The sequence below is a fragment of the Podarcis filfolensis genome, assembly GCF_964270895.1.
Source record: "Podarcis filfolensis genome assembly, chromosome: Z".
NCBI classification, from domain to species: domain Eukaryota; kingdom Metazoa; phylum Chordata; class Lepidosauria; order Squamata; family Lacertidae; genus Podarcis; species Podarcis filfolensis.
In genome coordinates this window covers 4,305,968-4,594,325 of record NC_139617.1, presented here as the reverse complement: position 1 = coordinate 4,594,325, position 288,358 = coordinate 4,305,968, and the positions used below count along the sequence as shown (strand labels likewise).

At 44.7% G+C, this 288,358-nt stretch overlaps 4 protein-coding genes across 11 annotated transcripts; 2 read left to right on the top strand and 2 right to left on the bottom strand.

The window, feature by feature from the left end:
- Positions 1 to 92,503: 92,503 nt before the first annotated feature.
- Positions 92,504 to 146,481, bottom strand: LOC310754093 (transmembrane 9 superfamily member 2-like). Its single transcript, XM_083595609.1, has 17 exons — positions 146,129 to 146,481; positions 137,740 to 137,807; positions 136,962 to 137,055; positions 136,505 to 136,632; positions 136,147 to 136,276; positions 132,116 to 132,243; positions 124,638 to 124,749; positions 123,245 to 123,324; positions 121,892 to 122,000; positions 118,158 to 118,290; positions 115,559 to 115,678; positions 114,597 to 114,654; positions 112,258 to 112,417; positions 111,607 to 111,758; positions 110,497 to 110,608; positions 108,682 to 108,853; positions 92,504 to 93,152 (listed from the first exon to the last, which is right to left on the bottom strand). Exons 1-17 carry the CDS (start codon positions 146,276 to 146,278, stop codon positions 93,085 to 93,087), a joined length of 1,974 nt encoding a protein of 657 aa, XP_083451735.1. The 5' UTR covers positions 146,279 to 146,481; the 3' UTR covers positions 92,504 to 93,084.
- A 15,198-nt stretch (positions 146,482 to 161,679) lies between these two features.
- RBMX (RNA binding motif protein X-linked) lies at positions 161,680 to 171,618 on the top strand. 7 transcript variants are annotated; one of them, XM_083595626.1, is made up of 10 exons: positions 161,680 to 161,818; positions 163,822 to 163,948; positions 164,134 to 164,240; positions 164,960 to 165,128; positions 167,556 to 167,675; positions 168,314 to 168,428; positions 169,046 to 169,171; positions 169,265 to 169,360; positions 170,437 to 170,522; positions 171,016 to 171,618. In XM_083595626.1, exons 2-10 carry the CDS (start codon positions 163,840 to 163,842, stop codon positions 171,324 to 171,326), a joined length of 1,239 nt encoding a protein of 412 aa, XP_083451752.1. In that variant the 5' UTR covers positions 161,680 to 161,818; positions 163,822 to 163,839; the 3' UTR covers positions 171,327 to 171,618. The 7 variants fall into 7 exon arrangements, with proteins under 7 accessions (XP_083451752.1, XP_083451750.1, XP_083451751.1 ...); XM_083595624.1 differs by having other exon boundaries at positions 170,422 to 170,522; XM_083595625.1 differs by having other exon boundaries at positions 169,259 to 169,360.
- A 6,215-nt stretch (positions 171,619 to 177,833) lies between these two features.
- Positions 177,834 to 253,629, top strand: ARHGEF6 (Rac/Cdc42 guanine nucleotide exchange factor 6). Of its 2 annotated transcripts, XM_083595596.1 has the most exons (22): positions 177,834 to 178,081; positions 189,428 to 189,511; positions 204,322 to 204,406; positions 213,312 to 213,439; positions 214,692 to 214,893; positions 217,143 to 217,213; positions 220,290 to 220,384; positions 221,761 to 221,856; positions 222,609 to 222,731; positions 223,314 to 223,452; positions 225,318 to 225,377; positions 227,243 to 227,389; positions 228,276 to 228,362; positions 229,606 to 229,684; positions 230,464 to 230,603; positions 232,031 to 232,156; positions 234,439 to 234,459; positions 237,196 to 237,286; positions 239,665 to 239,754; positions 243,344 to 243,443; positions 244,810 to 244,864; positions 247,465 to 253,629. In XM_083595596.1, exons 1-22 carry the CDS (start codon positions 177,917 to 177,919, stop codon positions 247,603 to 247,605), a joined length of 2,325 nt encoding a protein of 774 aa, XP_083451722.1. In that variant the 5' UTR covers positions 177,834 to 177,916; the 3' UTR covers positions 247,606 to 253,629. The 2 variants fall into 2 exon arrangements, with proteins under 2 accessions (XP_083451722.1, XP_083451723.1); XM_083595597.1 differs by lacking the exons at positions 177,834 to 178,081; positions 189,428 to 189,511 and adding an exon at positions 195,544 to 195,941.
- Positions 253,630 to 254,282: 653 nt separating this feature from the next.
- CD40LG (CD40 ligand) lies at positions 254,283 to 287,887 on the bottom strand. Its single transcript, XM_083595669.1, has 5 exons — positions 287,485 to 287,887; positions 263,055 to 263,204; positions 259,628 to 259,661; positions 257,972 to 258,028; positions 254,283 to 257,123 (listed from the first exon to the last, which is right to left on the bottom strand). The coding sequence occupies exons 1-5, from the start codon at positions 287,632 to 287,634 to the stop codon at positions 256,750 to 256,752; spliced, it is 765 nt and encodes a 254-aa protein (XP_083451795.1). The 5' UTR covers positions 287,635 to 287,887; the 3' UTR covers positions 254,283 to 256,749.
- Between the last annotated feature and the right edge of the window lie 471 nt (positions 287,888 to 288,358).

The window sequence follows — 288,358 nt, the reverse complement described above, 5'->3', positions numbered from 1 at the left end:
ATGATTCTATGATTCTACGTGTATGGGTATATATAGGTCCCTCAATCCGTTTGGACTGCGCCCCATTGGCCAGATTGAACCCAACATCATGGGACCTACCAATCGGGTGTTGTGACTGTCCAATCTTACCCACCCACAACACAGGAGGTTGGTCTCCAGGTCTCACCACAACACGTTCCGTCTTTTAGGGAGGACATGATTTATTTATTAAATATGCTGTTGCTAGAGATTTTGTGGCATTTAAAAATGGGTTGTATTCAGACCTTTTTAATTGTAGGATACTAGGATTATTGTTTTGTATTACATTGTATGCCACCTTGATACCTTTTCAATTAAGGGCAGTAAAAGAAAATTAAATCAATCACATTATTTGGAAAGGGGGGGAGCGGAGAGTGGATGAGGAAAAATCTCATCAAAGCCGCCACAATTCTTAAAGTATAGGGTAGTAATGGTCAGAATGTGGGACTAATACCTGGGAAACCGGGGTTCAAATCCCCATTCACTGTCTCTCATCCTAACCTACCTCAGAGGGTTGTTGTGAGGATAAAATGGGGAAGGGAGGGGAGAGCCATGCAGGATAGAAATGTTACAATAAATAGCAGAAATCTCTATCTATGGCCCATATTAATAGAAGAAATGTAAAAACTATTACAGTTCAAGGTAGATTGCTGTAATTCCATCTTGCTCTTGCATCTCACCTTTACCCTCCACACTTTGTTCTTTCTCCCAAAGTCAACACTTAGATTGTAAGATATTACAAACACACACACACACACATGACACCACTGTTGGAGCAGCATAAATAATTAAATTGTCATCATCTCTATTCCTAGACGCATGTTAAATAAGCATAAACAAAGTCAGCTCCTATTGCCTTTGTTAAGAGTAAGGATGGGGGAATCTGGGTTTCTCTCAGTTTCTCATTTTTCCCATCTTCACATTTCCAAAATTACTTTGTGATTTATTTATTTTTAAAGAAGGTCCTCATGAAAAATCAGTTTAGTGTGAATTTCTCCTAATATAAAAATTTTTGCAAAGCATTTTTCCACAATATGAAGTATCCCTCTGTGTTACATACATTTTAATGCACACTTTATTATAGTTTGTGCATTTTTGTACATGTTACTTGGCCGGAAAACTGCACTGAAAAATCCACAAAAAATTGCAAATTTTGAAAGATGGCTTTATTTAATTTTGTGTAGTCCTTCGGAAAGTGCAAAATAGATAGGTTTGCCTTTAAATGTGCACCAAATTGCGTTAACATCCCATCCATTTTAAGACTGAATAATGCTGGATAGTTCATTCATTCATTCATCTCTCTATTTTTTTTATCATTATAATTATTTATGTCCCATCTTATAAAATTCCAGGTCACCTTACAAGTAACATTAAACTTCAATTTTGTTTTTGTTTTGTTTTTAAAGAAAAGCACAATAAATAATATCAACATGTTTTTAAAAAGTCATCAGGATACTCCTCAATAATGAAAGGAGGGAATGGTTCAGCTGGATCATTAACCAAATAATTAATTAATTAGGTTATTAGATGCAAATTTGGGAGAGGGAGGTCATAGAATCAGAATTGTAGTGTTGGTGGGACCCTGGTGATCATCTAGTCCACCCCCTGCAATGCAAGAATAAGCAACTGCCCCAAACCTTGGCATTATGAGCACCAAACTCTAACCAACTGAGCTGCTTGCAAGTTATATGGTTCTGCCATTCAATAATTTGCTATTGTGCTTCAAATGACCAAATGGGATATAAGGGATAACACCATTTAGACAGATCATTGGGAGAATCAACTCTGATATCGCCATCTAAAGTGGTCAAGATGGCAGATCTGCAATTGACAAAGCTGGCCATAGAAAGTGAGAGTGGGTGTGTATAACCCTCCTTTGCAATTTGGATCTCATTTCAAACCCTGTGTTCTTAGATTAAAGGACTGTTGCCCTGCCCTGGTTCTTCATTTACTCAGCGCTTGCTGCAAAAGACCGACTGTAGCAAATTCCATTGGTGGTAATGCAGCTGCAAAGAACTACATCTTTCTGTTGGAGACAGGGGCACTGTTGTCATGCAACAGCAACAAAGTGTTACTGTTTGCAGTTGATGGATGCTACTGGCTTGGAGAGTGCCTTCGAGCTGACTGCTTCCAGACTTTGTCTTTGAAACAGAAAGTTATACAGAAACTTGCGGGGGGGAAGAGAGGAGAGAGAGAGAGAGAGAGAGAGAGAGAGAGAGAGATCCTGGGTGCACATTGGGGTCACTGCTGCTTTGCAGATAGATTGATAGGGTGTTTTCCTTCCTTTTGGATAACTGCTTGTGACCAATGGATTCCTGTGCACTTGAACTTTGGGTGGAGTGTGTAATCAGCAGTGCGAATGGAGCACTCAGTCATGATGCCCACAAAGGCTGAGGCCTCCAAGTCGTGAATTAGGGGAAGGCGGATCTGTCAATTGCAGTCTCTCATTTTCCCGGTCTTAAATTCACTTTTCCACATTTCCACATCCGTTTGCAGTTGTTGTTTTTTAAGGGGGGAAATCCTCAGGAAAATTCACCATTCAATTAAACCCACACTTAAAGGCATGTCTCTCTAGTTTGAAGATCCCAAAACAATATGCAAGCTGAAACACAGCCTTTGGGGGGGGCGTGTCACACTTCTCTGAATGTTGCAGTCTTGTTCTTCAGCCAAGCAAAAACTGCATACAGCAGGTAAAACAAATCCATATATCAGTGAAAACAGCATACACAATTGTATTATGTTAGGGAGCATTGCTTGCAGAATTGTGTCTTTTTGGCAAAATTGCATACAAAAATGTGTCTGTTAGGAGAGATTCAGACTCAAACCCTGAGAAATTTTCAGAAGGTTTTCTAATTAAAAAAATTCCCAAACTGAGGTGTCAGCGTGGAGAACTGAACCAAAGACTGGAGGAGAAGACGAGAAAATAAGAGAAACCAAAACTGACAGATTTGCCAAGTCCTGCCTGGAAACAAACTGCAATGATCACACAAGCTGGGCTGACTAACTTTTCATTTAACTTACATCCAGAGAGTGCACTTGTATGTCAAGCTGTAGTAAATTATAGCAGATGACAAGGATGAGAAAAGGTGGCTAATGTCAGGAGTGTGTGCAGGAGCCAGGCCTTGTGACCAGTAGGACTTTACAGGACTAGGGCCTTCCTAAGTTTGTTCTGAAGAGGCAAGGCGGGCTGCACAGGTGAGGTCGATTGGTAACTCACTGCACCTGGTGGCAAGAGCCAGGAAGGCATATAAGGTCAGCATTTCCCTTCGACTCTTTGCCACCTGGCCTTTGGTTTGGACTCAGTCTGACCCCTATGTTTCCCTTCCCTTATGGTTTTGACTTTTTAAATGAGGCTGCATTTTAAATTGCATTTTAACCTGTATTTTAAATTGTTGTTTTGTTTTATTTTTGTTTTTTCTTAATATGTTTTTACCAAAATTTTATTGGTGTTAGCCGCCCTGAGCCTTGCTCTGGCCAGGGAGGGTGGGGTATAAATAAAAAATATTATTATTATTATTATTATTATTATTATTATTATTATTATTATTTTATGATATCATTGGATGTTAATTAATAATAAAATTTTAATAAAAGAGAGAAAAGATGGCTGGTGGACGTAAACTTTTTATGATGGATATTGCCTTTCAAAACTGGAGCCCCTGTTACGATGTATTCTAAAATCAGTTTGCAGGGATGGGGTATCACCTGCTTCCTGAGCCAATTACTTGTGTTATGAAAGAGCAAAGGCCATATTCCCCAACATCCATCTTAATGCTTCCTCAAGATGACACAGAGCCCACCTTTGCTTTCATTGTTATGAAACCTGTGCTGCTCTTTATAATGACTTTTGCAAAGGACACTGTTCCCCATTTTGTGGGGTGCTTATTTGAGAATGGTTATCATGGTGGCTCACCCCCATACACGGGAATTGTAGAATTGGCTGTGCATAGTTAAATTATGGTATACACTCATTCAGCTTTATGCAAAAAAGGGGGGGGACTGAAGCAAAGAAGGAAGGGTGGAGAAGCATTAGGACTTGCAGGGACACATCAAAACATTAAATGTACAGTGACACCTGATTATTGTGCAAAAGATTAAAAACACGAACATGCTACTATGGGTTAAAAAGCTTGGATGCTAGAAACCAGAACTTTTTGATGACAGTTTTGATGTAAAGCCAGAATCAGCAAGCAAGCAGGAAACCCCTTCTCTTTGGTGTGCAGCTCATTTTCAAGGCACATGAAAGTTTGAGAGAAAGCAATCATTTGACCCTTGGCAAGATAGTTTGATGCCAAATCCTTAAAAAGAGGGGGGAGGTCAGACCGAAGAGGATATAAAAACAGAAACTTTTTTGTGAAGGAAGTAGACCCAGTCTGACTGCAAATATCTATTTTCTGTGTGGGGGCATAGCAAACTTGTACAACTCTCGCATTTACTGGCATAGAGAATTTTGTTCTGAACATTAAGTGGGCTTGGGTTTGATAATACTTTTTTGGTTGTATTTAGCCATCCATCTAAAGAGTAACACACCAAGATCACAATCATTTTGAATTGGCCCGTAAGCTCAGTTTAAGTACAAAAAATTGCATGTAATGCAAAATAAAAGCATTAGCTGCTAAAACCTGACAGCACACAAACTTTTTATATATTTTTTATTTGCTAAGCAGCTAAAATGGGGGGAGAGTAGCTTGCTAAGTTTCTGAACAGTCAAAATCCTTAGCATTTTATTAACATGCGCTTTGTGTACTTTGATTTGAGACCATTAAGTAAACAGAAGAATCTTTGAAGGATGATTGTAGAAAAAGAATGAGGCTCAGGATTTAACAGGAGAGTCTTCATTGAAGATTACAAAAAAAAAATGCTTTGGAAATTTTGCATTTCAATATCAATATGGCACCCGGCACAAAATACAAGGGGAGAGAGAGAGAGAGAGAGAGAAGTATAATGCTGAATGGAGAGATAAAGTTACTATTCTGTTCTGACATTGGGTGGTAATCTTATTACTGAATTAATGAAGCAAAATGTGATGAAGTAACCGGACGTCTCCCCACAGTAGGATAATAATTTCATTAGGACCAAATGAAATGTCACTGAGTATGGAATGACTGCATTTGAGTTTTCCAGAACTCTTATTTAAGATGGATGTTGTGCAAAACAACAAGGTGTGGAGACAGAAATTTGAAACGGAAGCCCATACATCTGAAGTTTGTAGCAGTATGGCTGTATGAAGACAGCAATATCCTTTACAACTCAGGTTCATTGCAGAGCTGTTTCAATTCTTCTGCAGTTTGGCTTCCAGCAAAAACTATGTTATCATGTTGCTGTCTACTGTAGCAGAATTTTGTGCAGTTAATTACATTACAATTACCAGCAGCCCCCCATTTATATGCATTCAATAGGTGTGTGACTGTGCATCCGTGCATCATGCTGAATCTGGAAGTAACTCAAAAATGTCACAGGGTGAGGGTGGAACAGGGTGTTTGCAGGCTTTTTCAATGGTGTTTCAAATATACGCAATGTCACTTAATCTGGATGCAATCCCCTTATTCCATACCATTCATTATAATGTGAAGGGTATTCATTTCAGTGCAAAGGAAACTCAATGCAACTGCGGTAGGTGAAGGAACCATCAATTACGATTTGTTTGCAGACTTTAAACTACAGTGAATACTGGTCATATTGACTTCCAGTCCAGAAATGGCACGAATGCGCTCATTTCTGTAAGAATTCTCTGTCACCTTTATAGTAATAGTCTTTAAAAGGAGATGTTGAGAAGCTATACATCACAATCCTAGGCATTTTTACTTAAAATAAATCCTGTATTTTAGATGGATGAATCTAACAATTCGGTTTCTCTCAGTTCCTAACAACCTTAATATATTTCCAAGCCAGTTTGCAAACCTTTTGTAAAAAAAAGGCCTCTCAGGGTTTTAGTGTGCATTTCTCCTGATAGATACATTTCTATACATTTTGCATACTGTTTTCTTACATTTTTACACTGTGTTTTATTGTACTACAATTTTATGGAATTCAAATTGTAATACAATATATAATAAATAAAAGAAGCGTTAACATTAAAAATCACACAGCATCTAGCACAGCTTATAGCAACATGCAACAGAACCTGCAAAGACCCTCAGCAAGTTTCAAGTGGTCTATGCTGGGGAGAGTTTGGGAACCACTGAGCTACACTGATGGGCAGCAACTGCCCAGAGTTTCAGCAGCAGACTGTCCCAGCCCTGCCAGGAGATGCCAAGGATGGAACCTGGGGCCTTCTGCATGCCAAACAGGTGCTCCCCTATTAAGCTACACCCCCTGCCTCACACACTAGTTCAAGATCACCAAGCAAGCTTCATGGCTGAGTGGAGATTTGAAAATAAGGCAGCAATCCTATGTGCAAGAAGCCAGCATAAAGTTGCACCAGGTCCAATCCTGATTCAAGTGGGGCTGCTGCTGCTACTACTCCGCCTAAGCCTGGAAGATGAAAAACAGGCCTTTAAAAAACTGTGTGTTTACATCCAGGTCATGTGACTGAGCTGAAACTGGCTTGAGATCCAGCCTAAGTCTCCCTTCTCTGGCTCCACCCCACGTCTCTTTTTGGGGATTAAAACCACCCTTGGCTCAGTCAGCTTCAGCTCAGAAGGCTGAGCCCTGGCTGAGCTGGGATGAGCAAATGAAGCCACTGAACACAGGCATGCCTCCAGCTGAGCTGTTGTTGGGGGCTTAACCCCAGCCGAGTCAGGAATCAGCCCGCTGAGACAGAGATCCACTGCATCATAAGCTGCTCATCCTGGAAGATCTTGGCAAAGCATTGCCCACTAATACATACAGGTTTTCTAACCATGGTTAGGGAGCATCCGGTCCAAGGGCTGAATGTGTTCCACCAGGCCTCTTTATCCAGATCAGAGCACATCCCCTCAAGAGCAAACACTCCTTCTCACCAGTCCTGCTTTGGGCTAGAATGGGTATTTAGGCTCTGATCATATGTCTTGTGGCCTAGATGGATAGCAGAGAGAGATGTGTGTGAAGAAATAAGCCTAAAGTAAAGGGGCAGATGGGGCTCATCCACCTGAAAAGGGAGCCCATCTAGGAGAAGGAAAACTCTGATCCTAAACCTCCACTGCCTTGTGGGATATATTCAGGAGAAGAAAAGGCCAAGGAGCAAACCCTACACAAATCCAGTGCGGAGTCCCTAAGATGGTTGGATTGCGCCTTATATGCCTTCTTCTGGCAACTTCTGTTGCCAAGCTGGTGCCAAACGTATTGCTCTGCTTTCCTTTGGACCATATCAGAAAGACCAAGAGAGGGGGGTCCTGTCGTCTGGGCAGCCCAGGACCTCCATACACACTGCTCAGGCTTGCGCACCAGGGAGGTCACTTCAGTGCTGCTAATACAGCAGTTTGACTTCAGATGGATGCCAACAGCAACAAAGTTTTTTTAAAAAAAATCATTTGTTGCTCCACCTACTTTTGCTTTTGGCTCCACCCACCACTGCCATGTGGCTCCTGGGAGGTGACCTAGAAAGAAATGCTGCTCGTGGCCTGAAAAGGATTTCCCCACGCTTGCTTTAATCCAAGGTTAATGACCTGTGACCATCCAGACATTGCTGGACCACAATTCCCATCATCCCTGCCTTTTGACCATACTAGTTGATGGGAGTTAGGAATTGAAATGCATTTGGAGAGCCACAAGCTCTGACCGCTACCCTGCAGTAACTCCCACACCTTGCAATTTGTTTTGGTATCTGTGCTGACATTGCATTTGTCTTGTCTTCCTTCTGCGCGCACACACACACACACACACACACACACCCTGCACCCGGCGTTAATCTGAGAGTAAACAGAAATAGCATTTGCTGTGCCATGACAGGTACACAGCAAGGCTTTATTTTGCACAGCTGCCTATGGAAATGTAAGTCTGTAGAATTCACCTTGTTCTAACAGCTAGCTTTCTCATAAACAATGCCATCCCTCTGATTAGGTGGGAATCCTTACAGTGTTTCTTTAGAGGAAGGTGTCAGTGAGCTGAAGTGCGTTGGAGCGAGTGAAGTACATGCAGGATGGTGTTTGGCACAGGCAATCATACTGGCAGGAGGTAGGCTGGTGTGCCTTTGTTCCCTATCGGATTGGCACAGTGTATAGCCTCTCAGTTCATTTAGCACCATAATACAGTTGTACCTTGGTACTCGAACGCCTTGGCTCCCGAACAAAGTGGCTCCCGAACGCCGCAAACCCAAAAGTAAGTGTTCCAGTTTGCGATCATTTTTCAGAAGCCAAACTTCCGGTGCAGCTTCCGATTGAATGCAGGAAGCTTCTGCAGCTCCTGCAGCCAATCAGAAGCAGTGCCTTGGTTTTCAAATGGTTTCAGGAGTCGAACTGACTCCTGGAATGGATTAAGTTCGAGAACCAAGGTACCACTGTACTATTCTGACTCAAGAGAAATAAGTTCCCAGTTGCAAGGAATTTATAATCTGCACTTCAACTGTGCTTGCTTCCATGCTTGACTTTTTTATCTGGACTTGCCATCCTCTGTTTACTCAGTATGAGGGGTGTCAGAGAATTCCAATGAAAACAAAAGCGAGAGCCAAATTTGCCAACATTTGCTTATTCGCCCCATGTTCAGAACAGAAATCAATCCAGACTATATGATTGGCATTTGTTGCCATTGTAGCTTTCAGTCCACAAATGATATGCAGTTGCTGACAGTTGCATTGTGTTTCCTTTGCACTGAAATGAATGGGGTGGAATAACACAAGGACAGCACAATATCTCCCTATATACATAAAACTGTAAGGCTGTCATCACACAGCCTCCACTGGAGGATTTGTAGGGCCACATCACAACCCTGGATTTGCATGAAGTTAAACTGGGGGAAGGGGGGCGAGAGCAAAAGAGAAAACAGGTTTTATAATGCCAATTTGAAACTAGTTTGAATAAAGGTAATTGAGAGAGAGGAAGTGGTGGTTTTAAACAATGGCAGAGGTGTGAATAGAGAGTGACACTGAGTGGGGAAAGTGGCAATTTGCAAAAAAAAAAAAAAAAAGGTTTGAGTAGAGCGAGAAGGGAGCTGGGAAAGGCTCTGTTGTGTTAGCTTCAAATATTTCATAGCACTTTCCCACAATCATGTATTTCACTCCTGAGGTCTCAGATTCAATGTAGTAGTTTAGAAGAGATATTTTATTAACAAGCAAACACCCATCCACTGAACTCCACCCTCCCTAACTGAACAAGCTGACAGGCTTGCTCTCCTATTCATCTTTAAAAATACAGTAATGCATATCAGCATGGGGTGTAAGCAGGCTGCACAATAGGAGTGGGGATAAGGCATGGAAACAGGGTAATCTGTGCGCAAGGGAGAGTCGAGAACAGTAAGAACAAAGGTGGAGGGGAAAGGGGAGGAAAAAATGGGAGTGCAAAGGGGCTTGTGAAAAAGGATGGAGCAGGAGGTAAGAGGATACTGCCCTCGTAACTGGTAAGAAAGTGAGAACGGTGCTTACTACTTGCAATGTGTGGGAGAAGGAAGATTCAGGAAGTTACTAGGGGGTGAAGGTGGGGCCAAGATAGGGGTGTGGCCTGGGGAGAAGGGTGTGGCTGAGAAAGGAATGTGGCCCGAAGGATGTAACTGAGAAAGGGCATGGCCTGGGGATGGGAGTGGCTGAGAAGGGGGTATAGACTGGGGAGAGGGGTGTAGCTGAGAAAGGGGCGTGGCCCTGGAAGAGGGGTGTGGCCTGGGGAGAAGGGTGACCATAGTCTAACCACCCCATAAGCTTCTTGCCAGCAAATCAGGATCCATGCTCAATAAACAGGTTCTCTGGAGGAGCCCCCAAAGAGGCTGCCATAACAGTCCAGGCAGGGCTGCAGAAGTATGTACATGACACACAGCTATAGGAGATGATGGCCTTCATTAGTCTTAAAGAGCTCCAGCCATGGTTACAATATACAATTTGATGATTGGATAAGGTTATGGAAAGAGGGAATGAAATTCACCGCATGTACCACGATAAAAGAGAATGTGATGAAAATGTTATATAGATGGTATATAACTCCAGTGAAATTAGGTAAGATGTTTAAAGTTAGTAATAAATGTTGGAAATGTCAAGAGAAAGAAGGAACATTTTATCACATGTGGTGGGAATGCAAGAAAGTGAAAAGCTTCTGGGAAATGATTTATAACGAGATGAAAAAAATGATGAGATACACGTTTGTAAAGAAACCAGAAGCATTGTTATTAGGCATATTAGGTAATGATGTTGAAAAGAAAGATGTGAAACTATTTAGATATGCAGTTACAGCTGCCAGAATCTTGATGGCCCAAAAATGGAAACAGGAAGAAATGCCAACGAGGGAGGAATGGAGAATGAAACTGATGGAATACGCAGAGATGGATAAATTAACATGTAAAATTAGAGACCAACGCGATCAGAGGTTCACCGAGGACTGGAACAAATTTACAGAGTATATCAAAACTGTGTGTGATCAGGAAATAACGCTTGTTGGATTTCAGGAAGCTTTGTGAAGAGAATAGTAAGGAATGTTGTTTAAAAGGAAAGATAAAATAAGGACTGTTAAAGTGCAACACAATTTAAGGAATGTGAAATGTTGTGAAAAATATGGAAATTGTCAGATAGGTTGATGGAAGTCTATAAGATGTATAAGTTAAATTGGATGTTAAATTGTAATTGGATTGGTTATTATAAATTTGAATAAAAATTAATTATTAAAAAAAAAAAAAAAAGAGCTCCAGCCATGGTGAAACAAACTCATCCAATCTGTCCTGGAAAACTATTTCTGTGTGTGCATATGTTGGAGGTGACATATGAGGTGTCCAGTTTGGGAAGATGGGACAAATCTTCAAATCAGCTCATGTACAGTTATCTATCCACACACACACAAACACCAGCAAAACCACCCCTCACTCGAGCTAATGAGGTTTTATCAACCAAAAAGTTGCGGAAAGCAGGAGCCACAAGGCCTGATGACGTTTATGTTATCATGGGATAATTGGCAGTGTCAGGAAGCCAGGTGCCTCCACAGCAAAGAAAAATGCAAGTTTAGCATCCTCAGAAAGCAGATAATGTCCACTGCTTGTATGGTGCTTATAGTACCTCCTCCTTCTGCGTGAGTGGTGTCATTTTGGCTTCCTGAGTTGTTGCACCTGCACACCTGATAATTGGACATAGAGGGACTGGTTGATGGTAGGAATTTATATCCCCAAAGATGATGTACTAATCTACTGTACAGAAGTAAAACATACATTTGATTCTCCATCCACTTTTGCATGCCCAGCGCTAGCATACACTCCACAGAAGTTTGCCTAGGAAGGAATGTGGTCCTCAGACTGAAAAGTTTTCCCCAACCCTGCTCTAAACTGAATGTGGCTAAAACATCCTGCCTAATTTTTGCATTTGATTATGATGATGTGTAACACTTTGCCCAAGGAAGAGTCCTGGAGAACTCAAAAACCACATCATTATTTTGTGACATTCAGTTTGGTCCTAATAAAAAGCATGGCTCAACCGTGAATTTTGGATCTTTTTGTATGGACCACCCATGGCTACCTCCTGAAGCCGAAATGGGGCTCATAAAACAACTTTTGAAAGGCAAAGCCGGAAGGCAGCACAAGCCCACTGCCTGCACCTAATTCTTATCTTGATGCCTTCCCCCCACCCATCCATCAACCATCTTTCAGAGAAGTAATCAAGAACTTGCTTGTTCACCAGTCTCCAATGAAGATCCCCTCCACTCCTCCATCTTCTCTGCCTCAGGGTGATGGCTGATTTGCATAATTCAAGATGGCAGTCCTAAAAGGGTCTCACGCTAATCGAATAAGTCATCCCAACAACTTCAGTAATTAGCCAGAACTGCACAGACCTACCTGTCCCTGTCTGCTCCACCTCCATTGCTTCCGATTTCATCCCAGCTGAATCCCACAGGAAGAAAAGTCTCTCCTTCTCAAGCAGACCAGGGCAGGAGGGGAACAAGGAATGTGGGGTACACCACTAAACACAAGACTAGGATGGTTCTACCAACATCACCCTCTACAGATCATCATACACCCCCTCATGAGCCACACACCTTCCCCAACCCTGCTTTGCACCCAGGTCTGGCCCACCCATGAAGCAAGGCAAAGTGACTGCCTCTGGCAGCAGGATCCATAGGGGCAGCAGGTTTGACCTCCAAGGAAAGCATCTGCTGCTGCTGCCGCCATGGTGGCAGCTGCACACTCCTTGCAGGTGGGATCTGCTGCCTACTTGCCCCTCTTTCCTCCTGGGCTGGGACAAACTTCCTCTACATGTGACCAGAGGTGGGCATGACCTTACCTGTGCAGGTAACAAAATAGCACAGACCTGGCCACCACATCTCTCTCTGACTCCATTCCTTGAAGAAGCAACATCTCCTTAGCCTGAGATGCTCTCTTGGCTTCCAGCCAAGAGAGGACAAAGGAACTATCTCCTTATGGGATAGATTCCATGTGTGTATATTTTGTTACTTAAGTCTGCCTTCTGGGATCCATCTGTGAACAGAATGTGTGAGTAAACTATTTTATACTGTTTATACAAGATTGTGTCGTGTCTATTCTTTTTAGGAGGGAATAAAGGGAAATTACCAGGAAACTTATTTTAGAGGCTTAAGCAATCCTGGCAACAACTTTAAAAGGGAATGTTACTCTGCTAATTATAGAACTTGCTAACACAAGTTGGGAAGGATATTATTAAACAATATATCCTCTCCTGCATCCCTGAACATTCTCACACTGGCATGATTCAGAGAGAGCCCCTTCCCCCTGCAACAGCCTTGGTTCCCAGTTCAGCTGTTGGATGAGGTTGATTTCATAGAATTGTAGGACGGGAAGAGACCACGAGGGTCATGCAGTCCAAACCCTGCAATGCAAGAATCTTTTGACCAAGGTGGGGCTCAAACCTATGATCCTGAGATTAAAAATCTCATGGCTTACCAACTGGACCTTCCCTCTTGTTCCTGGTGTAGATTTTCACTCCCTGCAACCTTCTTCATGGGTGGGGCGGGAAGCACCATTTTGCGATTTGCCTCAGGTGCCAAAATGTCTTTAGCCAGCCCTGCTTGCAGCCTCCTTGAGTGGTTTTGCCTGGCAGAAATGCATCCTTGAATTCTTATGATGCCTCTTGCTTATCTGGCTGAAGGATAGAGACTAACCAACCGTACAATGGTAATATTCAAATTTGCTGCACTGTCCACTTTTGCCTCTGCCCCCTCTCACCCTTGCCATGTGTCACCCAAAAGTTTGCGCTCTGTCTGAAATGCGGACCTCTGTCTGAAAAAGCTTCCCATGTTCTATGCAACCAAACAATAGTCCTTGCATCCTTCTTTCTGTCCAGGTCCTTCAGCAGATTTGGGGAACCTGTTGCTCTCCAGATGCTGAACAGACTCTCCTGGTAGGTGGTGGGTTCTCTTTCATGGGAGGTTTTTAAGCAAAGGCTGGATGGCCATCTGCCAGGGATGCTCTCGTTGAGATTCCTGCATTGCAGGGGGTCAGACTAGATGACCCTTGGGTACCTTCCAAATCTACAGTTCTATGGTTCTATGGACAGCCAGCATCACCAATTGTCAGGGACAATGGGAGGGCCACAGGTTTTCCACGCCTGGTGTGGAACAACCAAGCATGCAAAACCATTCCTAGGAAGAAACTCAGTTCCCTGATCAAACTTGACATGTGGCAGCACCCACTAACTCCAGCAAGGATTCACTGCAAACACTCACTTTTCTCATATCTTTGGAGGGGAAGGGAGATAGGGGGAAGCTGGTGTGCATATACCCATAAAAGGCTGCAATTTAGCTCATAAACTGCAGAGGCAGGCAGAGCAATGAAGAGAATATGAGGTGGAAGCCGGAGCAGAATCTACAATGAAAAGCATTAATAAAAGACGCATTTTGAGCTTGTGCTCTGTTAGAAGCTTACACAGTCTATTAGCAAAACAGCATATTGTATTCCAGGATGCCATATGGTATCTCACTAACTCAGCACATAAATCCCTAATACAATTAGAAGCTCCGATGTCCATGTTGCTTTAGTGCTTCTGAGGTTCCCCGCTTCCATATCTGAAAGAATTTAAGGATTACTTTAAAATACAGGGATGTTTGTAAATACTATAGAGCAGCAAGAAGGAAATGAGTATAGGAGCATTCGCACAACTAAATAGCTCCTCTTCTTGGTAGAAATGGGCAAATCTGTCAATTTTTGTTCCCTCAGTTACTTGTTTTTCCAACCTTAGATTCAGTTCTCTACCTTTCCGCAACAAATTGTGATTTTAAAAAAATCCTTTTGAATGTTCTTCAGAATTTTTTTGTGAGTTTCCCTTAATAAAACTCATTACTGTATGCAATCTAATTCACTGGTACACACATTTTTGCAAGCAATCTTCCTGGATATAATAAATGTTTGTATGTTTGTTTGTTTGTTTGTTTGTTTGTTTGTTTGTTTGTTTGTTTTACTAATATAGACACTGACATGCACACATTCACATAATATATGCATTTCAGGAAGAGTGAAGGGCTTAGCTCCATGGTGGAACATCTGCTATGCATTCAGAAGGTCCCTGGTTCAATCTCTGGAATCTCTAGGTAGGGTTGCAAGAGACCCCTGGTCCTAGAGAACCACTGCCAGTCAGTGTATGCAGTATTGAGCTAGATAGGCCAGTGGTATAAGGTAGCTTCCTATTTAAACTACTACTTCCCCCCCAGAACCATAAGGACTGGAATCCTACATTATTTTTACTGGGAAGGAAAATAGCTCTGTGGCATCTCCAGGTAGGGCTGGGAATGTCTCCTGTCTGAAGCTCAGGAGAGATGCTGCCAGTTAGTGTAGACCATACTGAGCTAGGCGGATGAAGGGTATGACTCATAAAATCATAGACTTGTAGAGTTGGAAGGGACACAGCTAGTGAACCCCTGGCAGGTGGACATCTAACCTCTGGGAGAGAGATCACTGAGACTAAAATCTGAAGAAAAAGATAGAGAGAATCCTACTAAATCGATTCATGTTGATCATCTGGGCTGTTCCCTAAAGTGTTGCGGCACCAGTTCCCTGCACGATGAGAACTCCGATCTTCTTTCCCCAAGGAAATAATTCTGCAGCTTGATGAAGCTCACTGTCAGATATTTCTTTCTCTCTCCCATCCTGTCTTCTAAGGCCTGAATGTCCTCATTTCTTAAACTTATCAACGCCATCTCCAACTCCTCGAAAGATTCCATCAATGGTGTCTCTGAAAAATTTTACATATCACTTGGGGAGACAGGTGAACAAATATCAGTGTACTGGAAGAAGCAAAGATCACCAGTGTTGAAGCAATGATTCTTCAACATCAGCTTCGTTGGACTGGTCATGTTGTGCAGATGCCTAATTGCCGTCTCCCAAAGCAACTACTCGATTTTGAACTTAAAAATGGAAAGTGCAATGCTGGTGGTCAACAAAAGAGGTTTAAAGACTCTCTCAAGGCAAATCTTTTTAAAAAAAAAGTAGTATAAACACCGACAACTGGGAAACATTGGCCTGCAAGCGCTCCAATTGAACAGCCATTACCAAAAGCTTCATGGACAAACACAAGAAGAAGCACAAACTCAGAACGAAAGGGAGAAATTATCTAAGAGCTTGGCAAATCCTCACCATGATCCACTCCTGCCCAGAAACCCATGTCCCCATTGCAGAAGAACGTGTGGATCCAGAATTGGCCTCCACAGTCACTTACAGAAACACCGTTAAGACCATATTCATGGAAGACAATCTTACTCAGCTATGAAGAAGTGCTCGTTTTTTAAACTCCATGTTGCTTGGCATCTTAAGGCAGCCTTCTCCAACCTGGTTTCCTCCAGATGTTTTGGAGCACAATGTCGTGCTGGCAGTGGGGCTGGTGAGAGTTGTGCTCCAAAGTGTCCCTGGGAAGACTGGTGTTGGGTCTGTGTCTGCTATTGTCATCAGTAGCAATTTGTAAATTCACAATATTGTTAGCTGCTTGGGGCTAGGGCTTCACCTTTGCTTGGAAATGTAGTGCCAAGCATTACCTAATAGTCCAAATGAATCATGGTATAATAATAATATTAAAATAATTTATTACTTATATCCCGCTCATCTCGCCGAGCCTCCCCAGCCACTCTGGGCAGTTTGCAACAAAATATTAAAAACACGATAAAACATCAAACATTAAAAACTTCCCTAAACAGGGCTGCCTTCAGATGTTTTCTAAAAGTCAGGTAGTTGTTTATTTCCTTGACATCTGATGGGAGGGTGTTCCATGGGGTGGGCACCACTACTAAGAAGGCCCACTGCCTGGTTCTATGTAACCTCACTTCTCACAGTGAGGGAACCGCCAGAAGGCCCTCGGTGCTGGATCTCAGTGTCCGGGCTGAACGATGGGGGTGGAGACGCTCCTTCAGGTATACAGGACCGAGGCCGTTTAGGGCTTTAAAGGTCAACACCAGCACTTTGAATTGTGCTCGGAAACGTACTTGGAGCCAATGTAGGTCTTTCAAGACCGGTGTTATATGGTCTCAGCAGCCGCTCCCAGTCACCAGTCTAGCTGCCACATTCTGGATTAATTGCAGTTTCCGAGTCACCTTCAAAGGTAGCCCCACACAGAGTGCATTGCAGTAGTCCAAGCGGGAGATAACCAGAGCATGCACTACTCTGGTGAAACAGTCTGCGGGCAGGTAGGGTCTCAGCTTGCATACCAGATCGAACTGGTAGACAGCTGCCCTGGACACAGAATTGACCTGCACCTCCATGGACAACTGTGAGTCCAAAATGACTCCCAGGCTGCGCACCTGGTCCTTCAGGGGCACAGTTACCCCATTCAGGACCAGGGAGTCCCCCACACCTGCCCGCCCCCTCTCCCCCTAGTATAGACTTAAACGACATAGCTGCATACCTGAACTGACCCCGGTAAGACCAAAGAGGGGTGGTGGCAGAGGGAGAAAAAGAGGGAACAAAAGAAAAAGCCTTGTTCTATAAGCACCTGTAGTTTGAAGACCAAGAAATGGGAAGAAAATGAGAATAGCTTTGGCCTCAAAGACACATCCTTCTATTTCTTAAGCATCCAGATCAGACCCACAAGGGCAGATAAATTCTGCTTTTTGTTAATCTGTTCAAATCAATGAGAGATCAGTCCAACTGGAAGTGTGGAAAAGGGAAGACATTGTAAGAGGAACTACTCCACCCGATCATGTGAAATCTCCCCCTCCCCTTCCTTCCGCCTCATGCCAGAGTTTCCCTACTCCTCGCAGCCCAAATCTACAGGGGGGCTAATCCTCCAAATGCAGCACAGCCACTTCAGATTGGCAGCATTGGGTTCTATTAATGAGACTCGTTGTAGCAGCTGATCGCAGCTTGGCATTAATATGCAAAGTAGAGCGCCAGCCAATTCCGGACAAATCATTTGTTTCCTTAATTGCCCTCCAAGGGCAAAAGTGGGAAAGGGACAATTGAGGAGGGAGAAGGAATGATAAATGTGTTCCATGAAACCACTTCTTTCCCACTCCTTGGACCAGGAATGGGGTGGCGTGACCGGTGGGGGCTGATTTGTTTTCCCCTTGTATGCAATTTCTGCCTCTCCTGGCAGATTTGTGAGAAGGCGCTGAGAGAATCTAGCTCTCCTCCTATAACTACCACCGCTCGTCAATTTCAGAAATGTCCTCCAGAAAGTTTTGTCAGTTTCCATTCGTCAGAGGCCCGCCTGTGCTGGCGCTGCGCTTTCCTTTAAAAGCTCAGGTTGCTTGTCTTTTCCCCTTTGTTTCCAGTCTGCTGAACCAGAGAGGATGGGTGGATCTGAGGGGAGGCAAGGGATGGAGAGAAACAGAGAAAGGAGTAGGTGTTGGGGAGAGGGGTGGTGATATAAGAAGATCCTGGTGCGTCAGGCCAATGGTCCATCTAGTCCAATACCCTGTTCCCACAACAGCCACCCAGATGACTGTGGGAAACCTGACAACAAGGGCATACCTGGGGGTTGGACAGGCTGGCCCCTGCTAAGGGCAAGAGGGTGCACAGATCATGGCTGGCTAAGAGGGGTGAGGTGCCAGCCCACCCATGCATACCCTGGGCCGCTCCTCTGCTACTCTGGGTCGTGAGGCAAGGCACCCAAGCTCCTCCAGGCACCTCAGCAGACAAATCTCTTCACTGGGTACAGGGCACCGATGCAGCTAAGCGCACAAAGGAGCCTAGGTGAAGGGAGGACTTTGATAGTATGGTGTCCTGAGCTGGTTGAAAATTTGGTCGTTTCCCACCACCAACCCTCGCCCTCACGCCATGCTAGGCTTTGGGAAAGAAGCCGTGAGGGTTCCTAGAGTTCTCCCACTTCCTTCCCAAAGCTGGGAAAGTGCTAACCAGGTTTTGGCAAGGAGGCAGGAGGACTCTGAGGCCTCTTGCCTCCTTCTCATAGTAAGCTCACCAAGTGCTTTCTAGGTGCCCCCTCCACACATTGCCTAGTGCAGAGGAACCGGTTGTGCTGCCCTAAAACTGCCTCTGCTAGGTATGCCTCTGTCTGCAAGCAGAATCAGAGCACAAGAGTCCTCTCCTCTCCATTGGAGCCGTCCAGGCTGGTGGCCACCACTGCTTCCTGCAGGAGTGAGTTCCATAGTTTAACTATGCGCTGCGTGAAGGAGGACTTCATTTTATTACCCTGGAATCTTCTGACGTTCAGCTTCATTAGATGTCCACATATTATGAGGGAGGAAGGAAAACTTCGATCTCTCCACACCTTTTATCATTTTGTAAACTTGTGTCACCTCCTACTTGTGCTTTCTTTACTTGCATATGAACACTGAAGGTCCACTTAATTAAAGAGAGAGGTGGAAATGTTAATACTGAGGGCCACATTCCCTTCTGGGCAACCTACCCTGGGCCACATGGCGGTGGTGGGTGGGGCCAAAGGCAAAAGTAGGCAGAGCAACAAATGCAAATTTCACTTTTGTATGTCACTGGTTTCTACACATACTCACACACACCCTACTCTGCCATTCAGAATAAGCTACACTTTTGTGTGTGTTTTAAATCTTCCAAGAGTAACTGCAGCATTCTGCAATAGGTCATGGAGGATAAGGCTATTTATTAAGCTACAAATGGCTACCTGGCTCCTCCAGGATTGGAAGCTGTATTTTTTAACACACAGTGCCTAGTTAAAGTATAGAATTTGCTCCACGAAGCTGCCACCGGTTTGCATAACTTTATAAGAAGATTAGATAAACTTATGAAGGGTAATCGGTGGCTACTAGCTAGGATGGCTGCATTCTCATAGGTTTGGAGAGTTGAAAGGGACGTTGAGGGTCATCTAGTCCAACCCCCTGCAATGTAGTGATCTCAACTAAATTCTACAAGGTCTAGAGGGCCGCAGGTTCCCCACCCCTGCATTAAGGGAATTGGGCATCCTTGTCCAACCTACTGCTAATCACCCAAAGATCTGCCAGATCCTAACCTGTTTTCTACCTGCCTCTGTTCCTCACTGACTGGCAGTCATTCTCAGAGTTTTAGACCAGGGGGTTCCCAGTGCTGCCAGAGAAGCTGTGGGTTGAACCAGAACCTTTTGCATGCAAAGCAGATACTCTCTTACTGAGCTTCAGGTGTTCCACACCTGACTGGAACATAGGAATCTGCCTTGGACTGAGTCAGAGCATTTTGGTCCACCTAGCTCAGTATTGCCAGCTCTAACTGGCAGTAGCTCTATGTGGTTTCAGGCAGAGAGTCACCCGAGGTCTTACCTGGAGATGGCAGAGATCGGCCCTAAGACCTTCTGCATGCAAAGCAGATGCTCTAACCCTGAACTATGACTTAAACTATTTATGTATGCATTTAAAATGTATTTATTGAACGTCTACAGCTAAAATTACAGCCTTTCTTGACTGATGGTCTAACCCCCTGATCCTTTTTATGTCCTGTTTGATGAATTCTAACCCACCCATCTACCAATTCTACAATATCATTTTTTTAAATGGACGGTCCAGAATAGAAACGTTAATGACATTAGCTACCAAATCCTAAAACCATTTAGTTCACCAGCAAGCTCTTTTAAGAGCGTTAAACTGTAGTCCTTATACATTCTTACTCAGCTGTAAGCCCCGCGTTAGCGCACGGATGCCGGGCTTACCCTTAGACCCAGTGGAAAGTTGCAGCGTCACGATCCGATCATAGGGCTGCAGACTAAAGAAGACTTCCAGAGATTCCTTACCCACGCGTCCCATGAGTTTCTCACATTTGTTGACTCCCAGCTAAATGTATGGGCACTCTCCACTGTGCTAGAGTTGTAACTGCCATGGTAAGGTCCTCTGATTTGTTCACACGTGCAGCTAGAGGCTGCAGGAGGGAGGGACACGGATGTGTGGTTCAGCTCTCCGCAATTTTGACTCGTTGCAGTGGGTGAGGTTTTTAGGGGCCATAAAGGAAGGGGCGGGATAATTGTACAAAAGCATATTTTGCACGTTCACACCCGCAATTGCATCCCATCGACATCTGCAGGTCTCTTTCCAGATTTGCCAAGACCCGTAATTGCGTATGTACATATTCTTTTCTCGCCATGCAAACGACCAGAAGGGTTGAAAGGTTGCTTCTCCTTCGTCTTCATACATTTGAAGACATAACTTCTCCTGAAGAATCACGGGAACTGTAGTTTGCTAAGGGTGCTGGGAAATGTAGTTCCGTGAGGGGTAAACTACAGTTCCCAAGATGCTTTGGAGAAGCTACGTGCTTTCAATATATAGTGTGTACTCTGCGGAACCTCTTTTCATATGTAATCAAATTGTGCCTTGGATAGTAAAAATAAAACGAACTCTCCCCTTAAAATTGACACCCGCTCACCCACGGCCCAACTGTATTCGACAAAAGGGGTATATTTTAACTGTGTTGTTTTTACAGTCCTATCCCAACACGCGGGGAACTGGGTGGAAAGACCGGCTGGTCATTTGAGTGGTTTTGTAGGAAGTAGAATATCCCGTGTAAAAGTGTTTAGCCTGAAGAGTTGCGATCAAACCTCTGTGAGATGCGCTCACTTTGAACCATTGCCCTGATCTTGGGAGCTGGGAACCAAAAGATCTCTTGCGCGCTCAAACTGGAGTTTCCACATGGGATAAATGCCAGATCCAAATGCATTTTTAAAACGGCTTGCTGGAGAAATTGCACCTTCCAGATATGGAAGAGATAGAGAAAAATCAGAAATTTACAATTGCCGGTTTCCTGACTTGGATTCCGATAATAAATGAAAATTTAGCTTTCTTTAGATTCTTCTAAAATTATTAATTAGTCCAAAATAATCTCCCATCTTGTTGATGCTATTAGTATTAGTCGCGACTGCTATTTAATAATAACCTGGGTTAACAACCGCCTTTACTCCCGAGTAAGCCTGGTTGGCAGGAGGCGCCAACCTCTGTCCCAAAAGATAGAATTGGAGTAACCGCTTCCATAAGGTTCGCAGCCTTAAAACACTGCCTTGTTTGCTCAGAAGTAAGCCAACTGAGGCTTACTTCCTCGGTTAAGTGTGCTTGGAGTCGCCGTATTTAGGACAAGATGGAAACCAACTCCCGTGGGAATCGGTTGGTGTGGGAGGGTCCTCCCACGAAAATGTTTTGAGGGTTGAGTCTGGACAATGGATTAAAAAGGGCGCTCGGTATGGACAGAGGCCGAGCAAAGGTTTTTTTGTTTGTTTTTTAAACATTCCCAAAATCGATCCCTCCCCTCGCCTCCCAATATTATACTGTGTTCCGTGGGTCTTACTCATAGGTAAACGTACAAAGGAGTGCAGCCTATTGAGTCATGACAATTTTTTTATTATTAATATTATTATTTATGGCATGTACTGTGTTTACGCATGTGTATGATGCTACCTAATCTAGTTGCTATAACTGGTGGTTAATGTAACAGTGCGACACTACGCACACACTTACCTGGGATTGGACTCATTTAATTCAAGGCTACTTACTTCTGCATAGACGTGCATACCCCTCTGGGAAGTGCAGAAGATTGCACCGCAAAGCAGCATCGGTATGCCTCAACATAGTGGGGGGCGAATTTATTTTAACCTCTTTCTTTACTTGGGATGTGTGAAGACGGCTATTCTCTGTGGAGAGGGAACTGAGATTAATTTTTTTAAGAAACAAACACTTAAAAAAAATATCGAGACTTTCTCACTTAATGAATCTTGTTTAGACGCTTTCGTGATCTTCCCCCATCGAGCAGAAGCAGGACCTGGAGAGAGAAATTTGCAAAATCCAAAAGGGATCCCACTGAATGGCGACCTAGAGGGGAGCATTCAGCCACAAGGAACTTTACCCAAAGTAACAAGCCATGCTCAAGGCTGCCCCCTCAGCTGCCATTAGGAATGTTAATTTAGGATAATATTTCATTATTCTCCGTTCAAGTTCCTCCGAAGGGAAATTGCGTTGATTAAAAAAGATAGGATGTGCCTTGAAATAGAATAATTTCACCAACCCACAGTCTGTACTTTGCGTCCTGAGGTTCACTGGAAATAGCCGAAGAAGAAGAATCACTGACTCGGCATGTTAGGACAGTGACGAAACTTTAAACTTGGCCATCATTGTATAAACAACCACTACCACTATTATTACTGTTATTAATTACGTACAAAGCGCCCCATTTTTCCTTAGTGTTAAGCAAGCAGAGTAAAGTAGTCCCTGCCTGTAGGCTCACAATCCAATAGGCACGACATAAAAGGAAAAAGCGACGCGGAGGGAAGAGGAAATCAAGGCTTGGCGCATCTGTTGCTTCGCTGGATCGTGAAGCGGGCCAAGCTGGTTTCTCCCTTGCCATAATGATCATTTTGCTGTGTGTCGTTTTAAACATATTTCTGTATGCAAAGCACCCGGAAGAAAATGCTAACTTTTCTCTTGTGGGATGTGATACATTTGTATAATCCGAAGCAGGTAAACCCCCAGGGTTGGGATATTGCAGACGATGACCGGGCAAATAAGTTTTTTTGAGAGACTGTTGCTTTTGTTTTTTTATTGATTGGCTCATTAATATTGGCTGCCGTTCTAGGTCCACTCACATGATGAGTCCTTGTGAACTTCACGGAACTTCTTCCCCAGGAAACGTCCTTAGCAATGCGGACTGAGCTCTGCGCTTTTGAGAAAGTGAAACAGAACCTGGCTGAACAAGCGAGACTTTTCTTTCTTTCTTTCTCTTTCTTTCTTTCTTTCTTTCTTTCTTTCTTTCTTTCTTTCTTTCTTTCTTTCACTAGATTTATGGACATGTATTTAGAGACATTCGGGATTTCGACCGGCCGCCTTCCTTGATTTCTAGGCAAGGTGAAGCGCTTGGAGCTCCCGGGTCAGAAAAAAGCACGGCTTGCACCAATCTTTCCCACTTAACCGAGGCTTATTCAAAACTTCTTTGTTCCGGCCATTTCAATGACACCTGCCGCCGCGCCCCCCCCAAAAAAAACCCTGTCCTCATTTTGCCCTCCGAAGCTAGGCTGCGGTTTTGTAGCTGGCTTCCGTGAGCACGTGAGGTTCTGCTTAAACCTAGGATTGGGGCCCTAGTGTCTATGGACTCAGTTGGGTGGGATGGGGTGGAAAGAAGCACCGTCGAATTAAACGGGGACTTTAAAAGTCACTCGGGATGTATATTACAGCCCCAGTAGCATGGGCGTAGCCAGGATTTCTGTTGAGGGGGGGCAGCCAAAGTTGTTGAGCTTTTCTTAGGAAATCACCCCGTAAATAGGACATTGAGGGGGAGGCTTCTGCTGGGGGGGGGGAGAGAACCTGAGATAATTGAGTACTTTCAATGCTTTTCAATAATATTTGTGGATCTTGTGGGGGAGGGTAACTACTCCCCTACGTCCCCCCTCCCGGCTACGCCCATGCCCCGTAGAGTTTTTAAAAACATTTTTAAAGTACATGGCTTTCAGTGGGTCTACTCGGAGTGTGACCTGGTTCGACAGACACACAGGCAGCAGGCTAAAGAAAAACTCCCATACCACCAATGTACTTCTAAACTGGGGGGGGGCGGTTATAAATGAGCGTCGGGATTAGCCTCTCCCCCATCCACATCCACATCTGGCAGGGCTGCTGCGCCCTCTAACATTTTCATTACAGACAGAAATTCAGAAGGCAATGCTCCGCAAAGAACATCATGACCCCTCCACGCCGGGAAAAGGTGTTCGCTGTCTAGGTCACTACGAGTCCTGGCGATTGGGAAATAGAACTTCCAACTTCAGTAGAAGTCTACCTCCCGGTGCTAGTCATCTATCCGGCTAGGAAACATGATGCTAGACTGGATGGAACTTGGAGTCAGCAGGGACTCCTCTTATGCTCCTTCCTAGCTGTGATGGCTATCAATGGACCCTCCACATTCCGCAGCAGTCTACACCCGCGTCTCAGATGCTATCGGAGCAGAGAACGCCGAGGACTTTTACCCTTTCAAGCCCTGCGTTGGTGTGAAAGATGGGGAAAATATATCTAAGTTCATTCATAGATAGATAGATAGATAGATAGGGTGTGTGCGTGTGCGTGTGTGTGTGTGCGTGTGTGCGTGTGTGTGTGCGTGCGTGCGTGTGTGTTTTCACAGTGTCATAGGACAGCTAGAGGTGTGCTGCAGGAAACAATAGCCGCTTCCCTTACTTACGCCGCCTTTCCAAGCCCCACTGATTTCAATGGCACTTCAATGGGAAGGGTGTTCCTGACAGTGGCCATTTAAGCAGACTAATCTGACTGGGGGAGCTGCAATCCTATAAACATGCTTGCAGCTTTGGAACACAGGACGCCTCTTTATGCCGAGTCAGACTATTGGCCCATTTGGATCAGAACTGTCGACACTAACTGGCAGCAGCGGCTGCTCTCCTACCAGGATATGCGGGAATTGAACCAGGGACCTTCTGCGTGCAAAGTAGATGCTCTGTCACTGAGCTAGAGAACCCCATGCAGAGCTGCTGCCAGTCATCCGTTTGTAGACAGGACTATGCTAAATCGACCAATGGTACAAGGCAGCTTGCTATGAGACTCCCAGCTTCTACCTGGAGATGCAAAGGATCGAACCCCGGTACCTTCTGCGTGCCAAACAATTGCTCTGCCGCGACTCTTCCCCTTGTTCTGCAAAGGGACAAAAAGCTCTTTTGTTTTGCTAACCGCGGCTGCCCAGTCCCTCGCGTGCTTCCCGGAGATTTCTGTTGCTTAGTGTCAGGTGAGTCATGCAGACCCGGAGCAACCATCTTGCTTGCACGCGAGCGAAGTCTGTTCCTTTCCGCTGCGAAAGAGAGACAGGAGATTCTGAGCTCCAGCAACAAGAAGACCCACAAAGGAACGAGGGAGGAAACTCCGAATTAAGTCACTCTCCGGGTCAAACCGTGGATGGAAAAGTTAAGCAAAGTTGAGGGGCGGGGAACTAAGCAAAATGTATTTCGGGTCCTCGGTTTTAACTCTGCCTTTAAAACCTGTAACAGATCGAGCATCACCGCACCGCACCCCGCTCAGTATCTCAGATCAGCTTTTGCCAGCCTGGTGCCCTCCAGATGTTTTGCAGTGCAATCCAAAACATCTGGAAGGCTACAAGTTAGTGGAGGCTGTTCCAGCTGATGAGAATGGAAATTATTTCAATCATTACATTCTACCAAGGCAAAGCATATACATTTGTTCTCTCCAATGCACTGTATCCTCTCAACAGCACTGGGGGGGGGGGGTTGGAGTTAAAAAGTAGTGACCTTCTCAAGCTGAGTTTCACTAGTGAACTCACATGGGTACTCCTTGAACACACACATTTTCTGCAGTGCCCATTAGTGGTATAGTTGTGAACTATGGAAACCCCCAGACTCTCACCTCCCAAATTCACACTAAGACATATATGAAATCAAATGGATATCAAAATATATGCTTCTACCTGAGTGCTATAAGGTATGCTTAGAAAGCTGGGTGCCTGTCCTGGCTTATTTACTGCCATAAACAATATGAGTCAAATGCCCTCTGGATGGGAAATGAGCATCATTTTCCTGGTGTATAAGAAGTGGGGTAGGAAGGATCCCCAAAACCACCCGTCAATCAGCTTGTTAGGCATTTCATAGCTATACATATGGTATCAAAAATTATCAGGCTGGTTGCAAAATAATAACCTTATTCGTCAACAGCAAGCAGCATTCAAGGGAGAACACAATATCAATGTTCTTTAGTACCGTATATAAGGAAATATACCAAAAACATTAAGAATAATCTTTTGTAGCTTTTATTGATCTTTCTGCTGCATTTGACTCTATTAATAAAAAGAGACTGTGGAAGAATTTCAAATTGCTAACATCAACTGCAGACTTCTGCTGTTAATCCAAGAACTATACAACAATACAGAAATAGGTTTATACGGCGGTATGACTGATGCTTTTAAAATTTCACACGGAGTGAAGCAAGGTTGCATTCTGGCTCCCACTCTTTTAACTTTTACATTAATAATTTGGTACCATATTTAGCCAATGCAAACTCTCCTCTCCAGTAATTAGGAACGGAAAGATTCCCGCCCCCCCCTTGGTATGCATTGTTGAGAAAAGAGCAATTTAGAGGTAGTTATCTGGCCAAACTCTCACCAGCTTCCTTAATAAATGCCCTTTTGGAGCTGTGTTCCCAAGTGACGCCCACTGCAGTCTTGGATGGCCTCAACAACAAGGTCCAATACACAGAAAGGATTTGTATTTGTGGTCAGCATCAGGTTGAAGACATCACTCATTATCTATTAGCCTGCCCCTTGCACAATAATCCAAGAGAACATTTTCTGACACAAGCAAGCAAGGCACACCCTGGCAGAAAGTCTATATATATGGATGGATCTTCTGTATTATTTTATTAATACTGTTGCCTAATGCAAATGGATCTTCTGTATTATTTTATTAATACTATTGCCTAATGCAAAATTGGGGATGCAGGTGGCGCTGTGGTCTAAACCACAGAGCATAGGGCTTGCTGATCAGAAGGTCGGCGGTTTGAATCCCCGCGACGGGGTGAGCTCCCGTTGCTCAGTCCCAGTTCCTGCCCACCTAGCAGTTTGAAAGCACGTCAAGTGCAAGTAGATAAATAAGTACCACTCTGGCAGGAAGGTAAACGGTGTTTCCATGCGCTGTTCTGGTTCACCAGAAGCGGCTTATTCATGCTGGCCACATGACCCAGAAGCTGTCTGCAGACAAACATCAGCTCCCTCAGCCTATAGAGCGAGATGAGCGCGCAACCCCAGAGTCGTCCGTGACTGGACCTAATGATTAGGGGTACCTTTACCTTTACCTCAATGCAAGATTATTGTGGCCTTGGGCTAGAACAATAAAATTATGAGCTTGAACATATTGAACAGTTGTGAACTTTTGACCACTGGTTTCATTATGGTTTCAACACCAAGCAAGTTTTTCTTCTTACTTCCATCCCCCACTTTGCTTAACATCCAGCCTGATAAAGAGTTCTGGTGGACCCAAAACCTTGCTCACAATGTTGGGACATTGTGTGCGACCATAATAAATAGATTTTTGGTTATTTGTGTTTGTTTTTTAAAAATACTAGGAATTTAACCTCAAGCCATGCTAATGCTGGTGCAATCCACCTTTTCCTCCACTGAGCTTATTCAGGTCACTTCCAGTCTATTATTATAATTAATATGAGATTCAGCCACACATTTGCAAGATCACACTTGGACAATTACAGCTGATTGGGAGGTCTCATGCCACAAACCCTCTCCCCCCAAAAGATCACATTCGCAAGCAGGACACAAGTGGTAACCAGAATTGGAGGCAGAACACAGCTGTTGTGATTAGTAGCAATGAATTTCTGCAAACCTGTTTTAAAGACATCTAAGTTAATGGCCTAGTGGAAATGAGTTCCATAGTTTAACCAAGCTCTACATCTATGCTGATCTTCCAACACTGGTAAGTCATGGCTTCTAGTACTATGGAAGAGGAAGAGGGTTATTTCCTCTACTATCTACTATCTCCACAACATGCATAATCCTGTACCCCTCTGCCATGCCCCCTTTAGTTTCGTCCCCACCCTCCTACCTGCAGAATTCTACAAGGGCTGCACCAAGAATCAGCAGGAGGAAGCAGACAGGCAGTGGACTGGGTGTAAGCAATAAGGCAGACAAGTGAGGACTGGCTGAGGACATATGGAGGTTAGTGGGACTGTGCCCCATTGACCTTACCCTCAACAGACCAGCTTCCACTGGTTATCAGCCTCATCCGGGTGCTTCCAACCACCTCAGGACTGGAGTGTCCTCATAATCTTTCCAGTGCAAAAAAGTGACTCTGCACCATTTTTATTTCTGTAGTAAGAAAAGGACTGTAGCAATGAGGTGTTACCCACATTCCAGAGAGAGACAGAGACTCACTATCTCTTTTAGCACACATTTCTGCTTGCTTTCCTTGCTCCGTAAGTTCTTTTGATTCAGCAAGAAAAAGAAGCTGATGGAGTCAGGAGAACTTTGAAAGTGGTTTCAAGGGTCTTTTGCAACAAGGGAGTGGATCAGAGGTGGAAATGAAGTTCCCTGTGCTAGGTCAAGAAACCTTTTCAGGAGTAACATAAGAGAAAAAGGAGGAAGTCTCAGGCAGCTGAAAGAATATCCATAATCTCTGTGGCACCTCACATTAGATTTTTCCATTCATTCATTCATTTATTCACTCACTCGCTCGCTCATCACAGCAATCCTCCTACTTCCAATGGCTGGGCTCTGTGTGCTGTTCCTTAGGTAGCCAAAATGGCATCATCCACCTACAAGCATTGGGGAAACCCTGAAGATTTCAGAAGTACCAAATTTTTTAGGAAGCACTTGAAGGGGATTTGGAGGTGGGAACCGTTCATTGAGGACTAAGCATGATCATGCAATAGAAGGGTAGAATAGGAACACCAGGGAGAGGACAAGGCCGGCCCACCCTGAGGCAGGATGCCTTGGGTAGCAGAAGCTGAAGAGGTGGTACCTGCAGGGCACCAGTTTCCAGTGAGACCTCCTTGCAAGATTTCATAAGATTTCATGGAGCACACAAGATCTCATAAGATTTTGGTGAGATCTCACTGGAAACTGCCACAGCTGTTGCTGCTTTGTGGGTGCCACCGCACAACGCAGGTAAGGCAGGCTTTGGTGGCAGCATAGTGGCACAAATGCATGTTCCTGTTTTGCCTTAGGTGGTGAAGTGGGACGCATGTGCACCCTTCCCCAGGTGAGGAGGAATGAAATGGAACAGCTGAACAACTTTCAGCTGCATTTTATGGCAAATCTCATTTGTAAGACTCAGGGCCCCTCCAGATTTCATCTTCACTGTGCATTCATGACTATTTGTGCTCATAATGAAATCAGGGTGTTTCTATACTGTTTGTTCCTGTAAAGGTTACAGGGCAAACATACTGCTTTGTTTCCAATCGGTGCAGGTCCTGTAGCTTCTTGCTGCAATTCTGCAAATTTGTATACCACAAATGTTCCAGGGGTTTGTTTTTTCTCCCACTCTTTCTGCACCACAGCACAAGTGTGTGTCTCCGGGCAGCAATCAAGTGGTAACGTTGGGGAAGCATCACAGAACAGCTAATAAAGCAGAATTATGTGTGGATGGTCCAGTATTAAATCCACCACTAATGTGCTATTATTGCAGTCAAAGACATGTTGCAGAATACAACTGCTGAAAAACAAACACCAGATGATTCCTGTGGTGATTATGCATCTCATCAAGTGACTGTTATCGGCACATTCCAATGTATATTCTTGTCACTTTCATTGCCACAAAATAAATATGTTTCTTTTCTTTCTTTCTTTTTGGAAGAGCTCCAAGTCCACTTTGATTACACAGTGTACATTGACTGGCATATGGATGAATCATGCGTAACATTATAGAATTTTGCACGGCATAGAGAAAGTGGAGACAAAGGTTTTGCTCCCTCTCTCATAACATCAGAACTCAAGGACATCCAAGAGAGCTGAATATGTTGGGAGATTCAGCAGAGACAAAAGAAAGCCTTTTGCACAGAGCATAGTTAAACTATGGAACTCACTCCCACAGGAGGCAGGGATGGCCACAAACTTGGATGGCTTTAAAAGAGGATTAGTCAAATCTTCTATCAATGGCTACTAGTCGCAGTGGCTAGTGCAACCATAGATGGAGGCAGTAATGCTTCTGAATGCCATTTGCTGGAAACCACAGGAGAGGAGAGTGCTCTTGTCCTCAGATCCTGTTTGCAGATTTCCCCACAGCTGCTGGTTGGCCACTGTGAGAGCAGGTTGCTGGACTAGATGGGCCATTGGCCTGATCCAGCAGGCTCCCCTTATGAATAGCAGTGCCTGCAACGGAAGGATGGGGAGGACACTCAGAGTGTGCTTCTGATCATTTACGTGAAGGTTGTGGTGCCAGGTGCCATGATAACATCAGGTAATTGACAGATAGGCAGACCCACACACCTGTCAAAGTGGCCCCCAGAATAGTGGAGTCCAGGGTCTGGCCTGCTAGCTGGATGAAGTCCACCGTCCCAAATTAAGCAGAGGGCAGGGGGGCAGCATTAATTGGGTGACCCCAAAGTTGCTAGAGGAGGATGCCTACACGTTGTTCTGGGAGCTGATCAGTGGTGTAGTGCTGAGTTCTGGAGTGCAGGAGCTCATCATTACAACCCCTTAGACATAAACCCCTTTTGAGACTAGAGAGCGACATCCCAGTAGAGAGGAGTCTCTTCTGGTAGTCACGAAGTTGTGGAATTCCAGAGGTGTACCTGGCACCATCCCTATGCAGGTTATAGCATATGCCAAAGACACATCTGGTCTTTGACACCTGAGATAGGTATACAGGAGGACCCACCCTCTTCTTGTGACTGCAGCTTGTTTTAAACTGGTTTTAACAAAGTATTTTAGATGGGTGCAACCTACCCTGGTTACCTTATGGAGAAGGGCTAATAATAAATTGAAGTTGTTGTTGTTGTTCTTTTATTGCATAATTTTTTAAGCTATTTGGTTGTGTAAATAAAACCCTTCATAGTGATTTGCAAAAAGAATAACATAATGACATCTGAAAAAACACATTCAAATATAATTAAAATCAACAATAAACTAAAAACAACAACAACCACAGATTAAAACAAATGCAACATTCTACATGGTTGGATAGGCTTGCCAGAAAAAAAATATTTTTAGAAGGCACTGAAAAGAGTACAGTGAAGGCACTCACCTAATGTCAATCGACAGGGAGTTCCAAAGTGTGGGTGCTGTCACAGGCAGAGGAAGAGGAGTGCAGGGGGAGTGCACCACCCCTGGCAGCACACTCCCGGTGGGGTGTCATCGTGGCTGCCCCACCCCCACCCACACTGGGCACTGCGCCCCTGCAGGCAGCTTGACCTGCCCCCAGGACGCGCACCACACCCCTGCGGGCAGTGCACCACACCCCTGGGACGTGCACCAGCCCCGCCCCTGCCTGCTCTCCACACACACACACCCAGCGCCTGAGCATGAAGCTCCGCCACTAGGTGTTGTCCCACTAAAAGATTGGTTTCTTCCAAATTTAAAATGTTTTCATTTTTGTTCCTTTGTTTATGCAGATATCATTGCTTCAGTGCCCAGTCAGCTTTATTTCTTTATTTTCCTATCCATCCCAAATCACTTTGCTTAACACCCAGCTTGACGAAGCAGTTCTAGTGGACTCAAAATCTTGTTAATGATTTTGTGATATTTTGGTTGATCACAGTAAAGGAAAAGAAAAGTGTCAGTTTAACCCTTAGCCACGCAGGCTGATGTATCCCACTTTTCCTCTGCTCAGCTTATTTTTAATGAGTTTCTATCAAAGCTTATTCATTTGACATACAGAAGTTTGATGAATAGCACATGAAGATACACAACATCCTCATCCCTCCTGTGGAACAAGCAGCAGAGTTTGATCCCTGCCCACCTTTCCTCCATTTCACCAGTGTGAAAATGGGAGCCACACTGTGTGGCTCCCATTTTGAACTAGGGGTGGGGAGCCTGTACCCCAGGAATCAAAAGTTTAGAAAACATCTCCTGAGCATACAATAAGAAAGCATCAGTGAAGAGCAGCACCCATCCAATCAGTCAAAATCACGAGCTGCATTGTCTAGGAAAAGGAAGTGGCTATATACACACCATACTCTTAGAGCACATGTTAAGCACGCACATGCACACACAGACTGTCGTTTACCCATCACAGAGGTACAATTCCCAGCATCCTTAACAAACTACAGTTCCCGAGATTCTTTGGCGGAAATCATGTGCTTCTCATGGTTCTTGGAGGGGGGGAATAAGATGTTTGAATGTCTGGTGTGTAAGCAGCTTGTGATGAGGCGGATTTGCAAAGCACATTAGTGAAGAAAAAGGCAGTTTAACTGCATATGATGGCAACCATTTAGATCAGAAAAAAATTGGGGAATGAGGAGAGAGAGAAAGCATTCTGTTAGAATAGTTGCAGACCATCTTTGACTATTTCTTTTTTAAACAACAACAACAACAAAGTTTGTTTGAACTCCAACGAAGAAAAATGTGCTTTGACATCTAGAACCATAGGACTCTCTCCACAGTCTGGCTCACAAAGGCAGACTGTCCAATCTGAGTGTTTAATTTGGAAGCCCACAGCCAAGCTATCTTATGGGCTCAGAGGAAAGACTCCAATTGGCATGCTTGCGGTTCACATGACAGTCAGTGTATCTCATCTGGCCCTGCATGCTTTATTTATTTTTTATTTGGAAACAGCATCTGAGGGAAGGGCAGGGGAAGGGGAGAAGGGTGACCAGGATCAAGTCCACAGAAAGGAGGAGGAGTAATTTCACCTCTGTGATGAAATCCTGGCAACACCCCTCCCCAAAAAAGCTGAAATTTTTGTTGGAATAGAAACTCTCATTGACGTCAACATCACACAAATAATTGGTCAATTTATCAAGCATGTCACTTGGCAAACTGGTCAAAAAACAGGCATTCAAGCTAGGCTGATCTAAGAGATTCTGGTGCTCAAGGTAGAAAAACCAAATGGCACCATTCTCCTGCAACTAAGATGGACATAAGTATATCCCAGCTGAACCAGGCCAAAGGCTATCTAGTCTAGCATCTTACATTCCACACTGGCCAGCCTAATGTCTTCAGGAAGCCCACAAGCATGCCATGAATGCAGTAGCCTCCTCTTGCTGTTCTTCCTCAGAGATTGGTTTTCAGAAGCATCCAGGGGCAGAGGCAGCTGGTGCCCCTTGGAAAGGCAGGGACACCAACAATTGGTGGCACCGAAGCCAATGATAGGCAGATAAATCTGTATTTGTTGCCATCCTCTTAGAACTAAAAGGCAACTCTGAGAACCACCCCATGAACCTGAATGCAGTGGAAGCTGAATCTCCACTAACAGAAGGTAAATCTCGACCTGCTGGTAGATTCTTGGTGATTGGCGACAGATCCGGAAGAGTTTTTGAAGGTGAATGTTGGGAGAGTCAGAATAAAACAAAGCCCTGCATAGATTAACAGTGGACCTTCCTCCCAAAGGAGGCAGCGATGGCCACCAACTTGGATGGCTTTAAAAGAGGATTAGAGAAATCCACGGTGAAGGAGCAGGCTATTGAGGGCAACTAGCCACAATGACTATGTTCTGCTTCCGTGGTCAGAGGCAATGATACATCTGAATACCAGCTGAAGGAAACCACAGGCGAAAGCTTGTGGAGAACTAAAAGAATGGAATCATCCGCTGAAAGGTCTCTGTGCGCAGTTCTTATACTGAAAACAAATTCTTGGGCTGAGGATGCATCCAAAAACACGCTGAGCACTAAGTATGTCTGTCCCCATTGCCTGGAGTCACTATGTTGCCCTTGGCTCCTGTTGGTGGCTCTCAGAATTTCTACTGAAAAGAAAGTCAATTCCACAAGCCTGAAGTAATGCTAACACTAAAGATCAATGTGGAGCATGATCCCATGTGTGTTATCCTGCCAAGATTCATTGAAATAAACAGGAGCGACCCAAGATTAATTTCACTGGGGCATTCATTTTAGTAGAGGTTTCAATGCAATGCCTTTGCTATCTTGGAGGAAGCCTCTTGGGTCGGCACTAGTGTCGTCCACCCACCTGCCGAAGTTGACCCATGATGGGTAGGGCTGACACAGATCTAGCCCACTGGCAGTGAGGGTGGGGGGAAGTTTGCTACCCCTGTTCTGCACTGAGTAGGGTCTGCACTGTACATTTACAGCAGTGCCATTCCTCTTTTAAAAAAAACAAAACCCATTGCTCCCCACAGATAATCCTGGGAACTGTAGTATATTTAAGGTGCTGAACATTCTTAGGAGACCTCCTATTCCCCTCACAGAGCTACAGTTACCAGAGTCACCTAGAAAGAAAGAAGGATTGATTGTTAACATAATCTGGGAATTGTAGCTCTGCGGAGGGAACAGAAGTCTCCTAATCAAATATTACGTTAAATAGATTATTCATAATCCTGTTTGGAGGAATGTAATCTGAATCCTGAAATACTGTTCATCGGGGAAGAGGTTAATTTGTATTTATATTTTAATAAATATTACTTTCGCAATACAGTTTGGTGTTGGAAAAATAAAAATCAGTAAAATTTGAAAGGGGTGAAGGGATAACAGGATTAGAAACATAAGAAACTCCTTGCTGGAATAAGCTGGTGGTCTATCTAAGCCTGTTTCCCACACTGGCCAATCGGATGCTTCCAGGAAAGGTAGTATGATGTAGTGGTTAGAGTGCTAGGACTGGAACTGGGAGGCCTGGTTTAAAATCCCCATTTGGCCATATAGCTCACTGGGGGCCCTCAGGCCAATCACTCACCCTCAGCCCAACAGCCTACCTCACAGGGGTGTTGTGAGGATAAAATCAAGAGAAGTATTTGTGCCGCCTTGAACTCCTTGGAGGAAAGGCAGGAAATATATATGTCATAAATAAATAATGAAGGGTGCAAGGTTGCCAGGCCTTTCGTGCTGGGTGTGTTTTAGGACAGTGGAGGAATTCAAATTGGTTTGCATTTTTAAAAAAATAGTAACTAGCTTTCCAAATAGAAATGCGAACCAAAACACAGATATCTATCAAGATTTGTACTTCTCTGAATTTTGCAGTGCTGTTTTCCAACAAAACAAAAGGTACAGAAACGAATTTGCTACAGGAAAATGTGGATTAGAATGCCTATTTTGGTGAGTTTAATGGTATTAAGAGCAGTATAATAGAGAAAATTGCTTGCACAGATGTGCATGTTACTCGAAACAGCACCTGAATGTGTTTATTAGAATAAATTTGTACTAAAACATTTCACAAAGATTTTATTTTATTTCGAAAACATTTGCAAATTGCTTCAGAAATGTGGAGATCTGAGAGAAACTGAAACTGACAGTTTTGCCCTTTCCTTATGGCAAGCTACACCTCCCGAAATCTCCCCTGTACAACCATAGGAAGGGCTATAGCAGCCGCCTTAAACTGAAATCAGACCTCTGGTCTATCTAGCTCAACACGGTCTACAACAAGAGGGCACTACCCCCCCCCCCACACACACACACAGGTGCTGCTACTGAGCAAAAGGGTATCAAAGATCCAGGCGCACAGGGTTCCTCCCAACTTGTGGGTGCCTGGCACGCGTGCATGATGTCACACAGCAAGAGGAGGCCTGACAGGGCCCACTGCGCCCTCCAAAAGGCCCAAAGGGGCCTGCCGCAGCTGTGAGGGGCTCTGTCAGGTCTTCCTGCAGCAGCAACAGGCTCCATAGGGCCTTTCAGGGGACACAAAGGGTCCCTTCGGCCCTGCTCCCACCATGTGGGCTGCAGAATATTGAGGGGGCCTGACCCCCTTATAGAATGTTGGTGGGGCTTGTCCCCCACAGCCCCACAGAGATGGTGTCCCTTAATAAGAGAGCAAGGATGGAACCCATGCTGTAGAAGACCTTAATATACTGTGAATGAAAGCTAGGGATCACATTATAGCAGGCAAAGCTCTATGCAGTAATGTCTACATTGGGAGAACTGTGCAGTAAGATGCTGGTTAATTTTCATAAGTGCTTAACATTTGCAAAGTGATCTGGAAACTTGGAGAACCGAACTTAAAAATGGAAAAGTGAGAAACAGAGAGAAACTGAAATGGACATATTCACTCGTTCCTCCTCAGAGGTCCCCTGTAAGGGGGTGAACAAAAATATAGGGAGGGCAAAACTGTTGCCTTCATACAAGCAATGCTAGAAGCAAAATTTAGGCAGAATCAATTGCAAGCTTCAAAAAATTGTGCAGAGTTACTGACTGGAAAGCTTGGCAGAATATTTGAATTCAAGGATAGCAACAACCGCAGCAATCTCAGTTGCCTTAACCCATTATTATTTTTAATATACTGTTACTTTATCTATACTTCATTTCAAGTGCATTGATTCACCAAAGAGAGAAAAACAAGAATGCAAATATCACTATTAAACAGAAGTGCAAACTTTTTCTTTACTGGTAAGGCAAGCATTGAATAATCGCCCTCTTGTCACTTTTCAGAATATTATTGCCGTAATCTCTAAAGTCTGCCTTTTTATTTTTAATGGTCCAAGCTTATTTACTAATCTTCAAAGGACCTTTATTTTACCTAGCGTAGCAATGCAATCCATTAGAGGTCGCAACCCCGCAGGAAATATGGGTTGCCACGGTAACACAAAATGGCCGCTCCAAAGCGGAAAGTCTGTCATTCTCTCCTACTGAGTAATGAAAACAACAACAACAGGAGATCCTATATTTTGTAAACAATTTTGTGCTTGCTATTTGAAGCCCCCATATTGATCTGGTTTTGTAGAAAAGAATATTACATCAAGGTGGAGTTTGGGGGGGGGGGTTGGAGGGAGGGCATTTCTTAGATCATAAAAGCAGGATTAAAAAACATTGCCAGACATTTCACAAGTCTCTTGATATCACCAAACAGTAAACATTTCAAGACTCCCAGAATGTTACATTTCCAAAGCCAGCATCCAAAGAACCGTGTGATTAGTTCTGCACATTCAACAGAGTTTTTGAAGTCTTGGACAGGAGTTCCATGTGGGGTCATGGTAGACCCTCACAGCTAAATCCAGCCTATGGTCACTTCTGAAAAAACTTGCTTATTGCACATTCATCTTGAATTGTTTGCACCAGGGGCCCCAACCTGCACTATTCATTTAAAGCCATATCATACCACTTTAAACACTCATGGCTCTTATTTAGATCAATTCTGATCTTGGCTGGTTAAGACTCGATACATCAAATTTAAAGAGCGGCTGGCTGAAACTGTAAATCAACTCACTTCCTTTTGTTGAAAGCAGGCAGTTAGCAGCTCACTCATGAAGAAAACTACATGTATCTTTAGATGGGGCTGATTCAGCTACTCTGAGGGCTGTTTCAAATCTTAAACTATAAAATTAACTCTCGCAAGGCGTTGTGATGGCCTCCAACTTGGCTGGCTTTAAAAGAGGACTAAACAAATTCCTGGAGGAAGATAAGGCTACCAGTAGCTACTAGTCACGATGACTGTGTTCTACCTTCACCGTTGGAGGCTGTGAATACCAGCTCAGGGGAACACAGGTTGGGAGAACATTGCAGTTGGGCTCAGGTTCTGCTTGTTGACAGGGTATTACCACATTCTCACCACAACTCAGACATCTTAGGAAATGGGGACAGGGGAGTCATGATACTCTCCTCGCCAATATCCAGAGATGTGATTTGCTCTCTTCTCTAGCCAAGATAAATGGCAACTCCAAGCAAAACTGGAAGTGCCACCCCCTTGCCACTGCCAGGCAAAATGCAGTCCCTCCAACAGCCGGGAGGGGTGGTGCCACTCCCTGCCCGCTACTCACTGCCAGGCACAATGCACCGAGCCTCTGCACACATGCCAGTACCTCCTCCTCCACAGTACCCTCCTTTCTGGCTGTCTGGAGGCTGCCACCCTGAGGCCACTGGCTCACCATGGGCGGGCAGTCCCTGACTGTAGCTGAAACTGCCATATGGGACACTTTTTAAGGAGGGTGCACACCAAATGGTTTTTGTAAGTCCTTCCTAAGTAAGACAGTTCCAGGATGGTGGTGAAAGGAAAGTATGAGCATAACTGCCTTAAGTCCAACCATTGGCACACTCCAAGATTTCAGACAGGAGTATCTCCCAGTTTTGTCTGGAGATATTGGGGACTGAAGGTCCAGCCTTCTGCACTGCACAGCATGTGCTTTCCCATGACACTACAGCTTGGCAAACCCTGTACATTCAGTCACAAGTATGTATTCTAAATACCAGTTGCAGGAAACGTCATGAGTGATCTTGTGCTCAGGGTTTCTCAGAAGCATCCAGTTGGCCACTGTGAGAACAGGATGCTGAACCAGATGGGTCATTGGCCTGATCCTGCAGTGCTCTTCTTACATTCTTAAGTGCATACAAACCATGAAAAAGTTCCAAAATGTACACTCCAATTTCTTTCCAAGAAACAAACAAGAAAGAGGGATTTATAGCAAGGGATGGGTCCCAGAAAATAGGAATTGTCTCTGATAAAGAAGTACAGATTACTGTATTTTTTGCTCTATAAGACGCACCAGATCATAAGACGCACCTAGTTTTTGGAGGAGGAAAACAAGAAAAAAAAATCTGAATCTCAGAAGCCAGAACAACAAGAGGGATTGCTGCGCAGCGAAAGCAGGGGTCCCTCTTGCTGTTCTGGCTTCTGGGATACCTGCACAGCCTGCATTCACTCCATAATATGCACACACATTTCCCCTTACTTTTAGGAGGGAAAAAGTGAGTCTTATAGAGCAAAAAATACGGTAAGTTGCTGAATGTGTAAGAACTGCAGTCATTTCTCTGTAAAGTGCCCAGAGTGTGCCCAGATTCCATGATTATGGAAGCTAAGCAGGTGTGCTTCTGGTCCATCCCTGAATTGCAGACCATCTCAGGACCTGCATGTCCACTCCCTTAGTGCCCGTTAGGGAAGTAAGATAGAATGTGCATGTAAAAAAAGAAATAAAGGCACATAAGAAGCACAATATGCCCCATTGCATTTCCAAAATCACATTTAAAAAAGAAACAGCTGTGCTACCGTCCATTCATGAACAAGCCGTTGCCTCAGAAACCAGGGCAGGGCAGGTTGTTGGAGGAGAAAATCAGTGCAGTATAAAAGATAAAGAAGGAGACGGGCTGTAGCTCAGTGGCAGAGCATCTGTTTTGCATGCAGAATGTCCCCAGTCCCTGGTATCTCCAGATATGGCTGCCTGACTGAAACCCTAGAAGGCCACTGCCAGTCAGTGTAGACATTACTGAGCTAGATGGAACAATGGTCTTGCTTAGTATAAGTCAGCTTCCTGCGTCCCTAAGGCAGGGAGCAACCCAGTCAATTATCCTTGGTGGGGCTATAGAGGTATCCCCCCACACACAACCATACTACAGTGCCTCTATTTTCAGCTATGATGTGTTGCAGGGTGTGGCCGTGTTGTAACAATCAGAGAGGCTTGGACACTGCTCCTTGGGGATAAGGATGGAGGGGCCAGAAGGTTGTCCGAATGTTTTAGCTGCAAAATGTTGGTGGTTCTGCATTTGTCAATGGATGAACTGAGTTTGCACACCATAAAATAGTTCTAAATCTTATTTTTGACACTTTTGTGTGAGGTTGCTCTCTGGTGATGTATGGGTTTTGATTCTTGGGGAAAAAAAGCTGGCAGGGGAAGGGTGTGTGGAAATGTGGTTTTAATTTATTGGCAGAGGTGCCACCTTTTAAGAAGGGTGTTTTTAAATGTAAGGTGAGTGTTTCGTCATACTGAGCTTTGAAGAAAAGAAAGAAAGAAAGAAAGAAAGAAAGAAAGAAAGAAAGAAAGAAAGAAAGAAAGAGAGAGGAATCTGATTTAAATTGTAGATCCTGGCATGAAGATACATCAAGCTCATGTATCAAATCAATTCTTCAAGTTGAAAAAGAAGGGCAATTTTTGTGTCAAAATGTGGTGAGTGCAACAATATTTGGGGATATTGGAGTGTTGGTTCTTCTTCTGCAAAGTAAAGGAACTCTTATGATTTGACTGATGGGTGCTGTGAGTCAGTAAAAGGTGAGAGATTTGTCCGATCTGAAGACAAACCAGAATATGAGGATACTGCAAATTAGGTCTAGTTTACATGCTGCCCTTTCGTCTAGATTTTGTGAATCACTCTGAGGTGTTTTGCAATCAAGCAGTATATAAATTTTACAAAATAAATAGAAAAAATTTAATGCTATAAAGGAAAAAGCTGCAGGAAACTCCATATTGCCTGTCTTATTTTAATGCAAGTGAATGCAAGCCTAGAGCAACCCATTTCCTGTCCTTTTTTGGGTGGGGGAAGGATTCCCATTTGTCTCCATTGTAAATCATCTCCTTTCAGTGTTCTTTTTAGGGTAGGGAAAAGGAATCACTCTGCAGTTTGATAGCTAAATCAAGACCATAAAATGACAACTAGTGTAAAAGACAACTGAAACCAACTGAATGTGGTTTCTAAGCAGCCTCCAGAATGTTCATTAAAGAAAATAATAACCTTTGTGGAACGTAAATATAAAGATCTGTTTTGGCTATCTGAGAAACCAGAAAATATTCTCTCTCCTGTATGTCTAGGTGGTGTATTTTTCCCACCCTAACTCTGCTGCAATTTCCCTCTGCTGTTTGCAGCTTGATAAAAATTCATAGGGTAAGGTAAACATCTTTTGCTATGGCTAGCAGGGTCACAGAATCACCTGTAAAGAATTAGGTCACAAGAAGGATCAGGAAATGCGACTCGCTGGACTTAATTAGAGGCTGCAACTGAAAACCCTTAAAAACAAAAACAAAAAAAGCTTCTGTTCTGATTCAAAACTGCAAACTCCATGTTCTGTCATTTTTTGGGTGTTAAAAAACAAATGCGTTGGTTCATTTTTATCTTTCCCCCCAACAAATTGTTACTTAGAAAACCAGCAATTTGTGTCAGGATCTATATCATATATTTCACAGTATCAGTGCAAAGATATCACAGGTCCAATCCTGCCCTAGATGACGGATGTGTTGAAGCTAACTTCTAACTTCATTAATGTGGGGCCAAACCATTCTGTGCATTATTTCAAATTGCACATGATGGATGAATGAGTTTTCTTTCCTTTTCCTGACTCATCACCGACCCGCTCACGCCCTGCCATATATGCACATTAAACACCGAACAAATGAAAACGACATGCAGAGTTAACAGTGTTTCCGCAGATTGTTACCCCCTTTAAGGGAGAATAAAATGACATTATTTATTTATTATTATCATTGTGCAAATATTTTTAAACATCTCTGCAGAGGCCCCCAATGGTTATTCATTAGAGGCCATAATCATTTTTAGCAACTCCCTGGGAGTACTAATATCCATATGAAATTAGGAAGTGTTCAGCATCCTGAAGATACAGGAAGCAGTTGATCCTCCATTTATGTCAAACTGCATTAAACCTCTCCCCCTAAAATAGTTTATGCATATTCCCCCACAATAGCTGTTTAGGTTTTTCTCTTTTAAAATGAAGACTTTCACTTCTAGCAGCATTGCCGGTAGTTGATGGAATATCTGCATTTTATTACTACAGTTTATTTACAAACCCAAGGCCTGCCAAAGTGCTGATCTGCATATTAAAACAAAATATACAGTAAGGTACAATAAAATGCCATGAATCAATCATTAAAAAAGAAAACACCACAGGACATCAAAATCACAACACAGAAGGAGAAAGCCTTTCCAAACAAGTGGCTTAAAGCATGCTCTCACCTGCCCTACTGCCCCCCACAAATGTAGGGGACAGAAACCCAAACAAAGAGAAATACTTTTTTAAAAAAAAAGGCTTACCCCTACTAGAAGAACCAAGGGTGCTCTGAGTATGATTTACTGTTACACATATCTGCGTTTCTGTACATCTTAGCCCCCAATTTTAAGTCTCCTCAAACAGTATATGCACATAAGCTTTAGAAGAAGAAAAGGGGAGATTTAGTTAAGTGATCATGCATCTAATCAGACTTTTTAACAGCAAGGCACTCACGGTGGAGACCAACGTGGTGCTTTTTACGTGGGCAAGGCATCAACTGCAAGCATAGCAGCCCGTTCCAAATTTCTGGCCTTTAACTCAGAGCCATATTGCATTTCAGAAACAGCAGTGGGATCACTTCCAGGTTTCTCCTCTGCTGTCTGCACTCGCATTTGAGAAGGACACAATGTGTAACCAGATATATTTACAGCCAGAATTGGGGGGGGGGGGTTATATATAAAGAGAGTGAAAGAATTCTTTAAACCCTGATCATAAACACATTGGTCAGAGGAGAATTTCCCAGTGTTTTGTGATCTCAACCACTGAGGGAGTCCGACTTTGAAGCAGAATGTTTCAGGGTAAGGTGCCAGCAAGTGGGGACTTTGCCCTAAATTACGGAAAACGTAAAAGTGCAAAAGTGGTGTGGATGAGAAAAGAGCACTGCTGGATCTCACCACGAAAGGTCCATTTCACTCAGCGTCGTGCTTCCCACAGAGGTCAATCCTGTAGGAAGTTCTCCCCCAAGCGAAGCAAATGGCAGTCTTCTTGCATCTTTCCCTATCAGTGGGGCTGCAGAAGGAGAACTTCCCACTGGATAGTCTCAAAATCCATTTGTGAAGGATGTTTAGAAAGAGAGGGGGAAAGAAAGAAAATGCACCAGCTGTACATAATATTTTCAAAATAGTCTCAGGAAAGCAAAACATGTCCCTGTTTTTCCCCACCACAGAGAATCTGGGAAATGTGAATCCTTGCTTTGCTACACCTGGGGCTAAGAGGCGCATAAGGGCTCTTCTAACTGTGGCTGAACATAGCAGCCAAACAGCAACATCAGGTGTCACAACCAGCACGAAAAACGATCAAGGAGCCTTACACGATGCAGAGGCTTTATAGTCTCTCGTTAAGCCCGAGTGCAAAAGGATCTTGACTTGAAATTAAAATCTTATTTAGAGTTCTTCTTGAGTTATTTTATTTTGTTTCCATTATTTTGCTATCCTTTGGGGCTAAGCAAAATCAAGCTGGTATCTGTCCCAAACTCTTAAACCTGGACAGTATACCAGTTCTTATTCAAGGAACAAGCCCAGAAAGGTTAACCAGTCAATGCAAGCCCCATAAGAGCTGTGCAAGAACAATTTTTTGTATATTTTATTGTGGCTCGTGAGAAGGGGAACTACTGGCATATCATGCCCCAAAGCAGAATTGCTATCCTATATGATAATGGCATGGGTCAGAGTGTGGAATTTTGCCCAATAACTGTTGTGATCTAGCTGCTACGAATTTCAGGGGTGTTTGTACTGAGCAGTGAATACTGCCCAAAATGAATAAATAAATATGTAACACGGAGGCAGGAAGGTGGAAACTCATCCTTAAAATGCATCAAGAATATACAGTAGGTTCTGATTTTTATTAACCAGCAGTATACGTAACTGATAAAGAAAAAGGGAGCTTTCATGATTTAGACAAATTGGGTTGGATTTAAATTGCAGGTTGCACCCAACACAACATCCATTAATTTCAAGCAGTTTTTCAAGAGGGATACAGTTCAGGATGCAAAATGTAGGAAGCAGAATCAGCACAAACCTATAGACTATCCCAAAAAGAAAAGAATTTTTAAAAAATATCCTTGGCCTTTCTCTTATGAAATAAAGACAATTCAATATATTTCCACCTGACCCCCAACCCCAACCCCCGCACGCACACACTGAGGGGAAGAAATGTTTCCTTTTTTCACCTTTTTTAGGGAAGCTAGGCCAAATTTCACCCCAAATGTTTTTGATATGAAATGCCTTTGTATATTCTATGACTGGGGAGTTTTGCATTTGGGCAGCAAATGTTTGATGGCCTTTCCAGCACGTTATTTAATCTGAATTTTCATGCAATTGATTTCTATGGCCTTTGTTGTCAATCCTTTTGTATCAAAAGGACCCGGAAGTACTTAACATGAAAGTATAAGTCGTGTTTTCCTGGGACTGGCAGATATTTTAGCTAATATTTAGAACAACAATTTATAATTGTTACTACAGAGGAAATTCATGTTGGTTCAGCTGATCAACAGTCAATACGATTACAAACCTAAAAGTAATTTGAATAAACCTCAAATTGACAATTTAGGACCTAAGAGGCAATCTGCTTATGAAAGAAAAACACAGAATAATCTGTCTTTTTACCAGCTACACTGTGGTCTGAAAGAAATCAGGAAATATCCCTGTGCTTATTATAAGTGTACTATATCCATTTCATAAACTTGATATAGTTGACTCAGTGAAAGAACAAAGCTAATCATTTTACAAATGTAGCAGCATGTTCATTTTTTTTAAAAAAACACCTAAATAAAACTTATTTATTGGCTTTATATTTTGATAACAAATCAAAATGCATTCTATGTAATCATCCCTCACCAATAATAACCACATCTTAAACGCTACATTGCTGATGAATTATATGCATTTGGAATAATCAGAATTTTAGGTTTCAGAAACCAGTTTCTCCAATTTAAACAAAGAAATTAGCTATATTAATTTCAATTGTTAATGTAAAGTTGTTTAGCCTTTCTTCGTATATTAAAATAGATAAGGATGTAATGGTGAGGGGGGGGGGAATACAAGAAATAAGCATTGGCTTAGGATGCAATATTAAATGGTAACATTTAAATGAGAACCGCTTTATGTATCTCAGGTCATCAAACACATTTCAGAACTTAAAATGCAGGGTTCTTGTTCTCCCCCCAACATACAACCACATTCACATACCTATGTAAAAGATACTGGGAGTAATGAAATTGTTATCATTTTAGCTTCATCTGGCATAATGAAAAGTAAAAATACAGGGGCACATTCTAAAAGATTCCTATTTCGACTGAATAGAACAAGCAAGAACAAAGTATTGCCTCTATGAAGGAAGACAGATCCCAGTACCAAACCTTGGAGATTTCCTATTAATTCACACAAAGACAATGTTATAACAAAAAACCTTAAGTGTAGCTACTCAGAATGGAGGCAGGGTACAAAATGGTTGCTGTGTTCGACTGTTAACTAGGAATAACACACTTTCAACTTTGGATTCTTACAACTGTTCAGTTCTAATTAGCACAATTTAAAAAGTAAAAAAGAGAAAGAAAGAAAGAGATTTCCCTCATAGTCAGTATGATTTCCTTTCGAATGTTCCACAGTAAATCATTCCCGTTTGAGACATCATCACATTGATAATGACATCTGCCACTGCACTGAGGAAGCAGATAACACATATTTGAAACAGAAAGAACAAGAACATATTAAGACAGAGAGAAAATGGGTCCCAACTCTAAGCAATTAATTGCAAGCTAATGAAACTTTATTTTAAAGTGCCTTTAAAACAACAGCCCATTCTCATGTTCATTTCCCCCTCTGAAGCAAAACACACTCAGACTTTGCTGTTTATAAACTTGTAACAACTTAATAAGATAACTTAATAAAACACTTACTTAAGCACACAGCTGCTTTGAATAAAAGAGTTGTTCCCCATATAGAAAACAACAAACCTTTAGAGACTTGTCTCAACTTTTACTGTGATTTCACACACCCACACACCCAAACAATAGCTAGAGAAAATGAGAAGTCAAGTCAAATATTAAACTTTAATTTAATGGCTCAAAGCAACACAACTTTTGCTCTTTTTTTCCTTCAATATTCTGGTGCCCCCTTTTGGCCCAAACTGTTCAAGACATTTTCTATTTAAAAAATTAATAATATACAGTAGTGTTTAACTTGTGAAGTCTTAATTTAGACTATTATTGACTCATCCGTCCATTGTTCTCCAGTCCTATTAGAAGCGACTTATCGACCATACATTAAAACAAAATTCTCCATTTGAAGTTCAAAGGCAGTTCTCCCTTCTCTGATTAGGGGGAGGAGGAGGAGGAGGAGGAAGCCTCAATATAGCTTTAAGAGCAACATTCCTTTTTTCCTTGATAGAGTTTACAGCAAACCACATAAAGGACACAAAATCGCCAGTCTTTACCTTGGCTACAGTGCATTCAGGAAGATAAACTGATTCCTTGTTGCCAGGTGTTTGGGTTCTACATATACAAAGCGGGAGGAGGAAAAAAAGACTTTTGAAAAGGTGTAAGAAATTCCTAGTGGTTAGATCCGGAGCTTCCCATGAACTCTGACATATTTGCCAAATGAGCCTTAAAAGAACTATTCCTTTTTTAAAAAAAATAAATAAATATTAAAAAGTCAAGTTTAGAGAGTTAAGCAAAAACAAAACAAAGCCCTAAAAAAAGGTGGGGTGTTGTTGTTGTTGTTTAAAAAAAGAGAATCTCCCATAAACTTGAGGCTGGTTTCTTAAGAGGCAGTAATTATGTTGAAGAAGAGTAACAAGGTCTTTCCACGTTCAACACTGCTGTTCAGAGAGACAGACTCATTTCCTGCCGGGATATTGAGTTCCACTATCTGAAGGCCCAATCAAGTGTGAAGTACAGTATAGTTTTAGGCCAGACTGAAAGGGAAAGGGTTGGCTACTAGCTTAGAGCATGACAACTTTCATGGATTAGTTCAGACCCTATTCTGTTCCTTGAAAGGGTATCACAGCATGAAGAAAGTTCTCAATGCACTACACTTTAATAGCGGAGTAGCTGACCAAAAGCTTCCTTTCGGTATCTATAGAAACAGCCCGGCCAAAATTTGAGGCAAAGTGAAGAATCTTGAGCTCGGGTGCTCTGTTTACTCTTCATTCATAAAGAGATTCCATCTTTGATTTTGGAGAGGAAGAAATTGGGGAGTGAGGATATTGGAGTTACTCCACACACACACCTCTCTCTCACACACACACATATCCAAAAAAATCCTTATTTTGTTGATTGTTGCCTGCTTCCACAGCTGACTTAACACATGCAAAGTCTGACCAAATTTATTTATTTATTTTTAAAAGAGAGAGCTCGCTGTGTACTTGGTGTTTTACCCAAAGTCCTGGCACAAGACCGCAAGTATGGGTGGAGGGGGTGGAGGAAGAATGAGGGGGATGGAATTAATCCCGGGAGAGAAAGAAAATAATAGAAAAGAAAGAAGAGGGATTTCCTGAGTTTGTCCTTTTTTCTCCTCCAAAACCAGCATCAAAAGAGAACAACGCTCTGTCCTGAAAGATTGCAAAACATTCAGTATAGGCTGTATTCGCCATCTGACTCTGTAAGCACAGTTATTATAGAGTTCATGGGCTGTACCCAACTACATTTTACTCAGAGTAGAAGCCACTGATATTAATGGGCGGTGTTCATTCATTTCAGTGGGTCTACTCTGAGTAGGAACAGCATTACTTACAACCCCAGGGCTATAACATCCAGTCTAGTTATTATACGCCCCCTAACTTGTATAACGTCTTGTCCGGTGAAGAGTTCTGTAGAACTGGAAAGCTGGCCACATTTCTGTGGCTGGTCCTAATGAAGGCATTGCTCAGCTATGGACTTTACAGGTGTAAGTCTTCCTACTGCCCCCCACTGCCTCCACTTTACAAAAACCCTTTCAAAGTTTCTGTGCTGAAAGGCAAATGGCTGTTTTTGTTTGTATGTTTGTTTGTTTTTCTTTTACATTATCTTCCCCTCTCTAAGCATCTAATAGTTAGCCATTAGTTACTAAGGGCACTTCCAGATTGTCGCTATTTTGGGACAGGATTCTGCAACAAAATGCTCTTCCCTCCCACTTAAAAAAACAGAGCTTTTGCAAAAAGCAAAAGGATGGGGCAATGCACTGGAAAAGGTAGGATAAGATTTATTTGATGCAACATTATTTAACCTCCCCACAAACAAATTGGAATGGATGTTCAATAAATAGCTGGTGTTGTCTAACCTCCCCATGAGCTTTGTGCAAACAGGACGAACCCTCAAAAAACAGGTCATCTGGAAAAAAACCTAAAACTCTCCAACATTTTTCTAAGGGAATCTTTGGGTAGACCTTTGTTTCCATACAGGGGCCATTTATCGTGTCCTGATGCAGAAGGGAAGCATTTATGGATGCTTAATCTGCAAACAGGTTGTTAGCAAACAGCGCTGCTGTTGTTTTTCAGCTTATCAGTATCCCACCCCCACATGTACATGCACCAGGAAGGGTAAATCCTGAAAAACTGAGGAGGGAAAATAGAGACTGTCATTTTAAAGCTGGTGATATCATGTAGATTTTACATATATATATATATATATATATGCATAAGCAACACCAATCCCACAATAAACCCCCACCTAAAACGATTTGAAGACATCACATCTTTGTCCCCCTTGGCATCCTATGTTCAAAGAAGTATCATATCATTTTAAACAGTCATGGATTTCCCCAAATATTCCAGCTGAGAGTTTATTCCCCAAAGAAAGCTACAGTTCCCTGGGAAGAGTGATTGGTTGTTAACCAGGGGTGCCCCACCCTGTACAATCCATCACAAGACACACACCATCTGAATGGCAGTGCCCATCAACTCGTGGGGGGGTGCTCAAATATTTTATTAGGGGGACCAAAGGGACCTCAGCCTCTAGGCGCTGGCTCCTGTGTTTTTAACCCACTCTGAGAATTGCAGCTCTGGGAGGGGAATAGCAGCCCTCAGCCCCCTTAACAAGCTTCAGTTCCCATGATTCATTGGGAGAAGCCATGAGTATTTAAAGTGGTGTGATAGTGCTTTAAATGTATAGCATAGCCTTTGTCTTTGGGGACACCTCCTATACAGGCCCCACTGGAGGACAAAGAGGAAAATATTGTTCAATTATTCTCAGGCATCAGCTCAATAACATCATAGGATACAGTTCTATGCAAGTACTCAGTTATGGCTGTGATGAGTATGATCGACAGGGCTGGCCCAAGACATTTTGGTACCTGAGCCAAATCTCAAAATGGTGTCTCCCTGCCTGCCAGGGAAGAAGGGGTGAATTAAGATCTACCTCAGGAACAAGGGGGAAATAAAGATCTACATCAGAATCTGCTGCCCCTGTGGAACCTGCCGCCTGAGACAGTCACCTCACCTTGCCTCATGAGTGTGCTGGCCCTTGTGATCAAGAATTCCTATTCCTTACAGCAGGTCCACTCCCCCCAAAAAAACCACCAACCCAACAACAACAACACAGCTCCACCTCCTTTCAGTGCAGCTTGTCTGCACCTTCCCCTTTATAAGATTGCCAATTTATTTTGCTTGATTGCATATTGTTTCAGGGACTTGTGAATCATGTTCCCACCCTGTATCCAAAATGACATACAGAGCAGTTGGATTTGAACAACTTTGTGCTATTAAAATGTTCAGAACTCGAAAGCACCAACTCAATTTGCAGCAGCAATTAAATAAAAGAAACACAAGGCTTTGAAGCTCTGTAAAAAGCCTTGTTCAACTAAGGGCACTTCCAAGCTCACAATAATTTCAGATGGGATTTGTATAGGGTTTTGATTTTGAGGTCTTTGCACAACAAACCCACTTGGCCTCCTCCAAATTGGACTTTTTCTGCAAGGAAAGTGAAGGGGAAATGTCCCGGAAAGTGTGAGATAGCAATTGCTTGGCACAACATCCTCTAACCTCCCCCAAAACAAATAATATTGTCAAGAATAATAGACTCAATAAATAATAGCTGGCAGCATCACAACTGTCTACCAGCTTAGCACAAGCAAATCAGGATGAATTCTCTACAAGAACAATCCACATCTGGAAGCAGACCTTGTCCCAAGCGTTTGGCAGCAGGAAGCATTATCTTGATACAGGATGCTCTCAGAACATGTTGGGAACCAAATCTATCAAGCAACTATCCTTTCTTGTTGATCTTGGTCTGCCATGTTCCGTCTAGGGTGACAGAAGACCCCAAACTGTCTGTGGCTGCCTGCAGACTTGGGCCACTTTCAGACAGCCTTTTCATCAAGCATTCCTTCTGATTTGCTTGTGAGAAGGTTTCATGATGATGCTTTCAAGCAAGTATTGCCCCACACTTTCCACTGCATTTCCCCCTTCACGTTCCTTACGTCAAAGAGTCTTATCTATAGGAGAAGAAGCAGGTTTGTTGCACAAGACCTCCAGGTCAACAATAATTGCACAACCTGAGTTTGCCATTTAGATTTCATTTTGTTGTTTCTGCATGCCTATTTTATTTGTCAAGCTAGACAGGGGCCAGAATCTCCCACTCTTGCATAGGGGCATATTTAGTGTGGTGGTTCCCCCTCTCCCCCCACTAAAACCAAGCCTTGCACTTTTTAATTTTTCCCCTTCTGCAAACAATCTCTATTCAAAGGGAATATTACACCTGCCTCCTTGCAGCCAGGAGGGTTTTTCTTCTCCTTGCCTTCCCTCCACTGCAACTGCGGGTATCTGGGCTTGGACACAGAGGCCTTTTTCTCCTCTTCATCTGCAGAGATCAGTAGATGCCTCCCACAGCGAGCAGCTCAAGGTCTAGATTGCCCCACAATGCTCTCCTCTGGCCTTTGTAGAAAGCACTAATCCTGAGTCGACTCAGACCCAGAAATTCTTCACACAGAGAATTGGGAGGGGGTGTATTTCCTCCCCCCTCCCCCTCCCAAACTTAATCCAGCTTGCAGGCATTGATGCCCTTTAATCACAACCCCAGCTAAGATATCTGGGATCAACAATCATAAACTCCTCCAAGAAGGGACTCAGCTCAGTCCAGACCCCCAAAAGCCCAGTCCTTGGACAGTAAAGCAGGCGCTGACCAGGCCACACGGAAGGACTCCCGGCCCTTACCCTGGTGGTGAACCTACTTGATTCACACTTTTCGAAACAATACTGATCCAATGCACAGCTTGCTTTTGAAATCTGCACTTCCTTGGGGTTTGCAGTGCAGTTCTACAGCTGCAGGATGAGGGCGGAAATCAGAGAATAAAAGAATCACAGAGTTGGAAGGACCACAAGGATCCTCTACTCCAATCCCCTGCAATGTGGGAATCTTTTGCCCAGTGGGGGCAAGAACCCACAACTCTGAGATCAAGAGCCTCCTGCTCCACCAACTGAGCTACATGTCCTAAAGTAAGGTGTGTGTAAAGATGCACCTATTACTGAAAGAAGCACACACAGAGAGAGACACACACACATGCATTATACTAGTGGGTGGTGGGGAGATTGCTTTGCACACAAGTCAAGGCCTCAGCTGCTCTCTCTTCTCTTCTTTTCTTCTTTTCTTTCTTCATGTGAAATAGTATTACTCTGAGAAAAAGAATGCTAAAAACAAACAAAAACTGCAAGGTACCTCAGAGTGGCACAAACCACCAGGTGTTCCAGGAAGAATGATGTAAATTTGTAACATATTTAGAGACTTATTGTGTACATATAAAATCACTAGCAGGACTGAGATAAAACTCACTATATGAAGGAAATTAACATTCTAATAGGGACGAAAGTGAAAAGTTAGGTTAAATGTAGGATGGAGATGTTATAAATGTGCAAAATAAGTTTAAAACAGAAAGAAGCCAGAAGAGGGACAGAGGGAAGTCAAAGCTCGGCAGACCAAATGATATAATGATGGTTATGTAATGGTAATATATAATGGTTGTATACTTTTGGAAAATCAATAAAAATTATATGGCAAAAAAAAAAGAGTGGCACAAACCACATATCGTGTTCAATGGCAAAAGAAAAGTTAACTCCAGAGTTCCAGGTCTTGTGGGAAGTCCATGTAAGCTGTTGTAAGTGGTGTTTATTCATGCACAAAACAGAAATTCTGCAAAACAGCACATCATGTGTCTGGTGTAGCCGTGACTTTCAGTATTAGGAGGTGGGGTGTATTTTCCCCAATATAGCCTCGGGTTAAGAACTTAATTCGTTCCAGAGGTCCGTTCTTAACCTGAAACTGTTCTTAACCTGAAGCACCACTTTAGCTAATGGGGCCTCCTGCTGCCGCAGCCCCGCCACTGCGCAATTTATGTTCTCATCCTGGGGCAAAGTTCTTAACCCGAGGTACTATTTCTGGGTTAGCGGAGTCTGTAACCTGAAGCGTCTGTAACCTGAAGTGTCTGTAACCCAAGGTACCACTGTGTTCCAAAGGTTCTCATCCCAAAGCATAAGGTCCAAGCCCCATAATGTTTTCCATTTCTGTATGATGGGGAAGCATGCAGTGGCCAATATAGAGATTACTAGATCATTTACTATAGTTCTCATGGACCACCCAGTGCTGGCTGTAACTTACTGGTGAAGCACATGCTTTGCATACAGAAGGCTCCAGGCTCAATCCCAGCATCTCTAGGTAGGACTGGGCATGTCCCCTGCCAGAAACCCTGGACAGCTGCTACCAGTCAGTGTAGACAATGCTGAAGTAGATGGGCCAAAGGTCTGTCTCCATATAAGGCAGCTTCCTATGTAGTCAGCTAGATCAGATCAAACATTTATCTAATCCAGCAAAGTGACTTCTCCAGACAGCAGAACAACTCTTCTTTTCTTATCTCTGCAGTTGCAATCTCCTGGGTGACACGGATGCTGTTGAATGTGCATGTGTACATCCGTTTCCCTCCCTCCCACCCTCCCATCTGCACGACCCCGGGCACTGGCAACAGATGCTACACCACTGCTTGCAGGGACCAAGTGCCAGTTGTGGTCAGGACTGGAGGCAAAACTGAGCCGAGCAACCAGTATAGATTTTACCTTTGCACAGTATGCTTGTTTCCACGCACACTCACGCAACCTTCTCTACCCTCCATCTTGTTAAAGATATAAGCTCAATATGCATAAAATGTAACACTTGTATGCAATGAAGTTTGAATTTTTTTTGCAAAGGTCTGAAAAACGGGGGTTCACTCCGGCAAAGGCACCAGAAAAGTTTGGATGCTTCAGTTTCAGTATTCAGGCTAACTGATTACTTGTTACTGGAAAACCACGCAGAGTTATTTCTCACAGCAGGAAGGTGAAACCTGAGAACTAAGTGTTTGGCCAGCGATGGAGCCAGTAACAGTAGTAGCTAAGTTCTGTGATATTGAACAAGCAAGTTGCTAAGGATCTTTCTCTGGGACCAGAGAAAGGAAAGTTCACTGAAGTGTATTAAGGACCTAAAGGAAGATGGGACTGCCCTGCTAGTTTGTTAAAGAGCAATGTGTTACTTTGTATCATGTAATGTTTATTTGTAACTATTTTAAGGCTGTTTCCAGCAAAGTTTTGAAACTTGTTTTGTGGTGCAGAGCATTCATTTCTACTCTGCACAAGGTCCAGATTAGGGATTCCATTACAGCAACTCTTAACACATCCAGACAAGCAAGAGGCATATCAAAGTTCAAGAAAACACGGGTGCCAACTTGAATAAGAAATAGTGTGGGGGCCCAGGTAAGCCCCACCCCACATAACTGTTCACATGACACAGTGCGCACGCACCATTTGAATGGCAATGCCCATAAACTTTGTGAGCGCCCAGCCCCCTCAAATATTTTATTGTGGGGGCCAAAGCCCCCACAGTCCCTGGGAGTTGGCTCATATGCAAGGAAACATTCCCCAGCCAGACAAAAAACAATAAAAGAGAGTAAGAAAGGGGGCTGGTGAGTGCTGTGACCTGGTGAGCTGAGGAGGGGGCCAGGCCTGGGGGAGCCAAGGGCTAGTCAGAGAAGCTTGGAGGGGCCCATGTGGATCCTGTGCCTGAGATTCCCCAACCCTGATTTAGGATCAAGGCTTTAAGGAACTGCTGGGTATGGCCTGAAACACAGCACAGAGTAACTAGCACCCAGCACTACATTTCCTCAGTGCTGCCTGCAGGGCTTCCTTGCACATAAAGTCATACCTCGTGTTGCATTTGCTTCATGATATGTTTTTTCAGGTTGTGTCCCACGGCGACCCGGAAGTACCGGAAAGGGTTACTTCCGGGTTTCGCCGCTAGCTCATGCGCAGATGCTTAAAATGATGTCATGCACATGCACAAACATGGCAAATCGCAACCCACGCATGCGCAGACACGGGTTGCGTTCAGCTCATGTTGCGAATGGGACTCTGGAACAGATCCCATTTGCAACCAGAGGTACCACTGTACTAGTCTAAGATACACAGAAACCAACAGAATGCAAAAACTGGCTCAAAGGCCAGCAGATGCCTCTGAATACCACTTGCTGGGAATCACAAGAGGGGAGAGAGGGCTGCTGTACTGCAGTCCTGCCAGCAGGCTTCCCATTAGAGGCATAGCTGAGCAGTAGAGCAGTTGCTTTGCATGCAGAAGGTCCCAGTTTCAATCCTTGGCATGTCCAGGTAGGGCTGGGAGAGACGCCTGCCTGAAACCCTGGAAAACCACTGCCAGTTGGTGCAGACAATGCTGAGCTAAGTGGACCAGTGGATTTGACTCAGTATAGAGCAGGTTCCTAACTCCAAGAGCACCTGGTTGGCCACCGTGAAAGCAGGATGCTAGACTAGATGGGCAGGGCTCTTTCTGCATTAATGTTGTCTTGAAACAAACTTTCTGTTGCAGGGTTGTTGTTGTTGTTGTTTTCCACTTCAAGGGCCATGGGTTTCTTAATGAAATCCTTTTTATGCTTTGCATCTGAAATGTCAGATTGAGGCTTTTCAACATTTTGTTCCTCTGGCTTCAGCCATAAAGATACCATCAGTCAAAATGTCACAGTTTTGAAAGAGATCTTTTTAAACAACAACAACAACAACCCATTCAAAGCCAGAGTGGTCATCCTATTTTCTTTCATTCTGAAGACAAGGAAAGGCGTGTTGCTGTTTTGTTTTGCTTAAATCACTATATCTTTAGATCTTTCCCTACATTTTAGGGAAGGCCAGACACAAAATGCTGAATGCTTTTGGGTTGTGGGGGAAGGAAAAAGACTTATCATTTATAGTACAGAGGGAATTCTTCAAGACCAAGATGAGATGAGATTGTTTTCAAAGCTGCCCAACTCAGTGTTGGTGATAGAGCTTGAAATTAGTTTCACAGGATTTTTAGTCTCACACAGAGTTGGTGCGGCAGGTACCGGTGCCATTAGGCGCCTCATCACACACACAATCACATAATTCGTTCTCACCATGTGCTGCATCAATGCTTCTTTCTGGCTGAACCTCCCTTCCACTGCAGCTCCAGGGTTTCTGAGAACCCAGAGCTCACTCTCCTGTGGGCACAGCATGGGTTGATACAAGAGGCTGGGACAATGCCAGTGAGAGCTTTTACTGCCTTGGTGCCACCTGCTTTCCTTCTCAACTCCATCGATCCAAAACCCAGAGCACCATGGTGGCATAGAGACTCCAAAACACAAAAAGGGGTGGGAAAAGCCCCACAGGTTGATAATGGACAGGCCACAGGGGTTCCTCTTTGTTCTCTACCTAGGATGCACATGGTGAAAAGATTCTGTTCACTATTGGAGACAAATATAGGAGCATTCCCATTCTTAGAGGTACCAAGAGATGGTGTCTTCCTAATGACAGTGGAGGAAGGAGATCCTGTTTTCCACCTGTCTCCAAAGCACATTAGTTTCCTCCCTGCTATAGTTTCACAAGGAGATGTGGCAATTAAGGATATATGCTAATCTGAAAGTTCTTCCTTGGTGTGTTGTGCGACAAGCACACAGAGTGCATGAGATTGAGTGTTTGTGTGGGGGAGGCTCGGTTAATTTCATTGTACATAGGTTGTACATTGACAATAAATGTTGTTGTTGTTGCCTTGGAACTGGGGTGTTCATACCCAGTTTGCCAGCAAACTGTTTAAGGCTGCCTCAGGTATGCAGACTGTCAATATTTTGAAGATGGATTCAAGTGCATATTGAGAATTTAGGTTTGTGGAGTTGAAGTGGATTGAAGTGCTCTTGTCGCCCTAGCACAACAAATCCACCTTTTCTTTTCTTTTTTTTAAAAAAAGGCTTTTGTGATTTGGAAAATTCGCAGGGAAATGCACTGAAAAATGTGGGAGAAAGGAATGGATGCAAATCAGGATGAATGCAATAGGATGCTTACTGTCAAATAACCACCCCATAAACTAATGAGAACAATTGCTCAACAGAAAGTGGGTGCATAAGCTTTGTGCTTGCAAATCGATATGAATGCTGAACAAAGGTTGTCTGGGGGAGCCCTATGCAAGCCTACGCATCTACGGTGATACCCAGTGTAGAATTTGGATCCATGACAACAGGTGTAGGGCAGATAGAGACACCGCAGGCAGCAAATCCCCCACCCGAAAAGCAGGGTTGAAATCACTACTCATCAGCTGATGGGCAGAGAGCTCAGCTCTGCTGCACCAGCTCCATGTACACCTACAACACAAAGAGCTGTGCCATCCAGAGCCAGGTGCAAATGTTGGCTCAGGGGTTGGAGCCAAATATCAGTTGAGCTCCAAAATTCACCCCTGGTAAAAACCAGCATAAGTGAGAACAAATATACAAACTGCGAATTAGAAATTTGAACACTAAACAAAAACCCTCCCGCAGAACTGCCCAAAAATCTGGTCAAAGGCACCCAATTGAGAAAATTATTATTTTGAAGGAGATCCTCACAAGGGTAGCCATGGCAGAGAATTTTTCTTCTTCTATTTTTTTAACCTTGTGTTTTTTATTACTCTTGTTAAATTGCTGGGATCCAGAAACCCTTTCTGATCTACTGCATATCAGCTGGTAGATCCTGATCTACCTTGAAGCCAGCCCTGCATTACAATCAACCTGTCAAGATGTTGCAGGCTAAAAAACGGGGGGCTCAATTACTGTAAATGCATCCATTATACCATCACAGTGACCATCTCTGCAGACCAGTCTCATCAACTGCCATTCCAGAGCCTTAGCTCTGTTGACCATCAGTCCTCCATAGCCAATGAACAACCGGGTGGGAGGATGTAAAGAGTGGCATAGTCCTTTTTTCAAAATATTTTGCAAATAAATAGTGAGCAGTAGGTACTCCTTTAGAACACACATTCCACTTCTCTCTCTCTCTCTCTCTCTCTCTCTCTCTCTCACACACACACACACACACACACACACACACACACAGAGGAAGGAACGCTTCTTATTTCTAAGGTTGTATTCAGCATGCATGCACTCTTGCAAAACTAACTGAAGGATATTGATTTGGAAGTGTAATTTTTGCATGTATGCAAATGCTAATTAATTGATTGATTTGCCCAATTCACACATGAGGATTTATTTATTTGGGTGACAACTTTAGTTGAAGTGCTTCCCCCTCCTCTTTTTTTTTACTTTCTCTATTCCACGTGTTGATTGAAAACAGGGCAAAGAAAAGAAACAAACCTGATTGCTTTGCATCTGATTCAAAAGAGACAATTAAAAAAAAAAAGACATTCACACAGAAGTGCTTGAAACACCCCCTTGTAACAAAGTGAGCCCCCATTTGTTTGAATGCAGGACAAATTCACAACAGTTTCCTCCAGCCAAAGCCATGAAGATATTTATATATAATTTATCTTTCCAAGTTGTCATCCTGGCGAAAGACCTCATGCTGTGCAGCAAGATTCTCTTGCTACTTAAGAGAGAATTACGTGATTAAATTGAGACCTGAAAAGTATTGAACAAGTGCGGGGGAAGAAAAGGTTCCCTCTTAAGGCCTTAATGAAGTGGGCTCCGGGCTCCTCCAACATCAACTTAGCCTTGTGTACTTTGTTTTCATTCTGGTTAATCATCGGCCAAAGCTGCAGTGCGGACCACCAGTTCCCAATAAACCATAAAAGGCAGATCAGAAGGCATTGTTCTTTTCTGCAGAGCTTAGCAGACAGCCGCTGAATTAAACCTGTTCAAAGTCAGAACACTCAAGGAGAGGAAAGAGGGGCCATAGACGGCTGTGGGGATGGGGGCGGGGGAGGTGGGATCTGAAAAGTACATTAATGTCTTAAGACATAATTGATGGTGCCCTGTACAAAAGCACCAAGCTGAAGCCTCATGCCGTCGTCAAAAATTAAAATATTGGACGGCAACCGCAATTTGGGAAATCAAGGCAACGGCAGCTAGCCAGCAAACTGTTGCAAGAACGTTGCTCAGGGAGGCTGCAATGTGGTTGTTTTGTTTTTGTTTTTTCTGTAGGGCAAAGAGACGCATCACTCTTTATAAAGAAACAAAGGTGTGTATCGCTTACTCCCCCAAAAAAGATTGAGGGAAGCACATGCTAATCTTGCCAAACACAAGTTTTAAAACCCGTGTTTGCCAAGATAACAGGAGTACAGGAGAAGAGGTAACTGAATGAGAGAATCAGCAGGTGGATGAAGGGACTCTAAGTTGCTCCCCTCCTCCCGCAACTGGGCTGGTTTTGGATTCCAGTCCACCCTGGGGGGAGTGTTAAAACAACTGGGAAATGGGCATGTGCAGAAAGAATCTGTGTGACAGAAGAATTAAGATGTGCTTCCTACATGTCATGTCTCCCCTCCAAGCACCCTCACTGCCCCCTGAAAATGTCCTTGCTTTGGAAAGAGATAACTGCTCTTTCAGAATGTGAGATCTATTGCTGCTCATGACACTCATTCTTTTCTCTGCCCACTACAATCAATCCCAAATAGTTTGTGCATGTTCTTTGTAGTGCCACAAACCCTGCAAAAATTTAAGGGGTAGTAACACCAATGGGATAAAAGTGCATGACTGGACAGTCACAGTATGGAGATGAATGGGGGGAGAGGGTCAAGCCCTCTCTCTTACCATTACAGTCTCAATTCAGGGGTGTAGGAAGGGGGGCAGCGGGGGCGGCCTGCCCTGGGTGTCATCCCAGAGGGGGTGACAAAATCCCCACTGGGCAGATCACCGCCACACCGATTGCCCCTGTGGGTGGATCACCCTGCCCCGGGTGCACGGTATGTGTGCCACTCCAGGTGCCCGACGGCTAGCTCTGCTGCTATCTCAATCCAGTCCAGATCTCCAGTGTCTTGTTTCATTTGGCCCAACCCCAGGCTAGAAACAGGAAAGAAATTTAGTTCAGCCCACATTTTAATGCAACCTGACCTAATTTGCACTCCCCAAAACAATGTGCAAACCAAAGTCCAGCTGCTCCTTGAAATTTGTGCTTCCCCAAATTTTGTGAGGCAGTTCTCCAACCAAAAATTGTAGCAATAGCAAAGCCACACAACAGTAGCTTCCTGTCCATGGAGTCGCTGCTGCTTACTCAAATGGGAGAGGTGGTGGCCCATTCGGGACTGTGCTGGCATACTGGCAAAGCCAGTCTGGCACTCCCACTGGTGTCCATGCAGCCCCAACCTTACCACTGCCTCGTTCTTCCCAGTACGTGCCAGCAGCTCCACAGCCAGGAAGCTGTTGTGACTCCGATCCAGCAAATGAGCCATTCCTGCTTTGCACTGGGGCTCCCTAAGGGAGCTGTAGCTTCAGCAGTGAGCAGCTCAGTCTGACTCTGGGTGAGTGGAAGGCTCCAACCCTTCTGGCTCTCAGCCAGGCCTTGATCCATGCAGGTGCTCCTCCTGGGCAGGCTCTGAGCTGACATTCATGGAACTCTTGTCTGGTTTACCAGTGGCCCTCAGGGTATTGAGGGGAGCCTGAGGTTTGACCACTCCAGTCTGGGAGTGTCAGGAGCAAGCCAACATTAAATAATGCCGTGCAAGTTGCAGCTAACTCTTTATTAGCAAAAGCACATTCCCCACATGAGTGTCAGACCTAAGGAGCTCAGCAACCCATCTCCAAGAAGTCTTGCCCCCATGAAGCAGTTGCTGAGGCTGAAGGTCCCCACCTCCCCACAGCTGTTTAAGTCCCTTCCTCGCCAGGGCTTTTCCCAACCAATCGGAAACTGTGTCTATTTGTTGTCAATCTCTCCTCTGCCCTTTTCACTTCTGGTTCTGGGACACAAGTGGGGAGGAGATCTTGTTGCAGCAGGAGGGGGAGACACCTGTGGCTCTTCTTCAGCCAGACTCATCTCTGCCTCTTGGTCTTCCTCCTCTCGTGCTTCCAATTCTGAATTTGATTATGGACTCCTCTCTGCCACTGACTCTCCCAGCTCACTAAGCCCTGTTACCTGTTCAGCTTCCGACACCTCCTCCTCCCAGTCTTCTCCCTCTGACTACTCATCATCGTCCCACCACCAATTCCCCGGCTCTGAGACATCTTCCCCTGGGAGTTCCCCACCATTCATCTGCGTCCAACCAGTCTATGACATGGACTGGGAAAGGGCACGTCCCTTTCCACTACCTGAGGCAAAAGGGGAAGGCACCACCCTGCACTCCTGCAAAAGCCTAGCTTGCTAGGGTCATGCAGCTGCCCCTTGGATTCCTCTGCCTGAGGCAGCTGCCTCAGTCTGCCTTATGGACAGGCTGGCCCTGGGCCTTGGTTCAGTGGTAAAGCACCTGCTTTGCATGTAAAGGTCCCAGATTTAATCCCCAGTATCTCCAATAAGACTGGGGAAAACATCGGAAGGCTGCTGCCAGTCAGTGTAGATAATACTGAGCTAGAAGGACCAATAAGCAGCTTCCTGTGTTCCTGTGTTTTGAATCCAAGGGCTCCTCACAGTTGCTGCCGATGTGGAGGAGAGCCCAGGTTCCAAGTCTGGGCAGGGCTGAACCTGGAAAAAAGAATGTGACCCTCAATTAATCAGGGATGCCTTTTCAGTCTATCAAAAAGCTTTGAATCTAACCGATGCATTGACTAACTGAATCCTGGGAGTAAGCCCATTGAAATCAATAGGAGTTACTTCTGGGCAGACACAGCCAGGGTTGTGCGGTAAGGCTGAGATCCTTCTAAGCCAGCGGTTCTAAGCCAGTGGTTCTCAACCTATGGGTCCCCAGATGTTGTTGGACTACAACTCCCATCATCCCTGAACTCTGGCCTTGCTAGCTAGGGGTGATGGGAGTTGTAGTTCAGCAACATCTGGGGACCTACATGTTGAGAAAGGCTGATCTAAGCTATAAGATGGTAGGCCCACTGACATTTCCGGGCATTCTCCGTGTATGGCTAACCCTGAATATCATCCTATGCGTCCATGGTCCTAATTGCTATCAAACCCTTTGTGAAAAGAAGCAAACTTGTTTCTCCTTTCTCCTTGAAGTCCCAAATCGGTGCCCTTCCCCATTCCATCTGCCATTCTCACTGGATGTGCTGCCACCTACAGGGCAAGGGTGGATCAACAGCCCAAGCTGACTCTCATCTCCAGAGCTGGCAGGTGTCTCTTCCAGGTCCTAAAACAAAACCTGTCCAACATTGGCAAGCAACCGGAGCCATAACATAATCGCATGCCAAGAGCAATTGGACCTGCATCAATGGAGACTTTGCATCAATGCAGCAATCCCCAATAGGTGGAGCTGTGAAAGGCCAAAATGCTTCATGAGCAGGCTCACTGCTCTCTGTACAGATTGCCCTTTATAAAGCTGGGGGTTTAAACAGTGGGATGAAACAGGAGTGGGCAACCTTGGGCCTGGGAACCACATAGGGCCATACATTCTCTTCAGCCACACCAGCCCTGCTTCATACCATCCTTGAGTGTTTTTGCCTGGCTGAACTGTGTCCTTGAACTCTGATCATGCCTCTGAGATCAGAGGGGGTGGGTGGGTGGAAGTTTAGAAACTAGCATCAACAGGCTGCATCAACAAAAGTCTAATGTCCAGATCAAGGGAAGTAATAGTCCCACTCAGTTCTGTCTTAGTCAGGCCACACCTTGAATACTATGTCCAATTCTGGGCACCACAATTTAGGAAGGATGTTGGCAAGCTGGAAGGTGTGTAGAGGAGGGCAACCAAGATGATCAAGAATCTGGAAACCAAGCCTTATGAGGAATGGTTGAAGGAGCTGGGTATGTTTAGCCTGGAAGAGAGGCGACTGAGAGGAGATATGAGAGCCATTTTCAAATATATCAAGGGCCGTTACATGGAAGAGGGAGCAAGCTTCTTTTCTGGAGGGTAGGACTCAAGGCAATGGCTTCATGTTGCAAGAAAGGAGTTTCCTTCTAAATATCAGGGAGAACTTTCTGACAGTAAGAGTTGTTCGACAGTGGAATGGTCTCCCTCAAAAGGTGGGGGACTCTCCTTCATTGGAACCTCACTGGAGGTTGGGTGGCCATCTGTCATGGATACTTGAGTTGAGATTCCTGCATTGCAGGAGGTTAGACTGGATGACCCTCGGAGTCCCTTCCAGCTCAACAATTCTATGATTGGCAGCAGCTGTCCAGGATCTCAGTGGGGTCTTTCGCAGCCCTACCTGGATAGCCAGGGACTGAACCTGAGACCTTTTAGACGCAAGGCAGATGCTTTACCCCTGAGCTGTGGCTCTTTCCCAAGGTCCTCCTTAGCAGAGAAGCTGCTCACAATACTTCCAGCATGGAATGCGCCAAACTCTCCTTAGGAATGTTTTTATGGCTGAAGCTTGAATGCTGCAAAGTCTTAATTTTCTCACTTTCAGAGAGAGAGTTCCCTCTGCCAATCCCCTCATATTATTACAATTAAGAAGACATCTTTTCAAAGGCACCAACACCTCATGTTGAGCAGCCAATACACTGCTCATATCCACGCTACACAAAGCACATGGCTTCTCACAAAGAATCCTAGGAACTGTAGTTTGTGCAGGGTGCTGGGAATTATAGCTCAGCAACAGCTCTCTGGATTCCTGGGGCAGGGAGATCTACATGCTTTCCATGTATGTTAACTGTGCTTTAAATGTATGCTGTGGATTTGACCACTGTTTAAGAATTTTTGCCAGACAGCAAAGTTCAGATTTGTTCGCCCCGTGCCAAAACTATGAGAGCACCGTATGAGATATTCACTCTCCCAGGTCTTTTTGGTGCTGCATATATTAAACAAAACCAGCCACTTCCAAACAAAAGGAAGCTAAAGATCGCAGCAGATCACTCCTGCCTACCTTCTGCCATCATATCAGGAGGAACATCGATGGCTGAGTTGAGGGGAACTACAAAAATTCATCAAACCAGCTAAGCTGTGTGGCCATTTAAAAAAAACACACCCATCTAGCTTCCTTTTAACAAGTTCTTTTCTCTTTAATTGAAGACCATTCCCATCATTTATTCCTCTCTTTCTCGCTCGCTCTCTCACCTGCACTGCATCTCCATGGGATGGAGGGGGGGAGGTCGGGATGCGGGGGGGGGTTTAAAAAACAAAACAACACCTCTCCTTGATTGCTTTTAACTCTAACATTTGGAGTGGAACTCTTTCACCAAACTCTGCTGGCTGTGCGACTCAAAACGAAGTTTCTCTCTTTTCACTCCCCTCTACCCTTCTCCTCCCCACCCCCATTCTTTTTTCTTTTTTTCTCCCCCCCCCTTTTTTTTTGTTCTCACAAGAAAATCAATTCCCTTGAAGAGCTCCTTAATCCCACTTTTGCAATCAACAATTGCCACTTGTATATCGCTCTAATAGATTAAGAAGTGGGATGATGCGGTTGTCTGGTCTAATTCAACCCTATTCAGGTAACCGCCAGCCCAAGGCACTTTGTACTGGCCGGCTCAGAACACTACAGGAAGACTTTTGCTATCATAATTTCCTGTGGCGCTCGGCGCTGCCCCTACTGAGTGTCCTGAATTACTTTGAATTAGGCCCGACAACCACAGAGACCAGAAATACAACGAGCGACAATAACCAAGTCTTTGAGCTTGACTCGCGCGGCTTAGAGGGGTTCTTTTTTTCCCCTTCCTCTTCTTCTCCTCCTTCTCCTCCTTCTTCATTCGCCCTTCTTCTTTTTGCATTAGGGGCAGAAAGGAGGGTTTTTAAGACGCACATCTATTTAGAGCGACAGCAACCTGCCATAAATCAAGGGGGGGAGTAGGGGAACCACAATAGAGAAAACAGTTTAAGTGCGTGAGAGAGAAAGTTGAAGTGGAAGGAGAAAAATTAATCAAAACAGTTCAGGGGGGGGAATTCCCCCCCCTAAAAAAAACTTCATAGTTAAGGGCCTGTGAAAAATTTCAGGCCTGTAGCTTCACCATGGCAACAAGGGAGCAAGCACATACAAGTACGGGGCAGGGTGGGGGCCTGTTGATTGCAGCTGAGGAAAAATGCCAAAATCATAAAAGATTTGGGGGTGGTTTTGTTTTTGTTTTTTGTTTTTCAGATGAAAGAAACATGTGGATGGGCATAATTTTGTATTCATATGTGAAAGGTTCACCAGTTTTGAGGGCACACAGACTCTTTCCAAAGACAGACTCCTCCTGCGTTTATTAATTTATAAGAATCCGTTATTGGTTAGAAGTTGCTCTGAAACGGCAAAGCAAAATCAAAATATTCTGACTTGGGAGCATCTTCTTAAACAAGCAACTTGGTGTCTTCAGGCACACAGAGAAATAGGTCTGAGTCATAAAACAACCACTACAAAGAAGCTACGGAGTCAAAAACCCACACAAAATATTGGCAGGGCTTGTGTCATTTACCTCCCTTTAGAAATCCGCTGATGTGTTTGTTTGTTTGTTTTAAACTGCATATACTCTCTCATGCACTATAAAGTTTTCTAAGTTGATGCAAACTCACCCCCTTCTTCTTCTTCTTCTTCTCCTCCTCCTCCCCTCAATCTCTTTTCTTTTATAATTGCCATGGCCCCTTCATAATTACCAACATGGCAAAAATGAATGAAATCTAAATAACTATCGAAGGTTACTCTTCTTAAGAGTTTCAATCGCTGTTCCTATTCTTTTACCTTTTCTGTGTTCCAAAAATAAAGGGAACAAAGGGGGAGCCCCTGCCGATTCAAAACCAGCAGAACAGAGAAACAAGAGGGGCGCAACTGCTCCCTCATGCATGACTGGGATTAGGATAAAAGCAGCAAAGACTTCTGAGAAAAAGAGAACAACAAAAGAGACAGGAGTACTGACAAAACTACGACTTTCTCCCCCCACCCCCTTGCTTTCCATGGAGAAAAAGTGAGGGGCAGAGAAAGGAAAGGCTTGCAAATTATCATCATCATCGTGATCGTCGTTATCCTTATCTTGATTCGGATGCTGATGATGAAGAATAACTGGTGCAATAATTATATTTTTTGTAATAATTAGTGGAGCCTAGGGAGATGCTTTATACTGAGTCAGGCTGCTGGGCTGCCTAGCTCAGTACTGTCTGCTCTGATTGGCAGCAGGGTTTCAGGCAGGAGATATTCCCAGCTCTACCTGGGAATTGACCCTGATACCTTCTGCATGCAAGGCAGTTACCCCACCACAGAGCTAAGTCCCTTTCCCTTGTCCCTGACTTATTCTTATAGCATATTGTTTTCCCCTCCAATATCCTGTCATGAATTGAACTTTGTTCTTTCCTTTTTTTTTAATGAATATTCTAGGTTTTGTGATTCTAACGAAAGGGAATGTAAGAAGCTTCCCTAGGTTGAGTCAGATTCTTGATCCATAGAATGGTAGTGTTGGAAGCAGCTACAAGGGTCATCTAAGTAAGCCAACCCCCCTGCTATGGAGAAACTTTTGCCCAAAATGGGGCTCATACCCACAGCCCTAGATTAAGAGTCTCATGCTCTCCTGACTGAGCTATCCCAGGGAGAGATCTTGTAGCTCAGTATTGTCTACACTGTGAGAGGCTCTCCAAGGTTTCAGGCAGGGGACAATTCACAACCCTACCTGAAGATGCGAAGGATCAGACTTGTGACCTTCTGCACACCCAGCAAATGCTCTGCCACTAAAATACAGAACTGTGGATTAGGAAGTCACAACTCACCTCTGCCATGAATTTACTCAACACCATTAAGCAAGGTCTCAGCCCTCCCCATCTGCAATATGGAGGGTGTTAATATTGGGTTGTCATAAAAGTTACAACTACATCAGTTTTCCTTAACCTCAGGTCCCTAGATTAGGGATGGTGCCATCAAGTCCAGCATCCTGTTTCGGACCAGTGGCCAACCAGATGGCAAAAGAGAAGCCTCAAAGCAGTATTGTTTAGATTGGCTGACAGAGTCTCTCCATGACTTCAGGCAGAAAGTCTCTCCCATCCCTGTCTGGAGATGCTAGGGATTGAACCTGGGACCTTCTGCATGCAAAGCAGATGCTCTGCCACTGAGCTACAGCATTTTCCCAACGATGACAGGGATGCACAGTGGTTAGAGTTTCAGGCTAGGACCTTGGAGACCAGAGATCAAACACTCTCTCAGCCATGAAACTCACTGAGTGGCTTTGGGCCATTCTCCTTCTCAAACCTGGCCTAGCTCATAGTGTTGTTGTGAGGGAGAGGGGGGACCGCGTATGCCACCTCAAGCACTTTAGAGAAAAAATGGGAGAGAAATGTAACAGCAACAGTCATCATCTGGGGTTGTTCCTTCCAGGTAAGTGTCCTTTAAGGTTACAGCAGGAATTTATTGAAAGCCCTACCATTTATTGCATTTCTGCACCCATCTGCAAAAATGTGTCGTGGGCTAGTTGTGTACTTGGCATTGTCCCTCTGGTTGCCAAATCCTTTGCAGAATCTCATAACGGATCGGCAGCCAGAAAGTCAATATTTCAGCAGCTTCAGGAGATCACTGAAGTCCAGAGAGATTAGGCCAAGAGGAAGCACATTGATTTTCCTTTCGAGGGGAAATTGACCGGCAAAGAAAAGCTTCGTCCGTGCCCATTTAAATCGGGACGGTCTTGGTTTCCTACCAACCTGCAACTCCCAAAGGCTGTTCCTGATGAAAACAACAAAGAGTCCTTATGGCACCTTAAAGACTCACAGATTCATTGTTGCATAAAGCTTTTGTGGGCTGCAGCCCACTTTGTCAGATACATGAAGCTGTTGCTCTCAATTGGCAAAATACAAACATACCCAAAGGGGAGGGGTGGTGGTGTAAAGAGCGGAGTCAAATGGTCATGAATTGCAAGAGACATAATCAGGGACAGTCCTAGCCACAGTTCAGTTGTGTGCTGGAGAGATGCAGTCACTATAATACAACCGCTTCCATGTAGACATGGCATAGCATCTGATTTCAGAAACTGCCTAAAGTCTTGAGCTCGGACTGGGAAGATCCAGACACAAATCTCCACTTTGTTCTTTAAGATCAGGGGTGGGGACCTTGTGGGCTCCCAAAATAGCTTTTGGACGCCAGCTCCCATTAGCCCCTGCCAGCACAGTCAATGGCCAGGGGACACAGGAGTTGTGGGTCCTAGAACATCTAGGGAGCCACATCTCCCACACCTTGACTTCAGTCTCACCAGGTGGCCTTGGGCCAACTGGCCTGTTTCTACTCCTCAGCCTAATCCACTGCACAGGGCCACCGTGAGGACAAAATTGCTGCACTGAGCAGATCCATGAATAGCACACACAGAGGTTGCTGAACTATAACTCCCATCATCCAAGAATATTGATAAGGTGGCTGGGGGTGATGGGAGTTGTAGTTCAGCAACCTCTGGAGGCCCAAGGTTGGAGAACACTGCAATAGGTTGCTCTAGGTATCATAAAATATGAAAATTCCTCACTCCTGTGAGACAGTTGTACACTCATAGAAATAAATTGTTCATTGGACTAAAAGGACAAAGATAAGATAATTTGGTAGCATTTATTTATTTATTTATTTAATATACTAAAGGTAAAGGTAAAGCGACCCCTGACCGTTAGGTCTAGTCGTGACCAACTCTGGGGTTGTGGCGCTCATCTCGCTTTATTGGCCGAGGGAGCTGGTGTTTGTTGGCAAACAGCTTCCAGGTCACGTGGCCAGCATGACTAAGCCGCTTCTGGTGAACCAGAGCAGTGCACAGAAACGCCATTTACCTTCCCGCCGGAGTGGTACCTATTTATCTACTTGCACTTTGATGTGCTTTTGAACTGCTAGGTTGGCAAGAGCTGGGACTGAGCAATGGGAGCTCACCCCATTGTGGGGATTCGAACCGCTGACCTTCTGATCGGCAAGCCCAAGGTTCCAGTGGTTTAGACCACAGCGCCACCCGGGTCCCATTCAATATAGTAAGTACAGGCAATGCACATGTTACACTTCACTTATGCAATTGCAGCTTTGCATGGATGGGGCGGGGGGGTAAATAAATAAATGGAAGTGGGAGAAACCCACTGTTCCCTGCTCTCCAGTTATTTATTTTCCTATCCCACCTGCACACCCAGCGGGTTTCCTTCCTTGCTAGGCTCTGGAAATATCATAGGAGGGTCCTGCAAAGCTGCCAAAGAATCTTGTGCCTACATATATTCCTGAAGAATATACGCAAAAATGTGTTACATCATGGGACATTGCTTTGCAAAAAATCTGCATTACATTGGGCAAAAAGATGTAAGACAAAATTGCATTAAGAATGTGCATCTTTGGCAGAACTCAGACAAAATGCTGGTGAATTTTCATGAGGGTGTGTGTTTGTTTGTTTGTTTGTTTGTTTGTTTGTTTGTTTGTTTAAAAAATACAGACTAATGTGAGGAACTGAACTTCAAATTGGAAAAAGCGAGGGAAATGGGAGTCACTGCAGTTGACAGATTCACCCACCCCACTTCCAGGGGTAAGTATAAGCCTCAGCAAACAGAACCAGTCAGCTGACTGGTGTCTGTAAGCAATGAATATGTATGGCCTGAAACATGGGAATGCACAGCTGTCCCTCACAGAACCTCTCAGCTTTACCAAAGAAAAAGACCACGGATCCTATGTGAGCCTCGCATCATTTTCCTGCGTGTTTGAAACTGAGTGTGCATTTTAAGTGGCAAGTTCACCTATATTTAAAGAGAGCACTCTTGTTAATTCAGCACCCATGTCAAAGAGCGGATGTTATAGGCTCAATACAGGTCCAACGCCTTTCTTTTTTTTAAGATCCTCGCTTGCACATCCCTCAGTCTCCCGTGTGTTGCTCAGGAAAGCATCACCTGACCAAGAAGTGATACAGTTGAATGTTTCCAAGACTCTCTCAAGGTTTCTCGCATTACGTCATGTGGAAAACACAGTCTGGAGGGGGGGAGTATCATGGTATCTTGAACCCCCCGAAGGCAGCTTACTGCATGTTTAATGGTTGGTAAACTGACAGTTTTTTACACACTGTGATTCTGATGTGATTTGAAATTCACAAAATTGTTGATTACAAATCAAGGCCAGCGAAAGGTCAACGGATGCCCCAGATGGCTCCAGAGTGTACCAGCGCCTGCCTCTCTGCTCCAGTGCTTTGAAATAGGCACAGAGGAAAAAGTCAATTGTCCATTTGAATCAAATCCCCACCTGGATTTGCGATGTGGCGTGCGGAGGTCTTGCAGAGTCGGGAGTGCTAAGAAATGGAGTCTTGTCGAGGTCCAAATGTGCCTTCGTGCAAACAAATTTGTGGGGGGCGGGGGGGACACCCACGCAGCAGTGTGCACGGGGAGCGCTGTGCTGGCAGCGAAGGCCCACGGGTGTGGCAGGGATCCAAGATGGCCAATTTTCTTCTCGCCAAAGGCACAGAGAGCGCATCGCATTTCATCCGGCACACAACTGAACCATGCAAACAGAGGGAGTGACTGACAAGAGAAGGTCGCCAAAAAGTCATACGTGCCATGAGATTCTTGCACCAGGTGGAGGGTACAGCGTGGGCAAGTGGTACAGCGGCCACAAACCCAGCTGTGCTCCACATGCCTGCAGAAGACACTTGTCAGAGGCTGTAAGGGGTGGCCAGGGGCACTGGCTTTGCTTTCCTTTTATAACAACTGGACAAACTCAGGGAGAAGTAAGTGCATCGCTGGTAGGAATGTGGGGAGAAATTGGTTCATCCGGCAATTTTATGCAGACCTGCCTCATTTGCATTTCCCAGAACAATGTGCAAACTGAAGTACACCTGTTCTTCCAAATTCCCAATTCTCCGAATTTGGCAGTGCAGATATCCAGCCAAAAGATTTGTCTAAAAAATGCATATGTTAGAGGAAAGTTCACATAATAATGCATATTTTATTGAAAATAACACACTGGACGAATATTGCTTACATGGGGGGGGATTCCATACAAATGTGTATACTAGAAGAAATGTGTACATTTTCATGAGGCTATATTATTATTATTATTATTATTATTATTATTAATCATCATCATCATCATCATCATCAAACTGATGCAAGAAGGTGACAAACCACACTCAAGACTGGGGAAATTCAGAAAAGGAAATTGATGTATTTCTTCAGCCTTGTTCACTGTTTCATAGCTTTGTTTCATTGCAACCTTCACTTACCCTCTAGATGGCTTGGTCTACAACTCCTATCATCCCCAGGCTGCATAGCTAACGGGGAAAGACGATGGGAGCATTGAGATGGGATCTCTGCTGCTGTGTACCAGAGAGTAGCGCCCAGATGAAGCAAGCCATACTGGGCCTTCTTATTATTATTATTATTATTATTATTATTATTATTATTATTATTTCCCCAGATGTCATGGGATCCACAGCTCCTATCAAACCAGGTCATTGGCTGTTCTGGCTGGAGCTGACGGGAGCTGGCAACCAGTAATGGTATCTGGAGGTTGGGGGCGGCTGGCATACATGACATGAAGCTGCCTTGAAGGCCTATCTGTTCCAGGTGGCATCCTGACTCCCAGCCTTTTTCCATCCATGGTTGGCACCTCTACTTATGGACAGCTCCATCCAGCAGTGACACTGCTAAGATGCCAAATATCTTGACCTGTCATCCCTATTGTGGAAGCCTAGTTATGGGTGGTGGAGGTGAGCACTGCTTACATGGTGGTGACTGAAAGGGGTCCTCACCTCATGTTCAGAAACCCTCTTTATTATCACAATTGGCTCCCTGTTCATTCCCGAGCCCAATTCAAGGTGCTCACACTAGTGTCCGAAGCCCTAAGAAATGTCTGAATGACTGCCTACTTTCCTCCAGGCCTTCATGGGTGTTAAGATCAGCAGAGAGAAACCTCTTGCTAGCTCCAGCACCCTTAGAAGCTCAGAAGAGGACAACCTCTGCGGCAGCGTCTAAGCTGCAGAATTCCCTCCCCACAGAGGTCTCTGAAAACTTCACTATACATACATCTTTCAGCAAATGCTAAGGACACACCTTGGCTCTTGACACTTGAGGTGTATGGGGTTTGTTTTTTTAGCTCCCAACTTATTTTTATGATTCTGAGTTGTTTTGACTGCTTCTAATTTTGAATTTAAAATTGTTGTAACCCACATGCTGGTGACGGTTTGGTATTAAATTTAATAGTAGTTAGTCATAGTAATAATAGTATTTCATTATTGTTATTTCATGTTGTCTTTTAAAGGCAAGACCCTTTCAGGGATGATATTGGAAGCCGCCCAGAGTGGCTGGGGCAACCTAGTCAGATGGGCGGGGTATTTTTATTATTATTATTATTATTATTATTATTATTATTATTATTGAATTGCTTCCCATGAAGCATCTCAAAAGGATTTCACAGTGCAATAAAAACTTATGGGATACAATCACTTATTCATTCCCCTCCCCAATATTAGTACTTTGGCTTTTCTTCAAGGGGTTCAGGGCCAGTTGCCTCATGACAGACCTGCAAGGTAGGCTAGGCACAAAGTCAACTGGGGAGCTGTAAGTTCAGAAGGGATTTGAACCCAGCTCCTCCTTCTTTCCCAAGTGCATGTCTCCATCCACCATGGCGGCTCTCCCCCAGTCTGGCACACTGCACCTGTTTCCCAGTCAGCTGATAAAATGAGATAATGGGTGAAAGATTAACATAATTAGCTGGAAAGATAAAGGTTTTCTCTTTAATAGTGTTTCATTGCCATTTATCTGTCTGAACAATATTCCAAATTAAAATACGAAAAAGAAGCCTACTAAGCGAGCGAGCAATGAAGCTTTCTTCCTGGGAGAAGCTGTCAGAGTTTATGGGTATTCATTAAAATCCTGCCTTAATTGCTCCCTCATCAGCTATGAATTTTAAGAAGCTTAGCTACTAAGTGTTTAAATTCCGTTTATTGACAGAAAATAGAATATTCGCTAATGACTACTGGGTGATGAGTCAGTATTATCGTGCATAGTGCTTGCTTTACATACCCGTACAAAGGATCCTGGTTTCAAGATTTCACCCTTCCTGATGAAAGCCATCGCTGTGGGTAGTCAGTCTGGAGAGCAAAGCACCAATTTGAGCTGACTGGAGGAGGCCTCCTGTCTGCTTGCAGAAACTGAAGCGCCCTCAAAATGAAACAGGATGGAGTGAAAAAAATGCTGAGTGAGTCCTAGAGAAGGGGCCTCTTCACCTGTTACACAAGCAGGTGTGTGCCTGAGACTTTTTGAGAGTACACCTAAGTGTGACGGTTACAAATTGTGTGCTTGTTATGACGGATGGCTGCTCGGTTAAAGGAATCTGAGCCGACCACTGGGTTAATTAAGAACATAAGAAGAGCCTGCTGGATCAGGTCAATGGCCCATCTAGTCCGGCATCCTGTTCTTACAGTGGTCAACCAGATGCCTGTGGGAAACCAGGGAGCAGGATCTGAGCACAGGAGCAACTCTTCCCTAAGGAGGGAACATTTTATCATATGTGGTGGAAGTGTAAGGTAAGTAAATTTTTTTGGGAAATGATATACAATGAATTGAAGAAAATGTTCCATTTAACATTTGTTAAAAAACCTGAGGCATTTTTGTTGGGGATTGTAGGGAAAGACCTGCCAAAAAAGTTGAAAAACATCTTCCTGTACACGACAACAGCTGCGAGAATTCTGGTAGCACAAGGATGGAAGACTGAAGAAATCCCAACTAAAGAATCGTGGCAAGAAAAATTGATAGACTATGCAGAACTGGCAAAACTGACATATAAGCTGCGGGACAAGGATAACTGTGACTTTAAGGATGAATGGGAACCTTTCACAAAGTATCTGAAGACGCAACAAAGCGAACTGGACTCCTTGGCAGGTTTTGAATAAACATTCACAATTTTTTTTTTACTGATAATAATCAGCTAAACAGTTTGAGGATATATACAACTTTGTAACATGCAGAAAATAGCAATATTAGAGAAACCAAAGACTGGAACTGAGGGAAGTCGGGAGGTGGGGGTGGGTTCTGTGTGGGAGGGGGGAGGGAGGAAAAATGGGGGGGATAAGGATATGTTTTTGGATAATATGTCTTGTTATAACTTTGAATTAAAAAAATTTTTTTTAAAAAAGGAGCAACTGTTCCCTCCTGTGGTTTCTAGCAAATGGCATTCAGAATCATTGCTCCAACTATGGTGGCAGAGCATAGCCATCACGACTGGTAGTCATTGGGAGCCTTCTCTTCCATGAATCTGTCTAATCCTCTTTTCAAGCCATCCACATTGGTGGCCATCACTGCCTCTTGTGGATGGGAGTTCCATAGATCATCTATGCACTGCATAAAGAAGGACTTTTTTTTAAGATGATCTTTATTTAAAAGCCGGAAGAAGGAAGGAGGGAGGTCAGCTCTTGAGAGCAAGAATAAATGTAAAATGTAATATAATATGTGTGTGTATAGTATGGAATTATAAGAAGGACTTTCTTTTAGCTTCACTGGATTTCCACGAGTTCCAGTGTTATGAGAGTGGGGGGGATCTCAACTGAGCCATGCATAATTTTATAAACTTCTATCGTGTTGATTCAGTTTGCATCTGAGTAAAACAATTGTTCTGAAACAAGCTGAATATATTTCTTTGACCTTAGTTGCTTAGGAAGTTGCCTCACACTATTGCCAGACTCATGCAGAGCTGGCCTGACCATCATAGGTGCCAACTCCAGTGGGAGCCTGGGCGCCCGAGCACCCAAAAAATTCCACCTTAAAGGGGCTGGGCACCCACAAATTTTGGTGCCAGGGCCATGTACGCTGCATGGCACCCATGGCCCCAGGCACCCACAGTCATGGGGCCAAGTTGGCACTCCTGCCAACCATTATTCAAAGGGAGGCAGCTGCCAGGCTGCATGGGGAAGCAGTAGCTCCCTCGGTCACCATTCACTCATTCACAGGCTAGGTCCCCATGTTTCTCAACACTTGTGTTAAAGCCAGAGTTCATGAAGATGACGCAGTGTTTGAGAGATGGGGAGGGAGTTGTACTGGTTTAAGCCTGGCTGCAATCCTTTGTTATATGGGTTGTTAATGTTGTTGTGCAAGCGTGGTTTATGTATGAGTAGCTGGTTGATTGTTCAAAACGTCTTTATAAATGACTTGGATGAAGGAATTGAGGGGATGCTCATCCAATTTGCAGGTGACACCAAACTGGGAGGAGTAGCTAATGTTGCAGAAGACAGAATCAGGATTCAAAACAATCTTAACAGATTGGAGAACTGGGCGCGAGCTAACAAAATGAACTTCAGTAGGGACAAAAGTCTGGTTCTGCACTTAGGTAGGAAGAACTAACTGAAGAAATTTAAGATGAGGACACCTGGCTGCCAGTAGTACATGTGAAAAGGATTTAGTGGTCTTAATGGACCACAAGCTTCACATGAGTCAACAGTGTGATGCAGCAGCAAAAAAAAAAGGGGGGGAGCTAATGCTATCCTAGGCTGCATCCACAGAAGCAGATCAAGGGAAGTGGACTCTCCTTCCTTAGAAGTTTTTCAGCAGAAGACATCTGTCCTCGATGATTTAGCTGAGATCCCTGCATTGCAGGGGGTTGGACTAGATGACCCTTGGAGTCCCTTCCAACCCTAAAATTCTATGATTCCATGACTGGAGCAGCCTTTTAGTTGATTAAATCTTTATAAGCCAAATCTAATTAATCCGTTAAACCTGAGTTTGGAGAGAACACAGAGGCCACGTTTTTGTTGTTGTTGTTACAAAACGTCCTATAATAAATAAATAATGACCTTATCCGAAGAAGAAGAAGAAGAAGAAGAAGAAGAAGAAGAAGAAGAAGAAGAAGAAGAAGTGATACTCTTGCCTTAACTGTTCTAATGCAAAATATATTTAAGTTTGAAAGGGGAGGGGATTTCTAAAAGAAAAGGGGGGAACCTTGCTACATTTGTTCACTGTTGTGGGACAAACTTTCTCAGGTTACTTGATGTATTTATGGTCCTCTGACTTCTGAAAATATGACCAGCAACAGGTCATAATTCTCTGGTGTGTGACCCTCCATTTTTCATCAGTGACCCAAACATATGAGCTATTGTGAAGAACTGTGTTGCGGGGGTGGGTTCCCTACCAAGTTCTCCTTTGAGACATATTTATTGAAACATTTTTATGACCTCTCAACGATGGTGTGTAATTTAAAGCTGTGGTTAGGAACTTGACTTTTAAGCAACAGGCATTGATCACTCTGACAGGGTTCCATTGTGAAGGAATCACATTTTCTCAAATGAGTCATCCTCTGACAATATCTTACAAAATCCCCCCCAAAAAAATCTCTCAGAAAAGGGGAGGAAGGGAGCAACCACCAATTTGCAAAGGAAAGGGGGGGAGGGAGCAAGGAGGGTTTTCAATTTAAAGGCTTAGTTTGAAGGTGAATCCAAAGCTTTAACTTTTGCCTTGGGAGCCGTTAGCAAAAAAAGGTAACCACTTCAGATGGGAAAAATGTGTGAATTTAATTAATGTTTTCTAAACAAGAGAAACAGTTTTAAAAGAGGGGGTTCTTTAAGCCATATGAGACCAATGTGTTGACTTATCAATGCAAATTTAATTAGCCCAATGCCAAATGCCCGTCTTCATCTAATTATCACATTTATACAAAGCTATTTTCACATCACTCTGAGCCTCGAAATGTTTTGTCATACAATCCAGCCCATTATTCGGGTGCAAAAGTCCACTTATAATAAGCCCAACATGCTCCTTTACCGGAGCAACTTTCAGGCACCGAAACTTTTTTAATTGAATGCAGGAGAAGTGATTAAATGAAATCTTTTCAGAAGGCCGTTCTGCCGTCATCAGAGCCTCCCAGCGCAAGCGATGTTAACCAAGGCTGAGCTCAAGTTACAAACGATCAAGGGTCCTGGAATTCTTTTTAAAAGCACACACATACACACGCACACCATTTGGAGTTGTCAAAGGCTCAGGATACAAAGTATTTTCGAGAACAGGAGCACCTTCACACATACATACATGTAGAAGTGCGACATAGTAGAAATTTATAAAGTGATGCATCATCCAGAAAGTGGATAACGAAAAGTTTTCCTCCCCCTCTTATTACACTAGAATTCTTGCAGAGAATTCCAAGAGATGAGAGTGTTGTTGCACTTGGGTTCTGCTTTTGCATTACCTGTAGGCATCTGGTTGACCACTTTGAGAGCAAGATGCTAGATTAGACGATCCCTTAGCCTGATACAGCAGAAGGATGCTCATTGCATCTCCTCTGATGCCAAAATTCATTGAGGTCATCACCTGAGAGATTTTAAGCAAGTGCTGTGAGTGCCAATCACAAAGTGGCTGCAGAAAGAGCAGGAAAAAAAGAAAGTACCACGAAACAGTGAAAGCATACTCCTCTCTCATCAATAGAACAACGACAACTGCATCGGCCAATGCTGCAGTTGCTCTTTGCCTCTCTCTTCTGTTCAGAACAGAATGGGTGGTGAGTGTTAGGTCCTGTCATCCAGTGAAATGTGGGCATGTTTAAAAGGAGAGGTCTAGTGAGTGCAAAAACAAACTTGAGAGGGAAGAGCAAGTTCCTCATGTGCCTGGAAATTTTTGATGGGATATTTACTGAGACCTTTTGTGGGCACCGTAAGTAGGTATTGGCACCCCTGGCCTGCTGCTGGGGTGGGGCATGGGGAACTGACTGGAGAGGCTGACCCAGAAGCAAACTTTGAAGTACAGGGGAAATCTCCAGGTGACAGTACAGCAAAGCCACTTCCGGCCTGCCCAGGAGGTGGGGTTGCGGGCTTCACGCCCACCCCACATGAGCGGGGGCTGGTCGCAGCCCCCGCGAGAGCAGGGGAATCCTGGTCGGGTCTGCCCCCCCCAGCCAGCCAATCAGCTGGCTGGCTGGGGGGGCATGGCCTGCCCTATTTAGGGCCGGCACGGAGGGGGCTCACCCTCTTTTCGCCGGCTCGCCCCCACGTTTTCCCACCCTCCCTCCCTTTAACTAGGCTTAGGTAGGTCTTTGACTTTGCTATGGACTTCGGTCTGTCGCCGCAAGGGGCATGGTAGGAATTTTTCCCAATTGGCGATTTCTGGCCTTTTGGTTTTTCGCCTACCTCGTAGCAACTCGTCACAACTTCTCGACATTGGCGGTAGGCATTGGTAAGAAGGGGTTAAGAGGATGGGGGGGGAGGAACGCCATCACCTCCCCCCAGCGACCGAAGGGTGGTCCGTTAAAGGACTCCGGGGGGCGTGGCCCTGTCCGAAGCCTATGGAGGTGAGGGCCAAAGGCACGCCCCAGAGCGGTGACCCGGGGGAGCTCCTAGTCGACGTGCCTTGGCAGGAGACTCCCCCGATATAAGGTTAACCCTTCCCCGTGTCTACAGCAAATGGGCTGGAGCCGGATAGTCGTTAGGACCAGTGCCTAAGCCAATGCCTTTCATTCCTGAAATTCAATAAAGTTGTGGCCTAATTCGCCCAATTAACCTTAAATTATGGTGTCTCGTGTCTTTATTTATCCTGGTGGGGGGCGGGAATTCGCCACGCAACCCTCTTCACTGAGGAGGGATTTGAACCCAAGACTCTCCACACAACATTAACCACTGAATCACATGGAAATATCAAGCAAAATGCTAAAGGAGGAAGTAAGAGGGTGGATCAGGCATGTACATAAGCCACAAATCTGCTATCTCGTATTAAAAGCTCCAATTTGTCTTGCTTGTTTCCCATTCTGTGCATTCGTGCAGAGACAACTGAAAGAAACCACGAGTCATTCCCTCCAGCAATGGCTTTCTTGTAGTTTCTTGCCCTTTAGTAGGTTTCCAGAGCACCACCTCAGTTTCCTGTGCATCAATGAAGCTATTATCCCCATTTGCAGCTGTTCCCCTGTTGTCTGTAATATTGTCTCCCTTCCCCTCAGGATTTAGTTTAAAGCTTTCCTGATCAGGTTTGCAAAGACTTTTAGCAAACACATTCTTGCCCACCCCCATGAGGTGCAACCCTTCTCACCAGGAGTTCTTCCTCAGAAAGTGGAGACCATGGTCCAGGAAGCCATACCCTTCCACACGACACCACCTGTGCTGCCAGTGGTTTGCTGCCAGTATTTTCCTCTCTCTTCCTGGGTCACAACCTTCAACAGGGTGATGGGGGCGGGGAACCCACCAGTGCCCCAAGGCACAAGCTTCCTACCCACTCTCCATTTTTTGGACTCAGAGGGTTGCAGCTGCTGAGTTTTACTCTGAGTAGACCCACTGAAACTGATGAGCATGACTAACTTTGATCTATTAATTTCAATGGATCTACTCTGAATAGAACTTAATTGGTAGGAACTCAGAATTTGGAATACCTGGGTAAAGTGGAGTTTGTTTTTATTTTATGTTACTAAGTATGGTGTGTGCACACTACAAAAATAAAGGGCTCTTGCCAGGCGTCTCATGTTTACCCTTATTTAAAGTGGAACATCACTTTTCTGGGTGATTTTTATTTTTGTTGCTTTGTTTATTTATATCACCGTTCCTCCAAGGAGCAGGAGCTGGAAAAAACCCTTCTCCTCATTTTATCCATACAGCAACAATCCTGCGAGGCTGGTTAAGCTGAGAGGCAGTGGCTGGACCCCCCAGGTCACATCCAGTGAGTTTCATGGCCATGTGGGGATTTGAAATCTGCTCTCCCAGGTCTTAGTCCAACACTGTATCATGGTAATACTGTTCATTTCCAAACCTTTTGATTTGCAACATGGAGCCTCCAACTTTCCCTTGGTTTGATATTGTGATCAAGCAAGCCTAACCCTAAGCAAGAAATGTGGAACAGACTGCGACAAAAATGAGGAGGCTATAATATTTTTAAAAAAACAAACAAGCAAAACCTGGATTCCCTTTCAGCAAATGGTTGGACAAGGCTTCAAGTTTAAACACGAGGCTTTTCCAAGCAGTTTTGGCTTTAATTACAGAGGAGCGCCCTCTGCTGGGAGAAACAGCCCATCATTTGAGCGCTCTCACTGTCACAAAAGTCAAGCCTTTCTGCGGGACTCAGCACTCTCATCCTATGTATTTCATATATAATTAGCTAAAGCAAACACTTCTAAGGCAGCGCTTTATTGGTTTGTAAGCTGCAAAGATGGGCCTGCATGAGGAAGGAAACGAAAGTTAGCAGAGGGAGGATGAGGAGACGGCATTCGCCTCCTAGCTCCTGTTCCACATCTGCCATTCGGTGTGAAGCTGTGTGGCTGTGGGGACTGTGGAAGGAGCACGACTTGTGTGCACACGCTGTACCTTGAAATCACATTTAAAGCACATTGTTTCCTTCAGAGGATTCTGGGCACTGTAGTTTGTGAAGGGTTGTTGAATGGAAACTTGGTGTGGGTCAACTACAGTTAACTACAGCAATCATTTTTGAACCCTGCAACAACGACTACATCTGCTTCTGCTAACAGAAATTAAAGAATGTACAGACTGGAGTCCTTTCTCTCCCCCCGCCCCACCTGCCACCAATTCATTTTTACATGTAAAAAAAGGGAGGTATTCATTTCTCCTTAGCCCAGAGAGTTGTAAGGCAATCTGGCCATTTCCCCTAGTTTGCAAATGATTCCAAAAAGCAAACAGGGCTGCAGCTTGGCCTACCATGCATCTGTCCCACACAGGCTGAGCTGGAGGCACCAGAGTAGAACACTGATCTCCCTGGCATTTTCTTCCTCCATCTGTTAAGTTCCAGCTGATGGAGCCACTCCATGAACCAGTCACCTGAAGGATACAGCCCCACCCCTCACCACCTGATCCCATCCCTGTAACTTCGCTTCTCGCAGGGAGGGAACCACCAGAAGGCCCTCGGAGCTAGACCTCAGTGTCCAGGCAGAACGATGGGGGTGGAGATGCTCCTTCAGGTATTTCTGGGCCCAGAAAAAAGAGGTAGGACATGTCCCCCACCTCATGTAGTGCATTCAGCGTTGGAGAGCATGAGGCCATGCAAAGAAGAGCTGACCAGGAAGAATGAACAGTCTCTCATGTGTTCTGGATTGTTTTAGGGGATATCTTCTGAAATGCCATAGGAGGCCCTGGCCAGCACACCACTGCCCAGGAGCACTGCCTTGGTGGCCTCTGTTTTAAATACTGTTATTAGATTAGCACCCACCATGTCTGTTAAATGGTGGGTGTCAGAATGGAGCCAAAATGAGCCCTACTGTTGTGCTCTGCTGAAGGATTTGCAGGTAGGGTTTTTGATTTAAAGAATAACGGGCTCTAGTGCATTGCAGTATCGTGTCTGGGAAGACCCAGGTTCAAATTTCCACACAGTTGTGAAACTCACATACTTAAGGCGGTCAGTGCTCTCAGCTTTACCTTCCTCACTGGGCTGTTGGGAAGATAAAATGTGGGTGGCAGGAACAGGGAATCAGAAGTCCTGAGCTTCTTGGATGAACAGTAGGGCAGGAATACAAATAAATAAATAAATCTGGCAGGACAGCAGAAGAAGCAAGAAGAATGTGGCAGGTCAGAGGAACCACAGGAGAAGGAACATAGGTCAGTGGCAAAGCACATGGTTTGCATGCAGACAGTCCTGGGTTCAATCCCCAGCACTGACAGTTGAAAGCATTCTGGGTAGCAGGCCATGGGAAAGATAATCTGCCATGCTCCTGGAGGGCTGCTGTGACTCAGGGAGGACAATGCTGAGCTAGATAGGCAAACAGGCTGCCCTGGTGTAACACAACTTCTTGCATTGCAGACTGGAAGTGGCATGATCCAACCATTGCCAAAAACCCTGTTTGTGCTGCCTTTTCACAGCCATCTTAGCTATCCGATGGGACAGTTTTTAACATTTGTGGACTGTTAAAATAGTAAGCAATTGGCAAACATATTCGTTGCCCCATCAGCTCCTTTGCACAAAGGCACAGTCTTGTTCTTTGCCTAACCTTTAGCTCTCCCAAAGTGCAACTTCCTGTGTAAGCAAAAGCAAACACGTGTGTGTGTGTGTGTGCGCACACACACACACACACACACAGAGACGAACCACTTCCACCTTCTTTAACAATATGCCACTTTGAGTGACATACACACTGGTGGAGCTTGCACAGGGCCCTTCATGGCTGAAGGTCAGCTTGCTGCCGGGAGCTCAGGATCATTGTGATTAGGTGGTGATTCTGGGTAATCTTCTTACAGGACCACTCCACCCTATCAAGCTTGCCTGGATTTCTAAGCCACTAATTTCCACAAGGCATCTTACTTCCATATGTGAACCTTCTTAATATCTTCATTTGCCATTTGATACTCCCCAGGAACAGGCTTGGCCAGGCCAAACGTTGAGAGGCCTCTTTCTACCAGCTCAAAGGAATCTTGGGGCAGATGTTTCAGTGCCCCACCAGCAACACCAGACCCTCCTGACCAGAAAATGTAATTGAAAGAAAACCAGGACCAAATATGCTTGCAACCCATCCTCCCTCTGTGGTTCCTGCATTAGTGCCTGTGTAGTTGGCTCCTCTTCCACTGAACTCCCTGCTCTGATGGCAAGATTGCTTAATACCAGGTTGGTTCAGAGCAGTGGCGTAGCGTGGGTTGTCAGCACCCGGGGCAAGGCAAGTAATTTGTGCCCCCTAACCCGTGGATTTGCACCCCCTAATCCTAACCCCCAGATGTTGCGGCCGGTGCAGCCTGCACCCCCCACGCTACGCCACTGGTTCAGAGCAAGACTTCACTCATTCACAATTGGATCAGGAATTAGGGTGCCAACCTGGCATTCATTGCCAAGATCCCTGTAAGGCAAATCTCGCTCAGCTTTCTCTGCCTGAGTAGTCAGTACAAGGCTAACCAGATTGGGGTCAGAGAGGTGTTGCTGTAGCTCACAGGACATCCATCTCCAACATCAGGAAATGATTCTGCCCTGGAACTGGACTTGAGGGCCTGAATCTGGCAATCGGCCATAGAGACAGACTGGGGGTGCTGCTAGTATAATGCTCACCTGACTGAGGTGGAGTAGGAGGAACCCAGGATGGTTGTTTGGGGCAACTTCAAGATTCCCACTGAGGTTGCCTGTTGGTCATCTCAGGACCTTCTGGCTTCCATGACGAGCATGGAACTGTCTCAGGTTGTCGTCAGCCCAACACACAGACAGGTTGTTGCCCCAAGAGGCACACAACTGGATCCCAAACAATGTGGACTAGGCTACCTCTGGAAATGCCTATCCTTGTCTTTGTGGGATGTATCGAGCCTCATATAACCAACATGCCTAATTGTGATTAATGCATGGAAGGGTTAAGACCATAGAGTAAGCTGTCCTGCCAGGCTTAGCTAGGTCACACACCTTGGCAGGAAGGTTACCAGCCTCTTTGTTCTCATTCTTTTTCACCATGTGAACCCTCCCAGGAAGGAGGGAGGGCTTCCCCCAAAGGATCCTGGGAGCTGAAGTCTGTTAATGGTGCTGAGAGTTGTTAAGAGACCCCAGTTCCATTCACAGAGCAGAGTTTCCAGGGAAGAGGGATTGATGGTTAGACCACTCTGGGAATTGTAGCTTCATGAGAGGGGAATGGAGGTCGCCTAACAACCCTCAGTGCTGTTAGCAAACTACATTTCCAGGGGTTCTTTGGGGGAAGCCATGATGGCTGAAAATGATAGGCTACAGCTTCAAATGTATGATTTGGATGCAGTACTTAATAGTTGGCTCTCCCCATCATTGACTCTGGTTCCACCTGTGCTTGTCCTCCCTGCCTTCTGCCCTCAGCCCCAGCCACCACTGAGAAACTCACACCAAAATAACTCAGAAGCTTTAGATGGCCGACCCTGTTCTGTGGAGCAGCATCCCCTGTTGAGACACAGCAAGCACCCACTATTTGTCATTTCCAGAGTGAAACGAAAACATTCTTGTTTCAACAAGCTTCTCCAGCCTTATGGATTGTTGTTCTTCTTCTTGTTGTTGTTGCTGCTGCTGCTTTGAAATCTATCTTGGTTGCCTTTGCAGTTGGCCACAGCATCTGGAGACAATCAGTCAGATACCATATCCACAGCAGTGACCAGAGGAGAAATGACTGCTGGGAGGGGCACAGGAAGAAGAAACGCCACAGTGTACCTGCATCAGCACAACCGGGCACCTGCATCTGCCCCAACTGCAGCAACACATGTTTCTCCCATATTGGTCTCAACAGCCACAGCAGCAGCAGCAGGAACAACAACAACGTATATTGGATTTGTTTTATGGATATAAACTTAGAGGTATTTTGTTGTTCATTGCTGCATATTTTTTCCTTAATGATGCAGTATAGACATTTTAGCAAACAAAACAACTAAACGGAACCACTTCATGCTGCAGCATTTTGTGCAGGTTTCACAAGATACTGATTGGCTCCTACCTCCCAGTGTTCTGGCCAGTGAGTTCAAAGGCCCTGGACTTACTAACAGGTACATTGAATTATTATTTCTCCTAATGTTAGTACTTTCATACACATTTGTTGCATCACCAACTTCAGAGAAGTGCTGATTTAAAAATAAATTGCTGCGTTTCGGTTTGCATATTGCATTGGGGAGGGCAAATTAGGTAGATTCGTATTCAAATGCAAACCAAACTGAACTCCCCCCTCTTGATAAATATCTGTTATTGGTGGCTTTCTGTGTGCTGTTTTTCTTGGGGGAGGGGCTGTAGCTCAGTGGTAGAGCATCTGCTTTGCATACAGAAGGTCCCAGTTTCAATCTCCAGCATCTCAAAGAAGGATTGGGAAAAGATTCCTTGTCCCCATAGGAAACAACCTGAAACCCTAGGGAGCCTCTGCCAGTCAGTGTGGGCAATACTGAACTAATGGTCTGACCCAGTGTAATTCATCTTCCTATGTTTCTGCAGACATGTTGCACCAGAAGTAGCACACATGACCTACGTTCTGAAGGTCCCAGGTACAATCTCCTGAATCCTCAGGTTCGGGGGGGGATATCCCCTGTCTGAACTCCCTGGGTGTTGCTGCCAGTCTGTGTGCACAACGCTGAGCTAGATGAACCAATGGCCTGGCTCAGTATCAGGCAGCTTCAGCTCAGTTTGCGGAGCCTCTTAATCTCAGGGGTTCAAGCCCCATGTTGGGTAAAAGTTCCCTGCATTGCAAGGGGTTGGACTAGAGGATCTTTGTGGCCCCTTCCAACTCTGCAATTCTAGGATTCTCTATTTTTAACTGCCTACTGTGATTTGTGAGCTGCCTTAGAAGAAGACGTACTAAAGGCCAAGAGATTCATTTGCTAAGGCTGTGTGGACACTTTGCCTTTAATGCACATTCAAAGCACATTCTTCCCCTCAGAGAATTCTGGGCACTGCAGCTGACCCCTTACAGAGCAAACAGTTCCTGGCAACAAACTACAGTGCCCAGAATTCTTTGAGGGGAAAGCTTTGAATGTGCGTTAAAGGCAAAGCATGTACACATCCTATAAGAGTAAGGTCAAAAGCAGGCTCCCACGACATGAACAAGACTTCACCCTTCATCAATTCCAGGGTGTGAAAAAAGCTAGATGCATTAAACCCCATCTTCATTAAAAGCCAAGCAGGAGTGATTGAGCAGGGAATATGGGCTCAGCGGCTCGCTCCTCGCGTGACGACTTTGCTCTGTCTCCGCCAGCGACCAAATGGTACCTTCTTGGCAAGCAGCCACTTAAATCCAGGAGACCATCTGCCTGCTGCTGAATCACACTGATCCACCCCCCTCCCCACCTCAACCCCACACGCTGCCCTTCCCAGGGTAAACACATGCAGGCAAGATGGTATGGGAATGGTGTTTTTAACAGAAGCAATTAGTTTAATCCTGGATTAAACTGTTTAAATGCCAGCTTGTTTGGAGCAAATAAATAAATAATGCCCCCTTGCACGCTGGTGCACGCACATGCCCCTCTCTCTAACCCTCCAGCTTTCCTCTGAGCACACTCCACAGAGCAGGCCCATCCAATAAATACTATGACTTCTATGGCTTCTGAGCTTAATAGCAGCAGGTACCATGATTTGGGGGGAGGGGTTGCCTTCTGTGGAAACAGGGGGCAATTGCAGAAAAACCAGAACTCATACACAGATAGCAGCACCATGTTTCGTTTCGTTTTAAAAATTACTGCATTGCATTTGCTTTTCAGCAAACAATTCGGTTAAAAGACGCGCTGTCTGTTTTCTCCTCCTATTTTCTCCACAAGTAGAAAATCTTCTCCCATATATTTAAAGCAAATTAATCCCACCACCCCTTGCTAAAGAACCCTGGGAACTGTAATTTGTTAATAGACAGTGTGAGGTAATGGTTAGAGTGCTGGGCGAGGGTCTGGGAGACCAGGGTTCGGATTCCCACTCAGCTGTGAAGCTCCCTGGGTGATGCTGGGTCACTTGCTCTCAGCCTAAGCTACACCACAGGGCTGTTGTAGTGATAAAATGCAGTGCTGGGGAAGAAGTCTGTAGGCCACCTTGAGCTCTCTGGAGGAAAAGCAAATGTGGGAACTGTAGCTCATTGAGGGGTAAACTATAGTTCCCAGGATTCTTTGGAGAGTGCTTTAAATGCATGATGTGTATACAAACATAAAAACTGAATGCCCTGCATTTCCTTCCAATTTGCCAGTCATATTCAAATATCCACGTTCAGCATTTAAGCCTGCATATGTTTACTTGGGAGTAAGTCTCCCTGCGTTTCATGAGGGGGGGGTGCCCCTAGCAAGTGTGTTTAGGACTGCAGCTATAACTACTGAGCCGTACAGCCACAGGTTATATTTTAGGTAGAAACCCATCCTTGGCTTCCACATGTCCTCTCCAACTAACCTGATCTTGAACTTAAAGGCTCCTCCCTCTCCCCTACCCCCAATACCTTTCGTACATTTTTTTAAAAAGAGCAGAGTGGGGGGGTGCTAATAAGATTCACCTCAGTGGAAATTCTGCAAAGGGTAATCCATTAATATCCTGGAAGCACTTTAAGAGATTTTATAGGAAAGAGGAACTGAGTTAGTGTACATTAACAATACTAGCTGATTATTACTTTGATCCCTGCTCCACAAATTATGTTTATTCCCTTGGAGTGTGTGTGTTTAAAGAAATGTTTTATTTCTGCCTCTCCCTCCCTGCAATATTACTTCTAAAGCTTTTATGGGGGGGGGAGAGTATATGAGAGAGAAAGCTGGATGGGATGCTTATTCACAAATAAAAGAAATTGCCTGTAATTTGTGGTGTTCCTTTTGCTATTACTGGAAAATTTGCATTTGAATAGGGGCTCTTTTTCCTCTGCAATCCAGCTTCACCTTGATCCTGCACTATAATCGCCCTCCCTCGTTTATGAAATCACAGCAGGCCGCCGTAGAAATTATGTCACACATTCAGCTTTATAGATTCTGCTGCAGGTGAAAAAGGGATGCTAAATTGTGCAGGGCGGAGTTGGGGGGGGGCTTCCCTTTGTCATTCCTATATGAGAATTAACGATTTTTAACAAGCCCCGTTTTAAATATATATTTTTCAGCTTCTTTGTAAAAGCATTGTAAAAGTGGAGATCATCTTCCACTCCTAGGGATTACGCTGTTACACGTCCTAAATATCAGAACAATACTCATTTCTGTAAAATAGGGTTGGGGGGGGAATGCAGTAAGCTCAGCCGTTCTCTATGCTCTGAATGCGGTCCCATGTGCGCCATGCATTCAAAGCAGGAACATGCTGCTTTAAACAGTCATAGCCCCCTCCCCTGACCCAAAAGAACCCCAAAGCTGTAATTTGCTGAGAGCTGCAAGGAGACCCCCCTATTCCCATCACTCGGCTACAATCCCCAGAGTCTCCTGGGATTGTTGAACCACTTTAGGCAGCGGGATCTGCAACAAAATATTGCAGTGCGGAGTGTTCCTGTCTGCCACCATTCCATTTTCTGCTAGACCTCGTTTCATTCCCACTCCTACCAGCACCAGATTTAGGGCTGTGCAGGCGGTTCGCCCACACAGCCAAGGGGGCTAAATAATAATAATAATAACAATCCTATATTTATACAGGTACTTACTGAGAAGATCCATAATAGAGCAACTGTACACAGTTTTGAAATAAGAAATATATTGCAGGCACCAAATTTTGTCCTTGCTCTGGATGTCATATTACCAAAGTCTTCCCCAGTTTTCCCCTCCTCCCCTAACCATCTGTCAGGGGAAGCTGCCTTATACTGAGTCACGTCACTGGTCCATCTGGATCTGTACTGTCTACACTGACCAGCAGCAACCGTCTGGGGTTTCAGGCAGTGGTGTCTCGCAGTCCTGCCTGGAGATGCGGGGGATTGAACCTGAGACCGATGCTCTACCACTGACCCATAGGGCTTCCTTCCCTATGGTCAGTGAGCACACACTGTCATTTCTGGGCTGTTTTGGGGGCTCCCTTGTTAGAGCTTCTTCCCCCCCATCCCAGAAAAAACCCTGTACTTCTGCAAACCCCCAAGATCCTCCATGTCTGTTGATTCCTCCCTCTTCCTGACAGATTATGCCATTTTATTTATACTGACTTCATACACATGGGCACTCAAGCCTGAGACATCAGAAACAGAGGGAATTGCATATATAACAGAGGGAGTCACTGTGGTGTAGTGGTTAGAGTGTTGGACTTAGGACCTGACACACCAGGTTTCAAACCTCCACTTGGCCAGGAAGTTCACAGGGTGGCCTTGGGACAGTCCTTGTCTCTGGGCTCTGACCAGTCTTGTAGAGTTGTTGCATGAATAAATGAAGGAAGGAAAGAACCATGGGTGTAGCCAGGACTTTTGTTAGGGGGGAGGCCTTTCGTTGTGGGGGGGGGGCAGAATCTCAGTTAGCTATGTATTTCTATTGATTTTTATTGATTGGGGGGGCAACTGTCCAACCCTGCCCCCCCCAGCTACACCCATGGAAAGAACAGTGTATGTCACCTTGAGTTCCCTGCAGAAAAAGTGGGATATAAGTGTTAAGAGTAATAGAGTAGAACTGTCTATTGTAGCAACTTAAAAGAACTTTCAGAAGGCTGATGATTTGCATTCTGAATGTCTTTTGATCCAAGTTCTGAAGTTACCCACTGCCATGAGATAACTCATTAACAGGGAGAGCAAAGGAAAGCACAAAGTATATGGGGCAGTGGATAAAAAAAGGCCAGCGCTACAGAACCCTAGAAGCAGAAGTCAGAAGCGGGTACTAATTGGTAAGGGACAGTTTTGTTCTCCAAATGGAATTCACATTTCTGAAGCTTAGCCATTGCTGATCCAAACAGATGAACACTTTAATGATGCCGCACACTGGAAGTTAACATGTTCATAGCAATACAGTCATTTACGAATGGATGCGATCCCCTGGGACTGGTTTTTGGGGAAGCATGCCATCTAATCTAACGGGGTGGCATGGAGTAAGGGAATGCTGAACATTAATTCTGCTGCACTTTCCACAAATAACAACACAGAACAAATGAGCCCAGGACTGCAGTCATCAGGTGGTAACTGCAACATCCAATGAGGATATGACTGTCAACAATTAAATTATATCCAGGTTAAACCCATTTAAATTAATGGACGTAAGTTAGTTATGTCCAGTAATTTCAATAGGTCTGCTCTCAGTAGGACGAACATTTGGGCAACACCCATGGGACCATGATTTCCAAATGTTTACCTCCAGGACACTCTTTTCTCAATAACTTAAGAGAGTTGTGGGGCATCCATCTTTCTTGACAAAGTGGGCACATTTGGAATTTTAAGAAAGTGCCATGGGCACCAGCCACAAAATGGCAACCCAAGAAATACAGGAGCAACGCGGGCTGCCCCCACCTGCTCCATCAACTTCTCAGCAATGGGAAAGCCATTACTCACAGGGAGTAATTACTATGCACCTTCCTTGAACAGAAGGAACAAGGATGTCCAGCCACAGCATTCAAGGTAGGTATGATTAAGCGGGGGGGGGGGGGCTGTTTAATACAGAAATGCCAAGCCAGTGCAAACATAAACTGAGGGCTTTTACTGCAACCTTTCATGGGTGCCAGATACTGGCAGGTAGGCTGGTGTCAATGGGTGCTGTGCTGCCGACTCCCTGCTTTATACCCAGTCAGACCACTGGTCCATATGGTTCTGTATTGCCTGTTCTGGGGAACCTGTGGGCCTCTAGATGTTGTTGGACCCCCAAACCCCAGCAGCCCCAGCCAGTATGACCAAAGGGCAGTGTTGGCGGAAGCAGGAGCCAAGCGATGCCTGGAGGACCACTGGCTCTCCAGCTCTGGTTTAAGGAATGCCTTCTCTTTTACGCAAGTTCCTCTGGTGACTGCTTTCATTGTGTCCCAAAGGAGGGGGTTGTTGTATTGTCTATATCATTTTCTTTGAAGTAGTTTTGGAGTTTTTGTGAGACTTTCTCTAATTATTTTATTTGTGGTTAGGATGGGACTGAAGGACCATGATGGGGTGGTTCATGTTTCTTCTCCTATTTTAAGGTAGCTTCTACTGGGGCGTGGTCTGTGATTTTAATGCTATCTATGTTCATTGATTCAATGCGGGTGGCGCTGTGGTCTAAACCACAGAGCCTAGGGCTTGCCGATCAGAAGGTCGGCGGTTCAGATACCCGCGACAGGGTGAGCTCCCGTTGCTCGGTGCCAACCTAGCAGTTCAAAAGCATGTCAAGTGCAAGTAGATAAATAGGTACCGCTCCAGCGGGAAGGTAAACACCGTTTCTGTGAGCTGCTCTGGTTCACCAGAAGCAGCTTAATCATGCTGGGCACATGACCCAGAAGCTGTCTGCGGACAAATGGCAGCTCCCTCAGCTCAAGGCTCAGTGGTTTAGGCGACAGCACCACCCGCATCCTCTTTCCCGTGGGTATCGGGCAGTAAATAAATTCAATTTTTTTATTAAAAAAAATCCACCTTGATACCTACTTGGGACCTTCTGTCCGCAACAGATTATGTCTACCACTGAACTGCAGGCCCTCAATCATCTTTCTGTTGACAGATTAGTGTGAGTTGCAGAGGATGCTGGGGGCATGTCACTGAACACACATTTGCAGTTATATGAAACAGTGGGGGTTTCTGGTTCCAAAACTGTCACTGATCCAGGTACTGAGCAGACTCAAACCTACTTAGCTTCAGCAAGCTGGTGCCTTTAAGTCATGTACTCAGGCTGGGTAGGCCTCTTGGCTGACCCACATAAAGTGGGACCATGGCTAAACCATGCAGTATATGGCAAGGTATCTTTGCAAGGAAACATATTCTTCATGGCAGGTCTTCTCACTAATAGGGTATCCTAAAAGGCTTTCCAAACCACTAAAACTCAGGCAAGGACTGTGTGGCTCAGTGGTAGAGCATCTGCTTTGCATGCAATAGGTCCCAGGTTCAAACCCTGGCTACTTTGGATAGAAGTGGGAATAGCCATGGTCTGAAATCCATGGTAGAGCTGCTACCAGCTAGTAGAGACAACACTGAGCTACACCAATGGTCTGACTCTATATAAGGCAGCTTCCTGTGTCTACAGGAAATACCCGTCACAGAGCAACTTCCAGAGGAACAACCATTTTAGCATGCTGAAACAAAAAGAGTCACTTGATGCCTTAAAGACCAACATTAATCGTAGCTGATTCCATAGCAAATCTGTTCATCTTCAAAGGACTGCAAGACTCCACCATCAGCGAACAAGGGACTACAACAAGTGTTTCTATATTCAAATAATACCTTCAGTGAAGTTGGCCGTTCACACATTTGGCTTGAAAGGAAAAGTTGAGCCAGAGAGAGATATATACCTATGTGTAAATTGTTCTAAAAGTTGCATGGTTGCATCAGGACTAGCATGAAATCCACCATCCGTGACAAGGTGTTGCTGCCACCACCAGGAGCCCTGAAATTAGGGCTGTTACACGTTCAGAAAAGAAATCACAGCACAATGAGACACACTGGATTATACCCAAATGCAGCCTGAAATTTAACGCAATGTATATTGAGTAATTGCTGCAAAAATGTAGAATTAAATATACTGCGTTTTAGGAGTCGATTACATATGCTTTGAATGTAGTAATAGTGCATTCAAACATTTATACACGTTGCATACAATTATACATTTCTCACCAATCCAGACTAAAATTCTAGACATTTCCTTCTTCAAAATAAGTGAACACTGTGTTGTTGAGGGTGGGCCTTGTGGACATGCATATATGATGGTGCATTCTACGTTGTAAGTGGAAGGGATGGTATGATAGTGATTGGAAGGTGTAAACACATGTATTGATGAAATTATGACAAACTTGATAGAACATAGGAAGAAGTACCGATTGCAGAGAAACTTTTAAATGCAAGACTCCAGCCTTCTCCCTACCACCTGTAACACACAGCTCAGTTACTGTGCATTGTTATGGGGAGGAAAAACCCCGATCCTTAATCTTCGTGGAACCAAATTGCTAAAGAGTTCGATCACCAGCTTTCTTCTTTTTCCTCTTCTTCTTCTTTAGCCCTTTCCAAAGGTAAATTTTCCCTATTTTCCTCCTCTGCAATTGGCACCAAAGGCAGGGCAAGCTGTGTGTTTTACCCATTTGTGCAGGTGCCCTCGAGTGATAACGACACAAATGTTTTCTGAAAAGCAACATTACTAGTAAACTACCAGTTTGGTTCCAGTACTGTCATTTTCTCACAATTTTACGGTTAAGGTGTGCTTCTTCTCCCCTTCACCCCCCCCCCACTCTCCCAAACCTTCTGGTAGAAGTTGCAATTTCAATGGGAGCCTTGATTCCGTACACGGTTATTTGCCCATTATTCTGTGCCTGAAAAGGAGAATTCCCTGGAGATGTTTTTTTAAAAAAAGGAATATATACGATCTCCAGGCCATATAGTCTAAGGCATTTCGACAACGGCTCCATGGCCTTTCAATATATTAAGATGCCTGTCAACAAACAGCACAGGAGGGGGAAGCAAAGCAAAACACAAAAATATGGCCAACGTGCACAACTGATTAATCTGGCTCTTTATGGAACAACCCAGGGGCACCCTCTGCTTCGCTGTTGCAATAAATCTGTGTTTTCAATGCAGCGAGTCAGACGTCCAAGTGTTTTTCCTCCAGTTGAAAACAGACAATAAATCACATTGGCTACTACAGATGCTTATGTCAACTATAAATCCCTGGCTCCATCACTGCAGAAGGGCGGACCTTCCTAGCAAGTCAAAACAAAAGGAGGGGAACAGAGGAGAGGGTTATAGACCTTTGCATGTAAAAGGTTCTGGGGTTTGATTGCTGGTATCTCTAGGTAGGTGTGGAACCAGGGGTGGAGAGCCTATGGCCTGTCAGATGTTATTATTTATTATTTGGTTATTAAATTTATATACCGCTCTTCATCAAGAGACCATGGGGTGGTTTACAACATGGAACACATAATAAAAAGGACACCACCACCCACTTTAAAAGGCCATAGGTTGATTAACAGCCAAAGGCCTGCTTGAAGAAGAATGCTTTTGTCTGGCACCTAAAGATATGTTAGAAAGGCATCTGGCAAGCCTCCCTGTGGAAAGTATTCCACAATGGGGAGCCAACACAGAAAAGGCCCATTCTCATGCTGCCACCCTCCAGAACTCTCATGGAGGAGAAACACAAAGAAGGGCCTCAGGTGATGATCTCAGGGTCTGGGTCAATTTCCATGTGAAGAGGTGGTCCTTGAGATATTGGGGTCCTGAGCCATTTAAGGGTTTATAGGTGAGCACCAGCACTTTGAATTGGGCCTGGAAACTAACTGGTAACCAATGCAGTTGGGCCAGGATTGACATTACTGTATATGCTCAACCCGCCATGACCACTGGCCATGCTTTTTGGGGCTGATGGGAGCCATAGTTCAGCAACATCTGGAGGGCCAAAGGTTTCCCACGCCTCATGTAGGTAAACACTGCATTAGATGGATGAAGGATCTAACTAGAATAAGGCTGCTCCCTATGTTCCTTTTATTACAATATATAAACAAATGGTTTTGGGACTTCAGCAAACTAACTAACTCAAGGTAACTGATGAAGCAGCCACACACCAGTCTGTTGGAACTGTGCAGCTTTATTCAAAACGAAGACAGTGTGGTGTTTCTCCTCCTGCCAAGAGATCTGCACTTGACACTAAATGCTTGTACATTTGTATAAGGTGACCAGCTAACCTGCAAAGGAGATGCAGACTATTATGTACAGTTGTACTTAAATGTTAAGTTTTTAAAAGTCACATTTTTTTTTACATAGGATTCTACCGGACGGTCCTATACTGTGAACAGAATAATCAAATAACTGTGTAAAAAGAGAAGTAGCAAAGTCACAAGAAACCCCAGCTTGGGAGAAGCAAAGAGTGCAACACACACGTTGTTAAACTGGATTCGTTCTTTCAGCTGCAAACAGTAATAATAATAATAGTAATAATAAACAACTTGGGATGCAGCATTTGTAAAAAGTGATAGAAGTCAAGTTCTCTGGAATTGTCCAACATTCCTTGGGTCCCGTTCTGCTTTTTGGTGCCAAGATACCAACTCTGCATGTCTATTTTTAAGGTGTCACGTTTATCCCAGTACATGGTTAATATATATATATCCATTGACTTGCTGGATATGTTCAAGAGAAACGTGGAAGATCTTCAGTCTACTTTCACAACGCTGTAAATCTTACTAACGAACCAGAAGCACGCAAAAAATCCAATCGTTCCTAAAAAAGAAGAAGAGAAGTTGAGATGTTTACATGCTCCTGGAATGCAAAAGGCGCCCTTCCTGAACAGGGTGAAATGTTGGGTAGTTCTTGTTACACCACCTAGCACTTGCTTAGGTTACTTTCTCTTTTGTCAGAGATTGGTAGGCTAGAGGGAGTGTTGGTTTGAGTTTGCAAGGCACATCTTACCTTCTTAAGCAAAACCACATGCTCAGGATCACTTAACATGCACATCAATTACGCGAAAATTGTTAAAGAGATCCTGCGTGTGAAAAGTTTCCTTGAAAACTTAAGTCACATGCAGGGATTATCTATTTAAAATAAAAATAGACCGCGTAAGGCTGTAGTTGACTATCCGCGCTCAAGAAGAAACAAAACTCCTGTTAACCTAGCAGCCAAATCCAAGCTGAATATCCACTGTATTGTTCACCCAACATTTTCTCAGTGGCAATGCCATTTGCCTAACCCTGCGACTCACTACCCAGAGTCACTTCTGGGAAGCTGTGAAGAATGTACAGTACACCACTATGAGAACGGAGACAGAAGGACTCAAGTCAATCATTCTGGACTCATAGTGTTCTGTGAGCATTAAGAATAGCCCTGCTGGATCAGGCCAGTGGTCCATGTAATCCAGCATCCTGTTCTCACACTGATGAACCAGGTGCTTCTGGGAAGCCCCCAAGCAGAGCCTGAGTGCAAAAGCAACTCTCTCCTCCTGCATTTTCCAGCAACTGCAATAAAGCAGCTCCCAGAGTCCTGGGAGGCACATGGAATTGCCCGCCTCTTTGTGCACCGACTCTATGTTACAAACGTGACATGAAGGCTTGCAACATGAATCCTGCTGTGTGGAAATTCCTTGCAGATGGCCGCAGTGCCTGGAGACAGTCAAGTTGTGCATCCATAGCAGTGACCAGAGGAGGAATGCAGAGAAAAGAAATGCCATGGTGCATCTGCAGCAACACAGCCAGGCCCCTTCATCTGCCCCACCTGCAACAACACATGTCTCTCTCCTGTGTCAGTCTCTACAGCCACAGCAGGAGCTGTAACTCTCCAACAGTTTGACTTTACCCCTGAAGGTGCACTCTTCCATTGTCTCCCAAGACAAATGGATGCCAATAACAGTATGCGCACTGAGGTCTACCATGGTTGAGCATAAAGCCAGAATTCCAATACTCCAAATAACTACAAAGCAATGCTCATGTCATGTGTTCCCTCCAGGTATACACCAAACATGAAGAGGGAGTGGAGACGTGCCCTACTGGACACACTTGAGCTTGATTAGTTATGCCTGCCAAGAGGTGCTTATGTGTGTGCAACAGTCTTCATGCATGCATCTTCCATGTGATCAAGGGCTCATGCACAGCTAGGTGCACACAGGTGTCCCTCTGCAGGTATTCAGCTTAGCACAAATCCATTGGAAAGAGGAGCACAACGACGGAGGTGAGAGGACACCAGACTGGGTCCCAACTCCCTTGCCACCCTGTACAGAGGTGGATGGCTCTTTGCACCATATGTGGACATGGCAAGAACACAACGACCTATCCCACATTCTTTTCAGGGAAAGGACATAGCTCAAGTGGTGGATGGAGCATCTGTTTTGCACACAGAAGTATCTGGGTTCAACCCCCAGCATCTCCTGACAGGGCTGGGAGAGACCAGTAACTACGATCCTAGAGAGTCACTGCCTGGGTAGACAATACTGAGCTAGGCATGCCAACATTCTGATTCCACTTAAAATTTACTAATTAAATTTTGCATCTGTGGCCACTCTTCTGAGCTGCCTTGTTTTTAGGGATGTGGGAGGGGGGTGTTACTGGTTAAGAGGGGGAAAGAAATATTAAGAAATAAACTCTGGTTGCTGCCTGTTTCCAAGACATTCACATTTCCCAACGAACTATCTCTATCGCAAATGCATCCCATACACCCTTCTAGATAGCAAGCCATGAGAGAAGCACAATGGCTTTGCGAGCACCTCCTTATGAACTGAATCCTTATGCATGCATGCAGATTAGGCAGGTCAGTAGCTGCTGCTAACCAAAAGAAGGCACCCTTACAAAGGAAAAATAAAAGGGTTCACCCCGACCCTCTCCCCCTGCAAGCACTGCTGCCCTCTTCCCCACCACCACGACACACCTGGCTTGCTATTCTAGTCCCCTCATATTGCCACTTCTCTCTTTTTCCCCAGTTAAGGCCTTTTTTCCCACAGCCTGCTATTATGTTCTGCAGATTACCCTCTTCCGCAGGGTTTGCAGCTATCATCCTTTCAAACAGTGGGGGGACGGCAGATTTACTGCGCTTGATAGGAGATCATACGCCAGCCACAAAAGGATATTTAATTCCTTTATGGGCTTGACATCTCAAAGTCTTTCCAGTCTGCAGTCAATTCTCACTCCTCCCCACTGTGTGAGGCACTCCTATCTGGCGCTAGTGTGACCTCTGTGGCCTCCCGGATCTCACATTTAAAATTTTTGTTTTCTAGGGATCCTCAGATGGATAGATGCAGAGTTAGACAGACAGAGGGCACATAAACACACACACACTCCCCATGCACACATAAGCATCTAGGAGTTAAAAAAAAGGGGGGATTCCCAGTTCCTAGATGTTCCGACAGACTTTACACATATTGAACTGGTGGTGAAAGATCTGCACTGGCTACCTATTAGCTACAGAGCCAAATTCAAGGTTTCATTGTTGATATTTAAAGTCCTAAACAACTGGGGGAGGGCAGCATAAGAGCATAAGCAGAGCCCTGCTGGATGAGGCCAGTTACCCATCAAGTCCAGCATCCTGTTCTCACAGTGACCAACCAGCTGCCAATGGGATGGATATCTAGCACAGCTTTCTTCTAAAATGATAAAATACACCTATCTTTTTATTTTAGGAAGTAATGGGTGCATTATAACCTTCTGAGCTAAGAACACTCACTGAATCTGGGAGGGGTAGATTTGGGGTGGGAGGTAACCTCTCCTCTCGCCCCTGGTAGTTCCTTGAAGAAATTTAGATGGAACCCCAGAACTACACTTCCTCACATATGAGACAGTTCAAGCCTCCCTTAGGACCAAGGCTCTCCAAACTCCCTTGGGATCCTACCATCTCAAGCAGAATAAAACACAGCCAAGAGTCTATTGGTGTTCCAATATAAACTCAAGCAGGCATAGGGTGGAGAGAGTGGATAAGATAAAAGTTTTACTCCTTATAGAATATTAGGAACTCACGCAGCACTCAGAAAAGCTGAGTGCTGCAAGACTCAGAGCAGGCAAAAGGAAGTGTTTTCCCCCCAAAACAATACAAGTTAAACTATGAAACTTGCTTCCACAAGAGATCATGATGGCCACCAAAACAGGATTTGACAAATGCATGGAGGATAAAACTATCAACAGCCACTAGTCACGACGGCTATCTGCTCCCTACACTTGGAATATCCGCTGCTGGGAACTGCGGGTGGAGCAAGTGCTCTGGCACTCAGGTTCTGCTTGTGCGCCCCCACAGGCATTTATCTGGGTTGCCACTGTGAGATCAGGATGCTGGACTAGATGGGCCATTGGCTTGATCCAGTAGAATGTGTCTTATGTCATAAACATATTGCATTCCCAACAAAAAAGCTGAATATTTAGACAAGTTCGAGCAACCAGAGAGCCTGTGGATCTTAATACGTGAATAATAAAATGGGCATTCCCATATTAATTATTTGGACTCAAAGTCAAAGTGTGGCTTCCAAAGGCTCCATCAAGGTAAAGAGCAAAGGTCAGAATTCCACCACTGCAGAATTACTGCAAACCAAGATCTCCTTTAGCAAAACCACAACGCCAGCGATCTAGCGATACGGTAGTGACTGGAAGGAAACTCAATAAAGCTGTTCAGCTATCCAAGTTCAGCCGTCCTTGCCAACACCAAAACCTGTGATCAATTAGTGCAAGCAAAAGAAATAATTGGAAACACAGGTCAAGAACAAAGCTGCATTCCCCACTCCCCGTGTTTTTGCAAACAGAGACCCTTCAACGCACCTCTCTCACTACAGAGGTAGCTGTCCAAATCCAACCTCCCTCTAACATCCAACTTAAAAGTGCCTGGCTGACAAGGCTGTTTTGCATTATCAGTAGCTTTCACCAAGCGAAACAGGATGTTTTCCTAAATAAAAGCATTTTATGGAATATAAAATACCATTCTGATAGCTCATAGTAAACTGTCAGAAGGGTTCCTATCTTAAAGGTTACAGAACGATGTGAAGAACAAGGAGGCTACTCTGTGCAGCTTGTCAGACAACACAAGGGGGGCGGAGAGGAGATCCATTAAGTTGCTCATGTCCTCCCCCCAAAAAAAATTAAGCCTGGAAAAAAAGGCCTTATCAGGAGAAGAACACCTTTTAAGAGCAGAACACCACATATCTCTTATATGGCATTTTATGGAACACTAGATAGTAGGATTTATCAGAGGTGAATATACTAGAATAAATGAACCACTTGCTCTCACCAGTAAGGGAGTTCTTGTTCTTTATCTGAAGAAAATATGGAATTCCTGAAGATGGAATTTAAGTTTCATGAAGCAACTAAGTCCCCCTCCAGTGGTTGATATCTATTATTATAATTGTGCATTGCCTTTCAGCCAAAAACAAATACAAAATTCATAATAATAAAAACAAACTAGGAAATCCCCCAGGGCTATCTGGGAAACCATTAGATCCGTCAAACTCTGAGAGCCGACCATCCTCATAGGTCCCTCACCACTGGGGGGGGTGTGTGTGCTGAGAGCCTAAATCTCATCAGCAAGTGGTGTGACCATGACAAGGGACTGATGTCAATATTCTCTACTTTCAGATCACCCTCTTCTTGCCCAGCCAGGAAATCAAGGTCCAGAGTGTGACCTGCCACATGAATTGGATCAATGACATGTTAGAGCAGCCCCATGCTTGTTGTGGCAACCATGATGTCCTGAGCCACCTGCTTTGGCCTGGACGCTGAGGTCCCTCCACACGGCTTCAGTCTCAGTGATACAGGCCAGATCGGCCTCCTCATTCCCAATCAGATCAACAGCAGCAGACCTGAGGGCTGGCTGATAAGACAACCACAATTCCCCAGATTTGAGGGAGCCACTAACTGCCTGTGCCCCTCACCAGGCTTGCCCCACACATGGTATCTCCCCCTTGCCTAGAACCACTGCAGTTGGGATTTCCCCTGCTCTCTTCAGCTCCTCTCTTTCCAGGAACACCTTACCTCCCTTAATTTAGAAAAGGAATAAAAAAACCCAAATTATTTTTTTAAAAAAAGATAAAAAGCAGTTACAACAAATTTAAACATTTTAAAACATTAGGGCAAGGCCATCCCCAAAGAAAATAATGTTATGGGGATGGCGCTTGCCTCTCCCTGATGCCGCTCCCTACGAAGGGGGCAGTGTCAGCCCCTACTCCCCTGGTAGATTCAGCCCAGGTGGGTTCTCAGTCAGCCAGCCAGCAGGGGGTGGAACAGGGCAGTCTTCCCTCTGCTGGCCAGAGGTGCAAAAATGCCTGCTTCCTCGAGAGGAGGGGGAATTCCAGTGGCTGTGGAGGTGAGTCAGCTCTCTCCTCCATTGTTGATCTCTGGCTGCTGCTACCCCTGAGAGTGAAGTGTCTTGGGACTGAAAGGGCAGAAGGCTGGGAGGCTAACCATGGGTGGAGAAAGAGCCAAGGGCAGTTGGTGCCAGCTATTTCTGGTTTTGTCCTCATCCTCCTCCCTGCTAAATTCCACAAGGAGAAACCTGAGGCTAAGGAAGACAAAACTGACAGCCACCCAGACTACCCACACTGCTTGTTGGTGGAGGCTGGTAAAAAGGCAGAAGTTGGTGGGGCAGCGTCCCACTTGCCCTAATGGTCCAGCCTGCACTTCCGCCCTCTGCAAATCTACAGAGGACACTTTTCTCAATGGAACATTAGCTAAACTGGAGGATTCACTGCACCACACTGAACAAGGGGTTCGTGAAATACTCTGGTGATGTAGACGGCAATGCCTTCTAGTTACAGGCCTGAGCGGAGGGAACCAGCTATTTCCAAACCATGTATTTACAGGGACCACTTCTCTAATTAAAACACAACATTGAAAGACAAGCACACATCTGGTAGCAGATTCTCTTCCTCATAATCTTGTCTGGATTACACCCCTCCCTCCCCCTTTATTGCATTACAGGCATCACTCTAATAAATGTCTGTAGCAGCCTGTTTGTCCAAAGTGTCCTTTCTTCTAGAAAGGGCACAGCATTCATGTATCTCTTGCCGCAAAATTTTGCAAGCCAGAGCCTCCGTCACTAGCTCTGGAAGCTCTGAGTGCACGAAGAATGCAAAGGGCATGACATTGCACACAAAAAGGAGAGGCTCACCGGGCAGGATACATCCCAGTGAGGTTCGGCTGGAAATCTCATGTGTATGCATATGAATTGTGAATGTCTGCACAGTGTTTATAGCCAAGCTACGAGGTCAGTCAATTCCCTTTTCCGTTACATCTCGGTGTTGTGTGAGCACGCATGAGATTATGGGTTGTATCCAGTACAGCAGTAAGTTAAAGTCATTCAGTGGTATACCTGTTTCATCGGAGAAATGCTTTGCACTAATGAAACGCTGCTGCGCAAGAGAACAGACAAGCTGGTTGCTGGTAACTCTGTTGCCACAACGAGTTTACGCTAGCAAAAGAGTTGCATTTTATTCCTCTGTTGCACAGCTTTGCAACTCACCCATATGCTAGTGCAAGAGCCTTGGTGGTAGTACGCAGATAGCACTGGATACAGCCACACACACACACACACACACACACACACACACGTGTATATATGTTAGGAGGGCTTTTTAATGAAACATCCCAACCCTATTCCCACCAGTCTGGTCATAGAATCATTATGTTTGGCACTCAGAGACGGTCCAGCGCAGTGAGGACTGTTTCTTCCTTGGGTGTGCAGACATGTACTTCCAAACTTGTGGCACATCACTCTTGCCAAATAAGCAGCCCAGAGTTCATTAACAACAAAGGAGGAGCTCTGCTAGATCAGACCAAAGGCATACCTACTTCAAAAACCTATTTCCGACAGTGAAGAACCAGGTGCCTCCCGGGAACCAAGAAAGCACAATGACCCTTCACCCAGAGGTGCATACAGCTACCATGACTAATAAACCTTGACAGACCTCTCCTCCTCCACGGAATGATAGGCATGTAGGCCTGTATGGTGGTGTGGTTCGAGAGTAGGAAGAAGACCTGGGAGACAAGGGTTCATAACACCACTCAGCCCCAAAGTTCACGACCTCTTAGCCTAGCCCACCACACAGAGTTGTTTCAAAGATGAAATGGGGGGGAACCATGTACCCCACCTTGAGCTTCCTGGAGGAAAGGTGGGACATAGGTGTTAATAATAAAACAAGTAATTCCTTTTTAGAGCTATTCAAGATGGTGGTCATTGCCATAGTCTTGTGGCAGAAAATCCCACAAGTTAACTATGTGTGTTTTACTGCCGGTCGCTCTGCATTCCCCAATTTTATATACAGATGGAGGAACAGCCTTGCTCACTGAAGTGCTGCCCTGCCGTAAAAGTGTTAGATGGGATGTTTCAAACCACCACCACCCACAAGCCAAAGCATCCTCTCTAGTCAACATGCAGGCTCATTTTATTATGCTCAGACTAACATCCCAACCTCTTCTCTTTGATCTTTTGTTCTCCCCCTCCTCTAAACACCATATGTCAGTAATGAAACAGATCAGGAGCTACTTCCAGTCTGCATGTGCTCTATAGAAGTACTCTGTGCTGACATGGAGAAAAGCTGCATTTTTATATTGAGTGTGTTTCTTGGTTCCCCACCACCAATGACCATAACTCAGTGGTGAAGTATCTGCAAAGGATCCTAGGTTTCATCCCCGGCATCTCCAGCTACAACTGGGAAAGACTTCCTGTCTGAATTCCTGGAGAGTCACTGCCTGTCAGTGTATACAATACTAAGCTAGAGGAACCAATGGTTCATAAGGCAGCTTCCTATGTTCCTAGGTAATGTCGCAATACTTGAAATGAGTCTGTCTATACTGTATTGCACCTGACTCTTCGCAAACGTGCATTTAATGGAGAGAGAGAGAGAGAAGAACTCAAAGCTCTGGCCAATTGCAAGAAAGCAAAAAACAGAATATATATCCTGCACTCTGGCAACAGAGTGTGTGTGTGTATATGCACATTGGTTTTCTGCAGCCAAGAACTGTCTACATCATACCGCTTTCAATCGCCACACAGTGGGGGCTGCTTTCGGAATCTGGAATTCTAAACACAATTTACCCAGGAGATCAAAACTCAATTTTGAAAATGGCATGAACTCACATGTGAAAATGATGATCACAAAACAGAGGGTGTAGAGTAGCCACCTGCTTCCAACTAAATGCAGCATTTTCTTCTGTGTCCAAGCACGTAAGAAGGACAGTAATCATAAAGCTATCCCTGCACAAAATATACCCATTCACTTACCATATTATTACCCGGAGAATCATACTGAAAATTGCTAGCTACAAATTTAGAAGAACAGAAATAATAATTGCAAGAAGCAGCATGGTATTAGGCCAGCACAACGAGGTCCTGTGTTACCCTCATGGGCTATTGGGGGAGCCCCGAAGACACCCAAGCTAGGGGCCCAGAAGGGGTGGGAGAGGGGTGAAGAGTCAGACACACAAATCCAGGCACTGCCATCTCACTCATAAAACCACTTGTCTTCGGTGGAAGGGTAGAGCACCACCAAGCCACATTCTCCTTCAGTGCTCTGGTTCCTGTTGCCTGGGCATGGGAACCCAGTTAGGATCACTGACTGGCAGCAAGGAAAAGACCTATTGCACAAGATGACACAGGGCTCTGCTCTTTAGAAGGTCCCAGGTCAAATCCTGGCAGCCACAGAGCTGTGGAAGCCCCTCCCCTGAGACTTCAAAGAGATGCTAAGACCAGACCAACGACACAATGCTGGATGAAAGACACCTTAGCAAAGAAAGTTTCATATAATGTAGGGGTGGGGGACCTTTTTCAGCCAGAAGGCACATACCCTAAAGGAGAATCTGCCTTGCCCCACCCTCTAGCCCAAGGAACCTTCAGGAGGGTGTTGCTACTGGAGGAACAGCTGTGAGGGGTGAGAGACTCAGTGTTGGCCAGCAGGTAAAGGCTTTCCCCACCTGCCTTGCTCTGCCCTCCAGCCCTTGGAGCCTTCATAAGGGAGCTGTTTCCAGAGGAAGAACTGAGGGGTTAGAGACTGTTTGCCATCAGGGGGTGGTTGGTTTCACCTGTGCAGCTGCACCTCCAGCCTGACGAACCTTTGGAAGGGGAGTCTCCGGAGTATGTGTGCATGAACTTAGCAGTGCTTAGTTTATTTTTTGGGTGCTATTTTGTTAAGGTTGTTTTATAGACTACAAATGCTGTATTGATTTGTTCATCATATAATATGAACTTTGCTTTAATTTTGATGTTTAGCCCATTTTTTAAGTTGCTGCTTTGTTAACAGTGTTTTATGGATTGTAATTGTTCCACCGATTATTTGTTGATTATTGTATACAACTTATGCTGTACGTGGGATGTTCTATAATGTTATTGCTATTGATTGTTTTTAAACTGCTTTGGGACGCATCGGAATGAAAAGCAGAATATAAATATAATACATCAGCTTTCTGGGAGCCACATAGCAATGCTGGGTTGGACCTGATGCAAAAGTGGGCAGAACAATGGACATAACTTACTGAAGTTCAGTAAGTTATTTTCCACCCATGCAAGCCACAGGTCTACACACACACACACACACACACACACACACTTCACCCCCCCTCTTACAGGCAAGCAAGAGACATCATTATCATTCAAGGACACATGCCAACCAGGCAAAAGCACTCAAGGGGGGGCATGTTTTGGGGAGAGATCAGAAGGCAAAACAGAGAGGTCTGGATATCATGGTTGCTTTGTATTTTCCATGGTACTCGTTTGGTCAGACTGCAACTCTTCGGTGGGTACAAACCTCAAACCCAAAGTCTGAAGGTTAAGGAACACACCCATCTCCCTTCTCACAAGCTGATTACCTCCTCTTTTTCATGGTTTGCCAACGGTGCAAACCAGGAATTGCCTTCAAGCCATGATTCAAAAATGTGGTTTGAAAGTGGGCTTGCAAGCCACAGTTTGGAGACAATATCAGCACTCAGAGGGCTAGAACAAGCAAGCAAAGTGATATGTTCCTAAGCCTCCAAACTGTGATTGGCACATGACATCTAAACCAGACCTTAACGCGAGAACACACAGGTGTAAACTTTGCCACGGCACATTTAAGCCTCACTGCCCTTCATATCAAGGAGATCAGGGCCGACATATCTGACTATTTTAATCCCTTTCAGCAGCAGCTGTGACAATTTCAATTATCATTTCCTATATGAAAAGGATATTTCTGATTCTAGCAATTTATATCACACAAGCGAAACTGAAATTGGCAGCTAACCCAAGCTAAACCCAGACAGGCATTAGCATACTGCTTTAGTTCAGAATTAAAACTTTTTTTGTTTTAATGCTAGAATTTATTTGGGGTAAATTATAGGGGGGCCATCTGGAACTTGCCTGCAGAGCTGTGGACTTAAAGAAGGGTTTAGCTGGGAACACCAATTCCCATATTTACTTACTAATAATTTTAAATTGGTGAGATTAAATCCTACTCGCTTTCTACTTCCATCCGACTGAAGACAGCTAAAGAAGAAATCCTTCTGCAAGGCCACAAGCAAGGATGAGAAAACCCTTTAATGAAAGCTTCCAGGAGAGCAGCCATGTTTGCTTTTTTATGCAAGGGAGAGTAGGAACACAGGGAGCTGCCTTATAATAATAATAATAATATAATAATTTATTATTTATACCCCGCCCATCTGGCTGGGCCTCCCCAGCCACTCTGGGCGGCTTCCATAGAAACCAAAAATACACTAAAATATCACACGTTAAAAACTTCCCTGAACAGGGCTGCCTTAAGATGTCTTCTGAATGTCAGGTAGTTGTTTATCGCTTTGACATCTGCTGGAAGGGTGTTCCACAGGGTGGGCGCCACTACCGAGAAGGCCCTCTGCCTGGTTCCCTGTAGCTTTGCTTCTCGCAATGAGGGAACCGCCAGAAGGCCCTCGGCGCTGGACCTCAGCGTCCGGGCAGAACGATGGGGGTGGAGACGCTCCTTCAGGTATACTGGACCAAGGCCGTTTAGGGCTTTAAAGGTCAGCACCAACACTTTGAATTGTGCTCAGAAACGTACTGGGAGCCAATGTAGGTCTTTCAAGACCGGTGTTATATGGTCTCGGCAGCTGCTCCCAGTCACCAGTCTAGCTGCCACATTCTGGATTAGTTGTAGTTTCCGAGTCACCTTCAAAGGTAGCCCCACGTAGAGTGCATTGCAGTAGTCCAAGCGGGAGATAACCAGAGCATGCACCACTCTGGCGAGACAGTCCGCAGGCAGACAGGGTCTCAGCCTACGTACCAGATGGAGCTGGTAAACAGCTGCCCTGGACACAGATTTGACCTGTGCCTCCATGGACAGCTGTGAGTCCAAAATGACTCCCAGGCTGCGCACCTGGTCCTTCAGGGGCACAGTTACCCCATTCAGGACAGGGAATCCTTCACACCTGCCCGCCTCCTGTCCCCCAAAAACAGTGCTTCTGTCTTGTCAGGATTCAACCTCAATCTGTTAGCCGCCATCCATCCTCCAACCGCCTCCAGACACTCACACAGGACCTTCACCGCCTTCACTCGTTCTGATTTAAAAGAGAGGTAGAGCTGGGTATCATCCGCATACTGATGAACACCCAGCCCAAACCTCCTGATGATCTCTCCCAGCGGCTGCATGTAAATGTGGAAAAGCATGGGGGAGAGGACAGAACCCTGAGGCACCCCACAAGTGAGAGCCCAGGGGTCTGAACACTCATCCCCCACCACCACTTTCTGAACACGGCCCAGGAGGAAGGAGCGGAACCACTGTATGACAGTGCCCCCAGCTCCCAGCCCCTCAAGACGGTCCAGAAGGATGTTATGGTCAATTGTATCAAACGCCGCTGAGAGATCCAGCAGAACTAGGAAACAGCTCTCACCTTTGTCCCTAGCCCGCCGGAGATCATCAACCAGTGCGACCAAGGCAGTTTCAGTCCCATGATGAGGCCTGAATCCCGACTGGAAGGGATCCAAATGGTCCGCTTCTTCCAGGCGTGCCTGGGGTTGTTCAGCAACCACTCGCTCAATCACCTTGCCCAAGAATGGAAGATTTGAGACTGGGCGATAGTTGGCCATCGTGGTCACATCTAAAGATGGTTTTTTAAGAAGCGGTTTAATAACCGCCTCTTTCAGCGGGTCTGGGAAGCCTCCCTCACGGAGGGAAGCATTCACCACCCCACGAAGCCCATCGCCCAGTCCTTCCTGGCTAGCTTTTATAAGCCAGGATGGGCAAGGATCCAGGAGACAGGTGGTTGGTTTCACTCGTCCAAGCAGCCTGTCCACATCCTCGGAGGTAACAGATTGGAATTGATCCCACGCAACTTGACTAGACAAAGCTCTAGCACTCTCCCGCCCCGGCCCTGCTCCCACGGTGGAGTCTACTTCTTCCCGAATCTGAGCAATTTTATCTGCAAAAAACTTTGCAAAATCATTGCAGGAGATCATGTGGCCCGTACTGGGCCCCGATGTTGCAGGTGGTTCCGCTAAATTGTGAACCACCTAAAAAGTCTTCTGCTGCTGTTTTCTGCAGATGCAATAGAGGCGGTGAAGAAATTCTACTTCGCCGTCGCTATCGCCACTTGGTAGGCTCGACGTTGAGCTCTAACCTGTGTCCGGTCAGATTCGGAATGAGTTATCCATCACCGGCGCTCTAGCCATCTCAACGATTGTTTCATTGCCCTCAGATCCGTGGAAAACCACGGGGCTGTCCAGGCTCCATGCAATCGGAGAGGGCGCTTCGGAGCCAAACAGTCAATAGCCCTGGTTAACTCCACATTCCAGCGGGCCACCAGGGAATCAGCTGAAAGGCCATCAACATAGGATAAAGCATCCCCTACCACTCTCTGGAAACCATTTGGATCCATTAAGTGGCGGGCGCGGACCATCCGAATTGGTCCCACCTCCCTGCAGAGGGGATGGGTCGCAGAGAAATCCAGTTGCACCAGGAAGTGATCTGACCATGGCACTTCTTTCGTTTCGCTTTTACTTAGTGTCAGATCACCAACATCCATAGAGGTAAACACCAGGTCCAAGGCATGTCCGCGGCTATGGGTTGGGCCAGACTTATTCAGGGACAGCCCCATGGAGGCCATGCTTTCCACGAAGTCCCGAGCGGCCCCTTGTAAGGTCGTGTCGGCATGGATGTTAAAATCCCCTAGGACGACCAAACTAGGTGTCTCCAGGAGAACATCCGCCACGACCTGAAGCAGCTCGGGCAGGGAATCCTTGGTGCAGCGGGGAGGTCGGTACACCAAAAGGAATCCTGTACTGCCCCTATTGCCCAACTTCCAGAACATGCACTCGGAAAACTGGGTCTTCCCAATAGGACGCCTGGTGCAAACTAATGACTTCCTAAAAATCACTGCAACCCCCCCTCCCCGCCCACATGACCTGGGTTGCTGTGCGTAAGAGAAACCTGGTGGAGAAGCAGCGGCAAGGACAGGCCCATCTGCTTCATCCAACCAAGTCTCTGTTACACACGCCAGGTCAAGTCCTCCATCCATGATCAAGTCATGGATGGCAGCGGTCTTATGTATCATTGACCTGGCATTGCACAGCAGCACCTTCAGGTATTGTGGGTATCCCTTGCTGATTCTAGTATCCATCTGATCAGGACCAGACCCAGAGGCAGGAATAGTCCTCAGACAATGGCTAAACCTGCCTCCTTTGTAATGACATGGTCTAGTCTTAGCATAACTCCTCCTCCTACCCGTGATCACTGAGATCGGTTGTCCCAGTGCATCTCCCCCTGTGGAACATGCCCCAGCCATTTTGTGGGCTGGGACCCACTCCCCGGCAGCCCTGACCCCTCCCCTTAAGAACAAAATAACACCTTAAACAAACAAACAAACAAACAAAACCAATAAAACAATACAAACAAAAAACTGTAAAAATTATAAAAACATCAAAATCAAAAAAATTCCCCAAGCCCAACCAAACATCCATCCCACCCCCACCCCCCACATACAAAAAATTCAAAAGAAATTTTTAAAAACATTTATACAGATTCAGACTACAGTATTGGGTCCATTTAGTTCAGTAATACCTACACTGATTGGCAGCAACCCTCCAGGGTTTTTCCAGACAAAAGGCTTTTCCCACCAGCCCCACCTGGAGTTGCCAGGGATTGAACCTGGGAACCTTCTGCATGGAAGGCAAATGCTCTGCCATAGAGCTAAAGCCCCACTCTACCTCTGCCATCAGCCAAAAGCCTTTACGGAGTCTTGTGGCACCTTAAAGACTCAAAATATCATAATAAAAACTTGATAATTTTATTTGTCTTTAAGGTGCCAAAAAGACTCTTTGTGTCATGAATAGCAAGAGAAACATGACTCTAGCAGAATTTGGAGAATTATTATTTTTTCACTTTTATCATGTTATGCTCCCTGAATACTCTATCCATGTGTAAGCTCGATCCACCCTTCAAATGCACATTGTCCTGGTTCACACGTACAGTAAGAAATCAGCAAATGTGCGCATTTGATTACCGGCAGGTGAATGTTAGAAAACTCCTTTCAGTGCTGAATGAGCCCTTTATATGACGGAAGAGCATTCACAGCCTCACAGTAATACTCTGAAAGAAAGCATCCGGAATAAAATGGCCCAGGAATGCATGAATTAATGATGGCCACATTCAAACCCAACATTTAAAGCAGTATCACACCACTTTAAACAACCATGGATTCCCCCATAGAATCCTGGGAACTGCAGCTAAGGACGCCGAGAGTTGTTACGAGACACCCCACCCCATTCCCCTCACAGAGTTCCCTAGGAAGGATTGGTTGCTGAACCATTCTGGTACCTGTAGCTCTGCGAGGGGAATAGGAGTCTCCTGAAAACTCTCAGCACCTTTAACAGACTGATTTCCATAACTCTTTGGTGGAAGCCCTGTGCTTTAAATATATGTTGGGAAGGTGGTTGATGCCTTTGTGCTCTGAGTGGGTCCCATGTGTCACATTCTAATCCTACCCATACTCCTATGTTTTAGACTACAACTGCGAACATCGCTGACCATTGGCCTTTTGTAGACCAGATAGGGAAGGCTGTTTAAGCCCATATTCTGCCATACTGGGACTTTAAGATACCAGGGGTGGGGGAGAAAGGAAGAGCTTGCAGCTGAGTAGTAGAGTATGAACCCTGCAAGCAGAAGGCCTCACCTTCAGTCCATAGCACCTCCTGTTCAAAAGATCACAGGCAGGACAACTCACCTAAGGCAGAGGGCAGAGAATCCTGACTTGCATGGAACCAAAGTCTAGCTTGGTACAAGGTGCCTTCGCATATGCTCCTATACATAAGACATATCTCCCAACTCTGGGACGCTCAAAGACTTGAGAAATTGACTCACCAGTGAAAAGGAAGAAAATCAAGACCATGATCATTGTATATCCGAAGTATAAAATGGTGCTGGCAGTTCCTGTGATCTGAAGTTTTGAGAAGAAATAATGGACGGCGTAGATGAAGAGATAGACGGCAGTGAAGCTGCTGGTTAAGAATGACCTCCACCACCAATGATAATCCTAGAGGCAAATCAAAAGAGGTTGAGAGGCAAGGAAAGCATGAAAGACCCCCCAAAAATGCTTCCCATGTTTATTTAGTGGACCAGCCTTAAGCTGTCCTTGCACATGTCCACACTTACTAGTCTGAACTATGCTTTATTAGATTTGTTTCCCAGAATTCTATTTCACAAATTCCTGCAGGATAAATCTGGCCTACCAAGCCGCTTCCATGGCCTGCCAGCCCCTGCAAAATCAGGTGCTTCTTCGGTTTGCCCTTCTCTTCCTCCTCCTGACACTGTTCTGTTGCTGCATCTTACCAGCCAAGAGAACTCACATCAACACTGCCATGAGAGCAAAATGCTGCAAAGGAGAGGTGAGATGAATAGTCTGTGCCTACGCGTCTTTCTCTGTGGGAATGTGTCTGCATGTAAGTTTGGGTGAGTGGGTGAAAAAGAGAGATGTGTGCCTGCACATTTTAGAGACAGAGAAAAAGCTGATCACCCCCCAGCCTAGTGCCATTTGACCAAAGAGCTGTTCTTCTTCAGCCCAGGTGCACAACAAACGATTCAGAACCCAGTTTGTGGCTCACCCATGTTATCTAGAAAACTGAAACTAATTCGTACACTTAAGAGCTTATTTGCATGGCAGGCCTCAGGTATCTTTACTCAATGCAGCTTGTTCCACAAGGCATCTGTTTGCAGCTTGCCTAAGCCCCCAAAATCTGTCTAGCACAAGTATGAGAATGGAGTGTTATAGACTGTCCGCATAACGAAGCAACATCTCTGTGACTCCGCCACTAATATCAGCACCAAGATAAAACACCACCACTTTTATATTACACAATCTGCATACATTTGCATGACTTTTTTTCTGCTGCTCCTACAGGTCATGGGGAGGAGTTTAGTGCAATCCACCAAAGCTTTGACCAGTCCACCCCTTTGGCTTTCAAAATCATCACGAAGCCTATACACTTTCAGGACTAATGTCACCATTACACTCTCTTCCCTTTAGTTAGGGGCAAGATCCCAAAGGGATCTGCAACCAGACTTGCAATTCTTTCTTTGACTAGCTAAACTACGGCTTTCATGGAGCCCTAGATAAAAAGTAATTTTCAGGATGGAGCTACTTAGCAAGGGAACGGGACACAAAGATGGCAAATGTAACAAGGGGACAACAACCTACGCTTTTTGGTTTTTTTAATTCCAGCTGGTATGCAGATGCAATCGCATCTTGATGATACATTACAAAGACTGATTTGGCACTGAAAGCTGCAGCAGTCTGTTACGTTGGCAACAGCAAATAGAAAGGGAGGGGATCCTCAGTTTCACTCCCCACCCCTTGGCATCTTGGCCTACTGCCACCATGCAGAAGTGTTATCCTCTGCCGCTACTCCTAAACAGTTGCCCTCACAGCCAAGCTGCTTATTCCACAGAAAGGAATCCAGGCTACCTAAGCACAGCATCAGTTACTTTCCCTTCCTACCAGCAGGTCTACTACGCACAGCTGGCAGCCACAACATGCATTAATCTTTCCAACACAATGGGGAACCGATGCACCAGCAAGCTGCAGGTACTGGCTCAGCCTCCCTGATGCTGCCAGCTGGTGGCTGATTCCCGTCCAGCAACATAATAAGCTTCGCAACGGAAGTGGCAGGTCAGTTTTACCTCGGCACATAGATGAAAATAGCACAGCAAGACCGTTGCTTCTGAGCATGTAATCAGGAGGATGATAAAGACTAAGAACAAGAAGCCAAACATGTAGTACATCTGGTGAGACCTGGAATGAGAGAAGTCACCGGGTCAACCTTCGCCCAAGATCTCTGCACCCACCCTCCTTTCTCAAGGTCCAGCATCATGAAGGCCTAACAAGGACTGCAGGTGGCATTGGCACAGCAGGAAGAGTTCCAGCCCGCCCCCCGCCCCAGTTGGTTAAAGACTACAGTTCATGATACGTTTAATGCCTAGCAATTAGGCTGTGGTTTTTGAGAATCCAAAGCCTCAAATTCTCAGCCAAACAAGTTTCCCTCTGTCAGGTTCCCACCTCTCACCTACCTGAACTCAGAAGCCTCTCTCTATCACATACCAACTTATGCACCTGTGCTTCTGAATAAGTTGCTGTTCTGTACATATATTACCAATTGGAAGGCAATGGGTCCAGAACAGTGACTCAAACAAACACACAACAGCTTCAGGGTGTGATTCAATTTTAGAACCACTTTCTAAGTATGCAAGATCCTCTCTGGCTCCTTTCGTGGCTCAACTGAAATTCTATATAAAACATTCTATGGGACTTTATAAATAAACTTCCAGAATTGGATAACATCAACTACTGAATGATATATTTGTTAGTTTGGATGTTGCTTCATTGTAAAATATATTCTTTTTCCCCCCTGCGCTTTTTGTTCCTTTTCCAAGTTTTTTTGAGGTCCCTCCCCTTTGGGGGGCATTTGGGAGCTGTATTTCAGCAACATCTGTATTTCATTGCACTCTCTTCCCTTCAGTTAGGGGCAAGATCTTTAAGGGATCTGCACCCAGACTAGCGCCTGCTGTTTTGAAGAACAAATGAATGACCAAACCCCAGCAGGAGGCAATGGGAAGGAGACAAACCCAGAGCAGTAAACCATGCAGAGAGCCAGCAGGCAACCTCTTCTGTAGATGGGTGCTTTGGGCCCACACAGCAGCCTTTCTTCATTTAATTATTTCTCACAAAGAAACAGCAGTGTGCCTGGCATGTAGCTTGGTAATTTCGAATTCAGAAAAGGGGGAGATACTCACCAAATGCTGTTTAAAATGAAGAAGAGCTGGATAAAGATACACCCAAAGGGGAGGATGCCTCCCATGATGATGCCCGGAAGAGGCTTGGTGAAAAAGGACTGCTCTGGGATTTGACGAGGAATCTGGTTTGTACGCACCGGGTGCTCAATGGGCTAGGGAAAGTTAAAAAAAAAACCACCACAATTAACATGGCAGACACATCTAAGGAAACAGCAAAGCCACATTTAAAAGGTGCAACGATTTCAATATGGAAAAATATCATTATTCCCCCAACAGGGAATAATTATGGCTAATGCATCCATGTACTTGGAGGGCCATTTCTGATCTGAGTGAAAGACCACTGTGTAAGAAAAGCAGTCCCAAATACAGAGATGTTCCTCTCTTTGCAGAAGACCCCCTCAAAAACTTTCCATGGGCTGCTGTAGTCTTCTTTAATCTTCTTTAATTCGTGCTGCAACACAACACAGTGGTGCTATACCGCAAGAAGTCTTCTGGCAGTGATTGTGCAAAGGTTGCCAAACAACATGAATATATTTTCTCCTTCTGCTCACCAGCAGGTCAGGAAAGGAAAGGAAAGGAATTCTCAAGTGGTATAATAAGGAGCTTTAAATATGTATATATATAATAAACTCTACTGAATTTCTAACCCACCTTCTCCTTGAATCCAAAGTATGCACCGACAAAGGTTAATGGGACAGATATTCCAAACCACATGGCCAAGATAGCAACCAGAGTGCCAAAGGGAATAGCAGCTGAGGATCCTTTCACCCAAAGAATAAGGTTCATTATGAAGAAGTCAGCAAAGACAATTCTGAGGGAACAGAAGATGACCAGATTCAGTGTTGGCATGGCGTTCCTAATTTAAGAACCTAACAAGAACCCAGATGGATCAGGACAAAGGCCCATCCAGTCCAGTAGCCTGTTTTTACTAACCAGGTGCCCCAACAGGAAGCCCGCAACCAGAACCTGAGAGAGCAACAGCAACTCTCCCTTCCTGTGGTTTCCAGCAACTGGTATTCACAAGCATTACTGCCTCAGACTGTGGAGGCAGAACCCTGAGGTTCCCCAGCCCTTTCGTAACCAACAGGTGCTTGTAAGGGCCCTTCAAGAGAAGGAATTCATTTCTTTATCCTACCACAAGCAGCATCTATGCCTGCACCAATATACTGCGTCCTACAGAAGCCATAGTTTCACTGTAGCACATCAGCAGCAGCTGAAACCACCACCGTGCAATGAACAGAAGGGAGCATCAGTTGAACATCAGCTGGCTTCAGGCCAGGATGTTGCCACACTCTGCAGCCTGGGACTCATTGCAAAAGCATTCTTAGAGCCAAAGGTACAATGCTCCATGCACTGCCATATTGGACCAAAAGCAAAGAGGAAGCCAATTCTAATTAATTCATAGAAAAATTGTATCTTTCTTTTTCAGCCAGGAATATTTAGGGGCAAATGTCATTTAATCTCCTGCAAGATGGATATCCTTGCAAACCTATCACTGTTGTGTATAAAGGCAGGTTGTTGTTGTTGTTGTTGTTGTTGTTGTTGTTGTTGTTGTTGTTGTTGTTGTTGTTGTTAAGCTCTGCCTAAGCAAAGCAAAGCAAATCTCTCTTTCACTCCTCCAAAGGGAGAAGGGGATTGGGGGCGGGGAATCCTGCTAGTCTACAAATTCTCAAAATCAATCCAGTGTACGTAACTGCCTCGGGCTGTTTATGGCATTATGCAAATTTTCTGAACTAGCACAGCATAATCAAGACATCTGTTCTTATTTTGTGCTCTCCCTACCACCCCAGGCAATTATTCAACTTCTATGAAATGGAATTTGCACACTGGAATTTAAACTATCAGCATGGTATTTTGCCATTTTGGACTTTGCCAAGATAGTCATCTAGATGACAGCCAGGATGTACATTTCTGGTTGGGACTTCTGGTATCAGGCTATTTCACACCCTGTTGCCAAACAGTCTAATTTCTAGTCCACTGTCTATTGATATTTTTTTAATTTTGAAATGAAAGAGTTAACACAACCATGCTTCCTAAGACCGCCAAGTCCCACATGTCACCTTGCAAGCAGAAACACTGGCAACACTGCCCTAACCATAGTTTGCTCAATGCAGAAGTGACTCAGAGCAATATGTTTAGCAATGGCTGGGCTGAAGGAGTTGCTGGAAGGAAGCGTAAAAAGGTGCCACCCAACAGCCTCAGGGACTCCCACTCCAGATTTAGATTTAGATTTCTCCTCCCAAAGATGTCCCACAAGGCAGCAGAGGTTTTGAATCAGATACTCTTGAATTATTAGCACCACTAATAATCAACCAGAAGCCAATGCATGACACCATAGCTTGAAGAGTTTGCAAACCACAGTTAAGTTTTGCTTCAATACTAAGCAAACCACAGTTAAGGCACTCAAGACTTTCCAAAGATAGTTAAAAAAAGGAGAGGGAGTTTAAAAACAAAGTGAAACAGGAATATCAATGCACTTATAAACATGGGGATCTGGTTCATAGCTACATGCACTCAAGAACATGGAAATGAAGAGGAGCTGCATGCGTACAACTGGATTAGATTACAACTGGAGTAACTGAATATACACACTTCTTCAGATACACTGAAACAGAAGTCACCAGACCCTTATATATAGTGGGAGGGTGGGGTGGGGTTTTTCTCAGGAGGGTAGTAGAAAACGGATGATTGACTCAATGGGTATGGTAAACCTGCTGACGTCTGGTGACTTCTGTTTCAGTGTATCTGAAGAAGTGTGCATGCACACGAAAGCTTATAGCAAGAACAAACTTAGTTGGTCTCTAAGGTGCTACTGGACAATTTTTTTATTTTTTTATATATTTCGACTGCGTCAGACCAACACCTACCTGAATCTAGAACTGGAGTAACTGTCAGTCATGTGAGTAAGAAGCATAGGCCTTTGTGCATATTAACCAATTTGCAATGCAGAAAATGAGTTTTATAAAAAGAAAGGTGTGAGGAATACTAACCCTGGACACAACAGAGCTGTCAGCAACACATTTGTCTTCCATTTTTCACCTCTAAATGCTGAGAAGAGGAGAAAAAAGTAATCACTACATTTAACACATTTGAAGTAGCTGGAAGAAATTTATTTATTTTTAAGTCTCAATAATTTTAACACTAGATTGCTCACCATAGTACTATGAACTGCTCTGAATCTTCCCTGCTTATAGAATCTGAACCCCAAGGAGTGCTGATAACGATCCTCTGCCATAATTCAACCCGGTTCAATATCCTGTTCATAATTGACAGCCAGGATCCAGGAAAGCTTTTCAGGTTCTCTCCCCACCCTATGTACTTGTGTTACATTTCAAGCAAACCTCCCCATGTTTCACAACCAATTTGCAAAGGGTCATGAGAAAGAGAGAGGGCACTGCAGTTCAGAAAAGGAGTGGGGAGGTAAACACTGCTAAGAACACCATTTTCTTATTTTGTTACCTCATGGTCTTTCCTGTCCCTGCTAAACCAGTGAAAAATCACTGGCAGTTCCCATTCTACAAAGGCAGAAGAAAGGCTAAGATATTTGACCTAGGACAGCCAATCAAGGGCTGGGCAGGAACCACCCTTGGCTTTCCACTTCCAAGTATGATCAGTGGAGGTGAATGGGGGCACTGCCCCCCCTCGCCCCCAGCCAGCCCACACTTGCCTGCCTTCCACATATAACCAACCCAGGGGGTGGTGCTGTCTGTCGGCTTCCTTAGCCTCAGTGCTGCCCTTGTAGAATTCAGATGGGAGGAGCATGATTGCAAAACTTGATTCAGCAGGCTCTGCCAGTCATTGGCTCTAACTCTGCCTATCACTGTCCACCTACTGTCCCCCCCCCCCCCACCTTCTGCCCTACCAGTCTCAATTGGGTACCACCGGCCGCTGAGCACAATCTCTGTGGTTTCAACAGCCTGGCAACATTCCATTACACAAGGCTTGCACTTACTTTTGTACATCCGAGCAGATACGTAGCCTGCTGGGGTCCCCAGCAAGACCCACAGCACGACAGCACAGGTCATCAAGGCCCCCCTGTTGGCTGGCGAAAGGAATCCAAGGCAGGCAAGGACTGAAAGTGTCAACACAGAGAACAAAAGTGTGTTACAGAAGAGGTTCCCTGGTGTAAATTGGTGCAATGTTCCAAAAGTGCAAATGTGCCCCCATGGTTGAAACTTTCAAAACACAGAGTGAAGACATTTCCTATTTGTCCAGGCATTTAGATCTTGAAGTATATGATTTTCCAAGATATTTACCAACTGCTGGTTTTACTGTATTTCAACTGCAATATTGTGGCTTTTAGTGATGGGAATTTTTTCAATCTGGTTGCTTTACTGACCTGCTGTTAGCTGCCCTGTGCTCTATAAGGGAATAAGGGCAGGATATAAATTAAAAATCATAAATGCACCTACCCAAAATCGGAACGTAAGGAGTTGCCTTATGTTAGTTCAGACCATTGGGTCCATCTAGCTCAATACAGGTTAGCCCACTGCGTTAGCCCACTAACGCAAGACTCAACATTCCTGGATACCATGCATATACATGAAATCGCATTTAGTGGGGAAAACCATCTAAGAAGCCAAACTCTGCCAAACTCCACCACAATCGCTCCCTCCAGACTTCCTTTCTCAAACTCCAACTCTCCACAGGCCTCAAAGGTCGATGCAAAGGCTCATGGTGTCACAGCTGTAAAGGCCCCTGAGATTGCTAACCATTTCCCCACTCTTCTCATGCCATATTTGCAGTTTTCCTGCTCTTTTTGGGCTGTCTCTGCCCATTTCCAGCCATTTGTCAAAGAGAAGAACAACTACCAGACTTTTAGAAGACATCTGAAGGCAGCCCTGTTTAGGGAAGATTTTAATGTTTAACAGACCACTGCATTTTAATATTTTGTTGGAAGCCGCCCAGAGTGGCTGGGGAAACCCAGCCAGATGGGCAGGGTATAAATAAATTATTATTATTATTATTATTATTATTATTATTATTATTATTATTATTTGCAGTTTAAAACAAGTTATTTAATTATTTCCTGTGCCACACTTGTACACAGTTGTGGGGAGATAGCAGCTCTCCAGGATTTCAGGCCGGGGGCGGGGGGAGTCTTGCAGCCCTACCTAGAGACATGAGGGGGCCTTCTGCATGCAGAGAAGGTGCTCTACCATCGAAATAAGGCCCTCCCCTCACCCACCAAGCTTTTGAAAGGGGTGAGGAACCTGTGGGTCTCCAGCTACCACTGGACTGCAACCTGTGTCAGCCCTGACCAATGGCCACAGCAGCTGGGGCTAATGGGAGTTAGGAGCCCAGCAAACTTTTGGAAGGCCAGAGGTTCCCCATCCCAGTTTTAGAACAGCTTTATGTCCTGTGGGGAATCCTTTCCCCATGAGAATCACCTGACAAGGAAGACCCACCGCAGGACCCCAGTACGCTGCAGAGGCTTCTGGGACATGTTCGCAGGCAAATGCATGGGAGCACTAGGCAGCCTCACTGAACTGCTGGGATGGCTCAGTTGGCGGAGCACAGGGCTGCAAATCTCCAGGTTGCGGGTTCGAGCCCTACTCTGGACAAAAAAGATTCCTGCATTGCAGGGACTAGATGACCCTTGGGGTCCCTTCCAACTCTACCATTCTGCAGTTCAAACTGAGGGTGCAGATGATCAGTATTGATAGCATGGCTTCTTCTGAAAGGGAAAGCCTGCTTTTCAGTACTGATCCTCCCAACCAAGGAACCCTTGGCAAGCTCCCAATGAAAAGAACCATGGAATTGTAGAATTGGAAAGGACCCTGGCAGCTATCTAAGTCCAACCCCCCGCAATGAAGGAATCTCAGCTAAAGCTCAGAGTTTCCTGAAACAACAAACAACGAAACACTCTGCCTTAGAAAACTGTACCATTCCTGTCTTTCTTTCTTTTGTGCGTGTGAGGGAAGGGTTGGAGCTAAGCAGTACACAGCGTTTGCTTTGCACAAAGAAAGCCCCAGGTTCAATCCCGCTGCATCTTCAAGTAGGACTGGGGATGCCTCCACCTTAAGCCACTGACAGCCAGTGCAGACAATGAAGCTAGATGAAACAATGGTCTGACTTGGAATAAGGCATCCTCCTAGGTGACTAGTCCTCAAGATCTCAGTTGGTTTTGTGACTACTCAGTGCATAACTGTAGGGTGATGAGCTTACACAATTATTAAAAAAAAAATCTTTTCTCCTGATGGCTACAGCTGCTGCCTCAAAGTATCTGTCTTCCCAATGGCCAGCTGTCCCCAGGTTTACACGGGGTGGAATTGCATATGCAAAACAGGCAGCACAAGAACACACAGGAAGGTGCCTTATTCAGAGTCGGACCACTGGTCCATCTAGCTCAGTTCAGTGAACACTGACTGGCAGCAGCTCTCAAAAGAGCCGCTGACAATCCTTGTAGACAATGCTGAGCTAAGTGGACCCAAGGTCTGACTCGGCATAAGACGGGTAAACATTAATAATATTGGTAATAACATAAACACACAGAAAGCCAGTATTGCATAAATAACGATGATGATTTCAGCCAACCTCCTGCTACTTACATAAGGTAATAAATGTCATTATGAAAATCTGCGTCCCTTGCCCCAGGAAGACAGAGAGCAGCATGCCCTTCCTGGGAGGCCTAAAGACATCTCCATGGACCAGCTTCCACCCAAACTCCTCCTGGGCGTCCTCCTGTAATAACATCTCTTTATTAGGCATACATCATGCAACAGTGAATTAGTACAAGCCAGACGTGAAATTCACTTTCCTAGCCTGATTATCTTCCAGGTTTTGTTTCTGAAGGGGACTAATTGCATCAGCGTTGTTACTCACTGGTTTTACAACTCCCTAATGGACTGCTGGTTGGGGGTGGGGGACTTGCGTGCGCAGAGGATGTAGATATATTAAGAAACGCTTATCTTGAGGAGGAGAAACAAACATTAACATGCTTAGCTAGAGTGCTGCAATGTTAATTGATATTAAACAAAAGATCATGTTCAATTTAAGTGGTATCGCGAGCACTCAACGCATTTATCCATCTTTGTCTTCTGTTGCCTAACAAGCCAGTTTCAAATCTGACATGAAAGGAAAGGAAATACCATGCCACAAAACCAAGGCCTAGGTTCTATCAGGTGTCAACTCCTGTGGTTTCCACACACTATAGGCTGGCACTATAGGGAGCAACAAGGCAGCGGAATAAAACATGAAATCAAAAGCGCTGTTCCAAATCAAAGATGCTGTTCTGCACCCCCAACACTGCTGAAGCATTCAATTCCCTCTTTTTCATCTGGGGTTAGTTACTGCACCAAATGTGACCAAATGTTAGCTTAAGTTCTCTAAACAGATCTTCGTGGCAGAATACTCCTCCCCAAAACAAGTCACCCTCTTTTCAGTCCATATTGTTAACACCCTTAACTTTTCTTCTTGTTCCCAATGGCAGAGAACAACACCTTCATGGCAAAGGTTTAGTGGCAAACTCCCTTTTCCAAGCTCAAAAATTCCTTTCAAATCAAACATTGTGCAATGTATCTCAAAGCACTCGGCAATGGGCATCTCCATTTCTGTCCAGTTAACAAAAGCCAGTCTAGAAAAAGGAGGTGCCAACACTCACTTAAGAAATACTTGAGCACATATTTTGCTGAGCCTCCATGATGAGATAAGCTCAGGGGAAATTATTTTTAATATTTTTAAAGGGTTGTTCTGATACAGTTTTAAAAAATGTGTTTCTAAGATGCCCAATGAAGGCAATTCATCTTTCCAAAATGCACTGGGAGAAATAAAACACATTGGCAGTTTGCAAACATGTTTTTATTTCTCTGTGTTTCCACCTGTAGCAATGCATACATGTGATACACCACATATGTTCATGGGTGTATGCTATCTTTTTTTAATGGTGTATGCTATCTAAGGGCAAGGGAACCATGCTTGTTTCCCTTCAAAACGACAGTTCCAATCAAAAACAAGTACATCAGAATTTCAATCAAATAAAATTCATTTTCTTAATCAACTGAGACGCATTCAGTCAGATGAGAACCCCACGTCAAAATACCAGGAGTCCTCTACGCGCCAAAACAGAGGGCATTACCTATCTGGTGGAATTAAAGAAAATGAGGTGAACATTTTGGACTCATCCACACAACCTGCTTACTGAGCATCAGTCCATATTTGCTGATCAGCAACTGGTTTGACTGGAGGCCTTTCTGGGAAGTGTGTGTTAGTCAACAGGCCACACAACTATTCTGAGAGTAACTCCTCTTTCTCTAACAAATTTGCAGTTTGAAATAGAAGCTCAGTAACTTTTATTCACTTCCCTATCATTACCAATGCAAGCTACACTCCTTATTGAAACGTGGCCTGGGAATTGTTTCTAGCCCTCTGCAATCTTGTTCCTGCACTAAACAAAGACACTTTAGGTAGGGAAAACTTTAAGAAGGATGTTGACAAGCTGGAAGGTGTGCAGAGAAAGGAAACCAAGATGATCAAGGCTCTGGAAACTAAGCCTTATGAGGAGCGCTTGAAGGAGTTGGTTATGTTTAGCCTGGAAAAGAGAAGACTGAGAGGAGATACGACCGCCATCTTCAAATATCTCAAAGGCTGTCACATGGAAGAGGGAGCATGCTTGTTTTTTCCTGCTTTGGAGGGTAGGACTCAAACCAATGGCTTCAAGTTACAAGAAAGGAGATTCTGACTAAACATCAGGAAGAACTTTCTGACGGTAAGAGCTGTTTGACAGTGGAACGGTCCCCCACTGGAGGCTGTGGACTCTCCTTCCTTGGAGGTTTTTAAGCGGAGGTTGGGTGGTCATCTGTCATGGATGCTTTAGCTGAGATTCCTGCATTGCAGGGGGTTGGACTAGATGACCCTTGGGGTCCCTTCCAACTCTTAAGATTCTATGATTCTAGGTACTCAGGCACCCAGCAATTCTTCAACCCTCCAAAGTGGGCACTTTCCATAGAAGGGTGTGGCGGGATACATTCTATTCTACGTAACCTTGGTTGGAATCTTGGGAGCCAAATACCTAGGAAGCTGAAAGGAAAAGCTTCTATGGGGCTGGTTAAGAATATAAGTTTAAGGTTCCCCAACATATGAGATTTAGGTGTCTAAATCACTGCTCATGCAGCATATCTGGGAAATTTAAGCCATGATTAAACTCCCCCTGCAAAGAGACAATGCAGCAAAAAATATTTTCCCTAGAAACCTGAGACATAGAAAGTTCTTGCCGCACCAACACTGCTGCCTTTAAAGCTTGATAGTGTCTTGCCAGAGAAGAAATTACCTAAGCAAAGCATGAGAGCTGAGCCCCTGATTTGTTTCATATGAAGCAAGGCACTCCTCACCTTGGGAAAGCAGGATTTTTGTAAGGCTGTTCATTACTTCCAAATGACAGCTGATGGAAAGTCTGTATTTTGCAGACTTTTGTTTTAATTAGCTAAGTAAATACGGCCTATTTGCTTAAAGTTTTAAGAGCTCTTCACTGAGGCGGCCACAGGAGCCAGTTCCCAAGCAGACCACCTGTAGCTTTCTAGTGAGCCGCTGGGAAAATGGAAAGACAAAGGAAAGCAAGAAATGCCTGGCCTTTAGGAATATGGCTCCCAAGGAAGGCAACAAATAGTTGCTGCAGAAGGAGCAAGAGTTCCTCTGTCACCTCCCTCTCAGCTCTGCATCATCTGTTCTCCTTCTCCCACAAGACTAGAACTTGGGGTCTTCCAGTTAAGCTGAATGTTGGAAGATTCAGGGCAGGCAAAAGGATGTACTTCTTTCACGGTGCAACTAGGGAATTTGCTCTCCCTAGGGGTAGCCATGGCCACCACCTTGTATGTCTCTAAAAGATTAGAGAAATCAGTGTAGGTCAAGGCAATGAATGGATGGTAGCCACCTCCACTGTGGAAGGCAGGATGCCTCTGAATACCAACTGCTGGGGATCAAAATTGGTGAGAATTGATGTTGCACTCATGTCCTGCTTGTGGGTGTCCCAGAGGAATCTTTCTGATCACTGTGAGAAGAACAGGGTGGTGGACTAGGTGGGCCTTCGGCCTGGCCCAGCAGAGATCTTTTTGTGTTCTTGTGTTAAGGTAGGGAGCAAAGTGCCCATCTTTTCTTTCCAGTGTTGCAACAGTTACAGAGGCACATCTTGCCCTCAACCGTGAAAGAGGACTGCTATGCTAGCCTCCAGACTTCACAAACCTACTCAGAATCCCCCTTGCTCCAAGGGGCCTTGCAGCACTGGCACATTAGTACACCTCTGCCCCACCCCTCCATTTCAGAACTTAAAAAGGCACCCCATTTTACTTACCGAGGAGTCAATCTGGTTGTATCTTGCAATATCTTTATGCAAAGTCCTCAGAAGGATCATGGCAACCATTCCAGACAAGAAGAGCACAATTACAAGGGAATTCATTATGCTGCAAGTGAAAAGCAAACCCAGAGATAGTAAACCGATCCCATGTGGCATCAGACACAATTCTTAAGTCTATGGTGTGGCACTGAACACTCAAGTCCAGAGCAGGTGATCAGTGGCAAAACTAGTAGCATTGCAAAAGTGATTAGAAACTTTAAATAGGATTGATTAGTCAAAACTGAACAAGGGACGGTGCTATGATGAACTGCTTGATGAAAAGTATTTTAGGTTGGGTTTTAGGTGTTGCCCTGAAATCTCCGGGCAGGACTGGGAAAGACTCACGACTGAAACCCTGCAGACCTGCTTTATGACAGGCTCTTATAATATTTGACCTATGCCTTATAACACTACACTAAGCATTTCATGATTAAAATATATGTATCAGAAGAACACGTGCATATGAACTTCATGCCCCTTTGAACTCCGACACAAACCATGATTTGCACTAAACCGAGTTTACATTCTAACCCATGAAGTGGATTTCCAAGTACAGACAAGCCACAGTTTGGTCATTTCACCTCCAGCTGCACATTGCAGATAGTATCTCAAACATCAGACACCAAAGGCAGAGCAACTTCCCAAACCATAGTTTGTTGCTTTGGATGTGAACAGCAAGCTACAGTTTTTCTTCAGCTGTGGTTTTCAAACATAGTATCAGATCCTAGTTTGTGGCCATTTACAAAGTATGGTATGTCAGGTGATATTTGTTCAGATGTAACAAACCACAGTCTGATTTTTCAAACCGTAGTTTAATGGTTGATACACGCTTACTTTGCACTGTGTGCCTCAAGACTGAGAAGAGGTTTCCTCTTTATCATCATAATTTTTTTAAAGGCGAAGGGGGAACTCAATCCATATTCACTGTGAGCTTTTTTCCTTAACAGTAAATACTAACTTCAGAGATAAAACTCCAAAGCAAATCACATGACAGCATTAAAAGAATGTGATCAACTGTAACATCTCAGAAATTCTCTGAAACGAGAAGATAAAAGTAAAATGTGCCGATTGCTTTTCTTCAGGATACAGAAGGCACATTCTTTGCATGAAACACAATACTTCGAGCAGCTCCCAAGAGGGCCAGTCCTGAGGAAAGTAAGTCCACAAATGAAAACATGAGACGTTGGCTGGCTTGAATGCTAGCTGCCTTCTTTCTAACCACAAGTTCCAATTCCCCCAAAATAAAGCAAGATTCAGATCTTCCAAGTTTTGCTGCAAGCTATTTCTTTCAGAACTTTCAACATCTCTTACCTAAACCACTGGATGTTGGTATGGGGCATGGATTCCAAGATGTAGTCCCATCTCGAAGCCCACTTAATATTGTTGTTCTCCTGCATGGAAAAAGTATGAGATGAACAATGGAGCACTTCTCAGAAAACAAGTCTTCATACATTTAATTATCACTGGCTAAACTAACCCATTGGGTAAGCTAACCTGGGAGTAGGTGCAACTGTGTCTGTTAGCACCAGAAAACAAACCACTAGCTGTAACCAGAAGCTAAAAGGAGGTCTCAATCCATGTGCTCAAGAACTGCCCTTTTCTATAGTGAGGAACGTGCAATGGTGCTGCATAGAAAAATCTCTGATTGATAGAAGGGGGGGCAGTACCTGCATATACTGAGTTCAGTGTGGACACTACAGCTACTGGAGCAAGGTGATTTACCTGTAAAAGCAGATACTCCCACAGGGCACAACACATCTTGTGCTTTTTAATGAAGTTAACGTTACATACCCAAGTTAAATTAAGTCTTCTTAAAAAGCCAAATATTGACAGGCAGTTCATTCATGTTGTCAAATTAAGAGGACCGAGTGGCTCAATGGAATGGTAACAGGATACAGAAGCTTGCACTTCAAGGTCATGGGTTCAAGTCACATTCCATTTGGAAGGAAAAATGAGAATTGTTAGCCCATGACGGCCATTTGGCTGCCTGGGCAAAAGCTAGCTAATGGTCTCCGCTGACTTCCTTGCAATACAGGTGTCTTGCATCACAAAAACCTAACTTTAATTGCCACCCTTTGGGGTTAGTCTCAACACAGCTATTGGGATTGGAGCGGATATGGAAATCAAGCTACTAAGCCCTCTCTGCAGTTGACCATGCTATGTCATATTCAATCAGGACTCTCCTCTAAGCAGGCTGTCAATCAGTCGTTCAGTGCCAACACCAACTTTTCATTAAGAGATTAAAGCAGAGTCATTCCTTCCACCCCAATTTGGATCAGCAACTAAATGCGTGCTCAATATAGGCTAAGCAACTAGAAGAGAAGGAATTGTTCCTTTGTGACGAAAAGGCTCCCAATCTCCCTTAGAAAAAAATCCAAGGTTATTCTTGGATAGCACATTGTATATATTAATCATAATCATGAAAAACAAGATCTATTTGGAGAAATATCAATCAACTATTTATGTCATTTGTAACTGAGTGCAGTGTATATTTACGTGTTCAACTGTGGGATGTTTGTACGATTACTTATACTTCAAAAATAAAAAATGAACTACGTTAAACAACTTATAGGGGTTTCAGGCTAAATAGACTAAACTCCAAATTTAAAGTAAGTACCCAGGTTGCTCCCCCACTGCCCATAAAAACTGATAATCTGAACCATTTTAAGAAATTATAGCTGCAAAACATCTCTCTTGTACTTACTTCAAATTTCACAGAGTAACTGTAAATCAGATTCAGCTTGCTGTTAAACTCTGCAGAGATTTCCATGGGGGGGCCTTCACAAGACAAATTGTTTATATCCGTTTGTTTATAACTACAAAGATAAAATATAGTTTTATCACACATGATGATGCAAGAACCTTCGTTGCAATTTTTACAGATTCACTGGCATAGTGTTAAATGTTTTCGTTTTTCTGAATCAATTTGCCTGAAGTGCCAAGTGTTCTTCAGAGTCCAGAGACATTTTGTGAATTAAACACACATTGCAAAAACTACCCCATGAACAAAAACAATGAATATGGCTTCTGAGCACAAAAACCAAGTCTGAATGTAAACTCCAGTGTTGTTTGGGGGCTTATTCCTTCAAACCACAAGCTAGCTTTATGCACCAGCCCCAAAACCCAGGGTCATAACACATGCTACTTCCCCCCCTCCAAAAAAAAAGTTTATTAATATTAGTATTAGATACACTCCATGTAAGTGTCCAAGAACCAGGCATACCAGCATACATGCCGGGTATATTATGATCATTTCACAACTGTCCCCCACACTATGTTGACTAATTCAAGATGGGTAGCCATACGCAAGGGACGCGGGTGGCGCTGTGGGTAAAACCTCAGTGCCTAGGGCTTGCCGATCGCATGGTCGGCGGTTCGAATCCCCGCAGCGGGTGAGCTCCCGTCTTTCGGTCCCAGCTCCTGCCCACCTAGCAGTTCGAAAGCACCCTTAAGTGCAAGAAGATAAATAGGTACCGCTTTATAGCAGGAAGGTAAACGGCGTTTCCGTGTGCTGCGCTGGTGCTGGCTCGCCAGAGCAGCTTCGTCACGCTGGCCACGTGACCAGGAAGTGTCTCCGGACAGCGCTGGCCCCCGGCCTCTTAAGTGAGATGGGCGCACAACCCTAGAGTCGGACACGACTGGCCCGTATGGGCAGGGGTACCTTTACCTTTAGCCATACGCAACCTGAAGAAAGTGAGATCCAAGAGGATCCGCAGAATCAAGAGCAGCATTATAAGGTTAAGGGCCACTTTGCAAGTTACCAACTATCAATTTTTCCTTAAGAATATGGACATTGCTATGTTATAAAGTACCAGCATCCCCTCCCACCCAGCACAACCCAAGAATACATAAGACAGCTATTGCACAACTGAGGAACCATGAGCACCCCAGATGTTGTGGGACTACAATTCCCAACATCCCATACCATGCTGACTATAAGTATAGGAACATAATGGCCCATCCAGTCCAGTATCTTGTTCTCAGAGTGGCTAGCCAGATGCCCATGGGAAGCCCAAAACAAAAACTCAAGCACAAGAGCATTTCCCCCTCCTGCATTTTCCAGCAACTGATATTCTGGCTGTGGAGGCAAAGGATGGATGCAACTGAAGGGCCACAAGTTCCGCATCCCTGATGTATCAGCTGCTTTGTTGTGATAATTACAGTGGAAAAGGCACTTAAGCCATTTGTCGTGTATGACAATTGAAAGCAGCCTGCAGAATTTACTTCTGCAAGAAGACTGGGAACAGACCCCAAAGCATAGGAATACAACTTGCAATTTATTTATTTATGTAGAAGAATCTGCAGCGAACAAAGCAATGGGAAGACATTTAAGTTACCCTGCAACTATGAATTCAAAGGGCAGCTTTTAAAATTATTATTTCAAGTCCAGGTGAGTTTTGTAACAACTTTCATGTTGTGTGAACCTAACAATTTGCAATGTGAGAAAAAAGAGGTCTGGCCACCCTGAATAACCTGCAACTGACTCATTGTGCCCCAGTTACAACACCTGCCCGTGAATTGGGGGGTCCTAAACATGAAGGTATGCTCACTGAAGAGGTAAATCGGATTGAAATCTTAGGATTCCCTGACAAATAAGAGAAGTATTAATATCCGCATATTAATTCCATGCAAACGACTCAGCCTAAGGTTGTTAGATTTACCATGAACAGAGCTCATGTACTTCTAAAGAGCAATACAGCTGGGAAAGAGTTCCTAAGATGCAACTTTCACCATCCCTGCAGAAAAAATAACACCTGTGGAGATGCTTCTGACATCAGAGAATCTGGACCACGTGGCTCCTAATGCGCATTACCCATCCCTATCTGGTATCTAGTTCACACCCCTTCCCCATCATTCTGGGAAGGAGCTTCAAGACACAGGAAGCAGACCAACTAGAGGGGCAGGGAGAACAGAGCAGAGTTTAACCTAAGGAGGCTACTCTTGAAGCTGAGCCCTAGAAACAACACTCTCACAACAGTCCTCCAGGAGTTGTGGGTCAGCACCGACAGCCTGGGAACAGCTACTATAAGAGCTCTTTTGGACCCATTATACACCTACAGATTTCAACCCTCTCAGTTAATGTTTTGCTGCCAGTTATTTCCTTGAAATAGCTGTAAAACAAGGCTGGCCAATTTTAGTTTCATTTTTAGCCAAGCAGCACATGAAAGCAGAGGGTATGACCACTCCACAATCTTGCACGCACATTCTCATACACACGTACAGCCCACCCTCCTCAGCTGACACATGCAGATTGGCTGGGGGGGAGAGGTATTGCCCCCACCACCATTTTTGATCTGATGATTGGGGTATCTGCATTCCCACCAGGGCACAGAGCTTTGCCCAACCAGCATTGCATCTAATTTATTTTTGATGCTGCTTCCAAAACTGGGGAGCCAGAACATGGTATAAGGCAGCTTTTCGTGCTCCTGGTTCAGCTTGCTCAGGATTGTCCACAATGACTGGCAAATGGTATTCCAGAATTTCGGACAGGGAGCATCCCCAGCTCAGCCTGGAGACACCAGGGACTGAACATGACACCTTCTGCTTGCGAAGCGCTGTCACTGAGCCATGGCCCTTTCCCAGCTTGCTGGGGTGTTGGATCAAACAATTGAATACTTCCCCACTGCAGTTTAATGCTAAGTTTCCAGAATGCAGAGCTTAAAAAAAAAAAAGCAATCTTCATTGTGATTTGAGAAGCCTTACAAGATGCAACTCCATCCACATTTTGCCAGCAGCGGCGTCCCGCTACTTGCAGAGCAGGTTCAATGCCACTGACAGCAACACAAAAGAAACGCAGGCCCGGTCAAGCTCAATTCCAAAGGAAAGGGCTAACTTTTTCACTCTAACCCATCTCCTTCCCTTGAAGCAAAGTAGATCAGTACTCTTACAAGGAACTATAGGACCACCTAATGGAGGGAGAAAAGATTGCAGGCATTGCAGGTGAAGCAACCCGTATTTTCAAGCACCTTGAACCATTCTCTTACAATATATCTTCAGACTACATGTGGCAGCAAACATCAGTTTTGTGATGATAGATAGATAAATAGATAGATAGATAGATAGATGATAAATATTGTAGATACACACAGAGAGAATGTGTTTCAACCTCTTTTTGAGCACAAAATCTCACGGTGCCTTCCATAAAGACAAACACTAGAGAATGAGAGATGGGTAGAAACAAGGCGGTGAAAGAAAACTTAACTATGCCCCCTTGTGGAACGCATTACCCCAAAACAGTTATCGCAAGCCATTCAGGAGGGCAGTGGTTCCCAAACCCGTTTTTTCCCCACCTGAAAATTGCTGAGACTCTTGGTGGATCACTTCATGATTTTTCTGCCTTGTTGTAGCAATCATAATGAGCTGTGCTAAAGGCTGTGTGGTTTTTAATTGCATTTTCGCAGCTTCTCTTCCTTCTTATATAATGTATTTGGATGCATTCCATAGATTTCAGATTGCAATACAATAAGAGAAATAAAATAAGTAATCGAAAATACCATTAAAAATCAATACGAGTATTTGGTGCAACATGCTGGTTGACTGACCAAACCCAAAGAGCGCTCGCTATTGGTTCCTCATCATCCTGGAAAAAAGGGAGAAGTGGAATGGCACAGGATTCTGTGTCTTTATAAACGACTTGAACAAAGGAATTGAGGGGATGCTCATAAAACTTGCAGATGACACCCAACTGGGAGAAGTAGCTAATGCCACAGATGAATCCCAGATTGGAGATTGGAGAAATGGGCCAAAACTAATAAAAATGAATTTCAATAGTGATAAATGAGGTTCTACACTCAGGCAGTAGGAACCAGCAACACAAATATAAGATGGGGACACCTGGATTGCCAGTAGTACAAGTAAAATGGATCTAGGGGTTTTAGTAGACCACAAGTTTCACATGAGCCAACTGTGTGATAAAGCAGCAAGACCACCCCATCATTCAGCCCGGACACTGAGATCCAGCACTGAGGGCCTTCTGGCGGTTCCCTCATTGCGAGAAGTGAGGTTACAGGGAACCAGACAGAGGGCCTTCTTGGTAGTGGCACCCACCCTGTGGAATGCCCTCCCTTCAGATGTGAAGGAAATAAGCAGCTATCCTGTCTTTAAAAGACATCTGAAGGCAGCCCTGTTCAGGGAAGTTTTTAATATTTAATGCTGTACTGTTTTTAACACTTGATTGGGAGCCACCCAGAGTGCTGGGGAAACTCAGCCAGATGGGTGGGGTATAAATAATAAATTATTATTATTATTAAAAAAGCAAAAGCTTCTAGAACACAATGTATGATGAGCTTAAAAAAATGTTTACCTTTATGAAAAATACAGAAGCTTTTCTACTAGGGATAACAGACACAGGCATTAGCAAGAGAAGATCAGAAAATATTCCTCTATGCCACAGGAGCGGCAAGGATCCTAATTGCTAAAAACTGGAAAAAAGAAACTGGGCCGGCAAAAAAGGAATAAACTGTTAGAGTATATTGAACTGGCTAGATTAACAGAGACCACACTAGAGATCACACTAGACAAGAGATTCAAAAAGCAAGGGGAAAATGCAGAGAACACTTCACAAAACAGTGCCCTAAAATACATACCGTATTTTTCGCACCATAGGGCGCACCTGACCATAGGGCGCACCTAGTTTTTAGAGGAGGAAAATACGGAAAAAAATATTCTGAATCAAATGTTGCACTAAACTATTTAAAGCAGCAAAGCGGGCGGCTCCTGTCCGCTTTGCTGCTTTAAATCGAGCCTCAGAGGAGGGTAGGAAGGGGAACCATGGCTTATCTAAGTCCAGTTAATAATGCTGAGCCTGACTTATGGCCATCGAGATTAGCCTGGCCGTCTCAGTGGAAATCTGGGGAGGCTGGGGTGGACTTTCAGTGGTCAAAGTGTGGTTGTGTCTTCCTGCCCGGCATCTATTTCCTGCCGTCTTTCCCCCCTGCACCCCCTGCTTCGAGGGAAGGAAGCAGAGCCATGGATCCTCTGCTCGCAACTGCAGTGGATTCCCTCCACTTTGAAGCAGGAAAGTGGGAGAGGAGCTGCTTACACGAGTGTAAGCTGCTCCCCTCCCACTTTGCTGCTTCAAAGGGAGCCCAGGAGGAGGGAATCCGCTGCAGCCGCAAGCAGTGGAGGATCCATGGTCCCTTTCCTTCCCTCCTCCGTGATTGCTTTGAAGCAGGAAAGTAGGAGAGGAGCTGCTTACACAAGTGTAAGCTGCTCCCCTCCCACTTTGCTGCTTCAAAGGGAGCCCGGGAGGAGGGAATCCGCTGCATTCGCTAGCAGAGGATCCATGGTCCCCTTCTTTCCCTCCTCCGTAGTTGCTTTGAAGCAGGAAAGTGGGAGAGGAGCTGCTTACACGAGTGTAAGCTGCTCCTCCCCCACATTGCCGCTTCAAAGGGAGCCCAGGAGGAGGGAATCTGCTGCAGCTTCCCCCACCTCCTGCAGAAGCTGCGCGCTCTTTAAAGGGGCTGCGCGGCTTCTCCTGGCTTTTCTGGGAGGTGGGGGGATTCCCCCACCTCGTAGAAAAGCCCGCAGGAGCCGCGCAGCCTTTAAAGAGGGCACCGCTTTTGGGGGCTTTTCCCCAGGAGGGAGAAGGGACTGATGCAGCCAGTCAGTCCCTTCTCCCTCCTGGGGAAAAGCCCGCAAGAGCGCACGGAGCTTGTGTGCGGCTCTTGGGGGCTTTTCCCGCCTGCCTCCCCCCTGCATTCGCTCCGTAGGACGCACACACATTTCCCCTTGCTTTTTAGGAGGGAAAAAGTGCGTCCTATGGTGCGAAAAATACGTTACCTAGATTTGTTTTGATTAATGTCTGCAGGAGACTTTGTGGATATTTATTCATAAAGGACACAGTTTATAAGAAGTAAATAAGGAGGCCAGATACAGGATAAAATAAGTCTTCTATTTGGTTGTTTGTATTGTTGTATGTTATGTTCACTGTATGTTATGTTAACTTTTAATGTGTATTGGGGGGGGTGAGAGGTTGTGTTACGTTGTAAATAAAATTCCAGTTTAAAAAAAAAAAGCAGCAAGAAAAGCTAATGCTCTTCTAGGCTGCATCAACACAAGTATAGCATCCAGATCAATATACTGCTCTATTCTGCATTGGTTAGACCACACCTGGAGTGCTGTATCCTGTTCTGGGCACTTCAGTTTATGGATATTGACAAGCTGGGCAAACAAGATGATTGAGGGTCTGGAAACCAAGCCTTATGTATGAGAAACAGTTGAGGGAATTTGGTATGTTTAGCCTGGATAAGAGAATACTAAGAAGAGATATGATTACCATCTTCCAACATCTAAAGGACTGTCACACGGAAAACAGAGCAAGCTCAGAGGGTGGGACCCAATCCAAAAGCTTCAAGCTATAAGTAAGAAGATTGCAACTAAACATCCTGGAAGAATTTTCTGACAGCAACAGCTGCTGGACAGCAGCACGGTCGCAGCACGGTCTCCCTTGGGAGAATGTGGACTTTCCTTCTTTGGAAGTTTTTAAGCAGAGGTCGGATGGCCAGCTGTCAAGGATGCTTTAGCGGAGATTGCAGGAGGTTGGCGTAGATGAACCTCGGGATCCCTTCCAACTCTACAATTCCACAATTCTCTAATGAATGTGCTGTCTCCCACCTTCAACCACAAATCCACAGGCATAGCACAGACCACCTGAACGACATTGAGGGTCCAACAGTGGTCCACAGATCACAGTTTTAAGAACCACCACTGTACGGTAAATTCAAATCGTACATCCATTGAGCAGATTTGAACAGGATGAAGAGTGTTTTGAGTCTGCACTTCCTTAAGGACAGATTTTAACAGATTCAGTATCCAGCATAAACGGGAAAGCGAACATATATATGGGTAAAGAACAATGCAGGAACACAAAAAGTGGAATGCTCCCAGGGACCTTGCGCCACCTCCTTGAAGCCTGAGTAGACTCTCTGAATGTAAAGGGTTGAAGGAAAAATAAATAAATGGAAAGCAGGGAACTGTGGGCTTCGCCTATTCTCCATTTCTTTATTATTCCCCACCTGTGAAAGGTCGCGACTGCATAAGAAAGCAGGTGCACGTTGCAGGCTTCTTGTACTGCTTAGCACCCCAACACCAAATAGAGCAGGTAACCAAAACAGAACTCAATATGAATAGTATCTGCCTGTGAATTGACACGCTGTAAATTGTCAAGTGCCCAGCAGTTACCTTTTGGGTTCCAGGCGAGCCGTAACCAGACGAGCTCCGAGCCAATTCTCATTCTGCGCACTGTGGTACGTGATCGTAATATCAACGTGGTTGAAAAGATAGTAGGTATTCTTCTTGTTGAACTCAGACTGGGGGTGTAGGGGAGAGAAATAGAGCCATTAAATGCCTAAAATGATTTATTATTATTTTCAGTATTATTTATTCAATTTTTAAAATACAGCTTAATTTTTTTAATAAAAAAGAAGAATCCCAAGAATTTTAGGAATTCACCCCTCATGGAGCTACAATTCCCAGCACCCAAAACAAACTATAGTTTCCAGGATGCTTCAGAAACAGTCTTGCGCTTTACATGTGTGGTGTATCTTGTGTCTGTATCTTGTGTGGATAGAGCCAGCCTTTGAAGTCACACTGAAGGTTCAAGGAAATCAGAAACAAGTTCAGGAAACACAGATGCTTTTCTTGGGAGTGGAATAGGAAAAGCACTGCCCATTTCATTCCCTGTACACACTTCTCCTCCATTCAACTGTTCAGGCTCTACTTTTTCATGCACCTCCAGCCTTACCCAATAATGCACACTGTTAATTTCCAATGCAATATGTAAAGCAGCCCTTTGTTTCTGGCATATAAAGGGTGAGCTTTGGAATAGTGGCTGCAGTTCCTCTAAGAGAACAAAGGTCTTTTCCAGGCTAATGCAATAAAGCTAATGACTCTGGGAAGTCTGCTGTAGAATCTTTGGGAAGAGAAATGACAATTTCAGAAAGCTGCTTCAAGTACAGTGGTACCTCTGGTTATGTACTTAATTTGTACTTAATTTGTTCCTGAAACTGTTCTTAACCTCAAGCACCACTTTAGATAATGGGGCCTCCCGCTGCTGCCGCGCGATTTCTGTTCTCACCCTGAAGCAAAGTTCTTAACCCGAGGTACTATTTCTGGGTTAGCGGAGTCTGTAACTTGAAGCTTATGTAACCTGAAGCGTATGTAACCCGAGGTACCACTGTACATTATTATTATTATTATTAATTATTATTATTATTATTTTAAAAACCTACTTTGGAGAATGAGTCTCTCAATCTCTGAAAACCTACCGACAAATATATTTAATTACACTCTCACTACTTGACGCTGGTTATCTGCTGTTTACTTTTCATGGACACAGCTCCAAAGCAAAGGAAATAAAAATGCACTCAACTATCCTTGCAAATTAAACTTTTAGTATACATCCGCATCCATGCGTTCCCCTGTGACCATCATTGATTGCTTTCTTGGTCCTATGCCTTGATAATAATAATAATAATAATAATAATAATAATAATAATAATAATATGCAATAATATCTTTATAGCCAATGAAATTTGCCACTGTACAAAGAGACATTAAGAAGCCCTTTCTTCCTGTAGATATTCCAATGCCCAGCAATACCTACTGAGAATTCTCCTGCAAGACCTGAACCATCATCGCCTAATTCTCACATTACTTCTGGGCATGTAATGCATACTCTGGGATGGGCAGAACAACACACAGGAGCAAACAACACAGCATCTGAGCTAGCCATGGAATCAAAACTGCTTTTCTATTTTCCGGCCAAACTGTTCCCAAGTGAAAGTGCTGGGAAAGTGAAATGTAGCTCTGCTCAGATATTTTAGGTCAACCAGAGACACTCTGGCTGTTTTAGACAGATGTTTTAGATATCAGTCATGTTGGCTGCAGCTGATGCCAATATCCAGAGGGCACCAGACTAGCAAAGGGTGGTTTTGGTTCCATGACGGAGCAAGCTTTGAACACCTAACAGATCATCTCATTCCATATAGACCCCAACCAAACCCTGTGTTGCAGGAGAAGGAATCCTGCAGCTACCATCTTATCAGGAGGTCTGTTCTGTACCATATTGTTAATTGACCTATTATGTGGTGACGCCTACCCTTTGGGCCTTTTTCCCATTGCATATGAGACAGGTACTGTCTCTGTTGTCTTTGAGGTGCTTGTTGAGGACTTACCTCTTTCACCAAGCCTTCTTAGTGGAGTTTTGTTATCTCAGTTGGCATCTCTGTCAGATTTGAAACTGATTTTACATTATTATTTAACTGTATTATATGCAAAAAAAATTATTTTATATATGTAACTGTTTTACATGATTTTACAGTACTGTGGTACCTCGGTTTAAGAACAGCCCTGTTTACGAACAATTCGGTTTACGAACTCCGCAAAACCAGAAATAGTGTCCCGGTTTGCGAACTTTACCTCCGTCTAATAAACGGAAGCCAAATAGAAGAAGGGCACCAGGGGTGGGAGGCCTCATTAGGGAAAGCATGCCTCGGTTTAAGAACAGTTTCGGTTTAAGAACCAATTTCCGGAATGGATTAAGTTCGTAAACCGAGGTACCACTGTACTGTAAATTGCTTTGAGGTCCTTCATAGGAAGCAATTCTTAAATGCGATGGTAATGATTGTGATAGGAAGATGGGAAACTGCCTTATAGAGAGTCAGACCATTGGGTCCATCTAACTCAGCACTGCCTACACTGGCTGGCAGCAGGTCACCAGGGTTTCAGGCAGCAGTCTCTACCAACCTTACCTGGAGATATCGGGGATCGAACCTGTGACCGTCTGCATGTGAAACAGATGAGTTATTGTCATTCCCAGCTGAGTTACAGATGCTGGTATTCTCTTGTCTACTTTCTTTTATCTTGTAATCTGTAGCCTACATTTATTTTTAATTCTCTTTAATTATAGGCTCTCATTGATTATTTAATTTTGGCTATGTTTAGAGGGCCAAAATTTCAATCAAAATCAAGAGCCAGCAAGTGATAATCAACTGAGCCCTTCAATACACAGCTGGCAACCAGTCCAAATAAACATGCTCAGACTCATACTTCATGACACACATTTTGTATTTCCTTCCCCCATCATATATCTTCTTAATTGTTCAGCAGGAGTTTTTGCACGTACCAACAAGGCATGGTTCAGGCATAACATTTGCACAACCAGCTAAACCACCATTTTGTGCAGGGGTGGGGGAACTTTTTCAGTCCGAGGGCCACATTCTATCATGGGCAATATTCCAAGGGCCACATGCCAGTGGTGGGGAGGCAAACCAGATTAGTGTGGCATGCACGAGGAGGAAAGAGCCGCTGTGAAGCTTGGGCGCATACACTCCCCCTCCTACTCCACCCATGACAAGGAAGGTGATTTTTGCAGTGTGTAGTTTCGGTTTCCTAAATCTTGGCTTATCATGTAACGTAACCAAGTAACTGCAGTTTATTCCCAACTATGGTCAATGTCAAAGACAAGCCACCCATCTTGCTAAACCATGATTTAGTGTGACACAAAAACACAGCCAACGCCAAGCCACAAGAATTCAAGAGCAGCTCTGCTAGATAAGACGAAAGGCCCATCTGGTCCAACATCCTGTTCTCACCAGATGTCTATGGGAAATTTGCAAGCAGGACGTGAGCACAACAGCATCCTCTCCATGTGTACTCCCCAGCAGCTGGCACTCTGAGCATACTCTGGAGGTGCTATGCAGTCATTGTGAGTAGAAGCCACTGACAGTCTTATAATCCATTAATTTAGCTAATCCCTTTTAAAAGCCATCCAAATTGGTGACCATTATTACATTTCATGGTAGAGACTGCCTTTTGCTAAGCATGGTTTAGACTTCATGCCATGGTTTGTGCTCAAAAAGTGCAAGCATGCTAAAGAGTCACACTGTTTCGCTTTCCCCCGAGAATTCCCAGATGCTATCCCACACAATAGCCCTGAGGGCAAAGCAACATCCCAATCACTGTTTTCCTGTTCAGTTTTAATGCCAAGCCACTTTGTTCAAGCTCTGCTCTGCAAGCCAGCTTCATCCAATGGTTTCAAGTGGTTATTTGGTGGCCACTTCTAGACCATGGTTTGAAGGACACTGTGAGTTCAGACACTGCTCCAAGGTTTGGTGCTGCACCTGAACCTTCACGGGATTCTAAAAAATGCCAGAGGTCTATATCTAATACCTTATCAGAAAGCATTAAGGAAATGCACCCTGACCACTTACATTTATAGTGCAGGAATCTTTAGCTCTGCCATCTGAAGCCACGAAGCACCCAACTGGAAATCCTGGATTACAGAATTTATGTAATTCTCCAAAATCGTAACACCAAGTCACTGGCATGTTATCGATAATCCTACACAAGAAAAATTGCAAGCAGATAATTCTGTTAAGAGTCAGAAACGCCCTCGAGTTTATTGGCACATTTGCTTTTAAAATGCATTTTAGAATTGCATGTGAATTACTTCGCTCTCTTTTATGAAATCAGTATTGGATAAAATTTGGGGTATCTTTCAAATCTCGATAGACAATTTCCATTCCTTCCTTCCACAGACTGTTGATTTTGCAGAATGTATAGACTCACCAGTGATGCTGGTAATTCAACCGCATTCCTTTCTTCAAGAATTCCAACTTGTTTTTGTCATTTGTATTCTCCGGGTCATAAGACTTCATACAGGCCACTTGGCACTGTTGGTTTTTCTTAAATGTAAACTGATATAAGCAGAGAAGTGTTTTAACATTTTTACTCCATGCAGATGGAAATGACACATTTTCTTTCATTCAAAATTACACTTTTGTAATCATCATTAGACCAACCCTTAACTTAAAAGCTGCCATTTAACATCTAAACACCTTTATGAATTCTGTGCAATTTTATTTTATCTTCAGTGCTCCCAAACCATTTTTCCAGGTTTTTTCCAGGCCTTCCCATCTCTACTACAGACCAAAATAAACAAACCTTCAGCATTTAGCCACACACACACACACACACACACCACACACACAGAGTCATCCAAATCATACTGAAAGGTTGCATGAACCTTGTAGGGTGATGATGCTATCCGCTCTCCAAACAAGACTTGTCCAAGATTTTCTGAAGGCCTTTTTTCTTCTGCATCTTGACAAAAGTCAAAACTATGAACAAACAAAGAAGAAGGTTGTTTCCACTTTGCATTGCAAGAGTTGCACTTATAACTAGGTTCTAATCTAAATCAAGCATGTGGTGTTCTGTTCTTTGACTACACCTCTCATCATCCCAGACCACTGGCTATGCTGGCTGGGAAAGATGGAAATTGGAGGCTGCACGTTCCACGTCCTTGCTCTAAGCGTTTTTTAACTGATGGATTATGTTGTAGATACAACACAAAACATGGTTTTCATTCATTAAAGTTCTAATGCCAAACCATGATGTATATTCTTAATGTACAGGCACATCATGATTTCTGTACTAACTCTCTCCACCAGCATTCACTGAGAACCCCTTCCCAAGCAGTAGGCTCTGACAGGGAGTAACATCCCAAACCACAGTTGGTTGGTTTGGATGCAAAGTTAAACCACAGTTTGCCAAAACCATAGTTTCAAATCACGGTTTCAGGTCACTCATAAACCACCGTTTGTCAGATGGTGTTGGCTAGACCCCTAAATCATCTCAAAGCCAATTCTGCCTCTATCATTTACCCATGCAAACTATTCCAAAGAAGTTTTACCATTCAGTTGGCAATCATCTGAACACTCTGCAAATTAGATGACACTTTGCTTAAACAAACATTTTAATGGGGAAATGCAAACACTGGCTTAATGGTATCTGGGTATACTTACGCATCATATTCATACGGTAGAACTGATTCAACCGAGTCCAGTCTGTTCACAAACAGCTCTATTTTTGACTAGAAGAACAGAAAAGCTGATTTAGACACTTTGAGTTGAATGTAATAATCCAAGACAGAATTTTTAAAAAGTTATTAAAGAACATTAAAGCATTCTCCACACTTAACAGTTCTAAAGAAGTTATCCCAACACTGTAATCCTAAGCATGTTTACTCAGAAGTAAATCCCACTGAGTTCAATGACTCCTACTCACTAATAAGTGTACTCAGGATTTCTGCACAATGCTGTTATTCTAAGCAGGTTTAAGAGGAAGCAAATCCTATTGAAATCAGTGGATCTTGTGCCCAATAAATACAGTTAGATCAGACAGTAAATTTAATTATTTCTATGTGCAATCACAATGAGTCAAGTCTAATACCTGAGTGCTTAGGAAACTGCCAAGCCAATCAGGCCCTTGGGACTCTCCCCAAGCCATGCTATGCACTCCTTAAGTGCTCGTGCCTGGCTGGAATATGTGCCTTTATTTCCATGGATGGACAAAAGAGAGGCAGTGCAGGCAAATGAGGAGGCACCAGGCAGGCTCACTGTTGGAAACACTATCCTATGTACATACTTTACCAGCCAACGGAGCCACACCACAACCCCAGGCTCGGGATGGACAATCTAAGGATGGACAATTCTAGGCTAGGGGTGGACAATCTCTGACCTTCCAGATGCTGTCAGACTATGTCTCCCACTACCGGCCATGCTGGCTGGGTCAGATGGGAGCTGGGAGCCCAAAAAAGCATGTGGAGAGCCATAGGTTCCCCATCCCTGTTCTTCTACACAAGCAGCATCTTGTTGTATTTATTTGTGCGCTCCCACAGTTAACTCTAGCAGGTCATTCGTTAGCATTCCCATTTCAGACAGACTAATGAGCTTGAGCGATCATGTCAGAGGGACTACGCCTCTGAATACCAGCCGCTGGGAATCTCAGGGGAGCAGAGTGCTCAAATAGGTTTTTTTTTGGGGGGGGGTCATGTGGCTCCTTTTCCCCTGGTACCAGCACAACCAGTTACTCTCGCTGAATTGCTGTAGTAAAACAAATACAGCCTTGCTTCCTGTATCAGTAGCATACAGAAGAAATTCAGGTAGCTTATTAAAGGAAAGTAATCAAAGGAGGAACCAGGATTTTTATTCATATATTCATAAGCTGCCCTTCAGCCAAGTTTCTGAGGTGGATAAGAACAAAACAAGATAAAACACATAAAGATAGTAGGTAACAATGCTTTAAAAATATGTATTAAAATATTCAGTTTCTTAAAGAACCGATTGCTACAAATAATTATTTAAATTGTTAAATTAGTCTATGTAAGGGGGAGAGAGAAGGTAAAGAAGCCCCAACTCTGCTGAGACACCTGAAACTTTTGGTTCCTCCTCTCCCTAAACAGTTTCTCCTTTTCACCTGATCCTTACAAAAGCTCTGTAACTAAAAACTAACACCTGAGTGTGCTTCCCCCCCCCATCCCCCATCCCTTTTCTTACTGAACTGCGTCCTTTACAATGAATGCCTGAATGCTGGCACTGCCTTGTTATCAATCTTTGTAAGCTGCTTTGGAAGACTTCTCCAGCTGAAGAGCAAGGGGAAACACTTCAAACAAACAAACAAACAAATAAACAAATAAATAAATAAAGCAATGATTAAGGAACGCCACAAGGCTTCACAGCAGAGACAAGATGCAAACCAGGGAGTACCAGATTCAGTCTCTCAGCAACTACACTACCTCTCTCATTTAACAGCCTGGCCACTGCCATCCATGTCCAGGTAACCTCCAGATTGGAATACTGCAATGTGCTCTATGTGGAGCTGCCCTTGAGGTCAACCTGGAAACTGCAGCCAGTGCAAAATGCAGCAGCTCCTCCACTCTCTGCAGCAGAGTATCACCATCACGTTATGCTGCTGCTGAAAAAATTGCACTGGCAGATAATCAACTCCACGGGAAGGCTCAAAGTGCTGGCTTTGAAGTACACAGTCTCATACAGCTTGGGACAAGGATACCTAAAAGACCATCTCATCCCTTAGATGCCCAAGCCATCACTGCACTCTGCAAAAGAGGGCATCCTGCAGATAGCATCCTTTCAGGAGGGCTATTCTGTGCAATGTCAGCCAGGCCTCTAGTGTGGTGGCACCTCCCCTTTTGGAACTCGCTCCCATTACATCTCAGACAGGCACTTTCTCAATTGCTTTTTCGGCACCTTCTTGCCTCTTCAAACAAGCCTTCCAAGTGGAGGCTGTTATCCCAGTCAGTGCCTATACTGAATCTGAAATAGTTTTTATATAATGCAACTGCTTTATATATTGCTGCAAAAGTTGGGTGCCACCAGCCCTCACTCTCAGCTGAGTGGTAGCAAGATTCCAGGAGGTTCCAAGAACTCACACAGGATCTGTGTTCCTTTGAGAATCAAGACACAGCACAGGCTGTCTTGGCTTTAAGAAATATGACTTATTCACATATTTACGCCTAAGTTTAGTTGGAGGGAGTCCAGACCTTACAGTTTCTTCTTTTACTTCTTTGGCAATCACTCCTTAGCCAAGTAAGATTGTCTTCCATGAACACAATCTTAACAGTGAGCCCATAACTGACTGTGCAGGCCAATTCTGGATCCACACGTCTTTCCACAGTGGTGACATGGGTTTCCAGGCAGGAGTTGATCACGGTGAGGATTTGCCAAACATGCCTTCCTCTAAGCACGTTTCTCCCTTTCATCCTGAGTTCGAGCGTCTTCAAAGTCCATGACATCTTTGATAAAGGCTGTTCTCCAGCTGGAGCACTTGTAGGCCAGTGTTTCCCAATTTTCAGTATTTATATTACATTTTTTTAGATTTGCCTTGAGAGAGTCTTTAAACCTCTTCTGTTGACCACCAGCATTGTGCTTTCCATTTTTAAGTTTGGAATAGAGTACCGTAGTTGCTTTGGAAGACGATAATCAGACATCCACACAACATGACCAATCCAACGAAGTTGATGTTGAAAAATCATTGCTTCGACACTGGTGATCTTTGCCTCTTCCAGTACACTGATATTAGTTCGCCTGTCTTCCCAAGTGATATGTAAAAATTTTCAGAGACACCGTTGATGGAATCTTTTTGAGGAGTTGGAGATGGCATTTATAAGTGGTCCATTTTTCACAAGCATGCAGTAGTACAATAGCTTTGTAAACAAGCATTTTGGTTTCCCTGCAAATGTTCCGATCATCAAACACTCTGCACTTCAATCAGGAGAAAGCTGTGCTTGGCTTATCCCCAGCTAGCTGTGTAAAGCTGCCTGGGCTTGTGATCCTAAAATGCTTGGCTTTTTAATTAACCAAACCTTGCTTCCTTTATGAACTTATGCATCTTTACTGCATCTAGAGCAGGGGTCAGCAAACTTTTTCAGCAGGGGGCCGGTCCACTGACCTTGTGGGGGGCAAGACTATATTTTGGGGGCGGGGGAAATGAACGAATTTCTATGCTTCATTGTTTTGTGCAGTTGTTAGTGTCGTAGTTAATGGTTAGCCTTCCCCCCCCCCTTTAAAAAAGCTCAACAACTTTTGCCTCTCTCAGTTTTTTTTATACTGGGACTTTCTTCCTCTCTCATAACACCGAAAGTCGGAAGATTCAGGATAGATAAAATGCTTCCTCACGCAGCACAGTTAAACTATGGAACTCGTTCCCACGGGAGGCAGCAATGGCCACCAACTTGGAAGGCAATAAAAGAGGATTGGACAAATTCAGGATAAGTCTATCAGTTGCTCCACCCCCACACTTGTAGATAATAATTACCATATTTTTCACCCTATAGGATGCACTTTCCCCCCTCCAAAAATGAAGGGGAAATGTGTGTGCGTCCTATGGGCCGAATACAGGCTTTCGCTGAAGCCTGGAGAGCGAGAGGAGTCGGTGCGCACCGACCCCTCTCACTCTCCAGGCTTCAAGAAGCTCTGTGCCACCCTCTGTGCCGCGCCGGGCTCCCGAGGGTTGCGCGGAGCTGCCTGCGCTCCAGGGCTTGGCGCAGCTCCGCACAACCCTCCGAAGAAGGGGAGGGCCCACTGGGGAGAAGCGCGCCAGCCTCCACAAGCTTGGGGGACAGCGGGGAGGCGCAGCGCCGCCATCCCGCTGTTCCCCGACCTGGTTTGGATTCCCCGACCTGGTTTTAGGGGGGAAATAAAGGGGGGGAAACTAGGTGTGTCCTATGGGTCGGTGCGCCCTATGGGACGAAAAATACGGTAATTATTCCAGATACCAGTTGCTAGAAACCACAAGGGGGGGAGGCTGCTCTTGTGCTCGGGTCCTGCTTGAAAGCTTCCCACAGGCATCTGGATACAGGACTAGATAGGACATTAGCAGGCTGTTCTTATCTTATGCAATCCCAACCGTTAGGTACACCGACTGGGAGAGGTTAGGTCCTACCCGCTTCCCACGTTAGGAAAGCCTGGATGAGATATACAGTGGTATCTCGGGTTAAGAACTTAATTCATTCTGGAGGTCTGTTCTTAACCTGAAACTATTCTTAACCTGAAGCACCACTTTAGCTAATGGGGCCTCCTGCTGCCACCGCACCGCCAGAGCACGATTTCTGTTCTCATCCTGAAGCAAAGTTCTTAACCCAAGGTAAAATTTCTGGGTTAGCGGAGTCTGAAACCTGAAGCGTATGTAACCCGAGGTACCACTGTATAGCCAACTGAATGTCAAAAGCGGGTAGGGCAGTATATCTAGGTGGAGTGGCAATTAAATTTGAATACATACTTTTTTTCTCAGGACAAGGCAGAGGAATAGGGCTGTACAGAGGGGAGGGGAGATGCCCTGTTTGGTTGGAATAGGGCTTCCCTAAGCCTGAACTACTGTGGGTGTGACATCTATTCAAGGTCAGTGGGTGGATGAGGGGAAGACAGGAAATGAGTCATTGTGGCGCAATAAATTTGAACGTTGAAGTAGGAAAACAGGGTTTACACAGGGGTAAAGCCTTAAGCAGATACCACCGTCTTAATTATTTGCCTCAGCACTATTACACCTTGTAACTCTCACTTACAGATCTGAAGGTTGCAACAGCAACCTGACACACAACCAATACAGGTGAACGTTAGCAGGAAAACAAATTCCCTGTTGTGAAAATAAAAGAAATGAGGGAATTTCCCTTGCTCTATTACTAATTGCTAGGCCAGAGACGATGAACCTTTTCAACCAAAGAGCCTCCCAGGAGTCAAAGACAAGTGGAAACAGAACTAAGAGGGGGCAGCATAATGCATGCAAATTTTACCTTCCATCCAGGCAAGCAAGCACGGCTACTGGGGAGTGTGGCCTGGAGGGTCTCAAGGGCCAGGTGCACAGGCCTGGAGGGCCACATTTGGTATCTAGGTCTGATGTTCCCACTAACTCCATGCTAGGCCACTGAAGGTGCAAAAGGAGTCACAGAAGCAAGTTCTAAGGGTCTTAGGACAGTCTAAATCATTTAGCCTGACCCATTTCATGGAGTTGTTTCAAGGACACATTATATGCATATATCTTATATTTATATACTTAGAAAAAATCATGTCAAACTTCTTCTCAGAATATAAAGGAAAAACTACATACAAGTCGCAGCCAATGATTTCATTTACCGTAGATTCCGGCGTATTAGGCGACTGGGCGTATAAGACGACCGCCCAAACTGGCAGCTGCCGATTTGGGGGGTCATCTTATATGCTTTGGCAGCTTTGCTGGGCGCGGAGCAGAGCCCGCCGCCCACTGCTGCTGCCCAGTGAAGCTGCTGCCGCCGCCGCAGCAGTGGGTGGCAGGCTCCGTGCCAGGAGGAAGCCACCCAGCGAAGCCAGCTTAGCATCGCTGGGCAGCTTTGCCGGGCAGCTTCATCTCGGCGCAGATCCCGCCGCCCATTGCAGCCATACCCGGCGTATAAGACGACCCCCGACTTTCTAACCTCTTTTCCGGGGTTAAAAGGTCATCTTATACGTCGGAATCTACAGTAAATTCCATATTCTGAAGAATATTTTGGAACACAAATCTATGTCAGCTCTGCCACTACATTGTACAGAAAATATTGGGACAGTGTACAACGTTAAAACATAGAACACAATCTTTTTTAAAAAAGCAGATAACCATTTGAGGAACCTGGCTAATCAAAAAATAAAAACTGAGGAGCTGCAAAGGCATGCTGGCTCTATACGTACTGGTACATACATACATACATACATATCTGGTTTCAAACGATTTTACTTTGGGGGGGGGAATGGTTAAATAAAGCATCAGGGTGGATTTGATTTAAATCAAATCGATTTAAATCACAATTTAAATCACTAGTCAGTAAGACTTGGTTTAAATAATTTTTTTTACAGAAAGACTCATTCTTGCTGGTATAATCTTAATATTTACAACCAGATGAAGGTTTCATTTTTAAAATAATAAATTTTCAGAGTAGTTTTTAAGTTATATCAAAAATTTGATTTGGTTATACTATTAGAAATACATAGACAGATAGTTATGAAATTATTGTGAGGCTTAAAATGTTAACTGTTTATATTTGGACAACTTTTCTGCTGTACTTTATTGGAAGGAAAAAAATAATAATTTTCTTAATAATAATTTAAACAATTTATTTAACTAAAACAATAACATTACAGCATATGTATCCATGTTTGTTAACTGATGTGGTTAAACAATTTTTTTATTTAAAAAAAAACTCGGACTGAGATTTAGCACACATGAAAAACTTAAAACAAATCCTTATTTCCTGATGAATAGCCTTTGGACTATAACGTAACTTAAATGGAAAACTATCTTTAGAAATATTTTTCCTCCAAAAGCATTTTATTTTAAAAATCCGATTTAAATTAAAAAAAAAACAGTTTGAATTTAAAAAAAATCCAATTAAAATTTTAAAAATCTGATTTTAAAAAAAATCATTGACTTTTATCCACCCTGTAAAGCATTGTGCACACCTATGTACGCTGAATACATTTTTATTTATTAAATTTGTATACTGCCCTTCAAAGATCACAGCCTGGCTCACAACACAAATATACAAAATGAGAACACAAAATACATAAGAAAACAAGCACAACAAACCAATAACCCCCCTCCCACAAGCACATCTAATAGCCCATAGAATGTTAATCAGCCAAAGGCCTGGTTATAAAGAAGTGTTTTCACCAGGTGCCTAAAAATACGTAATTAAGGTGCCAGGCGAGCCTCCCTGAGGAGAGCATTCCTCAAACAGGGAGCCACTGCAGAAAAGGCCCATTATTGTATTGCCACCCTCCTGACCTCTCATGGAGGATGCACATGAGAAGGGCCTCAGAATGATCAAAGGGTCCCAGTTGGTTAATATGCCATGGGAAGAGGTGAATTGGGCCCAGAAACTAATTGGCAGCCAGTGCAGTTGGACCAGGATTCATGTAATATGCTCAAAGTGTTTTGCCCCAGTAAGTAACCTGGCCAATGAATCCTGCACCAGCTGAAGTTTCTGAACAGTCTTCAGAGGCAGAAATAATAATAATAATAATAATAATAATGCATTGCAGTAATCCAGCCTAGAGGTTTGCAGAGGACAGACAAGGGAAGTTAAGCTGTCCTTGCACAGACGGGGGCACAGCTGCTGGTTTTTAACTGGACAAGTGGGGCAAGCGCCCAGAGCACAAGCGGTCGCCTTGACCGACCCAAGCACCTTGCCCATGGCTGACCAACTGAAACTCATACAACACAGCAGGACTGGATGGTGCTCTGGGCACCCCTTGAGATTCATCTGCTCTAACAGCAGAGTCAAAGTTCCCGGGGGATGCAAAGCTATTTCACCCTTCAAAATGCTTTGCAAACTCCACAGGAGAGAACTGCTACTACCATCCTTCCTGCCACCTCCTTCAGACCAGACTGGGTTAAAAAAAAGGTCCTGCACTACCCGGGAAAGCTCTGCCAGTCAAGTTCCCACTGTGTGCGTGTGTATTTAAATGCTCGTTCTATCGGTATTTAATGATTTTAAAAAAAAACACAACCATCGTTTCCTCCTAGGTTTTCATCTGTTTCTGCTTTTATTGGTAAGATGCCTTGAGCCCCTTGTCAGGGAAAAAGAATATATTATAGAGGAACATATATATGTGTGTGTGTGTGTATATATATATATATATATATATATATATATATATACACACATACACATGAATTAACTACTACTACTACTACTAGGTATGAATTATTTACAGCGCATGATAAGCTTGGAAGTGGGGGGGCGTCTTCCCACCCAGGAGAAAAGCTTAAGAGGGGGTGTTTAGAAGGGGGTACACCTGGGGGAAAGGGGAGGGGCTCGGTGTGTGCCCCCTCCCCCACCCCGAGGAAGGGGCCCCTCCTCTCGACCCCCCTCCCTCTCCTACACACCTTGCATCCGGCTTTGTCGCCTCCCTCGTCGCAGAAGCTGACAGGAGCCAAGCCCGGCAGGTAGAAGGCGCCGCACAGGGACGCCCAGCCCCCCAGGAGCAGAACAACCAGAGGCAGCAGCGGCGGCGGCGGCGGCGCTCTGCTCCTCATCGTGGCGGCTCCGGCTGTTTCCCGCGACCACCGGCCGGCGACCACCGCTCTTTTGCTAGGCACTGAGGGGAAAGGGAAGCCCAGCCGGGGTGGAGAGAGCGCACGCGCAGGAGGAGGGGGAAGTAAGCGCTGGGGCGGGGCGGGCCTTCCTCGGCGGTCTCGTCACAATCACCTTGCGCTCGAGGAGGAGGAGGAGGAGCGGAGGGAGGGTGTGGCCACGTGACCAGAACACAACGCCGCCGACGCCATCTTGGGTGAGGGCATCTTGCCCCGCCCCCTTCCTTGTCCAAAACCTTTGCGACGAGAGAAGGGTGGAAAGCGGGGGAAGCTTTCTTCCTCCCACCCCCACACCGCTTACGTTTGCTTTCTTTTTTTGCACAGACTGGTATAATTTTATACAAGATATAAATATAGATATGTGTGTGTGTGTGTGTGTGTGTGTGTGTGTGTGTATTGCAAAATTATTTAAAATTACGTATAATTATTTACACAAATATTAACATGCTAATACTTAGGTGTCAAAATATAGTATATAATATATAATAATACATGTAGGGGAACCATGCATTCTTTCCTGAATTTATTGGAGCAAGTATAAATAAATGTGATAGATATATAGAAATAGGCACATTTAAATTGTACGTATTTATTTACATAGATGTGTATGTGCATATATGTATCTATGGCCCATTTAACATTGGCTGTCCCATAAGTGAGAGGAAGAGAAGGCATGTGAAGACAGCATCCAGCATCTGCTCCTGACTGATTTGTTTTGTGTGTATGGTTTATAATGCACCTGCTGCCTTTTATAAATACTCTTTGAGGGCTTCATTGATAAAGCAGGATACAGTGGTACCTCAGGTTAAGTACTTAATTCGTTCCGGAGGTCCGTTCTTAACCTGAAACTGTTCTTAACCTGAAGCACCACTTTAGCTAATGGGGCCTCCTGCTGCCGCCACACAATTTCTATTCTCATCCTGAAGCAAAGTTCTTAACCCAAGGTACTATTTTTGGGTTAGCAGAGTCTGTAACCTGAAGCATCTGTAACCTGAAGCGTATGTAATCCGATGTACCACTGTATAACTCTTAGTTAAGAAAGAAAAAGAAAAAGAAAAAAAAACAGAAAAATAAAATCCATTAAAAAACACAGCGAATCTTCCCATAACTTATCTTTCATTTGCTTGTTTCCTTGACCTCCTCACACCTCCCTTTTTTGTATTCTAGTTCGGTTAACTATTTCAGCAAATCCTTTCCATCTTTTCCAATTTTTGTCCTGTAATTTATCTTAATATAATGTAGCTTTACTTTCCCTCCTTTCACCAATTAACAGTCTGTTTTTTCCTAATCCTTTATAACATTTCTGCTAAAACCACATAACTTCATTCCAACATCCTTCTAACATTCATTAATTTTACAATGTTTCTGTAGATAGTCTTTAAATTTCTTCTAATCTTTCTCCACCGACTCTTCTCCCTGGTCTTGAATTCTGCCAGTCATTTCCGCCAGTTCCATGTAGTCCATCACCTTCATCTGCCATTCTTCCTGGGTGGGTAGATCTTGTGTCTTCCAATACTTCGCGATAAGTATTCTTGCTGCTGTTGTTTTCATTTCATTATAGATCATCTCCCAGAAAGTCTTAATCCTTGGGCATGTCCACCAAAGGTGAAAGAATGTACCTTCAGTCTCTTTGCATTTCCAACATTTATTATCGGGCAAATGATAAATTTTTGCAAGCTTGACTGGTGTCATGTACCACCTGTAGATCATTTTCATTATATTCTCTCTTAAGGCATTGCATGCCGTGAACTTCATACCTGTGGTCCATAACTGTTCCCAGTCAGCCATCATAATATTATGTCCAACATCTTGTGCCCATTTAATCATAGCAGATTTCACCGTTTCATCCTGAGTATTCCATTTCAACAGCAAGTTATACATTCTTGACAAGTTCTTAATTTTAGGATCTAGCAGTCCTGTTTCCAATTTTGATTTTTCCACCTGGAAGCCACCTTTTTTGTCCAAATTATATGCCTCCATTATCTGGTAGTAATGAAGCCAATCTCGCACTCTATTTTTTAATTTTTCAAAACTCTGCAGTTTTAATCTGTCTCCCTCTTGTTCCAAAATTTTCCAATATTTCGGCCATTTGTCCTCCATATTGAGCTTTTTCTGAGCCTTCGCTTCCATTGGTGACAACCACCTTGGGGTTTTATTTTCAAGCAAGTCCTTATATCTTATCCAGACATTGAACAGTGCTTTTCTGACAATATGGTTTTTAAACGCTTTATGTGCTTTGACCTTATCATACCACAAATATGCATGCCACCCAAATACATTGTTAAAACCTTCTAAATCCAGCACATCAGTGTTTTCAAGAAGCAGCCATTCTCTCAGCCAGCAAAAAGCGGCTGATTCATAATAAAGTTTTAAGTCTGGCAGGGCAAATCCACCTCTTTAGCATCAGTTAATACCTTAAATTTTATTCGAGGCTTCTTGCCCTGCCAGACAAATCTAGAAATATCTCTCTGCCACTTCTTGAAACACTCCATTTTATCCAAAATTTGCAATGTTTGAAACAAAAACAACATCCTTGGCAATACATTCATTTTTATCACAGCAATTCGGCCTAGCAATGATAGCTTCAGATTTGACCATATTTCTAAGTCCTTTTTCACTTCCATCCAACATTTATCATAATTATCCTTAAATAAATTCACGTTCTTGGCAGTCATATTAACCCCCAGGTATTTCACTTTCTTAACCAGTGTTAATCCTGTCTCCTTCTGAAACCTCTCTCTCTCAGTCACTGTTAGATTTTTCTCTAGAACCTTAGTTTTCATCTTATTCAACTTAAATCCCGCTACTTGTCCAAATTCTTGGATCAGTTCCAGTACTCTTTTAGTACTAGATTCTGACTCCTGTAATGTCAATACCAAATCGTCAGCAAATGCTTTCAGTTTGTACTGTTTAGCTCCGACTTGTATACCTTTAACCAATTGGTCCCTTCTAATCATGTTTAAGAGAACCTCCAGGACCGATATAAAAAGCAATGCAGAGATTGGGCAACCTTGTCGTGTTCCTTTCTCTATCTTAAATTCTTCCGTCACTACATTATTCACAGTTAATTTAGCCTTTTGTTCTGAGTAAATTGGACCTATACTGTTCCCAAAACCTTGACCAACCCCCATCCCCTGTAAATTCTTCTTCATGAAACTCCAAGAAATATTGTCAAAGGCTTTCTCCGCGTCCACAAATATCAAAACTGCTTTGGTGTTAATATTCACTTGCAGTTTTTCTAAAATGTTAATTATGTTCCTCTTATCGTCAAACAAGTGTCTACCCGGGAGAAAGCCCGCTTGATCTTTATGAATTTCTTCTACTACTACCTTTTTTAGCCAAAATATCTGCAAAAAATTTATAATCCACATAAAGCAAAGATATGGGGCGGTAGTTCTTAAGCTGTGTCTTCTCAGACTCTATTTTCAGTATAAGTGTAATATAAGCTTCCTTCCACGACTCTGGTGCCTTTTCCCCTTCCAATATTTCATGTTAATAAAATAATTTCTAGGTGGGCAGTCAGTCCTCTTACCAAAAGGAGATACTAGTAATGATGGAGGCTATGCTCTGCCACTGCTGTCAGAGGCAGTGATACTTCTGAATATCTTGCTGAAAACCCCAAAGCAAAAGAGTGCTCTTGTGCTCAGGTCCCATCTTGCCTGGTTTCCCATAAAGGGCACCTAGTTGGCCACTGTGCACCTAGTTGGACATTTTCTTACACACACACTTGTGAGTGCTGAAGAAAAGCAAACACATTCTAGTTTATGCATGTGCTACTCGAAGCCCCACAAGGGCACTGTTTGTCTTGCAATCTAGCCAGCATTTGTTTGTAGTCTTTGCTTCGTTTAAGTGAATGCTACCCCAAAAAGTGGACCCATTTATTGTTTGTTGTTCTCTCCCAGTTTGTTGAGGCAAGATGTCTGCCATCTCTCTCTCATCTCCACTCATCCTGCAAATAGTTCCTGCATGAATAAATCCTTTGAATTCCAGAGTAAGCAATCTTTTCAATCCAATTCACCCAACCTGCAAGATCTGCTAACACTGATGCCCAGCAGCAGGCATTCAGAGACATACTGCTTCCAACAATGGAGGCAGAGCACAGCCTTCATGGCTGGTAGAAATTGTAAGATGCTAAAATGAATGTGTTGTCCGGGTGTATGTGGCAGCAAAGTTGGCATCTGGGTTTATTGCAGGCTCTGGTACCAGTGTCCGTGTTAAGTCTTGTTGTTGTATTATTGTGGGTGAGGAGTTGTTTAAGATTGGGTGGCTGTCTGTAGGCAATGAAAGGTCTTCCTCCCAGAGCTTGAGAAAGAGAACTGTCATTGTCTAGGAGAGGTTGTAGATCTCTGATGCGTTGAACTGTTTCATTGCCTACAGACCTTTCCTGGCTGTCAGGGAACTGCCATCGGAGCCAGAGGCGGAGGGAAGGCTCCAGAGGGATGCCGGAGAGGGTCCCAGTAGGGAGAGAGGCAGCCCATCTGCTGGGGAAGGAAATCAGCATAGCACCAGTGGAGAAGGGGGGCAGATGGGGGAATCAGCGAGGGGGCTCCAGGACTCCTCGCCAGAGACCAGCGGGGAGAGCACGGGTCCTCCGCTGCCCACACCCTCCCTGCGCAGAAGACTTCCGCGCAGGGAGAGTAGGAGGAGACTAGGCGTCAAAGAACTTCTTTGCTGGAAGAAGTTCAAGAAACGCCCACTGACGGATTCTGCCAGCGATTGAGACAGCCACGGGTGAGAGGCTGTCCAGACGGAAAGGGTTCACCCAGGTAACCTAGCCAGGAGTGGCGACAACTTACGCACGAGCAACCCCTAGAACCATTACAGCAATCCGTCAGTTACCGACGTTGCTTGTGCGCAGCCCCAGAGAGGCAGCACGATGAGCCAAACCAGGACAGCCGGAGAGACGGAGCAAGCAGCTGGAGTGCAAAGTCTGGTAGAGAGGAACCGAGACTTGGAACAGCATGTAGCTCCCCTGACGGCGCGGCTGGACAAAAGACGGGCTCAGGATGCGCAGGTCAGACCCACCCCCATCGCAAGGAAAGTACCGGGGCTGGTACACAAGTTTGGGGGGAAACCCCAGGACTACAATGCGTTCCGAACGGAAATAGAGTACGCTTTGGAACTGCAGCATAATGACTTTGCTGATGACGGGGAGAGGGTAGCTTACATTGTGGGGCATCTGGAGGATGGGGCGCGCGAATGGATCAGGCCCCTAATGGCGACGCAAAATGATGCCTTGAAGGACCTTAAGAAATTCTTCCAGGCAATGAATGCGATGTATTCCAGCGAAGTGGAGCAAAGTGTGACTCGGCAGGAACTGATGGGGTGCAAGCAGGGGAGCCAGTCAGTTAGAGACTACTGGTCACGCTTTGCGATGTTGATCCACCGGTTCGGATGGAATCTGGACTCTGAACCGATACAAATGTTGTTTGAGGAGGGGTTGTCCCCAACGGTGAAGGATGAGTTGTCCCGCGCGCCCCACCCACAGTCGATAGATGAGCTGACCAAGGCTGTGCTTGCGATTGGAGTACGGCAGGAAGCGCAGGCTCAGGAGAAACGCAAAGTGAGAGGGGAACGTTGCCATGACTACCGCATTCCTGAAATACCGAGACAGCTTTCCCAGGCGGCTGAGCCAATGGAAATTGATGGCGCGCAAGAGAGAGAGGTTTCAAACTCCAGTGAAGGTCGCAAGAGGGAGGGGAAGGATTGGAAAACCACCAAGAAGTGTTTCCTCTGCCAGCGGCCAGGACATTTTGCCAGGGTCTGCCCTCAAAGAAAGGCCCGGCAAGGGATGGTGGGGGCTGCTGGCTGTGAGGAGAAGGGGAAGGAAGGGACAGGCACAGGGAAACGACAACGCCTGGCTGCCAACCAGCAGGGGCAGCAGCCAGGCCAGCAACCAATAGAAGTGCCCCAGCCTGACCCTCCCAAGGCAGCTATAGCCATAGAAGTGGTGCTAGAACTCCCGAATGGGCACCCAGTCAAAGTTGAGGGGCTGCTGGATTCGGGCAGCTCCTGCAATTTCTTAAGCAGGGACTTCGCTCTGGAGCACCAACTCCACCTGCTGCCCCTGGATTTTCTCTTGCAAGTGACCACCATCGATGGCAGGGAACTTCGGGGGGGGGGAGTGACACACCAGACCCCGCCAATGCGAATGAGGGTTTCCAGGCACACGGAGACCATCGCTTTTCACGTGGCCACACTGGCAGGACCTCCAGTAATACTGGGAATGAGCTGGCTGGCACTGCATGATCCAGTAGTGTCATGGCATCAGCGGTCAGTCACCTTTGGGTCAGCTTACTGCTTGGAACACTGTCAGGGGGGGGGAGAACCCAAGAATGACAGTGGCCAGGGTGGCTGGGCTGGCCGTGGAACTAAAAGGGGAGGTGCCACCACAATATGCTGACCTGAAGGAAGTCTTCAGCGAGAAGGAGGCGGATAGACTACCCCCCCCATAGGCCCTTTGACTGCCAAATCAACTTACTCCCAGGGGCTCAGCTGCCGGTGGGTAAGCTGTATGCCATGTCCGACCGGGAGATGCAGGAGTTGCGGCAATTTATTGACAAGAACCTGAAGAGGGGGTTCATAAGGGAATCAAAGGCGGTGGGGGGCAGTCCGGTGTTCTTTGTGGACAAAAAGGAGACTAATCAGCCCAGATTAGTCGTGGATTACCGGGTGTTAAATCTGGTGTCAGAACCCGTGACCTTCCCAATGCCCAGGATTGACAACATTTTAACGCAGGTAAGGCAGGGGAAAATTTTTACCAAGCTGGACCTCAGGGGAGCGTACAATTTGATTAGGATAAGGGAGGGGGACGAATGGAAAACTACCATGTTCATCCCCCTAGGGGCTTTTGAGTACTTAGTCATGCCATTTGGATTACAATCGGGCTCCGCCTGCTTTCAAGCTTTCATGCACCACGTGTTGGGGCCCCTGCTGTACAAGAATTGCGTAGCCTTTTTAGATGACGTCTTAATCTATTTGGACAATGAGAAGCAATACGTCAGAGACGTCCGGGAAGTACTACAGAGACTGCAGAAGCACCAGTTGTGGGTCAAGGTGGAAAAATGCCAATTTCACGCCAGAGAAGTCGAGTTTCTGGGGTACAAGTTGTCAGACAAGGGCCTAGCTATGGACCCAAGCAAGGTGAAGGCAGTGCTGGAATGGAAGGCCCCAAAAACCCGGAAGGATGTGCAGAGGTTCTTAGGGTTCAGCAACTTCTACAGGAAGTTCATAAAGAACTTCGCTCACTTAACCGCGCCCATCACAGATTGTCTCAGTAGCAAAAAGAAGTTCGCGTGGACAGAAAGTGCCCAGCATTCCTTTGAAAGACTGAAGAAGGCATTTGCTTCGGAGGAGCAGCTCCTGCACGTTGATCTGGAGAAGCCCATGAAACTGGAGACGGACGCGTCCGACCGAGCCATAGGGGCGGTCCTTTTGCAGCCAGGGGCCAAGCAGAGCTGGAGACCCTGTGCCTTTTTCTCAAGGAAGCTGAACAAGTCGGAGCAAAACTATACCGTGTATGACCGCGAACTGCTTGCGATCTATGCAGCTTTTCGGCAATGGAGACATCTGTTGATAGGGGCGCGGCACAAGATCCAGGTCTGTACTGACCACAATAACTTAGAATACTGGAGGACCGCACGAGTACTCAACCAGAGACAGATTTGATGGGCTCAGGAGTTCTCCAAGTTTTCCTTCGAGATACAATATGTGCCGGGAGAGGAAAACGTAAGAGCAGATGCTCTCTCCAGGAAGCCGGAGTACATGGAAGGAGAGGGACTGCCGGAGGTCCAACACGTGTTTCCCGAGGACCGATGGGTGTGTGGGGGAGCGTTGGTTGGGAAACGAGAACTGACCGGGCTTACTAGAGATGACGCGTTCGCTCAAGCAAAAATCAGGGAACTCCGGGATGGAAGGGAAGACCAGGGAGGGTTTGAGGAAAAAGAAGGGCTACTGTACTATAAGGGGGCATTGTATGTACCGGGGGAGACCTTGAGGGGGAAGGTACTCAAACAACTCCACGACAACCCAACAGCTGGGCACTTTGGACAACACAAGACCATGCTGCTCGTCACCAGGCAGTTCTGGTGGCCAAAGGTGAGGGAAGACGTACGGGAATATGTACGGGGGTGCGACCGATGCCAGAGGGCAAAGGGGGAGAGGGCTGCCCCCACAGGGTTACTGGAACCCTTACCCACACCGGGAAGACCCTGGGAGGTGGTGTCCATTGATTTTATGACCGATTTGCCCAAGTCAAGGGGGAAAACAGCAGTCATGGTAGTAGTCGATCTACTGACAAAGATGTGCCATTTCGTAGCTTGCTCACATGCGGTGACGGCAGAGGAGACAGCCAGGTTGTTTGTGGATCACATCTTCAGGCTGCATGGGACTCCCTTGAGGGTCATCTCGGATCACGGGAAACAATTTACTTCCCGGTTCTGGAGGAAGCTCATGAGCTTGCTACAGGTTGAGGTGGGCTTCTCGACGGCAAGGCATCCGGAAACCAATGGACAAGCAGAAAGAGCGAACAGTATACTCCAGCAGTACCTACGCTGCTACGTCAGCGAGAGACAGAACGATTGGGTAGAGAAAATAGCGTTGGCTGAATTTGTGTACAATAACGCTGAACGTGTGTCCACGGGAATGAGCCCGTTCATGGCCAATTATGGGTGTCATCCCAGGGCCTTCCCGGGGAGGGGGGAGGAGGGATGGAGTGTACCCGCGGCAGAGCAGTTTGCAGAAGAAATGGAGGCCGTGCACCAGCAACTCAAGATGAACTTGGAACGGGCCAAGGAAGTTTACAAGAGGCAGGCGGACAAGCACCGTCGGGAGGGGGAGGCCATACGGGTGGGAGACCAGGTGTGGTTGTCAAACCTAGGGTTACCCCTAAAGGGAGGGTGCAAAAAGCTGCAGCCGAGACGGCTGGGGCCTTTTGAGGTAACACAGCAGGTGAACCCCGTGGCATTCAAGCTCAAGTTGCCTGACAGCATGAAGATACATCCGGTGTTCCACAGGTCCCTACTTTCACCGTACAGGGAGGGACGGGAATTTCCGGGGTGGGAGGGAGGAGTCACCACCCACCCGCAGGTAGAGGAGAGGGAACGCCGCAACCAAGCCACGGAAATACTCGACTCAATGTGGCGAGGTCACCAGGTGGAGTACTTGGTAGCTTGGGAGGGAGAACCCAGGTCAGAAAACACGTGGGTCCCCGCTGAGTCGATCAATGACGGGTATCTGGTGGAAGAATTCCACAGCCTGTTCCCAGATAAACCAAAACCACTAGCTAGATTCTGGGAGGAAGAATTTGGAACCACAGACGACGAAGAGGACTTTGTGGGTTTTCCTGCCTCCGAAGAGGAGGGAGGGGAGGAATCAGACTGGGGGGCCCACCCCGCGGGAAGAGATTGGAGCGGGTGGGAAGTGGGGTTTGAATCCTGAGAGGATGGTGACAGCTCCTTCAGGGGATTCCCCGCATCGTCGGCCGACGAAAGGGACGAGGTTGAATCGGAAAATCGGGCCGGGGGTGGAGGGGGTCCTGGGGTGGAGGTGGATGTCAGGGAACTGCCATTGGAGCCAGAGGCGGAGGGAAGGCTCCAGAGGGATGCCGGAGAGGGTCCCAGTAGGGAGAGAGGCAGCCCATCTGCTGGGGAAGGAAATCAGTGTAGCACCAGTGGAGAAGGGGGGCAGATGGGGGAATCGGCGAGGGGGCTCCAGGACTCCTCGCCGGAGACCAGCGGGGAGAGCACGGGTCCTCCGCTGCCCACACCCTCCCTGCGCAGAAGATTTCCGCGCAGGGAGAGTAGGAGGAGACTAGGCGTCAAAGAACTTCTTTGCTGGAAGAAGTTCAAGAAACGCCCACTGACGGATTCTGCCAGCGATTGAGACAGCCACGGGTGAGAGGCTGTCCAGACAGAAAGGGTTCACCCAGGTAACCTAGCCAGGAGTGGCGACAACTTACGCACGAACAACCCCTAGAACCATTACAATTGCCTAACAATGTAACAGTTTTTGAGCTATCGAAACCAGGTAATGGGTTTTTAATATAATAAGTCCATTGTTCTTGCAGCAGGCGGCCACTCAGCTGCTTAATCAAGCGGGCAAAAGCTACCTTGCAGAATGGTAAGAGAAAGGCAGCTTATGAGGGAAAAGAGTCTTGTCCACTAGAGGCAGCTATTTGCTTACACGCTATTGGCTGACTGTCAAATTTCAACACTCCTCATTGGTCCTCATGTGGTAACATGCAAATACAGAGTTCATTCACAAGCCTTTGTTTGTATTGGTACAGGTTTCAAGTATAAGAAGGAAACCGCATCATTATTAACGAAATATATGTTATGCTTGGTGCGACGATCTTTGTAAAGTGCTTTTTGAGCTCATTGTCTCATGCCCTAAGTGTGTATGGAGGGTTCTCTGGGTATGGTAAGACCCGAAACAGAACTGGGCTCTCGCTTGTGTGCCCCCCCCCAGTAATTCCGTAACAGCTCCCCTTTCAGAGATAGATTTGCTGAAGGTTCTGAAAGAACCGCAAATCCTTTCTCCGCACCACTAAAGTTCTCTAATCACATATTCTCCCTCACCCAGGTGTTGTATCTGCACATATTCAAGGAAGGTGGCTGCAGTCGGGGAACGGGAGTAAGCTCTAAAGGGTAAGGCACTACAACCAGGGTGTTGGGCAGTGCAGCACAAGAGAGCGCAACATGGATTTAGACCAGGCAAAGGCAAACTCAGCCCTCCAGATGTTTTGCGACTACAACTCCCATCATCCCTAGCTAGCAGGACCAGTGGTCAGGGATGATGGGAATTGTAGTCTCAAAACATCTGGAGGGCCGAGTTTGCCTATGCCTGATTTAGACAGTGTGCAGCACAACAAAACAGCAATATACATAGTACAACCACAACTACAGTAAATAAGATCCATTTAAGAAGTTGCCTGAGCCAGCCTAGTTTTGGTAACCAATCCCATAAATTATAGTCCAACAACCCTTCATGTTTTATGTCCGTTAGTTTACCCGCTCATTCATGTATGGCATTGAAATATTCCATAATGTTGAGGGATTGGTCCATCACATAGGTACAGCATTCTGAACCAATTAAAGCACATGTCCCGCCCCAATCCTCAAGCAAAAAATGAAGAGCAAGCCTGTTCTGTAAGCTGAGCTGTTTTACCTCTAAGAGTTCCGTCACCAGAGATTCTGTGATTTGGTCGCTTTCCTGAATAAATTTCTTTTTTTCTTTCTTTAATATAATCTTTATTAGTTTTACATACTTCATACTTTAAATACATATATTACATTGTACATTTATAGTTTGCTCCTGCGAGCTGACTTCCCTCCTTCCTTCTTCTGGCTTCTTTATGTCACTTCTAATTTTTCGCATTGTATTTATCCATTCTAAATGTTGTTATTCTGATTACGCAATTGTCTGTGAATTGTCTATGAGTATATAAACCCTTTTATACATACAATTTTTATTTTCATATTGTTGTTGTCTATCCATATACTATTTGTAAATACATTTGGTTATATTGATTACATTGTACTTTTTGTGTTCCAATAAAAATATTTTTGTTACACAATATGAGGTTTATTTCTATTCTGCTGGTTTTTCTATTTCATACAAATCTTTCCTATGTACACCATAAATTTCTTCCATTCTTTTTGAAATGTTTATCGCCCTGTTGTTGAATTTTCCCAGTTAATTTAGCTGTTTCTGTGTACTCTGTAACCTTCTGTTGCCAATTTTCCACTGTTGGCAATTGCTGTTGTTTCCAAACCTGTGCTAGCAATAATCTCGCTGCTGTTGTTGCGTATAATAACAATTTCTGATCACTCTTTGCAGTATCTTTTCCAACCATACCTAACAAGAATGCTTCCGTTTTTTTCTGAAATGTGTATCTGAAGATCTTCTTTAATTTGTTCTATATGTTATCCCAGTACGTTTTCACCTTGTCGCATAACCACCACATGTGAAAAAAACCTGCTTTCTTTCACCCCACATTTCCAACCATTTTTACTTCCTTTTTTATACATCCTTGTTAGTTTGGTTGGAGTAAGGTACCACCTATACATCATTTTTAACATATTTTCTTTTAATGATGTACATGCTGTGAATTTTAACCCTGTATTCCATAATTTTGACCATTTTTCATATTCAGTATTATGTCCTATATCCATTGCCCATTTGGTCATAACATCCTTAATTTATTTGTCTTTTGTGTGCCATTCTAGTAGAAACTCATAAGTTTTATAGAATGTTTTTATATTATTTTGTAGTACTGCAGTTTCTAATACAGTGGTACCTCGGGTTACATACGCTTCAGGTTACAGACGCTTCAGTAAATTGTCTTTTATTTTATTTATAAGATTTTGGCTTTGTTTTTTTCCTTAATTGCCAAGCCAGCAGTTTCCCAGTTTTGTCTGCTGATTCAAAATTTTGTTGTTTTAATACTTTTAATCCTTTATGTTTCATGTTTCCTTTAGGTTGGTGGGGGTTTTTTAACGTTGTTTCATATATCCCCACTAGGGGTCGTATGTTACCTTGTTAACCAATAAACTCAATAAACTTGTTCTCTTAGCTGCTATTCCTCCTTCCACCAGCGGACGTCTCTGACCTCCTTTCCTTAACTTCCTCTTAAGTACCTTTTTAAAATGTTCCTTCCTCCTTATCTAGATTGTTTCCCTATATTGAAGCTCCCCACTTAGAAAATGCTACACATAATTAAATACCCAAGAACATACATAATAATCCCTAATTTTCAGGTTACAATCTGACTGCATCTAACCCCATATATCCCCCGGTAGTTTGTCTCCTCCAAGTTCCGGAGAGATCCTCTTCTTTTTTAAAAAAATTAAAAGACATTGAGCACCTCCCCCTCTAAGTTCTTCTCTCTTTCCTCAATCTTCAGCCTCTTATTCAGTTTCCATTTACAACCTCCGACTGAGGCAGTGGCGGTGGGGCGATGCACATCGCACATTTACTGGTTCAGTACCTTCAGTATGGTCTTTACAATATTTTCAACAATGGTATAGAGAGAGGGTAAACCATTGCCCAAAGTGATATTCCGAAAACTCCTCAGCAGGGATACAATGGTACCTCAGGTTACGTACTTAATTCGTTCCAGAGGTCCGTACTTAACCTGAAACTGTTCTTAACCTGAAGCACCACTTTAGCTAATGGGGCCTCCCGCTGCCGCATGATTTCTGTTCTTATCCTGAAGCAAAGTTCTTAACCTGAAGCACTATTTCTGGGTTAGCGGAGTCTGTAACCTGAAGCGTATGTAACCTGAGGTACCACTGTGCAAAGTTCCAAACCTCTCTCGGGTACGCTGAGTTTCCTGGGCATTGCCTTAAGTCCCACAGTCAAATTTATTTTATCCATCTTTCGTCTATGCCTCCTTTTCTCCCCTTAGGGTACTGAGACTCTTTCCCCCTTATTGCCCACTTCTGGAAGCAAAGGCTTGGAGAAGCATGGCGTTGGGGTAATCTGGCTGCCAGTTGGACCATGGCCTCCTTCAATGCACTGGTGAGGTCTGGGTAAGTCCTAGACTGAGTGATGTTAGAGACAGTCACTTGACCTGTGATCAAGATCTCAAGGTTTATGTCATAGGTGCTTTTCCCAACAGGGGTTCCTTCCCCTGTGAAGAGGTGGCAGAGGGGTCCTTTTGTGGGTCCCATCAAGTACAGGTATTGATGGGTAAGGTTCAGGGCTGTCAGGTTCCAGGAAGTGATGTCCCCTGTGGAGTATTGGTCCAAGGTCACAGCCACTGCTACCAAGAGCAGGCCTTGCCTCTGGTGACTTGGTGTGTGCGCGGAGATCCAGCAGTTGGGGTAGGGAGCTTCTCTGGCCACCTTGCTCCACATCTGAATATTTCCTCCTGGTCCCAGGAGCAAAGAAGATCTTGCTCCGGGTACAAAGGGGTTGGGCCAAAATGCCTCGGTGCAGTGCCTAGGGGATGCAGAGGGTCATTGGTTTTCAGAAGTCTCATGTCCTTGGCAACCCCCTGCACCTCTGAGGCCCGGTGTGGTCCACTCGGGGTTTTGTGCAGCCCCTGCGGAGTGAAGCCAGCCTTCCAGGTATTCTGGCCCTTCCCAGTCGTTGGTTACTCCAGTGTCTCAGAGGCAACAAAATTGCCATAGGAAAAGTCCTTGTAGGTGGGTTTTCTGGGGCTGAGAGTCCATTCAAAGGCATTGGAACCCCAAAATTAAGTTCTCTGTGGGGTGGTTGGAATCTGTGTAGATATAAACAGCTCCCCCATTGTCCACCTCTGTCCAGTTTGGGTGCTTGGTAACTTCCCCTTGGCTGTAAAGGAAGTAGCTACCGTTCGTACATCGCAGGCGATTTTGTTGATTATCCAGGGTAAAAATAGCAGTACCCAGGCGGATGTAATGTCTGTCTCGTATAAAAAGTTCCCAGTATTGAGTTCCTTGGAGCTGGGGTGTCAGTGAGTGTCTGAGCAAGGCTCGTAACTCAGGCTGACAGAAGTCAAATTCTCCCATTCGATCCATGTTTGACTTGCCCCTGCAGTCTACAGTGTCATAGTCAAGGAAATTGTAGTCCGTTTGTAGACCTGGGCATAAGTCCAAGGGGTGTGCACATGTGAAGTCCTGTTTCTGCATGATTATCGGTGCTGATGTGAAGTTCCGCTCTGCATACTTTTATTAATTAAACTGATTTTATGTTGCATTTTGTGTGTATTCACGATGTCATTTGTAGACCCAGTAGGTGGCGCTGTGGTGCTTGAAGGTATTTTGACAGTTTGTGAACGGCAGAATATTGACAGATCAAGTATACGGCAATGGAAAGTCAGACAGAATAGAAAATCTTTTGGCTACATTCTTCCAGTTACATTTTTCTATTCTAGTTACATCTCCTAGTGTAAGAAAACACCTTTTAGAAAGATACAAAAGGGCAATACATTTGATAGAGTCCACAGTTGGATTCCTCAGCTACGTTCTTTAGTGGTATTACAGCGATACAGAAGTAAAAGATACAAGTAAAAAGATGCATTCTTTGTTAGCATAGAAATACGCAACACTGAGAGGTTCATTTATTAACTCCCCTCTCTGATCAGGGCTTCTCTTATGACAACATACTGTATTCTTGTGCTTGTGCTGATTGAGCCTTCCTTCCTTCCTTTTCCTTCCTTCCTTCCTTCCTTCCTTCCTTCCTTCCTTCCTTCCTTCCTTCCTTCCTTCCTTCCTTCCTTTTTCTTTCTTTCTTTTGCACACCCCCCAACAGTTCTACAGAGCAAGCTGCAACACACCCACCCACCAACTGTTCGCCAGAGCAAACGGCCCTCCTCCTATCTGAAAAGGCCACGCCTCTCTTGCCTGGTGTGTCCCTGCTTGCCCCGCCCCCTTCTTTTCACTCCTACATCCGGGCTTTCTGGCCTCGAGACGAACGTGCTGACGTCAGATATATAAAGGCTCTCGGCTCCTTTGTTCCTTCTCAGTGCGTCGTTGCTGATCTACTGGCGGTTTGGAGGTAAGCTCGCGCGGGGGGGGCGAGAGAGAAGCGCACGCGCGCACGCCTTTCGAATCGCCCGCGCTTTACTATCCACCCCCTACACACACCGATTGCTTACACCGGCGGCAGTGAGGGTGGGGGGAGTTTCGCCTTCTGCGATCTCCCGTTTATTCCTTTTTAATTCCGCACACGCGCACGCCCTCTCAACGCGCGTTCCTCTCATTCATACGGAGGCGCCATTTTAAACCGTGAGGGAGGGGCGGGCGGGGGCCGATTGCCGCCTTGGGCCAGCCCTGAGGGAAAAGTGAGCCGGAGGGGGAGGGGAAGGGGGGCTGGGCTGGGCTGGGCTGGCAGGGAGGGAGGGAGGGAGGGAGGGTCGCCAAAGCCGCCATTTTGCGATCGCCTTCAGCCCCTCCTTTGTGGCCCCCTCCCCTTTCTCCGAAGTGCGCATCGCGCGCGAGGGCGCCGGGTGGGCGCTGGAAACCGCGACTGCGCAGGCGCGACTCGTTCTTTTCTTGCGTCTTAATGGAATGCGCTTTCACCCCCTCCCCTATTCTTGGCGGTCTCAGCGTCGCGCATGCGCGGCCGCAGGGTTAACCTGAATGTGGCCTTTTGTCATTTTGGGTATATTCAGTTGCTTGCTTTTCTTTAATTTCCGAGTTTCCCTCCCCCCTCTCTATTGTAGCCAAGAAAGGCTCTGAGAGGCTCACTATTATAAAAGCATAAATCTCTGATGGCAGCCGCTGTCCTTGGGCTTAAGAGTCTAAAAATAAATTTTCAAAGGTGTAGGATGGAGGAGGGGAGAGCAAAAGCCTCAAGTGCAAGTTTGGGGGAAGGGCTGTAGCTCATTGGTGGAGCAGGAGGTCTCGGGTCCTGTCCCCAGCATCTCTAGGCCGGACTGGCAAAGACCCCTGAAACCCTGGAGAGCAGACAATACTGAGCTGGATATACCAATCAGCTTACTGTGTTGGACCTTGTTGAAGAGAGTTTTTTTAAATCCTGAAAGTTCCTCACTGAGCCTTTAGCCAATAATGTTGTGATGGTAGAGTATAGAAACATTGCAAAGCATACATAGTGGTGGTCTAATATATTCAGAAGTTACTTGTTTATATTATTGTTTAATGAACAGTTCGATAGAATTCTGAATGTATTCCTTGTCTCAATAAAAGGGCTAAGGAGTTTCCCCGCCTTCCTTTTAATGGGAAAAAAAATTCAGGTGGAGGGACTATTTAAATATCCCTGTGGGATATTTCTGTGTAATATACCAAAAAATAATGCAAATGGATACAAAAAGATGTAAGGAAGTATAAAATAACATAAAAAGAAAAAAGTAACAACTATTAGTACAACAGGAAAAAGAAATGGTAAATACAGTGGGAAGTGATGGGGGAAGTCTTATGTATATGAGTAAGAATGTATGGTGAAAGGAATTGTATAAGTTTGAATAGATTTTTATTAGTATATTTGGACATACCATACAAAAGAATGTTTTGTTATTAATCAATTTCAATAAAGTTTTCAAAAAGCAAAATAAATAAATAAATATCCCTGTGGGAGACAGCTCCCTTTGTAGTAACCACTGTGGTGCATTTTCAACCTTTTTCAGTTTTAAAAAACCATAGGGGAGCTGTTGTATTTTCTTCCCCTGTGAATGTTTCCTTATCTTAAATTAGGTTTGCTTTTCTTTTTTAAAAATTGTAACAGTTTCTTGCATTAGAGCTTTTGCTTGCAGGTAGTAATTAAAGGGCCATTGTTCTGGATTTTGGGGCACTGTGTTTGTAGTGTCAATATTTGTTCTCAATTAGATGCGTTTAAGCAAGGCCTTGGTCACCACAGAAAGGATGCTGCCATTTCTGTTTAGCAACTAAGGGCATGGACAAGCTGATAAGAACCATCAAGCCCTAATCAGATTTTTCAATATCTGCATATTGCTGTCTGAGGAATTATCCTGTTGTTTTGTCAAATATTTCCAAAGGACACAAGCTTCTCCCTTGTTTCAAGTTGAATGTGTGTTGTTCCAGATCCCAAACTGTGTCAAAATGGTTGAAGCAGATCGTCCTGGCAAGCTGTTCATTGGTGGGCTGAACACAGAGACTAATGAGAAGGCTCTTGAATCTGTCTTTGGCAAATATGGCCATATAGTAGAGGGTAAGCACACAGCCTTTTTAGGGCATAATATTAAGTTAAAGGTCTGCTTTGATGAACTTAACAGCTTTGATCAGTTGAAGTGATAGAGCTTATACGTCCTCTAAGAAGTTCTGAGCAGGCTTGTGTACAATTTGGGATACATCATTCTATGATGAAGGTGGAATAACACTTTTGTCTTTCTTCAGTTCTCCTTATGAAAGACCGTGAAACCAACAAATCAAGAGGGTTTGCTTTTGTTACCTTCGAGAGTCCAGCAGATGCCAAGGATGCTGCCAGAGATATGAATGGAAAGGTAGTAACTAATGTGTTAATTGCAGAGTGTCAAGCTGAGTGTGATTGAATTGATTGGTTGACAGAGTTGCTTTTATTCAGTTAATGAGACAAGTTCAGTGATGTGTTATAATGGAGTGAATGCTTGGGTAGTAGCATTTAGGGATGCTAAGGGAATTTGTTTAAGGATGTTAAGGGTTAGCTTTAAGACAAATAAAGCCTGATGGCATATTTTCCTCAAGAATGCTAGTACGGGCATTCTATGGGCTACTCTTAAATTAAGAACGAAACTGGATATCTCAAGAACTGCCGAAATAATACAGCATTGTTTTTTTATTGTGATGGCTCAATCAGTTATTTCTAGAAAATACCTGTAGAGACTGTTACTTTTTAATAACATGCACATCATGGCAAAACCTTTGCTTCTGAAAATTGGTTTGAATACACTTGGAAACTAAAGATCTAGAAGAATTGTAAGTAAACAAATAAGATTGACATACTGAAAGCATGTAGCCGTAGAATATGGGTGTTCAATTTTTAAGTTGACCTTGGTTGGTTAAATACTTGAGTGGTCTACAAAATGTGGTTAAAACAATATATTCATTTTTTAAATTAGGTTTTTTATCTGCATAATACCAAACCAAATGTATTTGCGAGAAACCAGAGCAGGGATAAGAACTGAGGCACTCTGTCCTACAAAAAGCATTTGCAATTAATGCTGAGTTAGATTCCTTTGTTCAGTCTTTAGACGGAAGATCAATTAAAGTTGAACAAGCTACCAAGCCATCCTTTGAAACCGGTAGACGTGGGCCCCCTCCCCCTCCAAGGAGCAGAGGTCCTCCAAGAGGTTTTAGAGGCGGAAGAGGTGGAAGTGGAACACGGGGTCCTCCTTCAAGAGGGAGTTATTTGGGTATGTGTGTTTTCCCATGTGTAATTGTGCAGCATACAAGCCACTGCATAGAGAATGCTGGTTTACAGCTTCCTCTCAAAATCAAGACACAATTAGGACTGTGCAATACCTGGTTTTCAACATTCTTATACAGTGGTACCTCGGGTTAAGTACTTAATTCGTTCCGGAGGTCCGTTCTTAACCTGAAACTGTTCTTAACCTGAACAGGTAAGCTAATGGAGCCTCCTGCTGTTGCGGCGCCTCCAGAGCACGATTTTTGTTCTTATCCTGAAGCAAAGTTCTTAACCTGAAGCACTATTTCTGGGTTAGCGGAGTGTGTAACCTGAAGCATCTGTAACACGAGGTACCACTGTATATCAGCAGCTAAATATTGTGATATGCTGATACATTCCAAACATCATGATATATCTCAGCTGCTGCTTTTCTCCACCTTAGGAGAGGAATAAACAGCCTAGATACATATTCAATGCCCTGCAGTTAAGTAAGGCCCCATATTGCCTTAAACTGCTTGGCTGAGGGGCAAGAAGCCCCTCAAAATGTCTGAAACAGATACCGCTTCAGACAATTTACCAATATATCACCTAGCTCTAGACACAATACAAATGATGAATTTCTGGTGGTTATTTTACCCTTTTTGGAAGTTTGGAAAAAGATTGCCGTGCTGCTATTTCACAGGATGAATGCTGTTCTTGTGTTTGATGTACTCAGGTATAGAGATGAAGCGAGCGAACTTGTAGGCTTGCTTAAAACATTGAGGTGTATTTTGGAAATTGGTCCAGGAGTTAATCTCATGTTAAGCAAATTGGTGATATGCCTTAAGTGAAATTTTGCAAGCTTAGACAAAAGTTATTTTATCGATGTTTTGATGTTGTTCTTCAATCAGTGTTTGATGTTTTTTTTGATGTTGAAACAGTTTGTACTGCTCCACACAGTTGGTTTATTTAATGTTTTAAACAAAGGTGAGTTTCTTAGTATTTGCGTATACCGTATTTTTCGCCCTATAGGACGCACTTTTTCCCCTCCAAAAATGAAGGGGAAATCTGGGTGCGTCCTATGGGGCGAATGCAGGCATTCGCTGAAGCTTGGAGAGCAAGAGGGGTCAGTGCGCACCGACCCCTCTCACTCTCCAGGCTTCAGGAAGACATCCGCAGCCTAGGCAGCCCTGTGGGAGTTCCCGCAGGGATGTCTAGGCTGCGGATAGCAGCCTGCTTCCCGGAGCGTCGGGCGCCCTGAAAGCAGAGCGCCCGGCGCTTTGGGAATACATCCGCAGCCTAGGCAGCCCTGTGGGAGTTCCCGCAGGGATGTCTAGGCTGCGGATAGCAGCCTGCTTCCCGGAGCGTCGGGCACTCTGCTTTCAGGGCGCCCGGCGCTTCGGGAACACATCCGCAGCGTGGGGAGCACTGCAGCAGTTCCCCGCAGGGCTCCCCACGCTGCGGATAGCAGCCTGCCGCCCGGCGGGTGGGGCACCCTGAAGCAGAGCGCCCCTCGCGCCGGGCATACATCCGCAGCGTGGGGAGCCCTGCAGGAGTTCCCCGCAGGCCTCCCCACGCTGCGGATAGCAGCCTGCCGCCCGGCGCGCGGTGCACCCTGAAGCAGAGCGCCCCTCGCGCCGGGCATACATCCGCAGCGTGGGGAGCCCTGCAGGAGTTCCCCGCAGGGCTCCCCACGCTGCGGATAGCAGCCTGCCGCCCGGCGGGCGGGGTGCCCTGAATCAGAGCGCCCCTGGCGCTGGGCAGACATTGGCCAGCCCCACAAGCTCGGGGGACAGCAGGGAGGCACAGCGCCGCCATCCCGCTGTTCCTCGACCTGGTTCAGTTTCTCCAACCTGCTTTGGGGGGGGGGGGGAATAAAGGAAAAAAAAATTTCCTTTATTTCCCTCCCAAAAAACTAGGTGCGTCCTATGGGACGAAAAATACGGTAAGCTATTGGCAGCGATTTTTGCTGTTTATAGCTGTCCTGCATTATTTGCTGTTTTGAGATTAAACAGTAAATAGCAATTTGAATATTTTGTAATCCATGGTCTTGCTTTGTTGAACTCCAAATTTTAGAATTGAAGGTTTGATTTGATTGATATTTGTCTTCTACTTTTCCCACAACAAATGTTGAGCTCAAAGGGGGTCACAAAATTCATAGTAACATTAAAAAACAAGTATTGCAATCCCTGTAATAACAAACACAGCAGCAAATAAATAAACAACAAGTTCATTAAAATAGAACAATAAAATCATAGTAGTTCAAATTATTGGAAATAGCTGCTGAGAATCAGTTCTGTTCCAAATGAAATTCTCTCTCTGGGAAGGGACAGTGCAGGAATATTCTGTGTGTATCATGGGTACTGCTACAGTAGTACATTGTGCTCCCAGTGAGGCAGATCTGTCTGAGGAATCCTGTTTCTGTTATCTAGCTGACACATTGCTGCTCTTTTAGGTTCTTCTAGAGGCCCTCTACCGATGAAAAGGGGTCCACCCCCACGTAGCGGTGGCCCACCACCTAAAAGACCTGCTCCTTCTGGACCTGTTCGTAGCAGTAGTGGAATGGGAGGCAGAGGTAATTTTTTTATCACTTTGATGCCAAACAGCATGTAAATGTAATAAAGTATTTTTTTATTGTCCATTGCATGGATCCACAAATTTGTGGTGGTTGGAGAAAGGCTTTTACAACTGTGCTGAGTTTTACTGGCACTCAGAAATAGCAAGGTAGTTGTGCTGCTTCCAGGACCCTCCAGCAGTGCTATGTTGGGAGCAAGTCCCCGCAAGTGTCTCTGTGTTAGGGCAGATACCCCTTGCTGGATTAAGAGGTGTGAATTGACACTCCTTAGTTATGCTGGATGACAGCAGTGTTCAGCATATCTCCACATGTGGGTCGTATGCAACACATTTAAAAAGGATTCTTGAATTGTAGAATATGGGCTAAATACTCACTAGTCAGCCCTTGTCGATGTATGCTTAGTTTGACTAGGCCTCTGTTTACAAGAACTGAAAGCAACTTTACTTTCAGTATAATGTAGGACTTTGCTATCTCTTCATCTTGCTGATAGAGGTTGTGTTGAACTTAAACCACCACAGAAAAGTTTGATCCAGTATGGTGTGGTCTTATCTCATGGTGGGAACAACTTTCTTTACTAATACCTTGTTTTCAGAAGGCTTTATTTCAAAAATATTTCATTTTCTGCTTGATTACTTAAGCACCCCTTTCACGCGGTAGAGACAGTTATGGAGGACCGCCACGCAGAGAACCACTGCCATCACGAAGAGATGTCTATTTGTCTCCAAGAGATGATGGTTACAGTACTAAAGACAGGTAAAAATAAACCCCGTTGGATATTTTTCAGATCAAGGAACTTAATTATTGAACTTAATGCATTTTGATTGCAGAAGCAGTGATTTAATGGAAAGGGTGTAAGGGGAGCACATCTCTGGGACATTTTTTGGACTGGGCGTGTCCCATCTGTCAGGACAACCAGACAATTGATTTGTTCTGGCAAATCAATGAGATAATGAGGCTTTCGGTGTTTACTGTTTATGAACAATTTGTTATCTGCATAAAGGAAGAAAGAGGAGAATCAAAGTGGCCGGCTATTTTAACTGAATTTGTACTTAATGCTAGCCATTTAAATTGTAGCAAGTAATTGTAGAATTGGTTGTATTTCTTATTTAAAGCTAAATGCTAATCAGAGATGTTAACTCAGGTTTCTGCAACCTAAGTTTAAGATGCTAGTGGCTACACCACCTTTTGAAGTTCAGTATTCTATGACTTGTCAGCCAAGTCTAATTAGATGTTACGCTACGTCACCTCCACTTTGTGGTAGGGTGTCCGCTGCTGCATTAGGACTTTGCTTGAGCGTATGGCTGTGAGCTGTTATGAGGAGCTCCTGCACTTCACTACCGGAAAAAATACTTTAGTTTTCATTTCCATAGCTATTCAAGTCGGGACTATCCAAGCTCCAGAGACACAAGAGATTATGCCCCACCGCCAAGAGATTATGCCTACCGTGATTATGGTCACTCCAGTTCACGTGATGAGTACCCCTCAAGAGGCTACAGGTAGCTAATGTTCGATTTTGTGTGTTGTTGAACAAATCTCTCATATTCCATTAACAAGCTAGTCAAGCTCATTGTTCAATTGGCAAGTTCCAGAGACACAAAGGAATATACTCCACCTCCAAGAGATTATGCCTACCGTGACTATGGTCATTCCCGTTCACGTGATGAGTATCCCTCAAGAGGTTACAGGTACTTAACGTTCACTTTTGTGTATTCTCAAACAAATCTTTTAATATTTCATTCAACAAGTTAGTCAAGCTTATGTTTCAGTTTGCAGTGTGCCTCTTTCTACTTGATTCAAACAATAAGCACAATAATATAACAAGTGTCTTGTGGCACCTTGAGCAGCTTCATTATGCCAGAAGGTTTGGTGGACTACAGTCCTTTTCATCAGACACTTTTGAAGTCTTACCATACCTACTTGCAACTAAGGATAGTACTTCATGTGTCAGTTGAAGTGGAATGTGGTCCATGGAAGCTTATGCCATAATAAATCTGTTTATATTTAAGGTGCTACAAGAACATATATATCCCTCTTACGTTACAGAAGAGAAACCAAATCTCCATACCTCACATGAACAACTGTTGGCTTTCTTTACGCAGTTCTAAAGCCACTAGTGAGCCATGTGAAGGTGAATAATGTAGGTCTATGGGAAGCTATATGTCATTATTTTCTAGAGCACCATCTATGTTTATCAGGGATGGGGCAGATTTCAGGCTTTTGGAATATACTTTATTTGAAACTAAAACCTAGGAATCTATTAACAGGAACCTAGTGTAAATGATGTACTTGGAATTAAAGAATTTTGAGCCCAGGAGTTCAACTGAACAACGCTGGGCCACAAGCTTTCTACATTTTGCTGCTATAATTGGGAATCACAAATCTTTTCTGATCTACTAATAGATCCAGATCTATCTTCTGACTACCACCCCTGATATTCATGATGATCTGCAAAGAACAGCTTTGGCTAGTTCTTACCCCAAGCGACTTATGTAGACACAAAGGAAATAGTGGGGAGGGTAACTGAGGCAAGGATAGATAGGTCTTTGATTATTTTAGTTATGTGTACTTAGACTGAATCAGGCAGGGTATTGGGACTAAAGGGTGGGTCATCTCAAAACCACTTGGATGGGAGACTACTTGGGAACCAAATCTAAGATTCTTTTGAGGAAGAACAGGGTATAAGTGAAAGGACTACCTTACTCTGTGCAAAACTCACCTAGCGATGGCCTGTACTAAACCCCAGCAGTTATTCCTCTTACAGTGATCGTGATGGCTATGGAGGGCGTGACCGGGACTACTCTGATCACCCAAGTGGGGGCTCATACAGAGATTCCTATGAGAGTTATGGTAAGTGCTTATTTTGAAGGTCTTAAGGGATTCAGTAGGCCTCACTCTTGACTTAATAGACTGCATCTACTTAAGTGGGGAATTGACATTCTGGGCTTGTCCACTGCAGTGAAAATACACCGGTACTTCATTTTTAACAAAATGATTGAATTACAGTTCCCATAAACTAACGAAGCAAAAGTTCAACTGTTCTGAATTGCATCTATCACTGGAAAAAAAATGGTGGAATTTCTGCTGTAAAAATACAAGCTGTTCTGGAATAATCCCAAAAAGAGCTGCCTTGAGAAATATCATCGTCTTCAAACAGCCTTTATTTCGTTCAATATCCAATACTCCCCTGCCAAATGTCCCAACATGTGAGATTATATTAAAACTTTCAGTTAATACAAAAGAGTAACAGACACCATTGATACAAATTCTTTTAAACTCAGATGTAAAGTTGTGGTGATATGATTTATAGTGTTGTCCTATTACCTGACCATTGAACCTGCAGGTAACTCACGTAGTGCTCCACCTGCACGAGGGCCCCCTCCATCTTATGGTGGAAGCAGTCGCTATGACGATTATGGGAGCACCCGAGATGGGTATGGTGGAAGTCGAGAAAGTTACTCAAGCAGCAGAAGTGATGTCTACTCAAGTGGCCGGGATCGTGTGGGAAGACAAGACCGAGGCCTCCCCCCTTCTATGGAAAGGGGTTATGCTCCTCCACGTGATTCTTACAGCAGCTCCAGCCGCGGAGCACCCAGAGGTGGCGGCCGTGGAGGGAGCCGCTCTGATAGAGGCGGAGGCCGAAGCAGATACTGAAACCTTTTAAAGTGCTGGACCAAATCAGTTTTTTCCTCCAACAAATGAAATGTGGAAATTCTTTCCTTACTCCAGAGGACTACTGAAACATATGTTTTTATCTTTTTTATTGTTGCTTGTTAAGTTCCCCTCCATTACTTAATGTTTTTTTGTGAGGAGAAAGTAAACTTGTTTTAATTTCATTTCAAAATTGTTAATATTTGTCTCAGAAAGCAGATGTTAATGTATGACATTTTTAGCCTGTGTACTAGTGTTGTAACTTTTTAAAGTAAAGGTTAACCCTGAAATGCAACGCTCTCACCTCATCCATGAAACCGGCAACCCTAAGGCTTCCCATACAACGTGCAGCCATCTAAACTGGCCATGGATCGTTCTACACATGCAAACGTGTGCCTTCTTTCTAGCAAACCCATTTTAGCTTTTGGAGGGTGGTGGGATGTGTGCCAAACTAAAATGTTAAAACATCCTCTCCATGCTGAAATGCACACAATGCTCCAAAATAGAAAATTTCTTCAGTCTTGTGTAAAAATTCAGGATACCATTCAGTCATTAAATCAAAACGACATACGGATAATGCTGAATGTACGTTGTTCCTTTCTACATATTTCATTTGGGAATTTGCAAGAACATCACCCCCCAAAATAACATATTAACCTGTAGTAAGCAAGCTACAGATCTGTAAGTAAGAGGTTTGGCCAGTTCCATCAAAGAAGCTGCAAAACGGTACTTGCTCTTACTGTTTCAAATTTTTGCAATCCTGTAGTGTCTCATTTTTAAAGGAACATCTTTGACTCCAAAGGCAAAATGGAGAAAATAAGATAAGCAAAGAAGTCTTTCTCTCCAACTTCTGAAAGGCTTATGGCTTCATATAAACAAGTTTCAACTTTCAGCATTCCACAACAGATTTAAAGCATCAAATGCGTGTGAAACAGCAAAGATGGTAAGCAAAGCAAACTAGTTTTTCAGTCTAGTCAAACTGAAACCAGAACTACTGTCCTTAAATACGGTAGGACATGCTGTACATCATGGCAATGGAAGCTTTTAAATTTTAAAGCAGCACCCAATGGAAAAACTGCTGGATAGCCTTAGGCGAAGCCTTACAAATTCAACATAACCTTATCTTAGATGAAACTGTATGGCACAAAGCTTTTGAAAGCAACACTAAGAAAGCAACTCACTGTAGACAAACATTTCTTTAAAGGGTTGGGAGGGGTTATTTTTTGCCCACTATGTTTCGATGAAGAACTTAAAAAACAACAACTGCTTGTACTATACTATACTATACTAGGAAATTAAAATGCTAACAAATCAGAAATTGGCTTAAATAGCCAAAATCTATACCAGCTTGGGGAATTTCAGACAAGCCGTTAATACGAGCCTGATGTTTAGTTGGATGCCTGACTTCTTTGTACTAAGTCGGGTGGGCAGTTTTGATACAAATAGCAGAACCTGTGGCAAGTTGTCATGACCCAGGTGCAGCCAGGAAGTCCAAAAGATGCTCTTGAAATGTAGTAAGACTTGAAGACCTCCAACTAAAGTTCTGCTATAATCCTCAAAACATGTGCCAGTCAAGTTATGGATTTACCATGAAAAGCACCATTGGAAAGGAAATGAGAATCCATAAGCCATTCCAGTTCATTCCAATCCAGTGAACCTTCCACCTCTCAAACTTAAAGCATTAGCGCTTGAAGCAGGTTAATTGGCAAACGCAGGGGTTCTTGCTGTGTTTCTGGGGGTGGTTAGGGGCTTGGGCACTTTGTGCTAGAATAATTTTTCATGCCTGTTTTAATTGTTGCAGGATGACTGCTGTTTTTAAGATGTGACCTGGTGCATGGCAGTGCTGGTGGACAACATGGATTTCTACTCCGATAGTACAACAGGTAAGCTGTGGATTAATGCAATGTTAGGAACACTGCATACTTTTTGCAAATTGAAGATGGGCAGATAAGAGTGTATAACTTAAGTTGCTGATACCTTCAGTGAAGTTTGTGGTGAGTTCTTTGCTGCTCAGTTTGGGTAAATAAATAACCACCCTGTTTTGGAATCTAGCCTTTGCAATTTTTGAAGGAAGAAGAGAGAATAAACTAGATTTCTTTTAAAGGGAAGCTGCGAATGGCATTTCGGGAAAAGAATATGCAGATGCCACTGATACGAGTGCAAGCTTTGGAGAGGCTCTGCTAGGAATGGTGACTTCAATACCAGTGTAAATGAGTTAATCATGCTGTCAGGGTTCAGTTCACTTGTTGCCCTGATACCTGGAATGCCCATAATGGTGACATAGAAAGCTGTAGACTTTAATCTCTGATGAAAACTGATTAAAAGGTTTGACCAGGATTTCAGACATGCTGTTCAGTAGTCTTGGGAGTATTACTATTTTTCACCTTCCACATACGTCCCAAGCTGATGGATGAAATAAAATAAAAACAGCAGAAAAATAGCAAGACGTCCGTGGCAAAGACATAGTCATCCATCTAGGGAAGCTTGCCGGAATTGAAAAAAACAACACTTCAGTTCTCTCTCTCTCCCCTACCCCACCCAAAAGGAAAGGTAGTGGGCAGATGCCATAGCTCAGGTACAGGCAAACTCTGCCCTCTAGGTGTTTTGGGACTACAACTCTCCTCATCCCTGACCACTGGTCCTGTTAGGGATGAGGGGAGTTGTAGTCCCAAAACATCCGGAGGGCCAAGTTTGCCTATGCCTGCCATAGCTAAACAGTTGCAAAAAACAAACATTAGCAGTGAGCAGAATGAGGCTTTCAGCAGTCACATTGCACCTAATCAGGATCCTTGAGTATCTAATGTGTTTGGGTTTGGCTGTGCTGTATTAGAAGAAGCCTCTTCTATCCCTTAAGGATCATGTGCCCGCTTCTGACTGTAAAATAAGACTTGATAAAAGTGTTGGGTTGTAGACCATAGTAGTTTATACAGTCTGTATTTTGAGTTTGTTATCTGCATCAAAGCATACCTATTCATGACTGTCCCTGAGCAAATCATAATTTTCTGATAACTTCCTTTTGAGACACAGCTAATGTTACTCTTTTCATCTTAGGTACAAGGTTAATTGTGGCTGACATTTGAGGAATGGATGCCCATGGAGAATGCAGCTGCTGAGCAGCTTAAATATGTCTACAGTGTTTAATGAAGACGTTTCAGAGGGAAGTCAGATCTTAAATGCCAGTGTCAGTCATTGCTGTGAGCATTGGATGTTCATAGAAGAGAAGAGGAAGAGGCCTAAATGTCAGAAGCAGCTGGATACAGATTGTTTGTGTCCTCTTACAAATACTGTGTAGCGAAAGTTGTTGGCATGTAATGTGCTACTCTGGCAGCACAATACTATATGATCACATCTTCTGCGGGAGTTTGGTTCCAGGGGTTCCATATATACGCAAAAACACTTACTCTCTAGCCTGTGGAACTCCCACACACATGAGCATCCCAGGGTTTCCAGAGCTGGCATGCAAAGAGGGCTTCAACACCCCCATCCCAAGCAAGGCAGAGAGCCTTGAACTCAATGCAAAAAAGAGCTCTCTGCCTTGCTTGCTTTTCACTTTGCAGGATTTCAACCAGGAGTCTTCAACCATGTATGTTATGTTTTGTTTATTGAAAATTTTAAAAACAAAGTTTGTAAAAATGGCTCAAATCCTGCAAGTTAAATACTTGTAACATTGTATTTGAGTCTTTGGTATGAGGCAAGCTGAAGTGTTATCTATGATAGATGTAGGATAATTTTTACAGCTTGGCAAATTTAATGTTTAGAGCTAGAAGGCAAATGAAATAAACATGCCTCGGGCATTCTCTAGAGCATTTTCAGGAAGCACAAAATTGCATGTGTTTTGAAAAGGGTTCTGAAAAAGGTGTGAAGATTGGTAATGAAGAAAACTTGGGGTGTCTTTCTTGTGGTTCCAAGTGAGCTACTGTTACAGATGTAAGAAGTTGCCTTGTTCAAACAGACATGTCCACCAGAAAAAGGTCCCAACCCCAAAATGGAGATTCTGAGTTCCACTAATCAAGATAATTGTATTAAATCCATTGTTGGAATAAATTTTTTCTAAGACTCATTTCATTGTTTCAAAGTTGTTTGTCTTTTAAATGGGGGTACTAGTTTCAGAATGAAGCACAGTGCCACATAGGCCGAACTCAAATGGATGGAGGAAATTTAGGGAGCGCACTAACCTCAATAAGTCCCTGCTGATTTAACCCTCAACCTTCCTATATGAGCCAAGAGGTCTGAAAGAGACTTCTAAACTTCTCCTGAATTTGGAATGTTGGTAATTGCACATTTTGCTAGACACCCTTGGGAGCATCAGATCTTGCTCGGTGGAGGAGGCGAGGCCCCTGTGTGGGGGGTTTCATACACATTTTTAAGCCCTCATACTGAGCTTAACTTCTGAAGAAAGCTCCAGTGATGGGCAAGAGAAGGCCTTTTGTAGCTCATGCTTTGTCTGAACCCCTTCTTGCAGGTGCAAAAGTAGAGAGGAGCTTGGAGGTTCAGTGCTTACATGAGTGTGGCTCCACAACATTTACAGCCTGTCCTTAGACAAGAATTGAGCTATAGTGCTGCAGCAGAGGAGAGTCCCAAGAAATTGACTACCCAGACAATCTTAGCAATAACTACAGTAATGATGCTTGAATTTCGGTGGAGACCAGCCAGGTTTAATGTGGTCAGCACTGCTATTGTGGAATTGTAAACTGCTCAGTGGCGTAGCGTGGGGGGTGCAGGGGGGGCGGGCCGCACCGGGCGCAACATTGGGGTTAGGGCAAATCCATGGGTTGGGGGGCGCAAATCCACGGGTTAGGGGGCGCAAATTACTTGCCTTGCCCCGGGTGCTGACAACCCACGCTACACCACTGAAACTGCTTGCTGTTTTTGAGGGGGTAACTGAAGAAAGGAAGAGAGAGCCTGCTGTTTTAAAAACAGCTGTAAGCGACCATTAGATGTGCCATGTGCATTACAAAGTAGGACGTGCTGCTGCTAAGCTGAGAAATGTGTTGCTTAAAAGGCAGGGGAAGAAACCGTTAGGAAAAAATGGTGTCGACCAAGTCTAAACACTTTAAAACAATTTTGCATCAATGCCATCACACTTCACTAAAAACAGGTTTTGCAATATAAGTCACATATTGCCCACATTTTTGGGATTGTCTTAGCAATAAATTATGTGCCCTTTTCTAGCTTGTAAAGACTGTCATTCATAAGTAGACATTTCTACACATCTCCATCCAGGCCTACAAGAGACAAGGCTTTGTTCAGCCATGCATTCTACTATAAAACACTGGAGAACAGGCCTGGTGAGAGTCTCGGGGTGCATAGGTCTGAAGGGCCACATTAAGTTCTTGGGTCTGAGGTTCCCACCCCTGGTTTAGGGTAACAGAGTGGATCTAAAGAGCAATTATCTGTTCATTTTTCTACCTTGCCCAGCATATTTGGTCTGGGTCTGAGTTCCCCTTTAAATTGGGATTAGGTACACACATTTTTGCATTGTGTGAATGTACACAGGCGGATGCATTCTTTACACACTGGGTAAGGGATCTCTTGGCCTCCAAATGTTGCTGGGCTACAACTTCCATCCCTAGGGATTGGCCATGCTGGCAGCTGTAACCTGTCATGGGAGCTGGAGTTCAAGAACAAACCACTAACCTGCATGTGTGGTGGCTTGTGCAAAAGAATACCTGCTGAGTTTGCCCTCAAGTGCAGTCAATAGTGAGTTTGAACCAAAGCTGTCCGATAGATGTTTCCTGTGTCCACACATTACAATTTTAGGGAGTATACAGCAGGAGCGGATATGTTGACTTTAAATGCAAATTTTGTGTGTTTTGTGATCTGATGCCTAAAAAACATACTTTATTTCAAACTTAAACAGAATTACAGCTGCCTTAAATATAGTTTCTTAAAAGATGGCTGCTGTCTTGAAAGTTATAACACTTCTTTAACATTTCCTGTGCAGGTCTATCTGCTGTGCAGAACAGAGTGAGAATGAAGTGACAGGGACTGAGGTAGACTTCCCTGTATCACCTCAGGACTGCAGGCAGGGGACCACATTTTTAATTGATTCCTGCATTTAAAGAGTCCTGCATTTAAAAAGCTAGAGCAGCAAGGCTGAGGCTGGGCTTAACTTGCTTACCGGTGAGCTTTTTATTATTTTTGCACAGGGGGATACTCAAGGGCATCTCCCATGATCCCCTCTACTGGCTCATTCTGCTGCAAGAGTAGTCAAGGTCTCTGTTTTATGTTAGGCGGCATGCAAAGTAAACATTTGAGAGATGCAGGATAAGGGCACCTCTATACTCACAGCAAAACATCCGTCACAAGAGCTCTTCCCCTTCCTACTTCTTCTGAAGTTATCAGAAGACCAGAAACCATTATGCAAATGCACACTAACCTGTTCCACCAGTCAGAGGAAAGTCTGTTTCTGGTAACCTCCCCCAACCCCCCACAATCAATCCGTTTGTGGCTTTAAGTGCAGAGCAGTAAGCACTGTAACCTCTACTGCTGCTCTGCTCACTCCAGTAGAAGCAGGAAGATACAGTCACGGATGTGGGTTAGGCATCGTTGCATGCAAGATCTGCAAAGCTGAAGACACTAAATCTTCAACCATGAATCCAGAAGAGCAAATCGTAACCTGGCTGATTTCTCTGGGGGCTTTAAATTCTCCCAAAATGATTATTGACGACCCTGTGCAGTTCCTGAAAACGTCTCTGAAAGATGGGGTCGTTCTGTGCAAACTGCTTCACCGTCTTCTTCCAGGATCTGTAGGAAAGGTAAGACCATGAAAGTTTATTCCGGGCTTCGTAGGAGAGGTACCATTTGGGAGTGATCCTATATATTTTCCAATGCCCTGCTGCAAGGATGTGGCCATTGCTTTAAATCTGAACCCCTGGTTCTTTCCAACAAACTTTAATATTTGCAAGAAGAAAAGAAAGTTGATGATGATAGGCATGGTCCTGGCATGCAGTGGTTGCGTTACTCTGCTAGTATGGGAGCAACAACAGGCCTGCTACACTAAGACAACAAGCCCCAGACTGCATAGAAGCAGCCAATGCTTTGTCAACTGGGTTAAAGCTGCTGTCAGAATCAGCCACCAGAGTGACTAAGGTGTCTTGGCATTAAAAAAAATGCTTTTCATAACAGCAGTTATGAAACTTTGCAATAGTTCTGTAAAGTAGGCTACTGGTGGTGTTTGTTATCTCCAAATTGCAGAAAGGAGGGGGGCAGTAATGCAGCTGAGAGAACAGTGGTTTGCCTATTTCTGTCTATTGATTTCATGGAAGGTGGTGATATGAGAATTTGAGACATAAGCATCTGCTTTATAACTGGTCACATTATTTCCTCAACCAGTAGCTTTCTGGGGCCTCTGGCAGAGACGGCTTTCCTAGTTCTGTTGCCTCTAACTGACTAGGCTGAGGGATCCCAAATGCAACTGATCCCTCCCCAAGACCCACTGATTGGACACAGCGGTGAACCCTGCTATGGAAGGAAATTGGCTTCTGGGAGGATTTCAGTAGGGGCAAATGTAAGGTTCTGCACTTAGGTAAGGTGTTGGATTAAACCCTGTGGAGGCCCCTAGGCAGTTGAAATCTCGGGGGTCCCCTTCTTGTTGGCATAACATGGAACTAAGAAAGCTTGATTGTAATTTTCTTTCAAGATCAAATCAATATTATTTTGATCCATTGTTACGGGGCTCCTAAAAGGCATGGGGCTTATTGACCAGTGTCTATTCTGCCCATTTGGTAATCTGGCACTGGTTAGGCAGGAAGAACCAGTTGCACAGATCACCTGGCTTGTAAGCAGTACATGTGAAAAGGAGCTGGGGATCTTAATAGACCAAAAGTTTCACATGAGTCAAGAGTGTGATGCAGCAGCAAAAAAAGCTAATGCAGTTCTAGGCTGCATCAGCATGAATATAGCATCCAGATCAAGATACTGCTCTATTCTGCATTGTCAGGCCACACCTGAAATCTTGACAAGCTGGAAAATGTGCAGAGGAGGGTGACCAAGATGATCCAGAGTCTGGAAATCAAGCTATATGAGGAGCAGTTGGGGGAAATTGGTATGTTTAGCCTGGAAAAGAGGAGACAGATAGGAGAAAGGATAGCCATCTTCAAATATCTCAAGGGCTGTCACATGGAAGGTAGAGCAAGCTTGCTTTCTCCTGCTCCAGAGGCTAGGACCCAAACCAATGGATTAAAGTTACAAAAGATTCAGGAAGAACTATCTGACAGTAAGAGCCCTTGGTAGAACAGACACCCACAAAAGGTGATAGACTCTCCTTCAGTGGAGATTTTAAAGCAGAGATTGAGTTGGGATTCCTACATTGCAGGGGTTTAGACTATGGGACCTTTGGGATCCTTTCCACTCTACAATTCTGTTATTCTATGAACTAGCCCCAGCTAGACACGTGTGAGTGCACTTTAAAGTTCCTGGCTGTACTTTTGCAGCCATCTCTCTACCAGCCCTCATACCTGATGTTGCATATGATGACGAGATATAGGGGTTGGGCAAATCTTGTCAAATCCAGGTTCTGTCGATTTATCCTTCTTCCATTCTTGAGTTCAGTTCTCCACATTTCCATATCTGTTTGTAATGGTAGGAAATCCTTTTGAAGTCCTTTTGAAATCTGCCAGCATTGTACTGTGGTTTTGTCCTAATATACACACTTTTGCGGGTTAAAATACAGTGGTACCTCAGGTTAAGTACTTAATTCGTTCTGGAGGTCCGTTCTTAACCTGAAACTGTTCTTAACCTGAAGCACCACTTAAGCTAATGGGGCCTCCTGCTGCTGCTGCGCCGCCGGAGCATGATTTCTGTTGTCATCCTGAAGCAAAGTTCTTAACCGGAGGTAATATTTCTGTGTTAGCGGAGTCTGTAACCTGAAGCGTATGTAACCTGAAGCGTATGTAACCCAAGCATATGTAACCACTGTATAATGCATTTTTTGTATTTAATAAAATACAAACGCAAGAAATAAAAATGCATGAAATTCTGAAGCACATTTTACACCACTATCGGCAACGTGTACACATGGTTGTGTTTACGTTTCAGAAAGTGCAACTTAGGTAGGTTCACCTTTAGACATGAACTGAATTAAGATTTATTCACTGCTCCTAGCTGTGTGTGGCCCAGATAGAGATGGGAGAACAGGCTCCCAGAGCAAATTGGGACTCCTACTGGACCAAATGCAGCTCATGGCTGGAGGTTCCCACTGCTGGTGGAGACAATATTGAGGCAGGTGGACCTCTGGTCTTGAAGCTTCATAAGTTATTGATCTGTACTGATTGCTTCCAGCCCTGGTTTTACCCTTTTAAGGGCTATGGATCAGGTTACCCGAAGGGCTGCTTACCTCCATGTGAATCTGTCCAGGCACCAAAATCTTTCCATGGAGGTTGTTCTTTGTGTTTTCCAGATAGGGACTATTGCTCTATGGCAGAGGATTCCCCCCCCCCACCATGTATATTGTTAACTTATTTTCATAACGTGTAAGAAGTAATAGTCAGCAAAATACACAGCCACACTATTATCTCTTTGAATGGCACACTGTGAGAAGTTGTGCACATTTACTGAAATCACCTTAAAGAATCATAGAATGGTTGGAAGGGATCCTGAGGGTTATCTAATCCACTCCCCAACCCCATGCCCAACACAGGGCTCAAAACCATGGCCCTGTAGAGTCTTATGCTGTATTGGCTGAGCTATTGCAGAGACAGATCCCTCCATAGATCACCATGCATTGATTGTGGATGTAATGCATGGCCTGATCCATTTGCATGTGTAATGAAAAGCAATACCAATTGGTGGCTCTATGGCAGAACTGACGCTTTGCATGCAGGAGGTCTTGATGTGGTATCAAGTGATGTGATGGGCAAATTCCTGGCCTGGTAAAAGGCAGCTGCCTATGCCTTGCCGTGGCACCACCAGGGCAAGACTTTGGAGCGGAGTCATTGAGGTCACTCTTCTGCAGAATGAGCAGGAAGTACCCTCCATGCAGCAGGGCTGGTGGCTTGCCACATTTTGGAGTTATGCACATTGCCATCCAAGAAGGAGCCCTCCATAAGGCCCTCCTTATGTCCAAAGTCTAAAATTATCTCACTGCACTGCTCTGTCTTGCCGGTATGTTTGCAACCATATGGCTCAAAAGCTCTAAGGGATTCCAATGACCCAAAGGGCCTTGTGCACACAGAGGGACACCTGGATTCTCTTCTACGAGTCGTTTGTCATTCTGTGCAGCCCTGAAAACACTTTTGCGACTGACTTTGGCTTAGGGCCCTCGTATTTACGGGACCGCCTCCTGCTCTCCCCGCAAAGGACCTTAAGGTCCATGAATAACCATAGTTTAGAGGTCCCGGGCCCTAAGGAAGTCAGACTATCCTCCACCAGGGCCAGGGCCTTCTCAGTGATGGCTCCAACCTGGTGGAATGCTCTGTCCCATGAGACCAGGGCCCTGCAGGATTTAACCTCCTTCCATCGGGCCTGTAAGACGGAGCTATTCCGCCTGGCCTTTAATTTGAATTCAGCCTGATCTTTTATTTCCCTTCTCTTCCCTCCCCCTCCCCTTTTATGAAGATTACCCGCTCTGAGACCCCACAGCTAATTCTCCCCTGGCCTCCTCGCTGGCCCAAGTAGGACAAATTCAGCCAGGTAGCCCTGTGTATTATCTAATGCTTATTAGATGGATTTACCCTAAATTCATTTCTGAACTTTGAATTTTATTGTTATTCATGTTTTTATACTGTATTTTATGCTGCTTTTACAATTAAGTGTTTAAAATTTGTTGTTAACCTCCCTGAGCCCAGTTTTTGAACTTGGAAGGGTGGGGTATAAATAAAAATTTGTTGTTGTTGTTGTTGTTGTTGATGCAATCAAGTCAATTGTGATTTTAACAGTGCAATCCTCAACAGCAATCCCACTCAATGGAATCTACTTTCGAGTAGGTGGGTGTCCCTTAAATACATGAGACCCTATGCATGTTTGTTTGGACATACTTCCCACTGTATTCAGTGGGGCTTACTGGTTTGAAAAGTCACAAGGGTCATGGCTGGTGCTGCAGTCGGGGTACCCAAACCCATTTTTAAAGAAAATGATTGTGGTCCATTTAACAGCAGCCCTCTCCCTGCAGAGGCTAGTGCTGCAGAAATGGATCCAAGAGGCAGGGAGCTTGAGGGAAGGAATAGATCAGGGTGGGTAATCAGATATATTTTTCTTAATACACATCCTGTTTTCCTGTTTTCACCAGCTATAAGGTTATATCACTGAGTAGAATCTCTAGGCTCTTTTGCAAAGCACCTGGCTTTGCAGCTTATCTCCTTCTGCATCCCAGGGCAACTGCGTAGGATGATTAACGTGAATGAAAAGATGAGCTGTTGCTGGCTGGTAGGTAGGCGCTGGGTGCTATCAGACCTCCAAGTGTCTCCATTTTCCAGGGACACTCCCAGATTTACAGACGCCGTCCCGGTTTCTGATTTGATCCCAGAATGTCCTGCTTTTTCTTAGGAAGTCCCTATTTGCATCAGATAAATATACTGGAGGGTATGGTAAAGGTAAAGGGACTCCTGACCATTAGGTCCAGTTGTGACCGACTCTGGGGTTGCGGCGCTCATCTCGCTTTATTGGCTGAGGGAGCCGGCGTACAGCTTCCGGGTCATGTGGCCGGCATGACTAAGCCGCTTCTGGCAAACCAGAGCAGCGCACAGAAACGCCGTTTACCTTCCCGCCGGAGCGGTAGCTATTTATCTACTTGCACTTTGATGTGCTTTCGAACTGCTAGGTTGGCAGGAGCAGGGACTGAGCAACGGGAGTTCACCCCGTCGCGGGGATTCAAACTGCTGACCTTCTGATCGGCAAGCCCTACAGGGTATGGTGGGACACCCCTATTTTCATTAGAGAAATGTTGGAAGGTACGGTAGGATGTCCCTATTTTCATCGAAGAAATGTTGTAGGCTATGTAGTTTTTGCACATGATCTGTGTCACTAGCATATCAGAGGGTCAAGCACATCTTCTATAGAACTGCAGCATGCAGAGGTCAAACAGACACCACCTATGTGGCATAGGTAAAGTCTTTCAGCAGCTGTAATGTTTGGAAATGCAGCAGTTCAGATGGCTGTGGGGAAACAAGGCAATGAGATTGGAGTTTGGTGGAGAATAGCACATATAGCAGCAGCGTAAGCAACATTCGAGTTTAAACACTCATAAGCCCTCCTCCCCATTCCAGCTGTACAGGAGGATCTGTGGGTCGCAGCCTGAATCAGCAACATTTGGAAAGGCAAAATGGAAAGAACTTGGCAGGAAAGAGGAAACAGCAGTGCAATAAAAGACGGTTAGAAAGATGGGATAGTAAATATTCACCCACCCAGCCTGTCCTTGGCTGTTGCCTTCCAAGTTCCTCCCTGTTCTCCAAAAAAGGGAACCTTTTAGCTGCAAAATCACTCTGATTGGCTAAATGTATACCTCAAGGGCAGGCCTGTATACTTGAGAAATGCCCCATAAAAGGATGTGAGGGTCTGGGGCGGGACAGAAACATTCAAGGTAGTGGTTGGTTGATCGGCATCCTAGACAATTTTTTTGTTGTTGAAATATACTCAGAGTCGCAAAGTGATTTCATGCTCTTTATTCAGCTCATAGTGGTGAGGAGGAATGAATGCAAGTCCCTTCAAAGTATCTGCTTTATATACATTATTTACACAATGGGCTGCACATGATTGGCTAATTCCGGAATTCTACTGTAAGCCAATCAGGTTGTGGATTCACTTCTATCTGGAGCATGATTGGGTGGTTCCTGCCAACCAATCATACTGCTGCATTGTTCTAGGACCAATCAGACTGCTGCATTCTGAATCCTATTGTTCTAGGACCAATCAGACTGCAGCCTTTTGGATCCTATTGTTCTAGGACTAATCAGACTGCTGCAGTTTGGATCCTATTCAACTCAGTACATAACAGTTGTCATGGAAGGAAGCTCAAGAGCAGGGCTCTGTGTGTGTGTGTGTGTGTGTGTGTGTGTGTGTGTGTGCAGCTCAGAGATATGGCATCGGTTTTGCATGCAGAAAGTCCCAGGTTCAACTCCTGGCATCTTCAGATAGGGCTGGGAATGTCTGCTGCCTGAAAACCTGCACAGCTGCTGCCAGCCAGTGTAGACAACACTGAGCTGGGTGGACGAAAGGTCTGGTTCAATATCAGGCAGCTTCCTATGTTCCTAGCTGAGAGGAAAGCCCAATTATATTGCACAATTAGTTTGAAACTGTATTTAATGTTGTACTTGTAAATTGCTGCAACCAGCCCTGAGACCTCATGGTGGAGGGTGGGTAAGAAATCAAATTAACTGCAAGAAATAATAATTACAAATTCTGCACTCTGGTGACCTAAATCAAGTGCCATGCACAGTCAGGATTCTGGATATGTGTGGTTTCCTCTTTATCTGCCACACTGGCTCAGAAAACCGTTACTATTTTACTGCTTCTGTTAATTCTGATCGTCTTCTAAAGCAACTACTCTATTCCAAACTTAAAAATGGAAAGCGTAATGCTGGTGGTCAACAAAAGAGGTTTAAAGACTGTCTCAAGGCAAATCTAAAAAAATGTAGTATAAACACTGACAACTGGGAAACACTGGCCTGCGAGCGCTCCAGCTGGAGAACAGCCTTTACCAAAAAGGTGTCATGGGCTTTGAAGACACTCAAACTCAGGACGCAAGGGAGAAATGTGCTAGGAGGAAGGCACACTTGGCAAATCCACACCATGATCAGCTCCCACCTGGAAACCAATGTCCCCACAGTGAAAGGATGTGTGGATCCAGAATTGGCCTCCACAGTCACTTACAGACTCATTGTTAAAACCGTGTTTATGGAAGACAATCTTACTCAGCTACAAGTGATCGCCAAAGAAGAAGAAAGAAGTGTGTGTGTGTGTGTGTGTGTGTGTGTGTGTGTGTGTGTGTGTAAGGCAGGCAGGCAGGCAGGCAGTCTGCAGGCTGCTGCAGGACACAGCCCTATCCCCCACCCCTCTAAGCAATGGAGCTATTATTAAGCAATGCCTGTGGCTTCTGAGATTTCGCCATGTCTTGCTTGCAAGCATACCTTTGCAGCCTCGAGGCTGCTGCTGCTGCCCAGTGCCTTGCTGTGGGGACTGCACTTTTCTTCACTTTAGCAGCATACTCATGGTCCTAATGCACATTGTCCCAGGTTCAGTCCTCAACAGGTAGGACTGGAAAAACACTCCTGCAGGGCTGTCCCTACCATTGGGCAGAGTGAGGCAACTGCAGGTGCTGCAGTGGAACACAATTGTCTTCTATTTGAGGACGAACCTGCTTCCCCCCCCAGGGGAACATGCAACATGACAAATGAAGCAACAACAACCAAAAAGTACAAAACCAATGTACTAAACAGCTTTAGGAAACAGCAATACCAGCAGCTAAAAAAGGAAAGTGTTGAAATGCTTTTTAAGACCTGGGTAAATAGAAAGGGTGGTCACCCAGCACATTGGGAGCTGACGTCAGGCATATTCTCCTCCAAAAAATGCTCCACAAGAAATCTCTATGTGGGACAAGAAGCTACAGTTAGAACTGGATATGGAACAACTGATTGGTTCAAAATTGGGAAAGGAGTACGGCAAGGCTGTATATTGTCTCCCTGCTTATTTAACTTATATGCAGAATTCATCATGCGAAAGGCTGGGCTGGATGAATCCCTAGCCGAAATTAAGATTGCCGGAAGAAATATCAACAACCTCAGATATGCAGATGACACAACCTTGATGGCAGAAAGTGAGGAGGAATTAAAGAACCTTTTATTGAGGGTGAAAGAGGAGAGCGCAAAATATGGTCTGAAGCTCAACATCAAAAAAACGAAGATCATGGCCACTGGTCCCATCACCTCCTGGCAAATAGAAGGGGAAGAAATGGAGGCAGTGAGAGATTTTACTTTCTTGGGCTCCATGATCACTGCAAATGGTGACAGCAGTCACGAAATTAAAAGATGCTTCTTGGGAGAAAAGCAGTGACAAACCTAGATACCATCTTAAAAAGCAGAGACATCACCTTGCCGACAAAGGTCCGTATAGTTAAAGCTATGATTTTCCCAGTAGTGATGTATGGAAGTGAGAGCTGGACCATAAAGAAGGCTGATCGCCAAAGAATGGATGCTTTTGAATTATGGTGCTGGAGGAGACTCTTGAGAGTCCCACGGACTGCAAGAAGATCAAACCTATCTATTCTGAAGGAAATCAGCCCTGAGTGCTCACTGGAAGGACAGATCCTGAAGCTGAGACTCCAATACTTTGGCCACCTCATGAGAAGAGAAGACTCTCTGGAAAAGACCCTGATGTTGGGAAAGATGGAGGGCACAAGGAAAAAGGGACGACAGAGAATGAGATGGTTGGACAGTGTTCTCGAAGCTACCAGCATGAGTTTGACCAAACTGCAGGAGGCAGTGGAAGACAGGAGTGCCTGGCGTGCTCTGGTCCATGGGGTCATGAAGAGTCGGACATGACTAAATGTCTAAACAACAACAAAGCAGGGAATCATAGCTGACCTCCAGTGGTTTAGTGACCACTTCTGGGTTCATTTTAGAGCAGGAGGGTGCTGGTGTATCAATCAGGATAATTGGCTGATCTTCTGCTGGTGTATCAATCAGGATAATTGGCTGATCTTCCTTGCTCTGGCAAGAGAATGGGACGATAATGAGACTTCCAAGTTTGTTTTTGGCAGATTGGAGCAAAACAAACAGAATGCAAGGAGAGAAGTCTGGATCCTAAATTCCATTGTCTTTAATGGCGTTCCTCCTTCACACCAGCATTTTAAAGGGTAGCACTTTGTTGCTGATTGTTTGCATTCCCAATCAAAAGCTAAAAGTTGCATTTTGTTAAAGCTCAAGGTGTTTGAAAACTGAACTTACTGGGTGTTAGGAACAAGCACCCGGGAGTTCAGTGAAGGTTACTCCCAGGCATTTCTGCGTATGATTTCAGTCATGCGGATCCTTATAAATTGGGGGCTATGCTATGTATTTATCTGCAGTGTTTATGAGGGTAACAATAGACTAAGGCAACCAGCGGCATTTTTGGACTTTCCTTGGGAGAATGGCTATGGGAGGTGGACATCACGAGGACCTCCTGTATTTCAAAATTTACTGCTTCACCCCTCTGCGCTCACCACGCAGCTACTCTCTGATGGTCTGCCTCAGTGAAAGGGCTTCTGACAATCATTCAAAGGACATTCTTACCTTCAAAGAATTCTGGGCATTATAGTTTGTTAGCTGCTGGGAATGGTAACTCTGTAAGTGCAAAACTACAGTGCCCATAATTTTGGGGGGCGGGGGGAGGATGTGCTTCAAATGTTCTATGAAGGATATAGTTTGTACACAGTCTTTGAGCATGAGAAAGATTTCTACCCGACCCTTCAAGTATTATTATTTTTTAATGAATCAGGAACAGAGTAAAATAGCAATTTAAAATAGGCCCACAATATACTAAAAAGAGCAGCAATCATCTAGCATATTCATGTGAGAACATGGGCTTTTCTGATATCTGGGTCTCTATGACCTTAAAAGCCTTTCAAGGTTAAAAAACAGCGCATGTATACAGTATTCCATGCTTTTGGTCTCCTTCAACAATCTAGCTACAGTACATCTTGTGGGTCAGCATAAAAAACCCAACATGGTGCATCAATCTGAATGTCAGACTAAGACCTGGGAGTCCAGGGTTCAAATCCCCACTTGGTCAAGAAGTTCATTGGGTGACCTTCAGCCAATCACTGTCTCTCCCAGCTGCTCTGGGTAGGTTCCAACAAATTAAAAACTTTAAGCACAATAAACATCAAACATTAAAAAAATTCCTTACACAGGGAAGGGCTGCCTTCAGGTGTCTTATGAAAGTCAGGTAGTTGTTTATCTCTGTGACATCTGGTGAGATGTCCGAATCGGATTTAAGGTGGTATGGGTGGTCCCTCCACACAGGGCACCAAGCCAAGGGGTGCAAAATAATGATAGTGATAAAAAAACCTATATTTATATGGGGACCTACTGAGAAGATCCATTTTAAAAAGCAACAGTACCAAAAGGAATCATTGGGAAAATATTTAGGGATGGTGCCAAGTTTTGCCCTTGCTCAGGGCACCATATTACCCAAGTCTGCCCCTGCCTTAACCCACCTCTTAGGGTTGTTGTGTGGATATAATGTGGGTGGGGAAAACCATGGTGGGGGGCATATAAATAAATAAATAAGCATTGCCCAAGGCATCTTCAAAGACAACTGGCACTGTATAGGTGCCTCATAACACTCCTTCCACATTTATAAGTACCGGTAATTGATATTTTTGTGTGGCAGCACCTGCACGTTTGGAACTCCCTGCCTATTCACATCAGGCAAACACCTTCACTGTACTCTTTTGGTGCCTGCAAATAACATTTTTGTTTAGGCGAGCCTAGCCAGACCTGCAGAATGCAGGGACATGTTTTAAGTTATTGCTGGTTTTAGTTATTTTTGAAGGTTTAAAACGGTTGATTCCCGCCCCCTCCTTCATAATTCCACTGATCTTTCTATGTAAACTACCTTAAGTCTTGCTGCTGTTAACAATGAAGTGGCATATAAATTTCGAGCAAGAAAGACAGCCCCACAAATCATGCCTCCCAGAGTTGCAGAGGGAGCGCCTCTGTTTGCCCCCTCCCCTAATTAGGTACTAATTAAACTCTCAACTATTTCTTGGGGTTCTTTTCTCTCTCCCCCTTCCCCATCTCTTGGTCCACCCGTTTCTGAAAGGATCCGGCTGCAATTTGGGCAGGAGGAGGGGAGATCTTCAGGGGCCATCAGTGTCACCCTCTGACGTTCAGAGCAGGGATGTGAGCTTGTCGCTTTCTGGTTCGCTCGCTCTGTTGCCTGTTTGTTCTTCCTGGGCTGACAGCTTGCCTCCCTCCCTCCTTTCTACCGCCCGCCACCCACGCCGCACTCCACCTTCTTCTGCAAAATCCATCCAGCAGCAAGCTTGCCTTATTGCCAACAAGCGGTCTAACATCTTCTCTGCCTTTGCTGCTGAGAAGGAGCCGCGAAGGGCTAGTAATATCTTTCTCGCTGCTCCTATAGGTGATGTTTTACCCCTAACCTTTTGCAAAAAAAATTTCTCTCTTTAGTTTTGCCGGGAGCCCAGGACAGAAGCCGACTGCATTGGCAACATCGAGGAGTTCCTAAACGGGTGTGCTGCACTTAAAGTCGGGGTAAGTGCCAACCCTTTGTAGCTGCCTCGTACCACGGCCACATTCACACCACGCATTTAAAGCGCCACGATACCACTTTAAACAGTCACGGTTCCCCGCCCCCGCCCCAATAATTCTGGGAGCTGTAATTTGTTGAGGGGAGCTGAGAGTTGTTAGGACCGCTCCCCTTCCAGACCTACAAATCTTAGAGTGATTTAACAGTCAATCCCTCTTCAGAGGGAGCTGTGGGAATTGCAGTTCTGCATGGGGAATGGGGTTTCTTAACATCTCCCAACACCCTTAGCAAAGTACAGTTCCCATAGTTATTTGTGGGAAAGCCAAGGCTGTTTGAAGTGGTATCATAGGGCTTTAACTGTATGGTATGAATGTGGCCCAAGTCAAGTTGTTGGTACCACTCTTGAACAAATTCTGATTAATGATATTCACTGAATAATCTCTGAATTACAGCTGAAAGTATTTCCCATAACTGTTGATTGAAAGGAATGAGATTTAAGTTCATTTTGGAGCAGAAGGATTTCTTATTCAAGTTCACTCTCTTACACCTCGATAGCTCAGTTGGTTGGGCTGTGGGGCTGATAATGTCAAGGCTGCAGGTTCGGTCCCCCTATGGAACAGCTGCATATTCCTGCACAGCGGGGGAGGGGGGGTTGGAGTAGGTGATCTACAATTCTATGTGTTGTGGGGTGTTTTGGTTGTTTTTTACACTTTAGACTCTTTAGGCTTTAAGTTTAAAGATCACAATAGCTGAAGCAAATCAACAAAATAATTTACATTCCAGTGGTTTTTTTTGTTTATGTTTTCTTAGCATGCTGGTGTTTAAAACGTTGAGAGCTTTTATAATGTGGTTTGAGAACAAGGTATTGCAAGGCCTGCCTGCTCCTGGATCATAGTATCATAGAGTTGGAAGGGACCCCAAGGGTCATCTAGTCCAGGGGTCAGCAAACTTTTTCAGCTGGGGGCCGGTCCACTGTCCCTCAGACCTTTTGGGGGGCCAGACTATATTTTGGAAAAAAGAAGAAGAATGAATTCCTACGCCCCACAAATAACCCAGAGATGCATTTTAAATAAAAGCACACATTCTACTCCTGAAAAAACACCAGGCAGACCCCACAAATAACTCAGAGGTGCATTTTAAAGAAAAGCACACATTCTACTCATGTAAAAACACGCTGATTCCCGGACCGTCTGCGGGCTGGATTTAGAAGGCAATTGGGCCAGATCTGGCCCCCGGGCCTTAGTTTGCCTACCCATGATCTAGTCCAACCCCTGCAACACAGGAATCTCAGCTAAAGCACCCATGACAGATGACCATCCAACCTCTGCTTAGAAACCTCCACAGAAGGAGAGTCCTCAACCTCCCAAACAGCTCCTGAACAGCTCTTACTGTCAGAAAGTTCTTCCTCATGTTTAGTCAGAATGTCTTTTCTTGCAACTTGAAGCCATTGGTTTGAGTCCTACCCTCCAGAGCAGGAGAAAGCAAACTTGTTCCCTCTTCTATGTGACAGCCCTTCAGATATTTGAAGATGGCTGTTATATCTCCTCTCAGTGTCCTCTTTGCCAGGCTAAACATACCCAGCTCCTGCAACTGTTCCTCATAAGGCTTAGTTTCCAGACTCTTGATCATCTTGGTTGCCCTCGTTCCCCACTCCCCCCCCCCACTCTCAGAGATCATCTGAGTACGGTCCTCTGAAAACTATTGACTTCTGTGATTCAGCTTGTGGGTACCAAAAAATGGACCTTCTCTTTAGTGCAGAACAGTCAGTGGACTACAACTCCCATAAGCCCCAGCCAATGACAGTAATAATGGGAGCTGTAGTCCATCATCATTTGGAGGGCCAAAGCATGGGCAGAATTTGGTCTTCCAAATTTCAGTGGTGTCCTGTGTGAGGCCAAAATTCTGCTCAATTCACGATGTCATAGTTGTACCTACAGCGCTCCCTGGGCTTGGCACCCAGTGCGGAGGAACTGGTCATGTTACCCTAAATCTGCCTCTGTCAGCAGGTCCCTCACCTGCACTCGAGGGGCACTGTATGTTTTGAATACCCAGCTCTGTCAATATTTACAGCCTTCTAGCATAAGACAGAAATATTTTTCTTAAGGGGAAAAAAGGGATTGAATTCCTGTTTCTTGCCACGGTTTTAATCTCCAGCTGCTATTGAAGATTTATTTGGTTTTCTGTTTCTGTGGCTTTGTACTAGTTCTCTGATGAGTTGTTTTAAAATGCATATTTTGTTTGATTCCTGATCCTTATTTGGGCTTTTTCCGGGGTGGGGGTTGGGGTGAGGAGTTATCTTATACCTCCGCTTTCAGAAGCTTTATCTGTTTGGCCACTATGAGAAAAGGACGCTGGACTAGATGGGCTCTAGTTGTTGTTCTCTAGTGGCAGGATATAAATCTAGAATGTACATAGCTAAGACCGTAAAAGTATGAGACTATCAATCTCAGGGCTGTGGGTTTGAGCCCCAAGTTGGACAGAAAGATTCCTGCATTGCAGGGGGTTGGACTGGATGACCCCCAGGGTCCTTCCCAACTCTATGATTCTATGTGCCTCGATTGTCGTTTTGCTGCGGCACCACACTGAGCTAAGCCATGGCTTGGCTTAGTGTAGCTGCAGAGAACATTTTCCAAGCTCAAGGGCTGCATTTCATCCAGGCCACATCTTCCACGGCCACATGGCTACAATGGGGCCAGAGGCAAAAGAGAGATTTCACTGAGATTTGACAAAGCAAGTGGGAGGGATGCTCTGTGTGAGAGAACCCCACGGTTCAAAATAATGTTACACACCACCCCAGTCTCCGAGCACTGCAAGATTCTAGGGGTTCCAGGCACTCACAAGGGGTTTGTGATTCCTTTTGGAAATGTGGGACAGCAGAGACTGTGGTGTTTTTATGATAGATGGTTTGTTTACACATATATACACATATCTTTTGATGGAGGGGCTCACAGCATTAACATCTCAAAAGTGTCTTGCTTCTCCGATAGCCACAACCTTGGATTCCAGCAGAAATCCAACAGTGCTGTCTGGCCCTCTGCTTACTCCTTTTTCTGCTTCTAGCTCACAGCACAGCAAACTGCCCTCAAACTCAGGGTTTGTCCTTCTCACTATGTGAGAGCTGGAGGAGGGCCCCCACCCATTTTGCATCTGGCACAGAGACCCATTTCCTTTGTTCTCTTAGTGGCCTGTCACCTGGGCAATCAGATGAACACAGGAAGCTAGCCTGATTTATGAAACTTTTAACACAGATTAGAATTGTCTGACCTGCAGCTTAACACCCCATGCCTTGATTAAATTCTAACACTTGCCAGATCCAGGGATTAAAGGAGTATGGCACCCACAAACTCATAACAATAGATTCTGATGCTGAGTTGTAGCACAAATTATGCCCTTCTTTTGAGTCAAGCTACACAGGGTCCAGAATCAAAGGCACCACTTTTCACAGATGTGTTGTTGCAACATTGCAAAGATGTTGTTTCCAACATCTTGGGAAATGCTAGTTTTGCTGGGTTTGGGGGGGGAGCCTCAGGCCCAGGGGCTCCAATGTCTCCTTCTGGGCCCCAGTATCTTTCAATGTCTCCTTCCGGGTCCCTTTAGGATTCTTCTCAGGTAACACCCCCTTACTGGCCTTGCTATGCACCCTCCTGGAGAGCTCTTGCCTGCCCTAGAACATGTTCTTGAAAACTCTAATGATGCCCCTTGCTTGCATGGGTGGAGGATGGAGAGGGGCATCTGTGAGTGTGTGAACTAGCCTGCTTTGCAAAGGTAAAAAATTAGCATTTGTTGCTCTGTCCACTTTGGCCTTTGGCCCTGACCAGCACTAGCATGCACCCCCAGCAAGCTTGCCCGGAAGGGAATTGGTTTTTTGGTGTGTGTTTTTAAGGTACCAGCAGGACAGCAGCAGGAGAAAGAGAGAGAGGAGAGAAGGAAGAAAATAATAGAAAAAGAAGTTAGTTGTAGCTACATATGGCAACTCCCACCAAGTGCCATATGTGGGGGAACAGTTAATTCTTCTAACAAGAGGTGGGGATGCGAGAAGTGGAAATGCTGTTTCGCAGCCTAATGTGACTGTCACTGAGGCAGAATTGCTTCTGAATATCCCTTGATTTCTGCGCCACAGCAGGGGCTTGATAGAAAACCAAAGCAGATGCCTGGATTTTATCTAGCCATCAGAAGTGGATGATTTTGACATAATGTGGAATGTTGAAATGTCAATTGTGGCATTCCAGCATTCCCCCCCCCCAAGGCCTGCTTTGCCCTCCACTGAGTCATGCTGGCAGTCCCTATCAATCAAGCATAAATGGTTATTATTTATTGGATCTATACCCTTCCATTTACTCGACAGCAAACAAGGATGCAGCTTGAAAACAAAGCAAAAACATGCTGGAACGGTTAAGGCATTCTAAACAAAAGCAATTGCATTTTAAAAAAAAACCCCTAAAGGAGCTACAGTGGAAAACATTCCTCCATCCCGTGGTCACGGGGTTGCCAGGACCAGCATTCTGCAGCCACCAAATAAATGCCTTGGGAAACCCATGATTTGATTTTTTTAAGATAATAATGCTGGAGATGGCCACATCTCACTGATGACCCAGCACCTTGTGGAATGCCAAAGCTTAGCCACGCACTGGCAGACCATGAAGATAAATCTGACAGGGTTTTGCTGAGAGACGAAACAGGGAAGGTTGACAAGGAGCAGGCAGGTTGGGAGAAACTGCTTCTGAGCTGCGTTTGGCTGGTGGTGCTGGGTGCTTATAAATAAATCAGCATGCAGAAGGTTTTAACACATCCCCAGAAGAAAAGACAAGCCCACTGGGTGTGGCTTGTTGGGCCAGCTACTGCCTGCATACAGACCATACCAACAAATTCTGGGAACTGTAGTTTACCCCTCACAGAGCTACAGTTCCCAGCACCTTTAACTATAGTTCCCCAGGATTCTTTCAGGGAGGGGGTTTGCTCTGGGTGTGCTTCAAAGGTATGGTGTGTACACAGCTGTCTTCTGGTCTAACCTTATGGGTGTAAAATGGATGGTGGGAAGCAACCATTGATGCCACTTTTGAGCTCCTAGGCAGGAAAGCGGAATATAAATATAGAGATATATAAAAGATGGTGCACGCTCAGATGTACTCTTTTCTTGGCTATCCCTGGCCTTACATGCCTTGGAGAAAGCTAGACCCCTGGATGTCAGAGAATCCTAACATTTTAGAGTTGGAAAGGACCACAAGGGTCATCAAATCCAACCCCTTTGCAATCCTTTGCCCAGTTTGGGGCTTGAACCCATGTCCCTGAGATTAAGAGTCTCATGCTCTACCAACTGAGCTCTCTCTCTCTCTCTCTCTCTCTCTCTGTGTGTGTGTGTGTGTGTGTGTGAGGCAAGGAAGCACCCTATCTCTTCTTGAAATCCCTGTTTCTTGGGATACCCTTAGTACTCATAATGGACCTGATATGACAGTCTTGGAGCAACCTCTCTCTGCCTCTCTGGCTGTCCTACCTCACAGGGCTGTTGTAAGGGCAAAATGTTAGCGTGAAAGCCAGGCATGCCACCATAAGCTCCTGACAGGAAAGGATGACATATGCAGACAGGCACAGAGGCACCGCCCCCCATCAAACCCTTATTTCCAGCAAGTAAAACTCTGGGCAAAGGGTAGGAAGGACTGCATCTCAGCAGTGGAGCTGCTTTGCGTGCAGAAGGTTCCAGGTCCAATCCCCGCTGGCATCTCCACGCAGCACTGGGAAATGAGTCCGTGCCTGACACCCTGGACAGCCGCTGCCATTCAGGGTAGGCAATACTGAGCTACACAGCTGCCCATGTTCCTGGAATCATAGAATTGTAGAGTTGGGAGGGTCTCCTGAAGGTCGTCAACTCCAACCCCCTGCAGTGCAGGAATCTCAACAAAATCATAACAGAACCCATATCCCGGCTCCCCGCAGGGTTCGTCAAGCTCTGACAGACCCTTGTGGAGAAGGAACCATTTGCGTCCTACTACTAACAGCCCAATGTGTGTGTGTGTGCGCGCGCGCGCGCGCGAGCGAGCGCGCGCCTTCGCTCTACTGCCTGCAGGAGAGAAGGCACTCTGCGCACGCCCCGACGCTCTTCGCTCCCGCCCCGAGTTTTGAAGCGACGCTGAAGGAGGCGCGAGGAAGGGGGCGGGTGAGTGCGCGCAGGCTTCGGCAGCGGGCAGCTGGCTTTCCTTCTCCTCCTCCTCCTCCCCTCCGCACCTCGGGGACTCCCGGCTCGGCTGGGGGTGGTGCTCCCGAGTCCCGACCCTGCCTGCCTCGCCGCCGCCGCCTGCCACTTCCCCTTCCTTGCGCCGCCCGCCTGCGATCCAGCTCCGGGTCAGAGCGCGGCGCCTCCCCGGCCCTCCGTCTGCTGCACCCAGCGGCGGCGATTGCTGCCAACATGGGACGTTCGTGGAGCAGAGCCTGAGCAGCCGGGTGAGTGCTTGGCCGCCCCCTTCTTCTTCTCCAACTTTTCCTCGGATGCCCCCTTCCTCCTAAGCCCCTCCATTCATGTGCTCGGCGTCGCCCCACCGCCGCGTTCGCCTCGCCTTTCCTGCGCCCCCTCTTCTCCATAGCAGGGGCGCCCATACTTTGCGCGCCTCAGCAAGCCCCTTCTGCGCCCCCGCCATCTCCGCTTGCAGATACCCAGATGTCTGTCTGCGCCCTTCAAGTCTCTCATCCACCTTCCCTTTGCTTCTCATCAGCTGGTCTCTTCTGAGATCTGTCCCTCCGTTGGGAGGCTTACTTTCCCCTCTCTGGCCGGTGAGTGCTTGGTCTTTTTGGCCGGGAGAGCTTCAGCTCTTTCCTGCCCGGACCTACATACGAGGGTCAGCTTGTCCCAATGCTTCCCCCTCCAGGCTTCTAACTTCCTGCGCCCTCCTTCCTTCTCCCTCGCTAGGGTCTCGCCTCGTCTACTTGCCTTTCCTCCCCGCTTTATTACACCGCTTTCTACCCTGCAGCGGGCAAGAGCACGGGGCACTCCGCGCGGGAACTTTACAGAGCAGGAACAGGAGCAGGTCCCTGCCCAGATGAGCTTACAAGGCTAAAACTGGACACACGGGAAAGAGCAGTGGAGGCACTGCCAAGCAGGAGCACAGTGTGGGGCTATTTCAATTGCACATGCTTTGGGAGAGTTACAGGCTTGCATGGGACTGCCTTGGTCTCTATCACTTTCTCGCAGTGGGGGATGTGAAAGACCACCAGAGAACCCCACTTTGCCACACCCAAACCAACACCCCCAGTGAAACATCCCCTATCCATTGCATCCACAGATGTCTGTCTTTTCTGTCCATTCTGGCATGTGCTGAGTGTTTGCGTTTTCTGTGTCTGACTTCTTATGATCCACACCTCCCAGGTGTATGTGGCTTTTCTGCATGAAACTGCCATAGAGGTGGGGAAAATTTATGGCCCTCCAGATGTTGCTGGACTAAAAACTCTACAAGAGCAATACTGAGATGGGGGGGGCTAACTGACAGACAGGGCAACCCCTGGACTGATTGTACATAGGAAGGCAGGTAGGTGGGGGGGGGGTACCTGGGGGCCAAATGAGCTTGGTGGGCAATGGATCAGCCTGCATTGAAAGGCTGAAAATTCCAGAAACTGAGATAAATGTGTTTCTTCCAAACCAACCTCTGATAGACTCATAATTTGTGTGAGTGTTTTCTCAAAGAAGATTATACAGTATATGAAAGGCTGTCTATATTCCACAGCAGCCCATATTTTGGAGTTGGGAACAATTCACTTACCCAAATTTCCTTTAAAAAAACAAAAACAAAAAAACCCCAAACCAGTCAAGTTTCTAGCTTTTAAGAATACCTAGAAAATTCTATTTTATATACATGTTGCGGGTGTGTGTGTTAAGTGCAGTACACACCTAGCCTGGTTGTTTGTTGTTGGGATTGGTCTGTCTCAGGAGACAACGGAGGAGTGCGCCTTTGGGGGTGAGGTCAATCTGTTGGAAGGTTGCAGTGCCTGCTGTGGTTGTAGAGACCAATAGGGAGAGACATGTTTTGTTGCAGCTGGGGCAGATGAAGGCATCTAGTTCTGCTACTGCATAGAAGCAAAATGCTGAAAGGGAGCTTTCAGGAAAGATCTGTGAGCAGAATATTGTACTCCTGCTGGTTACTGGTGGGTTGTTCCTGAAAAAGAAAATCCACAAGACATGGACAGTTATGACACAGTGTCTTTTGTGTGAAGACCTGTACACCAGTCATAGGTAGGTTGACTTCAGTCTTGCTTCTCCATTATTCATGGGCCACCTGTGAGTTTTAAAGCAGGAATGGTTCCTCAGGATCTCTGAACAGTTAAGGCAGAGCTCAGTGTCGGTACCAACACCTGACCAATGAGGAATTTGTCAGTAAATGGCAGAAAACCATGGCTAAAAAAGCCACCTCTATTGGTCTGTCACACACACCCCCACTGTATTACCTGGGTTATGAAGGCACCCAAAAGACGAAAAGCAAAGATTATGGGATAATGCACACAGTGACTTGCGATCTCGATCACACGCAGTCTGTAGTCCGCTGGCAGTAGGAGTACAATATGGGCATGTCTTTAAGTTAACATTTTACATTAAAAACCTGACAGTACCAAACTATCGAAGGTTTTTCACCAAAGCCAGACTAAATGTCTTTCCTTCTGCAGCGTTGGATGGCAGGTTGAGAGGAGTTCCCTACCAGGACAGACTTTGCTCGTGTGCTCAAGACATCGATTCCATAAAACATATTTTGTTGCACTGTGCAAAATATGAGCAAGCCAGGGCTGAACTGATAATACCCTTGCTGGTACCTTTCCCGGGAAAATCAGAGGCTCACTATTGGAAGACTGGACAAATGCTAGAACATTAGCTGTGGCAAAGTTTTTATCGGTGGTTGCAAGAACCACTGATCCCTATATTCTGAACAAATTGCTTGTTTAACCTGGAGGTAGGCTGTATGAATTGTGTATTGCTTTGTAACGATTTGTTGGGTCTCTGGACCGTAATAAAGATTGTTGTTGTTGTTGCTCATTTAAAACAAACAAACAAACAGGAATGCAAGAAGAGCCCTCTTGGATCAGACCAAAGGGGGCCCCATCTAGGCAGGTGGGAGCTTGGTAGGGTATTTAACATTTGTATGTTTTAAAGTCTGGTTGTGAGTTCTTTTTGATTCTATAGTTTTATGTTTTGTAAACCACTTTGAGGGTGTGTGGTTTTTTACACAAGGAAACGGTGTATAAACACTATGAAATGAAGGAATAAATGAATGATGCCATTTGCATCTTCTCTGACCATTGGCTAAGTCAGCTGGGGATTATGGGGGTTGTAGTCCAAGAACTCCTTGGGGGGTTAAAGAGCACTGACCATTATAATGGATAGCCAAAACAGTGCCCTCTAGATATTGTTGGATCCCAGGCCTGATCAGCTCCAAACAACATATCCAATGGTCAGGACACCACCATGTTGACAGACTCTGGTTGGCTGACTGGCAGCCACCCTTTAGAGTCTCCGATAGAGGGAAGAAGAGGCCAGGGATTGAACCTGGGATCTTCTGCATGCAAGACAGGTGCTCTATTACTGAGCTACAGCCCCTCCTCTAAATAAAGTGTTCATGTCAACACTGAAATGCAGCAGCAAAAAGAGGGCAAATGCTATTTTAGGCTGCGTCAACAGAAGTCTAGCGTCCAGATGAAGGGAAATTATAGTACCACTCTATTCTGCCTTGGTCAGACCATACCTGGAATACTGTGTTCAGTTCTGGGTGCCACAATTTAAGAAGGATGTTGACAAACTGGAAGGTGTGCAGAGGAAGGCAACCAAGATGATAAAGAGTCTGGAAACCAAGGCTGACGAGGAAAGGTTGAAGGAGCTGGGTATGTTTAGTCTGAAGAAGAGGAGACTGAGGAGATATGATAGCCATTTCAAATATCTCAAGGTCTGTCACATGGAAGAGGGAGCATGCTTGTTTTCTCCTGTTCCATAGAGTAGGACCTGAACCAATGGCTTTAAGTTACAAGAAAGGAGATTCTGACTAAACATCAGGAAGAACTTTATGATGGTAAGAGCTGTTCTGCATTGGAACGGTATCCCTCGGGAGGTTGCAGACTCTCGTTCCTTGGGGGTTTTTAAGCAGAAGTTGGATGGCTATCTGTCTTGAATGCTCTTGTTGAGATTTCTGCATTGCAGTGGGGTTGGACTAGTAGATGATTGTTTGGGGTTTCTTCCAACCCTAAGATTCTGTGATTCTATGTGAGCGAACATCTGCCTGTTCCTGCTCCACAACTGATCCCATGGATGAAAGCATTTATGGTTCAAAAGTCACACAGAGAGGGAGAGAGAACACACAGGCATTTTTATAGAAGCATAGGGTACACTTCAACCTAAACATCTCTAAAAGGTCACCTGCAGCTATTATTATTTAAATGAATTTATGTAGCCACTTGGGACCACAGAGCCTAGGACTTGCCAATCAGAAGGTTGGCGGTTCAAATCCCCGCGACGGAGTGAGCTCCCATTGCTCAGTCCCTGCTCCTGCCAACCTAGCAGTTCAAAAGCACGTCAAAGTGCAAGTAAATAAATGGGTACCGCTCTGGCAGGAAGGTAAACGGAGTTTCCGTGCGCTGCTCTGGTTCGCCAGAAGCGGCTTAGTCATGCTGGCCACATGACCTGGAAGCTGTACGCCGGCTCCCTTGGCCAGTAAAGCAAGATGAGCGCTGCAACCCCAGAGTTGGTCATGACTGGACCTAATGGTCAGGGGTATCTTTACCTTTATGTAGCCACTTATTGGTACATAATCCATGTGACTTACAGCAGAACAATGTTTAGAAGCACAACATGGAGTAGTTCAAAATCATCAATGGACATCAAAAGACAGTGGGAAGGAGGAGCACTTTCTTTATGTAGGGCCTTTTTTGAGCTTACTGAAATTACCCGAATCTAATGCTCACCTTTTTTGGCCAAATTATGTTGCGAAAATTAGGGTTCACATTAGATTTGATGGTACATTAGACTCGAGTAAATACGGTAGGTTCCAGCAGATGCTCTCAGCATCCTTAGAGGGGAGAAACATAGGAATAGCTAATATGGCATGTTGTTGTTGTCGAGTCATTTAGTCGTGTCTGACTCTTCCTGACCCCCTGGACCAGAGCACGCCAGGCACTTCTGTCTTCCACTGCCTCCTGCAGTTTGGTCAGACTCATGTTGGTAGCTTCGAGAACACTGTCCAACTATCTCGTCCTCTGTCGTGCCCTTCTCCTTGTGCCCTCCATCTTTCCCAGCATCAGGGTCTTTTCCAGGGAGTCTTCTCTTCTCATGAGGTGGCCAAAGTATTGGAGCCTCAGCTTCAAGATCTGTCCTTCCAGTGAGCACTCAGGGCTGATTTCCTTCAGAATGGATAGGTTTGATCTGTTTGCAGTCCCTGGGACTATGGATGAAATCAGGATATAATCCACTTTCTGTTGTTTTCCCTTTATATATGATGCCCAGAGAAAAATTCTTTTCTCTTATTTTTTCTTGGTTCTCAGATCGACCCCCCCACCCCCCATCCCGGAAGTGATAGTTGAGCTCTTAGCCAATAAATATATGCGAATTATAATACCTGGTAGCCAAATTTGCTCTGGGAGCTAAGAAGCTTTGCTCCAGTTATGTTAATGCATTGAAATTTTAAACTTTTATGCTATAAACTCTTACAGACTTCAGTTGTGTGATTTTGCCTTGCTTTTGCCCTTTGTCATTCATTGTGAAGGCCTCGGCTATATACAGTCAATTGGCATAATAGAGGCAACATAGAATAATAAAAGCCTGGGTGAATGAAAATATGTTTGCCTGTTGTTTCTGAGAAGGTATCAGGTGAGGAGGGTGCTGCTACCAAAAACTCCCTTTCCTGGGAAAGACTCTCTGTTTGAAATCCTGGCGATCCGCCGTCACTCGGCAACATGGAGCTCGGTAGACCAAGGCAGCTTCCTATAGCCCTAAACAGCTGGAGCAGGCCCCCTGAAGGTGGTCTTTAACATTTGGGGATTCCAGATGTTGGACTACAGTTCCCGCCCGTCAGCTTTAACTGTTAGCCATGCTGACTGGGGTTTGTGGGAGATGTAGTTCAGCAAAACCAGGAGGGCTGGGTGATACCCAGCTAACTCATTAACATCCATTGACATCAAGGGATATATAAACCAAACCCATTGATTTCAGGGGGTCTTGACCAACACTGACCATCACCTGACTACAACCATACATAAGAGTCTACAAAGGTCTTACAGTCATCTTCAGAAATCTAGCCCTTTGGCTCACTCACTGGGGAGATCAGAGTGGCCAGCTACCAGGCGCAGGGCTTTTTGGGTGGTGGCCCCATCCACATTTCCTGAATTCTCTTCCCATGAAGCTCTGTCCTGCCCTTCCCTCTCCTCCCTCCTTTCAAAGGGTGCTGAGACCTTTTCTGTCCCTCAAGGCCTCTTATTAGGAATTTCCACTGCCCTGGCATGTTTGGAGGGTAGAAGGTTTGCTGTTGCGCTGTATTTAATGGACACAACTAACTTAGGTCCGGTAACTTCACTGGATCTACTCTGAGTAGGACTCAATTGAATAAAGCCTGTGGTCTTTACTTGTATTTAAAATCGGGTGGGGGTTTTTTTTGTTTTGCATGAGCTGCTTTTGTGGGATGGTAATAACCGTACAGGCAACAACCTTTTTACGCTTGTCCGACATGTGCAGGACTATGCGCATGTGCATCACCACAACCCAGAAGTGACTGGCAGAGCAGGGTAGGGGGCATATCAGGGTGTAAGGAGCTCATGCATGCTCCGCTGACATGCATGGGGCGGGGCGGGGCTCTGAATGTCCTCCCCACACAAAATGGTCGTTATCGGTAATAAAAATAAATAAAGCCAATTGCGCCCTCCCTTCCAAGACTATCCCCACATAGCTCAGGCCATGAGGAAAGCCATGCATAGGGAGCAAGCCACTAGGAGATACGTGGCCCAAAATTCCCTGCAGCTTCATTAACTCCAGATGTTTCAAGGGAGCCAAATTGTGGGTGAAAGGGAGAGGCGCATTGGCGCAAAATTACCCACAACCCAGCACACACTTCAGTATGATTTCATTGCCCACTTTGCAGTCGGCTGTGCAGATAGGCTGAAAATAAACTTGCCCCCTCCCCTCCCGATTCAAATTATAGTTTGGAGCCTGAGGGCGCGGTTGGAGAAACGCTTGCCTGCCTTGTGGTCTCAGCGTGGCCACCAAGAAGAGCCTTCATGAAAGCCAAAGCCACAGAGGCAACTGGCAGTTCTCAAGGGCTACAGCTGCAAAATTGGTGGCATGGGGAGCGAGATGTTTCTTCCTCCCTGCCCTGTACACATCTAGTATTGCACAAACCACTGAGACTTTTGTCACGAGGCAGGATGTGCTCACTAACAAAAAAATTTTTTTCTAAAAAACTAACCTGTTGCTTTTAAAGAATTCGTTGATCGGTAAACTCTGCGTAATTTTTTCATGTAGCTCAAAACAGCCATTCGGAAGGAAGGAGGGAGAGGGAAATGTTTATTTCCTTTAATTATAAATGTTTACAACCTACTTATTTGAGTGGCCACATTATTAAGGGCTAAAGGGTATGAAAAGTATTGTGGGATTGATTGGGGGGGTAGGGGTATGTTATAAGGCACTAAATCAGTTTCTAACATGATTTTAAGCTTGAAATACACTATGGGTTCTGACCTACTCCAAGTAGACCCTTTGAAATTAATGGACCTAAGTAAGTCGCAATCATTCATTCCAATGGGTCTACTCTGAATAGGACTAGCATTGGATACAACTCATTTTTGTTTTATTTAAAAAAGACACGTGATGGCATTTAGAACGTTTGCCCTCACAGCACCCCCGCGGTGTAGGCCAGTGTTCAGACCATGTGTCCTTTATTTGCTTAAAATGAAAGATCAGCACGAAACAGCCAAATGACCTGCACAAAACATCATCAACAACAAAAGGTATCTGGTACTGTTGTACGGATGGGAAGCTGAGGCTGAAGGCAAATGCTAGCCCACCATGGACTCTGAGCTCAGGGCAGAATGGTGGGTAGCTGAAGCTAGAGAAAGACTAGGGTCACATTAGCCAGGATTCTCCTAAGGGCATACTACAGTGAGGTCGTTACCCCCTGGCATCTCTGCACAGAAACCCTGGGAACTAGAGTGAAAGCCCAGTTCTCTTTTAGACCAGCAACGTGATGCTTATAATTCCAGTCTTTGTCAGAAGGCAGGAAGCAGTAATGCAGTTAAGCACTTTCAAACTCTGGACTTAATGGTCTTATGGAACACGCCCACCTGTAGGTGACATCTGCCCTCTTTGCCTTATTTAAAATGTGCTATGCCAGCCCTAGCTGCATTTAGGGGGCCCTCAGGCTCATTGTCCTGAGTGCGGTCCTGGCAGCACCAGCAGAGAACCTAGGAGCTGCATTTTACCAGGGCAGGCAATTTGCCCATCTACTATGTATTTCCTGCACTGACTGGCAGCTGCTGCCAAGGGTCAAGCAGAGGCATAATATCTTCTGCTTCCATTTTCTTTTTAAACTGGAGATGCCAGGGATTAAACCTCAGATCTTCTGTGTGCAAAGCAGTGGGCAGTGGGTCAAATAATTCTAGCCTCCTTTTTCTATATATGTTTAAAGCTTTTCTACCCCACTTGCCTGCTGAGGTGTTCTGGAGAACTTGAAAGCTTGGCACATTTTTATGAGTTTTAAAATGTATTTTTTGATTATGTCTTGATAGCTTTGTCTCATTCATTTAATATGGCTGCAAAGTGGGAGCTTGAATGACTGACCTGATGTTCCTTTCTCTCTCTTTCTGGCCACAGTTGTTTGATGCACACGATCTATACACGGGAGACAATTTCCCCCAGGTGCTGAATACCCTTGCAGCTATAAACAAGGCTACAGAAGGTAAGAAGAAGGGGGGGAATAGTTGAATTGAATGAAATGTTCACTGTGGTGATGGAATGATAAAATTAAATACACTATTGAAGTCGTACAACTGGTTAAAAAAAAATTAAACTGAGAATCCAACAAAACATTTCTCCTAACCTGCACTGAAGTCAGATAATTTTGCAACCTCCTGTGTAATATGGGAAGAAACATTCCTGAAGCAAAACGATTCCAAATCTGCAGAAGATCTTCCTAGCAGGGTTCTTCATGGGGGGAGAATCAGTCCCTCTCTGTGCTCTCATTATACAAGTTACAAAGCAAAAGAACCTGATCAACAGACTCTGTTGCTGCAGCTACACACAGAAAATGACATTCGTTGACCAGGATATTATTAAATCATCTGTTTATCAATGCAGAGAGTAGCACATGAATGCTCTCCTTGATTTGGAGACAGTCAGTTTATGCATGTATGAAGCTCTAACAATTCCGTAATTTAGGATATTATTAAGGAGTAATGGAGAACAAAATCCATCAGCTGCAGTTCTCAGATACTGTATATCTAAGCCTATCTATCTCTGTGATAATAAGAGAATTAGGCCTTCTTTCAACTGTCAGTTGTCCACACACCCAAAAGAGTTTCTCCATGTGCCTTTTCTGCTGAATGTCTCTACCAGAAGCATCTCCCAGCCCCCATCATTGCAGCGTTTGCACTTCCCCATTGGTAGTTTCAGTGTGAGATCAAATTTCGGTTCATCAGGTGCAAAGCAGGCAATGTCCCTTGTGCCTTTAAAGAGGTGTGGCCAGTTTGCTGAAGCAGCCTGTCAGTGCAGAAGTGAGAAAGCGCAGCATCTTTTTCCTCTACAGCGCAACTGCTTCATGTACAACTGAGTTCTTTTCTTTTGTTGTGAAGAAGCAGGAGCAATCAGAACACGCACACACAAACATCCTCCTGCAATGGTATAGTCTTGGAGAAGCTGCGCCACCTAATTGTTGAGTATATAAATTGGCTTTTGCACCAATCCAACGAGGAGAATATATTCCTTTTATTATTGTACCCCTATATTAAATTTTATAGTCCTATTCTTTTCCCCCCTTTAACCAAACTCTCATGACCTGGACTGTTAAGCAGGGCAAATCCCATATCTAAATGCTAGGAAACAAACCTTACACTTAAACAGCTCAGGACCACAATACTCAAGGACTGCCTCTCCCCATATGAACTGACCTGCACCCAGTGATCATCACCTGAGGCCCTTCTTCACGTGCCTCTTCCATGAGAGGTCTGTAGGGTGGCAACATGAGAATGGGCCTTCTCTGCAGTGGCTCCCCATTTGAGGAATCCTCTCCCCAGGGATCAAAACAAAAAAAATTTTTTCCTTCCAGTAGCACCTTAAAGACCAACTAAGTTAGTTCTTGGTATGAGCTTTCGTGTGCATGCACACTTCTTCAGATACACACGAAAGCACACGAAATGTGCATGCACACGAAAGCTCATACCAAGAACTAACTTAGTTGGTCTTTAAGGTGCTACTGGAAGGAAAAAAAATTTTTTGTTTTGACCATGGCAGACCAACACGGCTACCTATCTCCCCAGGGATGTTCGCCGGGTGCCTTCATTATAGATATTTATGCACTAGGTGAAAATGTTCCTTTTCAACGAGGTCTTTAACTGATTATTGTTCTATGGCCTTTTACATGCACGTGGGGGGGGGAGTTGTTTTGTTTTTGTTTTATTTACTATTTATCTTTGTGCTTTTATCCTGTATTTTTATCTTGTGAACTTCCCTGAGATCTTTGCGTAAAGGGAGGTACATATTGCTCTGCTTTCCTTTGGACCACTTCAGCAAGGCCAAGGGGTGTGTGTGTCTTGTTGCCAGGGTTGTGCCCTGGAGAGGTCACTTTGGCACTGCTAATGCAGTGGTTTGACTTCACGCCCCAGAGATGCAGTCCATTGTCTCTTGAGACAGAAGGATGCCATCAGCCTACTGGTGTGAGTGAAATTTACCATGACATAGCTGTAAATTGGTACCCCGGTGTGAAAGGGGGCAGAAGCACTAGCCTTACAGGGTTCGTCCATACTTTTGCTTGATCTGCATTCTGATTGTATTGTGTACTGATTGGGGGTTGGACTAAATGACCCTTGGGGTCCCTTCCAACACTACCATTTTATGGTTTTCTGGGCCCAATACCTTTTCTCATTATTACATGGCTGTGCTTTGCAAAAATCTTAGCTTACCTGCTGAATTGTGGAAAATCCAGAGAGAGGTTTTGCTTAACCAAGCTTCAGTTCAGCAGGTAAGACTGGGTTTTTGCAAAGTTCAACTATGGAACAAGAAAAGCGCTCAGACCAGGGGGAATTAATAGGTGTGCAGTACGATCAGCTTCTCATGCAAAAGTGTGGCTGAACCCTGAATAAGTAAAACTAACAAAATAAACCCCACGTGTGAATGCAACCCTATTGTTACTGGAGAAGGCAGCAAATCCAGAGCTCTTATTATTGCCAGATATTTGGCAAGCAGTGCCCTTCCTGCCGAGTTGTCTGGCTGGCAAAGCGCAATGGAACCCAATGTTTAAAGTTTAAATCCTTACAAAATGCAAACAGTGAATTGTCAATGTATGTTGCCGAACAGACGCTTCAGCTAAATTCTAACCAGATTCTAATAATAGACTTTGGCTCCAGTGTCTCAGCATGCATCATTTTGCTTGCAGAGTTCTGTCTAGAATAAATCAATGGACTGTTTGGGAGAAAGCATGGCAGGGTAATGCCTTGTTACGGCTGTGAGTTCTGTATTTGTGGTTGGTATTTAGATACTGGTGGTTGCTGATCTTTTGTTTTCTGCCGGAAGGAACTGGGAAACAGGCAATGAAACCACAGACCTTTGCAGTTCAGTACAGCTTATCGAGAAATGGTGAAGAGATATCTTTTGGACAGAGAGGGGCATTCTTATAATACCTGAGGCATAGGCCCTCAACACAAAACCTGCATAGAATTTGCATATGCTAACGTAGATATATGAGGTTATATGCACTGTTACTCATACACATAGGAGATCCATTGAAATTAATGGACACTATTAACTTAGGTCCATTAATTTTAATTATTTTTACTCTGAGTAACAAAAAGAAGGTCCCCAAATATGAATACCAAAAGACCAAAAGCAAAAGAAAGGATATAATGGAACCATAGAATTGTGGAGTTGGAAGTGACTATAATGGTCACCTAGTTCAACCCGCTAAATAATTAATTATGATTATTTAAACATGCACTTGGAGTATATGCATATTCAAATAGTCATTATTTTTGAAATCTTTTCATTGTATCTTGAATTCCTGTGACCTTGTATTTTTGTTCTCTTCTCTCAGTAAAACATAGTGGCATACAGCCATGTATATGTGTGTAATTATATTACTAGCAAAAAGTGCCTAGCATTGCTCAGGTATGATAAGAAAACAAATCAAAACAGTGCAATTTTGAAAGGGTCATCTTGATACCAGGTGGTGCCTTATGATATCCAAATATATCCCCACTCCTCCATTTCAGGAACCATCACAACATATGGGTGACTGCATCTTCAGAGGTGTCCAAACCAGTGAAGCTTGGAATGGTTTGGTCCACCATCTTGATTCAAAATGGTGTCTAGTGGTATTCAAATGTATACAGAACCCTGCTCCCCCCATGTTGGGCAACATTATCAAAATGCGTATGCTGAACTTTACAAGAAGATAATGTCTTTATCTCAGCAGTGAGAGCTAGCAACTTATGAGGAAGCCATGCATAGGTAATGTTAGGTGCTGCCCTTCCCCAGTTATAGATGTGTGCAGGAGAGGATCAGGTATCCTGCCCCGGGCAGAGTTCACACAGAGAACTGGGAAAGCAAAGTGAGAGTTCAAGCAAGGAACTAGACCCATGGAGACCTCTGGCTGGATCTGTATGACCAAGAGAAGTAGATCAGCAAAATGCTAGAGCCAACTGAAGGAGGCTGCAGGCAGGTCAAGATGGAGTCTCTGATGCCTGGGGATATGAATGGCCGTTGGACGAGCTACTGAGGGTTCCCTTACACTGAGGGTTTCAACAGGGTGGTGTCTTCTGGAGGTAACTCCTGCCCTCGGGACTTCCTTCTCTCCTCTTCATCACAGAGGGTCTGTCTTCTGGGGTGTGACACCTTGCTGGTAAGAAATAATAAAAAGGGGAAGAAATAATAATTAGGCCCCCTAATAATTAGGGTTGGTGATAGAGCATCTGCTTTGCCTGCAGAAGGTCCCAAGTTCAATCCGGGGCATGTCCATAGACCTGGGCATGTCCCTGCCTCAGATGCTCCAGAGCTGCTGCCAAGTGGTGCAGATGCTACTGAGCCAAATGGGCCAATGGTCCGATTTGGAATAAGACAGCTTCGTTTCTGGTACTAAGGCTCAATGTTAGAACACTTGCATTGCCTTCAGAAAGGCCCAGGTTCAATCCCCTGGGGCACCTCCAGGTCGGGCTGGGAATGTCCCCTGTCTCAAATGCTTGAGAGCAGCTGCCAGCCAGTGTAGTCAATACTGAGCTAGACGGACCCATGGTCTGTAAGGCAGCTTCCTGTGTTTCCATGAAACGACACGCTGGCAGCCCTTGGGCAGCAGGAACTGTGTGAGGTTGGATCATCTTTTGCCCTCCAACAGCAAGCCATCCTTGGCAGCATGCCACCCTGGAGGGAAAATAACGTGGGCTGTGAACGTGATGCATCTTCAGCAAGCAGCTTCCTTGGAGCGCACGATGTAAGCTCGGTATTTTGATCTTTCGGGATTCGCCTTTGAATCCGAGGGGGGAAATGAAACTCCTGAGTGTTGCATTGCATAGAATGTGATTGCAAGATTCGGGGGGGGCAGTATATAGCACTGATGTGTTGTGCGGAGGGTTGCCTTCCATAGTCAGTGGAAGGAAGGCGGCAGTGCAAGGGCGGTGGGTTGGAAACAGAACCCCTCCATCTGCGATCCCTCCCACTTCTCCGCAAACAGCTGTGGTGACTTGCATCAAATGTCAGCATGTTTTTCAGTCGTGTGCAGAGTGTGGGTTTTGCGTACAATCCGTTGTTCTGCCAAAATCCAGGGTCCTGTTTGGCAAGCAAATCATGCAGAGCAGTGAGCAATTCGACCTGCTCTCTGTGGAAGAAACCCTCCCCTCCCCTCCCCTGATCTTGGAAATGGCTTGCAACAAAATTGCTCTCCATAGGAGACGCCCCTGGGAGGCTTGGTATAGTTGCAGCAAGGGCAAGAGCAGAGAGGTACAGATCAGGGTTTTCTCCTTCCACCCCCAGCCCACCTAGCCAAGGAATCTGCCACTTTGGTGTGTGAGCACATGCCCCGTCTTATGTGGGAACAAGTCTGCACTTTGCTATAGGTCAGAGGGAGAGTGCATGATTTGAATGCCAAAGGTCCATCTCCAGGAAGGGCTGCAGATGTCTCCATCTGAAATCCTGGAAGGTGTTGCAAGCCACTTGTAGTGTTTCTCAAGCTTGGGTTGCACTACACCTCCCATCATCCCTAGCTAGCAGGACCAGTGGTTGGAGATGATGGGAGATGTAGTCCAACAACAGCTGGAGACCCAAGTTTGAGAAACACTCCCACAGTGTAGACACTACTGAGCTAGATGGACCCAGGTCTGATTCAGGATAGGGCAGTTTCCGATGTTGCCATGCCATACTGTAGAGGAAGAGCTGTGGCTCAGTGGTAGAGCATCTGTCTTGCATGCAGAAGGAGGAGTGGGAGACACTTCCTGCCTGAAACTCTGGAGAGCTGCCGTCAGTCCATGTGAAACGTTACTGAGATAGGTGAACCAAAAGTTCCATGACCCTACAAACTTTTTGTTACGAGATTTCCGATCAGTGCAAGGAGAATTTAAGCCGCCAGACTTACTGGGCTTTAAAAAAAAACCAAACAAAAACCATAGGGTTTGTATCCAGTGCTAGTCCTACTCAGAGGAGACCCGCTGAAGTTAATGGACACGAGTAACTTGGGTTCATTCATCTCAGTGGATCAGCTGCATGCAACCCTAAATGGAGTAGGAATAGAAATTGAAACGTAACTTCTGCTAAAGCAGTTCTAAAGAGACAACTGTGCAGACTTTAATGCCACAGTAGCTAAAATATATTTAACTGACACAATAAAATAATGAATACAAATACTTAAAATGCAATAATATATCCAAATGAATTCTTTGATCCACAAATGAGTGTGAGAAACAGTAAGACCAAACATGTTTCAACCTAGGGGTGTCTTACTCAGTGGTCCACAATTCCTGCCTCCCTACAATTTATCACAGAAAGGCTAAAAGAGTATTAGGCAGATTCATGACACTGTGCATGTTAACCAAGATGGCTAAATTTATTTTAACTCATAAAATGCATATATATACTCCTTGATTGTTAAAAAAAAGTCAAAGAGGATTATGTAAAAAATAAAACAATAAAATTATCAGTAAAAATGATTTAAAACATTCATAAATCATTAATGATAAGCTAAAAACCAGATTAAAACATATCTCAACATTCTGCATGTCTGGATAGACTTTTCTAAGCAAGTAATGTTTTTAACAGGTGGTGCCTGCCTATATCAATAGGCAGGGAGTTCCAAAGAATGAGTGCAATCACACTAAAATAACAACTTCTTATAAATGCAGAATGAGTATTATGTTGCACCTGTGACAGTGCAGGTTGCACGGATTGAAGCCATTGAGTGGGCATATATGTGAGTAAAGCAATCTTGCAGGTGAGTTGTTAAGAGCCTTATAACAGTGGTTCTCAAAGGTGTGATGTGCCACACTGGTGTGGCAGGAGAGGATGGCAAGTGTGGCAGGACAACCAACATCATATTTTGGGAATGATTCATGTTCTTGCGTAGCCCAGCTGCATTGTTCTTTTACTTCCTGGATGCCCCATGATTATAAAGTAAAAAAGGGTAAAGGGACCCCTGACCATTAGGTCCAGTCATGACTGACTCTGGGGTTGTGGCGCTCATCTCGCTTTACTGGCCAAGGGAGCCGGCATACAGCTTCCGGGTCATGTGGGTACTCAGATATATTTTTCTTAATACACATCCTGTTTTCCTGTTTTCACCAGCTATAAGGTTATATCACTGAGTAGAATCTCTAGGCTCTTTTGCAAAGCACCTGGCTTTGCAGCTTATCTCCTTCTGCATCCCAGGGCAACTGCGTAGGATGATTAACGTGAATGAAAAGATGAGCTGTTGCTGGCTGGTAGGTAGGCGCTGGGTGCTATCAGACCTCCAAGTGTCTCCATTTTCCAGGGACACTTCCAGATTTACAGACGCAGTCCCAGTTTCTGATTTGATCCCGGAATGTCCTGCTTTTTCTTAGGAAGTCTCTATTTGCATCAGATAAATATACTGGAGGGTATGGTAAAGGGACCCATGACCATTAGGTCCAGTTGTGACCGACTCTGGGGTTGCGGCGCTCATCTCGCTTTATTGGCCGAGGGAGCCGGCGTACAGCTTCCGGGTCATGTGGCCAGCAGGACTAAGCCGCTTCTGGCGAACCAGAGCAGCGCACGGAAACGCCGTTTACCTTCCTGCCAGAGCGGTACCTATTTATCTACTTGCACTTTGACGTGCTTTCGAACTGCTAGGTTAGCAGGAGCAGGGACTGAGCAATGGGAGCTCAACTCGTCGTGGGGATTCGAACCGTGACCTTCTGATTGGCAAGTCCTAAGCTCTGTGGTTTAACCCACAGCGTTGTGTTCTATTATAAATCAAGCACTGCTGGGAGTTGTTTCATTTTCCAATGTACTTCTTATCAATTAAAAAGTCATTATGGCATGAACAAATTTGTAATCTGAAAGTGTGGTGCAGAGGAAAAAAGTTTGAGAACCACTGCTTTGTTGTCTACCAGCTCCTTCTGGTATGCAGGCTGAGACCCTACCTGCCCGCGGACTGTCTCACCAGAGTGGTGCATACTCTAGTTATCTCTCGCTTGGACTACTGCAATGCGCTCTAACTGGGGCTACCTTTGAAGGTGACCCAGAAACTGCAATTAATCCAGAATGTGGCAGCTAGACTGGTGACTGGGAGTAGCCACTGGGACCAGATAACACTGGTACTGAGAGATCTGCATTGGCTCCCAGTACATTTCCAAGCACAATTCAAAGTGTTGGTGCTGACCTTTAAAGCCCTAAATGGCCTTGGTCCAGTATACCTGAAGGAGCGTCTCCACCCCCATTGTTCAGCCCGGACACTGAGATCCAGCTTTGAGGACCTTCTGGCACTTCCCTCCCTGCAAAAAGTGCGGTAACAGGAAACCAGGCAGAGGGCCTTCTCGGTAGTGGCACCTGCCCTGTGGAACGGCCTCCCAGCAGATGTCAAGGAAATAAACAACTATCTGACTTTTATAAGACATCTGAAGGCAGCCCTGTGTAGGGAAGTTTTTAATGTTTGATCTTTTATTATGTTTTTAATATTCTGTTGGGAGCTGCCCATAGTGACTGGGGAAACCCAGCCAGATGGGTGGGGTATAAATAAAATTATTATTTTTATTATTATTACACCATGAACTTGGCCAAGTAGCACATTGGCAAGCATTGCAGATCCCTGAACACAGGCATTATATGCTGACAAGGCCTCATTCCTGTCAACAATTGCAGTGCAGCATTCTGCACTAACTGCAGCTTCCAGATCAAGTGCAAGGGAAGTCCCACATGGAGCACTGCAGTACTCCAGCCTTGAAGTAACCAGTGTATGAGGCAGGATACCTCTGGATACTGGCCACTGTGAAGCAACAGCCAGGGTGGGCTCTTGCCTTCAAGCCCCAGTTATGGGCTTCCCATAAGAGGCATCGATTCGATGGGCTGCTGGCCTGACCAGCAGAGTGGGCTCTTCTTACATTCCCAGTGCTGACTTTTACAGTATTAATTTTGTTTTCTTTGTCTTTAAACAGATCGGAGTGCCACCAGGCCATGCTTCAATCTGTCGCCGCCTAGTTCCGCTGCGGTTGACTGCCATTTCTCGATGCAAACAACATCTCCTAAGTCACCGAAAGCACTGCACGGGCAGTCAAAAGTAGTGGTAGGTTTTGTTCAAAATCTACCCCAGGATCCTGGGGAGACAGAGAAAGTGAAGAAGAAGCAAGGAGTCTAAGGTTTCAGCCTATGCAAGTTCTGTGGCCTGGGGCGGGGCAGGAAGGCCTAAGGGGCAGAGAAATTTCCCAGCTTCAAGCCCACTTTCCCCAAGAATAAGCTGCTGCCTCCTCCCCACCCCACCAGAAAACCTCCCCCACAAATCTGCAGCATGGGAATGCTAACATGGGTCTACCCTACAGGGTTGTTGCAAGGGCAGTTGAAAGTGCATAGCTGAAGTATGTGAATGTAGGGATGGCTTTCAGCTTAGACAGCTACTGGCCATGATTGAGATGTTCTACCTCCACTCATTCAAATGTAGTTTTGCCTCTGAATGCTAGTTGCTGGGGAGTGTTGTTGCTGAGCTCCAATCCAGCCTGTGGTCGCCCCCTTAGGATGTCGACTGCGAGAACAGGATGCTTCCTGATCTGGCAAGGCTCTTCTAACATTCATCATTTCTGCAGAGCACTTTTGAGAGTAAAAAAAGCTGCTTAAAAGCAGAGGAACCTGAAATGGCTCAGTCAGTAGAGCACGAGACTCTTAATCTCAGGTTGCAGGTTCGAGCCCATGGTTAGGCAAAAGATTTCTGCATTGCAGGGGGTTGGACTCGATGAACCTCATGGTCCCTTCCAACTCTATGATTCTATGATTTTATTTTTCCCAACCGCAATGACTTGCCTATCCAGAACATACAGAATGTATTGTCAGGGGCTGGCAGGATGCTGTGTGCATGGGGCTGGAGTCTGACTATGGATTTGTGGGGAAGTGTATCAGCCAGGAGGAAAAAGTCACAGACAGGGGAAGCTTCAGAGCTGTAGGGTGCAGCACTGGAGGAAGAGGAAGAAGAGGCAGGTTGGGCAAGTGAAGGGCTGGATGCTTCCCCACCCTTTCTTGCACCATTGTCTCCCAGAACCAGGAGGGGATTGAAGAGGGAAGAACAGCGGCAGCTTCCATGCAGGTGGAAGGAGTGTGTGGCCCCCTGTTGCTGCAGGTGCTCCGTAGAGCACAGACCTTGGGATAGCTGCCTAGATGCTAGATTGGTGTGATTAGATATCCAGAGCTGTAGAAGCAGCTGTTAATGTTCTCCTTGACAACAAAGAGTTACCCTTCAGCAGTGCTGAGAAGCGGCCTTGGCATTTATTTCCTTGTTTGTTTGTTTGTTTGTTTCCATCATCATTTATCTTGATGTTCCTGTGCATTAGGAGATGACTGAAAATGGCAATCTCCAGATGTTGGTCAAGGTCCGATTCCAGTTTAAGCAGACCAATGAAGACGAGCTGTCGATCAACAAAGGCGACATCATTAACGTCACCCGGGTCGAGGAAGGAGGCTGGTGGGAGGGGACCCTTAATGGGAAGACAGGCTGGTTCCCCAGTAACTACGTCAGAGAAATTAAATCTACTGGTAAGAGAACCTATTATTAATTGGTACTAATATTAACTGTTACTCTTTTTATTCTTCCGCTTATGGGGCTGCATACTTTTTGTAAGCAGCTTCCCCCAATATGATTCATTTGGATGGGCAGGATGTAAGATTAATAAATGAAATGCTTTTTTTTTTTGCTGTTTCCCCTACTATATGATTTTTAGAGCACATTTCCCCCTAATGTGTGCCTTTTGTGCACAGTGGTTGTAGAACTGTATCACAAAATTTGGAAAAACTACAAATACCAAAGGATGGCTGTGTTCCAGTTCCCATGTTGTTTCGATAGGTACAAATCAGGAAGGTTTGCATTAAAATCTGTGGCAGACCAAATTTCGCCTCCATCCCTAGCCAAGGATGATGTGAGTTGTAGTTTAGCAATATCTGCAGGGCCACAGATTCTACATTCCTGCATTAAACCATGTGGCTGCCCATATCTCAATAAGTCCGGAACCTTCATATGGTCTAGCCTCTTTGTATGTTCGTTGAAATTGGGATGGTGATGATATCGATTTAAGGATCTTGTTCCAGGCCCCCTGGCTGTGCTTTCATATTTTTCAGTCTGTCACTGTTCCTTGTTCCTGTTCCAAAATGGACCATTTGGGTTTGTCACCCAGCTTTAAGGAAATAAGGCCAAACAGCCCCAAGTTTATCATTACAGCGCCATCGAGTCATGTGTTCCTTGTATCAGGGCAGCAAAGCTCTTACTGCGATGGTGATCATACTCCCGCCCACAAGGACAACGTCTCCAAGACAGGCTTTGATCTGTTCCAGCGTGGCTGTCATATGATGGTCATCTCTCTTGGCATCCTGGGATGTCCTGGGGGCTCATAGGCTGGCTTGCCACTGTCCTGCTTCTAGGGTCGTCTTGGAAGTGCCACAGGGGCTGCCCTCTTATGGAGCCAGGAAGCACTGCAAGGGAATGAGCAATAAATAGAGGCAGAGTGTGACCTTGGGGGGAAATCAGATGGCTCTGCTTATTGCTGCTTTCACTTCTGCCTTGTTCTCTGGGCAAACAAACCATAGGCTCTTTATGCATTAGGTTTCTAACACTTGGTTGCAAGCTCTTCGGGGCAGGGAGCTGTCCTTACAGCAATGCTTTAAACAAATGGCAATGTAATATATAATAACATTGCAATCGAACAGATACAAGTATGGATACAAATAAGGAAATAAAAGGAGCAAGTAAATCCGAAACGGATAAGCTCAGACCTGGGGCTAAACGAAGCTCTCCTTACTTTTTCCAGGCCACGCGGCTTAATAGCCTTGCTCTGCGTTCTCTACAACTGCTTTTGCCTGGCTGGAATGTGCCCTTAAATAATGCCTTCTGTTTGTTTTATTTTGTTTAACTTTTAGAAAAGCTTTGAAGGCAGCCCTGTTTAGATAAATTTTTAATGTTTGAAGTTTTATTCTGTTTTTAGTGTTCTGTTGGGAGCCACCCAGAGTGGCTGGGGAAACCCAGCCAGATGGGCAGGGTATAAATAATAAAATTATTATTGTTGTTGCTGTTGCTGTTTTGTTTGTTTGTTTTGTTTATTTGCTTCCTTGCTTGGATGAGAGATGGGCAGGGGGAGGGTTGAGATTTAGTTATTTCATAAAAGTTACACACAGCTTGATTGTAAAAACCTAACCTCAAAGTGGTTTACAAAAAGAATAAAACAACGAAATTCTCAGCTAAAAACAATGTAAAAACCTTCAAAAATAATAAAAGCTAATGATAAACTAAAAACCAAATTAAGGCACATGTCAGCATTCTACATGTCTGGAGAGGCTTTCCTAAACAAAAGTCTTTCTTAGCAGGAATCGGAAAGTGAACAGTGAAGGCACCCACCTCATGTCAATAAGCAGGGAGTTCCTAAGATTGGGTTCTGTCGCGCTAACAGGTTGCAAATGTAAAAACCTCTGGCTTTTGTGTAGCTGGAATATGGCCAGTTTTACAAATGTGAGAGTCACCCTGGTACACCAGGGTTGTATTGGGTGGTTTAAAAAAATTGATGTAATTTTTTTTTACTTTTTTTTTTAATAAATGCTGGTGCTGCTCCTTCAGGAACCTCTAAAACTACCCAGTTTGCTGGCTTTAATGAAAGGACCTATTGTCAACACCAGTCAATACTACAGCCTGGCAATTGCAATCTGTTTCTTGCCTGCACAGTTGTTTAAATTTTGCTTGAGATGCCAGCTCTTCTCACCATCACCTGACAGAATAACAATTCCCACTGCTTCTCTTCCAGATAAACCACTTTCTCCAAAAGCTTTGAAAGCAGTTGAAAGCCCTCAGCTCACCAAAAATTACTATGCCGTGGTAAGTTCGTTAAGTCCCCATTATCACTCAGTGCTATTAATTAGACTTATTACTCTTATTATCCACAGAGGAGTTGTTGTTGTTGTTGTTGTTTGGAAGACTGCAGGTATAGTTCTTGAGGTCTCATTTGAACCAGAGAAGTTACTAAGAGTTCCCTCAAGGCATTTGAACATTTGCTGTCATCATTTATATATAAAGTAAATTAAAAAAAATATGTAAATATTTATTTCTTTATTTTTAAGATGCATTATATGTTTTGCCACAAGATTTAGAGAAGTACCAAAAAACTTTTCGAGGGAATTATTTACTGAGCGTTCATTCTGACTTGTTTGCGGGGAGGAGGTTAGACGACAATGCATCAAGCAACTGTTACCCTACGTCTAGTGCATTTTCCTCATCACTTTCCTTCCTGCAAAAGGTCCAGCTTTCCAAGGGGAAACAGGTTTTGTTGCAGCGCCATTGAATGAGCATTGATTGCTTCATCTAAATTGATGTGACTGAATCCCAAGATCACCACATTCTGGAAGTGACCAGAGAGCTCCCCCTGGAGGCATTTACACAAGCATTCTGCCGTGTGCAGAATGATTTAAGAGTGGAGCAAAGTCTGAACCACATGCTCCTGCTGAATATTTTTATATAATATTATACACACACATATAATATTATCACATAATCTTAATATAAAATCATAATATCACACAATCATAATACACGATCACACTATCATAATATGATATCACATAATGATATCATACATAAAATCATCACACAGTCATATCATGTAATATGATCATTAGTGAAGGAAACTAACCCCTTCCTATATCCATTTACTCGATGACCTGGAGCATGGAAGGCAGATTGAGGCAGTCTATTGGCTGCACAAGCACAGTGTCACAGCCTGCCCATGTGTGTTAAATATTGGGGCAGGGGAACCTAATCTTCCCTTTGAAATCTGAAGTTCACTGAGAAATGCTGGCAAGCAGCCATCTGGGCAGAAGCTAGCAAGTTTGGCTACCCCAGTGATCTGCCCCAGGGCTCCCATTTAATGAGATCATTTTGTATGTCTCTGCTTACCCTTCCTTTCTCTCTAAATCTGCTTGACCTCCTATTGAGACATCTTGGTGCTATGTGGCTGAGTTTGACACACAGGATGTGACACTAATGGGGTAGGAAAATGCTCCAGACTTAGAACAGAGTGGGCCTCGAGAACCAGGAGGCAGAATACATTGGCATTTAAAACAGATCTGTATCGTTGTGTTGAATTCCCTGGCTTGGTGTTTCCAGCGCAAGCAGAGTCCTTTGAACAGAAACCGAAGAGAGGAATGAACATTGGGTCCTAACTGAGTGCTGCATTTTGTTGCATAGTGCTGGAGATTGTAGCTCTGTAGGGGAAAACTACAGTTCCCAATATTCTTTGCAGGAAAGAATGAGCTTTAAATGCATGTTGTGTGTGCAGCCTAAGATCCTGCCATGTGAGATGGGTGCACCAACAGCCATGCCTGAAGTTAAATGTGTTCCTACAGCGTATGCCAGAAAATATTTTGTTATTAGAAATAAGCAATAAAGGATGCCAGTCTTAGACTTCTGAAACTCCTTACAAGACCTGATCCTCGTGATCTCTGCAGCTGGAGTATCCACTTGCCCTGTTTCATTATAGACTCAGCTCCTCTACTGTGCCCTCACAGAAGTAGAGATTGAGCTGGATGGTGAGAGCAGGGATTGAATAGTGGGGGAGATTCTGCATATCCTTTTGTTTACCAATGGCCAGTGCCTTTTTAAACTATGGAGTGATTGCCATAGCATGCAAGTGGCATAGAGTTGGCTTACGGACAGCATCTGATCCCTGGAAAATTCTGGCCCTGATGTTAGCACCTTGGCTTCAGCTGGTTCCTTCATTGGAGCTACAGGCTTTATGGCGCAGTAATTAGGTGCCCGGCCTGCAGAAATCAGTCCTCTCCCACAACACTAGAACTTGTGGAGACCCAAGGAAGCTGGATGTTGGGAGATTAAGGACAGAGAAAACAAAGCACTAATTAATGCACTGCATAGTTAAACTATGGAACTGGCTCTTCCAGGAGATGGTGAGGGCCACCAACCTGGATGGCTTGAAAAGAGGATTGGACAAATCCATGGAAAAGGAGGCTGTCAGGGGCTGCTAGCCATGATGCCTGTGTTCCACCACCACTGCCAGAGGTGATTCTGCCTCTGAATGCCGCTTTATGGGGGTTATGAGAAAGAAGGCAAATTATAGCTTCTGAAGAGAGACCACAGCAGGGAGGAAAGGGTTAAATTCTCCCTCCACACCACATGGTTATCACCTTCCCACCTCCCACTCCAGTAGCTGATGTGTCTTTTCCTTTTTTTAAATCATCCATCTTAAATGCAATAAATAAATAAATCCAGGTTCGAACCCAGAAGCTTCCCAAAAGTAAAGTCCTTCATGCATGATATGCTGGCCTCATGTGGAAATGAAGGAACTCAGTGGCAGAACATCTGCTTTGCATGCAGAAAGTCCCAAGATTTAATCCCTGGCATCTCCTGGTTGTTGTTAGCATCCATCTGTCTCGAGAAACAACGGAGTATGCCTCCGGGGGTGAAGTCCAACTGCTGTGTTAGCAGCACCAAAATACTTTTCTGGGGTGCAATCCTGGTCAGTGTGTCTGGAGGTCCTGGGCTGCCCAGAGGACAAGACCTCCCCTCTGGCCTTGCTGATATGGTCCAAAGGAAAGCAGAGCAAGGCATTTGGCACCCGCTTGGCTGCAGGAGTTGATGAAAAGAGGCATTCAAGGCACCATCCAACCATCTTAGGGTCTCCATTCTGGATTTGTGTAGATTTCTTGTCCTGACTATATCCCACAAGGCAGTGGAGGTTTAGGACCAGAGTTTCCCTTCTCCTAGATGGGCTACCTGCCCAGGTAGATGAGCCCCTGATAAGGCTGATACATCTCTCTCTCTCTCTCTCTCTCTCTCTCTCTCTCTCTCTCTCTCTCTCTGTGTGTGTGTGTGTGTGTGTGTGTGTGTTCAAAACACATTCCCCTCTCTCTCTTTCTTACACACCCACCCTCACTTGCTACAGGTACTTCAGAATATTCTGGAAACAGAACGAGACTATGCCAAGGAGCTGCAGATGCTTCTGGGAATGTACCTGAGACCTCTCCAGTCCTATGACAAGTAAGATCCAACTTGCTATTGAGTTGATGTCTTCTGTTAAGATGGGTAGAGATTAATCCTTGATTTGTACAAATTCTTGAACGGTTATTTACTATTTAGATTTCCCCAGCTCCAGAGCCTGTTGCTGGTTAGACTTGACGCTTTAAAATATATTTTTACCTGAATGTGCTCATGTCTCTGAATCCAAAAGTCATTAGTGATGGACACATCTTTAAAACTTTTAAACACCCTACTCACAGATTTTAAAGGTTCCTTTCAAATGTTATATTTCTTTTCCATTACTTAAGCTTATCCCCAAAATGGACAAAAGAGTCTTATTACAGGAGGAGTGATACACACTCAAAATTCAAGTGTGTTGTGGAAATTGAGGAACAGGTTGTTGGTGATCAAAACACTGTAACTGATATGATCACAGTCTATTTCAGGGGTGGGCAGCCTCTGACCCTTGGACTGGACTTGACCCACCATGCCTCCCCATTTTAGGAAAGCCCAGCCATGCACCCTATGACAGGTGTCATGTGTGATGTCAGGGGTGGAGTGGGTAAGGGCAAGGCTTCAAAGGGACAATCAGGAGCTCAAAATAGCCTCCTGATTGCTCTGTTTCTGAAACAGAACAAGGCAGCAGGAGCGCAAGGAGGGGAAGAAACTGCTTTTTCCTCCCAGTGATGCTCCTTGAAGCCTCCCCATGCTGATCCAATGTCCAATGCCCAAGGTTGAAAGGACCAATGCAGAGTGGACACTGCAAACCTTCCCATACACCCACTTCCAACCTCCAGTGGAGAGCCAGTGTGGTGTAGTGGTTAAGAGTGGTAGACTCGTAATCTGGGGAACTGGGTTCGATTCCCCGCTCCTCCACGTGCAGCTGCTGGGTGACCTTGGGCCAGTCACACTTCTTTGAAGTCTTTCAGCCCCACTCACCTCACAGAGTGTTTGTTGTGGGGGAGGAAGGGAAAGGAGAATGTTAGCCGCTTTGAGACTCCTTTGGGTAGTGATAAAGCGGGATATCAATCCAAACTTCTCCTCCTCCTCCTCCTCCTCCTCTTCTTCTTCTTTCTCCTCGTCTTCTCCTTCTTCTCCGGTGTCTCCTGGTTCCTGTAGCTTCTGTCCTCAGTGCTCCCAAAATTGAGACAAATTAGTCTGCAATGGGTTGGGAACCCTGCAAAGGATTTTGACAATGTGTGTGGCTTCACCCGCCTGTCAAAATTGACCCACAAGGCCGATTCTGATAAGGATTCAGCCTGTGGACCCTAAAAGGTTTTCCTCCCCATGCCCAATGGAAGCTTCCTATTACATGAAATGAAAGTGCCATATTCCTTCAGTGCTTTTCAATGAGCAGATTTTATTTGCCCACTGTCTTGGTATTTGAATTCTTCCAGGCTGAGTGCCATGGATATTGCATCTTTACTTGGAAATGTGGATGAAATCTGCACCTTTCAGCAAACTCTCAACCAGGTGCTGGAAGAATGTGCTCAGTAAGTGTTTGACATTGCATTCGGGCAAATGTTTCCCATTTCTTTGAAGCCTGCTAATTGGGAGGGGTGGGGTCAAGAGGAAAGGATTGTCCAGTTGGAATATATGTAGGGAAGGGGGAGAAATTCATATCGGTTCAGCTTTTAATGTGAGCCTGGCTAATCCACACTTGCCAGAGCAATGCACAACCCAAAGTACTGCCAGCCTTATAAAATTTTCATTTCTCTGAATTTTCCAACTCATTTCTCCAACCAAAAAATGTTGGATGCATGCATTCAGGAAAATCCCTTCCATTAGTGCTTTATTCTAGGGGAAATGGCTCACAGGGAGGTGCACACTTGGCAGAATTGTGCACAAAACTATATCTACCAGGAGAAATGTAAACTTAACACGCTGACATATCTTTCGGGGGATCTTTAAAAAAATATATAATCTGAAATATGGAAAACTGAATTTAAGGTTAGGGGGAAAATGGAAGTGATTGCTTCATCCTTGCTTAGATATAAGAAAACATGATTACAAAATGCTTTCTTGTCTTTGGAAAGGTTCTGTGACCTTTAGCAAATTCTTGGCCTTGCTTGCTCATATGCATGGTGTAGGCAAGGGCTTGAACTTGGGAGATTGTGCTTTGCTAACCAGGTGAGCTCCTGACTGAGGTGCAAGACGTGACCTCCTGACCAACCCCCCCCCCCCCGTTCCCTTAACCATTGCACACAAGCCTGCTCTGAAACCCTTCCCTTGTATATTACTGCAGGCTCCCAGAGCACCAGCAAAAAGTGGGGAGTTGCTTCCTAAGCCTGATGCCCCAGTTCAGGTCTCTGTACCTCACCTATTGCGCTAACCACCCTTCTGCAGTCAACGTCTTGACTCAGCACAGGTAAAAATTAAAATACTATTCTATTAGCTTTTCTCGCTCCCTGTCCTCTTCCTCCTTCTCTTTTAAATCCCCCCTTCTGCCCTATGCAATCCAGGAACTCTAAAATCCTGAATTATGGAGAATATGAAAAGGCAAGTTAAACTTGGCACATCCTAGTTACAGGTAGGTAGCCGTGTTGGTCTGCCGTAGTCGAAACAATACCGTAGATGGTATCTGAAGAAGTGTGCATGCACACGAAAGCTCATACCAATAACAAACTTAGTTGGACTCTAAGATGCTACTGGAATAATTTTTTTTATTTTGGCACATCCTGTTATTCCTCTCTATTACCTTGTTGTTGATTAGGTGTGATTAAATAATATTATAAGGTATGATATTTATGTTGATCACTTATCTACGTGTAGCAACAATAAGTTACCAGATATGGGAATTACAGTATATTTTTAAACTCATAAACATTTTATTTTGTTTTAAAAGTGCCATTCAAAATGGTGCCAGCTAGAGACCCTAAGAGCGGCCATGTTGTTTCAGAGCAACAGTCCATCTTGTTCAGTGTGTCTTTTTTGTGCACCTGTCTTCCAGTGACGAGCTGGAGAAGTTCATGGAGATTCAGGGAGCCCCCTGCCCAGGGATACTGACCTTAACCACAAACCTCAGCAAACCATTCACACGACTGGATAAATACATCATCCTTCTGCAAGAGCTGGAGCGGCACATGGAGGTGAGCTCAGTGGCTGGGAGAGGCATAGCTGCTAGCAAAAGAAGAGCAATCATGTCCCTGGTACTTTTGTCCAACTCCCAACAGCAGGGTATGGTCAGCCATTCAAAGACCACATTCCCCAGGGGATTGTAAGTCAGAGGCCACATGCTGAAAATGTGCAGAGCCAAAGGCAAAGTGGCCACATTCCTTTACTCTTCCTTCAACTGCTCTTTCTCCTTTTCATAAAATTGTAGAGTTGGAAGGGACCCAAGGGTCATCTAGTCCAATCTCCTGCCATGCAGGGATCTTTTCTTGCTGCCTCCCCCCCACCCCACTTTCCCCTCATTGCCACCCATGTAAAATTAGACCAAGGGCCACAGGTTGTCCACCCCTGCTCTGTGGATTTTTATTTGCAGCTCTTGCTGACATGAGTAAGCCAACTTCAGGCCTCAAATACTTGCTTGTCTTGTTTCACCTTACCTTCTGGGCACCAGGTAGGTCCAGAGGCAAAAGCAGGCAGAGAAATGAAGGTTTTCTTTGTATACAGTAGGCTGGTTTCTGCATGCACTCTTTCTCAAACCCTCTATGCTCCCATTCAAGCAAGTATAAAAGCAGTTTTAGAGTCCAAGGCACATTCCAGTCAAGCAAAAGTGCTTCAGGAGGTGACACAGCAGGGCTGATATAGAGGCTTGGAGGAATCTGAACCCCAGCCCTGTGGAAGATTAGCAGCAAAACATAACTGATGCATGAGCTGTATTGCTGAGAGGCAGATACTCAGACCATAGAAATGCAATGGGTAGAGAGGGTTCTCTGTGATGTCATTTCCCCTCCTCTCCTGCAGAGGAAGGAAGAGCTGGGATAGCTCAGTTGGTAGAACATGAGGCTCTCAGGGTTGTGGGTTTGAGCCCCAGGTAGTGCGAAACTTTCCTGCATTGTATGGGGTTAGACTAGATGACCCCTGTGGTCCCTTCCAACTCTACAATTCTATAATCAAACTTCTTCCCTCTCTCTGTTCCTTTGACCAGTGATGGATGCAGACATGCCTCCACTTGCCCCAGCTTTAGGCACATGCCTGAAGCTGGTTATGCAGTAAATACAGTGGTACCTCGGGTTACATACGCTTCAGGTTACATATGCTTCAGGTTACACACTCCATTAAGCCAGAAATAGTGCTTCAGGTTAAGAACTTTGCTTCAGGATGAGAACAGAAATCGTGCTCCGGCGGCACAGCGGCAGTGGGAGGCCCCATTAGCTAAAGTGGTGCTTCAGGTTAAGAACAGTTTCAGGTTAAGTACGGACCTCCGGAATGAATTAAGTACTTAACCTGAGGTACCACTGTATAAGTATCTTGTCTGCATAGTTTTTATGGCTACTATTGCTGTGAACCAATGCATGATTATAACGTAAGTAAATCATATTTTTAAACTTAGTTTACAGGTTGTTGCCCAGCTCTGTGTTAAGCGGCGTCTAAGAAAGAGAGAGCCAGCTTACTTCATTAACTGGACTTGCTCAAAACAAGATTTTAAAGTCTAATTCCTATGCTTTTACTTTTGCTGCCAAAGATGGGATTTTGAAACTGTCCAGCCTACAGACGAGGACACCTGGAGGGATAATTGCAATTAATATATCCTCTCTTACCCATTAAAACCCATTCCACAAGTCCTGAGCTTCCCCACCCCAGTTTTAGATGGTTGTAAACTGCCTTAATATCCTTGGGGTAAAAGTCAGTATATAAATGATTCCAAAAAATAAGAATGGATCTTAATATGCGCCCCCTTGATCTGCTGCACTTTGACTTATACACACACACACACACACACACACACACACACACACACTTAGATATACCTGCCCTTTTGCACTCACTAAAGTTTCTCTTTTCCTAGGAAGCTCATCCGGACCACGAAGATGTCTTGAGAGCAATCACCTCCTTCAAGTCTCTTGTGGTAAGTCTTGGAAGCAGGCTCTGTGAGCCACACATCAGCAAGAGTGGAGCAACCTAGGGGGATAATGGAGGGTCAAAAACCCAAGACTATTTCTGCAGCAGGGTCCCCGTCTCCAATGTGCCCATTCAGCATGAAAGGGGAGTTTTTAAGCCTCTGAGAAGGTGTATTCTCACCCTGCAGCCAATCAAAGTGGAAGGAGGTGAGTCAGCCGCTGAGGATTGGCTCCTAGGGTCACTCTGGAGAATGTGCACAGGAAGAACACAGAGGACAGATTGTTCTGTGTGTTCCAAAGCTCAGCATTTAGGGAAACTGGGGAAAAACCAGGTGCTTCAGTTTCAAGAAGGTGTTTGCGAGTTCTGCTACGTACAAGGAAAACACAAGTTAAGCTACTCTGAAATAATATATTGGAGCATATCAAATCGTCTGCCCATTCTTTTGCACAGAAAATAAGTTGATCTGTTTGAAAGGCAACACATAAATGTCTGCATTAACCATTATAATATTTAATATTTTTATTTTTATTTCTGCAAACCTTGGGTCTTCCTAATCTTCCTCTGACTTATTCATGGATGGTGCCCTGATATGGCTCTATGCTTGTAGAACGAATTCACCATTTGTATGGGATAGGAGTAAGGAACCCACCCAAAGGCCCAGTTCACTTCTGTGCAACCTCCCTGGGGCCACGTGCCAGTGGTGGGAGGGGGGCTGTAGACAATAATGGGCAGAGCAACAAATGCACATTTTACCTTTCCATGGCATGCTCCTTTCTACCCCCAGCAACACCTCTATCATCCATCCAGGCAGGCAAGTTATTGGAGTTCAAGGCACATTCCAGCCAGGCAGAAAAATATTGAAGGAGCATATGAAGTGAGGGCCGTGTCTTACGGAGAGGTTGCTGGGGAGGGAGTGTGGCCGGGGTAGAATCTGACAGTGAGGGCCACACCTGGCCCCCAGTACAGACATATAGTCCACCCCTAGTATGTGTAAGGAGTGCCCCTTTGAATCCCACCCCTGTGCATTTTCCTAGGAAAATAAATTCACAAAACTCACATAAATTCAGAAGCTGTAGAGATTTAAAAGGGAGGATTTAAACTCTCCACATGGGGGCACTCTTACCCCACTCAAAGCTCGATTTTCTGTTCTTAGGAAAGCAAAGATTCTTTCTTTCTCTTGCCTCTTCCGCTGCCTTCACTGTAGCCCAGTCTGGATAACCTCATCAGAGAAGAAGCACATGTTGTGGTGGGAAGGTGGGCAGGAGACTTCTGAAGCTGGGTGCAAAGAAGGAGGTGGATGTTGGTTGAAAACAGGAAAGGAAAGAGGCGTTGAGTTAGCTCAGACGGCTGGGGAGTGGGGGCACTGCTGTGCTTCTCCTGCACAAGCTCCCTGGTTCAACCCCCTACATTTCCACAAAGAAAGAGCAGGAAAGATCCTTCTCTTCTGCCTGAGACCCTGGAGAGCCGCTGCTAACCATAAGAACACTGAAGAGCCCTGCTGGGTCAGTATAACGGAGAGATCTGGTCTTGCACCCTGTTCTCTCAGTGGCCAACCAGATGCCCAAATGGGAAACCCACAAGCAGGACCTGAATCACTTGTGATTCCTAGCAACCAACAGAGGCCTATTGATTCTGACACATGAGGCAGAACGTTGCTATTGTGTCTAGCAGCCACTGGAGCCACGAGCCACCTTTGCTGCCATCCCTCAGTTCTTAAATGAGGCATCCAGAACCAGAAATCTATTCCCTCTCCTCCCATTTCTTTGTATGTTTTTTTGGGAGAGGGAAGAAAAACGGGGGTTTGTGTTTTGCCTTGCTGTTTATGCTTGCCCTCTGATCTGTAACCAAAGCCTTTCTTTTCTCTCTTGGCAGTCCCAGTGTCAGGAGATGAGGAAGAGGAAACAGCTTGAGCTCCAGATCCTGTCAGAGGCCATCCAGGGATGGGAGGGCGAAGACATAAAATCAATGGGCAACGTCCTGTATATGTCACAAGCCTTGGTCCAGTATGGAGGGAGTGAGGTGAGAGCAGCAGGACTTAATAAACCTTGAGGGTTGGTCTCTTATCTCCATCACCTCTTTGTCTGTTCTCTGTGGTCAAAGGCTCTGGTATGACCCTCTCCCCCCCCCCCCAGCTCCACCAAAAAGGAGGTTTCTCTCATTTACACATCTCAAGTCCAGTATGGGAGAAGTGGGGAGGTGAGAGGGGCAGACTAGAAGAAGAAGAAGAAGAAGAAGAAGAAGAAGAAGAAGAAGAAGAAGAAGAAGAAGAAGAAGACCCGTGAATACCACTTGTGTTTGCCTGTGTGATTTCCATCCCTGACCTTAAATGAACAAGAGGATTGTGGGGATTTTCACTTGCATTTACATTTCTGGCAGAATTCTCCAGCATACCTAATTCAGCCCCTTCCCAGGCTTGTGATGGTGTGAGGTAGCAGCAGGGTGTGCCATTTTAGGGGTGGTGAAACTTTATGTTTGCAAATTTCTACAGTGAGGAGTCTTTAAAAATGTGTTTTTAGGTGTGAGGAATTCAAATCTCCTAAAGTTTTTGGATAGAACAGTTAGCTTGCTAAACCTAAGTTTTGAATAAGAAGAACGCGAACTGCTTTTGGAAACCCGAATAATTTTAATTTTGCCTTCTGAAAATGCTGGCCATTGCTAAAGAATACTAATAATATTAATATTAATTTATAACTTCTAGTACTTGGCAAACTTTTTAATGATTTCTGTGCAGTTTTACACACATTTTACTTGCCGGTCAAAACAAAATTATATTAATTTAATCAAAATATCTTTTAGAATCCCCAAGTCATGTTACAACTTTTAAGCATTTTCCTCATTTCTGGAATTGGAAAACTGAAAAATTCAACATGCCCTAAGTCAGGTGAATTTCCCTTTTTTGTTTCAGGAAAAAGAAGAAAGATACCTCTTGTTGTTTTCTAATGTCCTGCTGATTCTATCCGCCAGTCCTCGGATGAGCGGATTTATGTATCAAGTGAGTACTGTCTTCTTGGGGTTGCAGCAATTTGGCTTTTTTTTTTTTTTTTTTTTTTGGAAGGACAGCTGTGCATTATGGCCACGTGTCCTGCCCCCCCCAGAGGGGGACCTATGACTTTTTCTAGCCTTTTTGCTAATCAACGTCTGCCATTCATAGCTGCACCTGGAGATGGGCAGTTCTGTCAATTTCACTTTATACTCTTTATATTTTCCAGCCTTACATTTGGTTCAGTCCGTTTCATCAACAATTTGTGGGGAGAGAGATGGCATTCCTTTTAAAAAGTCTGCATAAAAATGCCCATACATTGATGCGCTTACACTTGTCCTAACAGGTGCAATATTTTCTGTAAGCAGGTTGCCTAAAATACACAGCTTTCCCTGAAATAATGTAGTTTTGTACATTATTTGCAGCGGAATATGCTTTTTTTGTGTGCACACACTTTGCCTGGGGAGCTGAATCACAAAATTTAGAAAGCAGCATGAAATGGAGAGCTCCATTTTAGTTTCCTTATTAGTTCAGGAAATGTAAATGAGATAGGTTTGCCTTAAGAAAAAAGAAAAAAGAAATTTGACAATTATTAACAATAATCAACAGAAAAAATACTTCAAATTATAATATTCTACAATAAAGTATGGCTTAAGATGAAATGACAATATTTATTCCAAAAGAACCTCCTCAAAATCTACTTGAATTTGCTTTTGCGGGAATAAATTATTTTCTTGACAATATTGTATAAGGGGCAACCGGTTTCCCCAAAATTTATTTCCATATTCACTTGCAATTCTCATCCTTAGATGTTATTTTTGACAGTGTACCCAAATTCCAGACTTTATGAATCCAATCTTTCCAAGGAGCAATGCAACTTTTTATTTTTTATTTTGTATAAATACTTATGGAAGCACCATAAACCTGGCACTAGATTAGAGCAGGCATTCACTCTTCACACTTACACACGAAGGCACACGTTATCTTCAGATACGCTGATGTATACGTGTACCATTTAAGATCAAAGAATCCCAGCTCCCCTTTCAAAACTGCTCTTTGAGTCATATGCCGATTTGAGCATATTCAGCTAATTGATTTGATGAGTTGACTTGGGTTTCTTTTATAAGGTGGCAGTCCCTAACTAAAATTTACATATTGCAAAAAAAGTCGGTCAAGGTTTCTCAGAAAAACATTGACATAATACCTTTCTTTCTTTCTTTCTTTCTTTCTTTCTTTCTTTCTTTCTTGGGAGCAGGGAAAGCTCCCTTTAATAGGTATGATGGTCACAAAATTAGAAGATGTGGAAGTCAATGAACATGCTTTTGAAATTTCAGGTCAGTGTGCTGCTAGCGGCTTAGATGAATGCATTGATTAGATTAGATTGAATATATATACCCACTTTTCTACTGTAAAGATACTCAAAGCGGCTTGTGATAGAAGGCAAAAAAAGAAGCAACATATAGCAATGATGCAAGATGCTGAATACAATATAAAATACATAGGAACGTAAGAACATCAGGAGAACCTTGCTGGATCAGGCAAAAGGTCCTGTTCTCACAATGGCCATGCCTACATCCTGTGGGGAAACCCACAAGCAGCAACTGAGTGTACCAGCCACTCTCCCCACTTGTGAATTCAGAGCTACTGGTATTCAGAGAGATGCCAGGTGGCATTCAGCTAAGTTTTACTCATAGTAGACTCACTGAAAACAATTACAGACTGAGGTCCATGAGTTTCAGTGTGCATATTTTCAGTAACACTGAGTTAAATCCTTCTGATGGCCTCTGGCAGTGGAAAGAAGATGCTGCCACCATGGTTGGTAGCCTTATTTAGTGGAAATAAATGGTGTATTGCAATGGTGGTGAACCTCTGGCCCGTAGGCTAAAATCCTGACCTGGCAGGGCATTCCAGTTTGGCCCATGGCACCATTTTCCCATCCTTCTGTCAATCAAGTGATGTCACTTGTGGCAGCAGCTGATGAGCCGGGAGGGAGGGAGGGTGGGGTTCAACTCTGCCTTGGCTGTGCAAACAGGTGCTTGAAGCCAAAACAGAATGAGTGGCCTATTATTATTTTTTGTTGTTGTTTTTAAATGAGTTAACCTGGTTTGTACAGGGAGCCTGATCGACCGGATTACGGTGCATTGCAACAGCAGCCAGGATCTGCACGACTGGCTTGACCATTTGCACAGGCTGACCAGGGGGACGGTTTCAAGCGGCAGCCTCTCTAAGACACACTCCTGGGGCTCTCATTCTGTAAGTTGATCTGCTTAGTGGGGCAATCTTGGTCTGTTCCGGGCTCCTGGGGAGGGTGGCAATACACCTTCCGTTCCTGCAGGGGGTGTTAGTGTGCTGGAAATCCACTATGACCAGAATCCTATGTAGGAGTTGAAGAGAGAATGGGAGGTGCTTTGAGTAAAGTTAGCACGGATGGCACTGTGGGTTAAACCACAGAGCCTAGGGCTTGCCAATCAGAAGGTTGGTGGTTCAAATCCCCACAACGGGGTGAGCTTCCGTTGCTCGGTCCCTGCTCCTGACAACCTAGCAGTTCGGAAGCACGTCAAAGTGCAAGTAGATAAAAAGGTACCACTCGGGCAGGAAGATAAACGGTGTTTCCGTGCGCTGCTCTGATTTGTCAGAAGCGTCTTAGTCATGCTGGCCGCATGACCCGGAAGCTGTACGCTGGCTCCCTCGGCCAATAAAGCAAGATGAGCACCGCAACCCCAGAGTCGGCCACGACTGGACCTAATGGTCAGGGGTCCCTTTACCTTTTTATCTTTCTTTAAAAAAGCCAGACATTTACAACTTCCCTTCTTCCCTGGTTCCTTTAATTTTCCCACCTATCCCGCATATTCTTGTATATCCATTTAACTCCCTTATTCCTTTGCTATGTGTTAAACTGTTGAATTCACCCTAATCCTACCAACGATTTCACATGTTTACAGTTTTTTCCCAGATACTCCACAAAAATTTCCATTCCTCTGCCACTTTTGGAAATTTAATAGTGCAAGTTTAGTGCAAGTTTCCAGCAACAAAAAATGGGGGGGGGGGGGGAGAGAGAGAGAGACTAGCAAAAAAAGTTTGCAAATACAGTGGTACCTTGGTCCTTGAACAGCTTGGCTCTTGAGCAAATCGGCTCCCAAACGCCGCAAACCTGGAAGTGAGTGTTCCAGTCTGTGAACGTTTTTCGGAAGCCGAATGTCCGACGGGGCTTCCATGGCTTCTGATTGAGTGCAGGAAGCTCCTGCAGCCAATCAGAAGCCATGTCTTGGTTTTCAAATCATTTTGGGAGTTGAACAGACTACCGGAATGGATTAAGTTCGAGAACCAAGATACCACTGTAGTGGAAATGAGCAACATACTTGTGCTGTGCTCGACTATATTTCCCTTTGTGGCTTTTATGTTGTGTGAAAGCTCAAGTAGAATCTGAACATCAAGAACATAGGAAATTGCCTTATCCTGAGTTGAGCCATCTAGTTCAGTATTGCCTACACTGACTGGAAGTGGCTCCGCAGGTTTGCAGGCAGTGTTCTCTCCCAGCATTATCTGGGGATATCACCTGGGGCCTTCTGCTTGCAAGGCGGGTGAACCAAAATGGGCCCTCTTTCCTTTCCTTGGAAGATGTGGGAACTCTCAGCAGGTTAACAAGCTAAATCAATAAATGATAACTGTTTTATCATCAGACTTTCAGCTCTACTGGACAAGCCCGTGGCCCATTGGAGCCGCCCAAAACCATTAAGCCCTGGACCTTAAGTTGCCTCCGCCCCGCACCTCCCCTCAGGCCATCGGTGGCACTCAGCTACAAAGAGGTAATTGTCACAAATGGGTCTGGGTTGTGCTGCTGGATGAATACTGGGCATTGCTGCCTCGCTTTGTGGCTGGATGTGTAAGCTTAACACAGGAGGCTGGCCCCACTAAGCAACAAGTTTACAAATCCAGGCAGAAGGGCAACCCAGAGGCAAGGTTTTCCACTGCCATAGAATTTTAGCATTGGGATCAACCTTAGAAATCATCTAGTCTAAATCCTGCTGTTCAGTGCAGGAGCTGTACTTTAGGACACACCTCCAGAATCCCTGAGGGATGGCTACTTGGCTTCTGCATAATACTTCCAGAGAGGAGAGCAGCTCCTACCATTAGGAAGTTTCTCCTGCCATTTAGCTGAAATCTGCTTTTTTGTACTCTGGTCCAACAAAGACACCTGCTCTGCCTTCTGCACGACAACCCTGCAAATATTTGAGGGCTGCTCTTATGTCTCCCCTTTTTTGGGGGGGGTCATGTCAGTAGCTCAAGGAAGGTGTTGACCCAGTATGCGGCAGCTGCGGAAAAGATAAAATTCCATGCCAGGGATCATTATTAGGAAAGGAACTAAATAGAAAACTGCCAATATCATAATGCTATTATACAAATCTATGTTGTATGACTGCATTTGGAATATTGTGCACAGTTCTGGTCTCCTGCCTCAAAAAGGATATTGTAGATTTGGAAAAAGTTCAGGAAAGTCCAGCCAGAATGATCAAGCGGGTGGAGCAACTCTCTTATGAGTCTCTCCCCCCCCCATTTTATCTTTTGGGTGTATTTTTGTCTTTTTAAACCCATAGAAGAACTGGAATTCTTAGGAATAAAGTGTATTTCGTATTTGGTAAAAAGGTAAAGGTTTGCTGCTCCAGCAGCCAAATGTCTCGCAGAGAAAGAAAACCACTTCCCCACTTAATTGCATCCATCCAATTTCTTCTCACACTATAACAGTGTTCAAATCTAAGCCCACAGGAAACTGAGCTGGCATAGGGGAGTTATTTGCATCATACAGGAAACTTGTGTCGCAACCCCCGAAAGGTGTTACTATAAAATCACTCTTCAATACTTTTCAGGGATTTTTTTTAATGACTCATTTTTTTACACGAATCACCCCTCACACTGCTTGTGCTGGAGGCTTGCTGGCTTCTGTACACGGGTGCTGATGGTCTATTTTTGTTCCTAAAATTTCATAAACATTGTCAGACATTGCCAAAGATATTTTGTTTTGTTTTGTCTTGCTCAGTATTCTTGTGTCCATTTTTCTTGGGAGTATATTCCATTGCTGTCCATGGGTCTAAGTAACTGAGCACTGGTGTGGTCATCAGTTTTTAAGTGTGGGAGCTCATCATGGCAGTCAGCATTGCCCCACCAAAGAGAAATCTTAAGTGGGCGTTGGAAATCCAATAACCATGCTATAAGATATTTGGATAAAGCCTTGCTCACAGGGAGGCTGTGCTGGCTTCTGTTTTGTGTTCTGGCTCCGCCCACCATGGCTCTGGCCCCACCCACCATTGGCCAAGGCTCCCTGACTGACTTTCCTCTGTGAATCAATGACCCTTCTTTGCGAAAAGGTTATCTATTCCTGCCCTTGAGTTTCCTGGATACAATTCTACTGTTCTTTGTAACTGCCTATTCATCTGCCCTCTTTGAGTGAGCAGTAACTCTCCTTTGGGGGATGCGTGTGGTGAAGCCGGGAGGTGAAGGTGGGTGGAAACAGGTCCCCCTGAGAATGCAGTGCCCAAGTGCCCCTCGAAACCTGGAGCCCACACCGACTCGTACAGAGACATGACAGGCAGACTCCCCTTTGAGGGCAGATGACCTTTTCTCAGGAGCAGTTGAGTGAGGTGACCATATGCAACATGGGTGAGTAGAAGATTTAACCCCCTTCCTGCAGCAGAGGCTAACTGGGAAGTGGGGAGACCCTGAGCAGTGAGTCATTCAGAGTTGCAGAAGGAAACTTCCTCCATGAATGGAGAGCCTCTGGTTCCACAGGAGTTTTCCAGTGTTTAATCAATGCCTTTCCTCCTCCTTGTTATTATGAATAGTAATAGTCAAATTTGTCAGTTATTTTACAGAGCGGCTTAACAAGATATGAAATGCAATAAGCGAAAGTAAAACTTAAACAGTGAGCAATGCAAAATAAATAAAATGCTCTTCCAATGGTGTATCAGTAAGGGCAAATCCTACCCACCCCGTTAAGATACCAGGCTGAAAAAAGTCAGCTGCTTTTTTCCGTGAATCATGCTTACCTTCTCATGTTTGTCTTTGTCTTCTTCTTTTTATGTTCATTCGGTAGAGGATGACTTACATTTTAAAGGTAAGGATGGAATCATCGCCATGGCTTCCTGGGTCGCTGCATTGCATGTATGTTTTAACAAAGGACAAGTGGGTTTTCCCCTTCTCTCTCCACCCCACCCACCCACCACCTTCTGCATTCGTGTGTCATATTTTCCCAGAGCAAAGCTCTGTGTTTGTTTGTTTTGCAATTCATTGCCATTCACTTTGCTGCATTGTCTTGGCTGCAAGCAATGAGACTTACTCCCTAGCACTTCTGCAAAGGACACTTAATGCTGCGGTTGAAATTCAGAGCATGGGGAAAAAGATTCATCTGCCTGCGGCTCTTAAGTCATCCTTTCCCAACCTAGTGCCTTCCAGATCATGGGAGCCCACAGGAATGTTTGGGGTGTGTGAGGGAGGAAGCTCAAAAGAAAGCCCTGGGAAGAGTAGCGGCTGTACGTTCTGCATCACATCACAGGATCTGCAAATATTAGAAATTTCCACTTATTTTTTTTTTAATGAAAGCTGGAAATCTTGGGATTATGGTTCAGTAATGCACACAGAATCCAGATGTTATGGACTCTGTGTGCATTCATGAGGCAGTTTATTCAATTTCCCCGATGTTTTAGGAAAACATTGGGAAAACACTTAGGAAGTGTTAATTTCTGCATTATATTTTGAGCTTTCATGTGACATAAAACTATATTAGAGTATAGCTCTCACTTCCATTTTATTTGCAAAAGATTCCCTCCTCCACCCCCCCCCCCCGGAAACAAATAACACAAAAACTTGCACTATGTTCAGCTATGATTCTGGAAACGGCTTCTAAGTCGTGCGAGAGCTCAGAAATAATGTGGAAATCAACAGTTTAGGAAACAGAATAAACTAGCCCGTGAGTGCAGCCAATGGCTCTCATCCACCCTCACCAGCGCAGCCAATGGGCAGCGGGGAGTGGAGGGGAAGGAATGAATCTTTATTTGCGTCAGCCATTGGCCATAGCAATAAAACAACAATACAATATACAAAGAATAGAAATAAAAAGTCAATTATATAAAATACATTTTAGGGGTTTGAATCAATAGTCAAATAGTGGATCTTATTCTGATTGCCCCAGCTAAAAACCTTGCAACCTTTGCTGTCACCTGCTCCGGAGGGAGTGGAGTTGGAGTTCAGCACTATGCAAAAGGCACTAGGTTTGAAATCATTTCTACTTTCCATGATGGAAAACATTTGTAATTTTCCATGATGATCTCAAGATGGCATCCACATCGGTTCATAATTATATGTTCCCATATGAGAAAAAGGCTTAGCCTGCAGAATTTACAAAATAGAACAGAAGCAGGAAAAATGCATTATAGGAGATGGGAAAATAATATCCCTTCTAGAACCCCAGAGATTTATATTGCATGGTGTCCAAACAACTCACTCACCAATTGCACCTCTGAGTTGACTCGTTGACCAGATTCGCTCATTTCACAGAAATCACTTAGAAGGGTACCTGCCCATTTTGTTTCATAGCTTTCTTTCTAGAAGGGCTACAGACTGGGTTGTCTCATGGTTTCATCTAATTTTTACTAGCACCATCAGATAAAACAACTTTTGACTGCTAAAAAGATACCCCCAGTTAATTGGAAAGATGAATAGATACTCAAAATACTTATAAAAAGTGCAGGTGGTTCAAGCACCACTCTCCCTTTTTCTTGAACATAGAAAGGAATGCTTCTTAGGCATCTCCTCGGGTGAGAGACATGTCTCCTCAGAGAAGCATTCATTCCCTTTCTCTCACATAGAGTAGAGTGCCTCTTCTAAGTTGAGATCTGTTGTGTCACAAACATGGGTTGTTTAAATTCAAATAAGCTGTTTTTCGCAGAGGCAGATTTTGGGCTGCACGACTGGTTCCCTTGCACAGGGCGCCAAGCCCAAGGGACGCCTTCCCACCTGCTTCCCAAAATCTAGTAAGCCCTTGCTTTGGGAAGGAGGGTCCCAGAGTCCTCCTTCCTTTCTCCTTCCTTCTTCCTAAAGCCTAGTTAGCACTTATCCAGCATTGGGAAGGAGACGGGAGGTCTCTTGGACCCTACTACAGCCCTCATGCTTCCTTCCCAAAAACCAGCACCTTGCTTAGCCAGCTTTCAGAAGGTGACACAGGTGCTGGGTGTGTGTGTCAAATTTTGTCTTCACACAGGGTGCTGTATTCAGGGCTGTCTTGAGCATATCTGGCATCGTGATGCAAAGATCCCTCCGGTGCCCCCCCCCAGTTTCCCAGAGTTGTTGACTTGTCAGCCTTTTCCCAAGCCTCTGTGGGCATCGCTCTCCTCCCAGGGAGGCTTGGGAAGGAAGCTGCAGCCCACCAGTCATATAGTTGGGGGGGCACAGCTTCCACTCAGCCTCTGTGGGGATCGCTCTCCTCCTGGGGAGATTTGGGAGGCAAGCTGCACGCCTGCCAGCCATATGGTTAATGGGGCACAGCTGGTGGGCGTGCAGGGAAAGGGGAGGCTGCCGGCAAAGCCACGCAGCTCCCCCACTCACTGGGGCACCCCTGGGAGGCCAGTGCCCTGGCGCAACACACCAGTAAGCCCAATAGGAAAGACGGCTCTGGCCCTATTACCAAGTTCCAGCCCTGCTTTTTGTCCTATAAGTATTGCTTTGTCCCCAACCCCAGATTTATCAGCTGAGACCGAGATGATTGTCAGCTAAGATTTCTCTATTCATAACCTTGGTTGTCTCATTATTAAGTGAAGTATGTGTTGTTGTTGTTGTTGTCGTTTTAAAAAAATAGGACTCAAGCAAGAGCCCAAAGACAATGAAGAAGTTCCTTCCAAAAAGGAAAGACAGGAAAGCATCCGATGAGGAATTTGTCGTTAGAAAAAGTGAGCTGACGTACATGACTTGTACTTGTAGTGATTGCATTTAAAAGAAAACCCGCAGATTCTCCAGTGTAATATCTAAGACCCCCCATCTGCACTGTACATTTAAAGCAGTATCATGCCACTTTAAACAGCCATGCCTTTCCCCAAAGAATTTTGGCAACTACTGGGAAATGTAATTTAAAGCTGCTGAGAGTTGTTAGGAGACCCATCTCAACAGGAGATTCCCCTCACTGAGCTACATTTCCCAGACTATCCTGTGAATAGAGATTGGTTGTTAAACCACTCTGAGAATTGTAGTTCTGCGAGCAGGGGGTGGGGGTGGGGTCTCCTAACAACTTTCAGCACCTTTTAGCAAGTAGAATGTGACCCTAGTCAGCCAGCAAGCAGATGGGCAGCTGCTGAACCACAGACTTCTGCTGGAGTTCTGCATCCCCTGAATCAGAGCAGGCATCCCTAGAGGTGATTTTTCACTACGCTCTACCAGCACAGTGGAAAGAGCTGGTCAAATTAAGGACAGTGGAGTCCTGCTAGTTCTGGCCAAAGACTTGTGTAATCCAGTGTCGTGTTCTCACAGTGGCCAACTAGATGCCTGTGGGAAGCCTGCAAGCAGGACCTGAATGTAACCTGCTCTCTCCCCTCTTGTGATTCACAACAACTAGTCTTCAGAGGCATGCTGTGGGTAGACTCCTCCACACTCCTGTATTTTTGGGGTCGCGTATTCTGCATAATAGTGCATTAGTGATGGATGTATTATACTGGACAGTCCACTTAGCATTCTGCTTTATTAGTTGTTCTGAGATGCTTCCCCAGTGTTACTATATGATTGCCATGCATAGGGACAGGGGGAAAAGTGAACTGGAACATTTGCAGTAAAAAGAAAAGAAAAGTTACTGGGTTTCTGTAGGAAGTTGCAGCTCATGCACTGCATGGAAATGAAGCAGACCACCCTGAAACTTCCGCAGGTGTGAAAGGTATTGAAAGTGGGTTCACGTATGACTGCCCCAATACCATCGTGAGCAGAAAACTTCATGAATACACAATACAAACTGTGTCTGGAAGGACTCTGACTGGTATAAAAAGATTTCTTGCTTCACTCAAGGTTACAGGGGCCAAGATAAATACAGTGGTACCTCGGCTTAAGAACAGCCCTGTTTACAAACTATTTGGTTTATGAACTCTGCAAAACTGGAAGTAGTGTCCCGAGTTGCAAACTTTACCTCTGTCTATGAAAGGAAGCCGACTGGTGGAAGGGCACCGATGGCAAGAGGCCTCATTAGGGAAAGCGCGCCTCACTTTAAGAACGGTTTTGGTTTAAGAACGGACTTCCAGAATGGATTAAGTTCGTAAACCGAAGTACCACTGTAACTGCTTCCTCCATTTTAAATACAGTTTCTGAACGTCACCGTTGATGAGTATTTCGGTTTTTGAATGCTGTAAACCTGGAAGTAAATGCTTCAGTTCTCGAACACACCTTGGAAGTCGAACATGAAACACGGCTTCCACTTAGTGTAAGATCCTGAGGCCTGGCTGTCAGCTATTGAGTTTTCGGTTTTCGAACATTTCAGAACTCGAATGGTTTTCCAGAATGGATTACATTCAAAAACCGAGGTACCATTGTACCTCAGGTTACATACGCTTCAGGTTACATACGCTTCAGGTTACGGACTCCACTAACCCAGAAATAGTGCTTCAGGTTAAGAACTTTGCTTCAAGATAAGAACAGAAATCGTGCTCCGGTGGCGTGGTAGCAGCAGGAGGCCCCATTAGCTAAAGTGGTGCTTCAGGTTAAGAACGGACCTCCGGAACAAATTAAGTACTTAACCTGAGGTACCACTGTATTAGAAAATCAGGAGTTTCTCAGGGTTGTATTCAACTACATTTATTACTCAGAGTAGATCCATAGACCTAATTGATGGCTCATCCACACTTACCTTTTGCTCCGAGCTTTCCCACAGTCTCTGCTCAAGGACTTTTCATTTTTATTTCACCCTGCCCCTTTCCCCAGGAAAAACCTCTCTTTAATACTGGGTTTTTTGTAGATTGCAGTAAAGAGTGGGTTTTCGTGGGGAAAGCACCACAGCAAAAAGAAAAAAGTGCTTGGACACAAAAAGAAGTCTGGATAAGCTTAGTCAATGCCATTAATTTAATTGGGCCTACTTTGAGTAAAAGTTGAATACAGCCCTCGCTTCTGACTAGAACACTTGAGTGTTCTAGCCCTTGTGAGGCAGAGATGAAACATAAAGCAAATTGTGCCGCTCCACCTAACAGCAAAGCTAGAAATCAGTGTTAGATGCTGAGCTAAGTCTTCTCAAGCTAATAGAAGCCAGATTGGGTGAGAGTCGTCTCTTGCATTCACCTGCCTTTGCGACATTTGACAGGTACTGCTGCCTTGGAGGAAGATGCACAGATCCTTAAAGTGATTGAGGCCTATTGCACAGGCGCCAGCACCCAGCAAACCCACAGCTCAGGTGAGTGGCTTAAAGGCAGCCCCTTGTACCTAGAAACTTTTGAATGTGGGGTAGCTTTGAGATAAGTGAGGTGCACCGAGCTGGCAGCTTAGCATATGCCTGGTGCATTCCTCTTGCAATGCGTGGGAGGCTCTCTGCCAAGCATTGCATGCTAGTTGGGGTTTGAACTTACAAAGATGTCTTCCAGTGAGCCAGAGCATTGGTCCTTATAAGCCTTGGATTATCTACCTTTGACGTCTTTAGCTCCTAGTGGGGCTCTTCTTTTGACCTAAACCTCTTCAGATGCTGTTGGACTCCAACCACCATGAGTCCCAGCAAACACGGGCATTGAGCAGGGGTGATGGGAGTTGTAGTCCAGTGACACTGGGAGGGCAAAAGGTTAGTGTTCTGTGTTTAACCTTTCCCTTTCATAAGAACCTACAAAGATCCCTGGAGGATCAGACCAAAAGGTCCATCTAAACCCATCTTCTTTGTTGCTCTCAGGGGCCAACTGGATACCTCCTAGAAGCCCACAAGCAGGGCATGAGAAAGATGTTTACTTTCTTATTTATCTTCTTAACCCTTTATGTCCTTCCTTTCTTCCATCATGGAACCCACAGTAGCCTATCTGTGGTTCCCAGGAGGTCTCCCATCCAGGCACTGACCAGACCCAGACCTGCTTAGCTTTCAGCAGAGCAGCATCCTCACCTGTCTTAAGACCATAAACTGGGATTGGGCGATTGCCCTCCCCTGCTGTTTACCCCTAGCAATTAGCATTCAGAAGTAGACCATCTGTTCTATATGAATGTTTCGCATAGGCTTCGTGGCTAAATAATGTGCCATGAATTAGCCCTCTCCATAAAGAGTGGTCAAAAATGCCTTTTAAGTCACAGTCTACTACAGAGCAGGTGTTGTGCATAAGAAGATCCTGCTGGATCAGGCTTATGGCCCATCTAGTCCAGCATCCTGTTCTCAGAGTGGCCAACTGGGTGCTTGTGGGAGATTTGAGCGCAAGAGCCGTCTCCCCTCCTGTGGTTTCCAGCAAGTGGGATTTGGAACTTTGACTGGTTCCAACTGTGGAGGCAGAGCAGAGTTGTAGTGATGTGTATCCATTGATAGCCTTCTCTGAGAAATTGTCCAGTCCTCTTTTGAAGCCATCTTAAGTTGGTGGCCAGCACTGTTTCCTGTGGGAAGGAGTTCCATGGTTTACCTGTCAGCCTTCAACCATCCAGGTCAGTGGTCGTCCTGGCCTCCTTGGGGAGCAAGTTCTTAGTTTATGTACGTGCTGCAATGAAGAAGGACTTCATTTTATCTGTCCAGAATCTTCCAGAACTAAGCTTCATTGGATGCCCAACGTTCTGAACGGGGGGAGAAAAACTTCTTCATATCTGCTTCCTCCGTGCCATGCTTAGTTTTTAAAACTTCCATTGTGTTTCCTCTGCATCTGTCCCAAATGCTGCATCTGTTCCTCATGGGGGAGTTGCCCTTGATCATTTCACTTGCCCTGAGCTACAAGGGCCGATGGTCTGCCTATCAATAAGGCAGTTTCCTATGTTTCCTATCCGCTGCCTCACTCTTACCTCATGCCCTGCGGCAAAGGAAGCACAGTAGAGGACGATGGCAGTCCCTTCTCGCCCAGCTTCCTCCTATTCCACTGTGCAAGCAAACTGATGGTTATCTTAGAATGCAAGAGATAGCTTTGACTAGGAAGCACAAGACACTATCATTTAATCTGCTGCACCTTTCAGAAAAAGCTGCTTCCTGAGTGAGCTGCTAGCATCTTCTGAAGTGATGGAAATGCAAACATTTAGTCAGTCGCATTGACAGGGCAAATTAAAATCCATGTACTCTTAGAGGGGAAAGAGAGGGGTGGCCCTCACCTTCCGAAATGTGGCTGCTTTGTACAACTTTTGTCAGCTGTTAAGCTATCAGAAAACACGTGCCCATTTCCTGGTCTATTTTAAAGTGATGGTTTTAACCAACGAAGCCAGAAAGACTTGGAACCAGGTTACCTGAAATAGTGTCTTAGCATAGAAGAGCTGGCGGCTGGATCAGGCCAACGTCCCATCTTGCCCAGCATCCTGTTTTCACAGTGGCCAACCAGATACCTGTGGTGAAGTCCACAAGTGACAGCCCACAATAGCAACAACACTCTTGTTATTTGTGATTCCCAGCCCCTGATATTCAGTACCTGCTCCATGTCCTGCCTTCAAGTGAGGTGAAGTGGGTAGCTAAAAAGGAAAGAGCCTTTTTGGTGGTGACACCCCATTTATGGAATAGATTCCTTCCTTCCTTCCTTCCTTCCTTCCTTCCTTCCTTCCTTCCTTCCTTCAGATAATTTTTATTAAGTTTTCCATTTTAACAATCCAATAAAAACCATATTAAAACATTCCAAATTATAATATAATCAAAAAAAGCCAAATATTCAATGCCGAATTATATATCTTTGGGTGACTTCCTATGCTCTGAAGTTCGGGGAGTGATGATCTAATATTTTACTGCATTCCTTAATTAGACCAAATAATCCTAATAAAACATTTCCGATGTTGATCCTTCATTTATTTTTAACAGCCTCTGAATTAGTTTAGCACGCGGGTTAGTCCTTTGTAGTTCTGTGTGAAATATTTTTAATTTTCTTCTTCTTTATGTTCCTGTTGTAGTCCAAAGTCCTCATCGACGCCAGTTTCACTTTCTGCACACAAAGGCAAATCTCAGTGCATCACATCCAAGACAAAGGGAGATCTAGCCTTCCGCCATTAGCGCCGGGCTAATATACAGAATTCCCTTCTGTGATCTCGTTCTAGCTGCTAACAAGCTGATGCCTCAGGAAAATACCATAGCTCCCACCATGAATTCTTTTTATCATTCCATTAAGAATTGTGGCCAGAATCATAGTCAAAATTTCACACACTCAATTTTGTAGTTAAACCATAACAATAACAATAGCAAGATACTCTTTCAATCCTGCTTTCATATTTCAAACAGTCAGCCTTTCGGGCGAGATTTGCCGAATAAAACAGCAAATGCAAAGTATATCAAGAGAGAATAATGGAGGCTCACCTCCCCCAACATACCGATCCAATTACGACGAAAGTCCTTCTCCAGGTCGAATCCTTGGCACCCAGCAACTGAATCAATTAGCAGAGTACTTTATCCCCCCTAGTTCAGAGCATGCCTGTTAATTAAGTTTGAATTTTATTTTAAAAAAACAGGTGTCATCCGCTCATGGCGCAAGTTTTGGAGAGCTCCCGAAAGGCGCGGTGCAATGCACCCAGCGCCCCCTGCCCCCCACATTCCTTCAGGACGGACGGCAGGTATCGGATGATCTGTGGGTAGAGCACACCCCCCCGGCCCTGGGGGTTTTTGGGAAGGATAATTACTCCCATATTATCTTCATTAGCCGCACAGAAAGGCTCCCCTGGTCTGGGGACAGCCGTTTGCCATGGCGGCCAGACAGGAAGTCTTTTTCTTGCTGTTTTTTTCAATCTTGACAATGATGATGCACCAGTGGGGAAAAGAGCAGGGAAACGCTCTTCTGTTAACGTTCTTGTTTATTTGTTGTGTGCGCCAAAACAGAGCTGTCCCCTGATTTGTCCTCTCTTGCCACCAGGTTCCCGTAAGGATTCCGTCCCCCAGGTCCTGCTTCCGGAAGAAGAGAAAATAATCTTTGAGGAAACAAGAAGCAACGGGCAGACTATCACAGAGGAGAAGTGAGTGAGATTCGGGTGGGCCCCATAACAAGTGAGCTGAAGCCTAAGAAATTTAATTGTGGGTGTCCTATCCCCATCCACCCAATAACAAAAGGAGCAAGAGGAGGTCAGTGTGTGAGGTCGACTGCAGGGTGGCAAGAGTTCTGTTCTGGGGGGCAGAATATCTTGCTCCTGCCCTGCATTCGGTATCCATGTTTAGGTAAACAATTCAATGAAGAAGGCATTCAGTGAAGCAGCATTTAATGTTGCCAGTGTCCACATCCTGCCCCTTGATTGGAATGTTGCAAACCTTTGTACTGCGTAACTTCACCATGAAGCCACACAGCACAAAGCTTTGCAACGTAATACAACTCAGGCATTTTGCTATGTAACTCCACAACACTGCACTTCCCTGCATATTCATCTTATGCCTAAGCAGGCAATAGGACCAAGCATTGCCTATAACAGACAAAACGAATATGTGGAATTTTCTTTCCCCCCCTCAAAATGAGGGAGATTTGTGACTTTTTGCCACTTTTTAAATGCTATTTGGTTTCTGCTGCTTATCCCTTAAGCTTTGGCCGGTTTCTTCACTTGTGGGAATCCTTTCCTTACAGGCTTGTTTGCCAACAAAGAAACAAAATGAAACAAAAAACCAAAACAGAACCCTGCAAAGCTGTTCTGCAGAAGGCCTGAACTTTGCAAAGGGAACATGCTGTCGGGGCATCCATCCCATTCCTATTGAGGTTCACTGCTTCTGCATATGACCTATAGAATCATAGAACTGTAGGGTTGGAAGGGACCCAGAGGGTCATCTACTCAAACCCTTGGGCTGCCCAATCCAAAGCTGGAAAAAAAACAGATGGGGACAGGCAAACTGTGTTTTCAGCACATTTCTGTCTCTTTTCTAAACCACAAACAGTCCTCCCCCCCCCAGAGGATCTGTTGCTTTAGCAGGGTTCCCCAAACTTGGGTCTCCAGCTGTTGTTGGATTACAGTTCCCATCATCCCTGACCACTAGTCCTTCTAGCTAGGGATGGTGGGAGTTGTAGTCTAAGAACAGCTGGAGTTCCAAGTTTGGGAAACCCTGGCAAAGAAGTGCTTTAAGTCGCTTTAATTGCACAAACCTAAATTTCCCAGAGCCCAGTTGAATCCCTCCCAGAAGATATGAGAGTCTGGGGGTGCCTTGCCACTACCTACCTGGGGGGCAGGCACTGTTGCTACGTATCTTTAGGCACCAGGCAAAGACATTCCTCTTCTCCTAGTCCTTTACACTAATTAAATAATCTATAGGGCCTTTTGAAACTGCAGGGCGTGTGTTTGTCTATGAGTTCTCTTTGGCTGCTTCTCAGCATTTTGCTGCTGACTGTTGGGTTGTTTTTCCTAGGAGTCTGGTGGACGCTGTCTATGCACTGAAGGATGAGGTCAAAGAACTTAGACAGGTAATCAAAAGCATCACCTTATTCCAGGATGACATGTACATAAATGGGCATCCACTGGGGGGCGGGGAGACAGTTGCCCCACCTAGAATGAACCCTAATTCCATCTTTCACATAAAAAACAGAGGAAGTTTCAAACATTAGTAGAACCTAAGATAAGAAGTAAAATGTACAGGTGTTGTTCTTTTCAAAGGTGTAGGGATTGTGAGAAATTAGCCTGCTCCCCCCTTTCAGTGTTTTAGTTCCCCCTCCCCTGGAAAAATTCTTATGCACACCCTTGCATCCATGCAAAATATTGCAAGATGTGTTTGCAAGGTCCTGCGTAGCATAGTGGTGAGAGCATTATGTCAGGATTAGGAAACTTCCATTCAGCCACAAAGCTCATTGGGTGACACTGGGACAGTCGTCATCTCAGCTTAACCCACCTCGCAGGGTTGTTGTGAAGGTTGGAGAGGGAAGAGCTAGGGATAGACAACATGGCACAGCCTAGATGTTCATGAACTGAGAGGCCTTTATTGAGGTTAGTGAAACCTTAAATTAAATATGGTTTTAGCGTCATATCATTAGACTGCCAGTGTTGTGATGTGCACCTTCTGAATTTGTGCACTGAGGGTTGCTGGGACCTGTAATTGTTGAGAATGACAGAGTGAAGAGCCTGCTGGGTTAGACGCATGGTGGATCCAGCATTTTGTTCTCACAGTGGCCAGCCAGATGCTGTGGGAAACCTGAAAGCAGGACCCCAATGGGTATTCAGTAGCATCACTGCTTCTGATCTCAGAGGCAGAATGTAGCCATGGCTAGCAACCCATCAATCCACAAATTTGTCCAATCCTTTTTGCAAACCCATCCAAGTTGGTAGCCCTCACTTCCTCGAGAGAAGGGAGCTCCACAACTTAGCCATGTGCTGTGTGAAGAAGGGCTTCATTTTTACCTGCCCCAAATCTTCCAATGTTCAGCTTCATCGGATACTCATGAGTTCCAGAGTTAGGAAAGGGGAAGCAAACCTCCCCCCTCTTCTGTCTACTCTGTCAAAGCCATGCATTTTATGCACTTGTAACTTGTTGCCTTTTACTTGCCTTTTCTCTGAACCAAAAAGTCCTAAACGTTGCAGCCTCTCATTCCTCGTTTTGTCAAAGGCGCTCCACCCTTAGATTATTTTCGCTTCCCTTTTCTGAACCTTCTCCTGCTTTGCAATACCCTTTTTGAAGTGAGGCAACCAGAACCGTACAGTTTTCCAAATGCAATGAGTGGGTGGGTGGGTGGGTGTGGATGTGTAAATATGGGTGAGGGGAGGTAGGTTGACTGAGATATGCATATGTTTGTGGGTGGGGGATTTGTGTGGGTACTGAGTGAGTGGAAATGTTCTGAGTGAATGGAACCCTACTTCATTGATGTTGATTTTTTCATCTCTTTTATTTAATTGCCGTATCTAATTGAATTTGATTTCCTCCTAGACTGCTTTGTGACCTTTTCTGGTGGAAAAGCAATACAAAAATACTTCAAGTAACACCACCCCTGACCACTGAATCTGCTGGCCAGGGCTGATGGGGCTTGTTGCCCAGCTACATTTGGAAGGCACCATCTTGGCTGCCCCCCCAAAAAAATCTGTGCCCCCTGAACATACACTAATGAATAAATGTATAAATCAGGGATCAAAGTATAGGCTGTAATTTCTATCAGTGTTGGAGAGGACTTAGCCTAGCAGGTGGCAAACAGGGTGGTATTCAGCAAGGTTTTACTCAACATAGACCCATAGTAATGAATGAGCATGACTAGGTTAGGTCTATAAGTTTAAGTGGGTCCATTCTGAGTAAAAACTTAGTTGAATATCATCCTGGATCTGTCCAGTGGACCAGGGTCTCCTCCACCCTCCCTTAGGCCATATTTGGCATGAAGGCTGACTTTTCACCAGTCGATAGACTGTGGAACTCTCTCCCACAGGAGGCAGGGATGGCTGGTAACTTTGATCAGTTTGAAAGAGAATTAGACAAATCAGTGGAGGAACAGGCTTTCAGTGGCTACCAGCCATGATGATTATGCTCTTCCTCCACGGTCAGAGGCAGTGATGCTTCTGAATACCAGCTGCTGGGAACCACAGGAGGAGAGAGTGGCTCTTGGGCTTGAATCCAGCCTGCCGGCTTCCCACAGGCATCTGGTCATCCACTGTGAGAACAGGATGCTGGACTAGGCGGACCATTGGCTTCACCCAATAGGGCTCTTCTTATGTTCTCATGTTCTTATCTGACAATAGAATGACATCAGAGGACCTGTTTTGGCCCATGTGGAGCTTTGAAGTCCTGACAGTCAGCTGGCTATTGTGCTCACAAAGTACTGTGTACAGTTCTTTGCAGGCCATGGGTTTTGCAGGTTCTGCCAACCAGCTGATTGACGTTGCTGAAAACACCCCTTTTTTGGCTCAGATGTGCCTGACTTGGCTAACCACCCCTGTGGTGACCTGCCTGGTGAGCCTACTTAGGCTTGGCAGTCAAGATTTCTCTGTCGCTGACTAAGACATCATTGCAGATGGGTTGGTTTTGGGGAGTGGAGAGAAAGTGAGAAGCTTCTTATGTGGAATATTAACACCCTGCTTCCTCTGCCTACAGGAGAATAAGAAGATGAAGCAGTGTTTGGAGGAAGAGCTGAAGTGCAGGAAAGATCTAGAGAAGTTGGTTCGGAGGCTACTGAAGCAAACAGATGAGTGTGTCAGGGAAGACGCCGGGCGGAGGTCCTCAGTCCTCGCCTGATTTCTTAACCCTGCTCACATGGGGCGGTTAGCTCACAACGTCAGGTATTCCCTGGAACTGAGGGGTTTGGTGCCCCTTCTCGTCATACTGGAGTTTGTGTTCTGCTTTTGTTTCGGGGGGTTTTTCACAGCATCATAGACTTTTAGCATTGCAAGGAACCTCTTCCGAGGGTCATCCAGTCCAGCTCTCTGCAATGCAGGAATCACAGCTAGAGAATCCCTGACAGAAGGCCACTCAACTTCTGCCTAAAAACCTCCAAGGAGGGAGAGTCCACCACTCTCCAAAGGAGTCCGTGCAACTGGCAGACAGCTCTAGTTTTGTTCTGTTACAAACAAGAAAGGAAAAGGCTCTGCTGATTTCTTTATTCCCCCACCCAATTCAAAGAAGCAATTCAAAGTGAGCAATTCTTTCTTTTAAAAAACAAGAATCACCCCAGGCCATGCTTTGGCCCCTGAGTCTCTATGACCCACCTTTGTAACTCTAGGTACCTCATTGCACCTTTTTCTGGGAACGTGGACTTTGCAACTGACCAAATGCCATTCGGAGTGAAGATCCGCTGAGTGGAAGCTGTAGAGGAAACGCTTTCCCCCACTTTTTTTCTTTTTCTTTTTAAATGCCTGTTACTTAATTTATTGGTTTGGTGGGCAGAGAAAAAAGGGGGAAATGGTTCCTTGAATCGCAATCAGGAAAGAAATTTAAAGGTGATTTGCACTTCTTTAGATAATCAGGAAAACCGAGTTAGGTTTCCCTTCACATTAAATAACAACTGTTTGTTACCTGCACCCTTGAGGCACAGAACACAACAACACAGTGGTTTCTGAAATGGCCTTTCTATGGATATGAATATGCAACGGGCACCACAGTACGTTGGACTACATTTGCCTGGGTGCCTCTGATCCGGAGTTGCTGTCCTGAGCTCCCTGGGAGTATTGCAGAGATCCCTCAGTAGTGCTTCTTTTGAGCAGCGAGGGCTTAAGAGCACAGCAGCAAGCTTTGCTCACCACTGTGGAGTGTGTGAGCTTCACATGCATGTGTGTGAATGTGTGTGCCCTTTGGGTTTTAACTAGGGCTTCAACATATTGGCTAGATGAATCAACTTCAAAACATCTCAGTCGAGTTAAAACAGTGGCCCCAATCAATCCGAGGGGCTGTACCCAGCATGAGTAATACCCAGAGTCGACACACTGAAATTAGCAGACCTAAGTTAGAACTGTCCATTAACTTCAGTGGGTCTACTCTATGTAGTACTAGCATTAGATACAACCTTTAAAAATGATGAGGGTGGCCTTGGATTGTATTCACCAAGTTATACTCTGAATAGAGCTATTGATATTAATGAACCTAGGTTCGTTTAATTTCAGTGAGTTTACTCTGTGCAGGACTAGCACTGATTACCACCCTAACTTAAGCCGATGGATTTAAATTGGATCAGATTCACATTATGCATTTAAAGCACCATACATTCCCCCAGAGAATCCTGGGAACTGGAGTTTCACACACAGAGAGAGCTAATATTCCCAGCACCCTTAACAAGCTATAGTTCCCAGGATTCATTGAATCGTGGACTTGTAGTGTTGGAAGGGACCCTGAGGGATCCTCTAGTCCAACCCCTTGCAAGCAGGAATATGCAGCTGTCCCCTTTGGGGATCGAACCTGCCACCTGTAGTGTGGATAAACCTCAACTCTGAGTAAAACTTATTTGGATATAGCTCACAACTTTTTAATTATTATTATTATTTTAAAAATAGTTTTTGTAAAAAACATTTGCATTGAAAACAATCAAGCGGCAAGGGGCATCTGGCAAGTGGCTTTTCCTCCCGTGTTTGAGAGAGAGGGAGACTGCATGAGCTTCACGACTCAGCAGCACCAGAAAATGCCTCTGCTGGCTTAGAAGAGGCGTTCATACAACACATGGAAAGCTCTCTGGTACCACTTTCCCCAAAGCACCCTGGAAGCTTCCGTTTACTAAGGATGCTGAGAGCTATTCCTCTCCTAGAGTTGCAATCAAGCCTTCTTCCCAGGAGACTCAGGGAACTTGGAGGCTGGCAACTCTAAGCACTATCAATACATTAGATTTCCCAGGGTTATTTGGGGGAAGCCTTGACTGTTTAAAGTGGCATGATATTTCTTCAAATGTATGGTGTGGCCTCAGTCTCTCTCTCTCTCTTTGGATATGCAGAACTTCTCTTCTAACAGGTCAGACCATTCATATATCGCCCTATACTGGCTACTCCAGGGCTCTGGAGACTTAGAGGCCGCATGTCCGTGTTTTGTATTGGCCAAAGGCAAATGTAGGCAAGGAGACAGACACAACTGTTTATACACACAGAGAAGACATGTACCGCTCACAGTTCAGAGACACAATCTAGCCAGGCAAAAGCAGTCAGGGAAGAAGTGAAGCAGGGCCAGCAAGGGACATAGCCTAGGGAGAGTCCTGATGGCCAGTTGAGGAGGGGGCACACAGGACCCCCGGACCTGAAGTTCCCCATTCCTAATCTGGACTCTCTAGCAAGGCCACTCCTTGGTCTCAGACTGAGAAAAAATGCCCCTGTCCTCCTGCTCCTTGTGAAACTGGATTTAACTGGATCCTTTAAAAAATAAAATATTATAGTCCTCATTGACTTGTATAAAGGGATGTGATAAATGGGGAAGCCACTGAGGACCGAGTGTCGCCATTGGTCCCTCTAGCTCAGGATTATCAGCACTGAATGAGCGGCTCTTTAGGGTTGCACTTGGAGGTTCCAGGAATTGAATCTGAGACTTTCTACATGCAAAGCAATGCTCTACTTTTGAATCTGCAGTCCCTTCCCTCTGCTGTCGGAAGGGGGTGCCTCTTCTGAGAAGACACTTACTGGACGAAAGGTACTTCTGACAGCTAAAAGCAAATAATACTTTTCCTCAGAAGAGTGCATTTTGTTGCAAGCTAATTTATGTAGGTGGAATCAAAGCAAAACCTGTCTGATTCAGTCGATTTTGTTGATCAGCTGATAGCCCTCGTGGTATGTTTCCTTTTCTCCTTTGACAGAGTATTTGCTGTTCACCTTCAGTGTGAGCACTGATGCTGAAGCGGTGTGTTGAGACTTAAAAAAATAAAATTAAAAACAGGATAATATATTCTGTGATCATAAGTGGGAAGGGAGATAGTTCAGATATTCACAACCGTGTGAGGAATGTTTAATGGAAGCTGGATGAATTTTCATCCAGCTCCATCTAGGATAAGAAGAGATTATAGATACTTAGGGAACACAGACTAAATCAAATGAAGAATGAATCTCCTTTTTGTATGTGCTGTTAAAGGAAATATTTAACCATAACAATATGCAAGCCAGCCAGGTCTGCCTATAATATAACCTGCACATTTCATTTATTTCCGGGTTCCTCAAAGAGTATTCCTGCTTCCTTTCCCCTGGCTTTATTTTATAATTGCTGACATAATTCCATTTTACCAATAGCACTATGAAACCAAACTTGGAATTTTAATGGTTGTTAACTGAGTCACCACAATGGCTGAACTCTGGCCTTCCTAATCCACCCACAGTCAGCTTTTAGCAGGGAGGGGAAATCCTTACCACTAGGTGACCCTAAACTTTGTAAGGGAAAGCACTTTTGTTGAAGCAGCTGGCACCATCTTGGTGCAGCAGAAGGGAAAGGAGGACACAGAGTTTCATGCCGTTAAAGGACTCAAGACTGGCTGTGCAAAGATTTGGAATATAGGACTCTGCCTTGTGCTGAGTCAGAAAATTGGTCCAACTAGGTCCATACTGGTCCATCTAACTTCTCCCGCCCATTTCTTCTTCTTTCTTTTGAACATTGCATGACTGTGCATGTGTTTGTTTGCTCATTTGTCACCTTATAAAAAGAAACATTTTTAAAAGCACAAAACTGATCTAGGGGCTGGAGTGTCTTATTGACGTTACAGATACTGGTCAATGAGCCTTGTGCCTGGCCATCTTCTGCTCCCAACATGGCTGCACCATCTCCCCCAGCTCCAGAATGCAACCCTGGTGAGGGAGAGGCACAAAGTGCAATGACGGAACTGACACAGAGTCCTTGATGCTCCAAAAACATTTTTGTGTGTTTTCAGCTTTCGTTAACTTGAAAACGTAGCAGGTTCCTTCCCTACCAGCTGGGGGCAGAATTGTTAAGGAGCTGGATAAATTCTTGCTTAGAAAATCCCAGACTTTGTGCCAGGGCACACATCAGCAATGGGACCCTCCAGGTGGAGCACAGCTCCCATGAGCCCCTGCCAGCACAGGTGTCCGGCACAAGTCCAGCTTAAAGGTAAAGAACCACAGGGAGTGGTGTCCCCCATCCCATTTCACTACCTGAGGCAAACCATGAATTTGCCCCCTTCTGTCCCCACCCCCATGGCCCACTACCCACTTCAAGTGCTGCCAGAATGCTCCCCTCTTGCCGAATTCAGCAAGAGTGGCTGGAGCAACCCAGCCAGATGGGTGGAGTATAAATAATATCTTCATTATTCTCCAAGGCGTTTCCGTGCACCTTCTCTGTCCCAGGGGCAGCAAGGCAAGCAGTAACGCAATACTCCACAACACTTCTCCTCTCGCCAAAATTCGGCAAGGGGGAGGGTGTTCCACTGGTGGCAGAAGCAATAGGGCGGGAGGGGCCCTGCCTGTTTTCATTTCCACTGCCTGAGGCGGGTGCTTCACCCTCACCTTTGGGCTGGCTCTGGCCATAAGAAGGGAGACCAGCTAGGGGAAGCCTTCAAACTTGCTTGTTTTCCATCATGAAACGTTGGAATTTGGATATCTGTTAGGTTGAGGTGCGCACTAGGTGACTGTGTGTCCTACTTGTACAGGGCACGCTTCTCTGCCTGCAGGCATCCTCTGCTTGCAAGGCTGCCTGGTCCAAGACAGCAGACTGAGTAGGCACAATATTCCCCTCCCCTGCTCATCATCTCATCCATTGGGGCAGTATGTGTTGTATTTCTCTTAGGGTAATTCTTTCTAGATTTGCATCTATGCATATACTTTAGATTATGCAGGCATGTGTCTTCTTTCGCCTTTGTTTGTGGCAATGCAAAAGCAGGCAACACCCTTAGTCTCAAGGAGATTGCCTGCCCTCCTGTTTTGAGGACTAATATGTGGTTTCTTTATTTTTTTCTGAGTTATAGAGAGTGCCTACAGATTTGAATGTAGGAAAGCTGCATTATATAACTGAAGTCTGCTTAGCAGGTCCTGATACGGGCCATGCCAGCCTTCCCCAATGGTAGAACCCTCCAGATATCTTGGACAACAATGGTCATCAGCCCCAACAAGCTTGTCCAGAACATCTAGAGCAGGGGCAGGTATGGAAAGGTACCAGCTGATAGTGGTTTTCCAAGGCCCTAGTTGAGACTTTGCCAGCCCTGCTTACCTAGGCTCTGCTTAAGAAAGGAAACTTGGAGAGTGCCAGGGGATGAATCTGGGAACCCCTGCGTGCTAAAGTTAGGCTGCAGCCTCTCCCATAGATCCAGTTAAAAAAGCACTGTGACCCACCCAACCACCACCCCAGGTGTCAAAAGTTTGGGAAACTCTGGTATTGCTATTCAAATTCAGCATTTGCTTGCACTGTATGCACCAGATTTGAATAAGTGTGTGTGTGTGTGTGTGTGTGTGTGTTTAAGGAAAATTAAGCCTGCAATCCTAAACACCCTTTCTCAAGCAGAGGTCCCATTGAACTGAAAGGGACTTACTATGAATAAAACACCCACCGGATTGTGCTGTAAAAACAAAGAAGAATATGCAGCTATCATAAAGGAGCAGAAGCCATGTGTGAATCTGACTTCAGTGTTCTCAAAAATATAGATATATATTCTTTGTTTACAGCTCTTTGTAAATAGGTTCCTGTTGCATCCCACACATTAACCCTTTGCCTCTCGTGTTTCCTTCCTGTCATACATGTTCTTATTTTCTGTCACGATGACTGGTGTGTGTTCAACTTTTTCTAACCTGCTTTTATTTTGAGCAATTTTTTAAATTGTGGTTTTCAACAAAAATAAAAAAGGGTTTTAAAGAAAAATAATTTTGTGTGTGTGTGTGTGTGTGCTTTTCCTTACGACTTATCTTCCAATCTCTTTTTAATTTGTTTGCTTTTTTAAAATTGTTTAAATAAAAAACCCTAGTACTCATTGCAAAACGTCCACATTGATCCTGAGCTGAAAAGGAAACAAGAACTATTTTTTAAAAAAGCAAGTGGATAGAGGCTGCAATTCTATACCTGTTTACAAAAGAAGGGATGCAGGTGGCGCTGTGGTCTAAACCACTGAGCCTAGGGCTTGCCGATCAAAAGGTTGGCGGTTCAAATCCCCACGACGGGGTGAGTTCCCATTGTTCGGTTCCTTCTCCTGCCAACCTAGCAGTTCAAAACCACGTCAAAGTGCAAGTAGATAAATAGGTACTGCTCTGGCGGGAAGGTAAATAGCATTTCCGTGCGCTGCTCTGGTTCACCAGAAGTGGCTTAGTCATGCTGGCCACATGACCCGGAAGTTGTCTGCGGACAAATGCTGGCTCCCTCGGCCTATAGAGTGAGATGAGTGCTGCAACCCCAGGGTCGTCTGCGACTGGACCTAACGGTCAGGGGTACCTTTATCTTTACCTTTAAGTCCCAATGAACTCCCTGGTTCTTCCTTAGCAGCTGTGCCTTGGACTGCACTGCACACAAATAAGACACAGCAGTAGAACAACATGTTTTATTTAGACAAACTTCAAGTTCTTTTAAGAAGCACGACAAGATCTCAGGAGAGAGTAGCACAGAAGATCATTTTCCATAGGTCACCTCCAACACAAAATTACTGAATTACGCATCTCTTTATCATCACTGCCTTTAAGGCAGATTACATAAGATAGCAAAATAAAGTCTGACTTGTTTAGAGTGGGATCATATGGTGTCTCGGAAGCTATAGGATGCATCATCAGGTCTCTCTTTGTAAAGACAGAGGATTTGTCTGCACTGTATATTTAAAGCATTTTCATATCACGTTAACTCTTGGGATTTCCCCCAAAGAATCCTAGGGACTAGTTTTTTGAGGGTGCTGAGAATTTTTAGGAGACCTTGTGTGTCACCCTCAGAGAATGACAGCTCCCAGAGTTCCCTGGGAAGAAGCGACTGCTCATTAAACCACTTTACATATGTCTTGTGGGTGTGCTGAGAGATAAAAAGTTCCAAAATCAGAGGAGATCCAATACGGAAAGGGTGGGGAACCTGATTTTAGCCTGGAGACTACATTCCCTATTGGGCAACCCTCTAGGTGCCACATCCCAGCAGTGGGTAACTCTCTGTGCTTTGGATACAGCCCAGCAACGTTCTTCTGCATGTACATCTCTCCATCCAGCCAAGGAGGAGGTGTTTTTACAGTTCAAGGCAAGACACCCCAGCCAGGCAAATGAAAATTCAAGGGGAGAGTGAAGCAGCGTCAGTGAGCAGTGGGGCCTGGGGAGGAGGTATGGCCTGTGTGAAGCCCCCCAAGGGCCGGCAGAGAGGCCTGGAGGGCCACATCTGACCTCATGGCCTGTGGGTCTCCACTCCTGCAATACTGGACCTCCTGCTCCTTCTGCAGACACCCTGAAACAACTGGTATCAGAAGCCTAATGAAGGACCTAGTCCAGCAGGGAAGCTGTGCTGGCCTCCCCCACCCCCAAAGCAGGAGAGTGATTCAGGAGCTGGTCTAACAAACACACACACACACCCCTGCTCCGGGGATGCAAGTAAAACTGTTTAACAATAGGGGAAGGTGCTAAAGGGAAGAGGAGCACAGGAATGTGTCTCCATTGCCACTCCTGCCTTGCCAGAGAGTCTGGATTCCCAGCAGCAGCAGTTCCTGGACCTAACCTGTAAACCTCTTAAAATATCCACTTCAATCAAAAACCAATAAGGCACAGCAAAGATGCGTCAGTTTTAAACTTTATCACCTCAAGAATTGAAGGCAATTTGAAAGAGGGATTGGCACTCATGGTCCGTAAACTCATTGCACATATGACCTAGGCTAAATAGGTTTTGTAGGGTTTTATGCTTTTGAAAACTTGCCAAACCTCTTTGACCAGAGGTGACAATGGGGGCAAAAGAAGCATCTGAATATCTTGTGGGAAGTGAACCTTTTTCAAAACACTATTAGTTCTTTTAGAGACTGTTTTCTCTTTCCAACTTAACTTGCAAAGGAGGAACTGCACTAAATTAAGCAAGGTTTCAAACAATGTTCACAAAAATTATGGGAAGGTCATTATAAAAAGACTGATCATTAAGTACACTCATACATTTGGGATGTGGGATTGCTGTGGAAGATCTGCCTGAGCTCTCCGCACAAGACCCACAAGCCAGCATATACTGCGCTTTCTGCATGCCAGTTGCGACTTGGGATAGTGAGATGCATATCGTGAAATAGCTGGACTCGGGGGCATCCATAAAGTTCAGGAAGGGCTGCATGAACATTGTCATCTGCAGCTCCTTCTGCTTGTGAAGTTCTCTCTTATTCAGTCAGATCTCTTGCACATAACATGCTCTTTCCTGTCTTGGAAAATAATGTTACACAACTCTGCATCATATGTACGTCAAGACTGTGACACTAAAGGTGAGTTGGAAAATTGCTGCCTTTGCAGTGGTAGCTTCTAAAATAAGAGCTCAAAAGCTACAGCTTGATCAGTATTGCCTGTTCTGACTTGCCGTGGCTCTCCAGGCTTTCAAGTAGAGGTTTCCCCTCGCCCCATTCTGAGATGCCAGGAACGGAATTTAGGACCTTTTGCATGCAAAGCATGCACCACTCAGCTGTGGGCTTTCCCCCATGATATGTGTGTCATGTCTGAAAAGTATGAGTTGCATTTCGATTTTTCTAACTATTTGGCTAGTAGCTCTGGAAGTGGAAGCAATGTGAAAAGCAATCCCAAGACTTGTTGTGCCAGCACACAAGTGCTTAGGATGGAGCGTATCAACAAGCCCAGTGCAGCTTCTGACACCTGTGCTGCATCTGTTGAAGCCTGGCTTTCCAGTATTACATTTTGGTTCTGAGGAGCCATGCTCCAACTTTCATTAATAAATAAAATAAAATATACAGGGTGGAAGGAAAAATAAAACAAAATATGAAGTGGGTTATTATAAATAGGATTTGGGGGACCAGCTTTGTTCAACAAAGCTCCATCTTCTCAGCCTCTCCTAGGATAGTTCAGACATGCCGAAGTATGTATATCCATGGTCATAATTCACTCTAGATAAGTCCGTCACATTGACAAAGATGACATGACCTTCCTGGAGCTCAACAACTCTCCCTACATGAATTGACTGCAGGCTGCACAGATCGTCTGATGTGCCGTGAGTCCCCACTCCTTTCAACAGCAGCTGATCTGCCTCTGATGGAAGGTTCAGATATACGTAGAGGCTGAATGATGCATGCGTCTCTGGCTTGGTGCAAAAGGCAACCTGGGAATAAATATAGTACCGTCCTCTTTTGCCAACTTTGATTTTCCCATCTTGGTATGAAAATGTGTCATTATCCATTGGAGAATAGGGTGGCCTTTTCCACTGCAAAACTGTGGGGAAGAAAAGATAGGCTATATTTATTCGAGGAGCATTTCTATCAGCACTGCTGGGCAAGTTCGTGCTTACAATATCAGCTCTATAGCTCACTTCTCTCTCAGCCTCATGCTAATCTTCTCTGTATTGTTTCAGTTTTAGCATATGGGCTGCTAAAGTGAAGACATCCCACTCAGTATCACAATAATGTCCACTATTCCCAGACAGAGATATGTTGTCTCTAGGGATGGGCAAATCTTGTCATAAGGACATAGGAAGAGCCTGCTTGGATTAAGCCCATGGCCCATCTAGTCCAGAATCTTTCCCCCACCACGGCCACCCAAACGCCTCTGGGAAATGGGAAACCCAATGACCCCAAGCACAAGAGCACTCTCCCATTCTGTGGTTTCCAGGAACTGGGATTCAGAAGCATCACTGCCTCTGACCACAGAGGCAGAGCAGAGCCATTCTGGCTAGTAGCCGTTGATAACCCTCTCCTCCAAGAATTGGTCACTGCCTCCTGCAGGAGTAAGTTCCGTAGTTTAACTGTGCAGTGTGTGAAGGAGGACTTTTCTATTTTCTGTTCTGTATCTCCCAACATCCAGCTTCATTGGATGCCCACGAATTCTCGCTGAATTACTAAATGGGGCTAATTTCAAGAGTTCAGTGGGTAGAAGCTGACCCAAATTCCTCGTGAAGTATTTTCCTCTGTATTCAATACTGAATGCATATTCAATTTCTCACATGAACAGAAAGAAAAGGAGAGGAAAGTGTTGCTCACTTTGCTCTTTCCGTCCCTCAAAAACCACACACTCTCCTCCACGTGGGTATGAGTGATAGACTATCACAAACTCTTACTCCTCACCTCTCTTGCTGCCCTTCCAGCCAGCCAGGTGGATGCTCGCAGCTTGCCTTTTGTCACCTGGAAGAGAAACAGCCTCCATATGACTTTGCCCATGTTCATCTCATTTCAGGGCCATCATGCATGCAGGAAGATGCCCTATACCAGGGGTAGGCAACCTAAGGCCCGGGGGCCGGATGCGGCCCAATTGCCTTCTCAATCCAGCACGCGGATGGTCTGGGAATCAGCATGTTTTTACATGAGTAGAATGTGTGCTTTTATTTTAAATTCATCTCTGGGTTACTTGTGGGGCATAGGATTTTGTTCATCCCCCCCCCAAAAAAATATAGTCCGGCCCACCACATGGTCTGAGGGATGGTGGACTGGCCCATGGCTGAAAAAGGTTGCTGAGCCCTGCCCTATACTGAGTCAGGCCATTGGTCTATCCAGCTGAGCATTATCTGACAGGCAGTTGCTCTCCCAAGATTTCAGACTGGTTCCCCTCCAGCCCTACTTGGAGATGCCCTTGAACATTCTGCATGCAAAGCTCTAATGCTGAGCTATGACCCCCTCCTTGAATTATGGGACTGAAGGTACAACCTAGGGGTCGACAAACCGATCAGTCTGCTTTCTGTCAGTTTCTGATGTTTCCAATATTAAATTGAGTCCCTCACATTAGCTCAATAAACAAATGCTACAACACTCAGTTGGTTAGGGCATGGTGCTGATAACGCCAAGGTTGCAGGTTCGATCCCCAAGGGGGGCAGCTGCATTTTCCTGCATTGCAGGGGGTTGCACAAGATGATCCTCAGGGTCCCTTCCAACTCTGTGATTCTATGAACACCACCAGTCTCCTGCAGAGCAGTGGAGTGTGTGCAACATTGGTGTCAGAGAAGTAGCCCATTTTGGTAAGCATAGGAAGCTCTCTTTTCCTGACCCAGACAATTAGTTCCTCTAGCTTAGTACTGTCAACACTGGATAGCAGTTGGCTCTCTAGAGTTTTTTTGGAGGGGGAAGTTCCCCACCCCACCTGGAGCTGCTGGGGATTGAACATGGGAGTTTCTGCGTGTGACGTAGCAGCTCTACCACTGAGCTACAGTCCAGCAAGGTTTGCACAAACAAGAAAAAGTGGCCAAGTTTTCAGAAGACCAGCTTAGGTACGATGACTCAGTCTCCACCCAGAATGTGCAGAACAGATCACATTCACATACCCTGCCTTTAAAGTGCATTTATACCATAGTAGCAGTCATAGCTTCCCCCAAAGCAAGGGCAAAACTAGATTTTGTTTTCCTGTAGCTACAGCTCTGCCTGAAGAATCTTGGGTACTGCCACATACTCCTGACAAAGCTACAACCCTGAGTCTTAACAAAATACATCTCCCAGGATTCTTTGGGGGACGCTGTGTGGTTTAAATGTAGGGTCTGCAGATGTGACTAAGTACATAGCCCACCCAAACCTGAGCAACTTATACCCAACCCTCCTTCTTCAACTTGCTGCTTTGGGGGGGGGGAGTATGATTTGCCCCCAAATTACATCACCGCTTTTTTGGTGCTGGAGTTTTAAAAGTGTCATCTCCACCCCAGCCCTGGTGCCTCAGATTCCGCCAGCCCCCCTTTTGTTTTTGCTCTGTGGCCTGATTACTCTCTATTTGAGTTTTCATTTCAAGGGTTCCTTACATACCTGTTCTCTTGGCTAGGAGGCTTTCTTGTTGAATCTAGAGCAATTTGAAGAGGCAGGAGATAATATTAAAAGAATGGCAGCATCTGTGCGATACAATACATGCTTCTCCAGTTGTCAAAACCCAGGAGCAGCCAGCCAGCATTGCATCTCTGTGGCAAGCCCATTGTTACATTCCTCGCTCTCTCACACTGAATACATTCCAAATAGGTAATTGTTTTTTCATCAGCAGATATGCAAAAATGAGCTATTGTGTATCTAGACCAGCCTTCAGCAACCAGCCATGGCTGTCCTGGCTGATGGAAGCTGTAGTTGAAAACATTTGGAAACATTTGAGTGAAGGCTGTTCTAGATACTTTCATGTATCTCCTCCCTTCTGAAATACAACCGCTTCCTCTCTGCCCTCTTGCTGAAAAGTTTGATTCACACATTGGGCATCATCTTTCACTTTGCCACAGCTTCCAACTTCTCCTCTGTGGTTGTCCATCATCTCATCTCGGGTCCTTCATTTCTATGCAGCATCCCAAAGCTCTTATCACATGAACCCCCCTCCTTAAATTCTTACATGGCCTTTGTTGTTCTCTCCTGGAACTAGGAAAGTTTCTTTTTCCTTCCTTGTCTTTGTTAACCCCTCCTTCAGGTGACATTCAATTTGGCCACCTCCATTGCCCTCAGCTGCCCAGAAGATTCTGCTTTGCCTATTTCTCACTGGCTGCAGAAAATAAACCCTTGTGTGTGGCAGAGCTACTGCTTACAAAGCAGATTTTCAAAAAGAAAGACAAAAGATTTTGCTTTTCTTGACTTTGCATGGTTAAAATGCTGGGAACAAGTACAGGAATGACTCAACAAGCTGAAGTAAAAATGAGGGTGCGAAAACGCAATGGGCATATTCTAAGAAGAAGCTGAGACACTGCAGGTTTCCTTGCTCATTAAAACATATAAGGAGCTAATTTTAGAATTGTCAACTTTCTCTCTCTGACAGAGATCCTGCGCATTTGCAGCTGCCTGACTGGTGTGCATTCTGCAAATGGCGCTTTTCTGCATTATTAATTTAAAAACATGTCTCAACAGCTTAATATTTTGAAATCTAAGCCGTGCACCCTCCACCCCACCTCAATAAAACAGGATCATAAATAACAGGGTACAACAGGGTCAGTGAAAGCTTGTGCAAAAAGACATCTGAAGCAACTCAGGACATAGGAAACACCTTTTACTTAGTCAAACTGCCTATCCATCTTGCTCAGTGTTATCTACATTGACTGGCAGCAGTTTTCCAGGGCAGCCCTACCTGGAGATGTTGGGGATTTGAAGTGGGGCCTTCTGCAGGCAAGGCAGATGCCCTCCAAGATGAGCTTTGGCCTTTCCTGGCATCAATGAACATGTGATGCTTGCCATTGATTGTGCTTTTCCCATCACTCCATCACCTCCATGGTGGGAAAATGTTTCTGTCCATCTATGTATGTGTGTAAGGAAATCCCACTGAATTTAGCAGGGGCCTGATCCCAGGCAGATGTGCATAGGAACAGACCCCGCATTTCTGTGCATCAGACTGCTCAGGAACCATTAGCTGATTATCATTTGCTCGGGTATTGTTCTTTAAATGTATGGCATATATGCAGTCAGTGAGGACCCCTATGAAGGGGAAGGGCAGGGCTGGAGAGCAGGCAATGGGTGTGGATAAGGCTAAAGGACTGAGCCTACCAGACCCAAAGCTTTGCATCGCCACATTCAGCCTTGCTCAACCTTTTGGTCGTATAGCGTATAGCAGAGAGCAAGAATGGGGAACCTTGGCCTCAGGAGCCACATGTGGCCCTCCAGGCTTTTCTGCCTGGCCCTCAGAATCCTCCCTAGGCCACATATTCCACTGGTCCTGCTTCACAATCTGAGTGTTTTTGCCTAGCTGGTCTGTGTCCTTGAACTCTGATAATGCCTCTTGCTTGCCTGGACAGAGAATATCTCTATGTGAGTGTATATAGCACTACTGCCTCAAAAGCAAAATCTGCATTCATTGCTCAGCTTACTTTTGCCCTTAGGCTTGTCCATCACTGGCATGTGGCCCTCAAAAGGCTATCCAAAAGGGAATGTGGCCCTTGGGCTGAAAAAGGTTCCCTAGCCCTGGTGAAGAAGAGCAACCCAAAGATGCTAAAATTGCTGAATGGGTAGCCAGGTTAGTCTCTTGCAGGGGAAAGAAACAGGCTTGCAACACCTGACACATTTATTACAGCACATGCCTTCATGGATTGCAACTAAAAAGGGGGGGGGGTTAAAGGGATACAGGTGGCACTGTGGTCTAAAGGACTGAGCCTCTTGGGCTTGCCAATCAGAAGGTCGGCGGTTTGAATCCCTGGGACGGGGTGAGCTCCCGTTGCTCTGTCCCAGCGCCTGCCAACCTAGCAGTTCGAAAGCATGTCAGTGCAAATAGATAAATAGGTACTGCAGCGACAGGAAGGTAAATGGTGTTTCCGTGCACTCTGGCTTCTGTCATGGTGTCCCATTGTGCCAGAAGCGGTTTAGTCATGCTGGCCACATGACCTGGAAAGCTGTCTGCAGACAAACGCCAGCTCCCTTGGCCTGAAACTGGAGATGAGTACCACACCCCATAGTCACCTTTGACTGGACTTAACCGTCCAGGGGTTCTCTTATCTTTTTTAAAAAATGAGAAGTCACTAGCTTTCACAAATAAGGAGGGAGGGTCAGTCTCATTTTGCAGAGATTGTTGCCTATCAAAATCAACTAGACCAATCCTGGACAGGCTTTAACCCTGTGGAGGCTGAATCACTAGGGTGAACAAGGCACTGCCCCACCAACCTCATTCTTCCCCCCTCCTGCCTGTCTTCTTGCATAAAAACCAGCCCTGCTCACCAGTTTCTTCCTCCACAGTCTCAGTGTTCCTACCATGCAAGTGTCCTGGAAAAACCAGGGCATCCCATTTTATATTTCAAGAGGACGGTGGCCATTTCAAACTGCAATTTCCTCCCAAAAAACGCTTTTTCAGGGCTGTGATCTCACATAGCATAAGGTTACCAGATTTTTTTCCAATGAATCTGGGGACATTTTTCAACTTCCTACTAAACAGATGGGTTTTGTCAGGGGACTGATTTGTAAATCTGGGGACTGTCCCCAGGAAATGGGGACGTTTGGTAACCTTAACATAGCACCCCAAAACACACAATTTTAGTGGCTTTCTTCAATGAGAAATTTCTGCATGAAATCACATAAGATCATGGTGCCCAAAATGGCCACTATCCTTTCATGAGAAAAAATGGGAAGATGGCGCACCAGTTTTTGCCTTCAATGTGTTGGAGGGTACGCAACATTCTCCTTGCAGAACTCAGACAGGAAGAGACTGGCTCTGGTTCCACTTCCTGTTGGCATTCCTGCCTTCTGCTCTACCAGTTCCAATAATCACCCTCCCCCATGTCTCTTCTACCTTGCTCTTTTGATCCTGTAGTAGGTCCTGCAAGCTGCTCAATATCTTTGCGCAGTCCAGGAGGGTTGCATCACCGTCTTGTGGATTCCGACACTTCTGTAGTCTTCTGAGGAACACAAAATCTTCCCGCAGGCTGATCTCATCTCCGACCTGGAAGATGGAATGATCACGAGAAGTCAGCTTGCCACAAGACAGCAGAACTAAGGACTCATTAGTTAGATGAGTTGATCGAAAACCCATTTCATAGTGTGCAATCCTACACATTTTATTTTATTTTAATTGGTATTTCTTACCCACCCTTTATCACAAGATCCCAAGGCAGGTTACAATAATAAAAAACAAAATAATAAAACAATTAAAATAGCTGCAGTAATAAAACAAGCTTAAAAACAGTTCCCTAAATATAATAATCAAAACAATTCCATATATGAAGATAATCAGAGGCTCCAGCTTGCAAGGCTTGCTTGGGGGAGCCAGCATCATGCACAATGTCCGGACAGTGGGAGGAGCCAGGGGCAGAGCTGACCAGCAGCTCCTCCTCCTCCTCCTGCCACCCTCACTCATGGGGGGCTGCTTCGACCCTCTTCCCCTCTGCAACAGCAGTAGCACCAGCAGGAGGAGAAGACCTCCTCTGCTCCCTGGTTTTAGGGGACATTGGGGGGTTCAGACCCCTCCCAAAAATATTGGGGGCCCCAAAAGGGCTCGGCCCTGATGAGTTGGCACCCTTAAAGAAATTGAAATTTCATTTATTACGGCCATAGGCCCATACAGGTTAAAACAACACATAAATAACAGCTTGTGCTGTAGGGAAAAAAAGCAATCGCTAAAACACCACTATAACAATAAAATACTATAAAATGGAAAGGCATACTACGCCTTAATTAGCTTGTAGTGCTCCTTGGCGTCGCTTTTGGGAAAGGACAGCAACTAGGAACCTAGCCACCTTCAGGGTCGTGTGGGTATCCTTGTCCTGCAAGATTTGGGCAAGGTGGAATTTTGGTGGGGTACCCTCTAGTTTCTGTATGATTGATCCCAACAAATTTGCCCGTGGCACATTGAACAAGGGGCAAGTGAACATAATGTGCTGGTAGACATATTGGAACTTTTACAAACAAACATAAACACTAAAGCAGTTTTAATTTTTATAGACGCGGAGAAAGCCTTTGACAACATTTCTTGGAAATTTATGAAGGGGAATTTAAAAGAAATGGGAGTGGGACGGGGGTTTGAGAACGGGATTGAGGCAATATACTCAGAACAAAAGGCTAAACTGATAGTTAACAATGTGGTTACAGAAGAGTTTAAAATTGAAAAAGGTACACGACAAGGCTGCCCGATTTCCCCATTACTGTTTATTTCGGTTCTGGAAGTGCTCCTGAATATGATTAGGGGGGACCGGTTGGTGGAAGGGATTCAGGTCGGAGCGAAACAATATAAACTTAAAGCTTTTGCAGATGACCTAGTTCTGACATTACAGGAGCCGGAGTCTAGTTTGAAAAGAGTACTACAACTGATTCAAAACTTTGGTCGAGTGGCAGGATTTAAGTTAAATAAGCAAAAAACTAAAGTTTTGGGGAAAAACGTGACAGATATTGAGTTGGAACAGCTTCAGAAAGAGACAGAACTAAATGTGGTTAAAAAAGTTAAATACCTAGGGGTAAATATAACAGCAAAAAATCTGAGTTTATTTAAAGATAATTATGAAAAATGTTGGTCAGAGATTAAGAGAGACTTGGATAGTTGGTCAAGACTAAAACTTTCTTTGTTAGGCCGAATAGCTGCCATCAAGATGAATGTATTGCCAAAAATGTTATTTTTGTTTCAGACACTGCAGATTGTAGACAAGACAGAGTGCTTCCGGAAGTGGCAGAAAGATATTTCTAAATTTGTCTGGCAGGGCAAAAAGCCCAGAATCAAATTTAAAATATTAACAGATGCGAAAGAAAGAGGGGGCTTTGCCCTGCCAGATTTAAAGTTGTATTATGAAGCTGCAGCTTTCTGCTGGTTAAAAGATTGGTTACTTCTTGAAGATACGGATGTTTTGGATTTGGAAGGTTTTAATAATGCGTTTGGATGGCATGCATATTTATGGTATGATAAAGCTAAGATAAATAAGGCCTTCAAGAACCATATTGTCAGAAAATCAGTCTTTAATGTCTGGACAAAATATAAAGACTTACTGGAGAATAAAACTCCGAGGTGGCTGTCACCCCTGGAGGCTAAGGCTCGGAAAAGAGCCAATATGGAGGCCAACTGGCCAAAATATTGGGAGATAATAGAAAAGGATGGTGACAACTGGAAATTGCAGAGTTTAGAAAAGATGAGAGACAAAGTGCGAGACTGGTTACACTATGCTCAGATTAAAGAAGTGTTTAAAAATGACAAAAAGCTAGGATTCCAAGTGGAAAAGTCAAAGTTAGAAACTGAACTGTTAGAACCTAAGACTAAGGTACTTTCAAGAATGTATAACTTGCTGCTGAAATGGAACACACATGACGAAATGGTAAAATCAACAATGATAAAATGGGCGCAGGATATTGGGTATAATATTATGTTTGAAGATTGGGAAAGGTTGTGGACCTCTGGGCTGAACTTCACTGCATGTAATGCGTTGAAGGAAAATGTGATGAAAATGATGTATAGATGGTACATGACCCCTGTTAAACTGGCTAAAATATACCATTCGTCTGATAGCAAATGTTGGAAATGTAAGGAAAATGAAGGAACATTTTTTCACCTCTGGTGGACCTGCCCGAGAGTGAAGGCCTTTTGGGAGAAGATATATAATGAATTAAAAAAGGTGTTTAAATACACCTTCACTAAGAAATCAGAGGCCTTTCTCCTGGGTATTGTCGGCCAGAGTGTGTTAAAAGAGGACAGAACATTCTTTTTGTACGCAACAACAGCAGCAAGAATATTAATTGCCAAGAATTGGAAAACTCAGGAGCTACCCACTGTGGAAGAATGGCAGATGCAACTGATGGACTATATGCAATTAGCCGAGATGACCGGCAGAATTCGAGACCAGGGAGAAGAAAGGATGGAAGAAGACTGGAGGAAATTTAAGATTTATTTACAAAAATATTGTAATTTGGCTGAGTGCTGAATTGGATGCCAGTGCAGACAATTGTCTACCATTAAATTAGATTTAAGGTTGAATTATATGTCAAACCAAATTAAGATTACTAATTAAGATGAATTAAATGATAATTTGTTTGAAACTAATTTAATAATGATGTAAGTGTATGCGGGAGGTGTGGGGGAGTCCCATGTAACAATTGAGAGATGTTAAATGGACAATGATAAGTGCTTATCTAATATATGCTCTATTTGAAAACTTTAATAAATATATTATAAAAAAAAAAAAAAAAAAAAAAAAAGAACATAATGTGCTGGAGCGACTCCAGCGTCACCTTATCACATTCGCACACGGCGGGGGCTTGGCCCTTTGAGAGCACCCTTAAAGACAATACAATGCTTTTAAAGTAGTTCAACCTGTAAAACAGTTCCAGTAATAGAATTGCACCCAAATTAATTCAGCGTACTCCCACCAAGTAAATCTGTATAGGATTGCTCTGCAAATTGACTAAAGAGGCATTCCCAGCCAACTGAGTCATACGGTTTTCTAAATGTTAATGTGTTGTTTACATATAATTTCTTATAGAAAAATCAGGCGGCAGACAGCGAAATACCAAAAAAGGAAAAGGGGAAAATAGGTCTACAACTTATTCTTGTATGCAACATCAGCAGCAAGAATAGTGTACGCTAGAAATCGGAAAAAAAGAGATTCCAGGAAAAGAACAATGATTGTAGAAACTGACAGAATATGCAGAATTAGCAAGCATGACTACTAAATTAAGAATTCAAAATGAAAAACAGGTGATGGGTGAGTGCGGAACTTTGGGGAATATCTACAATGATGTGACATTAAATTTAACTTTTACAACAGTGATAGGGAAAGGGATAAAATAGGGTGGATAAATTAATGGATATGTAGCTAAATAAGATGTATCTGAACTGCCATGGAAAGAAAGTTGGGTGGGGAAGTCTATGTGGATTATAGTAGAAGGGTTAAAATATGATCTGTAAATAGAAAACTGAGAAAAACCCATTAATAATAATAATAATAATAATAATAATAATAATAATAATAACAATAACAATAGAACAAGCATACAGAATAAGTACCCAATCAGGAAAGGTTGTTTTGTGGCTTTTTATGTTTGGAGGAAAGGCAGCTAAAGGGGAACATGATGGAAGTTTATAAAAAATTAAGCACAGTATGGAGAAAGTGGATAGAGAAAAGCTTTTCTCTTCCTTTCACAACACTAGACCTTGTGGACATCCAATAAAGTTTAGTTTTGGAAGATTCTGGACAGACAAAAGGAAGTCTTTCTTCATGTAGCACATATTTGCTCTCCCAGGAGGCCAGGATGACCACCAATTTGGATGGCTTGAAGGCTGGTCTACTCACCAGTTACACAATGGGCCCCTGGTTCCACAGGAGGCAGTAATGGCCAACAACGTTGATGTATTTGAAAAAGCACCTGTAAGGAGCTGTCCCCCCTAGATCACTTAGCAATGGCCCTACTCATATCCTGGGGAAACTGCAGTTTACTAATTATTAACGTTTATATTCCCCCAACTCCGGTAGTGATGTATGGAAGTGAGAGCTGGACCATAAAGAAGGCCGAAGAATGGATGCTTTTGAATTATGGTGCTGGAGGAGACTCTTGAGAGTCCCATGGACTGCAAGAAGATCAAACGCATCCATTCTTAAGGAAATCAGCCCTGAGTGCTCACTGGAAGGACAGATCCTGAAGCTGAGACTCCAATACTCTGGCCACCTCATGAGAAGAGAAGACTCCCTGGAAAAGACTCTGATGTTGGGAAAGATGGAGGGCACAAGGAGAAGGGGACGACAGAGGACAAGATGGTTGGATAGTGTTCTCGAAGCTACCAGCATGAGTTTGACCAAACTGCGGGAGGCAGTGGAGGACAGAAGTGCCTGGCGTGCTCTGGTCCAGGGGGTCATGAAGAGTCGGACACGACTAAACGACTAAACAACAACATTCCCCCAACTAGCAAAAAAAAAACCGACATTGAGGGCAACTGGAATAGACTGGATTCTTATGTCAGGTTACTGCTAGCAGATTATCCGGGAGCAAAGGTCCTGCTGGTGGGCGACCTAAATGCAAGGTTAGGGCCTGATGACGCCAGTTTAGAAACTAAATACAGTCATAAAATAGGGTACCCTGATGACTCTGGCCCGGAGGCGTTCCAACTACCAAGGCAGTCAAATACCAACATTCAAATTTTGCCGGAGCCTGCCTCCTCAAATTCTCTCGGCAGCTAAGTTTTCATATCCTAAATGGTTGCACCAGGGGCGACATCCCCGGGGAATATACATTCATGTCAGGGGCAAGAACCAGCACAATTGATTATATGTTGGCTGATAGTGAATTGCTAACAAAAATAGTGAACTTAAAAGTGCTCCCATTCTTAGAGGGGGACCATTTCCCTTTGTACCTGCAGGTGTCTCCTATAAACGAGTTGCCTTTCCTGAGAACAGTATACCCTGCAGAGATCACCCCATTAGAGCAACCTGGCTGCCAAGTCAAATGGACCCCCGCACTTGACTCCAAACTGAAGGAGATTCTAACCTCTGAAAAACTCCGTACAATTTTAATTGGCTCTGGGGACCCAATTTCTGAGTATGAGAGCCTGCTCCAACAATTAAAACCCCATCTTTTTAATACCACAAAGGCCAGCTAAACCAATAACATCAAATAAACCCTGGTTTGATGACACCTGTTTTGAGGCCAAGAGAGCCCTGCAAAATGCTTACAAAGCCACCCTGACAGCCGAAAATTCTGTCAGACAGCAAGCCTATCCGTGCCCTAAAAAAAGAGTAAAGGTAAAGGGACCCCTGACCATTAGGTCCAGTCGTGACCGACTCTGGGGTTGCGGCGCTCATCTTGCTTTACTGGCCGAGGGAGCCGGCGTACAGCTTCTGGGTCATGTGGCCAGCATGACTAAGCCGCTTCTGGCGAACCAGAGCACCATACGGAAACGCCGTTTACCTTCCCACCTATTTATCTACTTGCACTTTGACGTGCTTTCGAGCTGCTAGGTTGGCAGGAGCAGGGACTGAACAATGGGAGCTCACCCTGTTGCGGGGATTCGAACCGCTGACCTTCTGATCGGCAAGCCCTAGGCTCTGTGGTTTAACCCACCCGTGCCCCTAACTTTACTCAAAGCACCTCCTTAATAAGTTTACAGAATGGCTAGAGAATGATGATATCCTGGCAATAGAACAAGTGGGCTTCAGACCTGGAAGGTCCACGACAGATCACTGTCTAACGTTACAACATCTCATTGACAAATACAAATCAGGAGGGCAAGCCTCACTATACGCTGCCTTCATTGATCTAAAAGCAGCCTTCGATACAGTCACCAGAACCAGACTCTGGGACAGACTACAGGGTACCAATACAGATAGAAGGCTTCTGCTCTTAATTCAGCCACTGCACGCAAACACAGCTCTTAAGAGTAGCCGCCTAGGACACCTAACAGACCCCATTAAAACCTTCAAGGGAGTCAGACAAGGGTGCCTTTTGGCCCCTCTAGTATTCAATTTCTATTTAAATAGTTTAGTATCTGCACTCAATGACTTAGAACTCCACCCTCTGAAGCTCGCAAATCGGCATAGCTCGGTCCTGTTATATGCTGATGATGCGGTAATTTTATCTAGAACCCCCACTGGACTCAAAAGAGCACTAAGGAAGCTCGCAGCGTACTATGAAACTGAATGTCTCAAAATCAACTATCAAAAGACCAAGATACTCACTTTTGGGGAAAAACCAAAGCTTAGAAGCTGGGAACTCCAAGGCCATAAATTAGAACAAGTCATAAATTATAAGTATCTAGGAATGGTGGTACAGGCCTCAAGAACCAACAAACTTCACATCAGGAGCTCAGCAGAAAAAAACTGCAAACTGTACTCTTACATTTTTCAGAGCACAAGGGGGCTTTTTTGTCCCCATGGCCCTAAAATTATACAAGGCCAAAATGTTGGCACAGCCCCTTTATTGATCCTTTCTGGCCTGCCTTCCTCTGCTTTCTCCCTCCTTGAAAGAGTTCAATCCAAACTCTTTAGAGCTCTCCTACAAGTCCCCACATGTGTTTCAAATGCATGGGTTAGACTAGAAATGGGGATGATGAGAGTGGAGGCTAGCATCTGCCTAACATCAGTCTAAAAATGGCTGACATTGAATCTGCTCCCCCGAGGAATAGCCCCACTGATCCTCTGTGACCAGTTCCAGTCAGGCTGGCAGACAGCAGTCCTGAACACCCTTTAGAAACTGGTTTTTGCCCCTCAAGCCCTTCTAAGTCTGGGCTTGGGCCAGGCAAAAGCTACGATCAGGCAAAGAATCATAGACAGCGAGAGACAACAGGACTGCTCAAGGTGCCCCGACTATAAAATTGGAGAAATCAAGATATACATAGCCGCACCGGCAGCATATCTCTTCTTTCTCGTATCCAAAAATGCAAGAAGGGCTTTTACACTCTCCAGAAGCTCGGCTCTGCCCTCACCAGTCCTGGAAGGAGCCTTTTAAAAAGTCCCATATGCTCAGAGACTTTGCGCCTGTTCATTGGGGGAGACAGGAAGCCCAGAGCACTTGTTCTTTAGATGTCCCTTTTATGAAGAGGCACGTAGTAAGACCATTGATCCCCTGCTGGTGAGGCTTGCTGACCTCCCGGAAAAGCAAAAATTTGACCTTTTCCTGTTAGGCAAAGATCATAAGATGACCCAGATGGTCGCCAGATTCTGTGTACAGATCTGTAGGCACAGACCATCCCCCGACCCAAACTAGTTCATTAAGAAAATCCTCAAACTCGGTTCCATGGGTGACTCAGCTCTCTGCAGTAGCTTATCTTAAAGTTTTAAGTGTCTATACGCTTATCTTATTTATAAATTTTAAATTTATTGTTGTACATTGTTTTAAACGTTTGCTTTCCTTCTGGGATTGTACCCCCAAGTGTGTTTTATAAGCTGGTCTCTGACCGTAATAAATTATCTATCTATGTATTTGAAAAAGGATTAGACAGATCAATGGAGGATAAAGCCATCAATGGCCACCATGGCTAGGCTATGTTCTGCCTCCACAGATGGAAGCAGTATTGCTTTTGAATACCAGTTTCTGGAAACCACAGGAGGGGGGAGCACTTTTGAGCTTATGTCCTGCTTGTAAGCTTCCTGCAGGCATCTGGTTGGTCACTGTGAGAAGAAGGTGGTGGGTTAGATGATCCATTGGCCTGATCCAGAAGGCACTTTTTACGTTGGTAGGTATAGGATTGCAGCTGAAGATGGCACCAGATGCAACACACACAGGCATCATCAATTTTTAGACTCTAAAACATGGATGGGGAACCTCTGACCCTCACTGGGGTTGGCCTATCATCCCTCATCAATTACCATGCTAGTAGGAGCTGGTGGGAGTTGGATCCCAACAGCATTTAAAAATAAAATTTGTCCTTTCGCTGCAAATGTATACAAATTTATCTTGGTTATTAATCTGTTAGCCTCGGTGACTCAGGGAAGGAACGCGTTCCAAGGACATAGGAATGCTGATCCATTGAGCTCAGGGGTGGGCCCACTGAGCTTGCCCATTTGACCAGTGAGGCCATTTGGGGCAAATCACACCCACATACCCTACGCATGAGGCTGTACATGAGAGTAGGTGCATTTCCTTGCCTTGCTCCAGATGGGAAATCATTTCCTATTGAAACCTTCTGTCCCAGATCTGCTCTTTGAACCTTTGACAACCAAATGTTCAAAGACCTGTGCAGGGCTGTCTGAAAGCCCTTTTGCAAACAGAACCATACAGCTCTTTGAGACTCCTTTTTTTTTTAGGTTCTAAGAGCAGCGGGACAAGGAGAAGGGGACGACAGAGAACAAGATGGTTGGACAGTGTTCTCAAAGCTACCAGCATGAGTTTGACCAAACTGTGGGAGGCAGTGGAAGACAGGAGTGCCTGGCGTGCTCTGGTCCAGGGGGTCACGAAGAGTCGGACACGACTAAACGACTAAACAACAACAAGAACAACAAGATCAGCAGGGTATTTGTAAAAGGGCTTTTGAACAGTCCCACACTTTGTTTTGAAATCCTGACAACTGGAGCTTCAAAATCCAACATTGCCTGATGCTGTAGTGGCATCAGGTGACTGACAGGTGGGATGCCCCATCCATCTGTTAACATTGGCCCAGAAGGGGTGGGGACATAAGAATCTGGTAAGATAAGAAGCCAGCAAAGATTCCCATCCCTGATCTAGCTGCAATCAGTTCTCCAGGATTCCAGGCAGGGGACATTTCCAGCATTTATCTGGAGGTGCTGATAATTGCTTTTCTTCTTACAGCTTAAACAACAACACATATACAACAAAATAAATAGTCCTTCCCCCTTAGCAACTATGATATGGCACAGAATGAAGCCATTATGTAGAACACAAAAAAGAGAGTCCAGATTATCCAATCCAACACAATGAAATAAAAATAGCACAATCTCACAAATCAAACCAGCCAAAGGATTTCACATGTTGTAGGAAGTCCTCTCTTGTCTGTCTTGTTCATGTTTAATAAAACAGTACCATTCTGCCAAGAATTTGTCTGTGGCTTTTTTTAGCTTCTACCACTCCCATGCCATTTTTAGCTTATTCTTAAGCTTTTCTTTTAAAGCAAACTGCCACACCTTTCAGTACCATGACACAAGAGTTGCCCCTTCCAGCCTCTTCCAAAATCTGGTGATCAGCAACACGGTTGCTACCCAGACCCTGAGACCTTTTGCATGCAAAGCAGTGCACTGAACCACAGTTTTCCCCCTAAAACATAATGTGAATTAATAGCACCAACCAAATTTGAAGTGATTTCACAATGGAAATGCCTCTAGGTAACACCTGTTAATGGAGGGGAGGGTCATTTGGCAAAGGTGGGAAATGCTTATAGTGGGCAAGATAAATTACAGTGGCTTCACACCCTAATTTCAGACATGAGACTGATCTACACTGGGCAGTTATAATGTTAAAAGTGTGTTATAAAAATGTGACACCTGACTGGGAAATTGCCAGAACCAGATGGACTATCAGCTAAATGTTATCATATATTATATAAACAAGTATCAATACCATTACAGGAAGTAAAGATGAAATTTTAAGACCTGGTAAGGTCCCAGAGACATGGAAAGAGGCATATATAACATTAATTCCTAAACAAGAGGCAGATCCAACTTAAATAAAAATTATAGGCCAATTTCATTATTAAATAAGGACTATATGTTTGCACATATAATGGCTAACAGGATGAAAATAATCTTGAAAGAATACATTCATCATGATCAAGCAGGATTTCTTCCAGGGAGACAAATGAAAGATAACATGAGAAATATTTATATTTTAGAATACCTGGAAGTGAGAAATGAAAAACAAGCAGCAATTATGCTTATAGATGCAGAAAAGGCCTTTGACAATGTCTATTGGGAATTTATGAAAAAAGTTCTTGAAATAATGGATTCTGGAGAAAATTTCATAAAAGGAACACAGGCAATATATTCAGATCAAAAAGCGGAATTAATTGTCAATCAGGTGGTGACGGACGAATGTAAAATACAAAAGGCAACAAGACAAGGATGTCCGCTATCACCATTGCTTTTTATTTTAGTCCTGGAGGCCTTGGCGAGAAATATAAGAGCAGAAGAAAATACTAAAGGAATTAAGGTAGGGAAAAACTCATATATACTGAGAGCATATGCTGATGACCTGATTATTACAGTGGAAAAACCAAAAAATTCTCTCCCTGTGCAGGAGTTTTGGCAAGTTGCTGGTTTTAAAATAAACAAAAACAAGACTAAATTATTAGAAAAAGGTAAGAAAGAGTTAACTCAAATTACAGAGACAGAGATTCACAAAAGAGCTAAATATTTGGGAATTTGGCTCTCTACTAGGAATGTTAATATCTATAAGGACAATTATGAGAAATATTGGAATGAAATAAAAAGGAATCAAAAATTTGGGGTAGAATGAATTTATCATTACTAGGAAGAATTGCGGCAATTAAGATGAATGTATTGCCAAAAATGTTGTTCTTGTTTCAGACAATTCCTGTGATAAGTAATGCAGTCTGCTGTAAACAATGGCAAAAAGATATTTCAAAATTTATCTGGAAAGGGAAGAGTCCGTTGGATTATGGCCATAGCTTGTTCATGATGAATCTGCAATCATTTGAGTTTATACTGAAATCCTGAAAAGGAAGTGGGTTTCTCTCTCTTTCTTAAACAGTCAAAACCCTTATGAGGGTTGGATTAAGGGTGAGTGTGAGCTATCAGGGCACCTGTGTTTCTGTATGGCAGGGGCACAGCCGGCCCAAGACATTTTGGCACCTGAGGCTAACCACAAAATGGTGCCCCCTCTCCCTGTCAGGGAAGAAGGGGCAAGTGAAGATCTACATCAGCAGCAAGCGGGGAATAATGATCTACATCAGGATCTGCCGCCCCTGTGTAAACCACAGATTAGGAAATATCCCATCAAATCCAAAAGGATGACAATGCGCTTGAAGGCAAGGAGAAAGCTTCCATCAGAAAACTGGAGCCTTGCAAAAATTAAAAGAAACCGAAGTAGTCATATTTAGCACATAAGAAGAATGGGGGAAAATCCATAGTAGGGCAGCCTTGCTAAGGGCCAACAAAATAATGAGGATGCTTTCAAGTTCTCCAGAACTCACCACCAGTCAAAGCAAGGAATGAAGACAGAATTGGATTGTTGTAAAAAATGGTCCTTTAGGTACCCTAAGCTATTGAGGGCTTTATGGCTATAACACCATGACAGTTTCTTCCTCCCACCTCCCACCCCCCACCCCACTTGCCAAAAATAAAAATAAGCAAAAATCCTGCTTTGCTCAACAGCCAGCCTGATAAAGAATTTTGGAGAACTCAAAAGCTTGGTCACACATTTTAGTGGGCCCCAAGAGGATAATTGTCTGCACTGCGGATTTTAGACTTGCCCAGATGTGTAGGAGGCAAACTAACTAACAAAAGAATTTGAGGAGCATTCTTTTCTTTTTCTTTTTTAATGACCACCACTAAACATTTATTTAAATATGTGAAAAACAGGAAATCATTCAGGGAGGCAGTTGGACTGTTACATGACAAAGGAGTGAAAGGCATGCTAAAGGAAGATAAGGAGGTTGCAGAGAAACTGAATGAATTCTTCGAGTTTTTCTTCACTACGGAAGATTTTCACACCGCCCACCTCAACTGATATATATATATATATATATATATATATATATATATATATATGATGTCTAAAGAACTGAGGTAGACAAAGATGACAAAGGATGGAATTTAACGGCTCAGAGACAGATTGAAAATAAAAAAAGTCACAGAGCCCAGATGGCATCTATTCAAGAGTTCTTAACCCAAATATAAACTGCTGATTTTCTAATCATGTGGTATGGGAACCGTACCTACAGGGCTGGACTAGAACCTGGGATACAAGGGTTCAAATCCCAACTCAGCCATGAAGCTCTTTGGGTGACCTTGGGCCAGTCACTTAGCTTAGCCTATCTGGGAGGGTCGTTATGGAGATTAAATGGGGGGGACCATGCATCCCACCTGGAGCTCCTTCGGGGGGAAAGGTAGGATATAAATGCATTAAATCAATCAATAAATAAATTGGTATCAATATTAGAGGGCTGCACTTGGAAGGTAGCCAGCACAATGCCGTTTTTAAAAGAAAAAGAGAAACATTGCTGACTGGTTAAGTAGCTTAACCCCTATTAAATGGTTGGGAAGTATTATTAAAAAATTAGTTTGACTTCACTGCAAAGACGCGTTCCTCAATTGTCTCCTGCGACAGACAGATGCCAACCATATTATTAAAGATAAAGTTGTTAAGCATGTTGAAGAACAAGTCTTATCGCAGAAGAATTAGTATGGCTTCTGCAAAGAGAAGTCCTGCCTCATCAACAATCTGCAGCCTTTTTTTTATACGTAGGTTTTGAGGAATGATTTGTTAGATTTTATACCAGGTGATGATCCCTCATTAGTTGTTCCTGAGCAAATTTAGTAAGAGAACAGAATGTCTTTTGAAAGGGGTAGAGAGGCTGATTCATTTATCAAGTCCTAAATGACTTGGGAGCTAAACACAGTGGAGTAGCATGGGGGGCAAGGAAGGTCATAGCCCCAGGCAAAGAATACTGAGGGGGGCTTAACCAGGTGCTCCCATGACAGGCTCTGTCACCAAGACCATGTGGCTGCCACCTTCTGGAGCCATGGGAACATGAGCTTTGCCCGGGCTGGGCCTTCGGGGCTGTGCAGTGGCTTCTTCCCCATGCGGCCAGCAAAGGGACACTTGCTCCTGGGCAGAACTCCTGCTGGCCAGAGCCCAGCCCTGGCCCACGCTGGCCCTTCCCTGGGGCCTCTCTCCTGGTGTGTGTCTTTAGGCAAGGTGCACACCCCATGGTGGGAGCAATGGAGAGGACAGTCACCCACTCAACCGGGACCTGCCAGTGCCCATCCTCGCACTGTGTGGCCAAGGAGAGGCAGACAGGCAGGAAGGGCTTCTCTTGGCGTCTCAGCCTGTTCTCTGTCACCCTCCATGACAGGAACTCCACCACCACTGCCCCCACCTGAGATCTTGCCAAGCGAAGAGGGTGAATGTGGCAACTGGCATGGAACCTCCATGAGGAATGGCTGGCCAAGGTGTACAGCAAGGTCCACCTGTTGCCTACCACACAATGCCATAAGGAGGTTAGAGGGAGCGATCATTGTCTTGCCCCGGATGCTGCCAACCCATGGTATGCCACTGGCTAAACATATACCTCTTCACTAGGGATGGCGGAAGAAATTCAGTTCAGTACATATTTAATGGTGAACCTGCCTAATCCACACTTTCTGACACACAACCAGCCTTTGAAATTCGTACTTCTCTGAAATTTATGACACAATTCTCTGACAAACCAATGCTTAAAATATAAGTGTGCAGGAAAAATACAGATGTTAGTGAAAATAACATACTGATATTTCATTATATAGGGAAAAATTGCTTGCTAAAATGTGTACATTAGTCAAAATTGCGTACAAAAATGTGTTTTCAGATAAATTCACCCTAAAATGCTGGTGAACTTTCATGAAGATTAAAAAAACAAAAACAAATTGCAAATTGCTGCAGAAATATGATTTTAAGAATGGAAAATGTGAAAGCAGGAGAACTGAAAGTGACAGATCCATCCCTAGTCTTTATTCAGGCTATTGAAAGTGGCTGGTTTATTTCAGAGAAATGTCCCCCTATTGTACCATCTCATTTTGTTTTGTACCACCATTATGTATAAGCAATGTTTATAAACCTCCCTGAGTTAGGGATTTCAGTTTCCTGTGTTTCCAATCCTACATTTACTTCTACACGTCTCTAAATCAGTTTGCAAATTTATTTATTTTTAAAGGTCCTCGTGATAATCCATCAAAATTTTAGTGTGAATTTCCCCAAACAGGCACAGTTTTTGTATGCAACTTTGCTTAATGTACACATTTTTTGAACAGCAATATCCCCACATATAATGCATTCTTGAATGTTTTCTTTTCTTTTCTAATATATGCATTTTAAATGTGCACTTCAATAGACATACCTGGGCTGGAGAACTGCGTCGTAAAATTCAGATTTCAAAGGGCGGCTGTGATCCTCTTCACATATTGTCTCAGAAAGTGTGAATTGCAAAGGTTGGCCTTTATATGCAAACTGAATCAAATTGCTCCCCCATCCCTCCCCTCATCTTGCACGGGATAGAAGCATAGTACAGTGGTACCACGGGTTAAGAACTTAATTCGTTCTGGAGGTCCGTTCTTAACCTGAAACTGTTCTTAACCTGAAGCACCACTTTAGCTAATGGGGCCTCCTGCTGCCATTGCGCTGCTGGAGCACGATTTCTGTTCTCATCCTGAAGCAAAGTTCTTAACCCGAGGTACTATTTATGGGTTAGCGGAGTCTGTAACCTGAAGCATCTGTAAGCTGAAGCGTCTGTAACCCGAGGTACAGAAATATTTTTAATGTTTAATATTTTTATCTCTATAGAGCAAGCTTTTCTCCTCTCCACAGTCTGTCTCCAGCTTTCCCTAAATGGTGCCATCAGAGTAAGACTTTGGGGCAGACATTGTGGTCTGCAAACAGCAGAATGAGCAAAAAGGGCCCCCAAGTGCAACAGGACAGGCACATCATGTTTTGAGGTAAGTAAAGCACTTGTTTTAAGTACGTGAACTTAAAGCAGTCTTTTGACCACCCAAAATGTGATTAAAAGCAGCATGTAAAATTACCGCAGCAGACCACTGCTTTCTCCAGTGGGTTCTCACAGTTGCTACTGCGGTGCCCCCATTTATGTGAACCAGCTGCTGGTCATGATCCACCTGCTGATGCCCAATGTTCCAGTCAGCCATTCTGCCTGTGAGCACAGAAGTAACTACTTCATGTCCTGGAACACAGAGCTCATTCCCTTGGGATGCTTGGAACTCCTGGTGGGTCTTTCTCCCGTCAGAGTCACACGAGAGAGTTGAAAGAGGTGGGTTAGAAACACAAGAATAGGGATGCCAGCTTCAATTTCTCATTTTTCCAATCTTAAGTTCTTCACATTTCCATATCAGTTCGCATTTTTAAAAAAGACTTTATGAAAATTCTGAAGCATTTTGGTGCAAATTACTCCAAACAGCCACATTCTTGAACGCAGTTTTGTCTAATGTACATGTTTTTGCAAAGCAGTTTCTCCTAATATAATGCATATTTATATGCAATTATTTACTAATAAATGCACACTTTGCCTGAGCATATCTACACATTACTTGGCTGGAGAACTACATTGCAAAATTCAGAGACGTGTGGGTTGAAAGAAAGCTGTGTTTCACTGTGTATATTGTTTCATTTAGATGCAAACCAATTTAATTTCTCACCGGTCCTTACCGAAGGTCTTCAGAAGTGCCCTGCCATAATTGCAAAAGAATGGAAAGGTGAAAATGGAGGTTCAATACAAAAATGGGCATAATTTTATCTGGCCAAACACTTTGGCAAAGTAACTGAACAAACAAATATACAAGAAAGACTTTGCAGCTTTGCAAAATAATGTTTTTATTCAATAGACTAATAAGCAAAGTGGCAAGGGCTTATTCCATCCCTGGATGGTTAATTCCAGTCACAGACACATGGCACACTATAGACTGATACACTATTATGCCATTGCTGTATAGCTCAGTTGGTTAGAGCGTGGTGCTGATAATGCCAAGGTTGCAGGTTCAATCCTTGTTTGGAACAGCTGCCTATTCCTGCGTCTCAGGGGGTTGGACTAGATGATCGTCAGGGTCCCTTCCAATTCTATAATTCTATGATAAACAAGAGGCAATACTTCTATACTCATGAAGCGAACTAAGATTTCTTCTCCACCTACACTCGGAGAGGGGAAAATGGTGTACCACATCCTTTCCTAAAAATAAAGAAATAAATGCTTTGGTATGTGTGTGTTTTTTAAGTGCCCTGTTGAATCAGACCAAGGGCCAATCTATTCTAGCCTTCTTCCAGCAAGGACCTGCTAGATGTCTCTTAACAGCTCACAAGTAAGAGCAGGAAGTCAAAACCCCTTCCTCTGCTGTGACTACCTAGGAACTGGCATTCAGGGGCAGACTGCCTCTGATCATGGAGGTTTTACCTCGTAATGCCTCCGACTTGTGGCTAAATGTTAGAACCTATCTCTGCAGAGTCCCAGGGATTTCAGGTCGCACTGCCGACAGAGGGAGAGCCTTTTGCTCTTGGCAACCCAATAACCTCTGGAAATTTTGGGAAGGCATTCCAAAATCCCACCCCCAAGGGTAGGTGCTCCACAAAGTTCCCCTCCCCACATGGAGACGCTCTGGGAAACATGTTGGGAGACATCATGGAGCAGACTCCCGGAGGCAGGCATTCGGTCGCCGAACTGGCTGAGTTTGCCTATGCCTGGCTTACCCTTTTAAAGCAGAGAAGCCTTTCTCTCCCCCCAAAGCACTTGGCAACCATGCCAGCCAGTCGTGCCATGCACGGATGCCAAGATACCCACCGGCTCTGCCACCTTTCGAGAGGCAAGTGCCAAAACAGGCTGGGGAAAACTTATTCATCCCTTGCGTCGGGGAGCTCAAGGCAGCCGTGTCTTTTAAAAGCAGCTTCACCTTAAATGGTTTCTTTTTTCCCCCCAGGGTTCCTAGCAAGGTGAGCTAACAGGAAAGCGGTGGTACCACTGCAAGCTGCCGGCTTCCGTTGTGGCCGAGTGACTCGTCCGTCAGCCCACCCGCCGCTTGGCCTGCACCAAGTCCTGCATCCCAAGGCGCAAACCCAAGCAAAGACAGAACATGGCCAGCGCCTCTTCAACATCACCCTCCGCAAGCCCTGATTTGGGGACTCCACCTGGTTCAGCCACCCAGCTGTGGCTTCCTTACCTGCTGGGATTGAAGGGGTGGGGGTTGGGCATGATGGCCGGCTAGACGCCGGTTCCCACACTTCCCAGAATGGCAGAGGGGCCCGGGATTCAAGGAGAACAAAACCTTATCGACTGCGAGGTGCTGGAGAAGTTTGAAGCACCTGACCCTCCTTTTTCATGCTTTTTTAAAAAAAAAAAAAGAAAGAAAATGGGCTGTAGGGCAAGTGTGTATTGGGTCTCGCTCATACACTCCCCTTCAGTTACCTGGGCAGATTTGAGGGTAAACCATACACAGCACGGGTCTGCCCTTGTGGCTCGTTGGAAGTTGAAACTGCTACACATGTACTATTACGTTGTCGTTTCTATGAGGATATACATTTGACTTTTATTACACCTGTTTTGCAAAAGTCCAGGAAAGAATCGGAACACCATAGTTTAAAACTACTGCTAGAGGACAAGAATCCCAAGACTACATTAAATGTAGCTAAATTCTGTGCGTCTGCAATCAATCGCAGGAAGCAAGTGGTATTCCATAGTGACTAAACCCCTAAATGTTATTTACAGGGGGCACGCTAATAATTAATTTTAATTTTTATATTTAAATCCTTGTTATATTCATAGTGTCTTTTGTATTTCTGATATATATTTTTATGATCTGTGATATTGTGTGTGTTGACGCTGGTCTGTGACCGTATTAATAAATTCATTCATTCATACCTCGTAATGGGAATTGTGTGTGTGTGTGCGTGTGTGCGTGTGTGTGTGTGTGTGTGTGGAGGAATTGTGTTTGGGGGCTGCAAAGTGTGAGGAGGGTTTAACCCTTTCCTCCTCTGACTTATCAGTTTGCATTTTTTTCAAGACTTTATGAAAATTCATAAGCATTTTAGTGCAAATTTCTGCTAACAGGCACATTCTCAAATGCAGTTTTGCCTAATGTACATGTTTTTGCAAACAATTTCCCCATAATACAATAGAGTTTTCTGCATTGTTTTCACAAATAAACTGCTTTTTGTGCAGAGAGCTTGGTTGAGGAACTGCACCACAAAACTCAAGAAAGTGCCCAATATCGAAGGAGTGCTTTGTTTCATTTCGCTCATGTGTTTGGGACGTGCAGGTGAGGCAGGTTTACATTAAAATGTGAAGAGGAGAAATTATCACTAGTCCCCAAATACAAATGTCATGTTCAGCACTGTGTAAAATCTGGCCCCAATATTTATCTATTTAAAAGCATTTATATACAGCTTAATATTTCAACAATCTCTGAGTGATGGTTAGAGCCATTGATATGCTTCCTTTCCCCCATTAATTTATCCAATCCCCCACACACATACCCTAAAGCTAAGAACATGAGCAGAACCTGTTAGATCAGGCCAAAATCCCACCTAGTCTATCATCCTGGTCAACTAAATGAAAGTGAGACCTGCACTCAACAGCACTCCCCACACTTGTGAGCATTAGGGCGCAATGGGTCCGTTCACCGAAGGAAAGCTGTGGGCAGGATTCCTGCATTGTAAGGGTTTGGACTAGATGACTTCTGGGGTCCCTTCCAACTCTGCAGTTCTGTGATTCTAGGATTCCTAGCAACTGGCATTGGGGGGGGGCATACACCCTCCAATGCAGGAGATGGTACATAGCCATTGTGCATGAAGTGTTGTATCCCCTAAGCTTGTGGAACTTCCTCCCAACTCAGATTGGACAGCCACTCTGCTTGCTGAACTTCAGGCGCATGGTGAAGGCTTTCTGATACCAGCAGGCATTTAAAGGAAGTGCTCAGGACTATATTATTTTTTCGTTATTTATTTATACTATTTATATACTGCTCTTTATCCGAAGATCCCACCATCATAATTTATGTAGCAAAATCATAAAAGCACAATGCAGAGCATAATAATACGCAGCATAAGGATAAAATGATGAGTGGCTCAGAGTGCCTTCCATCAGCTTCGGCTGGTGACCCAGCTACGCCCCTATCTGGACAGGGATAACCTAACTACTGTTGTCTATGCTCCGGTAACCTCAAGGGTAGATTACTGCAATGCGTTATATGTAGGGCTGCCTCTGAAGACGGTTCGGAAACTTCAGTTACTGCAGAATTCAGCTGCCACGTTGCTCACCAGAGCAAGACAGTTTGAGGATATTACACTGATCCTGGTCCGACTGCACTGGCTACCAATTAGTTTCCAGGTCCAATTCAAAGTGCTGGTTTTGAAAGCCTTAAACGACTCAGGACTGCAATACCTCAAGGGCCACCTCTTTCCATATGAACCTACCCAGACCCTGAGTTGATCTTCTTGAGGCCCTTCTTCATGTGCCTCCTCCTCGAGAGATCCGGAGGGTGGCAACACGAGAACAGGGCCTTCTCTGCAGTGGCTCCCTGTCTGTGAAATGTTCTCCCCAGAGAAGTTCACGTGGCACCTTCATTATTTTTATTTTTATTATATATTTTGTGGTTTTATATTTTGATTTTGTTCTGTGAAACACCCTGAGACCTCTGGGTATAGTGTGATATATAAATTAATAAATAAAATAAAATAAAAACCATAATAACAGCCCCCCCCTCCACATAAGTATTTAACAGGCCATAGATTGCTTAACGGCCATAGGCCTGGGTAGAGAGGAATACTTTCACCTGGCAGCTAAAGATATGTAATGGTGGTGCCAGGCGAGCCTCTCTAGGGAGAACATTCCACAAACGGGGAATTTGGTTTTATGATTAATTTTTACTGTTGTCTTATGGTGTTAATTTATGTACACAGCTTACAAACGCTAATGAAAAACACTGGAAATCAACGAAGGTTCCTATGTGGGAACCTTACGAATGTATGGAACGTTGCTTTTTCTGAACATCTGGTCAGATCCAGACATGTAATCTGGGGTGAAACCAAATCAGACAGTTCTGAGGCAGACTGCTTCCCATTTTCTGATTATATAAATTGGGAGAGTCATATAAGCAACTCCTCCCACGACTCACTCCTCATTGCAGTAGTGCTACATAGACTTGTCTTACGTATTCAGTTACATACAGCAAGAGTCTTACATATGACTCTTGCTAAATGTAACTGCATGTCTATAACATGTCTATAACCAAAAATGCACCGTCTGTGCTTCTGTTACTGCTTACATGGTTATGTGTTAGTTTGCTTCTGCAGCAAAGAAATAAAAATTATTATTTTAAGAAGGAAGAAATGCCAATGATTAAAACTCTTTAAATAAACTAACTAACTAAGTATGGCTAATAGCCACTGAAGCCTCATGAATTTGTCTGATCATCTTTAAAAACACCCAAGCTAGCAACATTACTACATTATTGAGGGAGTGAACTCAATAGTTTTGACTATGTGAAGGAGGACTTTGTCTCTTCTGAATCTTCCCAACATTCATAATTATTCATTCATTCATTCATTCATTCATTCATTCCCTCCCTGCCCATCTGGGTGGCTTTCAACAGAACCTTAAAAACAGAATAAAACTTCAAACATTAAAAATTTCCCCAAACAGAGCTCCTTCAGATGTCTTCTAAAAGTTGGATAGTTGTTTATTTCCTTGACATCTGATGGGCGGGCATTCCACAGGGCGGGTGCCACTACCAAGAAGGCCCTCTGTCTGGTTCTCTGTAATCTCACTTCTTGGAGTGAGGGAACCACCAGAAGGCCATCGGAGCTGGATCTCAGTGTCTAGGTTGAACAATGGGGGTGGAGACGTTCCTTCTGGTATACTGGGCTGAGGCTGTTTAGGGCTTTAAAGATCAGCACCAACACTTTGAATTGTGCTCGGAAACGAACTGGGAGCCAATGTAGGTCTTTCAGGACCAGTGTTATATGGTCTCAGTGACTGTTCCCAGTCACCAGTCTAGCTGCCGCATTCTGGATTAGTTGTAGTTTCTGGGTCACCTTCAAAGGTAGCCCCACGTAGAGCGCATTGCAGTAGTCCAAGCGGGAGATAACTAGAGTATGGGACTTCCGGTCAGCGCCAGCGACAATGGCGGATTTCCCCTGATCTCCCAGGGGAACCGCTCCGGGGATTTAGGGTCTTTCGCTGCGGCGAAAGCGGAGACCCGTTAGAAACCACAGGCGGGGGAAGCCTGTGGACCTGGGATCCGGCGTGCACCTTTTGCGCCTCCCTTGCTTGCGAGGAGTCCTTTTTTTGAGGCTCCGTTGCAAGGCGGGGTGAGCAGCGCGGTGCTTCGGATCGACCGTTTCGTCCCCGGAGTGAAGCCGCACAGCTGTTGTCGGAGAGCGCTGATTTCTTTCTGGACAATTCGGCTCTAAAAGTAACTACCCGTGAGTAGAACCGATTAGAAGATTTAAGATAAAGACCGAGGTTTAAAGAAATTAAATTTTAATTGGAAATTTTTAAAGAGGAAGAGTTAATCTGGATTTAATAGCGGGAAGGTGTAAACAGGAAGTCCACCTTCCGCTTTTGTATATAGCTTGAAGCAAAGACACTACAAGCAAAATCCTGCAATTTTATTTTGCAAGTTTAAATATCCGCTGTTTAAGGTACCTACCCCCTTTGGAGGAAGTAGGGGGAAACTTTGATTTGGACAATATTAGGACTTAAAACCATCTCAGCACTGACCTGGGAACAGGCTGCCTGAATGCTAAGATTTGATTTTAAAAATTACTTTTTTTTCTAACAAAGGGATGTTGACAGCTGTTCAAAAGATACAGTTTCCTCTATCCCCTTTTGCATTCAAAATGGTGACCTGCAACATTGTTTACTTCTTCTTGAAATTGAACTGGCACTTGGGAAATAGTTAAATTGTATCCCTCTAGTGGGGAAACTTTGAAACTTTGAAACTGTTACAGGAACAAGTGCCAGCTGCAGATAAAAGTCTGGGAATTGACCTTGAGCAACTTAAAATGCAGACCTCTGAAGCAATAATGAATGAAATACACAAAATAAACTTTCTGCTGGAAGGGATCCATAAGAAATTGGATGACATGATCGGATTGGACAGCGGGGAACAGGAAAAGAATGGTGAACTGGCAGAAGGAAAGGAAGAAGAGACTAAAGGAATACATGAGGAACTTTCGACTCCACAGAGGCAAACTGAGGTTTACAAACCGAGGACATGTGACATGGATTTTGCTGAGGGACAGATTGTTATAACAGGATGTCAGTTCGGACTGGTAAAATGGAAAGATCCCATTTCACAGGGATCTGTGGACTGTTGGAATATGGACATGGACCTGGGTTTGGAAGATTTAGATGGACTGGGGGCCTACGGGTTTGGAGGTACTTGGACATACCTTCTGAAAGATCACTCAAATTACAATTATAACCTTGGAAACCTAACTGAATTGCACAAAGGATGTAACTTCAATGTCAGGATGGAATACTTCAGAGATGAGTCAGTTGGTATTAAAGAATTTAAACAAAATCGGCAGAAGGGGCTTGGAGGGGACTTAAGAGCCTCTGATATTAGATTTCCAGATTGAGAGACATCAGGGAATGGACGGAAAGGACAGGCAGTTTTTGGGACCAGGGGGATGCTGAGGGGGAAAATTAGGGAAATTCAAAGTGTATAAAATATATATTAGGCTCAAAGTTTAATGTAAAACAAAGTAAAATATTTGCGAGATTGAACAACGGTGGATAGACACTCCCTGGATTTTGTGTAAATGATGTGAGAGTTTATGTAATTATATGTGGTTAATTTAAAGTTTAAACAAGGTTGAGGAAAGTACGTTAAGTATACAGACAAAATTTCTGGTAAAATGGGAGGGATTTGCTGAAATAATAATCTGAAGCGGAATACAAAAAAGGGAGGTGTGAGGAAGTCAAAGAAACAAGCAAACGAAAGTATGACTATGGATGTTTTAATTTGTTTTTATGTATTGTTTATTGTTAGATTTTTCTTTTTTTCTTTTTTGTGTTTTTATTTGTTGTTTTTGTTTGTGTTTTATCTTTTAAAACCTAATAAATATTACTTTAAAAAAAAAAAATAGAGTATGCACCACTCTGGCGAGACAGTCTCCGGGCAGGTAGGGTCTCAGCCTGCATACCAGATCGAACTGGTAGACAGCTGCCCTGGATACAGAATTGACCTGCGCCTCCATGGACAACTGTGAGTCCAAAATGACTCCCAGGCTGCGCACCTGGTCCTTCAGGGGCACAGTTACCCTATTCAGGACCAGGGAGTCCCACACACCTGCCTGCCCCCTGTCTAAATTCTAGCATGAGGGCTAGAGAAACATTCTGCCTCTTCACTTTTTCTGCACCACGCTTAATTCTTTATATCTCTATCACTTCTCTTAGTCATATTTTTTTGAAACTAAAAAGCTTCAAATGTTGTAACCTTTTCTCAGAGGAGAATCGTACCACCTCCTTGGTTCTTTTGACTGCCCTTTTCTGAACATTTTACCAGCTCTACAACATCCTTTCTGAGGTGAGGTAATGACATCATAGCACTTTTCCAGCAGCAAATTGCCCCAAATTAGCTACACATGAATATATCCTATTATCTATCTTGACTCTCACCTTGGTCCTTGGCTGGATTCCAGCATAATGAGAAAGAATGAGGAAAAATATCTCTCTATTGACTTTCTCTACATAATGAAAAACTTTTTTATATATACGTACATCTATCATATCTGCCTGCTATTTGTTTCCCTCTGTTACATGTCCTATTCAGAGCAGACCCATTGAAATTAAACATGACTAATTGTCTTAATGTCCATCAAATTCAACGGGTCTTCTCTGAAGAGAATTTAGTTGGATGCAACTACATGTATTCTTTTCCCCACCCCTCTGTGCATCTTCCTCCAGCTACTGGATCTCAATTTGCTGGTTTAAAAAAAGACAGCAGATCCTACGACTTGGAAGTCTTGACAACCATGGTCTGCAGCAGTAAACCCTGAAGTTGTTCTCACGCTTGTGAAAACCCTTCCTTCTCAATTTGGCCCTTCCTTACAGAGTGACACCAGAGGAAACGAGGAAGCAGCCTTACCTTGTCCACCTTCATGTGAAGATATAAGCCAAAAAGCACTGTCCCAACGAGCTGTGCGATAACGAACACTGCCATCAAGCTTGTGAAGGCTTTCATGGTGAAGCCAGCAGGTCTTGGGGTTGTGGATGGATAAGGCTCACCAGAGTCCATGTGTCTCTATCTCCTGAATTCTTGCGTCTCTGAGCCTCTTGAAAACCACCTCGCTACTTACTCTGCGCAAGAGAGCAACAAGTGCGCTCTCTCTCTCTCTCTCTCTCTCTCTCTCTCTCTCTCTCCCTCTCTGTGTGTGTGTGTGTGTGTGTGTGTGCGCCTGCCCACCTCTTCCTGGGGAGGAAACTCATCTTCCATTTGTTCACACTCCTCTTCCACAACAACAGCGACAACAAAGTCATTTCCTGAATTCATCGTTTGCCATTCGCTTCCATGGGTTGTCACAAGTTCCTCCTCCAGCAACTTCATTCTTCTGCCCACCCCCCACCTTTCCCCCCTATCATAGACAGACCTTTTTTTTTCTTTCCTCTTCACGCACACCCCAACCTCTTCCTGGCTTCAAAGAAAGAAAGCATCGGTGACTAAGGACGGGCAAGTCTGTCAATTCTGGGTTCAGTTTCTCATTTTTCCCATCCAACACTAAATTCTCCACATTTCCACATAAGTTTGCAATTTTTGTTAAGTCCTTGTGAAAATTTGTTGGCATTTTAGTATGAATCGCTCCTAGTACATTCATATTTGTATGACATTTAATGTACACATTTTTGCAGAGCATTTTCCCCTAATGTAGTGCATCTTCATAATTTTCACAAAAAAAAAAAAATTATGTACACTTTACCCTAGTGTCTGCAATTTGGAACACATTACTTGCCCAAAGAGCTGC

Coding starts and splice junctions, on each gene's coding strand:
- LOC310754093 (XM_083595609.1), bottom strand. CDS start 146,278: ATGAGGAGCAGAGCGCCGCCGCCGCCGCCGCTGCTGCCTCTGGTTGTT. Junction 111,759..112,257: donor ACTTTGGATTCAAGGAGAAG/GTGGGTTAGAAA, acceptor AACTTTCCCTAG/CCCATTGAGCACCCGGTGCG. Junction 108,854..110,496: donor ATTTTCATCTATGTGCCGAG/GTAAAACTGACC, acceptor ATTTGCCTCTAG/GATTATCATTGGTGGTGGAG.
- RBMX (XM_083595622.1), top strand. CDS start 163,840: ATGGTTGAAGCAGATCGTCCTGGCAAGCTGTTCATTGGTGGGCTGAAC. Junction 164,241..164,959: donor CCAGAGATATGAATGGAAAG/GTAGTAACTAAT, acceptor TCCTTTGTTCAG/TCTTTAGACGGAAGATCAAT. Junction 169,172..169,258: donor TACCCCTCAAGAGGCTACAG/GTAGCTAATGTT, acceptor TCAATTGGCAAG/TTCCAGAGACACAAAGGAAT.
- ARHGEF6 (XM_083595596.1), top strand. CDS start 177,917: ATGAATCCAGAAGAGCAAATCGTAACCTGGCTGATTTCTCTGGGGGCT. Junction 222,732..223,313: donor AACGTCTTGACTCAGCACAG/GTAAAAATTAAA, acceptor CCTGTCTTCCAG/TGACGAGCTGGAGAAGTTCA. Junction 225,378..227,242: donor CCTCCTTCAAGTCTCTTGTG/GTAAGTCTTGGA, acceptor CTCTCTTGGCAG/TCCCAGTGTCAGGAGATGAG.
- CD40LG (XM_083595669.1), bottom strand. CDS start 287,634: ATGGACTCTGGTGAGCCTTATCCATCCACAACCCCAAGACCTGCTGGC. Junction 259,662..263,054: donor TACAGGATCAAAAGAGCAAG/GTAGAAGAGACA, acceptor AAATTGCTCTAG/ATTCAACAAGAAAGCCTCCT. Junction 258,029..259,627: donor CCTCCTAGCCAAGAGAACAG/GTATGTAAGGAA, acceptor TTTCTCTTCCAG/GTGACAAAAGGCAAGCTGCG.